The 270,211-nt window shown below is 37.3% G+C and overlaps 9 protein-coding genes and 1 long non-coding RNA gene across 14 annotated transcripts in view; 5 read left to right on the forward strand and 5 right to left on the reverse strand.

Moving 5' to 3' along the window:
- Window positions 1-10,296: 10,296 nt before the first annotated feature.
- rsph3 (radial spoke head 3) lies at window positions 10,297-14,404 on the forward strand. The gene is made up of 9 exons (XM_073855629.1): window positions 10,297-10,532; window positions 11,618-11,705; window positions 12,165-12,306; window positions 12,484-12,629; window positions 12,907-13,110; window positions 13,267-13,429; window positions 13,551-13,637; window positions 13,972-14,048; window positions 14,326-14,404. Exons 1-8 carry the CDS (start codon window positions 10,420-10,422, stop codon window positions 14,025-14,027), a joined length of 999 nt encoding a protein of 332 aa, XP_073711730.1. The 5' UTR covers window positions 10,297-10,419; the 3' UTR covers window positions 14,028-14,048; window positions 14,326-14,404.
- A 5,188-nt stretch (window positions 14,405-19,592) lies between these two features.
- Window positions 19,593-57,048, forward strand: ezrb (ezrin b). Of its 2 annotated transcripts, XM_073855634.1 has the most exons (15): window positions 19,593-19,939; window positions 20,021-20,057; window positions 20,697-20,784; window positions 28,462-28,545; window positions 37,163-37,258; window positions 39,579-39,853; window positions 40,499-40,582; window positions 42,473-42,619; window positions 46,525-46,621; window positions 49,659-49,822; window positions 51,802-51,932; window positions 52,924-53,084; window positions 53,167-53,259; window positions 55,334-55,579; window positions 56,237-57,048. In XM_073855634.1, the coding sequence occupies exons 3-15, from the start codon at window positions 20,773-20,775 to the stop codon at window positions 56,399-56,401; spliced, it is 1,755 nt and encodes a 584-aa protein (XP_073711735.1). In that variant the 5' UTR covers window positions 19,593-19,939; window positions 20,021-20,057; window positions 20,697-20,772; the 3' UTR covers window positions 56,402-57,048. The 2 variants fall into 2 exon arrangements, with proteins under 2 accessions (XP_073711735.1, XP_073711734.1); XM_073855633.1 differs by lacking the exon at window positions 20,021-20,057.
- Window positions 57,049-58,068: 1,020 nt separating this feature from the next.
- On the reverse strand, window positions 58,069-82,743 carry sytl3 (synaptotagmin-like 3). Of its 3 annotated transcripts, none has more exons than XM_073855632.1 (17): window positions 82,709-82,743; window positions 78,164-78,369; window positions 75,260-75,471; window positions 74,951-75,166; window positions 74,653-74,714; window positions 74,305-74,359; window positions 73,937-74,012; window positions 73,771-73,843; window positions 71,829-71,935; window positions 70,563-70,694; window positions 70,145-70,308; window positions 69,965-70,064; window positions 67,945-68,106; window positions 67,025-67,121; window positions 66,247-66,325; window positions 64,043-64,236; window positions 58,069-58,318 (listed from the first exon to the last, which is right to left on the reverse strand). In XM_073855632.1, exons 3-17 carry the CDS (start codon window positions 75,406-75,408, stop codon window positions 58,221-58,223), a joined length of 1,764 nt encoding a protein of 587 aa, XP_073711733.1. In that variant the 5' UTR covers window positions 75,409-75,471; window positions 78,164-78,369; window positions 82,709-82,743; the 3' UTR covers window positions 58,069-58,220. The 3 variants fall into 3 exon arrangements, with proteins under 3 accessions (XP_073711733.1, XP_073711732.1, XP_073711731.1); XM_073855631.1 differs by having other exon boundaries at window positions 58,069-58,315; window positions 67,025-67,124; XM_073855630.1 differs by having other exon boundaries at window positions 67,025-67,124.
- A 736-nt stretch (window positions 82,744-83,479) lies between these two features.
- Window positions 83,480-156,416, reverse strand: enpp1 (ectonucleotide pyrophosphatase/phosphodiesterase 1). Of its 2 annotated transcripts, XM_073855635.1 has the most exons (26): window positions 156,186-156,415; window positions 155,560-155,813; window positions 150,777-150,846; window positions 148,343-148,468; window positions 140,806-140,931; window positions 133,125-133,185; window positions 124,923-125,020; window positions 122,228-122,307; window positions 118,783-118,902; window positions 113,914-114,023; window positions 110,312-110,377; window positions 110,079-110,151; window positions 109,592-109,700; window positions 106,623-106,754; window positions 105,440-105,471; window positions 105,134-105,261; window positions 103,920-103,989; window positions 101,714-101,801; window positions 100,890-101,074; window positions 97,248-97,287; window positions 96,996-97,150; window positions 95,035-95,167; window positions 92,570-92,647; window positions 88,078-88,207; window positions 85,680-85,824; window positions 83,480-84,364 (listed from the first exon to the last, which is right to left on the reverse strand). In XM_073855635.1, exons 2-26 carry the CDS (start codon window positions 155,686-155,688, stop codon window positions 84,212-84,214), a joined length of 2,637 nt encoding a protein of 878 aa, XP_073711736.1. In that variant the 5' UTR covers window positions 155,689-155,813; window positions 156,186-156,415; the 3' UTR covers window positions 83,480-84,211. The 2 variants fall into 2 exon arrangements, with proteins under 2 accessions (XP_073711736.1, XP_073711737.1); XM_073855636.1 differs by having other exon boundaries at window positions 95,035-95,161; window positions 155,560-156,416.
- Window positions 116,237-117,698, reverse strand: LOC141350473 (uncharacterized). Its single transcript, XR_012358547.1, has 2 exons — window positions 117,425-117,698; window positions 116,237-116,961 (listed from the first exon to the last, which is right to left on the reverse strand). It is a non-coding gene; the product is annotated as an uncharacterized lncRNA (long non-coding RNA).
- Window positions 156,417-159,276: 2,860 nt separating the features above from the next.
- kcnk3a (potassium channel, subfamily K, member 3a) lies at window positions 159,277-175,397 on the forward strand. The gene is made up of 2 exons (XM_073855637.1): window positions 159,277-159,733; window positions 171,490-175,397. The coding sequence occupies exons 1-2, from the start codon at window positions 159,451-159,453 to the stop codon at window positions 172,374-172,376; spliced, it is 1,170 nt and encodes a 389-aa protein (XP_073711738.1). The 5' UTR covers window positions 159,277-159,450; the 3' UTR covers window positions 172,377-175,397.
- Window positions 175,398-191,049: 15,652 nt separating this feature from the next.
- ppp2r5a (protein phosphatase 2, regulatory subunit B', alpha isoform) lies at window positions 191,050-229,921 on the reverse strand. The gene is made up of 13 exons (XM_073855640.1): window positions 229,302-229,921; window positions 213,955-214,151; window positions 213,744-213,845; window positions 212,806-212,898; window positions 200,966-201,096; window positions 199,092-199,151; window positions 198,121-198,229; window positions 197,882-197,935; window positions 195,138-195,188; window positions 193,660-193,779; window positions 193,408-193,535; window positions 192,595-192,696; window positions 191,050-192,513 (listed from the first exon to the last, which is right to left on the reverse strand). Exons 1-13 carry the CDS (start codon window positions 229,456-229,458, stop codon window positions 192,318-192,320), a joined length of 1,500 nt encoding a protein of 499 aa, XP_073711741.1. The 5' UTR covers window positions 229,459-229,921; the 3' UTR covers window positions 191,050-192,317.
- On the forward strand, window positions 220,208-222,110 carry LOC141350478 (zona pellucida sperm-binding protein 3-like). The gene is made up of 8 exons (XM_073855641.1): window positions 220,208-220,773; window positions 220,852-220,970; window positions 221,079-221,182; window positions 221,252-221,429; window positions 221,495-221,612; window positions 221,696-221,778; window positions 221,848-221,939; window positions 222,015-222,110. Exons 1-8 carry the CDS (start codon window positions 220,246-220,248, stop codon window positions 222,065-222,067), a joined length of 1,275 nt encoding a protein of 424 aa, XP_073711742.1. The 5' UTR covers window positions 220,208-220,245; the 3' UTR covers window positions 222,068-222,110.
- Window positions 229,922-230,738: 817 nt separating the features above from the next.
- On the reverse strand, window positions 230,739-246,958 carry dtl (denticleless E3 ubiquitin protein ligase homolog (Drosophila)). The gene is made up of 15 exons (XM_073855639.1): window positions 246,799-246,958; window positions 246,508-246,633; window positions 246,326-246,418; window positions 246,157-246,218; window positions 243,524-243,644; window positions 242,650-242,715; window positions 242,467-242,567; window positions 242,285-242,358; window positions 238,876-238,979; window positions 238,675-238,779; window positions 238,402-238,514; window positions 237,588-237,677; window positions 234,565-234,703; window positions 233,845-234,440; window positions 230,739-231,150 (listed from the first exon to the last, which is right to left on the reverse strand). The coding sequence occupies exons 1-15, from the start codon at window positions 246,851-246,853 to the stop codon at window positions 231,034-231,036; spliced, it is 1,962 nt and encodes a 653-aa protein (XP_073711740.1). The 5' UTR covers window positions 246,854-246,958; the 3' UTR covers window positions 230,739-231,033.
- Window positions 246,959-247,863: 905 nt separating this feature from the next.
- Window positions 247,864-270,211, forward strand: part of ints7 (integrator complex subunit 7) — a 23,606-nt gene continuing 1,258 nt past the window's right edge. Inside the window, exons 1-18 of the mRNA XM_073855638.1 lie at window positions 247,864-248,125; window positions 248,328-248,457; window positions 248,690-248,836; window positions 251,233-251,370; window positions 252,179-252,225; window positions 252,306-252,505; window positions 252,735-252,857; window positions 253,075-253,192; window positions 253,280-253,414; window positions 253,529-253,626; window positions 258,360-258,599; window positions 258,685-258,822; window positions 261,456-261,662; window positions 263,871-264,065; window positions 264,180-264,283; window positions 264,836-264,904; window positions 269,971-270,103; window positions 270,190-270,211. The exon at window positions 270,190-270,211 is cut by the window's right edge and continues 77 nt beyond it. Of these exons, the coding sequence (XP_073711739.1) occupies window positions 248,032-248,125; window positions 248,328-248,457; window positions 248,690-248,836; window positions 251,233-251,370; window positions 252,179-252,225; window positions 252,306-252,505; window positions 252,735-252,857; window positions 253,075-253,192; window positions 253,280-253,414; window positions 253,529-253,626; window positions 258,360-258,599; window positions 258,685-258,822; window positions 261,456-261,662; window positions 263,871-264,065; window positions 264,180-264,283; window positions 264,836-264,904; window positions 269,971-270,103; window positions 270,190-270,211 (2,338 nt within the window). The 5' untranslated portion in view covers window positions 247,864-248,031. The remainder of the gene's footprint in view (window positions 248,126-248,327; window positions 248,458-248,689; window positions 248,837-251,232; window positions 251,371-252,178; window positions 252,226-252,305; window positions 252,506-252,734; window positions 252,858-253,074; window positions 253,193-253,279; window positions 253,415-253,528; window positions 253,627-258,359; window positions 258,600-258,684; window positions 258,823-261,455; window positions 261,663-263,870; window positions 264,066-264,179; window positions 264,284-264,835; window positions 264,905-269,970; window positions 270,104-270,189) is intronic.

Raw genomic sequence — 270,211 nt, forward strand, 5'->3', positions numbered from 1 at the left:
CTCTAAATGGTACCATTGAATGAATGGGGCTAAGCTAAATGCTATCGAAGCATCGCAGCGCGCTCCAGCGCTTACGTGCACGCACACAGATGATAGAGGGATGTATCAACAATTCTTAGTTAAGGTAATAACATATTTCAATATTGAAAATAAGTAGACTATTCCTTTAATGCAAAGCTCTGAGCTATACAGGAGAAATTTTATATCGCAAAGAAGAATCGCTGAAGTTTAAAACATGCTTTTATTTCCTTTGGTGAAGTATATATCATCTAGGTCTTGCAAAGTGAGTCAAGGCCACTGGTTTCTTTTAAAAAATACACACCTGTTTAGCTCATGATGTAAAGATCAGTTTTTGTTTTGATTAGATGTAGGGTTTAGATTAGTACTGTTTTTTAACATGTATGTTGGTTCAGAACCAACTAAAGTTGTTTTGTCAGGCAACACATCTTACTTGGAAAAAACACAGGGGCCCTAGGATACCATTTTTGGTACATTTTACTACAAACATAGCATGGCGAGAGTGATTATTATTAGTGCTGGGGTGAAGCAAGGGCAATTGTTACATGACGAAACAACTGAGCCCTAAAAATGTTAAATGCAAAGATAAAAATTCACAGGTTTATAAATACAGTGCTTTACAGTTGCTGAATTATGTAATGAGTTGAACATATGCATAATAAATATTAAGTAGGACAAAACTTGTTATCGAGGGGCGGAGCAGTGTCATTTCCGAAGATGGCTAGTTCACAATACATTATTTTGTAGCTAATTGACGAAGGTATTACAGAATGGGGGCAATAGATTTACTTTATCTCAAACTTGTGCCAACAACATGAATATGTATTCAAAATGTCTTACTTAAATGTGCACATATATTATGCTATTAGAAAGGTTAATGCTTTTGGGAGTCCCCAACAACAAGTTACATTCACCGGCAGATCATTCAACAGTTGTGAAACCGCTCCAGAGAAGGTACGCGATAGTGTTTTTTCCCTTTTTGAGATGGCACCACAAGCCGTCGCTTGGTGACACAGCGCAGGGATCGAGAGGGTACATAAGGCTGTTTAAGCAAGTGAAGGTAAGGGGTTGCTGACTCAGTGGTGGTTTTAAAGGCCAGGAGCAGAGCTTTAAATTTGATGCAAGCTGCTATGGGAAGCCAGTGTAACTTGACAAAGAGAGGAGTGACATGCGCCCTCTTTGGATCATTGAAGGCCACTCTTGACGCTGCATTCTGAATCATCTGTAGGGGTTTGGTTTGGTTGTGCAGGCTGTAGCGCATTGCAGTAGTCCAGCCTGGACAGGACAAGAGCTTGGACTGGGACCTGCATAGCATGCTCATTTAGGAAAGATATTGTAGAGGATTAATCTACAAGAGCTGGCGGTGCTGGCAAACATGCTCTGTGAAGCTAAGCTGATCATCAATGACCACTCCCATGTTTCTGGTTGTCCTGGAAGGCGTGATGGTCGAGGAACCTAGCTGATTGGAAAGGTTGTGATGAATGTTTGGTTCAGATGATATGACAAGCAGTTCTGTCTTCGCAAGGTTAAGCTGGAGATGGTAATCCTTCATCCAAGGTGACATGTCGCTCAGGCATGCTAAGATGCAGGCAGAAACCGTGGGATCATTAGGGTGGAACAACAATTGGAGTTGAGTGTAATCCGCATAGCAGTGGTAGGAAAAGCCATGTTTTTGAATGACAGACCCCAGGGATGTCATGTATATCGAAAAGAGCAGTGGTCCAAGCACAGAGCCTTGAGGCACGCCGGTATCGAGACGTTGGGGTTTGGAGACGTCACCTCTCCAGGATACCCTAAATGACCTACCTGAGAGGTACGACCATAAAAGCGCTGTGTCGGAGACACCCATAGCCATGAGGGTCGACAGGAGGATGTGATGATTGACTGTGTCAAAATAAATCCAGTAAATCAGCACAGAAGATTTGGAGGCTGCCCTTGCCTGCCTTAGGGCTTCAATGACTGAGTGCAGGGCAGTCTCATTGGAGTGATCGCTTTTGAAACCAGACTGATTGCTATCCAGGAGGTTATTTTGTGTGAAGAAAGAGGAGAGCTGGTCAAACACCACACGTTCAAGAGTCTTGGCAATGAAGGGAAGAAGAGAAAGTAGTTCCCTAGCATAGCAGGATTGAGTGTGGGTTTCTTCAGCAGTGGGGTTATCCGGGCCTCTTTAAATGCTGCAGGGAAGGTGCCAGTGGAAAGGGATGAATTGATAATGTGGGTGAGAGCAGGGATAACCGATGGAGAAATGGCCTGAAGGAGATGGGTGGGTATGGGATCTAGCGTGCAGGTAGTCAGATGGTTCGAAGCAAAGACCTTGGAAACATACGCATCAGATAGGAGCAAGAAAGAGGGAAGCGAGCATGCCTTAGAGGTTTGAACATGTGCAAGAAGCAGCGGCTCGGACTGCTGAAAGTTTTCGTTTTCTTCACAAAGAAGGAAGCAAAATTATCAGCCATTAAGTCAGATGAAGGTGGAGGGCAGGCGGACAAAGAAGAGTAGAGAAGGTCTTGAAGAGAGTGCGAGAGTCAGGTGAGCTGTTGATTTTTGAGTGATAGTATTGGGCCTTAGCAGAAGAGACATCCGTGGAGAAGGAGGCAAGAAGAGACTGATAAAGAAAGAGGTCAGCAGGATCTTTCGATCTGTGCCACTTCCTCTCTGCAGCCCAAAGTCTAGAGCGATGCTCACAGAGAACGTCGGATTGCCAAGGGGCTGATGGTGTGGCCCAGGCCGGTCCAGATGTCAGAGGGCATAAACTGTCTAAGCAGGATGTAAGAGTGGAGCATAGAGTGTTGGTGGCGTTATTTAAATCTAACAGAGAGAGTTGGTTGGGAGGGTAGAGCGTGGAAGAAACCACAGAGGATAAGCAGAGGATAAGTGGGAGGGAGAGCACATGCACAGAGTACTGAAAAACCACTGCAGTTAACCAACATAATGCTTCATCTTTCATCATGATTTCAAGTAATAAGAACGCCAGACATCCTATATTAATCAACACATTTTTTGCCAATAGTGGGGAGGTAGCAGATTAGCAGAACTATAAACATGCGTTAGCCACTTAGCTTGAGGCTGAGTTAGGGGATTAGCTTAGGTGCACACAACACAATGTTCAAAACTACATATTTAGCACACTCAACAGAACCTTCAAGCAACAGTTATTAATTATACTTACAAGTTGTGATTAAGAGAAGCAATCTGGTCCAAACAAACCAGGCACTTACCCCTAGACACTAGGAGGTAAAAATTAACTTAGCAGCTTCTCGATTTGATGTTATCCCCTGTGTTTTTGTATTTGCTGTAGAGACTATGTAGAATGCATTGCAAGTCATGACACAGCAACTTTACGGAAAAGTGATTTGAACTCTTTCTTTTGAAAGCCAATAACTTAAATTACGGTTCATTTTCAGCTTTGCAGCTTTTGCAGACTGTTCACAATTACTAATGACCACATGACACACTTTATAAAAGGTAAATCATTTTTGTGATTGCAAAATATGTGCTCTTTAAAAATACTGTGGTAGAGCTGGAACACCAATGCCATGACACCTGCTGAGATGATAAGGTCGAGGTATGCCTTTGTTGACTTTTAGCTCTTCGCACCTAGGATCTGGCAAGCCTGATCTCACATGAATTTGTATGGCTAATTCATATGAAGTAAACAAATATGTACAATTACTTAAAAAGACGAGTTTTTAGAAATAAAGTAATAAAACCCCATCCCTAATCCTTAAATCACTGGGGGGGGGGGGGGATAAAGCAAAAACGTGACAGAAATTAAATATAATTATTTTACTGTAACCATATTATCAGTGGTGTATAAAGACCATAAAAAATTAACTGTTTAATTTGTATTACATTAGAATGAGCCATTTTTATCTACATATACCGTGGATCCCATTACATGGAAGTCACCATTTTGCGCCATCATGTTTCTACAGTAAACAGACAAACTGCTCTATAGATTGCGTTTTGTCACTATGTTGTTTCAGACAATGACATGTTTGTCCTGTGGCAGCTACAGTAGCTTATCTATGCATTTCAAAATGGAGGGGTGAACTGTAGACTGAGTGTTTAGTAGTGTTTCTTGTTTAGAATTTTATTTATATCTAGTTCAGTATGGCAGGGTTCTGACAGTACAATGTATTGTGTGGGAATGCATGGTCTCAGTATTATTTGTATTGGACCACGTGTTTCCCGTGTCTCGTTACTTTTACCCTGTTCTCTTGCTTGTTTTATTATTTTCATCTGTTCCTCTCATTGGTTCTCCTTTTAAAAGTCTTTGTGCCCTTTGTTCTGTCTACTATCGTTTTGCTCCGTTTTGTTCCTGTTTTGTTCTTGTTAAGATCCTGGCTAGATAGTGTTGGGCGATATGCCCCATTTTGAGATCATCCTATCGTCAACCTGTGAGATCACCGATACACGATAGTGGGGGGGTAGTTTATTAATTTATTTATTTGTTCATTTTTTTAGTTCTTTATGACAAGTCACTTGATTGGTGGACAAAAAAGAAGCTAGGGCAACACTGTCATGACTGCAACCTTCTTAAAACTGATGCCATTAATCCATCCAGTCATTCCAGGCGCTTTAAAAAAAAATTGGGTGCCAGGGAGTGGGAACAACAAACCCACTGGTTTTCACCCTCTGCGCACCAAACAACCTCTCTAGTGCAACGAAATGGTGCAAGTCCATGTGCATTACAAGCTCTCTCGTGCATAGTGAAGCCCACAAACCCTCTCATGCGAGGAAAAGCACACAATGCACATGTTAATGTGAAACTATGATCCGCAGTCGACCCAGTCCGCGCAGTCAACCCAGCTGGTCTAGCTGGTGGCGGAAAAGCTAATGAAGCTGGTAGATCAAAGGCTGTTTCTCAATTCCAAGAACGCAAAGAACGGACTTGCGTTCTCGTGGAGATTGGTCTTGCCAGGCGACCTCGGAAGAACGAACTCAGAAGGTCGCGAGAACACAGAACGCACTTGTGAGAATTGAGATGTGTGCGATCTTCCTGTTGGTCACCTGACCTCCACAATTGTTTTGCCGCAATGACTTCTGGGGCGTTACGCGATTTCAGCCCCCCAGTGTGCACTAGATGCATCCTCGATATCAAGAACACATCCGGGTATTTTCATGCGTTCTCTGTACTTGCGTTCTTAAGAATTGGAATTGAATTTCGACATTTAATGATGACGTAGAGCGAGAACACGAGGACGCAAGACCGTTGAAGAACGCATATTGAGAAACAGCAAATGAGTCTTGATAATTAAGATAGTTAACCAATCTTTCTTGTAAGGAAAAGCAGGATACCAGCATCCAATAATGTGAACCAGTAACTGACGCTGGTGATCAATTGTGCTGCTTGGATGTGCTATGTTGTCTCCTCATAATGAAGTATAACAATAAATATTTCACAGGGCCATAAACCTTTGCAGTAATGTTCACTATTCTTAATATTGAGAGCAGTGTTGGGGAAAGTTACGTTTAAAAGTAATACATTACAATATTAAGTTACTCCCAAAAAAGTAACTAATTGCGTTACTTAGTTACTTTTCATGGAAAGTAATGCTTACGTTACTTTTAAGTTACTTTTGTGTAACTTTTTCTTATTGACTGCGGCTTGATCTCTTTCAGGCCTTGCAGGTGGCTTTTATGATTGAGAAGTTCTGCATTCAGTAATTGCATATTTCCTTGCAAAAATGTCAAGCTCTGGCCTGCCATCTTCCTTTCTGACTGATTAGGTTCCCGCTCAGACGCGCACTTTAATGCAGTACATTTTTTTACATCGAATTAATTAAACTGAAAAGTAACTCGCATTACTTTTTTTAAAAAGTTACTCAAATATTAATATGTACATTTATAAAGTAATGCATTCCTTTACTTGTTACATCAGAAAAGTAATATTATTACGTAATGCACATTACTTGTAATGCGTTACCCCAAACATTGATTGAGAGCATGTCCATTTGGTGGTTACTGATGTTATTGTAGCAAAATTGGTTGAACATTGTATTGGAAACACAAAGATCATGGGATTATACAGTTTACCCATGTATTGAATGTACTATAAGTTGCTTTGGGTAAAAGCGTCTGCCAAGTGCATGAATGTTATATGTCAAATTATGATCCTGCTACTCTGGGCATGAGATGGAAAGATATTTTAAACGTTTTAGCAGTCCCTTTAGGGAAGTTACGCCATTAAGTGGGCATGTTTGCAAAGCCTCTGGGGAGTTATTACAGACTCGTGCAAGACTAAAGTCCTATTTACTTGAATGGGGAAAGACTCTCTAAAACCACAATTAAACAACATATTTCTGACCAACAATTAAACATGACATCAACTATAATATAATGTACCAACCATTTACCCAATTTTAAGTTGATTTTATAAGTTATGTCAACTTATTACAAACCAAAACTTAAAATAGTAGGTTAAATTGACTTGCAAAACCAAGTTGTTTTAAGGTCATGCTCCATATTTTTTACAGTGCAGGTTGGCAAGAGCCTTAAAAGTCTCTGTTGAGCCCCTCCCTCAGAGTATCATCATCCTTTATCGATTGATGATTGGTTCTTTTAAGTGGAAGGCGGGACTTCCCTCACAAGAGCAGCCATATTGAGTGTTACATTGTCCACTATAAGGATTGCTCAATCTTATTATATCCAATATCTTTGGTATAATTTGCACTAAGAACAGCAAAGAGTGCTGAGAAGATGTACAACAGTAACATGTTGAGCGTAGTTTTGTTGATAACAGTAGACCAGAGACTTGATCCTGTATGGCAATTTATAGACTCTATAACCTATGCCCTCCTCCTCAGGGTTGCTCCTATATATTGCTTTTTCGTTAGTTTCAACACAGTATTGAATAGAGCTTATCATTTATTTTTCATTTGTTTTGTAAGGTCTGCTGTCTTGTTGATTGTGGTGGTTGCGCATCTACGAGTTAAGTCTTTCGGGTGGTTTCTTAGCTTAGCCAGCAAGAGTTCTTTGGTCAGGCATCTTCACCAGAAAGATCATGCTGATTGACAAGTATTTTATGTTAGCAAACATTATGGCTATACAAGTCCACCATCTTAAACAGAAGGAAATCAGCACTAGTCAGCATAAACCAACCTGGATTGGCATCGAGATTCATCATGCAGGACTATTTGTAGCAGTGCCATTCGACACAAGGTCAACATCTGCACAATATTTCACCCAAATACACTTACGTTATAATCTCTCACCATAAACGTGACATTTTAAGCCAAAGGCTCATTGTTATTTTGGATGGGAACTGAAAATCCATCATTGCCCATTTGGTTCCTCTCTGGCGGAATGAACTGCAGGAATCCACCCAAACTCATGAAGCAAATCGAATCGAAGTCAAATAACCCAGCTAATATTTGTAATAATAGTAATATTTGTGTGATTAACTTTTTTATTTTTGCAAATAGGCCTATATATAAGTAAATATATAGCCCTACATAATGCAATGTGCAATATACAGTAACACAATGTTTTCAATCTCTAATAGTTTTCTTTTAAGCTGCAATATACCTTCACACTTTTGTTGCTTTGTGTTCCTCTGATCTGAAATCTTGCTTATACCTACTGGGGTTTCAGATTTCCGTGTCTTTAAAGACGCTTTGTAATATCCAGTTTAGTTGAAAGTGCTAGAAAAATGAACCTTTATTAAATTAAATGCACTTATGCACACACAGACACCCATAAACAGCACAGTTCCCACCCGCAGCAGCTCATATGTATAAACATCACAGAATGCATTGAATCTTAATTATCAAAAATAAAGTAATGCATATTTTATGTAATAGTTTAATATGTGCACACATCTGTGGTATAAGTGTGGTAAATGCATAATGTTTACCATGCTGAACTACGGCAACAGTGTTGTTTATTATTTATCACTGCATTTGTGGTGAATAAATGATATCTGTGCGCATGAATCTTCTGTCTCTTCAGACTGAGAATCCAAAACCACTTCCTGGTGTCACATGTGTCACAAATGTCAATATTTTATGTCAAAAAACAAGCCTTCAAAGAATAACCTTAGTAGACTGGGCAAATAGCCTATAACAATAACATTAAGTAATGTGTTTATAATAAAAAGTTAATAAAAAGCCTTCAGTATAAAAATACATGCAACACACCACATAGTAAATACTCTAAATGTGTCAGGTTAACCAGGCTACTTTCATAAGTGAAAGTGTCCCAAAAAATCATAGTGAGCTCATATCAAAACATACAGTATGGAGGGGACAAACTATATAGCATTTTATATGGTTGGCCGGGTGGCAGTTTTTCAGGGAGGCCGGGTGGCAGGGGAGGCCGGGTGGCAGGGGAGGCCGGGTGGCAGGGGAGGCCGGGTGGCAGGGAGGCCGGGTGGCAGGGGAGGCCGGGTGGCAGGGGAGGCCGGGTGGCAGGGGAGGCCGGGTGGCAGGGGAGGCCGGGTGGCAGGGAGGCCGGGTGGCAGGGAGGCCGGGTGGCAGGGAGGCCGGGTGGCAGGGAGGCAAGGCACTGTTGCCTCACTGGCACTGTTGCCTCACTAGCACTTCAAGAAGGTCCTGGTTCAAGCCCCAACAACTGCAGGTGAACTTTCTGTGTGGAGTTTGTTTGCATGTTCTTCCTGTTTACTCCAGGGACTCTGGTTTCCTCCTACAGTCTAAAAACATGAAGGTTAGGTGAATTTGAGATGCCACATTCAACTTGTGTATGGATTAACCAGTTCTTGACATGAATAAAGTCATAGATTCTTGAATGGCGTTAATAACTTAGCAAAGACCAGCATAAGCTGGTAGTTGGTTTTAGCTGGTTTAAGGTAGCAGTAGCTGGTCTAAGCTGGTCCTCCCACTAGCCTGGCAAAGCTGGTGAATCAGCTTCCAGCATGACCAGCTAAGTCCAGCTAAACCAGCTTAAAAAGTGACCAAGACACAGCTAGATCAGCTTGCTACACCAGCAATAACAGCTAAAACCAAGCTGGGAGGCCAGCTAAAACCAGCTCACCAGCTTATGCTGGTCTTAGCTGGATTTTTTCAACAAACAAACAAACAAACAATAGTGCTTAATGAATTTATATAAATAGGACTAGGAAATGAAATCTGTTTTAGCTAAGCATGGCAAGCCACCATAGCTGTTTATGCAGATCAATTTTTTGTGTTATATATAAAGTGTATTGTAGATTCTTTCGTATTTTGTAAGAGTATCTGAATATGTCTCCCTCTGGTGGACACTGTGATACTGTGCACTTTATCAGACCCAAGTTTATTACCACACCGACGTTTTTGATTAATCCATTTCCCATACTATGCCTTGGGTAACATGTAAGGTAGACATAATATTTAGGATACTAGTTTTGCGTGTAAAATCATAAAGAAAATGACTCAAGGTGCTATGTTGCAGGAGGATTACAAGAAGTTTAACTGGTTGTGTAAATAAGTGATCCTGCATGTGAAACCAGCTGAAATCATTTATTAGTTATTTAGTATTTACAGACAGGGTCATATGTATTTTTGTAGGCTACATGCAAATATACATTTGAATTAAAAACGCATTGATATTTTGATACATTAAAAATTATACATTTTGTTATGTTTTTTGCACTTGCAATTTTGTAAAATCTAACCAATAAATAATTAAATATGTTTATCAAGTATTATGTCTGCCTTTTTACTCAAATGTTTATTTCAATTTACAAACGGTACAAAAGAAGATTACAAAGTAATTGACCAACAAGAAATCTTTCAATTTAAGTTAAATGTTTTTATAAGCCAAAAGTCTGTGCAGCAACATTACAATGAAAGAAACACAAAATGGGCAGCAGTTGTTATGGACATGGCCATAGATATGTATAAAGGCTAGATGTCTTACGGCATCACCTGGCGGCCATCTTACCTCAGACAGCTCGCTCACTCGTAGCATTGAGTTTAATGGTGCAGGTACTTTTAAATGACCATAACTTGCTTAATTTTCTACCGATTTTCAAACAGTTTGTTTTTTTACAAACGTTATCAACGTGGCTATACTTCTGGATGCTTTAACATGTTTCATGAATTTTTTATTTATTTTTAGTATAAGTATGCAGTGTCATAGGTACATCTTTGACGTTTATAACAAACCAAACCGTTTGAAATTCGGTAAAAAATTAAGCAAGTAATGGTCATTTAAAAGTACCTGAACCATTAAAACTCAATGCTACGAGTGGGCGACCTGCCTGTGGTAAGATGGCCGCCAAAATGCGGACGTTCCACATCTAGCCTTTATACATATCTATGGACATGGCGGCCATCGATCGCCATGGCAACAGTAACTAAAACAACCGCCACTGTAACAACTGCAGACACAAGTAGAGCAGCAGCGTTTAACCGCTTGAGCCTGCAGTCACATTCTTGATATCATCGTTAAAAGGAGAAGATGGCTACAACTTTAAAGGCACAAAACGAGACGCAGAGCGGTGTTTACACGTTCTCCAGCCGACCGCGTGCCGTTCCCAACCGAGCCAAATACAGAAACTCCGTTGCGCTACTGTGAGTCAATTCAATAACATACATTACACACTTCATTGATATCAGCAAGGGACACCTGTTATATAGCATATACGGTTAAAAGAAAAATATCGTTAAGAAATGTATTATTATTATTACATCTTTGATTTGATGTAGCCTTTATAGCTCAGTGGTAGAGCTCCAGAGTAGCCTACATATGTGAAGTTTATCTCAAAATACCATATAACGTTAGATAAGTTATTATAACATGTTAAAATTGCCGTTTTGGGTGTGTCCTTTTAGATGCAAATGAGCTGATCTCTGTACTACATGTCAGTGTCTTGGTTGGATAGTGCAGATTAGAGGGCGGTATTATCCCCTTCTGACATCACAGGGGGAGCAAAATTTCAATGACTTTTTTCACATGCTTAAAGAGAATGGTTTACCAAAACTAAGTTACTGGGTTGTTATTTGTCACAATTTTTAGGTTGATAGAAGCACTTAAACATGGATAAGTTTCATGATATGTCCCATGACATGCACAAAAGTTTTCGGTGGTCCCAGGGAGCAAACATACTGATAAAAAAATGTATGCTTTGTTATGGATAAAAGCATCTGCCAAATGCATAAATGTAAATCTGTTACTGCTTGACCAGATTTTTGTCCAGAAGTTTGGTTGAGTCAGCCAATACACAAAAAATAAATTCTTTGGCCAAAAATATGTTTTAAACATATGCAAAAAAATTTGTAGAAAGTTAAGCTTAATTAAATATATTTTTGATTTTGGAAATATATTTAGTTTTAACTTTCATATATTAACATATATTTCAAAATGTATTTAAGGGGCAAATATGGCAATAAAAATCCTGTATAAAGGATTTTTTGTATAAAACATATACATTTCAAGAATAAATGTATAAGTATGTATAAAATGTTATGTTTTTCAAAATATAATTATAAAATAATTATATATATTTCAGAAATAAAATATATTTCAGAACATATATTTCTTGGCCATTTAAAAAAATGCATTTTAATAAGAAACATATTTTAAAGCATATGTAATATTATGTTTGAAAATATATTTTTTGCTGTATGGGAGATTTAACTGGTCTGGTTAAATGCAGAAATGAAGAAGAGAGCAGTTATGGAAACATCATGTATGACCGGCGTGTTGTCAGAGGAAACACATACGCTCAGCAAATCCTACCTGTTGTGAGTATTCCTAAACTAAGAGTTTAAATCCTTTCTCAAATCAAGTGTTTGTGTGGTCAGAAAGCTTCAAACTATTTTTTTCTTCCTGTACATTGGATTGCTTAAACTGAATATGAGCACTTATTGTTCATGTTGGTGGCACATGTCATTTTGTCTTTCAGAAAAAAGGGTCAAAAATGGTCCAAAGCTGTCATGGGGACAGTACCCTTTAAAAAAGCTCCGAATATGTTCCATTTAGGTACAGATATGCATTTGGTACCAATATGTACCTCTGAGATAATAATATGATCTCTTTAGGTGTACTTTTTGAAAGGTTACCACCCCAGTGACAGCTAAGGACCACTTTTTAACCATTTTCTCTGAGAGTGTAGCTATTTGCTGTGTATATCACAATATAAGTGCCTTGTCTATAGATTATGACTAAAGGACAAATAAACTTCATAAAAATATGTTTAACAGACAACTCAACCTGATCCAATTGAGTTCCTGAGACAACAGGAAGCCAGAAGGAGGGCTGTATCCAGAAAACGATTGAAAGAGCAGTTTGGCCCAAAAACACCAGAACCACTAGAGGGCAGAACCAACATAGATGTGCAGACAGGTAGATAATAACCTCCTCAGTCTTGACTCCTGCTTTATCTGTGTACCAGCCATTATAGGATGCTGGTGATTCTAATCGGCTTTTAAACAGCACTAACCATCATAAACCAGCCTGTATTAGCATGGAAATTCCTGCTGGTGTAAACAAACTCAAGGTTCTTACTGGTTCATATTTTAGAGATGTATCTGGAAGAGCTGAGCGATCAAATAGAGGAAGTGAGCGTGGAATGTCAAACGGACATGTTCCTGGACAAACCGGCAACCCCGCTCTTCATTCCAGCCAAATCTGGACGAGATGCAGCCACACAGATAGAGGAGGGAGAGGTACAGGATGGATTCTCTTCATCTTTAGACTTTGCATGAATCCAATTCGACCACTTAATAACCAATAATGCAAATCATTTATGGAAGATGGATTTTAAAAAATAATAATTTAAAGGTGCCATGTTCCCCACGCAATGCTCTGCATTTTGCCAAATCTGTTCATTTGAGTTGCAGGGCTATTACATTGAGTTAAATGAATAATTGCGGTCATGTAACTTTACGTGTGTGTCTCATTTAAAAGGCCACAAATTGAATGCACTGTTTGTGTTGGTTGCAGTTGTTTGATTTCGATGTAGAGGTGCAGCCCGTGCTTGAGGTGCTGGTGGGTAAGACAATAGAGCAGGCTTTGCTGGAAGTGATGGAGGAGGAGGAACTGGACAACCTCAGAGCCCAATGGCGAGCGTTTACGGAGATCCGCAATGCTGAACTGGCAGAGGTACAGAGGCTGGAGGAGAGAGAACGGCGCCTCCGTGTGGAGAAGGTACAAATCAGCACACACAATGTGGCATAAAGGCATCTGGGTGATGCAGCAGTATAAATAATCACAGATTACTAAATATATAGCCCTGTCCTGCAGTTTTGAACGTACTGTACATTATAATTGGGTGGAAATATGACATATTTGTACTTTTTTTAGGAAAACCGTATAAGGCAGCAAAAGGCAGTGCTGGAAAAGGAGAAGGAGACCGCAGAGAAAATCGCTGCAAGAGCGTTTGCTCAGCAGTATCTCACTGATTTACTGCCCTCAGTCTATTCCAATCTAAAAGAACACGGCTATTTCTATGATCCTGTGAGGAGAGGCAAGTTTCAGCATGTGTACATGAACAATAGACAAACACAATTGAAATTTTATATATGTCAGCATCATGCCAAACAAAAAAATTTAACAGGTTAAATGAATGCTCATTCTGTCTGCTGCAGATATAGAGACTGGATTTCTTCCTTGGCTGATGACAGAAGTCAGCAACACTTTAGAGCAGAGAAATGTGGCCAGTACAGTGCTTGACAGTAAGTGAAAACTCTTACATTTAAATAATAGAAGTAACTTTATCTTTTTTGAAAGTTAACAACCATTGGATTATGTGCAAATGTTAATTCTGCAATTATCTCACTTTAAAAATGCTGGGTTATTTTCAACTCAGCATTGGGTCAAACAGGACAAACCCAGCCCCAGAAGATGGTTATGTTTGACCCAACAATGGGTTCAAACAACCTAGCATAGGTTTAATTGCAACCCAACATCCCTATTTGTTTAAATATAACCCAGCATTTTTTTTTAGTTTTGAGATTTGTTATGGCCTAAGAATCATTCTGTCACCATTTCTCCTTGTTCCTCCCATAGTGCTCATTCAAGACATCACTAACCGAAGATCTGAGGCTTTCCAGCTGCAAAAATAAATTACATTTACCTGGCTAGAGGTAATCAAGATCATGTAATAAAATTACCAAAAAAATCACTTTACAATGTATTGCATTTCCTTAAATTTGCACAATTATCTGCTGTTGCTCATTCATTTCCTTTAAAGTTTAAGTCAAAGTCAAGCCACTTGCTCTATACTTGATATAAGTATCCACTAGAAACAATGCCAAAAGAGATATCAGTTTAATAATTACTCAGACTGTGTCATTTAAACTTGTGTGGCAAAGAAACAGTGAGGTGAGGATTTAACCTTGTTCTCCTTTATTCTTATTTCAGATTATATCAGAAAGCTGCATGCTCAAGGAGGTTGGAAATGCATGTGGAAAAATATTAAAAGCTTCATATAATTCCAAAATACAGTGTTTTAAATTTAAATGCTTTATTAAAGATATTTGTCAATTATTATTATATACCATTAATATAATTACAACTGGTTTTAACCAGTGGTGTAGTGGAGTGCACACTCTAAGAATGGCTGGGTGGGTTGTTTTTGACCCATGATGGGTAGGTGTTGGACAGAACACACCGATTGGTTAAGATTGACCCAACTGCTGGGTTGTTGTTATATATGGTTGCATAACAGCAGCCCAGCATTGAGTCATTTTTGACCCAGCATGGGGTTATTTTTAACGCAACATGTGTTCTGTCCAATGTTTGCCCATTGTGGGTCAAAAATAACCCAGCCATTTTTGGAGTGTATACGCATACACATAGTATACCCACTTCTTTATAACTAATTTCAAAATATTGATCCTTACGCTGAGAAGTCAAGCAAAATAAGTTAAGTGGCAATACTGGCCCATTTTGGAGTAAAGTAAATATTCAAGAATAGTCTTAAATCACTCTAGGTTCTGCTGGGTTGTTTTCTTGACCCATGCTGGGTAAATGTTCACATATACACAACACATGTTCAGTTATAAATAAACCTATATTCTGGGTTGTTGTTAACCCAATTATGAGTTGAAACAACCCAAAATGTTTATTAACCCAACATGTGCCAAATATTTATCCAGCATTGGGTTTAAAATAACCCAGCAGAATTTAGAGTGATGGTGAGCCGCTTTAAAAAATGTGGGCAAAAATTAAGAATATACCCACTTCTCCAGGGACCACTACAGCACTGGTTTTAAAGGGGACATTTCACAAGATTTTTTAAGATGTCAAATAAATGTTTGGTGTCCCCAGAGTTCGTATGTACAGTTCTAGCTTAAAATACCCCATATATAATTTATTATAACATGTTAACATGGACACTCTGTAGGTGTGAGCAAAAATGGGAAGTTTTTGGGTGTGTCCTTTAAAATGCAAATGAGCTGATCTCTGCACTAAATGGCAGTCCCGTGGTTGGATAGTGCACATTAAGGGGTGGTATTATTATAATAAGATCCCCTTCTGACATCACAAGTGTAACCAAATTTCAACATTCTATTTTTTTACATGCTTGCAGAGAATGGTTTACCAAAACTAAGTTACTGGGTTGATCTTTTTCACATTTTCTAGGTTGATAGAAGCACCGGAGACCCAAAAAAGTCGGATTTTCATGATATGTCCCCTTTAACCAACTGGTTTCTTGGTCACTACACTGTACATCACCTGCATTACAAGAACAACACTGCAGGTGGCGCTACAGAGTCTACAAAACGGATCATCGCTTTATTAATAGATTATTAATAGCCTTGCTGTTTCACACTTAGTGTAAGGAAAGTTTGGGATAGTACCTTGTGGTTATTTAACGCAGAGGTTTTCAAAATAGGGGGCCTCCAGGAGGTTCTTTTTTTCCAGAGAAATGTAAAAATGTATCCATTATTTCTATTCTATTTTGCTTTGTATCTTTCTACTGCGTTTTCCTTTTCAGCATATATATACATATATATAATTTTTATTATAGAGGGTCTACAAAAAAAGGTTCTGGGCATCATAAAGTTAAAAAACTGATTTAAGTGTGTAACAACAGCATATATTTGTTTATTTTAATTCAGATTCAATAACTCATTGACTTGATCATGATCATCATGTGTCTGGTATGTACAGTCATAAAGTTACTAAATAATTAAAAGCTATTTATTTTACCCCATACACATTAACTTTATATTCACCGTTGTTTTCTTGTGAAATGACTACAGTATTTTATTCCTCGTGCCTCTCCTCTGACTAAAAGCAATGACATGTCATGGTTCCGCTTCAGCTTTCATTCATGTCGCCTATATACGGCTCTATTTTAATCCTGCTTTATCATTGGTCGGCTCTTACCTCTGACCACGCCCACTAGGTGATTCGCAGTTTCATTTTGGGCGGATGCGGCTAACGCAAATAGAAACAGGGGCGTGTTGATGTAAATATAAGGCAGGGAAAGACCTCTTAGTCATATCACACAGAAGTGACTTAAACAAACCACCAAACGACGTAAGTGTTGGATGACCTAATTTAGTTTTCTTTACAAAAGGCCGGAGGTTTATTCAAAGCCCTCACAAAGGACAACGTTACAAATCAAATATAATTTAGAGAAGTTCACTTTCTCTCTTGTTCTCTCTTTCACTCGCCTGTAGTTGCCTTTAATAATTCAGCAGTTTGCAATAGTAGTCTCGTTGAAAGTGCACAGGGAAAGTCTTGTCAGGTTATGCACACTGTACAGCCCTGGTACAGTATATGATCTGTAATAATGCCTCCTACTTTTTCATATTGACATTTTCCTTTATATGTAAAGGATCACTGATCTGTCTATCATTCCTGAAGTTAAGCCCACGACACACATAACGTTTGCCTAGTCATTTAAATATGGAGATATATTAGGTTTCTTTGATTATATGGGATGCCAATTGTAATGTTTTAAATAGCATGTGTTCCTCATGATCTTGGGAATAAAAAACCTTGTAGTTTAATTAAATCTATAGCACAGTTGTAGTGGTTTGAAGTGGTAAGGAGAATACTGCATATCAGCTTAAATCTGAACCGAGAGGCCTTGAAGAACAGGTTCAAGTCAGCATAATAAAGATTTTTGTTGTGTGTATATGTGACTGTCCTTAAAAGTACATGAAATGAGAGCATGATAGAATCGCCAGTTAGGCAAGCTGGTGGACAGATCTCTCCTCCCCTCATTGCAGGACATCTAAAGTTAAAGGACCTACAAATGGACCGGCAGCATCATCAGTGACCCCACCCAAAATTTCTTCATTCTTATGAAATCTTGCGGTATAGTACTGCGGCCAAAACATCCAAAAGAGCTTTTATTTCCAGGGTCTGATAAATAGCCATCAACCACTACCACTTTCTTCTTTATCATATGGTAGGTTAACTTTTTTATTATTCTACCTGGTGTGATTGTGTATTCTTTATTTAATTGTCATTGTTGTTTCTTCTTTCTACCACATCTTTCTCAAGAGAAATGAACAAAATAAGAATTTTAGTAAAAGACAATGAAGATCTTGAAATCTAAAATGTTCTTCATAAGAGTGCTGTGTTTTTAAACATAACCCCCATAATAAAAATTTCATTTATAAGGTGATGACAGTAGTACTTCTCACCTATAGCTGTTTCACTGCACTAACACATTCACTGTACTGACAGATGTGTAAACACCTGAACACCTGTCTAAGTGTATTAAAGGCAGTTGCGGCCGCTGACTTCTTTTTCGAGGGCGCACAATTCGAAGTTCATCACAACATGTATGTGGTATTTCTGACAAATTGGGTTGCTGCAATTTTGAAAATAAAAATTCCAAATTTGACTAATGTATGGTCAAATTATTAAATCATCAGTCCTTACGTCAGGAGCGATGTTATGAGCTTGGTTGAGACCATAAGATAAGGGATTTTTTTGCCATTTTCTTAACTATGTCAAGTAAATGTGTCTTTACCATCACAACATCGAATATATGTAAAAAATAAAACTTAAATGATAAATCAGTGCTTTTAAAACATTTTGTGGTTTACATGTAATCTAATTTATCTTGAAATCTTGAACTTCATGAGATTTTTACTTGCAAGATGAATTATAGTCATTTACGTATCTAAATTTCTGATTCATCAATCTACTCTGGCTTGGAATCTAAGCTTATTTTAAGTGAATGCCATATATCAAAACTTTAAATACATCATTAGAAATGTATAATTGTAGGATTGATTGTTATTTATACATAATTTATTAGCTAAATTATGTATTGTGCTGGTAATGACTGTTCTGGTAATGACATTTTGTCAAAAAACTAGCCCTATAGCTAAGATAATGACAAAGCAAGTGTAGCTAGCTTTCTACATGTAATGTACACCATTTTAACTATTAAAGTGATAAAAATATTTCAAAAATGTTTAAAAATACAGAAATACAACACATATGGTAATGACGCAATAAGTGTAAAGAATAAAGAGTATTTACTTACTTTTCTGGACATCAAGGCATCAGTCTTGCAGCTTGAAATCCATGTGCTCCACTATGTCATTAGGTTATCATGGCTACCAAAATAAACTTTGATGAAAAAACAGTGAGAAAGTCCCTTTATGCAGAGCGTGTTGGTAATGACAGCTTAACCATGGAACAGATAGAAATTACGCAAAATAAAGTACAAAATGCATATGCTTAATACGTGCATGTAGTTTATAAGTTCAAGTAACATTTAATTCATATGCATAAATTTTTTAATAATTCGTGATAAATAATGTTTGAGATATAGCACGACATGTGAAACTCTGGTGAAGTACAACACCATAACACAGATATTGTACCACAAAACACCAATAAAATGTGATAAAATTATTAGTAAGAGCAGCCATAAAAAAGTCTAGGCTTGTTTTTGTTTATACTAATTAATGGTGCTCAAATTTATTAGATTTGATTAGTTTTTAATAGAATTACAACCTGGGGACATAAATAGGCCTGAATTATGTAGTTCGTCGTGTGTGGCTCGTCATTTCAAAATATGTGTTTGTGTAAACTTATTGCATCATGCGTTTTGTCAAAACAAGTGCTGCTGCGTTTTCCAGATACTCGCTTAATCTCGAGTTTAGTGTTAAGTGAGTGTCTTGCAAGTATTTTGCACGTGAGCGTCTCTTTTATCACAAACGGTTTCGACGCGTGTGCAGCAGGCACTTATTTTGACATGACGCATGATGCAAATAGGTTTACATGACGCAACAAACACATATTTTGACCTTACGAGCAACAAACTATGAACACATATTTTGAATTCGCGCTCCTCAGAAGAGAAGTCACCGGCCGCCACTGAGTGAACCTGTACCCAAATGCATTAAAAGAAATACAAACTTGTGTAAAAATGAGGAATTAGAAGGGTTATAAGGAGAATATAAACAATACAAATAATGATAAATAATACAAATAAATAAAACATTTCAGTTTACAAAAATGATGCCAAACTGAACATCAGGCTGAAAACAAGACTCAAACAAACTTCTTTGACCTTCAACAGCACATACATTTGTTACATTATTTCACTTCACTTTGTCAGGAAAAGCATAATAAAATATTCCAGTGAACACATTGTACCAAATAAAGCCTCAGGTTGAGAGGAAGTCCTCTTAAAGGGGCAGGCACTCGATCACTCGATAGTCTGCATAGCGCAGGGCACCTGTCTCCTTATCTCCCGTAATTATAAGCATTGCAGTCATTTTTCAAGCGACTAGCCTGCTGAGTTTTGGTGCAAGCAGTTTCTCATCATGATGTGACTCGGAGCCACTTGAGGTGCTCGCGTTATTGATCGCATCCGTCGTCGTGGGCGTCGAGACGCACTGTCAAACAGGAACTGTAGCCGCTGGCTTTCATCTGAGCGCACAAAGGTGAGCGCGCTGCGTCAGCCATATTACCGCCGCAGGACTCCGAGCTCGGTTCCGCGGAGGGAGGGGAGATTTTCGGCTGGAGCTTCACTGACTCACCTGCTCTGGTAAGAACTGCTTCTAGCGATTTTTATGGCTCAAATATTGCGATACAGCTACTGAAGTTCGCTGCGTTTGTGTTTGTACAGACGCCGCCCCGGTTCAAAGACAAATCTCTACCAACAGGTGCTGCTTTGATTATTCTAGTGGGATTGTATCTTTCCGTAGGCTACATCATGTGCGATTTGAAAGGAAAATGCGTTTTGGGCTAGTTAGTAACGACCATTAACATATGAGACAATAATCTAAATGGTAACCTAACTCTATCTCCACCGTTCCCTTAATACAAAACTCAAACAGATCAAACTACAGTACCGCAAATAAACTAAGCCAAAATGTTCAGCTCGTCTTACACATTTTATTTCGCTTTCATTTACTTGTAATGACTCTGTTTGTGTCAAATATGTTTTTCTTAATGAACATCAAGCATCCTCTAAACTTAATGAGTTTTTACGCTCCTTTACGGCGGGCGGTAATCGATACCAAATATTTGATTTAATCCGCTATTAAAGTTCGATCTTTGGCAAACCGAGACGCGAGTAAATATTTGTAGAATGGGGTGGGGACTTTAAATTCAAAGGCGGTGTTACCTCTTGTGGCATTTTGGGTGAGGCTCTCATAATCTTGAGTTCCAGTTTTTAATCGTGATTCATATGGCTGTACATTGTGCGTCAGGACTCACCGATGTTTAAATGACAAGTTTGGCTGCGCGTGAGTCAGTATCAGTTGCGCTTCTCAAACGCGCTTTTCCTCTTTCTGCTTCAGAGTCTCCGTGGGAAAGATCCAAGCTGTTCTGACACTGCGATACTTTGAGAAGAGATCTACAATACCAGGATTGAAAATGCCTAAACCTGTAAATGTTCACTGAAGCTTAAACTTGATTTTACAAACATTTTGAGAGAATCAGTCTGAAGTATTCATTAGTTTAAGTATATCTTGACTTTCACTTTATACATAAGGGTTTTGTTCTATTTGCACCTTTATTCGGCTCATTTGTCTTTGTGTACAACAGTAACAATGTGAATATGTGACTAACATTGCGGTTCAAATGGACGGATTTGCATTCTCCGAAACTGGAACGGTTCAGTTTTGAATGTTATCAGTGTCTGCTTACCAACCCTTTGCCAGACAGACGTGCTTGGAACATTCATGCCGTCTGAAGCATGTGTTGTTGGTTTGTTGAGAAGGTTAGACGGTTGTCAGGAACAGGACAGGAAATGACATCATCGTGCTGCTTTCCTCAGAGCTCCTCATTCATGCCTGGCACTCAGCACTGCCTGTTTCAGCACTGAATACAAGGACTTGTTCTCGGTGTCAGCGTGGGTGAAAGTGGAGGATTTGTTCATTATTTGGGTTCAAAAGTGTCCTGTTTCAAGACTTTCAACTATGGGTTATCAGTAAACGCATTAAACAAGATGATCATCTCTAACGTACAAGACAGATTTAGTCACTTTAATTATTAATTCATTAAAGATATTACTTCATCTTTCTTTCTTGACACTCATTATAGTACTGTACAGTTAGTACTGTATAATATTAAGTTTGTGAGCATAGCAATATGATTACTTCTCTTATATCTTAAAAAAAGAGCGGATCAGGAAATAAAAGTTGGATTAAGGTTTTAAATTACTTCTGTGTCTCGATATTTTTAACTCTTGTTTCAAAACGTGTTTTAAGTTTGTTTAATCGGTTTCCTCCCAAAACTTTGTTATCATTTGTTCTTTTGAATAATTGATAACCAAACAATGGCTGTTACGCCCTTTGGTGATGTAGCACAAAAGCTCATTGTGTTGTAATCAATCCTCATGTGCGCTTTGGCTTATGCTCATACCAGCTCAACGAAAGACTAGCTGAGTTTCCATCACCCTGATTTTGTGCACATTTTCAAGTATCACCTAAGAATCGAGTGATGTAAATGGCAAATTTCGATTAAAAATCACTTGATTCGCAAAAGTTGAGGTGGTTTTTGGCTTATGTGAAAAAGAATAAATGCAAATAATGGGAGAATTTGCCGCATTTGCCGAATACATTTTGACGTACTGTAAATTAAACCCACGTGACTGATCATCTAGGTGGGTACTGTATAGTATGAATATTGACAGTATGAATTAATTCGGACGTACTACATCCGTCACATGACACACGTTGTCAAAACAAAGTTAGTCGTTAACTGGAATGACAATAAACAAGCGCAATTTAACCACAAGGCACAGCTGATTAATATATGTATTTGCATTTTATTAGAGCTGCGTTACCGCTTTTGGACATGGCATTTTTTAATAAAACAAGGCCCCTGTTGTCTAACATCATCACCTGGCGGCCATCTTACCACAGGCAGCTCGCTCACTCGTAGCATTGAATTTAATGGTGCAGGAACTTTTAAATGACCATAACTTGCTCAATTTTCTACCGATTTCAAACGGTTTGGTTTCTTACAAACGTTATAAACGTGGCTATTATTCTGGATGCTTTAACATGATTCATGAATATTATTAAGTATGCAGTGTCATAGGTACATCTCTGACGTTTATAACAAACCAAACCGTTTGAAAATTGGTAAAAAATTGAGCAAGTTATGGTCATTTAAAAGTACCTGCTCCATTAAACTCAATGCTACGAGTGAGCGAGCACCCTGTGGTAAGATGGCCGCCAAATGCGAACGTTCCACTCAATTGGCCAGCAGCGCGAGTGAGACATCTAGCCTTTATACAAATCTATGCTTTTCGCTTACTGTTTTTGGAATACTATGAATTTGGCATACTACTTGCCTTGCCTACACACCTACTATATAGTATGAAAGTAGGCAGTTTCGGACGCAGCCTTTGTCTTTGCCACCTATGGGACTTGACTTTGTGCTATCAGTGCCTGCGTGGAAAAAGTCTGGATTTTTTTCTTTTGTGCACAGCATCAAGTTTGGCAATTACAGGCTGCACTGCTAGTAAACTTATAACTTGCCTAATTGTAATTAAATGTTGGTTAATAAAACTGTTGGTTAATAGGTTAGCAATATCACAGTCATTTACTCGAACAACTTGATGGAAACGCATCACATTTGTTTATTTATTTATTTTGCGAATTTTGAAAAGATTCATTTTCCGTTTGGATGGAAACCCAGCTACTAACAGAACTGTCCAGATTAGAAAGACAATTTGAAGGACAGAGTTTGTTGAACTCCGGAGTCTGGACAAATAAATATGATGTTGGAGTGGTTGGATGGTTTCTCTACTGTTGTTTTGGCTTATATACACCTATATACACCCAATATACACCTATAATATATAGGTGGTCAGTTATCAATTTTGGGTTATTGAGGCACCTGTTAAGCCTGGTATACACTGCACGATTCTTGGTTGTTCCAGACGAAAGATTGCCATCGTGAAACAATCGTCGTGATTTCTGTGATCGTGGCTCTTCATCGGTGGTCCTATGTCGTACAGTGAGAGAGGTTCAAAGACAACCGTTTTCCCGGTTTTGCATCCAAAGATAGCCTACGATAGTTTTCTGTCAGTGTCAGAAATTCAACACGATCACCACACAGTGTGTTTGGTGCTACGACCTGCGTACCGGTATTTGTTTACCATGAGCGCATGCTGGTGACGTTGCGCTAACGTGTGACGCCGCCGCCAAAGCTTCCGTCTCATCATCGCCTGTCGTACCCGAGTTTAAACGATCTATGTCGCACAGTGTGATAAGGTAATGATCTTATAGGAGGGCAGAAACCCTCAGTGTATTCTGGGTTTAAGGTTCTATAAGATCTAGGGGCGGTTTCCCAGACAGGGATTAGACTAGTCCTAGACCAAAATAAATGTAAGGGCTGTCCAAACTGAAAACAACTTTCACTGACATATCTTAAAATACATCGGTGCCCTTTGTTTTGCCTCAAAATGCACACAAGTAATGTTTTCATTAAGGCATGTTTGTTTGTTAAAACTAGTTATATTTCATATTGAGTTTTGTTAATATATCGTTAATTCTTCCCATTGGGATGCTGGATGGAATCATACTGTCTATAGAGCCTGATATGACCCTTCTTTGCAACTGAAGCTCTGCCAGGATTGTACACTGAGTTCAGACGTTAGCTTTCCTTGGTGTGGAGCTGTATATTTTTAAACGGGGAGGAAAACCCTGTCTTTGACTTATTTTCATCATATGCTTTTTTTAGTAAAGGTGATTGTGACATCTCACATTGACTTGCATGTAAACGTTAATTGTACATGCATGCATTATTTTGTAAGTGATAGTCCTTATCTTTGCTATCTTCCTATTAATCTGATGGCCTGTCGCCCAGTGACGCTGATCAGAACCTGAGCTCAGAGTATTGCAGCCAAAAATGTTTGTCTGCCTTTTTTTCAAGTCGAGAGCAATGCGGAGAAATGGCGAAACTATTAAAATGCAGACTGATGCAGGAGGTGGATCGCTGGATGGGTGTTTCTGAAAGAGTCCCTTTGTTTGGCTCAGTAAATGGATACCCCTCCATCTCCCCCTCTGTGGCCAGTAGGATGGCAGTCTTTAAACTGAACTTTTACCACCAGATTTCAGGCCCGTGATTGTCTGTAGAGGCTTTATGTCAAGTTTCTTGTTTTAAATATTTGCAACAGTATATTAATTAGTTAACACCAGGTATGAATGTGTAATTTGTGCACGTGAGCATGAATGTGTGAAAGCTGCTGCTGTTTTCATGGTTCAGGATGGGTCCCAGCAGTCCTCACTGAGCTTTGTACAGGACGTTCTTTAATTATTATGATTGCTGTAGTGTCAATTGTTTTATCACACATTCATTTCATTTAATTAAATCATACAGTATCTTTAGAGAAAGTGTGCCGTGCTGGTATGGTTTCATAGAGCAGGGTACATAAAGTGGGGTCTGGGGACCCCTTGTGGTCTGTAATCTATACCCAGTGGTTCTGCTATAGAATAGAGGTATACAGTTGGCTATTTAGACCACGAGACACAATTTACCATTAAACATTTTCCTTCTCTAAAGTTGGAAATGAGCAGCATGCCAACACAACAGGCACTCACATGCTCTGGCATTTATGGTGATGATCTTTTCTTTATATTCTGTAATATTTTTATGTAACGCCAAATGTGCTTCATGAAAAGGGGTTATCTGATGTCATTTCATGTTTTCCTTTGTCTTTGGAGCATTAAAAGCTGTTTGTGCATGTAGAAGATCTGTAAGGTCTCAAACTTAAAGAGATATTCTTTCTAAAATTAAAGGCTTTTGTGTGAAACCGAAAGGTTTTTGGATGTTAAAGGTTCTTTTTAAACCATACAGCCAAATAAGTTGGCATTTTTAAGCACCTACATTTAAAATAGTTCAATAAATTATGGAAGGCATATGCTTAATAACTTTTATAAAGGGGATTTTTTTCCCAGTCCCTAAAAAGTTTGAGAACCCTGCCATAGAGAACCTTTAACATCTGAGGAATCTTTTTTTTCAAAAAAAGTTCTTTGTGGTGAAAATGGTTCTTCAGCTTATTAAAATTTAAGACAGAAGAACCATTTCTATGGCATCGCTGTGAAGAACCTTTCAAGCACCTTTATTTTTCACAGTGTATTAAATGCAACGGCACATTTGTGAGCGTCATGTTAGTTTTATATAACCGTTTTGTAAACAACTTGGTGTAGAGTAAAAATCAATTACCAGTTTGACGAAGTAGTTACAAAAGAAGCCATAACGCAAGCAACACAACTGACTGGGACGGTGGAATTGACCGGAAGCAATTTCACCTCAGCACAAAGTAATCTCTCTGCTCCACGTTTTCCATTTCTTTCTGTCCCCAGCTGTTTTTAAGGTTCAGGGAACGTCTCACACCTGTTCTCACAGGTTCACTTGTCTTACACTGGTGATATACTAAAGTGTGCTTTCTTCATTCTCAGTACGATACAAACTTTAGCTGCGTTTCCATTACAGATTTGCGCAAAACTTATGCAATTATTGTTTTTTTAAATGTCGATAATTTTTTTTTTATTACAGCGTTTCCGCTAACTGATGATGTGCGACCAAAACATAGTTTTCCTGTAATTGCGAATAATCGTTTGCAGAATATAAGTTTTTGTTTACATCATATGTGTGTGCACTTTGTATAATAATTATGTAAATATAAATACTAGGGCTGTGACTATTAATCGTGCAAATGCGCATTTTCTCAATGAATGAATTTGAAAGAATTACGGTGAAATGCCGCCACATCCAAACAGAAACGCCATTTGTGCCACAGAAGTACAAACGCTATTCCATGAAATGTCTACAGGAATATTAATATCGCTGTTCTTCATATTGTTTCAGGTATTTTCACGATAATAAAAATATTTAGAATTATTGTGTTTGAGTGTTGCTTTTTTAAATGCACATTGTAAACGACTCAAACTCAAAGAGATTTTAGATTGATAAGGACTCTTCCTACTGATCACAGAGCCGTAGTACACGCACAAACTGTGCATGAAACACAGAGTCTGAGCCTTGCGATTCAGAATCGATTTCAGACAGGTCTTTTTAATGGGGAACGCAATGTGTCGTCACAGCCCTAATAAATACACATGCATGTATAATTTTAAGATTTATGTATTTATAATCATAAAATATAATAATAATAATAATAACAAAAACTTTTATTCTGCAAACGATAAATTGCGATTAATCGTTTTGCAGCTAGTACGTTATTTTAAATCAAACAGATGTTTGAGTTTTATCCAAACAATATTGGCAAGGAAAGCCTTTTTTACTTGGAAGCAAACAACTATGATGTGATTCTGGGAGGTTTTAGTACAAACTGCCTCATCTTCAAATAATGATTAAGTGATTAAATACATCAGTTGACCTGAAAATGTGAATAATTTGTTTCCATTGCAGTTTTGCGAAATGCATCTTTTCCGAGTTGCCTGAAAAACCTAATGCGAGTGTAAAAAGATTTTTACGATATTATAAAGTTTTTGCGAAATTAACATGTTTCCATTGGTCGCATTTTCAATTTGCAGTGTCAATTTGGGCAAAAGTAATGGAAAGGAATGGAAAGCTACTGAGGAATCCCAGTTCCTTTATGCTAAATAAGTACTCTTTTTTTATCGTCTAAAGGAGCAAAGCTTGTTGTGTGAACTTTCACATAAAAATACATTTTCTGTTTGAACTGCTGGAAAATGTGGGAGTTGTATAATCTGATCTTTGTTATGGTCTGAATTGTTGTGCGAGTTTCTGTTTTGCATGGTTATGGTGAGACATTTGTTTGTTTTAAGGCAGTAACTTCATTATGACTTCTTTTCTTGCCTCCCAGACAACTTAATGCTCACACCCAGTACCGAGCATTTTGTGGATCTCCACCAATTGTCAACAGTTCACTTCTTTTTGTTCTTCCCCCTTTAGTTTTTAACAGAGTCCGTGAAATCCCATGAGTCTGAATCAATGGAAATGTTTTTAGACTTATAATCAACCTTGAAAGATTCATCTAAACAATGTAAATTCTTGTGTGTTGAAGCGTTCTTTTAGTCTGATTCTTTTCTTGTACATGAGAGAATCTTAAAGTACCTCTCATACATGTAAATTGATTCTCACAAACGGTACCTTGTTCTTTGATTTTGTGTCATCCAGTTTTCCAGTTTTATCTTAGGAGATTCCTTAAAAATGAGCCATTGTTTTTCTGTAAAATGCTGCAAATGTAAATATAAAGTGGCCACGGCCTTTTACTTGTTTACTTAATCGCGTCAACCATTAACTCTAGAATAGAGTAGCGTTTTCCCTTTTCAAATAGTGGCCGAGCTGCATTGTTCTGTGCAGCCACTCCTGTGCTTCTCTGTTCAAGTGAAAATTGACTGTAGCACATTGACAACTTAATCATTAATGTCTGTCTCAATGTTGTCAGCACCACAGTCTCACTTTTGCCTGTGCATTTACATGAACGCATTTGCCAGACACTTTTATTCAAAGCAAGGTATTCATCTTTTTATCAGCATGTGTGTTTCCTTGGTTCAACCCAATGGCCTTTTGCGCTGTTAATGCAGTACTCTATCATTGAGCTATTCATTGCATTTGGCAGATGCTTTTTCATAAGCGGCTTGCAGTGCAATACAAGGAATACATTTTCCATGTCTTCCATGTCCAATATGCCGCTATTTGGGTGGGAGCAAAAGCGCTGTTTTCATGTCTGTACCTTTAAATGCAAATTAGCTCCTCTCTCCAGTGAGCGCTTTTGGCTCAAAATAGATCTGATTCCTGTGAATACAGGATAGTCTGAATAGTATATTTAGCCACATACGTGCATGCTAACAAACACATTTAGAGAAGTTTCTTGGTAAAATTAACCAGTCAGTCGTGACCATGGGCGTGGCGTTGTCAATGTGACATCACATTAACAAGAGAATTAAAACCGCATGTCTAATGAGACTGCTTTAGTTTAATAGGGATAAAAAAAGAAGCAGTGGGGGAATCTTGTAAGTGGATTCACTTAATGGATAACTATTTTCTTCAGTTTTAGTGTTTTTGCCAGCATTGGTGTTTTTGGCTAACACACTTTCTTTCCTTTTCTCTCCTCAGGTAAATGTTCGCGTCACTACGATGGACGCTGAGCTGGAGTTTGCCGTCCAGCCCAGCACAACTGGCAAACAGCTCTTTGATCAGGTCTGTACAACTTCACAGCTACACAGGACATTGCTGAACTAACCAATATGGCGAATACTACCTTTCCACTGCACACGACATTTGGACATGACTGTCGGAGATCGCCACCTAGTGGGAGTAGTAATGCACGTCCAATTTGAACGTAAATTATTATTTATCAGTAATATATCTTTTTTTTAAGGATTTAAGTGTTACTGATAAAGTTTAACGAAGTTACGTTTTCACATCGCGCACAGTGTTTTGATGGGAGTATACTGAAATACTTTAATTCTAGTTGGCTGGTCGCATGCAGTCTAGTCACTCAAAATGATTATTTTTATGCATTCAACAGTGTCAAAAATAAAGGTACAAAGTTGTCACTGGGGCAGTACCCATTAAAAAAGGTCCTTATATGTATCATTTACCTTTGAAGTACTAATATGCACTTTTTAAAAGGGTACTGCCCCAGTGACAACTTTTGTACCTTTATTTCTGAGAGTTGAAGCTCATATCGGATCTGAAAATTTAACATCCGCAGATGATCGCAACCCCATGCAGCTTTTGTGCGACTCTCTATGGGAAATAAATGACCTTTTTTTGTGTGCAGTGAAAAGGCGCCATTACAGCTTTGATGTTGAATGATATCCAGTGTGTATGTTTTGACCAAATAATGCTAGAGTAAGATGAATATCACACCAGGAGCAGATGAACACTTTTTAGCCTTTTACCTGTCTGTCAGCTGTCACAGGATTCGCTTAAAAATCATGTTTTCTGCTTATCACGAAATGGCCTGGTGATAAGAAATCAAATGTGAAGATTCATTACGCATATCATAATCCCTGAGAGAGGAAAAATCCTAATGTGAATACAATGCTAAATCATATCAACTATCATTTTAAAAAACACCAACCCAGTTGTCCCAGCTCTTAAAAGTTCAATGTTGATCTGTAATCTGTCAATATAATCCCGCAATGACAGCTGCTCATTCTCTTCCCAAAACCTCTTGATCTTGTGCAAATTCGTGTCTCTTAGCTGATGCAGAAAGAAGAAAGACTCTTCCAAGAATTGTAAACGGTTACTTAGGGAAATGTTATAAGGCAAATCAAGACAAACAAAGGATTTCCATTTGTTTTTGTATGACATGCAAATCGTCATGCAAACAAAAGCAGGGGAAAGTTGATACAATATTTCAGTAAAAATAAAGAGGGATTGGATTGTAAATGCAGAATGATAAAAAAATAGGGCTGCAACAACTAATTGATCAAATCAGTACTAATTGATTTTGAAATTTGTCAATGAATAATTTTATAATGATGATTTTGACATTTCAAAGCTCCACAAACTTTTTCATATTTAAGGCTTAAAATATCAAAACACAAATGTTATACTGTATTAGTAAAACTCTGTAGTAGTGTGTGGCTTTTCCACTTTTAAAAGTACACTTACACGCGAATACCCTAATTTAGTGCCTTATTTAGCTATAATAAGTGAAAAATCTAATTTAATAAATATTTAGACTTTTATCCGATTAGACAATAAATAAAAAAACAAATCGCCCGATTAATCGATTATGAATAAAATCATTAGTTGCAGCCCTAGATCAAATTACATTTTATACAACCAGATCTCACGAAAATTTGTATTTCACGAGGTGGCCAATTGGAAGTTAATTATACAAACATGTATGGGTATTAAAAAAGCATTATATAGCCACATCCCTAACCCCGCCCCTAAACCAACAGCAGATCATACTAAAACCGAGGTGCAATGAAACCAATACGGAAGTCATTTCAACTTCAATTCATCGTGTGGCCGTCGAGTCAATTTCCATAGACCTCCATGTTAAAATGCCCAACTTTACAGCAGAAATAATGTTTACAGCCTGCCTGGTACCAAAAGTGTTTTTGGTTTAAATGGCTAAGTTTATCCTTCATTACAACTGTGAGGGTGGTGAATATTTTGGTAACTTATCTTTGTAAATTATATTAAGCCTTAAACTTCTGCATAATTAAGGGCGTGGCCACTTGAGTGACGGGCGAACAGCCACTGCCGTCAGTAGAATCGAGCTACCCGGGTGTGGTTTTAGCAACCAGCCACCTCAGCTTCACCCATGTCCCGCCTCTTTACCCATTTTCATTTATCTGTGAGTGATTTGCGGTGACGCACGGCCAAGATGGTGACGGCCGGCACCACCTACTATTGTCTTCAAAAAAGCTTTTCACAAACCTGTGGGTGATGTCATGAACACTACGTCCATATTTTTACACTATATGACTAAAACGAATTAATGCCAACGTATGAATTCATACAAATCAGCCATCAAATTAACCATCTGAGATTGTTGTATGTTTAGATGCAAAAGTCGCTAAACGACAACTCTGTCAGAAATTAGATAATGATATTAACCGAATGCTCTCGCCACGTATTGTAAGTTTATGAAATACTTTTGCTTGCACTTAGAGGGTTTTGCATCAATCCTGCATATGGAAGTAAATGTGATTTTTATCATGGACCTTACAAAACAAAACTCCCAGAGTTCATTGGGAAACCGTCTGTCAGTAGCACCAACGCCGATGACCTAATTTAATTAATGGCTTGGTGACATGGGATAATCTCTTGTAAATAGCAACAGACACACAGTAAACCTCTCAGGAAAGGTTTTTCTTGTTTAAAAGCACATCCCTTGACACGTGACTCATCGAGCACATCATTGGATTGGTCATTGACTGCCACGACTGTGGAAACGGTGAATCTGGGCCGTTAAACTCCCATCACACTTTAGTTTTCTCCGTGTGGAACAGAAGCCACGGCCGAGCACTCTTTAGTTTCGAGCGAACTCGTGCTCTTAAAGAGCCAGTCATGAGCTTTGAATAGCAAACAGCACAGATAAGAGGTTTTCACTGAACCCCTCAGGAAATACAGCTGTACGTGCTGGGCGGTCTGAGTTGCATGCAAAACATCTTGTTGAAAGTTGACCTGTATGCATTTGTTTTAAAGCAAAGCTCTTAAAGGAACGGTTCACCCAAAAATAACATTGTCATCATTTATTTAACCCCAGGTTGTTTCAAACACAAAGCAATATTTCTAACCAAACAGTTCTGGAGCACCATCGACTTTCGTAGTATTTCTTTCCTTCAATGGAAGTCAATGGTGGCCCAGATTTGCTCTAAATCTCATTATACATTTGTGTACATCGAATGGCCACAGTGGGTTGTGGTCTACATCACATAGGAACCCAATACAATTGTCACTACTGAGGTCAAACCTTCTGTGATGAATCTTAGGGTTTCTCATTCAGATTCACAAATTTTAGAGCTGTGAATATTGTTAGTAAATGGCAGCATACATTTGTGTTGGTATCTAAACAATAAAAACACAAAGATGTCATGTGCTCACAAGTCATGGGGACTGTTGCTGAGATACTTTTATTTTCTGTTTTGTTTTATTATATGGCGTAAAAGTGTAAATATTCTGCCAAACATCATCTTTTGTGATGTGTGAAAAACAAAGTCATTTTTGAATAACATGAGTGTATTTTCACACAATTTTCATTTTCGGGGGTTAACCAACCTCTTACACATCCTGTTATGTTAAAATTGTATGTAAAATATTGCCTCATTTCCTCATTTGTCCTAAACTGTATGGGTGCTGTGATAACACCGTGTGACCGTTTAACTGGGTGCAAGTCCACATGTTGATCTGATTGTGCTAAAAAAAGGAAATTGGCCTAACTATTTAACGTCGCTGTTTGAAAAAAACCGTAACCATTTGTGAAAGCAGGTCACTTAGTTTTTGCTTTTGAAATGTAGATCTGCTTTGTGGAGTACTGTAGCTTTACCATCCCGTTTTCTAGACGCCGAAAACCTGTTCCACTGGTTTACAACATTTTTGTTCCGCCATTGTAACCAGCTTATAAAAACTTTTTTTTTCAGGGATGTGGTGTGAGTTTAACTGTTGATAGAAGGCGATAGAAAAGTGAAACATAGTTAGTTGATGAGATTGTTATTGTCGAAGTGTTGCCTTTGTTAAAGTCGCCTTTGTTAAAGTCACGTTTGTCATGATTGTTGGAAGAAGTTATTTACTGTTAAGGTTTCAACTATATTATTGCATGTTTATAAGTCTGTCTGTCTGAAGTCTCTCTGTAGATCTGCTGGAACTACTAATGACTTTACTCTTCAGGGTTTTTTTTTTTTTTTGGTTACACTTTACAATAAGGTTCAGTAGTTAACATTAGTGAACTAACATGAAGAAACAATTAACAGCTTTATTTCTATTAACTAACATTTACAAAGATAAATAAATACTGTAACAAATGTATTGCTCATGGTTGGTTCATGTTAATCATACTAATCGACCTTATTGTAAAGTGTTACCTCTTTTTCTTCTTCTTCTTTGATTCATTCAGAATGCATTACCAACATAAAAACTGTGGTTCAAATGCCAGAAACCCCCGTTAAAAGTGTATTTGGACCTGGAAAAGGATTGTGTGAACTTCAAATATAAGGAAATGTATATAGGAAATGTTTAAAAATGTGTCCTATTTTTAGGGCAGTAATCACATGTAAGCAAATTTGTGACATTGACCATTACCATTTGACCATTAATACAAGATAATTTTTATTCATGTTGAGATTACATGGTAAATCATGCTAATGCCATCTTGAATTAATATTTTGTATTTCCAAAAAAAAAAAAATGTTGCATTAAAAATCAGGGTTCCCAGAGGTCCTTGAAATCCTTGAAGGTTTGTGAATCTGGGGGAAAAAATTCAAGGCTCTGGGAAGTTTTTGAAAATATACATACATAGATACAGGTCATTGAAAATGCTTGAATCTTTTTTATGCAAGAAGTTGTCTGAAAAAAAAAATCCATATTATTCCCTGTGTAGTGTATGATAATATCATAAAAATATAGACTTTTTAAGCACACGTGCTAAACTCTTCGCTTTAAAAGATCATATCTTCTGTATGTGAATGTTGATTCATACCAAAATGCTTTTTTGCATAGTTGTGTTTGACACATGAAAACGTCTCGGGTTATGTATGTAACTGTTGTTCCCTGAGAAAGGAACGAGACGCTGCTTCTCCCTTGACATACTCCATGCGTCCCTGTAACGCCGTCTTTGGCAATATTTTAGATAGCGATATACTTCCTGGCTCCCGTGTCACCCTGTCTTTGTCGTTAAGCCTCACCATTGGTTGAATTTGATATACACATTCAGACGCACTTACACTTGGAGGAGTCCCCAAAGTGTCACCGCAGTGACGCAGCGCGAGGGAACTGTAACAATGTATCTTAATAGATAACACAATGTAACCTTGCTCTCACTTGAAATGTGTCCCCACATTTATTCCTTGAATTTGAAGGTATTGGACCTGGAAAGTCCTTGAAAGGTCCTTGAATTTGAAGTTCGCTAAAGTGTGGGAACCCTGAAAAATGTAAAGTGGACTTCTGGAAAAAATAAGATATTTTGATAAATGATAGTAAACACGCCACACAGGTGATTGTGACCATTGACTTCCCATAGTAGGAAAACAAATATTAAGAAAGTATTGTGTTAAATAATGAAGAAGATATTTTGATAAATGATTGTAAGCACACAGTTGATGATACCCATTGAGTTTCATTGTATTTGTTTTTCCTACTATGGAAGTCAACCATCAGCTGTGTGTTTACCATTTATCAAAATATCTTCTTTTGTGTTTATCAGAAAAAAGAAATTCATACAGGTTTATGACAACATGAGGATGACAGAATTTAAATTTTTGGGTGAACAATTCCTCTAAATTAATGTTAACACTTATAGCACTTGATTTTATAAATGTATAAGTAAATGCAAAACCACCTAACATGTCCTTAGATTTAATAAATGCTGTAGAAGTATTGTTATTGATAGTTCATGTTAACCAATGCATTAACTAAATGTTAACAAATAACCTTATTTTAAAGCGTTACCAGTGCTAAAAGAGAAAACTGCTTAATTTGCATCCTCTTCTGATCACTGTGTGACTTTTTTCCTATAGTTAGAAATGCATCATAACCTTTCAGAAAAGTTGACAAATTTGATGAACGTTTTTGATCCACTTAAAATGTTAACTATTGATCCAATTAGGCTTTTAAAGGTCCTTACCATTACACATCAGATGGAAAATGTGATTCTTTAAAGAAGTCACGCCATTTCAGTCATGCAAGACTAAAGTCTTATCTACTTGAATGGGAAAGGACAGATGTCTCTAAAGTCACAATTAAACCATTTTTATGACCAACAATTAAATCTGTCATTAACTCTACCATAACTTTTGTTTCTTGAGCTCAAACTGCACTAAAAAACAACTTTTTTTTTAAGTCACTTCAACCACTGTGCATGCATACAGGTTGGCAAGCAGCTCACACAACTCTGTACAGAGGCCCTTCCCCAAGAATCATCAGTGTTTATCGATTGATGATTGGTTATTTTAACAAAAGGCAGGACTTCCATCGCCAGAACATAGCATTGTGTCTATTGATAGTTATAGCCATAGATATGTATAAAGGCTAGATGTGTTACGGCGGAGTCTCTAACATCATCACCTGGCGGCCATCTTACCACAGGCAGCTCACTCACTCGTATCATTGAGTTTTAATGATGCAGGTTCTTTTAAATGACCATAAAGTGCTTAATTTTCTACCAATTTTCAAACGGTTTGGTTTCTTACAAACGTTATTAACGTGGCTATAATTCTGGATGCTTTAACATGTTTCATGATTTTTTTTTAAGTATGCAGTGTCATGGGTACATCTTCGACGTTTATAACAAACCAAACCTTTGAAAATCGGTAGAAAATTAAGCAAGTTATTGTATCTGCACCATTAAAACTCAATGCTACGAGTGATCGAGCTGCCTGTGGTAAGATGGCCGCCAAATGCGGACGTTCCACTTATTTAACCAGCAGCGCGGGCGAGACATCTAGCCTTTATAAATATCTATGGTAATAGCAGTGCACAGTCGTCTTATATACAATACTGTATCTTTGCTAACGCTTCACACAGTGCAGCTCTTGAGGATCAGAATCAGAGTTTGTAGTGCCTTGGACAGGAAATTGGATTGGGGAATGTCAGGAGTCGGATATGAACTTGCGTCTTCCTCATGAGCACCACAGCTCAACATGTTAGATGTCCATTTCCATTACATTTATTTAGCAGTTACAGGTATGACTGTCCAAACGTGAATATTACAAACAACAAATACTCAGAGAAATGCAGCTTCTCAGGAGAGTAGATTTAACACAACCCAACATTTAACACAATAACAAGCGATATTGTGCAGCACAGAGCCTCGGGGAAACTGTGAACATGCATAATAGATGCTTTGAAACCTAATTTTTTCCCTTCAGGGTCTGTGATGTTCAGCATCACCCCCACCCCAGAAGCTAGTGCGTGCCAAAAATGACCTGTTTTGTAAGAGAGGGAGGTTAAAGTACTTGAACTGCTTGGTCTTCACTAGTTGTTTGTGTTGTTTGGAGGTGGTGCCAGACATCCGGGCTAACTTTTGCCAAGGCCAATTTTGTCCCTGACACTTATAAAATAGCTTGCGGCAGGGGTGTATCAAATACACAGCAAGTGTTTGCAGGTGTCATATAAATTATCTTTCTTTCATCTGTGTGTTATGACTGACATTACAAAAATATAATAACCACAAAAATATCTTTCCTTTCTGTTGCTTGAGTGGTATTCAAGTAAGCACAATGCAAATGTTTCCCACTTAAATGAATTACAAAAAATGCAGAGTGACTAAAGCAATACAGAATAACTTTACTGCATAAGCTATGCTAAATAATTGTGAACAACATTCGGTTGGATAAGAAGCCGAAAACCCTTGTTTAATGTTCTACTAGACCAGTGCTTCTCAAATAGTGGGGCGGGACCCCCAGGGGGGGCTCGAAGCGACACCAGGGGGGGCGCGCGAGACCCCAGGGAAAATACTTTTTCAGGAAGTGATTTTTAAAGACATTACACCCCAATCACGCTGATAAGCCGCTTGTGATTTTTATTATTATTTATTGATTATATTTAATTTAATTTTTCAGTATCAAATGGTCAAAAAATATTATACTTTAAATAAGGATTGATTTTTTTATTTCAGGCAAATTGATGCATTTTAAGTCTTTTCTGTTACAGACTAAAAAGACTAAGACTAATAAAGTTATTCTTTGTTGTAAGTTGATCGATATTTCTTTTTTGTGTTTTCTTTTTGTGTTTTCTCAATGTTAATAAGGATACAATGTTTTGCAGATGTGTAATTTTATAGGAAAATTATACTATTTACAGTCGCGGCGGAGAGTTGGGGGGGGGGGCGCGAAATGTTTACCTCTTCCTAGGGGGGGCGTGACAGAAAATAATTGAGAAGCACTGTACTAGACCAACATGCAATTCATTTTCCATTTCAGGCATTAATCAATTTTGTGACCGCACCCCCCCCCCCCTTTTCCCTCAGGGTCTCCTCTTATAAATGACAAAGTGATGCCCATATAAAACCAGGTCGTGCCGTGATGTTTTTCAAACACCAGACATATAACAGTTGTAAAGCACTCAGCAGCCGTTAAATAATTGATGAATTTGTTTGTTGTTTGCTAAAAGTTGTCATCATTTTTTTTCACAGGTGGTGAAGACTATAGGGTTACGTGAAGTATGGTACTTCGGACTACAGCATATGGACAGCAAAGGCTACTCTACGTGGTTAAAACTGGATAAAAAGGTAGATTACCAATTTTCACTGTTCCCTTAGCAACCCCATAACATGTTGATTTCGCCTAAGGGTGTAAATGTGGTTTAAACATTGGGGGATTGAAGTGTCAACTGTACATACTGTACATCTTCATTATTCATTGTTTAATATTGGGGTGTTGTAATTGCTTGTTTTAAAGGGGGGTAATTATGCCTTGCACTGCCAGGAAAAATTGTCAAAAAATGGTCCCTCACTGTCAATGGGGCACGGTACTCTTTCAAAAAGTACACCTTTGTACCTAAAGAGTTCATTTTAGTACCTCAGAGGTTCACAATCATGGTAGCAAAGACTGCATATTAATATTGCGTACCTAAATGATCCATATAAAGACCTTTTTTAAAGGGTACTGCCCCAGTGACAGCCTTGGGATATTTTTTGACTTGTTTTCTGACTGTGTACCCCTCCACTATATGTCAGAATATATTTTACATTTGACATGTTTTACTTTATTGAAGATTTATACATATTTTCAAACACTTCAGTAACCTTTTGTACCATTACGCAGTCAGTAGGTTAAACGTGCTTGCTTGTTTCTGTCTTCCTCAGGCGCTGATGTAACACATTTGAAATGCACGAGGAATTTATTAGTTCACTTTGTTTTTCTTTACACAAAATGTAATCAGGTTTTTCATTCATAAGGCCTGTTATACAGATACCAGTGCAAACAACTACTTTTAAATTTTCATGCTGATCCGACAGCGTTTCTGTTGTGGAACCAAACTCCAAACTTCCTAAAGCGAGTCGCACACCGGACAAGAAGTGCCCCGTCCGCATCGTGCCGTGTATCTAAAAATCAAACACTTTATTTTTTATGAATGTACAAACACCGGCGGCTGTCTGCTGTGACTTTGGACGCTGCTCAAATCTCTCCCACGCCACTCACGTAGTTTAACGTTAAATAACATCATATTTTTCCCAAATCCCTAACAATTAAAGGCGGAGTCCACGATGTTTGAAAAACGGTTTGGAGAAGGAGACAGGCCGACTACCAAAACACACTTATAGCCAATTAAATCAAATCAAATGCCGGTTTGCGTATGTGTGGGGCGGGTCTATCAACAGAAGGTCCAGATTCTATTGGGGTAGGGGCGTGTTTGTTTAGGTGATTTCAAATATCAACATTGGCTTTCAAACATCATGGACTCCGCCTTTAATATATGCTGCTTACACATATTTTGCGTCTTGAAGTAGACTCTGTCTGACTAAGCTTGTGCTATTTCATGTGCACATTCGTTGAGCAAAACCTGCGAGTTGACGATTTTTATATATACTTCTGCATCGACATCCGCATCGACATGCAATTACACATCCAAACCACAAGTAGGCAGTATCCACGCGTGTATCCCACAGTAGCAGCGCAACAGCCAAATAAGAAGTCATAAATGTCTATGAAGAAATGCGACACAGATTTTTTTTTACTTGACGAAGGGGTTGACCAATCACAGCGCTTGCGGTCCGTGTAAAATGGATGCGTTGTTTAAATTCTGCCGAGGTGCGTGGCAGGCTACCCACGACTATAAATTAGACTTTAGTAATCGAATAGCGCTATTGACACCAGACATTTTATATTGGTGCCTCATCTACTGAATTTACTTAAAGGAACAGTATGTAGGATTATGGCCAAAACTTGGTACTGCAATCACACAACTGATGGCCAATACACAACATGACAACATAAACATCAGTTGAGGGCTGCAACTCTACTTTTTAAATGACATGTCAATGACAACAGTGGTTCGGCCAGGATATTAAGTATTTGTAATGAAAATGATTTCTTAATGTCTAGTGACATATCAGGGCCATTTTATGATTAATTGATATACATTTCTTACATACTGCTCCTTTAAATATAAAATGCTGTCTGTCCGCCTGAAACCCAAGTTGCTAAATTTTCTTGAGAAAACCTGACTGAAAGCCTAGGTTACCTACCAGCAAAAATGTCTCACAAAAGGAATGCACACAAATCCCAGAATATGCCATTTTTCAAACATATACAGGTGATACCTGCGATGTAACCCGTCACGTAAATCAAGAACTGTGAAAGAGATAAAAGGAAATTGTCAGAAGAAGAAACTTGTTTGGCTTCATTCCACTTGTAAACAGCACAGAGCTCAAAATGACGCCTTGAGAAAGCTCTCGTTTAACCCTGACATGCCTGCTTTCAATCAAATGGAAACTGGATACAAAAAATGCACACACATGGATTGTCGCATGACATTGTTTCGCTCTAGTCTAAAAAGTGGAGTAATTTGAATGAATCTCACAATGTTTTTTCTGTATAATTTTACAGGTCTCCTCTCAGGATATAAAGAAAGAGAACCCGCTTCAGTTCAAGTTCCGTGCCAAGTTCTTCCCAGAAGACGTGTCGGATGAATTGATCCAAGATATCACTCAGAAGCTGTTCTTCATGCAGGTGAAAGACGGCATCCTCAGTGACGAGATCTACTGTCCACCAGAGACCGCCGTGCTTCTGGCCTCCTATTCTGTACAGGCCAAATTTGGTGATTTCAGCAAAGAAGTACACCGGCCTGGATACCTGACCTCTGATCGTCTCCTGCCCCAAAGGTGAGAACACTGAGAGAACTTCGACTTGCCTGAGGGTGACGACACCATTGGCTGTGACGTCTTAATGACCTTTAAGGGAAAAGATGCTTTAATGTTGTAACTTGATCGAGCTAAAAGTATAGTTCTGTTTTTACGAATACGTGAGAGTTCGCGTACAGTGTGCGTCATGCTAATTTCATCATCAGAATAGTATGTGCACACTGTACACGCACCGCTAGGTTTTTCTAACGTACATGAGAATGTAGTATGTAGCCCAGGAGATGCATTTTACTTTGTCGCAATGCGCATGCGTCGAACGTGTGTCAAAAAAATGCAGCATGAAGTCAATTCAATGTACTTTTTAAAGTTTTGACCTTTGAATAGTTGACATAACTTATAAAACAAGTTCAAATTGTTTAACTCTATATTTTTATGCTACTTTAACTTAAAATTTATGTTAATTTGACAAAAATGATGAATTTTTTACAGTGTACGAGTCAAATAGACTATGCTTGGGCTGTGAGTTCAAGTCTTCCCAGTACTTTTCGCGATCTGTTTTTCGAATACTACGAATTTGGACATACTACTAGCTTCGCATATTGACTTCCATACTAAAAAGTAGGGTCCTCCTATTGTTGTATTTATACTGTACATGTCGTACTGCAGGGTTCTGGACCAGCACAAGTTGTCACGAGATCAGTGGGAAGAGAGAATCCAGGTTTGGCACGAGGAACACCGTGGAATGCTGAGGTCAGTTGATATCCACTCGATAGATATGAACATGACTTGCGTGTTTGAGGTGTAACACCATCTATTGTGGGATGTTTGAAAAGAACACACAACATTACACGGGGTCCCACACCCGAAGCAATGAATGCTCAAAGTTTACAGTCGACCAAAACAGGCTTGGTTGAATATAATGGGAGCAATTTACGTAGTTTTGATGCATTGTGTGACACTGCTTGTGTCCAGTGTAAACACACTGTAATGTAGTTGTTTGGGGTTGCCTAGAAATCTCATAACACCCTGCATCAATATGCAATTCAATTGACGTGAAGTCGACTATTATACTGACTAACATTCATTATGCAGTAACGTTTTTTTAGTTTCTTAAAGGAATATTCCACTTTCAAGAAAAAAATCCCAATCATTTAATCACCCCTATGTCCTTCAAGATTTTATCTCTTTCATTGTTCAGTCGAGAAGAAATTACAGGATTTTTCTCCATAAAGTGGACTTTAGTGGACTTTAACAGTTCACAGTTTAAATGCAGCCTCAAAGGGCTCTAAACAATCCCAACAGAGACATAAGGGTCCTATGTAGCAAGACCATCTAATTTTTGCCAAAAAAAACATAAAATAAAACATATAACATAATAATAATAATAATAACTTCTCGTCTTGCACTAGCTGTATAACACGCCAGTGTGACCTAAAGTATTAAGTAATCATGTCGAAAGGTCACGCGTTACATATGTAAAATGCACACTTAAACGCTGGAGCGGTAGTTTTGCATACGTCATGCGTGATATTTCAACTTGATTACGTAATACCTAATGCTGTGTTCACAACAGCCACAACAGAGCCGTCAAGCGCGAGTGATTTCAATGTTAAGTCAATGTGAAGACGCGTTGACACGTGTCTGGAGGTCTCACGGCGCGGGGCGGTAGACGCGATTCCACTTCATTCACTCGTCTAGTTTGCGCAAATGGCGTGAATTGAGCATTGCCGCAGGAAACGTGTGAGTTGAAAAATTTGAACTTTGGCAGAAAAACGCGCCACTTTATCCAATCAGGAGCTTGCTCTAGTAGTGACGTGATCACAGGAAGCGAGCGGAGTCACAGAAGCCCCTCCCATGACGCGAATTTTCGCGTGAATGTGTCTGACTAGAATTTCATGCACGCCTTTCACGTGTGAATGAAGCAAGTAAACTCAAAATGTTCAAGCGGCAAACTAGACGCGGTAGACGCGAATTTGTCGCCTCAAATGCGGCTGGTGTAAAACCCACGGTAAGGTTTACGATGACGCATCACATGGCTAGTGCAACATGAGAAGTTATGGTTTAAAATGTACTTTCTTTTTGTTTGCCCAAAAAAAAAAAAACATTTTGCTAGATAAGACCCTTATGCCTTGGTTGGATGACGTTGGGGTGAGTATATTAGCGAGATTTTTTATGCAAAATTGAGTTTTCCTTTAAAAATAATTACATTCACTAAATGTGTGTGTATATATAGATTTATAGATATTTTGTACTTTGATGTACATTTACTGTGATGTACATTTACTGTATGTGTTGGGATTCAAACTCATGGCCCTGACATTACTCCCAGCAAGCAATAGCTGTCATAGTAGTTAGTTTGGCTATGAGTGACCCACTTTTTGCCAAAATAAACTTGAATTTGGTTACATATCATTTTTGCAAAAAATAACTTGATGTATGATATGTAAGCAATGTCAAGAGTGATTACAAGGTGTTTGGTTTCATTCCTTTATTTTTTAATTTATTTCAATGAATAAATTGGAAAATGACACATATCAAAGTAAACCAGACATGCCTTTCCAACTTGCATAGTAAAAAAAGATGATAATGAATAAGGCGAGTGTAATGAAAAACATTTATTGTCTTATTTTGTGTGACCAGAGAGGACGCTATGCTCGAGTATTTGAAAATCGCACAGGATCTGGAAATGTACGGCGTGAACTATTTCGATATCAAGAACAAGAAGGGGACAGACCTTTGGCTGGGTGTGGATGCCTTGGGCCTAAATATCTATGAGAAAGATGACAAGTGAGTTTTTCTCTTTCCCTACAGTCATACTGATGCTTCACATTCACTGCATAGATCTCTTATAAACTTTTACTGTGGTAGTATCGTAGTATGAAATACAGTAATAAAGTGGATAATGTACTGGGGTGCAATAGCATTATCATAATACCACAGTATTGACATGCTACTTAAACAATACTATGATGGTACCAGTTTCTGTTTAAGTAAATCATGGTATTACTATGGTACCACGTCCAAGGAATATTCAACAACTCCTACAATATATGCAATGCAATCCAAGGTAGTGATGTTTATGGGGTTTTTCAATATTTGGTGATGAAGAACGAATTCTGAGAAAGTATTTCCTTTTATATACCATCCATTTTCTCCATTGTTTCCACAAACAGAGAAGTGTGTGTGTATAGTTTAGTGGCAACTAATGGATTTTCCCTACAATGGCCTCCATGTTAACCATAGCAACAGACTGGTTTTTCAAGCCCTGCCGTCCTTATAACATTGGGCAAGAAGTGCGCGTGCGACAACACCGAAAGAAGCCTACACAAGCACACAAACACACGAGAAGATAAGAAACCAGTGTTGATTGACGACTCTCAGAATAGTTGAAATTCATGGGATCTTTTCTCATGTTGTACGTGAAACACGCTGCGTGTTTGCTGAAGTCGAGCACTGTAGATTGTAATGTCCATAATGAACTTATCTTGGGCCTCTTTTCTTGTTGGCATCTGCTGTCCTCAGCTTCTGCTAATCCTCCAGACACACACACATACACACACACATCCAAAAGAAGCTTGCTAATTCCAGCCAACTCAACCTTTAATCTCGCTGAGATGTTAAGTGTGATGCACTTGTGAAGAATAGTCACTACTTGTTTTGTTTACTACTTCACTTAAACTTTTCCTAACACTGGGCTCTATTTGAAAATAAATACAGTACAGAAGCTGTTTTTATTTACTTTCTATCAATATGTCAGGTTTAATGTAAAAATAAGTTTTGTAATGGCTAATTTTATTAATAGGCGGAATTTGGGGGGCCAGGGAGCACTGCCCCCCCAAACCAGAGCCAATTATAATTTTGTCTGGGCTATTAAAGTGGTAGTTTACCCAAAAACGAAAGTTATGTCATAATACACTCTCATACATATACACTCTCGTGTTGTTACAAACCTGTTTAAGTGTATTTGTTCTGATGAACACAAAAAAAGATATTTGGGGAATGTTTGTTCCACATACCAATCAGAAGCCCCATTGATTTTAAAGTCCTTTTTTACTGTAGAAGTCAATGGGGCTTCTGATCAGCCCCCCCCAAACTCCGCCTAATATTAAAGTCAGCCATTACAAACCTTACAAACATTTTCTTTTTGATATCAAGATACTTTGTATTATTTTGAAATGAATAAAGGACAGGAGCTGTTTCTATTTACTTTCTATCAATTTTGCAGGTTAAATGTAAAAATGTAAGGTTTGTAATGGTTGACTTTATTAATAGGTGATCAGAGCCAATTATAATTTTGTCTCTGCTATTAAAGTAATAGTTCATCCAATAACAAAAATTATGTCATTTTAGTTTGAGAGTAAAGAAATGATGATGTCATCATTTATTCACTCTCATGTTGTTATAAACCTGTATAAATGTATTTGTTCTGATGAACACAAAGGAAGATATTTGGGAAATGTTTGTCAATTCTTCAAATTCATCAAACCCCTTTGACTTACATAAAATAATTTTTTCTACTATGGAAATCAATGGTGCTTCTGATCAGCCCCCCCAAACCAGAGCCAATTATAATTTTGTCTAGGTTAAGTGATCGTTCACCCAAAAACAAAAATTATATCAAATGTGTTTGTTCTAATGAACACAAAGAAAGATATTTGGAGAATGTTTGTTTCTCAAACCAATCAGAAGCCCCTTTGACTTCAGTAGAATTCTTTTATCCTACTATGGAAGTCAAAGGGGCTTCTGATCAGCCCCACCCCAAACTTCGCCTATTACACTAAACTTAGCCATTACAAATCTTACAAAACTTTCTTTTTGAGATCCGGTGAAGTATGGGGTGAAATGAGAATTCATATTTTATATGTCTAATATTAATATTTGAATAGGTAGACTGAGTACCTTAAGGCTAAAATTGTTTGAATTAATTTAAACTGTATTAAAAAATAACATGAAGCCAAGCCACACTCTCTCACTAATCTCAAAGTATTGCAGTAACCTTGTTTGCAGGTAGGTGCCCCCCAAGCACAAACGCAAAACTCCACCTATAACTTCAATCCAAACTTTTAAGGACAACAAGCTGTCCATTTGCCACATGATGACACACATAATTCACTCAAAAATGAAAAATAGCTCACTATTTACCTACCCTCTTGTTCTTCTATGCGTTTATGACTTTCTTTCTTTAGCCGAACACAATCTGAGTTATATTAAATAATATCCTTTAATGCAATTAAATAGTGGCAGATTTTCTGAAGCTTGTCTAGCCAAAAAGCGCATCCATCCATCCATCATAAATGTGATCCATACGACTCCTGGGTTTGTAAAATGTCATCTGAGGTGAAATGAAAAGTTTGTGAGAGAAAACTTTGAACGTATTTAGTGTATGTAATGTAAAGTTTGTAAACAAACCATACCAGGCACATAAACAACAGAAAATTGGTTCTTGTGATGGCATGTTGCAGACCAGTCATAAGACACTCAACAACAAATACGATTTTACATTGTTTATGTGCTGCCATATTTGAACGAGTAAATTGTGAGCTAATCAAAATTTTGGCATGAACTCTTAAAGCTGTAGTTGCTGGTGTAGATAAAAAGTGTTTTTTAGACGATGCAACATTTTACATTTTCCATGTTTCCCAGTCTTCAAACTAGAAAATTATTTGAAAGTTTAGAAACTACAATAACTGAACATTACAGTACCAGCAAGGCCAACCTAAATGTTATCAAGGTACATGTCGCACCTCTATTCCATCTAGACTCGGTCACCATGACAACCTCTCACCCATCCTATTCTCTCAAGAGCCAAACAGAGCGAAGCAGAAGACACAACTTCACAGATGTTCATGGCACCAAGTGGACAAACACCAAATACCAAATACTTGAGGATGATGAATATTCTGTATAATAATTTTAATCTGTACATTGGTGTAGTGATAATGCATATGGTTTTGACACACATGGGCTGCTCTAGTGCTACCATTGAATGCGGTTTCCATATTTTTCTCCCCAGACGCTTCATACTTCCATTCTTCAGTTTCTGCATATGACTTAAATAATAAAAAATAGATTATTATGGTATCCTGCATGCATGTTTAGTTCAGATGCTTTCAGAAATGTTGTTGTTTGCATGACATCTTGTACTCCAGTTTCCTCCCATAGGCCAAAAACAAGCAAGTTAGGTGTATTAGAGATGCCAGATATGCTTCGAGTGTGGTTAATGGTGTACATTTTTGTAATGGTGTTTAATAAATGGCAAAAAATACAAAACCTTAAAAACTAAACCGTGTGAAGCCTATCATACTCATTTATTCTCATCATTATTAATGAAGTATTTATGTAATTTCTTATTAGTAAATGTTTGTCATGTGTCATATGAGGCGCCCACAGTAGCTTTACAGTATTTACTCTCATAAGGACAATGTGACGACACTCCCATGAGTCCACAAAGAGAGATCACAGAGTTCTGATGATGTCACAGGCCACGCCCTTTCTTTACATTCAACATTGATTAATCACATGCCTGTGCCACAACATTCTCAATGCTTCATTCGAATTATTCAAACAGAAAACTGCATTTGATTTTGCTTCGAATAGATATTGAATGGGTTTTCCTTATTTATTTATTTTTTGACTGTATGCTTGAAATAAAACAAGTTTTTTTTACACTTTTTTTCTCATTGTGTTTTCAGACTGACTCCGAAAATCGGATTCCCCTGGAGCGAAATAAGAAACATTTCCTTCAACGATAAGAAGTTTGTCATCAAGCCTATTGATAAAAAAGCTCCAGTAAGTGAAACCATTGTTGCAACACAAGCAGCATTCATACCACACAGTCCTACGTAACGCTGAAAAACTGCTTTGACAGGAAAAGAGCTCGTCTTCTGTCCTAACATACAGGGATGATGTGTCTCGCTGCTTGTAGCCAATAAACAGGTTTGCTTTCTGAAACCTGTTCCCACCAAATACTGCACAGTGGCTATGTTTACATGCACAAAATTTTGCCAATCCGACTGAATTTAATCCGATTGCAGGTTACAACAATACAGTTTACATGTAAGGGAACATTTTAATCAGATTGCAATGTTTAAGGTACATGTACATTATATTTAATCAAACGTCTGCAAAAGAACACAGCCAGGGTTTTTTAAAAGTTGCCCAAATCTGAAATCTTGGCCGCACTGCGCACGGCATCTCTCGTCGAGTTCACACTTTGTACATTTATTCAGCGATAAAGTCATAGTTGAGTCATAGAAAATTGTTCTTAAGCCGCTTTCAGATATAGACAATAAAAGCACACTTTTCCAAATGCACAACGGTATTTTATGGCTTTATGTAGTGTTATGAAAGACATGTCAACATGTGACTTCATTACTTAATAACGCGAGAAAATACTACGATTTGCGCATTTACATGCATTCATTTCTTTTGATGATCAGATCACAAATCAGACTACACCACCTCTTTTAAATCGTTCTGAATTTGCTTGCGATCGACCTCATTAATATTAAGGTGTTTACATGGCTCAATCGGATTGAAAAGTCTATCAATACGATTACAAACTGATTATTTGGTTGCATGTAAGAGTAGCTAGTGGGATCCAATAGTCTGAGACCACGTTATGCATCTGGGATGTAAAATATTAAATTAAATGAAAAATAAAGCAGCGTTAAATGCCAAAAGAAATCTCCTTTACTACTGTACTGTATTTCAAAGTCTTTAAACAAATGTAACTAAATTTTTGACATTGTCTGTACCAAACATTGACATGAGATCTGTCCTTCCATTGAAGCACGCAAGATGCTTTGTGAAATTCTTGAATCACTCTGAGATGGATCATAAGATTTGGCCGTGGAGCTCTTTTCGGCTCGGACGCTATAGAAGTAAATGGACATATAGGCCGTTTCTCAATTTAGGTCGCATATGCAGGCTGCATACGTTTTCAAGCCTGGTTTAAGTTAACTGAAGTCTTGGGGATATTACAACTATTTATTTTTCAAAATATTAACAATTAAAAAGTGGACGTACATGGTAAACAACCTAGAAATTCGACATCCGGAGGCTGCAGCCTTCGGAATAAGAAACTGCCATGAAATGCACTTTATTTCCTTTACCCAAATTGCTATTCTGATAATATAATTTGAAATGAAAATGTGTTAATAAATGAACTGAAAAGTTTTTACTAGTGGTCTCAGGAGTTTTGTTCCCACTGTATCGTCTGGATCAGGGGTTCTCAAACTTTTGTGGCCAGGGACCCCTTACAGGGGAGAAACATTTCCAAGGACCCCCTTAAAGTTCCTAAGCATACTCTTACCCTAAAGCATATTTTACATGTTTCATAGTGATAAACACAAATTATCTCCTGAATCATGTTCAACTTGTGTCTTTGTTTTGTTTAGATAACATTTGGACTCAACATTAATACTTTTAAAATGATCTTAAAAGCTTTCATAAAATTGGAAGTAGCAAGATTTACACGGTTCTCAGATGTATATAAATGTCCCCTTTTTAACAATTTATAACAAATTATTTCACGGACCCTCTGGCTAAGCATTGAGGACCACCAGGGTTCCAGGGACCCCACTTTTGGCACCTTTCCATTGCATAGTACCCCACGGGTTGAGTCGGGTCAGCTTACTTTTGGGGCTTTTCCACTTGATACAGTACATAGTAGCCTACCGATACTTTTTTTTAGTACCACCTCATTTGGGGTTCCAAGCAAACTGAGCTGATACTAAAACGTGACGCGAAAACACTGTAGATCTCTGATTGGTCTGAGAGAATCGTCACTCCCAGCATCATTGCTAACGCAAGATTAGCTTTACCTTTATGCTAGCCTCAAGTAAACCTGTTGTCATCTGTGCTTTGCTTTAAGTTCCCAAACTCCCTTTTAGCGATTAAAAACATCCACAGGCTTAGAATTAGGAACACCATAACCATGTTTTCCTTGTAGTTTGTGTTGGCACAAGACGCGCACGTCTGCAAGGCAATTTAGCAACTTAGCAGAACGCGTCGACTGACGCCACGGGTGTTTGCACAGAAACTGTCATGTGATACACAGGTAGTGATAAACGTGATGTGCACACATCTATTTGTAGTGATACATTTTTATTTTGTGGCGGAATGACAAATAAATGAATGTATGGGAAACACTGCATTTCAACGATGCTCGCTCCCACTTTTTGTATGATGTCACAGCAGTAGACAACGCAAATATAACAGCATGCCTATAATCCCTCCCAATCTCTGAAGTGTTACTAAATGCAACAGAAAAAAGATAACCAAGCCAAAGTAAAGTAAGCTGACACAACCTGAGATGTGCGGTACTATGCAATGAAAAAGCGCCATTTGAGGACCCTCCTTCTGGATGACACACCCAAAACATTTGAGGAAATGGCAAGATCGCTCTAGCTCTCTCACCCTCTTTTTTATTCTCTCACACACACAGACACACATACACAATAAATCAGTGTAAAGACTGTAGTTTCACAGTAAACGGTGTGGATTTTATATCCAGGGCTGTTTTAGCTGATAAATGGCATCAGTCTGTTGTCTCTGACAGCCAGACCTTCATATAATGTTATCTGTGAATGGCAGAGACAGTCTGTGTATGAACAGCTGCTTAACGATTGCAAATTTGCAGTCTATTGCGATGCAAATTGTGTGATTATTTTTTTAGATTATTTTTATCCTTGTTATGATGGATGATTAATTCCACCAGATTTTAAAGCATAAATGTCTACTAATTTTTAATCTACAGACCATAATTCTGAAGAATAGTGCAAATAATGAGCCTCCTGCATCTACGCTTGTGTCTCCCCTGCAGGATTTTGTGTTCTACGCACCACGTTTGAGAATAAATAAGCGCATCCTGCAGCTGTGCATGGGGAACCATGAGCTGTACATGCGCCGCAGGAAGCCGGACACCATTGAAGTTCAACAGATGAAAGCTCAGGCACGAGAGGAGAAACAACACAAACAGATGGAGAGGTGAGGCTGAATCGCCATGACGACGTGATGAGTGATGCCGTCTCATCAGCAGATGCTGCAGAAACGGATACAAGCGACCCTTATCTACAGTCTTGTTTTGATTGCGTATATTAAATATAAGATTATAGCTGGATATGAAAAGTTAGTCATAAGGTTACAGTCACAAGGTTTTTTTGGGCCTTATGCTGCATAAACACCAAAAGCAAAGCAATCGCATTCCTCGCTTCAGATTACTTGCGGAATTTAACTTTGTGTCATGCTAAATTTTCCTTTTATGTTGAGTATTTTCAACATTTGAGGCGAATAACGTGTTTTCCGCCCAATCGCGTCACTCCAGGTGTCTATTTGCGTCTTTGCATTGACTTTGTATGTGATCTGCTTGCGCAAATCATTGAATTCGCATTTGGTGTGTACACCCCATAAGAGAGAGGGAGATGGACAGACAGTTGAATTGATAGATAAGTGGTTGCTAAGGCATTTCTGTGGTGTATCTCCAGAGTTTTTATTGGTTTATGGGTAGTTATTAGACATTATTAAATGGGGAGAAGTGGTTACTGGGTCTTTACCAAGGTGTATTGAAAGGTTACTAGGGAGTTAATGTTTTTGGGCACATTTTATGCAATACCTCAAGACTTCTAAATTGTTGCTAGGCAAACAGAAGTATCCAGATAGACGTAAGGTGTGTTCGGCGCCAAAAGAACCAACAAAGTCCCTTTAAGGAAGTCGCGCCACTAGGTGGCCATGTTTGCAACGCCTTCTGGCAGTTATTTTAGTCATACGAAACTAAAGTCCTATCTAATTAAATGAGGAACTTTTGTTTCTTAAGCTTAAATTTGCTCCACAAAAAACATATTTTTCGAGATTACTTCATATACTGCGCATGCGCACATGTTGGCAAGCGCCTCACGTGACTTTGTTCAGAGCCCCTCCCACAAGGAATTACAAATCTTTATCGATTAATGATTGGTTCTTTTATCTGGTAGGTGGGACTTCAGTCACGAGAGTGCCCATATTGAGCATTGCACAGTCCCTTATTTATATTAACAACAGTGCACAGTGCCTCTTGTCATCCACCTGTTGTTTCCAAAGAAATTGGATATAACATCAAGGTACGGCAAAAGGTAATAGAAATCTAACAGCTGTGTATTATTTCTCAAATCCCTTTTACGGTACTTTGATGTCATCCGCCTGCCGTTTTTTGTGGCGCCGCATGAAATTGAACAAATCTGGTGTATCAAGAGGCTGCTAACATGACCTCTAATGGTGCATTCACACCAGCCTCGGTAGAGGCGGCAAAAACGAGCTATTCACGCCTAGTTGGACGCTTGAACATTTGAGTTTACTCAGTTTAATTTGCTTGTGAAAGCCGCGCGTAAAATTCTAGTCATTCGAGACATTCACGCAAAAATTTGCGAGACTCCGCTCGCTTCCTGTAATCACGTCACTACTACAGCAAGGTCCTGATTGGTTAACGCGACACGGAAATCCGTTAAAGTTCAGATTTTTCAACTTGCGGGTTTCCCGTGGCAACGTTAAATTCGTGCAGAACGCGCCATCCGCGCTGCGTCTATCGCGCCGCATGATGCCTAATCGTGTCTTTGCATTGACTTAACATGTAAAAAACTCGCGCTTGCCGCCTCAACCACGTCTGGTGTGAACCCTGCAAAATATCTGCACCCCCATTGGTATGGCAAAGCATTGCATCACTGCCATCATTTCCAAGAGTTTTTTTTGCCACAAATCACTCTGTGTAAATGGCTCTTTAACCATTTTTTTGTCACTGAACCTTTACAACTTTTACAGTATGTGCACAGTAAATGATCTCTGATACTGTTGGTTAACACACTGTTGTTTATCAGGGCTTACGGTATATGACCCGTATAAGAGGTCTTGATAAATGTGATAGACAGATAAAAAAATAAAAGCGCTCTGTCAGTATTGGACTTTAGATCGTCTCTTTGTTTCCGTGTAATGTGCAGAGCTCAGCTAGAGAGCGAGAAGAAGAGACGAGAGGCCATTGAGAGAGAAAAAGAGCAAATGGAGAGAGAGAAACAAGATCTGATGATGAGACTTTACCAGTTTGAGGAGAAGACCAAAAAAGCAGAGAAAGGTAAGATCCACAATGTAGTTTTTGAAATGACTCTAGCTTGAAATGTAAATGTGCAGAATCTTCTTCATGTGTTTAAGTTGCATTTTAAGTCACATAAATGCGTAATTCAAACACTAAGTAATAATTTTGTTTCCTGTATGCTTAAACATGAGAATGAGGCTCTTTTTTATGTTTGGTAATATAAATATATAATGTTATAAATAAAAATACTTCACAGAACCAAACCCTGATAACAAGACATCTTGTGTGATCGGCATTAAGCACATTGACCCTTGGTTGAATTTGGTTTTGATTCTTTTATAAATCAAAGTCTGTGTAAAGTCTGATATTAAAAGTTTTCTGAGTTTGTCACATGATAGAAAAATGTGTCAGCCAAATTTGAGTGTTTAAAAAAAACAAAAAAAATCTAATAAGTTCTTGGAAAAATGGGCAGGATTCTCAGATTCTCAGCTCTTAAACTGGCGGCACTGAAACCACGCCCACTTGCAGCAAAGCTGCCGCGTCTCTTAACTTTTAAATACCACTGCAACCTGAATGCATGCTCGGATTGTGTTAGGGGCGGGGCCATGCACGGTGCCTCCAGTAGGTCATCGAGCCACTGTTTTAGCCCCGCCCAAATAATCCTAAACACAGAAATGTGGAAAACTGTTTAACGGTGTAACTTCACAATTTCGTACTACATAATACACAGTCTTTGTAACTTGTTTCTGCAATATATTTCTAAAATGTATGTGTTTAAAAAACAATTCTCTGAAATGAGTGACACACAAATAAAATGTAAATGTAAAAGTTATTAAGAACATTACTTGTTTAACCAGTGAGACGGCCTGCTACATGAAACCATATAAACACACACCCACAGTGCAGTAGAGCTTAGTCACACTTATCTAACGTGAAACAAGCTAACATCCCACATCTGTAACCATGAGAGCATCCCCCCCGCCCATCAATCTGAGATGTTTGCAAACGTGTGTGTGGTTATTTTTTACAGACCTGCAGGAGCAGATGCAGAGAGCCATACAATTGGAGAATGAGCGGAGACAGGCGGAGGAGGAGGCGATCAGATTGGAGGCGGAGAGGCAGGCCGCCCTGCTCGCCAAAGAACAACTGGCCAGACAAGCCCACGATCAGATGAAGAGTCAGGAACAACTGGTGAGAACCAAACACTGCTCCTCAGAAAAATCACAGTCAATCGACTTTCTCATTGACAGTCAACTTTATTCATGTGTCCCAGGCCGCTGAGCTGGCAGAACACACCGCTCGGATTGCTCTTCTGGAGGAAGCCAAACATCGCAAGGAACAGGAGGCGTTTACATGGCAGCACAGAGTAAGAATATTTATGCCTTTATGATTGTCTAAAGAGATAATGCCATTATAATAGACCAAATTTTACTTAAGCAAAACTGCTTTATATGGTCACAGAAAGAGCACGAATGATGGATCTGCTATTATTGGCTGAGGAAGTGCAGTGGTTACTGGCCAAAAATGCCATTCCATGATGACACATGACTTTTCATTATTAGGAATAGATCCACCTAGATTATTCGTCATTATTCGGTTTGAAGAATATTTTTGAACGATCTAAAGTTTTTTTTAGAGGGATAAGCAGAGTACAAACTTAAAGGTGCAGTGTGTACATTTTAGAATCATCTAGTGTTGAGGTTGCGAATTGCAACAACGGCTTAGTCCACTGCTCACCACTCGCTTTTGAAACACACAGAGAAGCTACAGTAGCCGCCATCGAACAAACATATCGTTGGAGAAAACTTAGTAAAAAAGTTTGTCCATTAAGGGCTTCTGTAGAAACATGACTGCACAAAATGGCGACTTGCATGTAAGGGGACCCTCGGTGTATGTAGATAAAAACGTCTCATTCTAAGGTAATAAAAACATAACGGGTCATTATAAAAGGTCTGTATACACCCCTGATAATATAGTTTTGTATATTATTTTGCATTTCTGTCAAGAGATCCTTCTAAAAATTACACACTGCACCTTTAAGCCAAATATAATTGTAAAATGTTTAGCATAATTAATAATAATGCAATTATTTATTTATTTATTTATTTAGGATGGGACAATATTTGCCGAGATACAACGGTTTGAAAAAATTCTAAATAATTAAGCAAGCGCATGCAAAGATCATAATCCAAATGAAGTCCTCGCAACACATTACAAAGAAAAATCTTTGTTTCAGCTGAAATGACCTTGTGGACTGAATAAGGGAAGTTGTAAGCTTTTACATAAACCAAATGTAAATGGGAAATCCCCAAGGAACGGGTTAGCAAAGCAAAGTTTGTAGGCAAGTTTCCGACCAATTTTGATCGCGATTTTCACATCCACTCACAAAAATAACGTTTGGATATATTTACGGCAGGAAATTTACTAGATATGTTCATGGAACGTGATATATTAATGATTTTTGGCATAAAAGAAAGTTATTTTAACACATGCAATATATTTTTGGCCTTTTCTACAAATATACCCTTGCGACTTATGACTGGTTTTGTGGTTCAGGGTCACATAGTAGTACTCCTACCACAGAAGCTGGCATTGTGTTATGCGCAAACCACATCTCTTGCATAGAAAAAGATGGACGAAGGCCGTTCGCTCTCTTCCATTGGTGAAAAGCGAAGCCTTCAGTGTCCCGATACGGCGCTGACATCTTGGGTCTTGAGTCTGAGCAGTAGCGATTTCGGGACCAGTCCTGCGCAGTAGTGAGCAGGAAATAAAGCCGCGAAAGCAAGGACCCGCCCTCGCTTTCGCAGAATACGATATCACAGCTGTCAATCATGACGTGACACCACTGTTTTTATAGCATTAACTAACTAACTAAAAACAAACTTATTAAAAAAACCCATTTGAATTTACATCAGCGTGATAAAAACTACAGTAAATGACAGAAACCAGCTTCAGAAAAAAGATTTTTGAAGTGTAATTAAATTGTTTAGTTGGTCTCAAGTCCCGTTGAATAACATGGGGAGGCGGGCTTTATGATCTATACTGGGACCAGTCACTGGGAGGCGATTTGGCTTCACTGTTCAGGGTTTGTGTGGCACACTTGGTCCCTTGCATTAAAACCCACCATGTTGATATGACTCGTGTCTCTAGTTTGATTTCATTGGTCAACTCTGTTACATACAGTAGTCACCTGAGAAGTTCAGACATCAAATTTTATCTATATCTATATATAGGATAGAGGATCAGTTGTAACGCAGTACAAAATATCAAACCAAGTGGCCTATATTTTGCTGGGACAATCACACGTGTTACAATTTACTACAAATTGGTTTAAAATGTAGAACATGGTGTCCAGATATAGCGAGTGTGTGTTTATATATATCCAGAGTACTGATCAATGTATGGATTGGTAGACTTAAAGTTGTATTGTGTTTCCTTAGGCGCAGGAGGCCCAGGAGGACCTGATGAAGACCCGTGAGGAGCTCCACATGGTGATGACGGCCCCGCCTCCCCCTCCACCACCACCCGCCTACGATTCGTACGAGAACGAATTAGAAGATGGGGATGGCGAGAGCGCCAGCAGCTACAGCGCAGACTTGCAGACCGGAGGAATCAATGACCACCGCCGCGAGGAAGAGAGGATCACAGAGGCAGAGAAGAACGAACGAGTCCAGAAACAGCTAATGGTGAGCAGGAAAAACCTTGAGGTTCTCTGTAGTAAAACATCACGAAGATAACAACGAAGTGCGTACCATAGATGCAGAGTTATATACAAATGATTTTCCTTAGTGCTGGGTTTTGGCAGAAATGTTCTTACAGGAAAACCAGGGGATGCTAATCCAGGAACACATCCTGTTGGGATAATCGCATAGTCTTACTCATAGGACGATTACCATGATTCTGCCAACAAATCCTTGTTGGTCCTAGGGAAGTTTTCCACCAATCAGGTTTCAGGATTAGGATTTGACTTGAACAACATTCGTATTAACCTACAGTATCATTTCCCATCTGCTTTAAGGGGCAAATAGTGGCTGGGGAACATAGTAAAACAAATGCCTCAAACTAAGATTACTAAATTGGAAGATAACTGATCAAAAAGTTTATTGGTCCAGGAAGCCAAATCACAGTCAGCCTTGTATGATATCTAGATTCTGTTAATCATTAGTCTTAATCTTAACACGTAGCTTTACTGGTAGTGCACTGGGTTAGCAACACGAAAGATCATGCATTTGATTTCAGGAAATGCTCATGCTTATAAAACACGCATGACTTAAATGCACATTTGGATAAAATCGTGTGCCAAATCCATCTAGTATAACATTGCATCTCATTTTCTTTCACAGGCTTTGACTTCAGAGCTGGAGCACGCCCGCGATCACACCAAGAAGACTCAGAACGACCTCCTGCATACGGAGAACATGCGCGCCGGCCGAGACAAATACAAAACTCTCCGGCAGATCCGCCAGGGCAACACCAAACAGAGAATCGACGAATTCGAGGCCTTATAAAAGATCCGGGAATTTTTTTTTCTATCCCCAAGTCTGAGTGGTCAATGCAAAAGGCACAACCTGCGTAAAGCAGAACACACAATGTACTAACGCGACACGACTTTGATTAATTTCAAACGAGAGCCGTCCTTCAACGTGCACTAAAAACTAAATCATGTTAGCACAAGGAATGTTGTTGTTATACACGAAAATAAAAACGGCGTTGACGTACGTCAGACTACATATATTTACAATGAGGTTGTATACGTTAAAATTGCATTAAGTGATCAATTTTTAATTTCTATATTTAGGACCAAGATTAATAAATGCTATGATTCTTTGATAAAAAATTACACTTTGTTACACTTCATACAACCTTATTGTAAACTGTTACAAATCTCACACGGTAAATTGCGCTTGCCGCTATAGTACGAAGCGAAATCTTTTTAAACACACGTGCCAACGACGCATCCCCCTTTTGGTAATAACTTGATTGTTTGTAATCGACTAATCTGACTAGTTTTAACCAGTTAAGGGCTGTAATAAGGGGTTGTAATGAGATGTAGATGTTTTGGTTCATTGATTCACTCAGCGCAGGGCTTGGCAGTATAATCTCCACTCTTTTATTATATGTATTGACTTATATTAAAACTTTCATTCATGTTGAATATGACTTTTGCCAGGCGATTTATTCAAGTGTTTATTTATTCAGTCTTTTGGGATATGTAAGAGGTTTTTTGGGGGCAGATTTATTTTTTTGCTTCTCTACTAATAACAGTACAGCTTTGTTTCTTGGTTCTGTACTGACCCAAATGATGATTAAAAAGTCATATTTCCTGATACTAGATTATATGTTTAAAAAGATTCATAAGTTATAGTTTTTTACTATATTGATGCATGTTAAATCGGTAGAATTGACAAAATTTAGATACAGATTTTTTTATATTTTGATTAATCCTGACTTTGATAATCTTGATAAGGATCCTAATGGCTTTGATTTTGTGCTGGGGTTAAGACAAGCGGCTCTATATATAGTTTTTTATTTAAATTGACACTGTTGATGGTAGCTTGGCTGATTTGTTCAGACATTCAGCAGTTTGACTAACAAAAAAAATCTCATTTTGTGCTCATTTATGTAAGTAATCGTATGCTGCCACTTTGAAAACTACCAAAATGTTGTTTGGCCGTATGATGGGTTTGTCCAGTGGCTGTTTTACATGTTTTCTCTGTATGATGCTAATTATTACAAAAATTTGCCCTTTCAGAAGAATCTATTTTACATTCACATTGCTTGTCCTTTAAATATTTTTATAAGACTTAAAGTACCATGCATCGATAAGCTTTTCACACGACTGTATGTCTAACCCTGGGATAAGCAACATTTCACTCTTGTAGTTTAAAGAGGTGGGTTAGCTTTCATCCAAGCCGAATCATGGTGCCAAAGGTGTAAATTACAGTGTGAGTTACTAACCCAAAGTTTGAACGGTGTAAAACATAGCACATGCTAATCCAGGGTCACTCTTGCTTAACAATTTTCAAGTGTGAAAAGCCCATGAGAATGTATAATAAAAACCTGTAAACATAATAATAATAAACCGTGAAGGTTCACAACTGCTGGATTTATTTATTTTCCCCTAAGAAAAGGTGTTTATAATATTAGAAATAAATAAAGATTTATGATGACCAGATGCTGGGTGAGTTTTATTTAATAACAATATATAAATATGTAATAAATGACATCTTTGTAGACATTAAAAAAAAACATTTCATTAGGTAAAAAGCTCATTTTGGCATTAGCTTGTCATGATATTGTTTTTGCTGAGATCTTTGGGTTCTTCTTTTAGGACCTCGTGTTTGTATTCACATCCGCATGCAATGGAAGAATGATGTCATGCCACACGCCTGGCATCTGCTGGAGCCGTTGCCATGACAAATCTGCTGAAATAAATACACAGTGATGTCATACAAGACCATACAGTAGACACAAAATAATTTTACCATCTGTTTTCTTATAGACTTTCTGCACTCATGTCAGTGATGCTGCATTCAGCACAGTGTTACAGTTTTTTACAGATGCTAGGACACATTTCTCAATACTTAGGTCACTTTTGCAAAACTCTTCATACAGTGAGCACAACAGAAGTCTATGTGGGCTAAACTGAGGATCAATTATCATTGCTTTGGCACAAAATGCATTCAATAAAAACCTCTCAAATATCATGAATTCTTTTCTCACTCAGACACAACAACTTCCAAAACTCTTTATACATGTAGGCCAATATGCACATGCTTACATACTGTTTTCAAAACTGTTAAACTTATGTTCAAAACAACAACATAATACAAAATCTGAATAAGACGGCAATTTGCTACATTTCTACAGTAATATTTTAATGAAATATATTTTAAATCTTAAAAATAAATGCCATAAACACAATTGGACAAGCTGCAGCTGATTAGCATTACTATTGTATCCATCTGTATCAGTGGATGGTGTGTATACAAATTCTTGTATTTTGGGATTACGCAATGCAAAAAAGTAAAAATAAATAAACAACATAAAATATTAAAGAATTCTGCATCATGTCTGATTCATTCCAGTAAAATATATTGCAGTGAATTATAAACAGAGAAAACATTGTATAATGCTACATGTTGTTAGTGTTTTTAGTTCATTGTGTTGTGGGTGACAAAGTGTGTTTTTCGGCCGTCAACGAGACCTGAATAAAGTGTTTTGGTAGTTGTAGTGCATTTTGAATATGAAATGAACTGCTTTGCCAAGCTGAAAGTTGTTTAGGAGAACTGTGTGAAGAGTTTAGTGACCTAAGTATTGAGAAATGTCTCCTAGCATCTGTAAAAAACTGTAACATGTACAGTAACTTGTGCTATATGCTTTATGACAATAAATACAGTTAGTTTGTTGAAAGGTGCATTGTGTAACTTTAAGAAGGATCTCTTGACAGAAATTTAATATAATCTACATAACTATATTATCAGTGGTGTATAAAGACGAGCCATTTTTTAATCTACATACACATAAAGTTAGCTTATACTTCTGCGAAGGACCTACGCCATAGCCTTGAAGCTGTAAAAGCTACGTGTCATACTTCTGCGCCGTTGTTCACATCGACGTGCAGAACGCTAGTAGGCAATGTCCACATGCATACACTCTCAGAAATAAAGGTACAAAAGTTGTCACTGGGACAGTACCCTTTCAAAAAGATACACCTTTGTACCCAAAGAGTGCATATTAGTACTTTGAACTGCCAAAATGTACCTTTAAAGGTACATATTTGTACCTAAATGGTACATATTAGGACCTTTTTTAAAGGGTACTGCCCCAGTGACAGCTTCGTACCTTTATTTTTGACAGTGTATTACAGTATAGAGGCAAAAGCATAAGCAGTGATCGAGGTAAACCAACAACCTAAGTTGTTAAATATAGCTCATCTTGGTACATCATTGATTTTACCGTCGCTGGTAGAAATGTGTGTGAGGAAATGCGACGCAGATCTTTTCGACGAGAGAAGGGATCTTGCAGACCAATCAAGAGTGCTTGCGGTTCGTGTAGCATTGACGCGTCGTTACATTTCAGGAGAGGTGGACGTCAGGCTACGATCAACGCAGAAGTATAAAACCAACTTTACATGGAAGTCGCCATTTTGCACCACCATGTTTCTATGGTAGCCCTAAACAGACAAACTGCTCTATAGAGTGCAATTTGTCACTGTGTTGTCTCAGACGATGACGTGTTTGTCCTGTGGTGGCAATCGTAGCTTCTCTACGCGTTTCGAACAAGCGTGCCGCACAAGCCTTGAAAAGTGAAGCCAAAAAGCTGCTAGCCAACGTGCGATCCCTGGAAAACAAACTGGACGAGCTGAGAGCTAGGATTACATCACAGCGGGAAGTAAGAGAGTGTTGTGCTCAAATTTTTACCGAGACCTGGCTTTCAGATAAAGTCCCGGAATCTTCTCTTCAGCTTCAAACTCACTCCATACACCGAGGAGATCGGACCGCAGCCTCCGGTAAGGCCAAAGGGGGAGGTGTGTGTGTGTTTATTAACAACTCGTGGTGTGAGGACATACAAACTGTTTTTAAGCATTGCTCGCCTGACGTGGAGTTTTTGTTGCTGAAATGCCGTCCCTATTATTTACCGAGGGAATTCACCGCTGTGTTTATAGCCGCTGTTTACATCCCCCCGCGAGCTAACACCACATCAGCACTAGGCAAGCTCCACGATGTACTAAACACGCTAGAGACGTCTCACCCAGATGCCGTCTTTATTGCAGCTGGCGACTTTAATCAGTGCAAACTACGGACTGTTCTTCCCAAATATCATCAGCATGTGGACATTCCCACCCGTGATAAAAACACATTGGACAATGTCTATAGCAACATACGGGGTGCATACAGGGCTGTACCCCGCCCCCACTTTGGTCACTCAGACCACATATCTCTGTTTATGTACCCGGCCTACAGACAAAGACTTAAGCAAACGAACCCTGTTACCAAACAGGTTAAGCTTTGGACCCCACAAACTGAGAGCATCTTACAGGACTGCTTTGCTCTGACAGACTGGGATGTGTTTAAAACTGCAGCCACTTTGGAGGACTCTTCTGTCAGTATACAGGATTATGCTGAATATGTGACCGGGTATATCAGCACATGTGTTGATAACACTGTACCCACCATACAAATCAGGAAGTTCCCCAACGAGAAGCCCTGGATAAACAGTCAGGTACGCCACATGCTGCGTGCTCGATCACTTGCGTTTACATCAGGCAACGAGACCGAGTACAATGCTGCTAAATACGGACTGAGAAAAGCCATTACAGCGGCCAAGAGACAGTACAGAGAGAAGCTGGACAGTTTCTACTCTAATGCTGATGCCGGGCGGATGTGGCAAGGTATGCAACACATCACAGACTACCGAACCACCACGAACACTATCAACTTTTCTGAAAGCCTACCAGATGACCTCAACACCTTCTACGCCCGCTTCGAAACCTCCAACACCGACAGAAAGAGGAGACACATACACCCCATCCACCCCCCCTCTCCACCCCCTACTGTCTCATCAGCAGAGGTACACAAAGCACTGAGGAAGATCAACCCCCGTAAAGCCGCAGGACCAGACAACATCCCTGGGCGGGCCCTCAGAGCCTGTGCTACAGAGCTGACTGAAGTACTCACTTCAATCTTTAACCTGTCCCTTAGTCAGAGAATTGTCCCCACCTGCTTCAAGACCACCTCCATCACCCCCCTGCCCAAGAAGAGCCCACCATCCTGTCTAAACGACTACAGGCCAGTAGCACTCACTCCAATCATCATGAAGTGCTTCGAGAGAGTGATGCTAACCCACATTCAGAGCAGTATGCCGGACACATTGGACCCACTCCAGTATGCGTACCGGACCAACAGGTCCACCTCTGATGCCATTGCTGCTGCCCTTCACATCTCCCTCTCTCACCTGGAGAACAAGGACACCTACATCAGGACCCTTTTTATTGACTACAGCTCCGCCTTTAACACGGTCATCCCACACAGACTCACTCAAAAGCTGCTTTTACTTGGACTACACCCCACACTATGTGACTGGCTTCTGGACTTCCTGACTGGCAGACCACAGTCTGTTAAGATTGGAAATACGACATCAGATACAATCATTACCAATATTGGCACCCCACAAGGTTGCGTTCTCAGTCCTATCCTCTACACTCTGTTCACACATGACTGTGTTGCCACACACAAAAGCAACACCATTCTGAAGTTCGCTGATGACACCGCAGTGATAGGATGCATCACAGGCGACGACGAAGCGGCCTACAGGAAGGAGGTGGCCAGTCTTGTGGCATGGTGTGAGGACAACAATCTCACCCTCAACACAGACAAGACAAAGGAGATGATAGTGGACCTGCGGAAAAAGAAGAGAACTCACCAGCCACTGTTTATCCGACAGCTTGAAGTGGAGAGGGTGAGCAGTTTTAAATACCTGGGAGTCCACATCAGCGAGGACCTCACATGGACAATGAACACTACCCAGCTGGTTAAGAAAGCGCAACAGCGGCTTTACTTCCTGAGGAGGCTAAGGAAATTTGGTATGTCAACCAAGATCCTCCACAACTTCTATAGCTGTGTGGTTGAGAGCGTCTTGACCAGCTGCATCACTGCATGGTATGGCAGCACTACTGCGAACGACCGCAAGCGCCTGCAGAGAGTGGTGAGGACTGCTGAGAAGATCATCAGGACTCCACTGCCCTCTCTGCAGACCATTTACCATGGCAGACTCCAAAGAAGAGCTGCATCCATCATTAAAGACCCTACACACCCCCAACACGGACTGTTCACACTCCTACCCTCAGGACGGAGGTACAGGAGTGTAAACTGTAGGACAACCAGACTGAAGAACTCGTTTTTTCCCATAGCTATCAGACTCTTAAACAGCCACCCACTTCAGCGGACAGTCAGTCCTACTGTCCACATCATTTGAACACTGTAACTATGTTGCTGCTAATACCACCACCATTATATACTGCCAGTGTTACTCATGTAGCCCCCCCATCTAAATTATTGCTCATAAGTTAATATTATTGCTGCATTGTTACAGTTATTTGCACTACCAGTAGTATCATTATATTGCACTCCATGTCAGTCTTTGCACATCTATTAATGTTATTGCTGCTATAAATACCTAGGTTACTGTTGTATTGTTGTCATTGCCATATTATATTTGCACATATTAGATCCTACTCCATACTTATTACTGCACTACTGTTTCTCTTGCACATAAGTTACTACCTCAAACTGTTAAATTATTAATACTGTACATTTGCACATCTTGTATATAGTCCATATTCAAACTCTACATTTCCCATACTTGCATAATAACATAGTTTACGTTTATTTATATATATATATATTTTTTTTTTCCTTTCCTTCTCCTATATGTTCATACATTGTATATGTGTATGTATCCGTGTAAATTTGTGTATGTATGTACAGCCCTGGCATTCTCTGTGGACGGCAAAGTAAGAATTTCATTGCTCAGGGAAACCTGTTTCCTTACTGGGTACATGACAATAAACGCTTTGAATCTTTGAATCTTGAATCTTGAAAACGTCTCGATCACTCCCAAGTGACTGGTCCCAGTATAAACCCCGCCTCCCCATGTTGTTCAATGGGGCTTAAGACCAACTAAACAATTTAATTACACTTCAATTATCTTTTTTCTGAAGCTGGTTTCTGTCATTTACTGTAGTTTTTATCACGCTGATATAAATTCAAATGTTTGTTTTTAAAATAAGTTTGTTTTAAGTTAGTTAGTTAATGCTATAAAAACGGTGGTGTCACGTCATGATTGACAACTGTGATATGCGCATTCTGCGAGAGCGAGGCTTTGCTTTCGCAGCTTTACTTCCTGCTCACAACTGCACAGGACTGGTCCCGAAATCGAAAGGGAGGGGTGAGCTGTGGACTGAGCTGTTGGTTGCCATTCACAATCTCACCACTAGATTCTGCTAAACATCTACACAGTGGACCTTTAAAGGCTGCCGACAAGTTGTCTTGAGCTTTATCCCAACACTTACTGACGTGGGTAAAGCGTTACACAAAAGCACAGGATTATTTTTTCAGAAATGCACTTTTTAAGGTGTAAATGCTTACCTCCACACAGTTGCGCTGATCTCAGTATATGCTCATTGAAGCTGAAGTTGGGTTTGTCCCACAGACTGAACATCATTGTGGCGTGCATGAGCTCCTGTTGTGTGAATCTGCTGAAGTTCATCTGAAGGGTCCCTGTTGTCTTTATTGCTGGAGTTCTCTGTACCAGCTTTCGGTCTCCAGGAAGGCAAAGGATTCTGGGAATACAATAAGCCATTTAATGCAACCAATTTCCATTTATTTGCCATTCTTATTGTTATGAACCATGATGCCATTGCCCCACACATCTTATGTACTGTAGTACTGTATATACTTTTTTATATATAAAGACAGATTCACTTTTGACATGTTACCAATTAATTTCATTAGTAATAATGCAGAATTTAAAATATTTCTGGTAACACTTTACTTGAAGGGGTGTTCATAAGACTGAAATGACACGTGTCATGAACATGAAGGAGATTTTATGAACATCTATGATAACTGTCATTAAGTGTCATTTGTTCAATTATGTCATTTTTAATGCAGAGACAGTGTTTGAAATGTCTTTGTTGTGACAACTTTACATAAACCAATACATCATAACTTCATAACATAAATCTGTCATAAACATGACACGACAGAATATTTATCACATTTAAGAAACTACCTCACTTTATGGGTTAACATTGCATTAAACTGCCATTTAAATGTCATTAAGTGTTAATACTCTGTCAAAATTTTTTATAACAGCATCATGAATATTTTTCTTGACCTCAACTACAATGATACAAATTGAAATTCTCACCAAAATGTCAACAAGTGTTAATACTCCGTCAAATAATTTTAAATACCTTAACAAAATGCAGCGGACACGTCAAAAGATTATACTTAACTACTCTATGTATGTGCGCAATACATAAAACACTGACAACTAACAGAACTTGTTCTTCCTCACACAGAGGGTTCTGACATTTTCTGACAAAACAAACAAAACATTTAATTAATTTAATTTAATGTAAATAACTTTGAAGTGATATGGACCCAACGCTGCATGGCTTAACCCATTATTGTACTGTTTTCATTTCATTTTAGCTGAATCTGTCTCCAAATGCAATAAAACAAAATTTTATCAATTTATTATTATTATTATTGGATGATTGAACACCTGGAGGAAAATTTAAAAAAGCATTATGAAGTGAAGAACATTCATGATGTTGTTATAAAACTATTTTACAGAGTATTAACACTTAATGACATTTTAATGACAAATTCAATTTGTATCACTGGTAAAACGTGGTCAGTTATGTTGTCTTGGTTGTCATGACAAATTATGATGTATTGGTTAATGTCAAGTTATCATAACAAAGACATCATAAACAATGCATTAAAAATGACATAATAGAACAAATGACACATAATGACAATTGTCATACAGTAATGACGTGCATAAAATCTCTATCATTTCATGACACGTGTCATGTCATGATTATGAACACCCCTTCAAGTAAAGTGTTACCATATTTCTTTTTATACATTTTATATAAACATGAACACATAAACATATAAACATGGGCTATTTTCATCCGTGTATTGGGTCAAAAGGGGGACAAACCCAGCCGTTGGGTTAAAAGAACTCAAAAATAGTATATTTTACTCAACAATGGGTTAAAAGAACCCAGCATTTTGGGATGAAACAACCCTAAAGATTAAATTACAACTCAACAGGTTGGGTTTGTCCCTTTTTCGCTCAGTGTTTTTAGAGAACTCCTAAAAAAGAAACATACGGAAATATATTATTTTAAATCCAGGATTTTTCATTTGGTTATTTTGACACCTCTATGCAGTGATTTTATTTTTTTCTAATACAGTGAGTGTGAGGTCACTGCATACAGGACTGTAACTGGGAATGTTTGTATATTTCTCTGGTCTCCATACATTATAGGCTACTACTGTAATATTTGACAGCCCCCGTCCACCCCTAAAATCATACTCGTCGTCTACTCCAGCGACTATGGCACATATATGAATTATGACAATGAATTAAGGTGGTACTTTCTATTTGTTGGGGGCATGTTAGAAATAGTACATAAAAATCTTTTTATTTAATTTGCTGATATAAAAGAAAATGGTAATTTATTTTTTTTTATCATTTTATATTGTTATATAAATATAAACACAAAATAAAACCATACTCATTCACATCCACACAGCTCATGTGTACTCACCCCTCAATGTAAGCTGTTTTTGACATTAAGTGCAGTTTTGAAACATCACATATGAGAACGACGAGCTGCCCATGTGCTCCTGTTGAATGCATAAATTAAAACATTTATTTTATTTTTAAATAATTTATATTCATAATATATCCTATAATTATAAGAAGAGTGTCTGTGTAAATACATTTGAACACAGCACCAGAATATAAACATTTAATTGTTTTAATAAAAGTATTGGATGACAAAGATTGTCATTATGCAGGACTTTTGGATAAATGTAGACAATATTGGTAGGAAACTACTATAAGTAAAATTACAACTTAGCTTACAATAGTACCATGCTGACCATTTTACTTAAATAGTGAAAATAAAGATATTAAAAATAAACAATGTATTTCCGATTCAATGGCAGTAAAGGATAAATAATGGCAAAAATATAAGCCAGAAAACGAACATTATAACTATAAGTTCAGTTTAATACCGACAACTGAATGTTGTATTCAAAATAACTACAGTAGGTGTGCCAATGACATTGTGATTTTTGGGATCTACATGTGTTTGAGGAAGTAAATAAAATGTGTTTGAGGAAGTATTACTATAGTGAAAGATGTTTAACTATTTTAAATAAAAATAATCTTATGTAAAGGATAAGCATTTTTAAATAATAATTTAAATAATTTATTCTTACATTTATTTTTCTCTTATGACATAAACACAGTCATTCATGTCTTTATTTTGGCTTTACTGTAAGTGAGTGAAGGTGGTAAACGCAGTAAGTCTGTCATACCATCAGTATGTGGGTTTGTCTGTGGCAGAAACTTCATCTGAGTTTTAAGCAGCAGGTCAAAAGTGTGCAACTCGACAGCTCCACCCAGTGGACTCTCCTGCTATTACAAAACAAAAGACTCCAATCATATTCAAATCAGCAGACATCATGTTTCCCACACTGTACAGCAGGGCTATTCAAATCTTACCCTGGAGGGCCGTAGCACTGCAGAGTTAAGCTCCCACCCTGATGATGTGTTTGTTGCGTCATGTGAACCATGTGCATCATGCATCTTGTCAAAATCCCTGCCTGCTGAACACGCTTCAAAAAGATTTATGGTAAAAATGATACTCACATTCACAAAATACTCGTAAGACACTACCTTAACACTAAACTCGAGATTAAGCGATTATCTGGCAAACGCGAGCGTCTCTTTTATCATAAATCCCCTTAAAGTGTCCGCAGCAGGCTCGTACTTTGACATCATGCGTGATGCACATAAGTTTACATGATGCACCGAACGCATATTTTGAAATGGCAAGCCACACACAGCGGGCTTAATACAGCTTTGCATCGTGCACCCTAAAAAAAGAAGTCACCAGCCGCCACTGGTAAGCACACAGCTGACGGTACCCGTCGTATTTGTTTATCCTACTATGGAAGTCAATGGTTACAATCAGCTGTGTGCTTACCATCATTTATCAAAATATATTATTTTGTGTTCATCAGAAAAAAGAAATACATACAGGTTTACAATAACATGGAGATGAGAAAATTATTTTCATTTTTGGATGAACTATCCATTTAATTATTTTTCATCAACTTGCGAAGCCCTGGCGGTTTTATATGGAATTGCAGGGGGTTTGTGAAGCCCAGTTTAGAAAACCCTGCTCTATGGATTAAACCTGATGTCAGAGACGGACTTCATGTTAGTTCAGTACCTTAGGAGTGAGTTTGTACCAGACAGTACTCTGAAGATTCAGACTCCAGTCTGCCAGACGGATGAATGTCTCACCCAGAAACACATTTCTCTTGAGTCCTCTGGTGTGCCACACTGAGATCTGAAGTGAGCTAGTAGGTAGCTGCTCACGAATGAGCACACACTGAAACACAACCCAACATTTATCACAATCAGCAAAAAGAAATGCTTCTTTACAGTAATGCCACTAAATTATTGTTGGTTCTACAAAGAACCTTTCAGTTATAGGTTTAAATAGTCTGAGACATTTTGTGCAACAGGGTTCTACACTGTTATGCTGCGTTTACACCAGCCGCAGTAGAGGCAGCAAGCACGGGCGATTTACATGTTAAGTCAATGCAAAGACACGTTTAGGCAAGGTCCTGATTGGTTAACGATTGGAAATCCGGCAAAGTTTAGATTTTTCAACTTGCGCGTTTCCCACGGCAACGCTCAATTCGCGTGGAACGCGCCGCGCCTTCTGCGCCATTCACGCCACGCCTACCGCGCCGCAGGAAACGCGCAAGTTGAAAAATCTAAACTTTAACGGATTTCCACGCTGCGTTAACCAATCAGGACCTTGCTGTAGTAGTGACGTGATTACAAGAAGTGAGCAGAGTCTCAGTAGTTTCGCAGAAGCCCTCTTGGATGACTGGAATTTCACACACGGCTATCACGCGCGAATGAAGCGAGTAAACTCAAATGTTCAAGCGTCCAACTACGCACAAATATCGCTTTTTGTTGCGTCTACCGCAGCTGGTGTAAACACAGTGTCTAGAGGTCTCGGATGAGGCGTTTGGGCGCTGAGCGGTAGACGCAATTCCGCCTCATTCACGTGTCTACTTCGAGCAAATGGCGCGAATTGAGCGTATGGCGCGGTACGCGTGAATGGTGCTTTTTGTGCATTTTGCGTTTGACGCAAATAGAAGTTGAAAAATTTTTACTTTGGCTGATTAACCAATCAGGAGCCTACTTGCTGCTGTGGCAGCAGCCCCGCCCAAAGTCACTCATTCAACCTGAAGGAATGCTTGATATTGTCCGTAAGCAGTCACCCGGAGCTATACGACACAAGTTCTTATTTCTATAGAGACAGAAATAAACAGGACCTCGCTTGGAAGAGTGTCAGTAAGGACTTTGGGCAAACTGGTAAGTTGTAAATACACATTTCACTTTTGAGTCACGTGACGTTTATCGACCCACGCCGTTTATTTTCCCCCTATAGTAAGGTGATCAAATACAAACCGGTAACTCTCGATAAATGCACAATCAACATCAGTCATCTTGCAAACAGACAACCGCATAGCACTTGCCCCTCCCACAAGAAGTGGATTTTGCCTCTGACGCGCGTCAAATGCTTGATTTTTCCACGTGTCTACTTTGCTCTACACGTGCAAATGCATTCAATCTGTTCAAGCGGCAAACTAGGCGCGGTAGACGCGATTTTGACGCCTCAAACGCGGTTGGTGTAAACACATCATTAGAAAAAAATGATCAAAATATGTACCCTGGCTTTCACTGAGGTAGTACCCTTAAAAAAGGTTCTATATGTACTACTAGTATGTATCCTTAAAGGTGCAGTGTGTAAATTTTAGCAACATCTAGTGGTGAGGTTGCGAATTGCAATCAACGGCTCAGTCCACTGCTCACCCCTTGCTTTTGAAACACGTAGGGAAGCTATGGTAGCCGGCACCGGACAAACATGTCATCGTCGGAGACAAATTAGTAAAAAAAATGTGTCCGTTAAGGGCTTCTGTAGAAAAATGGCTGCACAAAATGGCGACTTCCAAGTAAGGGAACCCTCGGTGTATGTAGATAAAAAGGTCTCGTTCTAAAGTAATAAACACATAATGGTTCATTATGAAAGGTCTTTATACACCCCTGATAATATAGTTTTGTATATTATCTTGCATTTCTGTCAAGAGATCCTTCTAAAAATTACACACTGCACCTTTAAGATACAAATATGAACTCTTTAGGTGCAAGTTTTAATTGTAAACGCTCACCTTGAATGTTTCATTGTAAACTGGATCATTTCCTTTCTTGACTGATGTTTTCATTTTATGTTCCTGGTGTTTCTTTGGTAGCAAGCAGACTTTAACATACCTGCATGTAAAAACATTGATTCGAGTCTGTAAAAAGTCTCTTTAGCCTAACGATGACACCAAATCTCAAAAACAACTTACGGATGACATTTCCTCTTCTTCATATCTCCAAACATCAGATTTCTGCAGGCTTTAATAGTTATCTCCAAACAGGACTTCCTGTAACCAATGGCAACCTGTATTTCCCCAGACACACTGATGTTTTCAAAAGTCCCACAATCCATTGCTGTGCTGCCATTGCTGTCCTGCACACAACATATTTTGGGATAAATGCTTATGATGTATTCACATTTACATATAAATGTATTTTATATCATACTGATGCCTAAAGCTGAGGGAAAATGAATGAGACAAACAAACATCATAAGCCTCCATAGGTTTAATAAACCGCAATGTCTTATCAGCTGACTTGCTCACTTTTGCAGAACTTGTTTTTGGTTTCCTGCAAGCTATTAGTTGTCAGATCAAACGCAAAAATAAAGTAAATGAAAATACGTACCCTCCGGCCATCGCTGTATTCAGACGTGTATGAAACATTGTCATCTGTAAGGTAGGCTGTGTTTAGTGATCCTCTGTGATCTTTCCCTCTGGAGCTCTGAGAGATATCGGGCAGACTTGGAACTTTGCACCACTGTGAGAAGATGAAATCAATAAACACATTTCTATGAGAGAAAGCAGCTTTTATACTCTTATTTCTCACATAGATACACCAGGGCTTGGTAAAAATGCAGAGGATGATTCGGGAAATGGCAAAGGCTGTCTTAACACAATAAGTATTTTATCTCCACCATGCAATAAATAGCAGATCATGGCTGACCAGAGTTCTCACAATAAACCCACAAAGTGTGCACAACAGAAGCGTCAAAGTCTATTGCCACAATTATAAAAAACTAACAAACACCACACAACCTGATATTATTTTTCTTATTTACCTTTAAGTTAGCAGTTTGTTTGGTGCAAATTATTGTCCAATGGTGTTTTCTAAAGCATTCTGGGCCAATTTTGTTTTGTTTTATTAAGACAGTCACAGTATTTATTTAATAGAGATGACTAGAAATTACTCATGTCTACAAACAACGATTGAATTCTAGTTAGCACGAGTTCATAAAAAGTACATTGTGTATTTGGGAAAGAAAAACAGCTGTGCTGCAGTGGTGGTCTACATCGCAATGTTTAGGCTAGACCAAATCTTCCATGCAAGTTCTTTAAAACCCCATGGATTTGCTTAAAGGGATAGTTAAGCCATTACGTTGTACTTAATCTGTATGAGTTTCTCTATTATGTTGAACACAAAAGAAGATATTTTGATAAATGATGGTAAGCACACAGTTGACGGTACATATGGACTTCCATACTATTTGTTTTTCCTACTGTGAAAGTCAATGTGAGCTGTGTGCTTACCATCATTTATCAAAATATCTTCTTTTGTGTTCAACATAATAGAGAAACTCATACAGGTTAAGAACAACATGAGGGTTAGTAAATGGGTACATTTTTGGGTGAACTATCCCTTTAATATGTGTATTATGTGTATCAGGACTAGCAGATGATCATAAAGCTAACAGATGTGTCAAACGTAAAGCCAGTAAACTCAAATTAAAACAGATCCTCTAAACATTGTGATTTCATTGGGTCAGAATGGTTGCCATTAATGAAAGTGATTTGGTTCATAAGATGGAGGTTTGAAGCTCATGAGAACTTGTACAGTAATGAAACAATTGATCAACTTTTGGATCGACACAGACAGAAAGCTTTCAGCTCTTACATTGGATGCTCTGTTGATGGCGCTCTCTGATTGGCTCTTTCGGATGGCGTTATCTACAGTCAGGTGATCTGCTGGCACACTCAAATCATTCTGAGATTTAGAGAGATCTAGAATCAAAACATAAAATATCCAGGATCAAATTGATGTAAACATGCACTTTTTAACATACTGTATACACCAACTTTGGCAGGAATCATTGATCTTGTTGTCAAAGATTTTATAGTCAATAAAGCAAGTTTAGTAGGTGCTTAAAGGTGCCAAAGAATGCATTGAAATAATCTGTTAAATTGTTCTCTGATATCTAAATAGAAGGTTTATGTCTTTATTAAATGCAACAATTGTCCAGAGATAGTTTTACATGTCCATTTGATTACAACCCTAGGATTTGCCTTTAGAATGAAATGGTCTATTATTACCTTATTTGAAAGGGTCATGAATAATAATGTTGAGCTCTGCTCTGATTGGCTGTTTCTCAGAGCAGCTCCTTCAGTAGCTCTGTGTGTGTGTAAACAGACCTTATGATTGAGTCTGTATTAGTGGACGTTTCTGAGTGATTAGTTTGTGTTCTTTTCAGTATGGACCTGCAAAACGTAACTGTAACGTCAACTTCAGCCTAAACGCTAGCATATAGCATTAACTAGCATATAACACTAACTCGGCAGTCACAACTTTGTTTTTAGCACTGTAACAACATTGTAATTAATTTAATTGGACCTTAACTCTTTCTCCGCCATTGACAAGTTAACTCAATTAAGAGAAAACGCTTCCCTGCCAATGAGGAGTATTTGCGGCAATCTGTAATACGGCTATTATCCACCAGGTGGTCCGCAAATTATAAAACCCAGAAGTATTGCCCTAGGGCAAACAGCAGCATGTCCATGTATGTTTTGATGATCGCTTTTAATCTAATCTCTTCACAAAAATTCAATTATCTCAGCTTTTTGCTCAAAATGTAGTGTTTTTGTAGCCTGGCTCCGCCCTCCTACGTGCTCCCGCTTAATTTTCATTTCGCTTCAGTACTACGTCTGGGACTGCTGTGTAGAGTTTCGTTTTCCTGCAAAAATCTGCAGGACCAATCAGCGTACAGAGGGGTGTGGCTAAGAACGATGATGTTGAGGTCGTGCGTCAGTTTGAGTTGTAGTTCAGTAATGGCAGCGTGAGAAAATTTATTCGATCCGTTGTTGCAAAACTGCCGAATAAACAGAAGTTAAAGCCGGAGCAAGAACAATGTTTGCTAAGTTTTTTTGGTCTGATCATTCGGACTTATTGTTTCCAGCCGCTTTCCAAACCTACCCATATTTGGTAATAAAAGGAAACAAAGGAAGATAAGATAAAAGTTTTTTTTTGTTTGAAAGCAGAAGGTCTGTTCTTTCATTTCATATATTGTAGGTTTTATATTTTCTGAAAGGCATTAAACTTTTGTGAAAACCATAAAAATGCTGGCGGGGAAAGAGTTAAAAATTGTGACCAGAATAATATATGTACTTTATATGATTTATTTGAGCCGTTTCCTATCTTTGTATCATTTACTAAATAGGTTTTACAAAGTAATTAATATTTTTGAAGAGAGTAATTTGTAAAGTAATTTAACACAATTGAAGATGTAATTAGTAACTAGTAATTAATGACATTTTAGAGTAACTTACCCAACACTGCTCATGATATGTCATTACCATGTACAGAACTTGTATTGTTCATCTATGCCTACATAAATACAGTTTTGCGTTCTACTGCACATTTAATATCTAAAAAAAATCTAAATAAAAATAAAGGTTTCTTTAAAATGCCACTTATTTAGCTATTTTGGTAATATTATTAAATATTATTAATATTATAAGTCATTGTGTACACAAAAATGAACAACAAATCCTACATAATTTGTCTCTCTATCTCTCTTTGGGATATCTGAGTTTTTATATTTTATAGGAGTTTGATCTCTTACTTCGTATGTGAGTGCTGACAGACACCATCAGGTTTTCCATGGATTTATTAAAGGGCTTTGAACTTTTGAGATTCTATAAAAATACACAAAAATGCACAAAACATTAGGTGACAAGGTAAATATAAAACAACCACAAATTTGCAAAGTCTTATTCACTGTCTTATACCTCAAATCTGTTAAATGAGCTTCTCACGGGAACTTCAAAGAATGGAGGAGGGGTTGGAGGCACAACTGTTATGTAACTAAAAAAGAAAAGAAAAACAACTTTAATATGTCTGATGAAAGAGCTTGGCACAAAAATGTTATAAATGGTGAGTCAGTTTGCCACTAATTGTATTGGCATTATATAATACTATTAACATGCCAGACGCAATTTTATTCAAAGTGACTTAAATTTTTACAAAGTAGATTTTTTTTATCATTGTGTTCGCAGAGTTTGAACCCATGACCTTTTGCCCTGCTTAACCACTGAGCTATACAGAAGCACATATAATACATTATAATGTATTATATTATATTGAAGCTATTTAACACCTGAGCTGTTGATAAGACTGTAAAAGTTTCTCTCCGATGGTCTCATGTCTGCTTCCTAAAACAAAACAACAATTGGTTAAATTAATTTCAGCAACATTTCTGCTTACACAAAAATCATAAACAATAAATCCAGCTGGACATATCATTGCATTGCCTGGAGGCGATATGTGCACATCTCTGCTTATTAGAAATTAATATTAATTTTGAATTTGGTATTTGACCACACGACAACATTTATATACATTTAAATTGTATTTTAGCTTTATCATTACTAGTTTCTACTTTATGTATATATGACTGGATTGCTAAATGATATAGTATATGCCATTGTAATAAAAGCAAACATACCTTCAGGAAATTTCTTTGCATGCTGTTCCAGAAACCATTCACCAGATTTGATCTTAAATTCCCTGAAGACAGTAATTTTATTAAATAAAACTAAAAAAAGCTTTTGCATGCATGCAGCACAAAGTATGTGGCATAAATATAAACTATCCATGTTTGCACATTAATAATATATAAATGTATCTTTCTTATTCTTATGTCATCCACCCACAGCTGAATCCCACAGCTTCTATACATTACGAAACTTCTGAGGCATTATGCACTTTCACATTCATACATGCACGAATGGGTTTATCTTCACCTATATGCGTGACACACGGTGCACTTCCAGTCCTGCGCAGACCGGACGACCCGACACCTGTTACAAATGCGGTGACTGCACCCACAGCACACAGATCCACAGTCCCAAAACTTCCCCAAAAGCCTCTGACATCTCGCGCATGACCTCTGTCCATACGGCCGTGTGAAGCTTTTCGCACCTTGTCCACAGATATTCTGCAGTTCTGTCCTTAGCTTCCTAAAGTTTGTATGAAAGGCATTTATTTTCACAGAGCTATCTTTGTCTAACAAAATAAAACACAATTGACTTCATGTTGAAGAAATGTCCTACTTGATTCTCTCTGCTTCGATGGTTCGGAGAGCTTTGTCTCGTCTGAGGACCTCCAGGACGCGCTCTCTCTCCAGAACATGGAACAGCTCCAGATCTGTGCTGTAGAAGTCATCTTCTCTGCTTCCCCAGGTTTGCCGGTCTATTTTCATTTCTTCTTCAGCTTCACTTTACTTCAGAAAATCTCTGATCTGATTTGCTTAATTGACTCCTTGCTGAAATACCATTAAAGGGTCCATATTATGCAAAATCCACTTTTACAAGATGTTTGGACATAAATGTGTGTCGGCATTGTAACAATCCTACAATAAAAAAATCCACCCTCTTCTTCTTTTTTAAACCCAATAAACCAAAGCAGTCTCATTAGACATGATGTCACACAAACAAAGCCCCGCCCACAGCAACTGACTGACTAGTATAATGCATTATTTTCATTAGGATACATATAAGGTCTGTGTGAAAGCTGTGTGGCACACCTGCTGTCTCACATAAATGCCAAAAACGGGTGAAGCAATGTCATAATGCATTTCAATTGACTGTTTTGTAGTCCTCATATTAAGTTGTTTATATTAAGTTAGTTTTGGACTTGTGGCTATTGCGCATTACTGATTATGCGATATTACGCAAGAAACAAGGTTACTAAACGCACCTCTCTCATTGTTGGCAATTAGGATTGATGTTCTTATTAATATCAAACATTTTTTATCATTTATGCAGCTGAAGTGGTTAATTATTTGAATAACATTTTTCTTAAATCATTAAAGCAACACTATGTAGTTTTTTTACCTTTAAATAATGTCTCTAAAATTAATTCAGTGATAGAACAACTTTTAACTGGACAAATTGTACTGTTGCTGCAACCTGAGCAGCCTCCTAGCTGCTACAAGCACACTCTGAAAGTGTCGGTGGAGGGTAGGAAACACAGCCCCGCCCCTCCCCCTGCCTGCAGAAGAGTGTCTGATACCAGGCACTGTTGCGCTTTTCAACCACATGGGGGAGCTGTAAGTCATTTTTACATGGAAACTACATAGTGTTGCTTTAAGGTGACCCAGTTTTAAACCCCTGTCAGGGCTCCAGACTAACTTTTTTCAATAGGAGCACAGTGGCCCCCAACTGAAAATTTTAGGGGTGCAACCAGAAAATTTAGGGGCACACGACGTAAATCAACATGCTTTCCAAATATTCACATTTTTACTAATTACCACTGTACTTTTACTAATAAATACTTTAATGATAGATGCAGAAAGTACAATGTGCTGTTTCAAATTCAGTGTCACATCACATAAAAAAGGTCAATTTAATGGTCTCACATGTGCGACTGACTGTAAAATTCAGTGGCACACTCTCAAATTTTGGTGGCAGTCTGGAGCCCTGCCTGTGTGACAGCTGTCTATCTTAATCAAAAAAACAATCTTGAAGTTGTATTTATTTGTCATATTTACATTTTGTTTCTCTGTTCTCATTATATCACTGACTGTTTACCTAATTATTTAATTTCTTAAGAACTTCTTTATAATTCAATATTAGACGAGCATTGGTATCCTACTTAGAGAGGGAAAAAATGTGCGCTTTTTATCGTAAACTTCTGGAAATCACTGCCACAAAGTCGTTTTGATCGCAAAAACACAAAAATAATTTGCGGAATCCTGGACAATCTTGAAGTTGAATTTCAAGAAGAATTCGCAAATTATTTTTGTGTTTTTGCGATCAAAACGACTTTGCGGCAGTGATTTTCAGAAGTTTACGAAAACTGCAAAAAATTTTTTTACAGAAGTTTAGGGAAAAAAGTGCTAATTTTTCCCTCACTATGTAGGATACCAATGCTCGCCTAATATTAAATTATAAAGAAATCTGTGTGTTTGTTGTAGTCCAAGAAAAGAGATTTACATAGACGATATCACGTCATTGTTTACTTTGGGGTTTGTACCTTTTGCATATCGCTAACATGTACTAATACAAACTTACACACCAAAGCAAATGTAAAATTGTGAATCGGACCATATAGGTGCTCTTTAAGGTTTAATGAAGGTTCTATTGGTTCTCATCTGCCAAATAACATAGCACTTAAAGAGTTTATATTTGTACCTCAAAGGTACATATTGGTACTAAATATATACATATATGTACCTAAATGGTACATATTAGGTCTTTTATTATTATTTTTTTTCTGACAGTGCAGTGTATTTTTGTACAGGTCTGGTGGTAAACACCAGCAGTGTAGATTTAACACTGAAGATTTTGCTGTGTAGATTTTCTTTAAATGTGTCATTGCGCTAAAACTGTATTTAGCGAACAAATACAGCAAAACACACCAGGTTCAAGCATGGAGCAACCAAACTATTCTTTCTGCAGTGATGTTAGTCTGTTGACGTGAAACACTACACATATCAATGGTGGTTAGAACTGAGTCAACAAGCAACAGTTGAATGTAGGACGAGTCTATCAGTTCCCACGTTCTGCATGAGATCATTTACGTGAAGTCAATGCGATGTGCTTATAATGCACCGTCATGAATCTGTTGGGTTATGTGGGAGCCCACAAGCATCTCAATATAGGGGGCTTTCAGCGCAAGACCCACTTCCAGGAAAATCTCACACACCTCTATTAGTAACTGTGAGAAAATTCACAGAGAGAAAATAACATTATATAAATATAAATTCTTTTAACAAAGCTTCAGGCATCCTCTGTTTGTTTTAAAATCTCTTGTACTAAAAAGTTGATACGGCTGAAAATGTTCTAGACATGCTCAAAGATATTAGGTAGGTATTATTTTTCTAAAAACTGCACATTCTGTTGCCCACCTGCTTTGCAAGCCCACGCCCACCCCAGCTAACACTACTAACATATATACTGTAAATATATTACATTTACTGCAGTATAAAAAATATTTCAAGAGAAAACTCTTACCTTTTCATCAAGTGTGATGTGAGAGCTTAGAGATCCAATCGCGACTGTTAAAGAGACAGAGATGCACGTCACTTTTTACTTCCTGCTTCCTTCCTGAGTTGATGATATGACACGAACACGAGCCCTGAGAAACTGAAATGTGCCCGCAGAGAGGTATGCTCTGTCCTGTCTCAGGCCCTGATGTGTCGTAAAGCACCTGTGAGATACTTCACAATAAAAAGTTGCTTTTTGAGTATAGTAAGTACATGGACATCAACTTACACAAACATGTATAATGGTGATATGATAAAATATCTTTTGTTACATGAAAATGCCCCTTTATTTATTTTCTTCAAGTTGAATATAAATGTCTAAAATGATGATGAAGGGAATTTAAAAAAACACTAATTTTTTACTGGGCTACTGACTAAAAATCTAAAGTGAAATCTTTGCGGCAGATGTGTGCTAACATTTGTCATTTTTGTGATATAATTTCCTGGTACTTTCTGTCATCACAACGAAACAATTTCCTGTTGGTGAAACCACACTGACTTTGATTGCCATTGATAGCTATTAATAGGGGAGAACAGGGCACACAAACTAAAGCTTTAAAGCTTTTAAATATTATTCAAAAAATATTTAAGTTAGATATTTTTTACACAATCAACACACACACATCTCTGATACAAATGAACACAAAGTTTATATTAAAAAGTAAATTGTTAGTGTTATGCAAAATTCAATAGTGTGTTTTGTAACCAAACTCTTCATAATTGTTTATATATCTGCCTACAATAGATAGATATCCACACATTCATCCATCCATGATCCTTCATCTAACCAACCTTGTATTATGCATCAATGTATATAAATTGATTTGTCGAAAGGGCAAAAATCATAATTGTGAGTTATTTCCTCTGATATTGTATTAACAGTTATCATTTTGATGAATATTTATATTGTTTTCATTTCGTTATTATTGTATAGGCCTACCCTAGGCTTTATTATTGTGTAAAACAACTAACCCCCCTGCGCTGTGTAAAAAATGTTTTCAATCCCAGCTATCAGACACTATTGCTAGGAGTTGCTGACATGTTTTAAAACAATGTTATGTTTTAGGTAACAAGAAGACAGTGATTAAAATAATATAACTTAAGGTTGGAATTTGGTGACTTATAATAAAACATAAAATGAAGAAATTAAGAGTTTTGTTGCAAAACGAGATAAATCCGTTTTTAACATTTTTTCATAACATGTTTATTATTGTGTTATTGTGTTATTATTTTGTTTCATGGTGCTATTTCGCTATATTTTTTAAGTTATGAAGGTTTAAATCAAAACAAACCAACTGCAGTTGAATTGATATTAATTGGAATGCACAACCAAAAAACGAGATTTCTGAAAAATAAAAAAACGCAGTTATCTCGTTTTGCAACGAAACTCTTCATCATGCCCCTAAAAAACGTTTTGTTTCACATCTTAAACAAAAACATTAAAACTTTTCACAAATTCGAAACAGATCAAGTAAGAGAAAAAGACCAAAAGCACAGATAAATATATGAATATGTAAAGTAGCTGTGTTACATTTTGAGTAGCGCTCACCCCTACACAAAACTGTTTGGTAACACTTTACAATAAGGGTGCACTAACAATCATGAATTCATGCTTAACTAATGCACAGATAATACTGAATTAATGTATTACTAATGATTATCTAAGCTATTCATTAATGATTGCCTCATTACAGTGGCGAAGCCAGAAATGTTCAAGTGGGTGGGCCTTTATAAAACAGGGTGGGCAAAGCATAGAATGTACAAAAACTGGGGGCGTGCACAACAAAGTGTTTAAGCCCGTGGCCGGCGTATGTTTTTTTCCCCAATGGAAGCGCTGTTTTTTTCAAAACAGCCAGCAGCTGTCCGTTTTTCCGAGCTGTGGTCGAAAAATATTCAACTTTGGTTGAAAAGCTCAGCGCGTCAATGTAAGTTCTCACACGGCCGTCCAATCACAGTGGACAAAGGGCGGGACAAATATCACAACAACCAACCGGCTCACAGTTCAAGTATCACAGCAACCAAAGCTTGGCTGAAAAAACAGCTGGCATTCGGTGTCCTCCAGGCGTTTTCAGCTGCGTTAAACAGCTTTGGTGCGCACGTTACCTAAGCCAAGTTACCTTGATGCCATGCAGGCAGCACAATGTTTCAAGCGGAAAATTATAAAACAACGTATAAATAACCAACAGTAGCTTGTCTACAGTATATGGGCAGGTGGGGCTGTGCCTGTTTTATACAGTCTATGGGCAGTGCCCCACCTAATTATTAATCTACTTGAAAACACAGAGCTCAATATAAACTGAATTAGTAACGGGATTAGTTTTTACGTTATTTACGTTGCGTGAACGTAGATCCGAACAATATGTCATTCTTCCTCAGCAAAATGCATGACGTTCAACAAGTAGTGATTTTACTAAAGAACTCGTTTGAGAGATTGTTATTTAATGAGAAAATGGCCATCAAACAACATGGCGCAATACAAAATTGTTGTCATTTAAGTGTAAATATTCCATAATAGTAAATCATACACTGTAAGCCCATACAGGTTGATTGAACCTAAAAAATTTATGGAAACTCGTTGCCCTAAAAAAGTTGATTTTGCCTGGTTGAAATAACAATTAATTTTAAGTTTAATGTACTTAATGTTTTAATTTCTTCCAATGCACTCTTAACCCAGATTAGATGACATTACTAGAAATGTGTGAGGAAACCTGTTGCATATAACTTTAGTTTTTATCACTTTATATTACTTTTGATGTTATAAATGGTATTATACCAAAAATTAATGACTGACTTTAAGTCAATCATTGAATAAACGTGATTCTCCACACAAACACACAAAAAATGTGTTTTGACATACATTGTAAGTACAGTGGAGAGAAATACATTAAAATGTTTTGAACAGGGTTCATGTACGGAAACACTGATCACCTGAATGGTGACTTCACAAAATTATCATTTACAACAAAACAACATCAATAATATAAGAGCTTGAACTTATATGACATTTTATTAACAAATATTTGAATAGAGAAAGTTCTTATCAGTTTTTAATTTGTAAAAAAGCAAAAAATAATCTAAATAGTCAGGCGCAAAGGATTATGGGTATTCCTCACAACATGAACTAATAATTTTAAGTTCATTTTACTTAAATGTTTTAGTTTAATAGATTTTGTAAGGTTAACAGTTAAATCAACGAAACTTTTTAAGCTTTGGCTTCAAAACAGAAAATATTAATGATTTTTCCTTGATTGTTTGAGTAAAGACAATTTCTGGGTTAACAGTGTACAGCCTATGACACGACACAGAGTCTGCCCCCCTAAATAGTTGACTGGAGTAATACTCCTGATTATAAACTGTAAATAATAATGACACCACTATAAACATTAAGAAAATAAAAGCAGAAATACATTTCTCAGACGAGCATATATCATCGATCAGCGTAACGTTTTATGTTTTTATGTATTTTTATGTCTTTCAACACGGCATGAAGTCTTTATCAAAGTAATAAGTGCTCATTTCGTTTTGTTGACGTTTGAAAAGATGTCCTCAGTAATCCAACATTTCCATGAGTGATGTAATAGTCTCTGTCTCCAAAAGTAAACAGACGACAGCAGATGTCATTGTGGAAAGACTGTTAAACTCGATGATTTTTTTTGCGACTCGCTATTTTTAAATCCAGTTCAATCGCGCGTAGGCGGAACTAACAATGATTGACGAATCATATTCAACGTTTCATGTTGACAAGCGTGTGCACCTATAGGGTAAAAGAAAACTGCGAAACTGCCTGAACACGCAAACTTGCACTTATATTTTCTATTTTAATTATACTTATAATTTTATTACATATATGAAATTATAGTGTGATAAGACGTCTATTCGTAGTACTATTATTTATTTTTGTTAAATTATTTACACATTTGTCTGGAAAATGGCCTTCTGATTGGGTGGGCCACAACTCAAAGTGGGCGGGCCCAGGCCCATCCGTAGCTTCGCCACTGCCTCATTAGCAACTAATGAAGAGTCTGTCTGGTTAATATATTAGTTCATATATGAATTATTATTAATTAAATGTAATTGTGGATAAATTCCATCATCACTTATTTTATGAACTAATAGTGTTAATTAATTTGTTAATTACACCCTTATTGTAAAGTGTTACCGACTGTTTCATAACTTTTATGAAATAAGTTAAACACTTTTATAACAACTTGAGCCTTTGGACAGTTACGGTAGATGACATTTTGACCCTGAGCACCACAAATAAATATTTTCACATGTGTACTTACATTATTCTAAATGTTTTCAACAATGTTTGAACCTTGAACTCAGAGAAATTGACGTCTTTTAACAAGTGCCGCTCAGTCCCTGTTTATTAGGTCACTTTTCAATGTTATCCCAAATTTCCGCTCCTGCTGCCAGAGAAACCATCTGTGTAACTGACCTCCCGTTCATGACATCATATTGCGGGAGCGAAGTTAGAAAGCATTCTGTGTGTTACAGTTATAAAACTTACAGCTATAATTCATCCATGATGAACATGTACTGGTAGGCCTACTGTTAATGCTTCCTGGCGACATGAAGTCCCATCCTATTATGCCACGCCCTTTCACAGCGTCATCAAGCTACAGCAGTTATTGGTGTTGTTTAGCGGCCTCTAGCGGTAGCGGTAAAAATTACGTATTGCGGCGAAAATTAAGTGATTTCAGATAATTGTTGCTAATACATTTGAAATGTTAGAAGTGTATTGCTGAAACGTAGCAATGACTGTAAACTGTATAGGCTAATGCTGAATTGTGAAGTAGATCGTTCACATTTCTGTGTTCAGGATTATTTGGGCGGGGATTTTACACAAACTTTTAGCAGATAATTACAGTTATCCTGCTAATCGAGCAGTTAAGTTAACAGTAAAACTTCAATGAAACCAACATCACAAATGTTCATTTACACCTACATAAAAGCTAGTTTTTCCTCAAGTTTTGGAATATAATTTTATCTGTTTTATGTTCACGTCTTTTATTTTGTAATAAGTTAATTACATCATGTCCTGTTTGTAGTCCTCTCTGGGATCCTTGTAGTTCTTTCATGCATTCCCAACCCTATTATGTCCAGGTGTTGTTATTGTATTGTGTATAAATACTCATGTATTTACCTTTGTTCCTTGTTTGAACTTAACCCACTGTACCTGCTGTCTTTTTATTTGTTGTCATTTTTGTTTCTGGATATTTTAAACACTTTTATTACCTGCTTAGATCCTGATAGCCTCTTCTGGAAGTAAACCACAAGATTTTAATTATATTTTTATAAAATTGCCAAATGAGGCAAAACATGTTAATTTCGGCATACATGACAAACTCTAAAACAACAAAGTCACTACATACAAAGTCACGCTTACGTAAAGTACAAATGTAATAAAGAATGTTGTATTTATTATCAAAAGTGACCTGAGAAAGTGAATGCACCAAAACTCTGGAAAACAATCCACATGGTACATATTACGTTGTTTTTGTCTGATATGTTCTGCCATTAAGATGCATTCAGGGCTGTGACGGCTGTCTTCAAAACAGGTCGGACACTTCACCAGAGTATTTGTTAGATTTGTCGTAGGACCAAAACAACAACCAGACCAGCTGAAATGTTATTCCTTTAAAACATGTGGCTTTCTTGTGGTTTTCAGGAAAAACCGGATGCACTTTGTTGTTTTTTTGGCCTGGAGTTTTGCAATCGGCTGAAAGCAAGTACACCCACACTCACAATCACTACCATATGTGTGTTAAAAATAGATAACGGTTTCATTGCATAATTATGCTGCATTTTATAAGACTATAACAACACGTACTTCATCAAAAATAAATAGATTTCGTCAGACAATAAAAATGTATTAGACACTTTTTCCATTTCAAGACATCAAAGAGTCTCTAGGGAAACATTGAAAGTCTTCTTGTGAAGTTTCCTGAAGCGATTCGCTCTGTTGATGGTGAGAACTAGATATTAAAATGAGATCCACATTCTCGTTGTCCTAAAATGTTTTGAGCAAAGTCTTCAGCTGTAATGTTTCAGCAACAGAAATCTGGTCGTGGTAAAAGCTCAAGCCTGTTAAAAGCTCGACGTCTCGGACTCTCGCCACGTGAAGCTGAACCCAGTCCTGGACCCATGAAAAGTCAGTGCCATTCTGGGGAAATAAACCATAAAAGAATATAAGAAATAAGACAATGCATTATGAGATTATGGGCCCTATCTTGCACCCAGCGAAATTGACTTTGTCAGTGACGCATGTATCATTCGTATTTTGCACCGGCGCACAGCGGGTTTTTCCCTCCACAGACGCACGTCGGCAAACGAGGGAATGACCCTGGGCGGTTCAGCGCAAAAAAGGAGGCGTGTTCCGGCGCAAACCATCCCTGATGCTATTTTGCAGTCTCAAAAACAATTGCGGTACTGACCAGAAAAAAATAGTCTAAAGTCAGTGGCGCGTTGTTCATTATGCTATTTTAAGGGCGCATGCTTGACCATAATGTATAACGTGCACAACGCGCATTGCTTATCTAATCTACACAGATGCAACAGTTATTTCTGCAAATCCATAAGTTGTTACAATAAAAAATATTAAGACATGAGATAAGGGAAATCATTGTGGTGAGCATTGTGGTGATAGTTTTTATTCGATTGAAATATTTTCATAAGCTTGTTGTGTGGCTGTATTACGTTTATTTTATGTAAACAATAATTAAAATGTTTTCATAAGAAACCTTAATGTATGTGAAGTTGATTTGTAAGTGTACTTTGGGGTTGGACTGCTTGCGTTTCTTGGCTTTCAGCGGCGAGGGTGGACGCAGCGATGTCCTCTGCTGGCGTCAGGTCGTGTGTAGAGGCAGATCCACCTCCCGTTACACGGTGTGCACGATTTATGCTGGCAAGCTTGGGATTCCCCCGTCTCCTGACATCATTGTAGCGCTTGCGGCGCAACGATGGGGATGCCAGCTGATAAGACAATTGTAGCTATTTCCTCTCACGCCTGTTTAACCGACGCTGATTTGGGCGGGTTTCTCCCATCCCCATACAAAACAACTTCTCTGTCTTTGACTGCTCTTACAAGAACGTCGGTCTCCTCGGCTGTGAACCGCTCCTGGCGTGCGCCTGGTAAATCCGTCATAATAACAGCAACCCGCCATGGAACCCGCACACTTGCGTTTAAAGGTTATGTTGGATGACGTTCTGATTGGTTTATTTGACGTTACGCCCAAACCACACCTATGAAAAATGAACCTTTTTCAGACCAAACCCTTATTGATTTGCGCCTGGCGCAAGACTTATTTCTCCCGCCGGGAAAATAGCAACAGCGCCCAAGATCCGCCCACAAAGTCACTTGCGCTTTGCTCTTCACACTTGCGTTTCAGATCGTTAAAATAGGGCCCTATAAGATACATCTACTAAAATGTCATCATCCAGTATGAATAAACAGAGTTTATGCAAACATCATTACATACATGACATGTTTCTAGGTGATCACTTCGATGTGGTAGAATGAAGGCTAAAGCATCCAGAGGACCGTCACATTTCAGGACAGGAAAGGTGGAGTTTCTACAGCTAGTAAGAATCACAAAGAAATGTGTAGGGGTGGGCGCCTCAGTTCTGAAAAGACAGAAAAGTACATTACACCTGAACAATTAGCAGATGCGTTATTCAAAGCAACAGACTTCAAGCTATAAAGAAGTTTCAGAAAGGCGGGAATAGAGAAACAATAATAATGTACGGCATGTGGAAAATAACCTTCTAACCTTGTTCACTGATTAGCGTGCATGTCCTGCAAATTTTCCACTTGAATTTAACATTTTCAGCTTGCCCAGAAGATGGATTTGAGGTAAATAGTTTGCGTTTGCAGCACACGCAATGCGAAATTCGAGCCATTTGCATTGGCTTGTGCCAGTGCTTCTCAATTATTTTCTGTCACGCCCCCCCCCCCCTAAACGCGCGCCCCCAACTCTCCGCTGCGACTGTAAATAGTATAATTTGCCTATAAAATTACACATCTGCAAAACATTGTATCCTTATTAACATTGAGAAAACACAAAAAACCCCACAAAAAAAGAAATATCGATCAACTTACAACAAAGAATAACTTTATTAACATTGTTTTTAGTCTGTAACAGAAAAGACTTCAAATGCATCAATTTGCCTGAAATAAAAAAATCAATCCTTATTTAAAGTATAATATTTTTGACCATTTGATACTGAAAAATTAAATATAATCAATAAATAACACAAGCGGTTTACAGCGTGATTGGCTTGTAATGTCTTTAAAAATCACTTCCTGAAAAAGTATTTTCCATGGGGTCTCGCCCCCCCCCTGGTGTCGCTTCGAGCCCCCCCTGGGGGTCCCGCCCCACTATTTGAGAAGCACTGGCTTGTGCTAATCAGCATCTATATTTCCCATTGGCAAAAAATAAATTTCTCTGGCCAAAAATATGTTTTAAATATATGCAAAATAAATTTTGTAGAAAGTAAAACTTATTTAAATATATTTTTGAATTAAAAAATTTGTTTAGTTTTAACCTTCATATATTAACATATGAAGAGTTTGGTTCCAAAACTTTTTTTAATTACCGCCAAAATCAGTATTCAGGTCAGTATCAAAAAGTCAATTCTTCATTTTACGCTTAATTATTCTATATCCGCCGTGTTATTCTGTCATCTTTTTTCCCTTTTATACAAAATCCGATAAACGCCGGTCCTCCTTCTCTGCAGAATGCAATAAATCCTCTTAACCAATCACAGCGCACCACAACGCATTGTAAACAATCATGTTGCCGCTTTAAATACACAGAGAGTCCTAGTTTTCCTCATCTACTTTGATCTTCGTGATCAACAAACAAACAAAAACTAAATACTTTTTATGGCATTGATAAACCTGTGTAAATCTAATCACATGAAAGGCACTCGGACGAAGGAAAATGCCGGCTGTTGCTTGTTCTGACACGACAGCATCAAGGTTATTTTCAACCCAGTGTTGAGTTAAAACAACCCAGCAGGCTGGGCTAGTCCCTTTTTGACCCAATACTGGGTTGAAAATAACCCAGCATTTTTTAGAGTGTGTAAATACTGTAAAAGTACGTCACGGCCCACTTAACATATCCTGTGATTTGATCTTTCGCACACTGATATTATCAAACACGATTTTGCTTTCCGGCAGACTCAGAAAGATGCGTGCATCACATCTGCTGCACTCTGCACTGCTGTTGACCAATCTGAGCTTGTGATTTTCACAAATGCATGCTTGCAGGTTTTGTGTGCAACATGCATCAGGCACAGGAACAGTAGGCAGTAGGTGGGCACGTCACTGGTAACTCATGACATGTTTCCTTGTGATCAGTTGATACACATTTCATTTACAAAATTGGCCAAGAAATGATCGCTAGCTGTGACTGGGGCAGTACCGTTTCAAGAAGTCCACCTTTGCACTTAACTCATTCCCCACCAGCCATTTTTTGTAAAGTTGCCCGGCAGCATTTTTTGTGATTTTCACAAAATGCCTTCTAGGAAAATTTTCTTCTTAAAAATTATAAACATACAAATATATCAAATGAAACAAAAGACCCTCTGCTTTTAAATAAACAAACAAACATACAAACAAAACGAGAAAAATTTACCAGGAACACTTTTTTATGCAACTATTTTCTCTTAATTGACGAGACAACTCGTCAATGGCGGAGAAAGAGTTAAATACTTTATATTAGTATCTCAAAGGTACATTTTAGAACCAAATGTATACATTTCTGTACCTAAATGGTACATAGTTGGACTTTTTTAAAGGCTACTGACCCGGTGACAGCTTGGGACCAATTTTTGACAGTGTATCATATCAACAGATAAACATTGAAAACTTACGTTATTTCCGTTTTCAAAAAGTCATAGATCCCATCAGTGTCGGAATCAAATATGGGTCCGCTCATGACATTGATGCCATTCAGCTCTCGTGAATACTTCACCAGCAGAACATTGTGGAAGTGATCCCAAGTATCTGTCACAAAGACAGTAAGCATAAATAACATCTCAGAGATGCGATGAGAAAACAGACACAAACAGTCTAGAATGACAGTAAGGAGGATGAGTATGAAAGAAAACACATGATAAAACTAAATGATATCCAATACAATGATTACCACATACAAGATGTAATAAAGTGTTATCCATAATTCTCTTTGTTTGACAAACTTCTGAGAATGGGTGACTGAAACCAAATAAACTCATTGCATGTGACTAAACCAAAAAGATCTGTATTAAGTTTGCATTCACATGTAATAAATATGCCTGTTATGAAATCGTAAGCATGTAATAAAGCCAGACATTGATAAAAGACAAATGCTGGCGCGCATGAAGAAAAAAACTCCTGATGCTCATTCATTATGAATGCACCAAAAATACATGAATACTAAGAGTTTATGAGATGAATGAACTCTAATGAAACACATCATGGATGGATGTCACGAAAGAGTTAGTTTGGGAATTGTAATAGTTCATCTTTGCTCTGATCTAAACAATTGCACAACACAAAATGAAGAGAGCGTTTACCATACACAGCTTCTGCTATTATCACTGATGAGGGTCTGAGGTTAAAGCAAAACATAAACTCATTTAGCTTACAGAAACAAATATCCTCTGAAAATAATTTAAAAATACTATATAATAATACTGTGTTGCTTATATTCATTATGCTTTATGTACTGTAAAATTACTTGATAAACGTATGTTGATCTGATAACAAAGCTGGCTAAAGTTATCTTGAAAGTATTTCCTGAAGTTTTAATAGCTAACAAATGTGACCCTGTACCACAAAACCAGTCATGAGAGCCTTTGCAATCATAGTGCAGAAACGGCTCTGGTTAGGGTCAGCAATGACTTCAATTTATGATCCTTCTTGATCTCAGTGCCGCTTTTGACACTGTTGATCATTCAGTTTTAATAACTCATCTTGAAATTGTTTTTGGGGTCTGTGATAGTTGGTTCAAGTCCAACCTCAATAATGGAAGCAGTTTATTGCCACGGGTGGATTTAGATCTGAGGTTAATGCTGTGCAGTCTGGCGTCCCCCAAGGATCAATTTTGGGCCCTCTCCTTTTAAATATTTATTTTCCCCTTGGCCAGCTTTTGAGATCACTTGGTCCAAAATTTCATTTTTATTGAGATGATACTCAGATCTATATTCATTTTAGACCAAATGAATGCCTGTTGATTTTCTTTCTGAATGTATTTTTAAGATTAAAAAAGGGTCGGTCACAAGTCTTGATGGTTCAATTGTGGGTTTTCAAACAAAACTTGAGGAAAATAGGGTTAATTTTTATGCCAATCTTAAGCCACATATACTGTTAACATTTCCTTTTTGCATCTTGGAAATATTGCCAGATTTCATCCAATGAAATGAGACTGATAAACACTTTTGTTTTTTTTCGTATTCATTATTTTAATGCCTTGTTGGCTGAAGTGTCAAAAGCTACCTTAACTCTTTCGCCGCCATTGACGAGAAATCTCGTCAATTAAGAAAAAACGCTTCCCCGCCAATGACGAGATTTTCTGTCTTTCCGCAATACCGCTATTATCCACCAGGTGCCGCACTTCCGCAACTTATACAACCCGGAAGTAGCGCCTCACGTGAAAGAACTCCGTGTATGTTTTAAAGATCGCTCTGCATCTGATCAAAAGTCCTTCGCAAAAATGGAATTATCTCAGCTTTTTGCTCAAAATTGGGTGTTTTTGAAGAAACATACACATGTTTGAGAGGTGATTACAAGAGAACTAATGAAGGTAGGATGAAACGTTTTTTTTTTTTTTTTTTGAAAGCAGAGGGTCTGTTTTTTCATCTGATATATTGTTTGTTTATATATTTAAAGAAGAACATTTTCTGGAAGGCATAAAACTTTTGTGAAAATCATGAAAAATGCTGGCGCTGGCTGACAACTTTTTTTAAAAACGCTGGCGGGGAAAGAGTTAAAGGGGTCATATTATGAGATTTTTTAAGATGTAAAATAAGTTGTTGTTGTCCCCAAAATGCATGTGTGAAGTTTTAGCTCAAAATACCTTACAGATAATTTATTATAGCATGTTAAATTTGCCTCTATGTAGGTGCGGTTGCACAAAAATGTGCAGTTTTTTGGGTGTGTCCTTTTAAATGCAAATGAGCTGATGAAATGCAAACACTGATCGCCATGATGGTTGTTTGTTAAAATTGAAACTTAATTGTGCTGTCAATAATTCTCTCTCTCTCTATGCACTATAGACGGTTTCATTAGACGCACGTGCGCTGATGCGAAACACGTCTGGATCCGAACTTTACTTCTGGTTTCATTTTTTTTATGGTCTGACTAGTTGCTAAACTGATCTCTTGAACAAATGCCTCGTCGAAAATAACAAATGTTTTGGCTTCTTAGGTAATCTATGTGTTTTTTACGTTTAAAGAACTTTGTTGTTATTTATTCTTAGCGGAGTTTACCGGAAGTTACGTGCGGACCACGACAGCCGCTTGTTTATGTTGTTACTGCTTAAACCGTCTCGAAGGCAAGCTTAATCTCTTGCCATTTTTAAATCTCATCTTAAAAAAAAAATTTTAGGCTAGCTTTTAAATGAATAATAGTATTTTTATTGTGCTTATTGTAAAGTGTATTTTGTCTTTTAAATCTTTATATTGTGTTGGTATTTTTGCTGTTTTATTTGTTTATGTAAAGCACTTTTAGATGTATATTTAAAGAAGTTATAGAAAATAAAGGTTATTTATACATAATCTGAAAGCTGAATAAATAAGATTAATTATAAGAATATTTGTCCGAGACTGCAATCTGAGGGTGCAAAAATCAAAATATTGAGAAAATCGCCTTTAAAAGTTGTCCAAATGAAGTCCTTGGCAACACATATTACTAAAGATCAATAAATTTTTAATATGTTTACAGTATGAAATGTACAATATCTTCACTTAAAGAAGAATTGATCTTTACTTAAAGCACCACTACACTGTAAAAAATATACAAAACATTTTAGTCAAATCACGCATATTTTTGTGTTACTTTAACTTAAAAAATTAAGTTAAACAATTTCAACTTGAATTTATAAGTTATGTCAACTTTTTTAAGCTAAAACTTAAAACGACTTGCAAAAACAAGTTGTTTTAACTTCGTGCTGCATTTTTAACAGTGTATGTAATACTGGCTCACGGCTCCCTCGTGTGGTTGAAAAGCGCAATTGTTTGTTATCAGTGTTGTAAATACTCTTGTTGTATAGCTTTGCTGTGGGCAGGGCAATACACATTAATTTGTGAATGCAGAAAGTCATTTGGAAACCAACCAAGCAGGTAAGGTAGCCCGTGGGGCTGTAAGTAGCAGGTCTGTGTGCTCCTAGTACCGCATCAGAACAGACAGACTCTTATTTTCCTGTGACTTCAGAGTGATTACGTAAGAAATATTTGACAACAGGCTGTTGAATTATTCGAAAATAATGCACACCAAGGTGGTAATGCGGCAACAATGCCAAGCAAAGTAATGAGGTCAATTAGTATAAAGTTACCAAGTAACATGGTATGTACTGTATGCCTACTGCATGAGCAGACAGGGAAGAATTTATATCCCCGTGCCTGCCAAACATCTGTCATTAAAATAATGAATAGCTTAAAATAGCTCTCTCCAGGTGTTACAGACCTGTAAAAATGCTGGTTAAACACTCAAAAGACATCAACATTAATCAGAAATGATGTCATACATCTAGTTCAAACAGCACTATAAAAACGGGTGGCCATTCTTGCCAGTTCTGCCGGACACGTCCCGAACATGTTTTCGGGTTTGTTCTCCGGAAGTCGCGTTGGCCGACCGCATACGTCATCAAGGTTTAATATTTCGGGTTTAATTTCAGAAAAGCAACCGTTACAATTCAAGATAAGAATGAAACTACAATGATTGTATGTCTTAAAAGAAATAAATCTTAATTTTATAATGTATTTTAACTGAAATGTGAGAACCTCGATGACGTATGCGGTCGAGCAACGCGACTTCCGTAGAACGTACCCGAAAACATGTTAGGGACGTGTCCGGCGGGAATGCCCACCCTACTATAAAAATACAAATAAGATTAATTTTTTCCCAGCACTTCATGCCTAAAACCTACAAATGTTTATGAGTAAATAATGATTAAGTATAAAAGAGACCAAATTCATAAAACTGAGTCAGAAAACCATGAAACTGTACAGGTTTTCTCCAGAAAAAACACTGCATATGAACAGTACAAACATGCAAATTGCAAGTGCATATAAAACATTAATCATAAACTTACTAACAAAAGAACCAGAGCAAAGTTATCAGTCTGTGTAGTGTTGAAATCTAAGCAGTGTGTGAGACATGGCCTATCTTTGAAAGCCAAATACATGGGCACCATATTGCTTGTGATTGAAGAGTCTGACTCAGTTCCTGCAGGGCTGAAATCTGAGACAGGAAAAATATCATCAAGTCAGGCCATTATAAAATCTGTGCACTAAACAGCAGATGTAGAATTAAATACAAAGACCACAGACATAATGCACGAGCAACACACGATTGATTGACATTAAACACTTTGTTGCACATGAAAATCAACTGGTAACTTTGGCATTTACTATTTCAACTTTAGGATTACATGTTAAAGGGCATCTATTATATATTTTACAATATATAATATAAGTCTCAGGTGTGCCTAGAATGTGTCTGTGAAGTTTCAGCCTAAAATATCCTACAGATCATTTATTATAGCATGTCTACAATGATCCTATTTGGGTGCGAGCAAAAAGCGCTGTTTTTATGTCTGTACCTTTAAATGCAAATGAGCAGACAGTGAGTGCTTTTGGTTGAAAATAGATCTGATTCCTGTGAATACTGGGAAAATAGTATATTTAGCTACATTAGCCCTACAATGTGCTAGTAAGCGCATTTAGAAAAGCTTTTGGGCAAAGTTAACCAGTCAGTTAAACTGTAAAAAGTTAAAACAAATTTTTTTAAGTAGCATTTAATTGATTTATTGTCTTTTAATTTTTTATTTTACTGTGTATAATGTCTCTTTAATTTTCATATTTTTTGTATCTTTGTTGTTTTAATTGTTTTTGTACAGTGCTTTGAGATGTACAATTAAAAGGCGCTATAAAAAATAAAGTTTATTATATTATAAAAGTTGGATCAACTAAAAAAAATTACCTCAATTGGTAAAACCAAAATTTCACATTTGAGTGAAAATTTTAGGTTGAATAATGTTACCCACTGAAGTCATTTTTTTAAGTTTAAACCAACTTGCCGCTTTTTACTGTGTAGTGGCCGTGGGCGGGGCTATGTTAGTGTGACATTACAAGTGAATCAAAACAGCATGTCTAATGAGACTGCTTTGGTCTAATGGGGATTAAAAAAGGAGGCGTGGGTGGATTTTTTCATTGTATGGTGGTTGTGTTCACAAACTGCCAACACACATTTATGTCCAAACACCTTGTAAAAGTGGATTTTGCATAATAGGTGCCCTTTAATGTTAACTGGTGATTTGTTTTATTTTGTATAAAATCCTCCTCTCTGCCCTAGTTCTCACATCCTGCTGTGTACATATAAGGCCTGTAAAATGTCATTGAAGTGATACATCACAACTATTTGAGATTTAAGATCTAGCAGAGGGCAAGATTATCCCACACTGTCAGACAAAATGTCCAAAAATTGTCCAAAACTGTCACTGAGGCATTTCCTTTTAATAAGCCCCTATTGTACTGCTTCTTTATTTCTTCTCTACGTCATTCCAGCATCTATGGCTATATTTGTGGCAAGAACCAGTTAATCCATACACAGGTTGGGGGAGGATTTGGTATCTCCAATTGCATGTTTTTGGCCTGTGGGAGGAAACCCACCTGACCTTGCCAGGGCTCCAACCGGAGACCTTTTTGCTGTGAGGCAACAGTGCTACCCACTGAGCAACTGTGCCGCCCCTTCCCTATTGTACTATTTCGGTACAGATGTGTATACATTTGGTGCCAATTAAGGTACTGATAAAAACTCGGTTTACTTTATGAAAAGTTAACACCAGGAAGGACAATTTTTTTAACTATTTTATCTGACAGGGCACACAAAACACATGATGTTGCAGGAATCAAATGTAAAACTTTAAAGGTGCAGTGTGTAATTTTTAGAAGGACCTCTTGACAAAAATGCAATATAATATACAAAACAACATTATCATGGGTGTATAAAGACCTTTTTATAATGAATCGTTATGTTTTTATTATCTTAGAATGAGACGTTTTTATCTACATACACAGAGGGTCCCCTTACATTGAAGTCGCCATTTTGTGCCACCACGTTTCTACAGAAGCCCTTAACGGCCAAATGTTTTTTCAGGTGGCGGCTACTCTAGCTTGTCTATGCATTTCAAAAGCCGGGGGTAAGCAGTCGGCTGAGCCGTTGGTTGCAATTCGCAACTTCACCACTAGATGCCGCTAAAATTTACACACTGCACCTTTAAAGGAAAAGTATATACGTTTTATTTTACATGATAATCTATTTATAAGCACAAAAAATGTGCAATAATACTACATATTATATTGCATTGCAAACATTTTTTACTTAATAATTTTCCAGTTTTTGGTTGTTTCTATTCTTTGTCTTTCATCTAAAGATGCTTTAAAACAATTTAACTTTGCCAAAAAGCTATATGAATAAATTTGACTATTTGACTTTCAAACTTTATGTGCTGCTTTTTAAATTATTGACAGACCCTGATCACTTTTGTACTTTTCTACCTGATCTTAGAAAACAACAACATAAGGTGATAACAGTATTTAAGTATTCTTTGACAGGTCTGGACTCACTAGGCGGATGCAGAAGGCCCATGGTCTTAAGGAGATTGTTTTTATATGATGAGCAGGACTGTCTGGCGCTGGCCTCCACACGCATATCAGCACGAACACACGTGTCTGCAGACGGCTGCACGCTGACCTGTGTCTGACAGAGAACAATGAAAACATTTTAATGGCTTCTTCTTAAGAAACCAACACATTTATACACATTAAGTTTTACACTGTTCCACGGTGTTGCTGAACACTTGATTTTGATTGGTCGACACATTTTGTATTTATTCATTTTGCAAACGCTTTTATCCAAACCAACTTACAAAACGAGGGTGTAAATTTTAGAAGAATTATTTTGTCAGAAATGCAATGTAATATACATAAACTATATTATCAGTGGTGTATAAAGACCTTATATAATGAACGGTATTGTTTTTATTACCTTAAAATTAGCTGTTTTTATCTACATACAATGCAAAGTCCTCTTACACAAGTCCAAATTAATTATGAATAAATTACATATATGAGACAAATAATGAAACCAAATGCATGTTTGTTTTGTATGTACTTTGAACTTGGACACATATTGGCTTGAAGTGAGCTAATAAAATATATTAAAATAAATATTTGGTACATAATTAACTGTGTGGCAAACAGTTGCGTATTAAGTGAGACCCAGCCAATTTGTTATCGCACCTCTGACAGAAGTTATTCTGTGATAACAATTCACTGGCTACACATTAACCCTTTCATAAACCTCAGTACCACCAAAAAAGCAAACCCACCTCAAGTAGGAAAAATGTAGACAACTCTTATGTTGAAAAAAGTATTTTTATATTAAATAATTCATGTAAAATCATGTAAACCTTTTAAAAATTCAACAATCAATCCTCAACTGTAATGTATGTAACACCTAGTGTCATGTCAAGTCAAGCCTGTATTTGTGAAGCCGTTTCATATATAATACAATCATTTGAATGCAAAATCAGGCCTGAACCTGCCTTAAACCTCAACTATGACCAAGTTCATTATGTCACTTCACAATCATAAGCTGTGACTTGCAGTTCATGAGTAAATACGCTTAACTTAACTATATTTAGCAAAGTAGCATAGCAAAATATCTGATAACCCAAACGACTAAAAACACTGCATGTAGGTCAAAGACAGGCAGGCAATGCTCTTTAATTATCATTACACTGAATGACTGCGAACATCAGTCTGTTATTTACTCTGCGGTGGGCCCACATAATGTTGCACTCATGCACTGAGGTCAGAAAAATGATTGACAGCCACCCACAGCATCTCCGCACACAAAACCCTGTTTAGATTTATACCTCCTTATTTGATCAGCTGTCACACATTTAAGATTATATTCTTGCAAGTACGTAAGTTTCAAAGGTGTTTATTCTGTGAATAGGTGGAGCTCAGATCCCACTGGACATCATAGGAAAATACTGAATAAAAACTCCTGCTGGGAAACACAGAGGCCGCCTAGAATGAGCTATTGTGTGATTTTCCTCCCAAACATAACAATAAAGTTTGACTTTAAAGAGAAAGCTCATCTAAAAAGGACCTTTTGAAGCCACAGGAAAGCCTTGTATGAGAAACAGATGTCTTTTGAGAGGAAACCACACAAAAGCGACCGGTTTGTGTGTGCCAGATCTTGTTGATGAACTGGTTGATTCATTTTTAATCAAATCAATGATCTGTTCACTGATCCGACTGATTCAACAAATTCCATTTGGGCAATCTTTCAATTTGGATCTTCTTGACAGCCACAGTTCCAATTTACTTTCACTTTAAACTTTTTTTTTAATCTTCAAAAAAGAACTCTTATTATTCATCTATGCCTCGGTAAATACAGTTTAACATTTTACAGCACCTTTAAATCAACATTGAACACTATTGGCTATTTAGAAAAGGATGAATCTTCTTTTCAACATCAAAAGAAAAAGTGATTTGATGTTTAAGAGACGTCTCACCGTTGCATTCAGTGAATATGAGACCCACAGAGGCATCTTAGTTTTTTTGTTGTACGCGCTGATGTATGCGTTGTGGTAGAGGATACAGTAATCACACTTCTCCTGAAGAACCCGCGGGACTCCGAACGGCAAATGAAGAGCTTTCAGATTTGAGTCTGTAGATGGATTCAAACAGAAAGGAGCATTATACATAATTGTAAGCTTGACTGTAAAATATTTTTAATTAAAAAAATTCTTGGTTGTTAAACTTACTGGAATTTGAATCAATCAGACGCTGGTTGAGACGACTCAACTAAAACAGAAAAAAAGAAGCAACAAGAAGAGGATATTACGGGTTAAAAATCATCACTTATAAAGAGTACTTCCTGCATAACAATATAGTTACATTTATCCATTTTATAAATGTTTTTATCCAAAGCAAAGAAAAACAACAGAGGGATTTGTCAATTACTTTATACTTTATATTATAATTTACAAAATATTGGTACTCACTTATAAAGCCCTAAATGGTTTCGCACCTACGCACCTCTGATACCTTACAACCCATCAAGCTCCTTAATATCACTATGAGTAGTTGGAGGTCGAGTTTTTTCACACTTGGCACCTAAACTGTGGAACAGCCTTCCTGACACAGTTTGGGGCTCAAACACTTTCTCCCAGTACTAAATCTAATCTCCTCAACAAAGAATACACAGAATTTCATCCTGTAATTTTGCATTAAGTTATATAAACCATATCCTACTTACAAAGCTATGAACAGCAGCTACGCTCATTTTCTTTGTTTGCTTTTTTGTTTCTACCTCGGGACGCTCTTTTCAAGTAATCTAGCGATTAGGCCTGCTTCAGTATGGATCCTGCTTCCGTCAGGTGACCCAACCACTGCTCTATATAAATGACTGGATTGCTCATGACGTCACAATTGTGAAGCCACCGCGCCGCCATGTTGGTATACCCAAACATTCTATTAAATCAATGGACGTTATCAGATTTTAATGATAAAACATCACTTTATTAGTCTTCTTTTTTATATCTGACATCTCCCTGTATATTATTACAACACAAACGTCCTAATCATGTACACACTATTTACTGAAAGTTGTACATTTTGCTTTTTAATCAGTTATTATACATTCATCTTCATTACAGTATCAGATCAGCAGACAGACCGCAGCATATTATTAATGACAAACGTGCTCATTCTGAAATCTTTGTACCGTATGTGCATGCAATAATTTGCTGTTTTTTTAATTGTTATCTTTTTAATAAGTTACCTAAACTTATTTAGAGAAATAACGCTGACTGTGTAGCTGAATGTCAAAAAAAACTTTATTTACACCCGTGTCATTAACATAATGCAGCAGACACACTCACCTTAACATTTTTTTTTATAAATCCATTATCCTTCCCGATTAAAACATAAACATTGCAAATAACACCAAAATTAACAATTAATTTACGTACATATATCCTAAAAACCTTGCGTGACTGATACGCTGTAAAGCGGGTGAATTTAAAACATGATTTTGAATGTAAGTCAATGATGCCCTATGCCGGTTGGGTATACCAAGATGGCGGCTCGAACTCTGCGCTGGCTTCACCTCACGCTGTTACGTTTAGCGGTCTATGCGCAATCCAGTCATTTATATAGATCAGGTGACCCAACACATATGGAATGATGACAAGGACTTCAGAAGACATTAGCACTGGACTATAAACTGATCTATAATTTTTTTCTGAATTGTTATTTTTGTTTTGTGCATTTTACATCGTGTCCTTTGTAAAGCTGCTTTGTAGATGTGTCAACTGTGATACCCACCCAAAAAACAGCAAGATATACTAACGCTACCTAAAAATTATTAAATTATTGGCGGAAAAATAGAAAAAAGTCAATACTGCCCTTTAAATAGTCTCAAAAAATTTATTTTTAAAGGATCAAGTTAAGATGTTGATCAGGGCTTGGAGTATCAACTGTACACATGAGGAGCTCAGATGCATAACCTTTTTTTTTTTGGCCCATTTTGCCTTTATTTGTACTAGACAGTAATTACGAGATGACAGGAAAGTACAGGGTGGAGAGAGAGGTATGGGATCAGCAAAGGACCTCGAGCCTGAATTCGAACTCGGGTTGCCAGAAGTGCGTCTGCCCCATATGTTGGAGCACTGTCCACTACATCATTGGCTCCAACAGATGCAAGAACCATTTAAAGAGTAACTAAACCCTAAACCAACTTTTTTAAGTTAATGATCTGTAAGAATGATGCTTTTTTAGTGCTGTTCATTGATTTGAGTAACATTTTTGATATAAAGTGTTTCAATTCTACAATATACAGTATGGTGTAAAAACGTCTGAGTGCTGCCCTCTTCAGGTTGAACGGTGGCTACTGCAGTTGAAGCGGTACGACTCTACGTAAGCAGGTTCAAGCTTACCACACACTTGGTACGAGCTCAGTTCGTCCCCTCTATCTCTATCTGCCCACTTGCATTTTTCAAATATTGCCAGTGGGTGGAGTCAGGCTCTGACCAGGGGTTTAGTTATTCTTTAAGGGGGCGTGCACACCAAAACTTTTAAGCCCGTGGCCGGGGGCATACTTTGGGTAAAAAGCTCCGCTTGTCAATGTCACTTCTCACACGGCCGTCCAATCACAGTGGAGAAAGGGCAGGACATTACCACAGCCACCAACCGGCTCACAGCTGAAATATCAGAGGTACCAAAGCGCTCAGCTAAAAAAAGCTGGCACTCAGCTGAGAAACAGCTGGCATTTCGGTGTTGTCCAGGCGTTTTCAGCAGCATTTAAAAGTTTTGGTGTGCACAACCCCTAAGTGCACCTGACATGATTTCTTGTAAACAAACCTTTTTGTAATCAGACTCTTAATGGATTTTTCCATCAAAATGGTATTTCTGAATAGCCTGAGGCCAGAATAGTTCACCCATAAATGAAAATTCTGTAATCATTTTCTCATCCTCATGTTGTTGTAAATCTGTATGAGTTCCTTTTATTCTGATGAACACAAAAAAAGATATTTTGATAAATGATGGTAAGCACACAGCTGATTGTAACCATTGACTTCTATAGTAGGAAAAACAAAAACGATTGAATTCAATGGCTACCATCAACTGTGTGCTTACTATCATTTATCAAAATATATTCTTCATTGTTTATCACAATACCTCATATAATATTTATTTTCCTACTATGGAGGTCGATGGTTGCAATCGGCTGTGTGCTTACCATCATTTATCAAAATATCTTCTGTTGTGTTCATCAGAAAAAAATTCATACAGGTTTAGAACAACATGAGGATGAGAATTTTCTTTTTTGGGTGAACTATCCCTTTGTGGATTTTAAGGGGTAAGTATAATGTATAATATAAACAAATGTATAATATGTTGTTAATGTCTACATTTGTTTAATCGAGAAAAAATTAAGGATTAAGGACTCATTAAAATATAAAAATGTTACTAGTTATTATTAACAATAATCATTACCTACAGCAGAGTTCATAAAATTTCACTGTTGACTATATTCATGAAATGTCTGAAAATGTAAAGAGAAACGGTAATTTCATCGATTTACCAGCAGGTGTCATTGAAATGAATGGGCTTCAGTGCTGCGTTTGTAACTATGCGTCACTCCATGACACGCTGTTACTTCTGCATTCCATTCTTACAACGGACGTCTATGTGAGTGTCGTAACTCTCTTATTATACGACTCTGGTCATTAGGCTCTTGAACTTATTCACTGTGACTCGACACTTCGTATAAAAAACCCTTTTAAGTCAGAACAACTCTACAACCCATTTTTGGTGTATAATGCACCGTGTTTGAACACTGATAGAGACTAGCAAGAGGATGCTACAGTATGATTCACTGAATGATAAATGATGCTGCCAACCTCTTGCTCAGTGAGGGAGTCACATGTACAACCACGGGGGTCGGGCGCAGTCCCGCTGACAGGGGTACAGGTCGCTGGTGCCGAACGCTCTGCAGGATACACCGGATGGAAGGGGGGGTTCTTCAGCAAATGGTTTAAACTTCCATGCGTCCCATTATTGGGTGAAGGATTGATACCCATTAAATCTAAACAGAAACAATCAGAAAGGTACTTTTACACTGCAGGTTTTTCTTTTCAAGAAACATTTTTACAAAATAGGTGATGGCATGGCCCTAAGCTCTAAACAAACTATTGCAACCATTCATTTATTACAACTTATTTACTTTCCAATGCAAGGTGTCATATAAAAATGATGCTACATTTGAATGGATAGATTAAAGGTTACTTATTATGCTCATTTTTACAAGATGTTAGATAAGTCTCAGGTGTTCCAAGAAAGTTTCTGTGGAGTTTCAGCTCATAATACCCCACAGATCATTTATCGGCGTACAACTTGCTGAGGGCGGAGACTATGGTAATGCCGGACTGCCAGTCAGTGGCTGTGGGCGGGGCTTAATAAGTAGCATTGCTTACTCCCCAAGACTAGAATATATTACCAGAGGAGTAAGATTTCTGAATAAGGGCTACTTTGTTTTTGAAATGGGTCATGAAGTCCTTGGTTTACTGTGAGTTGCATTGTATTCAGGTCAGTAAAAAATGTGAAAGGTCATGTGAAAAATACAGAACTGAAAATGCCAAGGTCTTCCACAAGCATGACAAACAATAGCCTTCACAAACACTAATTTACATCTCACTTAACGTGTATGATACTTAACAGAACTTACCACATAGGAGGTTATAAACTTCAATGTTCTCAAACGGAGCCACGGTTGTCTTATACTTCATTCCTGGTCCATATCCAATAAAAATGGTCTGTAAACAATTAAATAAATCATATGTAAAACAAATATTTTCACTTTTAATAAAGTATTTTACATTAGTGTGTCTCCAAACAATTTAAGAGATATTGAGTCCACAGTTCTTTTGGAGTCATGTCACCCCAGACTGATTTGATGACGGTGTGATCAGATTAATCTGTTGCAGGACTTCTTATTGATATAAAAACAGCTGGTTTAATAGCTTAGCCTACTAAATATTTTACCTTCTGACACACCAAAGCAAAAGCAAACATCTTTAAAAATATCTTATTGAAGATTCTAACACTTTTGCACAGTACTAAACATCAAACACATATATTCATGTCAAAGCACATAGTGGACGCAGGATCAAAAGCCACCCACAGTTTAAGTGGTTAGGCAATATCATCAGGGGGTTTTACAAGTAGGCACCTAAACCCCGAGGACATATCGTAAAGCAGGGTGGTTCTTAAACTATTTAGGGGTCAGCGACCCCTTACATGGGAGAACATTTTTCAGGGACCTCTTATAATTATAAAAGTGATTAAGCAAATGCTTTCCACAATTTAAACTCACATTTTTACAACCTGATTAGACCGGTTTTATGCTGATAAACAAAAACACATTTTAGCTTGAATCATGTTCATTTCACTTATGTTTTTTCATTCAGAGGATTATTTTATTTACATTACATTTTGACTCTATAAAAGATAATAAAAGTCAAAAAAAGACTGGAATGGTTCATAAATGAGCCCTATGAGTAAATATGACCTTTTCAATAATACAGCACAATTGTGTAATTCATAAAAAATTATTTTGTAGACCCCGTGGCTAAGGATTGGGACTACCTGGGGTCCCGAGAGCCCCTGCCATAAAGGATCTTAGCGGGGCTCTCACATCGCCCCTTTGACATTGCCCCTAAACAATACCAATAAAAACTGATCAAATACTGATACGCCTCACCTCCCTAACACAACAAAACGCTATGCAAATTGTGTAGTTATATTTGATAAATAAGTCCTTGACAATGTTCAGAATGGCCCTATAGTAGTTTCTGTTGGGTATATTACTGATCATATACTATATTAATATTATATTAGGCCTAAGGCCTGTTGTTTCTACACTATGCCATAAGAAAAGGTCAACATAACCGATAAACAAGAGAACGTCATTCTAGATTAGTTAACTTTCATTTTCTCAGTTTCCTAATTAAAAGAGACCAGGTGCAATCCTGCGACTATACCCCGATTATTCTCGCCACAATTATTTTGAGAAACAAGGTCGAAATAACCGACAAACAGAGTACGTCATTTTAAGATTTGAGAAGTCCAGCTGTATAGGCTATGTCATTTTAGATATGAAGAAGGATTCAGCTGCACATCAAACAAAATAAATTAATTATGGCAAGCCAAGACCAATTAGAAGAGTATACGTCATCTCAGATAAGAAGTGTTTGATCTTACTGTATAAAAAATGGAGTCAGATGTTGGGAGGCCAGATGATCTTTGAGCGCCTCTATGAGGGGTATTGATTGTCTCACTTTGTTGGCTCGAGCAAATAAAGTAATTTTTGTTCGGCACCTGGAACCTATGTCTCCTGAGTATTTGTTCTTATGAAGATTCAAGACTTTTTGCCACAACAGCCCCAGTTAAAACTTACAGAACTTTGATTTGTAGTCGCACATCCTGCACGCCTTTTTCATTCATATAAATGAATTTTTCTTCGTTTCTGGGGGAAATCCTGGCTGGGCATCACTTAATGGGAATTTTTCCAAAGCCTTTAATATAAGCTTTGTTTAAGCCCCATCTAATTACAAGGTCTCCTAAAACTCATTACGTTCCAAAATACACAGACTTGAGCAGAAAGTAAATGCCTAACTTTGAGTTCTGTGCAGATTAGAAACTTGTATTGGCATTTATGACAGATTCAACAAATATTTAGACTGGATTTAGGGGATAATCCCTAATCAAAGCACCATGAAAACATCATAGAAATAGTTCAAATGACTACTGCAAAGCAAGCCATATGACAGTGATGTGCTTTTAGCCTCACTCACATTCAGAATTTCAAAGAGAAGTGCTGTGTATATTTTAAATAAAATTTTAATCTATGATGCAAGTCATGTGACACCCACCTGCATGTTCTTGAAAACATTATCTGAGCCATGAAAGCCCCCACTGCAGTATTTAATTTCACTGGGCTGCCTGTAAAATAAAAAACATTGTAAAACATCACAGAAAATATTAGTGAAACATAAGAAATAAGTAAAAACTTATTATAGTATTTGTAGTGTTTTGCTTTATTTTGTAAAAATTCATGTGCCCTCATATTCTTTATTTAAAAACTTTAACCTCCTCCCTTCCCCGAGACGTTCTCTCTTTACTTCCTGTCACAAGGAATGACACGAACGGGGTTATTGAAGACTTTTTCTACCCAGGAAAAGATCCCAGCGATTAGCAATTAGCAAAATGGCCCAACTTCCCACTATCCAATCAGTTCTCAATGGACAAAATCAAGTCCCGTGGCTGCCCAACATTTTTCTCATTTCAGAAGCTATTGCAATCGGATATACAGCACGATACAGAAAAAAAATGACAACTGCTACTTCCATTTCATGGTCACTTTAAAGTAAAAAAAATAAAAATAAATAAGCCATTATCAGCCTTATTCCCTTAACACCATGGTCCTGTTAATGTCACGTGACCAAACTGGAAAACTGTTAATCACTTCCGTTTACCAGCATCGTAGCTTGTTATTGTTATTCGTAGTGTTATTATTTGTGTTATGTTCTTTTTATTCTAATATCTGAATGTATGTGAGAAGAAAATCCCTTTGTCAAAAGCTATAAAAAGTTAGTAAATTTTCTTTAGAGATGCACCGATATGACATTTTTTCACTGATACCAATAGCCGATTATTTACATTGATATCTGCCGATACCGATAGTTTGGTGATATATTAAGTTGCATTAACTAAATTCTGAAGATTACATTTTCTGAATGTTATTCATTCTTATAATAACAATTAATGTTGAACATTAGTGATGTTTCTTTACATTTTCTATACACAGAGCACAAATTCATTGCATCTAACACAATTTAATTAAAAACAATAACCAGACATATTTTGTTTATGTACATCATCGTCTACCATGCTTAAACTAAAGAAATATGACGAAGAGAGTGGTCATGAGGACAGCATGTAGGATGTCGGTGCTATGAATATTGTACACCTCAAGGTGCACCTTTGAAAACCAGACCAAAAAAGTTATGTGCATCCCTGATTATTGATTAATTTCACATCACTGATATGACAAGGATTAGACATGAATTGCTAAAAAAAGACTTACAGTGCTGCCTGCCATTGCTGCTGCATGTACAGATGAACTCTCTCTATACGTATGTGCTTGGCAAAATGAAAGCGCTTGGGCAGATGCTCCTTCAGATAGGGTCTCATTGGCTGATTAGATTCCAGACACTTAAACATAGAAATTGAAACAATAAATTGTACATCATTACCATAGATAAAAGTGTTATTAAAAATCTGCATTTCACTTTATCAATGGATCATAATTTAAATGTACAGTAAACAATAAGGTGTGTAAGGTGCTGTGATGTTATTGGGAATTTTTATAAAAAGATGGAGATGTTCATACCGAGAGGTTCCTCACCAGACCATCATAATCGACTGCATGATGAATACAGGAACAGAGAAGAGAAGGTTAATTCGACTTCTTACTAATGTGGGGATATGACATCACATACAGTACCATTTAAAAGTATTGGGACAGTAAAGACAAAATTGCTTTGTTTGCTGTTCTTACATTTTAATGTTTAGAACATTTTATGGGCCAGATTTACTAACAGCTTGTGCTAGTGCAAACCATCATTTTGGGGTTAAATAATGACTGTCAGGATTTACTAAAGACGTGCGGTGGATAATTAGCACTGAAAAGGTGTGTTCCAGTTATTTTTGCGACTGACATTATTACATGCATTTCTGTTTCACTTTCAAACGTTAAATTTATGGGATGAGATTATTTAAATGATTAACGAAACACAATTTACTAATGCTTGCGTGTTTGACATTACTGGTATTTGCGCCATTATGTAACACTGAAAAAAATCATATCTTAAACCATTTTGCGCTTGAAATGATTGCAATTGTTGCTAATAGGATAGGCATTGCAAAGATCAGAGAGTGCATAGTACACGCCAAATAATTTTTTTAACATGTAACAGTTTATTTGAAATGCCAGAGGAACATATTATTCAAAAATATTGTTTGCCAAGCCAAGTTATTCTTTATTTGCTGGAGGAAGTAAAAAAGGAGTCACTAGGAGAAGTCGCACAATACCAGACGTTTCAAAACGTCTTGTAAACCTTGATTTTTTGTCCTCCAGTTCTTTTCGGTTTACTATAGCTTGGTAAGCTGGGATTTCACACCCCGAATGTTCAGCTGTGAGGTCTGTGGTGCTGAACTCAAGCGCATCAGGTGTTAATAGATCACCAGCACCTCATCAGCTCTGCTTATTCACGACCCTGAACTAATTTGCGCTGCTCTTAGTAGATTGCGTTGGTCATTATGAAAATCAGCTGTTGCGCCTGTGTTATTTATTTTGCATCTTTTTAGTAAATAACTAGCAGATAAAACCACTCCCATCTGCGCTTTTTTGGAATTGCACTTATTTATTCAGTTCAGTAAATCTGGCCCCTTGACTCCACAGCAAACCTTTATTGTCCCAGTGCTTATGGAGGGCACTGTAAATATAAAGCCAATGAAATACAAATGTGTGCTGGGCATGATATACAGTAATGAATAATTCAGTAAATGCTTACAGGTAAAAAATTCATCAGGCACATTTTTTGGCCGTACCCGGCCCGCAGGCCCCTGGATGACAGTGATGTCATCTGTGTTTTTCAGATATTTGGAGACAAACGCAGCTTTTTTACATGACGCTTCCTCCATGCCTGTATTTGACAAAGATATAGCAAAACATGATCACATGCAAAATAAATATTCAAAAAAATTAAAGGAAAACACCATACAAGTACCATAAAAGGTGTCCATATGGCTTTTTGTCTTTTCCTTAAAGGATTACCGTAAAACTTCAAATAATAGCCCGGGCTTTTATTTTCCCAAACCTATCATCACACCAGGCGTCTAAAAGAGACAGGCGTCTATAAGAGACAGGCTTTTAATTTAATTGTTCCAGCATGACAGCAGGAGGTTACCACATATTACGTTTTATTTTTAATTTGAATGTGTTTAACAATTTAGTTTGTGTAATAACAACAGTCTTAAATTATTGGCAGTATAAATAAAGCAAACAAGGATATGTTTTTTTATTGGTTGTTACGTGAAATCTTACCCAGATACAACAGTGCTATTTTCTGATTGGCTATTGTGTAGCCTCTTTCTTTTTTTTTGTATTGGCTCGCTCGACTAGAACTCTAGGGAAGACGGGCTTGATAGAGAGAGAGAGCAGTGCGGCCGGCTACATTTTGGGCGCTGCAGCATATTAAATATGATAAATAGTGTTTCCGCGTGAGAAATACAATGTGTGGCGGGAGTGCATGCATGACAAAAGACTGAAAGCCGGCTATTGTCAGCGGCCTCAAAACACTACCGGCCCACGGGGAAAAGTCCCGGCTCTCCCGCTACTCTTATCATCACCTCAATCCTGGCGACGAAGCTTGTTGTGTTGTCATAGTGATGAGGAATGGAACGACTGCGTCTGTCACGTGACATCTACCGGTAAGCAAAACAAACTTTAGCGTGTTCAATCTGCACCATAGAACTGTCTTAAACAGACTATCTGACGGGTTTTAGAAGATTAAATACAACCCGAAACTAAAAAACAGACCAGGCCTTTATTTGAGACAGGCGTTTATTTACCCAAACCTGTCGTCACACCAGGCGTCTAAAAGAGACAGGCGTCTATTTGGGACTCGGCTATTATTTGAAGTTTTACGGTATTCCACCTTCATTAAAAAAAAAACGGAAAATTCTAGGATTTTTCTCCATATAGTGGACTTTAGTGGACCTCAACAGTTTACAGTTTCAATTAGGGATGGGCATTTGATTAAATTTTTTTAGTCGATTGTCGGGAGAATTAACGATCGACTATCGATTAATCATTAATATTTTTATAATAAAAAATAATTATTTAACTTTTATAATTAAAAAATGTTGAATACAAAAATACAGCGTGTTTTCCTCCATGAGACCTTTATTACAAGATCAACTTGTGGCAAACAGTTAAACTACATTTAGTTAGACAAACGGACCATATATGCGCTTGAATATGCGGTGCTCTAAAGCAGTGGAACCTGCAGCTGCGAGCCGCATTCTTAAAATGAGACCTCATTTGTTCCAAAAAATCATGACCTCTTCATGATTCTTTTTTTTAAATCAAAACGGAAGGTCACAGATAACGGAGTATGGTGTCAAATATTGCACCCTGGTGGTAAAATGTTAAATTGCTGCCACACAGTAAAATTCATTGAATTGCTTCAAGACACATGCTACAATAGGCAACGCAACCTGCATTAGATAAAAAAGTATTAGATTAATCAATTACAAATAAACGTAATCGACTAAATTCTTAACGATCAATTATTGATCGTAGATTAATCATGCCCATCCCTAGTTTCAATGCAGCTTCAGAGGACTCTAAACGATCGTATCTAGCAAAACCATTGTCATTTTTAAATATGACAACCAGAATTGTTGTTTTAGAAGTTTTAATGTCCATCCATATTTATTTTTAATCCATTTTATTAAGACACAAACAGAAAACACAGGAAATATGCACAAAAAAATGGTGATCAAGACCCTTAAAACCTTGGTTGGGATCGTTAGAGCCATTTAAAGCAGCATTAAAACTGTAAACTGTTGAGTTCCACTAAAGTCCACTATATGGAGAAAAATCATGGAATGTTTTCCTCAAAAAAATCTTCCCGACTCAACAAAGAAAGACATAAACATCTTGGATGACATGGGGGTGAGTAAATTATCAGACTTTTTTTTAATAAAAGTGGAGTAATGCCTTAAAAACTTTTCCCCTTTTTTAGCCCTTCGTTTTATGTGTCTTTTATGTTGAAATAAAATTAAATAAGATTTGTTCAATGTAATATTTCTCACATCAAAGAATAATAATATGCGCTCAAAGAAAGAAGAAAAGCCAGGACAAAACCGTTATTATCAAAGATGTAACCAAGATTATCCGCACACTAAAAAGATGCAAAGAGACCAAAGAGGTCTATCAAAAATGTTAATTTTATTTTACATCTGCAAGGTTCACCTTAACATTAAAGTAAACTTTTTGCATCTTTTCAGTGTGCGGACAATTTTGGGTACTTCTTTGCAACATTTCTATCCCTGAAATCATGAGAAAGATGATTCCCCCCTCCCTTTCGAAATGCATAGAGAAGCAAAAGTAGCCACCACAGGACAAACACATCATCGTCTGAGACAACGTAGTGCGCTCTATAGGGCAGTTTGTCTGTTTAGGGCTACTGTAGAAACATTAAGGCGCAAAATGGCGACTTCCATGTAAGGGTACACAGGTCACGTGTATGTACAGTAGAATCTGAGGTAATAAAAACAATAAAATACAACACTGATTATATAGTTATGTATATTATATTGCATTTCTGTCAGGAGAGTCCCACATTGCACCTTTAACACTCCTTGTTCTCATTGAAAGCTTCTTGTTTGTAGTTAAATGAATAAAGAAAATGATTTTCCATTCATATTCACGCCCATGTGATGTTTACTGTAAATATGAAGTCTCATGACTCACCATGATCAGACAGAAGAATAAAATTCACACATTTATCCAACTGTCTCGCCTTGAGACCCTCCATCAGCAGGCCAATCATTTTGTCAACTCTCAGTAAAGCTTCAATAACCTGTAACAAAGATGACATTACCATGAATTTCACTGAAATTTCCAAGTTCAAAAGTTTTATTATGGGTCTTCAAGGACATATGGGCATTGACAGGTATGAACGGGGCGGAGCCCTTGCTATGGCTTCTCTGAATTCAAACATCGTTGAAAAAGTTTAAGATAATGGACATGTGAACAAAATACATAACCGTGTGCTAGTGATTTCAGCATATTTTAATTTGAAAAATCATACATATTGTGCCTTTCAGAGCTTTAATAATCATAACATCGTAAGAAACACTAATCTTGTAGTGTTCACTTTACCAGACACATATTCCCAAATGACACAGAAATAGAAAATTGTCATTTAAATTGAATTTGTGCTTTGATTTCAGTTTACCTGGCTGCTCATTGGTCCATAACGATGCCCAGCAGAATCCGGTTCTTCCATGTATAGGGTGTAAAAGTCCGGCCTAAAACAAAACAATTAAAATGATAAAACTGCTTATTTTATGTTGCAAAGACGTTGATAAAACTGCTTATTTTATGTTGCAAAGACGTTGAAAATACAAAACAACCCGAATAAACGGCTTCAAATGTAGTGAAAAATGAGTCACAGTTAAATGGCATTACCTCATTCCTTCAGGCAAACTCAACCATTCAAAAATTTGTGTAACCCTCCTTTCAAATGGGATGTTCCTAAACAAACAAAATCATCATGAGTTTTAGACTATAATAAATGACTGACTAGATCATTGTTCAAACATAAAGTCTTGATCAGTTTTTTAATTACCAGTTGAAAACTTAATTTAACCCCTTCAGAGCCTGCATCCACTGCAATGGACATCACATGTTTTGTGCCGACAAATCATGATTGGGACATTAGGGTACCCAGCAAATTTATCTGTCAGTGAAAGTCTAATAGACGTCTAACCATGGCCCAAGAATAGACGATGCATATTGTAAGGACAATTTCCTGAATAAAGATAGCCCCTCCCCAAAGGACACTGCATGGGGGCAAATTGAGTGCCTCTCTACGATTCACAGTAGACTTCCTACTGAGACCATTTGGTTTTCAAAGATTACACCTTAAGGCATCATATATCTGTACTCTCATTCTTTTAAAGCAAACTGTGCCACATTCTACATGCACAAAGAATCTGAAACTGATCTTATTTGTTTTTCATTGAAATATCTCATTGCAAGTGATTACAATGGTCTCATATAACAACAGAATTCAATGTTAAAGTATAAGTGAAACTTAATTCAATGTTGATAGACACCTCCCATCCTCCCACCTCCCATCTTTGATACAGCATCATGCATTTCATTTTACTTTGAGAAATCTGTAACCAGATATTCATCATTTGCCAGGTATGCAATATTCTCATTTCATTCTATTTGTTTCTTCGTATTTGAATTGGAATGTAAATTGGCTTCTGATTTATGTTTTTCCTACCTGGTTAATAAATTGTTATGTTTGATTTTATTCTGTGTGGCTCGGGTAAATGTTGACACTGCAAGTAATATCGTTGTATCCGTAGTTACCGTAAGGACTGAAATCAGGCTAGGACCGGCCCAATCCCAGTTAGATAGTGAATAATACATCAGCTGAGGTTTTGTGAGATACGAATAGCACTTAAATAGTTAGTTTAAGTGTACTTAAAAGCGTGGAGGCTACAATACGTAATTCCGTTTAGAGTAACATTTCTGATCGCTCTAAATAGGGTCAGCCTCAACCTCTGATTATTTCAATATTATTCTATTCATTACCTCTGGTTAGAAACAATTATTGTAATAATTAAGTGTCACCTCTAAGGGGACTAAATAAAATATGTTTAAAGTCGAGCACACAGAGAGCGGCTGCTTAAAGGTGCTCTAAGCGAATTCACTCGTTTTAGACCATAAAACATTTTTTGTTGCATACAGCAAACATCTCCTCACTATGTGCTTGCTGCCTGTCCGCTGATCAAACTGTAAAAAACGCGATCTCTGTAGACAGCCCAGGCTCTACAAACCGCAATAAAAACACAGTGGCCAAACCTAGCACCACGAAACAAAACAAAGTGTTCCAGACAATAAACGACAAGAAGGATTTGGGGGTGGGGGTTGGGCGCATTCATGAAAGCATGGAGGGGGAGGAGTTAGCTACGTCCGTTTGTTTGAAAACAGTTCAAACATCAACAAAAAGTGACGTCTTGCAGATTCGCTTAGAGCGCCTTTAAGCGTACAGTCCAACCTCTGGCAGCGACCAATACTGATTCGCTTATGACCGTTGACCAGTAAATTAATTATGAGGCCCGTACTAGTATCATGTGCGACTGTGAGAACCGAATAAACGAGTATAATACCAGAGCTTAATCAGAATAAACAAACATCCATCCAATCCAAATTCTGTAAGTGGTAAAAGTAATAATCAATCCGGTTTCTATTACAATATAAACTAAATCTTTATCTTTGGAGTCAGATAAGAGATAAACGAACCTAAATTACGTAACGCCAAAACGTCATTTGCAAGCGCCGGAAAAGACTGAACGCGCTAGAAATATTGCCATGCCATTGGTTACCGCCATTGGGCCAACGGATGGATGGGTGATATATTTTCACCCCTTAAAATATACATTCAGAACAAATAAAAGCAAACACTGTGAACACTAGTTGACTTTGCTTACTTGATAAAATACAGTACTTCTCCAATTTATTTTGGCAAAGACGGCATGTAACCAAACTCAAGGTTATTCAGGGTAGAAGTGCGTTACTCATAGCCAGACTATATTGGGTCAATAGCTGTCTCGGTTTTTGCTTGCTTGGTATAGAAAAAACGAGTCAGAACAGTGCCGCTCTTGTGGTCATAAGGGGCGGTCACACTTCACTTTTCATTCCATTGACTTCCATTCATGCCAATGCATCAGACCGGAAACAAAAGCTCTTGTCAAGATATTTCACTGCGTACCAAAGGTCAAGTCTGATGAACTCCGACCTTTCTCTCTATATTCGCAGTAACGTCTGAAAAAATAAAATTATTTAAAGTGTAACGTGACCTCCCCTATAATCTAGTCACTCTGCGCAGTGCCTCGTAAAGTCAAACTCCACCAAAACACCAAAAGGGAAAAATGATGTGCAAACAATACAAACTCACAACAGTGTTTGACGTTTCAGTGACGATCAAATTTAGAGAGACTAGCTTGTATGTGAATACAGACACATGCATTTATTAATCTTTGTTTATATTAGTTAATATAAGTGTTAGTTGATCATTGTCTGTTCAAGTTAGTTTAAGGATTTTACCTAATGTTTGAAGTTGAAAATGTTTTGGTTAAAGGGACAGTAAGTAGGGTTTTAAGTGTTTTATTAATCAAAATCAATATCTTTATTCATAACTATGTCCTTGTTGGTGTCAAATGACCTCTGCCAGTGATCTGACTTTTCTTTGTAAGCTCAGAATTTCTTTTCTTTATTTACATTGAACGGGTAAGTCCAAGGAGGCTTCCATATCGTTCCACCGTATTGATAAACTATAATAGCAGAGAGAGACAAAAAGCACTAGCCTACCAACACATTTCCACAATGCGTTTTCATTCAGAACAGGTGAACCAGCTGCAACGGACAAGGAGATCAGTGATTACATAGTCTCAGCCTCAGACGTCACGCCCACAAACTGTTGCAGGTCTGGCTACACGAGACTAGTGATTACATAACGGCTACCGTAGTTGCAACACGCATTTAGAAAAGCGAGGCGCTAGAGAGCACTGTTCGTATGAATGCAAAATACAATTTCACCACTAGATGGGGGTAAATCCTACTTATTGCCCCTTTAAGAATAATTACATTGTTAGTGCATAGTGCCTTATTGTATTGTATGTTAATACATAGTACCTTACTGCATAGTGTTACTAAAATATTATTAGTTAGTGCAGATTTAATTTGACCGGTGGCAGTAATGCACCAATAAGTTGGTGGACAACTGCCATTAAAACACCAACGAAGAAGATGAATATTTATGGCTGGTAAATTCTCAAAAAAAAAAAAAAAAAAAAAATGCTCAGGCCCTGCCTGTAATGAACAGCCAGACACTTTGTAATTGTGAAAATCAGGAATTTATAATGTGTGTAAACAGCTCCTCTAGAAACGTATTGAGTGTTTTTATTAAAAATCGAAAATCAATTCTTACAGATTTGTGCTTTAAAAAAGCCGCCCATGTCAATGATGAACGTTGTTTTGGTGTAAATATTCACCTGTCATACATCATCCAGAAATCTGGGTATTTTCCATTGACTTTCACATCAGATCCAGGCCAGAAGAAAGTTGCGGTTTTAAGGTTCTGGTTCATGGCTGTATTCCAAATCTAAAGACAATCAAAGGAAGAACTGCATTGAATATAACTGCATATGAGACAAAAGATGCACTGCATGAAAGATCAATGACTTGTTAAAGAGTGTTAAGGAAGTAACAGGTGTGTTATGAAACCAGCTGCTTTTTAAATTCACACCGTTAAACCACAAGTGGCTTTTACAGGAATCTCAATCTAAGAAGTCACCCCTACCAAATGCGTGCAGTCACAAAAAAAAACTCAAGCACTTATTTCTAATTTGCTGACTTTATATAGCATGTGTACCCTTGTGTAGAGTTTGTGTATTTTTTATCAAATTTTTGAGGTGGCGTGTACTGTACCTAAACTTTCACAAATTGTCAGATACTAAAAATCTAGATGTTTTCTGTATAACCATTTACAGAGGGTGCAATTAATAATTGTGGTTTAACAGAAAACAAATTCTATAAAGAGCCACAAACGTTTGCAAAATTGTATGTGAACTTTGTGAGTGACTAGCACTTCTATTGACAAACACCTCTACAAGAAAAACAGCATCGACGAGTATCACCAAGGTTTGATTCCCAGGGAATGTTAGATACTTTGGAGAAAAATGTCTTCCAACTGCAAAAATGGCATATAAATGTAAAAGGATGACATTTTTGTGACCTGAACATTTTGGCTTTTCATAAAAAAAGTTGATGTTACTGTTAAAAGGAGAAATACTGAACTACCTCTTTCTCTAAACCCAGATGAATCATTTAAGTTTCAGCAACTATGTTGTTGTTCCTTTGCAAGTAAACACTGTTGTCACTATAGGACAGTATAGGGTCAAGAAGCGTGCCAACAGTCCACAAAGGAAGTCGTTTTACGTCAACACCCAATCATCACTAGAACAACTGAACGTTACTGCCTTTCACAATTACAGGGACACTCCACTTTTTTGAAAATAGGTGATGATAACGTAACATGGCTGCAGCAGGGGCAATGATATTACGCAGTGCCTGAAAACAGTCCCCTTGGTTACTTTCAATAGCAGTGCACTATTTTCAGGCAGTGCGTAATATCATTGCGCCTCCTGCAGCCATGTTACGGCAGCAAAGTCCTTGATTATTACACCAGAATGAGAGTATAGTTTCCAGCAATATCTGCCTAGAAAATCACAAATTTTAATTTTCTGTCAGTCTTAGTACACGATGTAACTACAGAAGAGTTTTAAATAGGAAAAATATTAAAACTCTTTGGTTATTATTGAGCACGATGCTAAATGGTCTAATCAGATTCAATGGATTGTGCTAAGCTAGGGTTAGGGTTCAATTTCATCATCATGTTTTTTGAGTTGGGTGTATAAGTCAACAAATCCAACCTTATATTATTTTAATCACTGTCTTGTTACCTATATATAAATATATCAGCATTTTGAAACATGTCAACAACTCCTAGTAACTGATAGCTGGGACTGAAAACATTTTTACACAGTGGGGTTAGTTGTCACACAGTGTTACAATTAATCCTCCTCAGGTATTCACCTTATTCCGCCACGCCCCTTTTTAATTCTTCGCTCTTCCGCATTTTGTCAACCGACTTCCGCTGCTAATATGGCACAGTGTATTCGGTGGTAAGTTTGGTGGTTAGAAGATTGTTTGTAGTTCACTATAACTTTAGCGAAATAACAAATATCGCTACTGCTGTAAATGTTTTAAATTAGGAGCACGGTTAAAACTTCATACGACGCTCGGATAGTCTTATATTGTCCCATCAATCGTCTTGTCGTTAGACGATATGAAGCGGCCGCGGCAAGTAACCTATGGGACATATTACCTCGTCCTGTCATGAGTTGATGGAGCAACATTGAAAATTATTAAAAGTATGTCTACCAATATTTACACAGTGATTTCGTCTTTTTTTATAGCAAATGTGCACCTTAGCCAGTCCAATAACTATTTCGTTTTTATGTGGTACCATGATAGAATTCATTTGCAAACTTGCCAACACGTATTCCTTCAAATCAGGAGACTTAAATCCTTTTAAGTGGAATCTACAAAGCTCACATATAGTTTAGGAAATTCCTTACAGATAATATCTGATCACACTGTAAAGGTTTATATAACTGCATGGCAGGTTACATCTGATCACATAGTAAATGTTTAATATAACTGCATGACATCTGATCACATTGTAAAGGTTTAATATAAATGCACAACATCTGATCACATTGTAAAGGTTTAATATAATTGCACAACATCTGATCACATTGTAAAGGTTTAATATAAATGCACAACATCTGATCACACTGTAAATGTTTAATATCACTGCATGACATCTGATCACATATGAAGGTTTCATGTAACTTTACAACAGGTAAAGCAAGACCACCCTGCAATAAATTAAGACACAGCTTTATCGGAGTCATCAGGAGCTGATCCCAAGTGTTTTTCTGGAAGCTGTTGGTGTATGTACTGGTAAAGTGCTTGGCGACTGTGTAATGGATGCAATATCAACCCTGTGTAAAGCTGAACCAAAGATGGTTGTTTCTCAGTAGAGATTTGTACATTTGTGCCAGCTCAACACATTGAAGCAGTTTCTCAGACAGGGTTTACAGGATTAGGATTTAATTATATTAGGACATTTTAGTTTTTACAAACAAACCCTCTAAAAAAACAAGACTGGTGCGCATCTTGTGACAAAACAATGGCACTCATATATGTTGAGGTATGTCAGTAAAAGGTGTTTTTAAATTATTGTAGCTCAAATATGCATTTTAGCTTGGGACCAGGATAAGCCCTGTCCGGGAAACCGCACCATTGTTTTCCCATATCAGATGTAGGTTGCTTCAGGTTGAGTTGTGATTTTAAAGTGTAGTTGTGGTCAGAGACGGATGGATCCTCCCATTGTGTTTCTGCATCACAGTTTAGGAACATGTTGATTGTATCATCCTCACAGTTGTCCACTGCATCACTACACATCAATGCATCTGTGAAAACAATATAACCATAAACAGTTTTATGTTAGTATTTAAAATAAACTTGCATCATGAGAATTAATATATAAATGACACCCATACTTAAACAGAACAGTGTGTAAGAGAGAGATGCATTAAAAAGAGACAGTAACATTATACACACAACCTTTAACTTCAGTGTTAAATAATACGTTGTTTAATAGGTCATTATCAATATCTGAATGAGAAATGAACTGACATTCTAGCATCTGAAATCTCAGTAACTTGTAGGAATCGCGTGGGCTACTGTAAGAATGCAATGTACTATAATATCTCGTTGTACTATCGTAAATATAAAAATATAGGTGGACAATTAAAACCATTCAAATAGTTGCATTTTATAAACTAACGTTACTGATCTTAAGTGTATTTGTAGAACGGACTTCACAAATCTAACTTTAGGCGAACGAGCACAAAGTTAGCTAAGATAGCTTACCTGAAACTGGCCACCTTTTCAACACCCGGCGTGGTTTAAAGTTACCGGAACATCGTAGTCGAACCATTACTTGGGATAAGGGTGTTCCTCAGTTGGCTTAAAATTGGTAAGAAAGAAACATAAAGGCGCTCGGGTGAGCTTTTTAAGCTTTAACGCGTCGCCTTCAGTCACTGCCTCAGCTGCTCATCGTCTATGCGGCCGGAAGAACGTTGACAAAATGAGCGAAATGGCGCCGCCCTTGTTGTCGTGAAAAATAAGGTGAATATAATGATAATAAAATGAAAACAATGTAAATACTATTCATCAAAATGATAACTGTTAATACAATATCAGAGGAAATAACTCACAATTATCATTGAAAAAAATCTATTTACATGCATTGATGCATAACACGAGGAAGGTTAGAGATACATCCAGTGCTTCATCCCTTTCTAACTCAGACTGTGTTTTTATGAGTTTTGGTAAAAGAAGAATGCATATAGACAGTCATGAAAGAAAACAATCACCACACATTATCAATTTATGAGAACTGTTTTGTTTTGAACCCACTGGGCTGAAAGCACTCATCCTACAGGTGTTACAAACAAAGTCCATTCAGGGAAGTCGCGCCAGATGGCGGTCATGTTTGCAGTGCCTTAGGGCAGTTACTGCAGTCATGCAATACTAAAGTCCTATTCTTGAATAGAGATTGACAGGCTGTTGTTGTTGTCATATTAAAATGGCCAACTTTACAGTAGAAAATAATATGTTTACAGCCTGGTACAAAAATTGTTTTTGGTCTGTAAAGTTTGCTCTTCATGACAACTATGAGGGGGGTGAATTTTTTTGTAACTCATACGTTTAAATTATTTTAAGTTTTAAACTTCTGCATGATTAAGGGCGTGGCTACTTGAGTGACGGTTGAACAGCCACTGCTGTCACTAGAGTCAAGCTAGACGGGCGTGGTTTCAGCAACCAGCCACCTCAGCTTCAACCACATCCCACCTTTTTACCCATTTACGGATATCCGCCCGATGACGCGTGGCCAAGATGACGACGACAGGCACCGCCTATTTTAAACTTCAAAATGGTCTTCAGAAACCTATGGGTGACATCACGGACACTACGTCCATCTTTTTTTACAGTCTATGGTACCACCAGACCTGGTGATACCTATATATATATATATATATATATATATACACATCCACAGTGTACATTTAACACTGCCGATCTTTCTGTGTTTTTTTTCCACAGATTTTTACATATTTTAGATGTGATATTTAGCCATCAGGCCTTATTACTTTTATTGATCTTAAATGCTCTCTTAACTTAAAGTTTGTGCATATTTTGGGATTTATATATAACAGTATACTCACTGGTTCACCCTGGTACCATGAGGGATGAAATTTCTCTTCTGCTCTTAAACTAAAAGAGGCATTGCGAGTGACATCATACATCTTGTTGTCCACAATTCCATGAGATTCTGGATACAGACCCTGAGAAAGAACAACACATTATATTATTTCAGTTTAAGTCAACTCAACATAATATTTTAAGTGTTGGCTTGTGAAAAGTTGACATCATTTATATAATCAAGTCGAAATTGTTTCACTTATTTTTAAAGTAACACAAAAATATATGTTGATTTGACAAAAATGCTGCATATTTTTTACAGTGCATGAATACAACTTAAACATTAAAGCAGCAGAACGGCTCTAGATGTTTCTTTAGCTGAACTTGTTGATCGTGACACAAGCAACTCCTATTCAAATCCACACTAACTAGCAAAACTGTGTGACTTGAAAGTTGGTATGGATGAAAGTGTCTCCACAATGTGTAAATGTACAGTAGCTCAGGGGTCTCCAACCTTTATACACCACGGACCAGTTTCAGCTTTAAAAAAATTGCGGACCGAGGGGGTGAGGTTGGAGGGGGTTCGCAGAGTTGCTGTTTGAACAAAGGAGGAATATCTTCCTTTGCAAAATGTATAATGTTTTAAACTGAAGTAAAGATCAAAATACCATGCATTAGGAAAATTAATAACTGCGTTATTTATAGTCATGTAAAACCAGTTTTTTTTTACTTTCAATTGTTTGACAAGTTTGCCTGGCCATTTAGTCTTAAGGCTTGCTGTTCTCGAAGGTAACTCAAACCTTAGGTCAGGGTCGAGCCCCAAGTTCAAGTAACAAAACAAGTAAAAAAAGGAGCAGTGAAGGAGGAGATGAGAAGGGGGATGAGGGATGGCAGCAGAATTGCGGCTGGGCGCAGTGGCACAGAGATTCCCGTTTACCATGATTTAATGATGATTGACATAAGACTAAATGTTTAGGTTCCTTTCAAACCTACATTAAAAGTGTACCTGTTAAAATATGGTTACTGCATTAAAAGAGTTTATTTTGATTATGGTGCCACGATCGCTGGATAAATCTGAAGCCTGCCATTACTTTTCAGATGTCACAGTGTTAAATGTCTGAAAATATTGACATGATTTTCCAGCTACATTTGCAAATGATTCATGAAGTCATACTTCTGCAACTATTTGATTGATTGTGAAGTACTTTATTTGAAGTCGACTCTTAAAGGACAAAACACCTTATTAAGCTATTATGTAGCTATTATACAGATTTTTTCAGGACGTTCTTATGACCCGGTGGCAACTAGTCCATGACTTGGTAGTGGGTTGCGACCCTGGCTGTTTACACTTGGCATTAACATGTGTTTTCGTCGATCGGATCACAAGTGGACGACATTAATGCCAGGTGTAAACGGTGTTCAAAACGTTTTGAGCTCGTCCACTTTCGACCACTTTCAACCACATCCAGAGGTGGTCGAAACCACTTTCGATCGGATCGCTTTGGAGTTGCGGAACGCACATGTGGTTGAATGCGTTCGAACAGCCACACGCGACCGCCTTCTCTCCGCCCATTTATCTAATCTGAGGTATTAACACAAGTTTTACGTCTTTTTTTTTTACTTCTGGCGTGAACATTCGGTGAACAGTGCTATTTTTAGCCTTTCATTGATAAAACCAAGCGGCTGATCTCCGTAGTTTCGTTTTGAAAGCGTGTGAAAGTTGCGCGATCCTATTTCATCAATTGCGCTGAAAATTCAAAGAAAGCTCTTACATACTCATGTACAAAATACTGTGCAGCATGTTTACTTGCTAAACAAGCAGTGCACTCCGACATATTATTAGTTTGCGTCCATTTAAACTCATAATTACTCCCGCTCGGGTTTGAATGACAGCAGAGAGACTCGCCCACCGTCTCACAGACCACCCCCTCATAGTATTCAGCACAGAAGCGGTCGAAAGTGGACAAAAGAGACGGATTTAAATACCAGGTGTAAACGTAATGTGTCTCTCTCGTCCACTTGTGATCCGATCGATGAAAACACATCTTAAATACCAAGTGTAAACAGCCCCCCTGTGGTTGGTGACCTCTGCTTTAAACTATCATAGTTTTGCAAAAAAATAGAAAAAAGATGTACTTTTAACCACAACTTCTCGTCTTGCACTAATCATGTGACGCGCCAGCTAGACCTTTCCAAGTGATTACGTAATACATAAAGGTCCATCTGGCACGTCACATGACATATGCGAAACTACCGCTCCAACTGTTTACAAGTGTAGAGAAAGAGGACCGCTCAGATGTTGTTGGATGTGGAATGATACTAATGAATGTCTTTGTGTCAGTTTATTGTTTAAAATGGTCCGCAAGTGTGCGTTTCACATATGTAACGCGGGACCTTTCTACATGATTGCATAATACGCTATTTTTTGGCGAAAATGACGAATGTTTTGCTAGACAAGACCCTTATGATTCGGTTGGGATCATTTAGAGCCCTTTGAAGCTGCATTGAAACTATAAACTGTTGAGGTCCACTAAAGTTCACTATAAGGAGAAAAGTCCTGGAATGTCTTTCTCAAAAAAATTAACGAACAAAAAAAGACATAAACAACTTGGATGACATGAGGGTGAGTAAATTATACAGATTTTTTTTTTTTTTTAAAGTGGAGTAGTCCTTAAACTAAATAAATAAGTTATTTAATGAAAAGCATATTTACTATGTGTTTGTTTGTGCTGTTTCAGGAGAAAATGCATTATCCCCACAAATAATCTGCAATTCAACCATTCTGTGTCTTAATGTGCTGAGACAGTGCTGTGTCATCAGTATTTTAATTAAGTCATTGTCACATCACATTTCTGTGCTTATAAGAGATTATCATTTTTTGCTAAATCTACAGTACTTGTGCAATTGACACTGTGTTATTACAGCCCACAGAAAACAATAAAGGACTTTAATAAAAAGAGATGTTTGATTACATTGCTATTGATCACAGCAGCTATTCAATTCCTGGAAATGAGCATTATAGTGTATATCCAAACACACAGCAGCCACTTCCTTTAGTGAATTGGGTGCTTAAACAATGCATACAGCAAATGTAAATAAACGCTGTAAATGTAAGCACAGCATTTAAGCCAACCCTATTTAAGGAGAACTGCTATTCATCTCACAGCAAGTGTGTGGTTTCTAAATGTAAAAAAAAATCAACTAAATAATACAAAATAAACAATAATACATAAATAATCAAGTGTCTCCTTTCCCGATTCAAAACAGTAAGAATATTATAATGATAAAAATAAGTACATAAAGTAATATACAATTTTACGTTATAAATATAGATGGTGATGAAGAGACAACAATTATGGTTTGCAGCTATCAATAAATGCAGGATTATGTATCTTCATGACATGTTGATATGTTTAGGTAGCTTATTGCTGTGTAGCAATAATGGATATATTTCTACCTGTCACTTACTGTCACAATAGTGTAATGGTTTGGAAAGGTCTTGGTAGGATAAGCAGGTCGCATATATGGTGGAGAGGTCCCACATTTCTCTGGAGAAAGAAGATTAGATTATTTCAAGATGACAATATTTTACTGTAAAACAAGTTTTTGAATGATGGTTTCAAATGAGCAGAATAAGGTTATAGGAATAGTTCACACCAAATTCACTTAATTAAGTTCCCATGGAAAGTTACCTCCCCTTTGCAGCCCTACACGCATATGATGACTAGTCACGAAGTTTGCAATGTTTTTGGTTGTAACAAAACTATATACACATAGGATAGCTTCAGGGTGAGTAAAATACAGGTTAATGTTGAAGACAGGTGAATTATTTCTTTAACATTACTGAGTGAGTCTTTGACATTGTGTCCTACAACATACTGTAGCTACTGTTAAGACATTCATATTAGCCTATGTACAGCAAAATTAACGAGAACAAATTAATATACAATAAAATAAGTGTAAACATTACTAGCCCTTCTGCATTTCAACTAAAAGGAAATGTCTGGGAGTCCTAAGCTGGGTTTCCATTAATGATTTGCATAAAACTTTAGTGTTATTTTCTAAATGTCGAAAATAATGTTATGGGTTGATTAATTCCGCGATAATTCATTCCAAAAACCATAGTGATGACTGTGTTCGATTTTATAAGGCTCTGCGCGGATCGACATGCGGATGACATCAAAATACAGCGAGAGCGACTCGAAAGCATACAGAGCAGTCGACTCCCGAGTGCCTCTAGTGGTATTTTGATGTAATTCGCTTGATGTAAGTCGAACACACCTCTTCTGTCCTGTCCTACAACCAAACATACTGTACCATTTTAAAAGAATGATCAAGTGACTTTAATGCACATGTACAATTTTTCATTACAGTTGTGCAATATAATCCTTTTTCGAATTGCTTGAGCGTAAAAACTTTTTTGCAATATAAGGGAGTTTCCATTAGGTCTACTTTAAATTCGCTATTTTAATTTGCGCAATTCCAAGGGTAATGGAAGTGCAGCTATAGATGTGTCTACGTCTAGAATGACACTAGCTGGGGTTCCATCACACTCATTTTAAAGTATCGCAAGAAACGAGTGACGGAAATTCAAATTTCGAAAGAAAATCCCTTATTTCGCGAAAAAATTTACTCCCCCCCTTGAGGGGTATTTTGACTTTTAAAAAGGGACAATAAATGCAAATAATGGGAGATGGGAAGCATTTGCTAAATAAATTCTGACGTAGCGAACACAAAACCCATGTGACTGATGATCGTCTAGCTCAGTGGTCTCAAACTCCCGGCCCGCGAGCCATTTGCAGCCCTCCCTCCCCCTCTAGATTCGTTTGATAATTGATGTAAACGTTTAAAGGCGTGTCTAAAAACGCATGTTAACCGTGAGTCAAGGGGCTTCTTTGTTTTTTCAAAAGCACTTGAGAAGTTGCTACACAACCATGAGCCGCCCTCTCCGTGAATCGGAATGCATGATCGGAATTCTCATCTGCACCTCGCGTCAATCATATCATTGTCACCATGCGGTCAGCTAATTTGGTCTGGATTTTGGGGCTGTAACTCGGGGTTACTCAGTAGTTAGAGCTGCGGTGGGGTTCGTTAGTTCAAGTCACAGCTTCCACTGGCGACACCTCATAAGGAGTGTGAGTGGGAGATATAATGCAACACATATTAAACTACAGATGAGGAAAAAGTCAAAGGAAAGATGAGGATAAATGCGCAAAAGATAAAAGTAGCCTATGTATGCAGATCACTCATCTCAATATGAGTGTATAATGAATTATATCTAATATAGCATTATGTGGTTTGCTATGCAGTTACATAGAGCAGTAATATTAATTTGTACAGAGATGGAAGTCAATACTGTGACTTAAAAAATCCAAAATAAATCAAAACTGTAAAAATGTAGACTATAATAGTTCATAAATGTATTCAGGAATTTAATATGTTCATTTATTAAATGCGAGGTTTTCAAAAAGTTATTTCAGATACGGTTAAGAAAAGATTTACTAACGGTTATAAAAGAATGTATAACAAAGATTGAAAGAACCGTTTATATTTTTTTAAGTATTAATATATTTTAAATAATAGAATTTAAAGGCAGTACATATACACAAATATTGTGGTTTTATGTTAAAATAACTTGCTGTTGGTGCCTGTATTTCAAAAATTCTGCATTCCTTCTTCTGTGCACAGTATTTAGTTTGGCAATTACGAGCTATTTTCTAAGCTCGCCTTGTTTTATTTACTTTATTCACCACCGTTGTTCACTCAAACAACATGATGGAAATGCACCTAATTCACCTAATTGTTTTTATGTTTTACAAATTTTGAAAAGATCCGCTTCATGTTTTGATGGAAACCCAGATTCTTTCTTGTTCTTTAAAAGAGTCATTTGAGAAGCGAAAACCATTACATTACTGACTGCAACCCAATGGAATTTCCTGAAGAAATCTGAGCTGTATGATTTCTAGGACAACGTTACTTTAAGACCAACCAATAACAAGGTCTGTGGTAAACTGTTTCACTCTATTTTTAGTCCTTATTTATTTAAAAACAGGCTAAAACTGACCACAGAACAGGGAGTGTTACAATTTAGTCTGTGTATGAACAGGCAGAATCATTTACTTAGCTGACAGAGTTTAGATGGTTGTGAGTCAATGTGACGTACTGAGTTTGCTGATGACGGGCAGTAAACCGCTGTAAGCGTCCAAGTATCCCGCCCTGAATCCATCCAGAGACACCAGGATCAGAGGTGGTTTGGAAAATCTAGGGAAAAAAGAGCAGTGTTTTTAACTTATAAAAACTTCCCATTTTAGTTACTCATACATGGCTAAAAAAATCAACGAGAGACTTGTGCTCTGTTTTGCCCATACAGTAGCTGTCTGTCATGACGCATGCCAAATCTAACATTTATTTACTTTGGAAATGCTTTACACATTTGAGATAAATAAACAAAAACATAAACCGGGAAGATAAACATTTTTAGGTATCTGCTGTATTTTACAATACTAAAGAAGTATTACACTGAAATACACTATAATTTAATTTACATAAAAATGTTTGTCAAATGCATAAATGAAATGTACCCTGATAAAATCGATCATTTGAGATCTATTTTTTCTTTATGCTTTGATCATAATGTATTTTACTGGTTTCATCGTAATGATTTAACAGATATAGACAATAGAAAATGTTTTACATGGCACACTGTCCCTTTCTTTAATTTGTTTTTGTGTTTAATGTGTTCTTGCTTTGTAATGGCATCGCTATAAAGTAAATTCAGCATTTTCTTTCTCTTTCCACGCTCCTAAGAGACTCATTGAATCAGCCATCTAAAGCATTCACATCAACAGTCTTCACATGAGCTTTTAGAAACACATTTGCTTAATGTATCGTCAGACTATAAAAAAAATCAACCGTAATGAATTCAGTAACAAAAACAACTATAGGCCAAATGTAATGCACGGCCGCTCAGTAATGTGCAATTTTCTTGGACATTATATTCTCATGTTTTAAATTATTTGCAGAATGATGCCCCCCAACCCATAATGTTTGCTTAATTATAATGTTTGTTGCATTGCTATAATAATCATAAATTTAACAAGGGAGCAAAAAGTTTTCAAAGGTCACAGCGTAAGGGCTCACTTGGTTGTCAAGTCATGTTTATGTCACTGAAAAGCAACATACCTGTAACCTATGGCACATTTACATTTAGCTCAGTGGTTCTCACCCTACACCCCCCCCCAAACAATTCATGGCATAAAAGAAATCAAATTTAGAATTTGAATTAAACAAAACATGCAATTATTCAATGTTAGTAGACTTATTTTTCTGAGGTTTAAATGCACAGAATTTATTAAAAAAGTCATAAAACTCGGGCCCCCTGGCACCATCTAACACCCCCAAAGGGAGTTTGAGAACTCCATAAGCTAATGGAAAAGACAACATTGACCACGCAGTCCATTTACTCAGAGTACGGCATAAACACATACTCATGTGTAAAGTTCTTTATTTAAGCATGAAAATAAACGAAGGTCTTAGGCCCTGTGTTCACCAAAGCTTTCAAACGTGACTGAAACTGCAGGCGAATGCCGACGGTGGGAGTTTAGCAGCATTTCTTCAGCTGAGCACTTTAGTTGCTATGATACTCTGTTTTGTTTATCAGTCGTTGTACGATGTGCTGGTTGGTGGGTGTGGTATTTGCCCCGCCCCTCCTCCACTGTGATTGGATAAAAGGGGTGAAGTGACATTGACAACCTCAACGTTTCACAAACAGTTGAACATTTTTTTAACTCTCAGCGCAGTCCTGGCTGTAGAGGGGGCATGGGAAATTTTTAAGGTGGCTTACAGGGTTTCCCACAGAAAATGTGTTAGTTAAGGTGGTAGGGTTGGGCGAGTGGGCGGGGCAGAGGGCGTGCCAATCAAAGGGGCGGGGCGTATGCGTCATGATGAAAATTTAAATATTTTTATTTAAACACTCAAATAAAACTTAATTTTGAAGAAACAATGACAAAAAAAATGAACACATACTAGATTATTAATTAATTAAATGTTTTTACCTCTAACAGGAATAGCTGCGTAATGAAGTGAAACTAAAGGGTTAATAAACACAAACTAAAGAAGATGTTGTAGAACGTCTGGCGAACGATGATAGATGGCGAAAATTTTAAAAACTGATTATTTCTCACTATTAATGACATTATCTTAAAGGAGTGTAACTACTGTAGCATGTAAATAATGCACATAAATAACGTGAGCAAGAGCGCTCAACAATTATATCGAATCAACAGACACGTGAAACCCTAGCAGGTTGCTCAAACAACAAAATCACCAGCTAACTTACTTTCAATTTGCAAGAACTATAGACTAATACAATAACAGGCTTAAAGAACCCCAAAACATAAGTCCACGTACAGTTCTCACGGACATGTGTTTTATCAACTGGCTATCCTCCAGACATGACAGACCACGTCTTTATCTCATTTTGGCCGTGTGGCGAGCGTGCATGCTCTTGATGTGAAGCGCGTCCGCACTATTCTCAGAGATGTTTAATCAACTAGCTAGTTATCCTCCAGACAGTGATGGTCCGGACCACGTCTTTCTAATTTCGGCCGTGTGAGGCGCGTCCCCGCTCACGGTGTGAAGATTCCAGAAACAGGAATCGTAATTGTAACTGATAAAAAAAATCCAGAATCGAACAGCCCTAAATACAATAAAGTTTCAATTAGTTATCTTATTGAAAGTTTAATTAGTTCAATTATTTTTTGTAAAGCCTAGTTTTAAAACCTGGCCATAAATACCAAAAATAAAACTGAGGGCACATCTAAGAAGGCAATTCCCCCTTTTGCCGCCTAATGGTGCAGGGTCTGTCTCTGCACTTGTTGAAAAATCTCTTCGGGGATCATGCCCTTGGACCACCTTAATTTGCATTAGGCCCCCCATGTTTATAAAGTCTGGTTTCGCCCATGGTAAAGTGTGGCGCTTCCAATAGAAACTATTGAAAACATACGCCGACCGGGGTTCACGCAGGGCCTTAGGATTTTGATAGTTCATATTCTGCACTGCTTTATATAATCTTTGCAGAACAAAATCTGATTTCAATTGCCTTCTAACAGTATATCATGCTATATTGTTGTGTTTACCTAACTATGAAATGGCCTATCCGGTTGTTAAATTTGACGTCATGCACCGCTTCCAGGTCCAACCGCTCACAGATGTCACAGAAAAATAACAAATCATGGCTATTATACACTCGTATCATAATGAAAAACTACCAAAAACACCCGATCCTAATATTTATCTTCATAACAAAATCCGAGATGATCAGATATTAGATTTATGGACGTTGATTTTTTATGAATTATTAATATATTGCTGTCTTTGATCCTGGGAGCCTGAGACTGCAGTTTACATGTTTTTATACCACGGGTCTGTTGAATGCTGCATTCTGATTGGCTGAGAAATGTTCTATGGGTGTTGATTATTTTTCTGTAAACCGCACACCTATCTTTTCAAATGTCTTAAAACTAGGCACCAGAGCAATGTTTGTGGTAACCGTGGTATAAGCGGAATAATTGACTCCGGTCCTTTGAATTATTTGAAAATAATGCACACCTGCGGTGTAACGGCACGACGCGATTACCACCTTGGTGTGCATTATTTTCTTATAATTCAATGGCCTGTCGTCAATTATTCCTTACATATACACGAGTTTATAAAATTTTCGCTTAAATGCTTAAGTGCTATGAATAAATAGTGCTCATAAACAGCTGTTTAAATGTGGTGGCTGGAAACGGTATTCCTAACGTCATGACTTAACAAGCGGATGAGGTTTTCCCCAAACTTAAGTCCTAGCCAGTCGAGTGCATGCTGACAAAAGAAACAACTGAAAACATTGAATCATTTAAGCTGTTATGTTGCTAAGACACTGTAACTTGCAAAACAGCATTGTTTTCATAAGTGGTCTCTTGTGGACCCCACCATTTTTTGCACTACATTTCAGATTAACTTCAAATGGAAACAAACATTCTTTTATCCCAAAAGTGCCAGACACGCAATATGTTGCGAAAACCCACAAAAACTCATTAACTGTAGACGGGGTTGCAAATCCCAACTACATTGGGATGGGGTGGATTGTGTGTTTATATAAACAATAACTGGTGCACAAACACTGCTATCATTGGCAGTCATTGTTCTTCAGATCTGGAACGGTTGGCGGTTAAATGGTTAACAGTTAGCGGCCCTTTTATCTGCCTCTGGAGATGTCTATTGTTGTTGTTATTGCTGTGTACATTCCACCAGACGCGAAAGCTAAAGCAGCACTCGGCCACATGTTAACAGCTATAAACAAGCAACAATATACTTATCCAGACGGGGTATTTATTGTGGCTGGTGATTTTAATCATGTAAACTTGAAGACTGTGCTTCCAAAGTTTGAACAACATGTTCCACCAGAGGAAGAATATGTTAGACTGTGTTTATTCTAACATCCCCAAAGCCTTTTGAGCATCCCCCCTTCCAAATTTTGGACAGTCTGATCATACTGCCCCATCATTAAGAATCAGAAAACTGTAATAAAAACTGTAAAAACTTGGTCGGAGGAAGCATCCTTGCAGCTGCAAGAGCACGACTGGAGTCAGTTCTCAACTCAGGACCTAGATGAATACACATCTACTGTGCCTTTTTATATCAGATGCTGTGTGGAAAGTGTAACCATCAACAAACGCATCCGTGTCTACCCAAACAGGAAGCCATGAATGACCAAGCAGGTCCAACTTCTACTGAGAGATCGTTATGCAGCTTTAAATCTAGTAATAAAGAACTGTACAGTGCTTCCAGGCACAACCTCAAGAAAGATAAAATCTGCCAAAGCTGCGTACAAGGAGAAGATTGAGGAGCACTTTACTTCTAGAGATATGACACACATGTGGTAAAGTGGTCCATAAACACTGTTGCTCTGGTCAAAAAAGCCCAACAGAGACTTTACTTCCTCAGAACTCTGAAGAAGGCCCATTTTTCTGCCAGAGTGTTGAAGTCCTTCTACCATTGTGCGGTAGAAAGCATAATAACTTACTGTATTACAGTCTGGTATGGAAATTGTTCAACAGCTGAAAGAGCCGCATTACAGAGGGTCATAAAAACATCACAAAAGATCATTGGACTTTCACTGCCCCCCCTTGAGGAGATCTACAGGCTTCGCTGTTGCAAAAGAGCATCTACTATCATTAAGGACAGCACTCATCCCTCTTGTGATCTGTTTGCATTACTACCGTCTGGAAGACGCTACAGAGCTCTAAAGACTCTTACTTTCAGATTTAGAAATAGTTTTTATCCAACTTTATCCAGCCATTTTTTTACGTAATTCTCTTTCCCGTGTCCCTATCCTCCCACAGCTGCTATAAAAATTCAGAACGAGCATGTATGTAATATGTATTTTTTATGGATGCACCGACTTTTATCACCGAAAAACAGAACAGAAACCGCGATCTGCACGTGCTTGTCTGTAGCAACATGTCTGCGTTGTGGATGTATTTAACCGCAAAAAGGCGCTAAAGTGAGCAGCTTTCTGTACGCACAGAGAAACATGCATTGTGTCGGGTCCAGACGTGATCATCACAGTATTCCCTTCAAAGATCAGGGCTGCGTTCCCCGAAACCTTCTTAGCTCTACGTCGTTCTTAAGTTGTACCTTAAGCTGTACCTTATCGTTAATACGTGTTTCCCGAAACGTTCTTAGTTACGTATCACTTCTGTAAGTCGTTCGTTCGGAAGGTTGGTCTGGAGCACTCTTAGCTATACCTTATCCCACTTGACTCCGCTAGGGGCCATGACTGTGATAAAAGCTTGTGTATATTGCAGTCTATATAACTAAATATCTGTTAAAAAAAAGTTGAAGTACACTCCGTGTTAAATTAGGCATTTTTTATTTAAAGAATAAAACATTCACATAATTAGTCATTATTACACTGATGGTTGTTAGATTTTTAATATTTTTTCCAAAGGAACATCAGCTTCAAACTAGTATTACAGGCTAAAGAAACTATTAAAAAAACATTTTGGGTGAAGGAGTTGGTGAAACTATGGCAGGCAGCTATACAGCGAATCTTACTTAGTGCATTTCAAATCCGTTAAATCTTAAGTTTACCGGCTATTTTAGCCGCAATAAAACAAATCAGGTAAAATCGCATGCCACGGGAGCACATTCATCACAAAATCATAATTGTTGATTTTCCTAAATATTATTATTGATGTTAGGTCGACTTTGCATCGAAGTTTTGCCACATTCTTTATAAACATTCAAAAGAAACTGCTCCACTTGAATATTGCTTGTATAAGGTCAACAAATTTCAACATTAAAACTAATCAAAGCTAAAATCTAAAGCAATCATAATATATATTTATATATCACATATTTTATGTTATAAAGTATTTAAGATAAACAGACAGGCGCGGCTCCAGAAATGCGTCCATTAAGCATTATCCGCATTGTAAACCGCTTGCGCATCCACTGTCCAAGCACATAAACGCGTGAACTAATGAACAACAATTTGTTTTTATATATTTTAGGTGTAATGCCAAGCCAGGTGACTTGCACGACCCACCTTATTCCCCTGTGCAACGCATTTATTGGGAAATTATCCTTTAAAGTGAAGGAATAATGGATGCATTGGAGCAGTTTATGCATTATACTTTTGGAGATGAAGTTGCGAGTTTTGCACGGGTTTGATATAAAATAAAATATACAAGGTTTATATTTAGTTGTTTGCAATTTGAAATATTTCAGATATTCCTAATAAATTTAACTTGAGCTATTTCTGAAATGTTTCTTTAATAAATAACACCGCTCTCTCATAACGCCGCGAAGTACCTATTACATAAAGTGAACAATTGATTGTCGAGCAATCGATATCAACCTATTCAGCACCATCGCCATGGACAGCACCTGGTAACGTCGTACGTAAGAAAGTATACCTTAAGAAACCCGCTAAGGTACAGTTCGGGAAACACGCCTAGAAAAGGTAAACCTGTAGTTAAGGTTTAACTTAAGAGTCTTCGTAGCGCGCTAAGAGAGGACATTGTCGGGAAACGCAGCCCAGAACTCTTGATGTGTAAACTTTAGAGATAGTCGCACTGTGTCTCATACTGTAGTTCATTAACAAACATTTGGCAAATAAAGCAATGAAAAACAACATAACGTTTTTATGTGGAGCGACTGTATATGATGCGCTGTCTGGGATTCGCCCTCCTGTGAGTGGGCGCGTTTAAGTGCCCTCAATAGTGCACACACGAGAGATGCGTTTCAAAAAAACAAGCAAACATAAAATCTTTCTGTTATTGACAGGGCACATATAAACAAAATGATCTCCACAGTATTCTTTTTCTAATAAAAACATTTGTTTATGTCTTAAGTGTATATAGGAGTTATTCGATCTACATCACCAATGTTCGCGGCGGCCATGTTGTTGACATAAAAACCACGACAACTGTCAGTCTGTCACTTGACAAGCGATGCAGTATTATCCATGGTATTATCGATGTAATTTTTTTTAAACAGCGCAATGGTGTGTGGTGTAATACACAGCTGTTCTAACAACAGCAATTAGAACCCCGGAATTAGTTTTTTTGTTGTTTGCAAATAAGCCCTAAAGATTACAGTCAGAAAGCAGTCTGTGCTTATTTGGTCTTAAAGAGACAGTAACCTCAATTAACCTACTTAAGTCTGTGTCATTAATGTTAATCACACAACCTAAGACAAAGAGAAAATCACTTCTGTAGCTCTAAAAAATAATGATATATTTAATTTATACAATAAAGACAGTGTTATGACTCATTTAATTCGATTTCTGTACCTAATGCTAATTTCAGACCTTATATGTACAACTTTGTTATTTTTTATAAATGTTTGCAATTTCTTTATTTGTTATTAGATTTTTCCCACCCCCTTTTTGCTGATCTGAAAAATAATCCGATCAGTGCCTCAAAAACTGTAATGTGATCCGAACCGTGAGTTTTGTGATCCGTCACACCCCTAGTAAAGTTAGTACACAGTGATAGCCATAAATGCAATTGTACTAATAATTGGCATGATAATTTATTTCGGTGTTTCAGTTTCAGTTTTCGGGCTTGTTTTCCTTTTTTTGTCGGTTTTCGGTTTCGGCCAAGAATTTTCATTTTGGTGCATCGCTAGTATTTTTATTGTTTTTTTAAATAATTTCGAATGTAGATAATACGGATGAATACAGTTTGTCTTTTTCTATGAGAGATGTCAAATTTCGTTGTATACAATGCAATGACAATAAAGGTAAAACTAAACAAATTGTTGTGTTACAGAGCTGGCAGAGTTTCATTTATAAACATAAAAGTTCTGTTACCCTGCAGGGCACTGTGGAGTTCGGATGTCCTCACAGTCCTCGACAAGCCACGTTTTTTCACCTGCAAGAACAAAAACAGGAAGAGAAAGACTGTAATATGAAACACTGGCCAGGTGTATTTGTTAATTATTGAATCTTTTGCGAGGTTTGTACCAACTGAATAGTCAGAAAAGAGAAATGAAAGCGTGATGAGGAACAGTCTTAATTTAGAGAGGGAGGAATGAAGAATCACAACATCACAAAAAGCAATCATGAATAAAAACCAGACAACAAGAAAACTACTGGACCTTCAATACACCTATAGACAAATCACAAATAAGATTATATATTTTATATATTTTGTATATTCATAAAGTGTGCTTTTGTTTTATTCAATGCGTTACTATCAGTTGACACTAATAGCAAAGTAAATCAGTGTTAGTATTGTGAAGTATTAACTGTTCGCAAATTGCGCTTTAAAAATAAGTTTTTAAGGCTCTTGTTGGTGAACATTGAATATATTTTTTCCTCTTTATATATTTAAAATCAAATAAGATTTGTCAAAAGTAATCTAAAACGTAGTCAAATTACGTTGCACGTTGCAGCCATTGGAGTGGGCCGCAGCCTATATTATTTAAGCTATGGTAGCCATATTAAATTAAGCTATAAAAGCTTCAACATGTGTCCTGATTTATGAAAGTGCCATTTCTGAGCAAGCCAATGTATTGAACGCCTTTGTGCTGACTTTCTAGTCTTATTATGTAAACATCTGGATCAGAGAACAAAGTCCAGGAAGCACGTTTATCCGGTCAGTGACTTGCTGCACTTACAGACACAATATCCCGATGATCCAGCAGATAAGAAGTGTGGCTTTAAGATATGACATTTAATTCGTCGTCCATTTGTTGGTAAATGTACATGTTTATTAAGTTTCTTCTCGTCACGTTTCTACCCCTAATGCAATATTTGCAGGTTGCTAGGTTGAGGTCACAAAGGGGTTAAAATTTGTATGATGTGTTGATTGTGTGAGTAAAATGTGTTTCCCAAAAGATCTGGTGACCTCATTATATAAGGTATGGGCCACACACATTACGGGAGTTTCCTGGGAGAAATAACAAAACGAGAGGGGACGGGAGTCGGGAGATGAGTGTGAAACACGGAAGACTCCTGGGAAAAACGGGAGTGTTGACATGTATGTTTTTTAGTAAGGGATAATGCACAGTCAGACGGTTGTTACTGCAAGGTGATCAAGTCTTTTATCAACCTGATAGGGGTTGTGTAAACAACAGTATGGATGTACATTATCCCATTTACTACAGTCCTGCTTGCCATATGAGTAACCAATGGACCCTTTTCACACTTCTGCATACTCCAAACAGACATTGTTTTAGTTGGGTAAACCCAATTTTATCCGTTGCTGAGCTGTATGTGTTTTTGCAGTCCCTAAAGATTTGCCAACATTTACATTTGGAGACGTTGGATTGGTCAGTTGTGATACTCTGATGTCTGTTATCCCCTGATAACAACCACTAAAAATGGTAACACCCTGCTCATCTGAGTCATCTTGACCGTTACTGCTTAAATGTTTATTTTTCACTTCACTGTCTCTTTTCTCATGCCAGCAAAAGCAAAATACCAAACTGCTGCCAAGATATTTGAAATCTCATTAAGATGTTAGCAATAGGAAATGAGATAAAGCATATTTGGTGTGCAGTCCGAGGGGAGGGCTCAGAGCTCGAATTTTTCAGAGAGTAAGGTGAATGGGTGAAGGAGGGATTCTGCAAAAGGGAAAAGAGGTGAGGAACGCTATTTATAGACACCTCTTCATGCTGATTGGTTGGATTACATGACCATGCTCCTCCCAAACTTAGTGAAATAAACTTCATTTAATGGACCTTTTTACATTCCTGCATTCACGAAATGGAAGTCGTCATAAGCCATATTTCCATCACCACGATTTTATGTGCATTTTGAAGTATTGCATCGAAAATGCCAAATTTCGAATAAAAATCTTTTAATTCGCTAAAATGCTTTTATGCGCGCTTGAGGTGGTTTTTGACTTATGCGAAAAAGCGATAAAGCAAATAATGGGAGATTATAAATAAAATTCTGACATAGCGAACATTAAACCCACAGTACTGAGTGTCTAGCTGTTTCCGCTAAAGTTATCTTTACCATATATGGGGCTCGACGTCATCTTAGGGGGTCACACACCGGAAGCACAGCTCACCACCGCGCCGTTCTAAAAAAATCGAAAACACATTGTTTTCTATGAGTATATGGACACCGGCGCCCAGCTTTGACTCAGGAAGTTGCTCAAATCCCTTTCGCGCCACTCACATAGTTTAACATTAAATAACATCATATGTGTCCCAAATCATTAACGGTTAATATTGGCTGCTAATGTATATTTTGCATTTTGAAGTAGACGCTATCTGACGAAGCTCGCGCTATTTATTGTGCACTTCCGGTTTACTATACCTCCGAGTTGTCCTAGACGCGACTCGACGCGGAGCTGAGCTGCGCGTCCGGTTTGCAACCCCCTTTAAATGCCCTTGCAGCTAGTGCCTGCATCAAAAATTCTGCATTTCTTCTTCTTTGCACAGCCTTTAGTTTGACAATTAAAAGATGCACTGCTAATAAATTAATAACATGCCATGCACCTAATTCGGATTTGTTTTGTTTTTTTGCGACTTCTGAAAAGATTCCCTTCACATTTGGATGGAAACCCAGCTATAGTTGTGTAAACGCATATGGCCACTGCTAAGAAGATTTACGGACCTTAACGTTTGGAGACATTGATCAGTTGTCCAAATGAATTCATCAATTGGTAAAACAAAACAGGCAATAAGTTATTTTTAGATGGTTATCTGCACAAATATGTAAGATGAGGTAAGATGACAAGCTGTATTGCTGTTGCAATAGCTAGCTGTAAGCTAACTCATTTGGGTTTTTTATGGCATAGGGCCCTATCATACACCCAGTGCAATGAGACACCCAACGTAGTTATAATTTTCACGTCCAGCAATAGCAAATGCAATTGCACCCATCTATTCCCCCATGGGCGTGCCTGTCTGAAAATGTGGTGTGTTCAGGCGCATTGTTGGCGTGTTGCTATTTTGAGGCAACTGAAAACAACTGCGTTACTGGTCTAAAGTCACTGCTGCAGTTTTTATTTATTTTAAAGGCCACGACGTTAATATATGTTCAAATATTACTTTGTGTACATAAAGATAAAAATCCTTACATGTCATGATCTATTTGCAGTAATGAGGATTGAAATTGGTTTCCTCTCTGGAGAAGCATTCAGATTTTCTCATGCAAATTCCACCATATAACTAGCTTTTAAAGAGAATGAGAGATGAGACTTTGATTGGTTTATTGTATGCCCAAAACACAACCAAGATTCATTACGAGAATAGGTACCCATACTCGAAATGTAACTTCTGCATTAACCCATCCCAGTGAGTAATGAACACTCATGAAAACACACACTCGGAGCAGTGGGCAGCTATCCCAGCGCCCGGGGAGCAATTAGGGTAAGGGGCACCACAGTCGCAACTCGCCAGCCGTGAGACTCAAACCGGACAATCTTGGGTTACAAGCCTGACTATCTAGCCACTTGGCTACAACTGCCCTACGTGGTGAATATGACAGTAAAAGCTTGAGCTTGATGAGGAAATGAGGAAAAAGAGGAGACAGAAGTTTATTGGATGTTCACAGTTATCGCTGCTTCTGTGTTGTGGTTTAAAGGTTGCAGGCCCTAAGTATTGAGTATTTAAGAATGAGGGGAATATATGTAGGACCTCCAGATATCTGATCATCAACATTTTGTTTTAACAGTTGATGAATTTATTTGGAGAAGAAGATCAATGCCTCCAAAGGTAAAGGTCGACAATTCTTGGACTGCAAAAACTCATACACCTCAGCAGTGGCCGTAGTTGCATTAACATAACTATGATGACTTCCATTTTGCAAACACAGAAGTGTTGAAAATGGTCCATTAAATACAAAATAGTGAATTTAAATACAGTGGCAAGAAAAAGTATGTGAACCCCTTGGGAAAAAATTATTTTCTTGAATCATTTAATTATTAAAACTCTAAAAATACACCGCTTGTAATATGCTTTGTTGAGCCACGGTACACATGCATGTGTGCATCAAGAGAGCACCACTTCCACTTCATTTTGAGCCAGAAAAAAACCTGGTAATCCCCTGATAACACCCCGCTCATCTTGACCGGTACTGCTTACATTTTTATCTCTTCTCATTCCAGCATAATGCTTTCAAGATACAGTGGCAAGAAAAAGTTTGCGAACCCCTTGGAATAAATGCACAATGTGTTTGTCAATTGTTGTGACCTAAATGAGGATCAGATCACATTTTATGGCAAATCACTGTAAAAAAATGACAATTATTCACTTTTTTATTTTATTTTATTTTAAGGAGGTCACACATCGGGCGAAAAGTGCTACGCTGCGTAATGTATCTAAAACTCTAACACATTATTTTCAGTAGCGGAGTGGCAATCGGGAGAGGTGGGACTTTTCCCGGTGGTCCGGTAGTGTTTTGTGGCCGTGATGACCGGCCTGATAATACACTGTAAAAAAATTCCGTAGAAATTGCAGCTGGGTTGCCGGCAACCCACCGCAGATCCACACCCATGCCACCCACTGGAAAGAGTTTGTTCAAAGTCAAACGAACATTAAACATTCACAAGTCTTTGTCTTTACAGAGTAAAACTAAAAAACAGCATCAAGCAAAACATTCTGGGAAACAAAATCTGAAGCAAAAAACAGAAAAAGGTTGATGATGATTTCTGATTCCCAAAATGCTTTGCATGAGGCTGTTATTGTATAGTTTTATTCTGTAAAGATAAAGACTTGTTAATATTTAAAATTTATTTAACTTTGAACAAACTCTTGCCAGTAAATAACATAAATTTAAATCTACGGTAAATTACCGGCAACCCAGCTGCAATAACATGGAAATTTCTACGGAATTTTTTTACAGTGTAGTTTTACATTGCGAGTTATATTAATTACGCACATCAGGCCACCAGATGGTGTTGCTAATATTAGCAACACCATTTGGTGGCCTGATGTGCAGCCGCTTCCCGCTGGTCAAACTGCACAGCCTCTCTGCTATATAAAAGTGCTAAACCCATTCGGCAGGTCCAACCATGTTTAGGATTTTTAAAAATATAGGGGGATCAGTAAGCGGCTCCTCCCCAAATGGAATAGCCTGTCAGCCTTTGATGTAAAAAGCTGACGAACGCCTGTTTCACACATACTCCGTACGCAGTGGGTTTGCGGTGCATATTTCTGTACGTATGCACCCGTTTGCGGTGCGTATTGCGTTACAAAAGCACCCATTGTGCATTGTGATTTTGCATATAAAATAATTGTGTGATTGACACTTTCTACGAAAAAGCGTATAAAATATAAAACAAAGCATCCTTTTTTCACAAAACAATATATTTAGATATTATTTGATAGACTAGTAAGTAGGGCTGGGTAAAAATATCGATTCATCAATGCATTGCAATTATTTGTTTCTCAATTCAATTCAATATCGATTCATCAAATCCTATGAATCGATTCATCCCCCCCCGGCCAGTGGCGGCGCTGTGGGCAACACTCTAGTGAGAGTGTTCAGCGTTGTACAAGACGCGCTTTATCAAAACAGAAAGATCAAAGATGGCAAACAGCAGCACTTTCAAGCCTGCACCATCAACGTGATCAAACATTACTTAAAAATATTACTTAAAAAGGTACTTAATTGCTTGTGTATTTACTTATTATTGAATCAATATCGAAGCAAGTAAATCAATATTGAACTGTATCAAATCGAATTGAATCGAAGCCTCAAGAATCGAAATCGAATCGAATTGCGAAATTCCTAACAATACCCAGCCCTACTAGTAAGTGTGAATTAAGGATGAATCAGCAGATTTGCAAAGTTTTATTTATCTCCACATATATCATGAATAAAAATTAGCAACATTTTTATTTCCTACTATGTACAGTATATATGCTCAAATCATGGATTTTTTTGCTGCCAATTTTCTTTAGCCGATTTTTGGAGCCGATACTGCTCATTCAGTTTACATCATAAAAATGACACAATGATAAAACCAAATGTTACAACTCTTAATTTAAAAAAGGAACATTTATTGGACTATTTTTAACAAATAGTAAAAACAGGTGACGTAGAACAAGTAAGTAAATTCAGTGCTTCTGAAAATACTAAGCATAAATAAAATAATTACACTATTGCACACAGTAGCAACAACCAAGCAGCATACTTTTTCCTTGAAAGTAACCACCTATTTACAACCTATTTAATGCTTAGGTCTAAGTTTTAGTGCACTTAACTTAATCTCTTGTAGAGCAAATGTCTTTCATAAGAAGACAAGGAAAATGTAAACAGCAATACTGATCAAAAAACAACTTAAAAAGAATTCTGAATAACATGCGCATTGCCTCACTTCTGTACCTCACACACCCTAGTGCCCTATAATAAATGCGAGGGATAGTTAGTTTGCCTCAGCTCGCTTGAAACGCATAAAACTGAACGAATACATGAGGATTTGTGTTCGGACTTTGGTCAGATAGTAGAGAGCGTGCACGTGAGAGAGGTGCAGTGAGAGAGACATGGATGAGAGGGTGCACGTATCTTTCTGCTCCCAGTGAACGGAAATGTTGACAAAACTTACAAAATAACAGTTCTCCGGTCACATAAAAGTCATGTGAGACCTGCTCGGAACTAAGTGCTTAGCGTCAAACTTCTTCCGCGTTAACAACCATGAACGTATGCAACCATGAACTGCGCTCTCCATAATAACGAGAAACTATAAGCAATGGATTTAGATTTTTAGCATTTTACTACTACATATATTTATGGAGATGAGAATTAAAAACCCACCATGTCCAGCTATGATCAGCTGTTCGGCTGATCACATGACCTGCGTTCGCATGCGGCATTATGAGCACGCTTCCAGGTGTTGAGTTAAGTATTAAATGTTGGGCTCTATTAAAGTCCATTAAAATGAGAAAAATCCTGCAATGTTTTCCTCAAAAAACATAATTTCTTCTCGACTGAACAAAGAAAGACATCAACATTTTGGATGACATGGTGGTGAGTAAATTATCTGGATAAGAAAATGGACTAATCCTTTAAATAACATATTTTTTGTCCAAAGTCGTTAATGATTAACATTGGCTGCTAACGCATATTTTGCATCTGTAAGTAGACTTTGTCTGACTAAGCTCGCGCTATTGAATGTGCACGTCCGGTGTGCGATATCTGTGAGTTGTCTTACACTCCCTCTTTGCTCTCGCAGCTGGACAACACTTCCAAATTCACTGTGCAGGAAAATCCCTTATTGGTAACCCTGTCTGTGAAATCCAGGCTCAAATTTCATTAACTAATGTTGAGAATTGGAGCATCAAAGTTTAATTTTAGTCATTCATTTCAATCTTTGACATGGCTTTACTCAGTTAATATTAAAGATATCAAGGTTATATTTCATAGAATGTATAAAATTATATTATTTGTAAAAAATGTATGATTTTATGTAGAAAAACTAAAATGACCAAAAATGACTTAAGCTGGGCTTTCACAGGCAGGGTGACATAAATTATTATAAATAAGTTAAAAATATGTGAGAATATATTCCAGAGCAAACCATGTTGTTCACCTTCACACAAGGTCTTGTAGTTTGAACAGCAGTCACCCACTTTCACACAGTCTGCAGAGCAAGAGCAGAGGCTGCCATCCAGACGCTCCTCACCACAGCGGAATTTAGAACAAGTCCAACGTTGAGCTGAAAAACAATAACTGATGGTGATATAAAGCATGACAGACATGATGTAATGTTAGATCCTAGAGAGGGGTAAAACAGAAGTCAGAAAAAAGGAACAAATCACCCAAAACATTTGTCATGTTATTTATATCTGCTCATATCTACATCTAACGTGTCTCGTCCTCCATCCCAAGGACAATGAGACTAACAGACCCAGTTCTGGCTGCCGTGAAGGTCACCACACCCCTGATCTACTGGCCTTCCTTCAATATATATTATTTTAAGTGTTTTAATTCCCTAGGAGATTTTTTCCTAGGGTTTTTTTCAACTCCCTGGGAGTCAGCTGACATTAGTCCCTTTCACACATACAGTCTTTACTGGTAATTTACTGGTAAATTGCCGTTAACATGTCATGTATGAACAGAACCTTTCCGGTAAATCAGTGCTCCCAATTTACCAGTAAGACAGGTTGTAAGATTACCAGTAATTTACCGGTAAGCGCTGTGTGTGAACGAAAATTATAGGATTACCGGCATTTAGAACGGACGACGTCAGACCGTGCTGACAGCTTTGGGCCAATCATAGCGTTTTAATACAAATGACGCGTTTACCCCCGCACTGTTTATGGACGTTTCCACACACATGCTGCTTGAAAGTTGAGCACACCTGAAGTTTACGTCCACATTTCTTCACCAAAGTTGTTTAAAACAGCTTACCGCCGAATTGCCGACGTCCTTAGCACGCCCTCTGTGAAGCCTAAAGTGCAAACTGTTGTTAAAAACGCATTTTCGGTTTGACGTCGTCTCATTCAATGTTGTTTGGTCATGAGCAACTTCGCGACTGTTTACCACAGACGTGAAAACAACAAAATACGGACCGTGGTTATGAACGACGTGGATTGTTTACAAATACAACACTGAGCTCGCCGCGTGCTACAGGTACTTCCGCTTTCTCAACGAATTTACCGGTATTTTGATACTGATGTGTGAATGATGTCTTACTGGTAAAATAACGGAACGCCACTGCGTGTGTGAACAGCTCATTTTTGTATTTACTGGTAAATTCATTGTAGTAAATTCATGGTAATTTACCAGAATTACTGTGTGAAAGAGGCTAATGGCTTAACTTAGCACCCTCTTTTATACGTTACATTATTACGCTCGCTAGTACGGTTTAATTTTAGCCGCTGTATTCTGCTGCTTATGTTGGCCATCGATTTTTCAGTGTTTTCTCCTGTATCTATTAATGTAAAGCTGCTTTGAAACATTAAACAATTGTGAAAAGAGCTAAAATAAAATTGAATTGAACTGAATATCTTGAAAACATGTCCTATTTGTTATTCCTGAAACATGTAAAGGTTCGCATTAATGGTTTTGTACTTTTACTTTGTAAAATAAATGATTGTTCAATAAACTGTAATCATTTTTGTCATCATTTTTTATCTGATGTTATGTAACTTAATTTATTTGAGTTAAGTCAACTTAAACCATTTAAGGCAATCGTTTTTTCTCAAGCCATTTGAGTAGCTATATAGTTGGGTGAACTAAATAAAATGTATTAAGTGAACCAAATCCATTTGAGTGGTATGAACTTAAACAAACCTTATATATTTGAGTAAAGGTAAATCAAAATTTTTTAGTCATATGCACTTAAAATTTACAGTTTACAGTACTCATATGTATGAGTTTTAAACTTAAATGGTTTAAGGCAATCGGTTTCCTCAAACGGTTTAAGTTGAGTTAACTTATCGGATTTTACAGTTTATAACAAATTATCTATGGGGTATTCTGAACTAGAACTTCACATAGTACTTTGGAGACACCAATGTATCTTAAAAAAAGTTATGTGAAATGTCCCCCTTAACACGCAGATGCAGAACCAGATGGTCTGGTGACCATAGCAACCCATACCAGAGCATCAAGATAATACTGATTTACAACACAAAGCATGCAGAGAGATTCACTTCCTCTTTATCTACTTTCAGACTGACCAAAAAACACTTTACAGTGCTTAACAAATTTATTAGATCACCCTTCTATTTGTCTCAAAGATCATCCAGCATCATGAAGTGTTTTAATATGGACTCTTTCCTTTTCAGGGACTTCTCGACATTACAGGGTTTTGAACAGGAGTGAGGAATGACCAATTGAAATCACATTTTTATATGCAAATTGGAGTCGGCACATTCAACTTTTCTCAGAAGTCAGAAAATAATCAAGCGTAACATTCAACCATTAAAACCTATTTTTATATTAAGGACTACAAGTAAATCTTTATAAAAATGGGCATCTGAATTTAAAAAAATAAAGCGCTTTACTGTTTTTTCTGCATTTCTTATAATACACAAGATTCGAGAATTCATGGATAGCAACAATATCATGATTATATTTACTGTGATTATATTTTAGCATTAGAAACACTACAGCGACTAAATAACTTATTAACCATTACACAAACATAAACAAATGCTTTTAGTAATCATTAATACTTTTAGTTTAAGGCAGCTGTGGCAAACACACCTTACATTTTGTGATGGTCTAATAAATCTATTTAGTATATTCACTTCTTGTTCTTGCATCAGACATTAAATCATGTAAACTCAAAGTGAGGGTTTCATCTGCTGAGAGACTTCACATCTGACACTGATCAACAGACAAACACAGCGCATCTATATGAGTTTCCAAACGAACATTTCTAAAACCCAAACAAAAAAGCACAAGCAGTAAAAGACAGAATATAATGCATGCGTTGTAAAAGGTTTTGCCACAAACTTTATGCTGATATCAAGAGACAGATCTCACCTCAACGAGAAATCTTGTGACATAAATAATCTCACACAAGATCTTTTTACACCTCTTATATCTATGAGTTGCATTTTTTTAATTTCCTGAGTATTAATATGCATTATATTTCAGTAACTCTACTTTATATAAACATTTAGGGGTAGTTTTCTGGACAGGGTTTAGATTAATGCAGGACTAGGCCGTTGGTTATATTAGGATTTTAAGGAATTTTACAAAAATCCCTTAAATAAACAATACTGGTGTGCATCTTAAGACAAAACAGTGACACTGATGTATGTTAAGAGGCAGTGCAAGATGTGTTTAAATGAAGGAAGCTCAAACATGCATTTAACTCTGGCCCTAGGATAAGCCCTGTCCAGGAAACCACCCCTATAAGTTTTAAAAGTTTTTACCATTGCATTCAATTGACTTCCATATGCAAAACACCATGTTTGAAGTCAACTTTTTCTGAAAGTACAACTTATGATTGGTTCACTGGTCTCTTTGGGTTCATGTCTTTTCACTTCTCTGAGGTCCTTTTTGGAGACTTTGCATGATGAGTTATAAGAAGTTTTTATCCAGCCCCTTCAAAAACAAAATATATTCATAATTGATGATAACCACATAGTTGACATTACCCATATTTGTTTTTCCTAATATGGAAGTCGATGGGTACCGTTAACTGTGTGCTTAAGATCACTTATCAAAATATATTTTTGTGTTCACCAGAAAAAACGAAACTCATACAGGTCTAGCACTGAATGAGGGTTAATGAATGACAGGAATCGTAAATCGCACAACTGGGATTTAAGCAATTTAAAGAAATGTTTATAATTGTTAAAAACATGATACACTGTAACATTTTTTGTTTAAACAGCTTGACTTAAACAAGTCATTTCAACTTTTTTGACTAGTGAGGAGTTGGTATAAAAAATAAAATAAATAAGTTGATTGGACTTAAAGGGGACATATCATGAAAATCTGTCTTTTCCATGTTTAAGTGCTATAATTGGGTCCCCAGTGCTTCTATCAACGTAGAAAATCTGAAAAAGATCAACCCAGTAACTTTGTTTTGGTAAACCATTCTCGGCAAACATGTGAACAAATCGATCATTGAAATTTAGCTTCCCTTGTGATGTCAGAAGGGGATAATCACTATCCAATCACGGCACTGCCATTTAGTGCAGAGATTAGCTCATTTTATACCGCATGTGAATGTAAAACATATGGGAGTTTTTGCTAAATTGACATGCGTCCATTGGGCATATTTTCGCAAATTCAATTTCCGCAATTTAGTATCTGAAACGCAACTACTGACTATATGCATGTGAAGTTGGGGTCAGCAGATGTGTTTATCCTGATCCATACAAGTAAATCTTTATTTTAAGACGTAGGCAACACACAACATACCATAAGTAGTAAAGCAACAACAACAAAAAACATTCAGTATATGTAGGCTTGTGGTTTATGCGTATATGATAGGTTCTGTAAACGGCAAGAAAAAAAACAAGACTGTATGGAGACAGGAAAAGAGTCTGTCTCGACGGACAGAAAGCCACTGATCCTTTATGTGCTATTCGCCATATGAAAGCAAACCCACACATTTCATTCCACACATGCAGTGCACACAAACAGGCGCCACAGGAACATTTGGCTACGGTGTCGGAAAGCTGATTCAAAACATACGGCTGGACTTCGAGCCTAAACTTGGAGAAACCCACAGTGACTTTGTAAAGCTCGACTGAGGACATTTTTAACAGGTAGGTGTTGATGGTTAAACAGACATTCTTGTGTCCGCTGTTTGCAATGTCAGGGGTTTCTTGGGTGCTCCTGTTCAGCCCTGGTTAAATTGTCTGTGTCTTTACACTTTTTATTTTTTCACAGACAAACACAAACGGTGTACTGGACTATAGTTAAACCATTACACACCTTTCCAGACTATACACTGAGCTTCAATATGACCTGATTAAGAGCAGCGAGACATCAGGCCCACGTAACCAGACTTTTAACTATCAGCATAAAGTCTCAACCCCATTGACAGAAAGAGACAGACATGCTGTATAAAGTGACCAACCACAGTTTGCATTTTAGGGACAAGTTATAAACAGCTAAAATATAAATAAAACATAGACAAAAGACCAGTAAATATAAATAAATAATTACATTGCTGTCTTCGCAAATGGTTGTACACCAATACTGCCCCTCCAAAAGTACACAACAACATCTTTTAATCTGAAAATTAAGATTTGAAGAAATTTCCTGACAAACATTGACTTTTATAATGCTATCTTGCAAACACTTTTTATACTTCCAAGTGGACTGATATAAGGGTCAATGATAAAACAAGCTCCTGAAAACGGATTTTAAAAAATCTTTTAAAAATTGGTGTATTGCATATTTTTGAGTTAGGAACAATGTATTACTGGACAACATTTCAGTATATTTTAATGATTTTATCCACAATATTTGTGATAGCCCCTTTATAAAAAATTTCAGGTGGTACAACCAAGCATTATCTATTTGCAAGTTTTAATGTGATCTCTGTCTCATGCTGATTGTTGTTTATTTGATAGTGCCATTTAAAATGATAATCCTGAAAATTGTTCAAAAGTGTAAAACTTCACCATAAAACTAACATTTGAGAACTATAAATATAAGAAGAATATAAAAAAAGGTTTAATAACAAATATAGACCTACTTAGCTTGCATTTGTTAAAACTTAAATTATTAGCTACATTTTTAAAATTTTTTAATTATTTAGCCTAATGTTTTTTATTTTTTAGGTGCATTCATAGCACTTGCACCCTTTGACTTTCTGGTTGCACCACCTAACCTCTGAAATTAATTTACATTTAAAGGAATAGTCTACTCATTTTCAGTGTTGAGATATGTTGTTACCTTGACTGGGAAGAGTTGGTGCATCCCTCTATCGTCTGTGTGCGTGCGCGTAGGCGCTGGAGCGCGCTGCGACACTTCGATAGCATTTAGCTTAGCCCCATTCATTCAATGGTACCATTTAGAGATAAAGTTAGAAGTGACCAAACACATCAACGTTTTTCCTATTTAAGACGAGTAGTTATACGAGCAAGTTTGGTGGTAAAAAATAAAACGTAGCGCTTTTCTAAGCGGATTTAAAAGATGAGCTTCATTTTATGGCGTAATAGCACTTATGGGAGTACTTCGACTCGGTGCAGTAACACCCTCCCTCTCCCATTATGAGAGTGAGAAGGGGAGCGGACTTTTCAGGCGAGTCGAAGTACTCCCAAAAGTGCTATTACGCCATAAAATATAGTTCCTCTTTTAAATCCGCTTAGAAAACACTACGTTTTATTTTGTATTACCAAACTTGCTCGTATAACTACTCATCTTAAATAGGAAAAACGTTGATGTGTTTGGTCACTTCTAACTTTATCTCTAAATGGTACCATTCCATTGAATGAATGGGGCTAAGCTAAATGCTATCGAAGTGTCGCAGCGCGCTCCAGCGCTTACGTGCACGCACACAGATGATAGAGGGATGTATCAACAATTCTTAGTTAAGGTAATAACATAGTTTAATATTGAAAATGAGTTGACTATTCCTTTAACATACTTCAACTTGGATGCTGATAGAAGCTTTTGTCTGTGATATCATAAATATACTTTTCAAATACCATAAAATGTGTTTGAAAAAAAACTTTTTTTTTCTAGTTTTACACTGGTTGTAACACCTGACACAGAAAATGAACCAGTATTTAAAGGAGAATTTCACCAGTAGAAATATTAATCTATATTGAAAGTGCGTCATATTTGTAGTCTGGTGCCCATTTGACCGAGAAAAGGGGTGTTTGTTGTCTCACCCCCTCAACAAAGATATTGGACTTCCTGTTTTCAATGATGCAAAATGATGATTTATACATCATTGAAAGAAGGAATAACAACACTGAAATCTGTATTTCGCCTGTCTCAGTGGCAACTGAGGAAATGATGCACGACCATTTAAAAACATGACTGGGGTTCTAACGATACAAAATTAATGCAAATGGGTGAAGTGTCCCTTTAAGAGAAATCTAAAAACCGCCACGCAGTGAGTAACACTGGCCTAGGGGTTCACTGGATGATGTGATTTCATGTTTATATTTTTTTACTTCTTAATAACAGGCCCATGGTTGCAGTTGTAATACCTTCATTTTGAGGACAAATGTTGGACAAATGTTTTTCCATTATCCTACTGATATTCAGGAAATTTGTTTATAGGAATACTTTCGATCATAAAACAATGCCAAAGTATCTTATTTTGAATTTGTAATAATTTAAACACCATTATTAACAGTTGTCAAACAGTTGTTCTGCCTGACATTTTACAAATTTGAGATACCAAATCAAAAATTTGTATTTATTATTAAAAAATACTGAAAATTTATTTAAAGAATAAAGTGACATTTCATACATGCATCAAGTAATTTTTATAGTAAATAATGCCCCGGATACAAAAATATGTATGTCATTGACCCCTCATCCTGTGTGCATATAATAGACTGTGTCAGATGTTAAAATAAAAGGTTGCCAAAACCGAAACAATGTTTTGGACTGTTCATCTGAGGCCAAGACAACTTAAATAGTAGACACAAGAGGAAGAGCAAATGCACCAAAATGACAAAGACACGTACTTGGTTCCACGCACACTTCCTCGTAGTCCAGACAGCAGGTGCCTTCATTGACACAGGCAGCATCACAGCGGCATGCGGAATTAGCATCACGGCTTCCAGACACACAGCGATTTTTACAGCTGTTAACTAAAAAAAAAACATTTAAGAGCATGTTAACAATGACAAAAATATAACCGAAGTATAGTGTATACAGTGGTGTGAAAAAGTGTTGGCCAAACCTCCAGATTTCTTATGATTTTGAATATTTGTCACACTTTAATCTTTCAGATCACCAAAGAAATTATTTTCAATAGTTTAAATATTAATCAAAAATAACAAGTGAACACAACATGCAATTTTTAAATGAAGGTTTTTATTATTAATGGAAAACAAAATCCAAAAATACATGGCCCTGTGTGAAAAAGTGTTTGCCCCTAAATCTATAATAAATGGTTGGGCCACCATTAGCAGCAACAACTGCAATCAAGTATTTGCTATTTCTTGCAATGAATCTGTTACAGCGCTGTGGAGGAATTTTGGCCCACTCATCTTTGCAGAATTGTTGTAATTCAGAGTGTTTTCGAGCATGAGCTGCCTCAATAGGATTGAGGTCAAGACTTTGACTAGACCACTCTAAAGTCTTCATTTTGTTTTTCTTCAGCCATTAAGAGGTGGAGTTGCTGGTGTGTTTTGGATCATTGCCCTGTTGCAGAACCCAAGTTTCGAAGTCCTGAAGCAGCAAAACAGTCCCAGACCATTACACTCCCACCACTATACTTTACTGTTGGTATTAAGTTTTTTTTTCTGAAATGCTGTGTTATTTTACACCAGACTTAAAGGAATAGTCTACTCATTTTCAATATTAAAATATGTTATTACCTTAACTAAGAATTGTTGATACATCCCTCTATCATCTGTGTGCGTGCACGTAAGCGCTGGAGCGTGCTGCGACGCTTCGATAGCATTTAACTTAGCCCCATTCATTCAATGGTACCATTTAGAGATAAAGTTAGAAGTGACCAAACACATCAACGTTTTTCCTATTTAAGACGAGTAGTTATACGAGCAAGTTTGGTGGTACAAAATAAAACGTAGCGCTTTTCTAAGCGGATTTAAAAGAGGAACTATATTTTATGGCGTAATAGCACTTTTGGGAGTACTTCGACTCGCCTGAAAAGTCCGCTCCCCTTCTCACTCTCATAATGGGAAGGGGAGGGTGTTACTGCACCAAGTCGGGGTGCTCCCAGAAGTGCTATTGCGCCGTAGGGTGTAGTTCCTCTTTTGGATCCGCTTAGAAAAGCGCTACGTTTTATCTTGTACCACCAAACTTGCTCGTATAACTACTCATCTTAAATGTGTTTGGTCACTTCTAACTTTATCTCTAAATGGTACCATTGAATGAATGGGGCTAAGCTAAATGCTATCGAAGCGTCGCAGCGCTCTCCAGCGCTTACGTGCACACACACAGATGATAGAGGGATGTATCAACAATTCTTAGTTAAGGTAATAACATATTTTAATATTGAAAATGAGTAGACTATTCCTTTAATGACACAAACATCATCCAAAAAGTTCAACTTTTGTCTCGTCAGTCCACAGAGTATTTTCCCAAAGGTCTTGGGGATCATCAAGGTGTTTTATGGCAAAACGGAGACAAGCCTTTATGCTCTTTTTGCTCAGCAGCGGTTTTCGTCTTGAAACCCTGCCATGCAGGCTATTTTAGCCCGGTCTCTTTCTTATGGTGGAGTCATGAACACTGACCTTTACTGAGGCAAGTGAGGCCTGAGGTTCTTCGGATGTTGTTGTCATGGGGTCTTTTGTGACCTCTTGGATGAGTCGTCGCTGCGCTCTTTGGGTGATTTTGGTTAGACGGTCATTCCTGGGAAGATTCACTACTGTTCCATGTTTTCGCGAGTTGTGAATAATGGCTCTCATTGTGGTTCACTGGAGTCCCAAAGCTTTAATAATGGCTTTATTACCTTTTCCAGACTACTAGTTCTCAATTACTTTCTTTCTCATTTGTTTCTGATTTTCTTTGGCTCTCAACATGATGTGTAGTTTTGAGGATCATTTGGTCTTTTTCCGTAGTCTGATTTCGTGATTGCGAACAGGTGTGGCAGTAATCAGGCCTGGGTGTGGCTAGAGAAACTGAACTCAGTTGAAATAAACAACAGCACTTTTTCACAGAGGGCCATTTAGTTTTGGATTTTGTTTTCCCTTAATATTAAAAACATTTATTTAAAAACTGCATGTTGTGTTCACATGTGTTATCTTGACTGATATTTAATGTTCGATGATCTGAAACAGTAAAGTGTGAATAACATACAATAACATGATAAATCTGGAGAGGGGCCAACACTTTTCACACCACTGTATATGATGTTGAACAGTTCAGTCATCATGTTAATAACTGAGCAATTAACTACGTTTTAAAAGTGTAAATAGTAGACGATACCTTTCTCACAGCGGATTTTCAGTATAAATATGATTGTGAGGATTAAAGCCAGCAGGCAGAGCAGCAGGATCTATACAGAAGAAAAACAAGAGAGCCACTGTGCTAAATATTCACTTACTGTACAAGAATCTGTGAAGAATGAATCTTTGTTTTACTACAATCAATGACTTGGTGGTTAGTAGAAACATCTGATGAGCTTCACAACCAACAGCTGCTGTTGACTGTGATTTTACCACAGTGTGTAGAAATGTGATATAGAAGCAATACCAGCGTAAACAGATAACTTCATGGGTAGAGCATGATATTATTAACACAAAGGTCATGGCCATGGGATCAAATTCAAGGAAACACACAGTCACAAAAATATTTGCCTTGAATGTGCTTACAAGTAATTGTGAAAATAACACTGCAAGGGAGACTTCACCACTTATGTAAATAAATGTAAAGGAAAAGCAATTTTACATCGAATAGTTGACATTTTGTTTAAGACATGATCTTACAATGTTTACTATAAGATCAAATGTCTGTCCATACCACTGTCATTTCCATATGTTGCACAGATGTTTTAGTGCTAACAGTATACATATCTCAGACTGTTTTGACTAACAGTGAACTAAAGGCAGCTTGATTTTATTAAACTTTGCATAACCTCTATGGCTTTAAGTGATGTCACTATTGCCTATAGTAAATAATAGGGTCGGATGAAACAAGAGTAAAAAATAAGATCAAGGAGCTTAAAAACACAAATTAAGACTACAATCAACCAGTTAAGCTTGAAACACAAACTAAACTAAAAGTGTTTTTTTGTTGTTGTTGTTAGCATTTAAAACAGTATTTTACGGTCAATGCACTTTAACACAAAGTTTTATCTACAGCTTTTACACTTCCTAAACTAGGGCTGCCACCACTAATCAATAAAATCCATAATGAAATTCGGGGCATTTTTCAAATAGCATTTATGCACCCTTGAAGGGCGCTGTTTTTTTTCATACAGGATGTGCTGCATGGTCAAAGTCAGGCACTTTTCTTTATACAATGTGAGCTGCACGTTCATCAGGCACTTTTTCTTCACCACACAACCAGCTTGTTTATGTTTAATGCAAGCCAGCGTTGGTCGGTCCGCAGCATTGCCACGTCCTAAGCCTTTTGAATTAAACTACTTTTAAACTGTTTCTGCGGGTTAAAGATGGAAGGATTTGGTTCATTAGTTGTTGGTTCTTGAGCTGTAAATAGTAATTTGGATGCTTTTGAATGGCCATTGGGCTGGTTTTGTAACGCAATCTGGCAACCCTGACAGATGGAAGCAAAAGTGCAAATGAGCGCAGGTTAATAAAGGTTTAATTTCGCCCTTTAATATAAGTGAGTTTGATTTTGTTTAATTGTTGATGTTGGGTTTCATAAAAATAGTTTTGAATCACAAACTAAGCATCTGTTTTAAAGTAAGGGTGAAATCAAGGTTTTTATTACTGTAACAACGCACGCATATCACATTCATATCATAATGGCTTATTTATTATGTTAATAATGAATAATGTTAATACTCATCAAGGTCAAAGTTGAAGATTAAAATGAGTTTATTAATGTGTGTCAAATTTTCCTCACCAGCACATCCCTAAAAACTCAGTTTGTTTTATTTATGATGTTTTACTATTGAAAAGCTGTACAAACTATTTTATTTAAGGCTTAAAATATCAAAATCAAAAAGATTATATTAGTGAAACTCTGTAGTAGTGCGTAGTCAACATGATCTCACAAAGTCCCGTGGGATAGTCACAGAATTTTTTGCTAATTTTTCCGTGGCATTCTCACGGATCTTCGCATTTTTCCTTGGCCCTGCCACAGACTTTCTTTTCCATGGCATTCTCACGGATTGGTTACTCAACTGCTTTTTCCTATTTTCAAACCATTGTTGATTGGTTTAAAACCGAAAACCCTAAACTGTGACAATGGTAAGAAAATAGGACGAAACAGTAACCAATCCGTGAGAATGCCACAGAAAAGAAAGTCCGTGGCAGGGCCATGGAAAATGTGGAGATCCGTGAGAATGCCACAGAAAAATTTGCTAAAAATTTTGTGACGATGCCACGGAAATTTGTGAGATCAGATTGTGCGTTGTAGTACTTTTAAAAGTACACTTATATACGTTAATATCTTAATTAAGTGCCTTATTTAGCTATAATAAGTGAAAAGAGTAAATATTAATTTTTTTATCCGATTAGTCAATTAATCGTAAAAAATTATCGTCTGATTAATCGACTGTAAAAATATACGTTAGTTGCAGCCCTGTTCGAAACTTGAATTAGTTTATTGGTTCCCAAACTGGGGGGGCGGGTGCAGGATGGTACGGGGGTCCGCAGTTTAAGACATTTTTTAAAATACATTCATGTATCATAAATCTGTGCAATCAAACCTCAGTTAAATATAGTTACCAACCAACAGCACTACATTGTGTAATTTAATATGTTTTGTTTAATTCAAATTCTAACTTTGAGATTCATGTCATGCACCCTACAAAAGAAGGCGCGCGCACGCACAAAAAAGTTTGAGAACCACTGAATTAGTCAGAATGGTGTATTCATAATAATACACACATTTTATTTGGCTGTTATGCATTTTAGTCATTTGTGTATTTAGTTATTTGATGTGAGAACAGTTGTATTACTGAAATATTGAAACATCTGTATACATTTATTTGTTTTATTGGTGCCAAAGAATGCATTGAAATAATATGTTAAAGTATTCTCTGATATCTACATAGAGGGTATGTGACTTATAAGTGCAAAAAATGATCCAGAGACGGTTTTACGTGTCCATTTACAACCAAACCAAACTTCAAGATGTGTTAGAGCAATAAATAACCTGTAGATTGATCAGTACTTTAACACATGAAACCAGAAACAAAACGCGTTATAAGAACAAAATGACCGCTTTAGGAATTTACTTATCATGGTTGAAAACACCTTTCTGGATCTACACGAGGAAAACGGTGAGTAAATAACACAATATTTGTCAGCTCTTTCAGGGGTTGTGTAGTAGTTTTGGATGCAAATGTTATCAGGGCTCGGAGAAAATCACTTTGTTACTTTCGTCCCACGTTCCTTTTGCCCCGGTTCTCCCCTACCTTATTTAAAATAAAATAACGTTGAGCTCTGCTCTGATTGGCTGTTTCTCAGAGCAGCTCATTCAGTAGCTCTGTGTGTGTGTAAACAGATCATATGTTTGAGTCTGTATCAGATGAAGATACAGATTTTGAGGAATAATCAATTGTATGGAGATTGTTAATGGAAGTTTCCGAGTAGTACTTTTTTTTCCAGTATGGACCTGCAAAGCGAAACTGTAACGTCAATAGTTAAACTTCAGCATAATGTTAGCATATAGCATTAACTAGCATGTAGCGCTAACTCAGCAGTCACAAATTTGTTTTTAGCATTGTAATAACATTGTACTTAATTTAATGTTGGTGCGTACATCTCAACTGTAAAGTCACAATTGGTGTTATGTTAAGGTGACCAGACGTCCCCGTTTTCCGGGGACAGTCCCGTTTTTTGGTGTTCTGTCCCCGACTGGAGCTGTCCCCGGAAATGTCCCCGTTTTACAGCACTTCCAAATCAACCAGCAAATACACTGAAAAACCCGATCAGCATGTAGCAGACCAGTAACGGAGCAATTATGTAATGATTATTTTCGCCAGCAGAGGGGGCCGCAAGCTACACTGATTTCTTAGTTTCGCGCCACTGATTTAGCGAAGAAGAATTTGCTACGAGACACATGAGAAAGCGCCATCAAGTTAACATTCAATCAAAATTTGAAAACAGTCAAAGTTATCGGGGGTTAAGGTAACTTCTCATGTTAAATTAACGTAATAAACCAATGAAGTGAACTGAACACAGCATGGTACAGAGCATTTGTTTTGTGTAGGCTTTTACATTTTGTGTTATTCCTTCTGTTCTTCATGTTTACAATGCTATGAAATCAGCTGAAGTAGTATTAGTACATTAGAAGTAAGTTTTAATGAGGTATGTCATATTTGTGCATATAAAAAAGGGAAAAAACTGATTTAGTCTATAAAAATTGTTCAAGTAGTTGAATTAGAAACAATAAAAAAATACTTTATTAGTACTTTTTCATGTTTTCAGTACAAATATTAAAAAATTCTTAAATTTGATGAGCAAAATTACCTAAGAAAAAAAGTCTAGTTTTTAGACCAAAAATATCAAATTCGTGCTTTAAACAAGCAAAAAATCTTACCCCATTGGCAGGTTTTTTGCTTGTTTTAAGCACAAATTCACTACAATTTAATATTTTTTGTCTTAAAGCTAGATTTTTTTCTTAGGGGATTTTGCTTATGAAGAAAATGCATCTTGATTTAAGAATTTTTTGATATTTGTCCTGAAAACAAGACAACAATACTAAGTAAGAAAGTAATTTTTGCCGAAAATGATTTGTCCCCCATTTTTTAATTCATAACAAATGAGATTTTGATGATATTTCGACCATTATTAGTTCATGTCCAATAAACACAAACGTTGAACAATTGTATTTGTATTGTTACAGTTAATAAAGCCTAAAAATGCTGTAAAAATAAGTTGCTTATTATTAGTTCTTGTAAGATACTGCAGTAACTAATGTTAATAAAAGTAACTAATATTGCAAAGTCTTGCCTAAATATGAGAAATATGTCAACTTTAAATAAACACAATGACTAACAGGCTAAGAGAGATTAGATAAGTGAGTGTCAGTTACTTCATTGCAAAAGCGAGATAAGATTTATTTTCTCTCTTACCCCAAACAGGACTTTCACGTATCTTGACTTTGTTTTCGATGCTTGATCTGTGCGTGTGTTCTGCTGTCCTGTACCCAGTAGGTTGGCTGCTTGCTCGGTCATGCGTTCATCCCCTTTAACTGGATCCATTGTTGGTCACTGTAGCCTACCTCACTGTGTGCGCCGAGCTCGAGCTGGCAGACTCATTTCAAACTTTGCTCGTGAGTGAGTGACTTACTAAGCCACGCCCAGCTGCTGTAGGTAACATGAGCTCTCTGCGTCCCAGAAACAAAAGGAATTTAGGTTAGGATTTGACTCCTGCACAAATTTTGACTCACCTCATTCCCCAGTAGTATGTCTGGATTTGGGATTATTTTATTAAGGAAGAAGTCTCTCGCGATTGATGTCATCATTACGTTGATGGATTTGCGCAGCGCTGCACATAACAGAACGCACCCATAATCTGGCAGGGAGTCAAAATTCGACACAACAGGTGTATACTGTAGCAGCAACCACAAAAACAAACGGCTTTTGTGGACCATAAACGCAACTTCCAAATAGAAACAATAACAGCAGAGTCCTTTTACAGTTTATTTATAATAACAATTGGAAATTGAAAAAGGAAAGGAAAGGAAAAAGTAAATTACCTTCTTTATCATATCTAGCGCGTATCAACTATTACATTGCACTTTACTGTGTAAAATGCAATGTTAGCTGCCTGGCTGCCAAATCTCTCCACACAGTTGTGATCTGTCTCCCCTCGATCGTCTTTAGCAACATTTTATTTACGACATGGTATTTGTTTAGGAAATCTGTTTAAGGTTAGCCACTAGCCAGAACGATAAATAAACACAGACCAGAAGTTCACTTCGGTTCATGCGCGTAACCGCGACAATGCGCGTGACTTTAAAGAAACCATGAAACGATTCATTTAAAGCACATTAAATTACAAGTGAAACGTGAATTACCAACAAAATGTATCTACATGATCAAACCTAGATTGCCTAATCTGTCAATACGCCGTATATTTCCGTTTAAAAATCTGTTTTGTCAGCATAAACCAGCATGGAAATTATACTGGTCTCTGCTGGTTTAGCTGATGGTCACCAGCATACCAGCACCAAAACACAACATATGCTGGTCTTGCTGGTATGCTGTTTTTTTCAGCAGGGGTAGGCTACGTCTGTAAGGTGTCTGGTAAAATTTGGAGATCTGGAATACATCTGGTGTGTAAAAACAGCTTAAAGGTCTAAGAAAGAGCTGCTTTACATACATTCTAAATCAAAAACGTCTTGCAGACATCTTCAATATGTCTATATGACATATTTTAGGAGACGTCTCACAGACGTATTGCAGATGAGAAAACAATCTAGTAAGACGTCTTGCAGATGTAAACGCAGACATCAAATAGACGTCTCAGAGATGTCCCAGTCAGCAAACAAATTTGGCCCAGACTTGGCATGTGTCTGGCATAGCTGGCATTCATCTGGCACTGGCATACAGCATGTGTGCTAAACATGGCCCGGATTTGGCAGAGATGGCACTGGGTTAAAGACAGCACCCAAGACATGGGCCAGATGTCAAATTAAGTATTTGGATCAGGCTCAGGTGTGGCTGAGTTTGGGGCTTTCTGGATAAAGACTGGCGTTGATGTGGTTTATTTAAGGTTATGTTTTGGTTCCAATGTTACATTTTGATTTAGCGCTGTTATGGTAATTAACTTGGGTGGGACTTGGCCCAGTTATGGCCCTTGTCTGGAATCCACACTAGGACCGTCATTCATTGCAGTATGTGGCCCAAGCAGAAGCTTGTTGTGTGGGCCGGAGGTGGGTCAGAGAAAAATTGCTATATAGGATGTGTGCTATCAGGGGTGTTTGTAGTTGATTTATGAATGTATGTTTGTTGAACGCTGTCTAAATTATATTTACAGAATTGGGGGGTTTTGTATACTGGATTATACACGAGGGGTTAGTAAATATAGAGTGTGAAAATGTTGTAAATGTTTGCATACGGAAGTAAATAATTATGTCAAGGTTATTGGGGGTCCCCCCTGCTGAAAATAAAAAACAATAAAACCATTACAGAAAATTCTAATGGTTTCCATTAAAATACCAATAGGAACCATTAACTTTTACCATTAAAACCAATACACTGTAGTGTGTTTTGGGCCATATTCCATTAGAACCAATAAAATTCCCAATTAGATTGGTTTTATAGCTTTTTTCAGCAGGGCCCTAGCTAAGCTCCCACCCTCCATCATTATAGGGATGCTGTGATTTCACAAAGTAAGATTGAAACTTTCAATTAGTGTGAAATAATAATTAGAGAAGAATTTTTAAAAGCCCCTAACCCGATCCTAAATCTAACGATCAGTTTCTCCAGAAAACAGCACAAGACGCACTTGAGAGTTTAAATGTATTTATTTAAATTGGGCCAAATAATGAACAGCATAGACCATTTTGCAAAACAGGAAGTGTTTCTGGACCAGTGTTATTTACCTCTTGCAAAATGATCTATTGCTTTGTGGTAGCATAGCACAAGAATTTTAAATGCATAGTATTTTAATTTAAATAAAAACCAGGGGACCCCCTAATTTATATTTTTGTGCTTTGTAGGGGGTCCCTCAATGCTTAAAGTAGGTCTGAAACCCCAACCCCCTTAATTTGAACACTGCAGAAACGTCATATACAGTGTTAAATAAAGTACAGATCCTCAGATAAATATTTTTTCTGAATTGTACTATGGAAGTCAATGGTTACAATCAGCTGTTTACCGTCATTTATTAAAATATCTTCTTTTGTGTTCATCAGACAAAAGATATTCATTCAGATTAAGAACAACATGAGGATGAGAAAATGGTGACAGAATATAATTTTTTGGGTGAACTATCCCTTTAAAGTGTTTATTTGGAAGCCAGATTTATTGCACACGAGCGCCCTCTCGTGGACATTCAACGCATGTACAGCCGATGACCGGTGAGTTGATAGTTGATCGCCTGAAATGAAGTGATGGACACGTTCACATGGGTTGCTAATGGCGACATAACCAAATACATTGACCCATTCAGTCAATATGACAAACAATTCACCTTCTGTCCTGAAGATATAATCTCAACTTGTGAAAATAAATTGCACGTCGTCTTTTAATTTTGCGCTGTGGTATCTGCTAAACATTTAGCTGTTTGTGTATTTATATTACATTTTACTGACAATTTAACCACAACGCGATTTACAGTGAATGTTTTTTATATCAAAATGTATTTTCTCAGCTCGAACTGACCAGCGTTGCAAATGCAATGCTTTACCAAACGAGCTGGTTTCCAGTAGGCTATTGTGGCATAAAAGAATATCGCCATGGGATATTTGTAACATCCGTTATCTAAAATCTGGACCGATTATCTGAGCTGACAGATATCAGGTTACCAATTTATTTATTAACTGCATTCTACAGGAAACTGAAGAAATGTCAATAGAATAAACAAAGAGACCTCATTGTGATCTCCATACTTACAATATATAGCTAATAGTACTATAAAATGTATAGGTAATATCATCTAAGTTAATTTTTTATTCATATCACGCGTGTAACAAATGATCATGTGAAATTCAGTGTGTGTCACTTTAACAAACTCAGATACGTCCTTTGCATACGAGATGTTTTCCAGAGGTCCCTTTAAAACATCTTAAACCCAATCTCTTTGATGACACGCGTACCACTGTGGGAGGTTATAGATATGAACCAAGAGTGAAGTGTGCGTCGTTGAGTCAATAGGCAGATGTTCACCCGTGGTGCTGAAGGGATAGCTCATCACCACCAGCATCACTCCTCACAGTCTGGCGCAATGAAACAGTCCGGTGCTCCCTCATCACAATCACTCCTCAAAGTTTGCTGCTCGTTTTATTCGCACCGATCATGAAGAGGCAAAACATCAGGACCCTCGTGTTGATCATATGCACTTTAACCTATCTGCTCGTCGGGGCGGCCGTCTTTGACGCTCTCGAGTCGAAGATGGAGATCGCCCAGAAGAAGACCCTGGACGATCGGAAACAGGAGCTGATGGACAAATATAACTTGAGCAAAGTCAATTTCGAGGAGCTGGAGAGGGTCGTGCTGCAACTGAAGCCGCACAAGGCTGGAGTCCAGTGGAGATTCGCGGGCTCCTTTTATTTCGCCATCACTGTTATAACCACCATAGGTAGGTCAGAAATTCATATATTGACAGCTTAGGGAATGCACACTTTTTTACAGACGTTTATTTCCAGACGTTTATTTTAGAAACTAAATATGCCTTATGGATCTATTCAGATAAACAGGATTTTTGGCGCCCACTGCGTAATGCATCTGCGTAATATACTCTTAAAAATGTAAAATGGTTTTCACAGCAATACAATGGAAGAACCTTAATTTTTTGGTTCTCCAATAAACATTTGAGTCAAAGGTTCATAAAAACTGTTAAGCTTTTTTATGAAAGTTGAACCTACAAATAAGCACTTGCGCAATATTTCACAAGCTTCTGTGGATGTTCAAGGCTTTTCCACCATACAGCCCGACTCCTCTATGAAACTTTGAAGAGTTTGCGATCCATAAATCAGTTTTGCTAGCTTGTTAGCAGTTTTACTATTAATATGTACAAATGGTTTAATGGTCTCCAAAAGTCTGTGAGTTGCCCATCAAATACATCTATTAATAGCCTCAGTTTTAATATTTATTTTTAGGGCTGTCAAAAGATTAATTGCGATTAATCGCATACAAAATTAAACTTTGTTTTTGGATAATATATTATATTTATTTATTTAGCTTTTGATATATTTTATTTTGTATATAAATAAAAAATATACATAAAAAACATGTTTCTTAAATTTTATATATATATTTTTTTTTCCCCAAAAGATTTCAAAAGTCAAAAGATTAATCACATCCAAAATAAAAGTTTGTGTATACATAACATATGTGTGTGTAGTGTGTATAACCATTATTTATATATAAAAACACAAACAGTCATGTATATATTTATGAAAAATGTGTTATATTTATATATAAAATATTTATATTTCTATATAATATAAATTATATAAATGCATATACAGTATATAAATGCAAATATTTCTTAAATATATACATGAATGTGTGTTTATTTATATATACATAATATTTACACACAGTACCCACACAAACTTTTATTTTGGATGCGATTAATTGCGATTAATCTTTTGACAGCCTTAAAAAAAAAAATATATATATATATATATATATATATATATATATATATATATATTATGCAAACACAAACTTTTATTTTGGATGCGATTAATCGTGATTAATCTTTTGACGCCCCTAATTTATTAATTATTTTTTTTATATTAGCTTGCCTTGTTTGTGGATGTTATCATTTTAAACAATGCTTAAACATATGAACAAGTAAAATAAAATAAAATAAAATAAACAAGTAAAACTAAAATGCTTTGAGTAAACTATATCAAAAAAGTAGCCTTCCAAATTGTTTTATCCATTGTGATGGCCCTTGCTCACAAAAAAGGTTGGAGACCCCAATTTCTAATTCTCCTGTTATATTATATTCACAGCATTCATAATTAACAAGCTTGGGACAACTCTTTAAGATCACCTAATAGGCAACATGACATGGTCCATTAATGAATCCAAAGACCATCTCAATCTCTCTCTCTCTCTCGGCCATTGTCAGTGGGTAGTTGACATGACATGTCTGTGACAGCCGTGTCCTTCAGTATGACATCCTATATTCATCTGACACAAATCTAAATATCATTTAATTAAAATTCGTCTATATGTTAATTTAGTTACTTAAAACTTGAAGCATTTGTAAAATGTAAAAAAAATTCCTTTTACATAGATGTGTATCTAATATTTGATTGTCAGCTACACTGTCACATAAAATGATCCCTACCTGCCACTGGGGTGCTACCATTACACTCTAAAAAATACTGGGTTGTTTCAACATGGTTGATTAACAATAACCCAGGTCATTTTAAACCAGCAATGTGTTCTGTCCAATAGTGACCCAGCCCTGGGTTAAAAACAACCCAGTGTACAAAAATACACACCTTCATACCTAGGAGATCATACCTCAGAGGTACTACATATTGGTATCAAATGTATAGATATCTGTACCTGGGGAGTACTGCCCCAGTGACAGCTTGGGACCATTTTCTTCGGACCCAAAGTGCAAATTTGATGTGAACATTTCTCTTTAATTTTTGCTTCAAACAAGGGAACTCACTGGACTCGCTGACCTCTTTGTGTAATTTACTGTAAATTGGTTCACACAGGTGAATTTTTCCATTATGCTGCCGCGTTCCTCTTTGTCAAAGACATCTATGGTACGGTCTGTTTCATGTGCCTGCTATAGATCAGGTTACCGTGTACACTTTGCATGAGTAATCTAATCATCATTAAAGCAACCAGCCTGCCAGCACCTTATTGTCAATGCAGGACACTCTGTAAACAAGGCACTGTTTACTATCTGCGGTCTGTGGTATCAGTTCGGTACACTATAACCTGAGCCTGGTCCATTAGTTTAGTAGAAGTTCATGAAAAGTACGAGACCACTGCGAGGTCTCCAGTATTACCATAGATATGGATTTTTATTATCCGCTCCTTCGCCATTTATAGTATTTGGTACGATTTGGTTACTTCCTTTGCGACTGCATGGTGGCCAGATGGTCAAATCAATTGAATTAAAGTTGGTGATTTAATCAAGTAGCCCTTGGTTATTCTGTGAATTATTTAACATTGATTTAGAAAAGACAATTTCATTCCCCAAAAGATTTTGTTCCTCACTGTCAGAAAAAAATGGTGCCCAAGCTGTCACTGTGACATGAAAAGTCCTACCATTTAGGAATATATACCTTTGGTACCAATATGTACCTCTGAGGTACTAATGTGAACTCTTTACGTGAACGTTTTGAAAGGGTACTGCCCCAGTGACAGCTAGGGACCATTTATGAGCAGTTTTTCGAGTTGTGGGATCAATAGAGATCCAGGGTCCAGCGACAGTACAGCGGGAAGCGAGTGTCTCTCTTGCCCTCCTCTGCAGGGAACGGGTGTTTTGGATGGAAAGAATGTGATCTGGACAAATAAATACCCTCCTGGCCAGCAGAGCAGCAGGTCATATATCAGTCGGAATCTTTGGCTTTTTGCACTTTATACATTTGTGGAAAGTTTGCATCTGTCGTTCAGCTTGACAGCTCTGGGGTCCCAGCTGATGTCTTGATAAGACAACGAAGGGACCACAAAGTCCTTTTATTTACACTAAAGACTGACAGGTTTATTAAAGTTAATCTACTGTGTGGTAACAGGCCATACTTTCTCTGCCAAAACATCCAAGATGATTTTTATATGTCACTTTACTCAAGGCATATTTTTAAAACACCAGCCACCTGCACAGCCCCTTACAGTACACTGAATAAAGTAGAATTTACTTTATTTTTATTTTACACAAATATTTCAAGTAAATTACATACATATAGAAATAAAGTAAATCTACTTACTGTAACTAAGTTATCAAAAATTCAGACTTTTTTCATGTGTAAGTCCCCCGTGCTTCTATCAACCTAGAAAATGTGAAAAAGATCAACCCAGTAACTTAGTTTTGGTAAACCATTCTTTGCGAGCATGTGAAAAAATAGCTCATTGAATTCGGCTCCCTTTGTGATGTCAAAAGGGGATCTTATTATAATAGAGAGAGATAAAATAATTGACAGCACAACTGAGTTTCAATTTCAACAAACCACCATTATGGCGATCAGTGTTTGCATTTCATCAGCTCATTTGCATTTAAAGGGATAGTTCACTTTCAAATGAAAATTCTGTCATCATTTACTCATCCTCATGTTGCTCTAAACCTGTATGAATTTCATTTTTATGATGAACACAAAAGTGAGTGTAAGTGACCATAGACTTCCATAGTAGGAATAAAAATATTTTGGAAGTATTGTGATAAAAGACTAAGAAAATATTTTGATAAATGATAGTAAGCACACAGTTGACGGTACCCATTAAATCCCATCATATTTTTTTATTCCTACTATGGAAGTCTATGGTCACTAACTGCTGTATGTTTACCATCATTTCTCAAAATATCTTTTGTGTTCATCAGAAAAAAAATTCATGCAGATTTATAACAACTTGAGGATGAGTAAATGATGACAGAATTTTCATTTTTAAGTGAACTATCCCTTTAATAGGACACATCCAAAAATGACACATTTTTGTTAACACCTACAAAGTGTCCATTTTACCATGTTATAATAAATTATCTATATGGTATTTTGAGCTAAAACTTTACGCACTCTAGGGACACCAAAGATTTATTTTACATTTTAAAAAATATTGTGAAATGTCCCCTTTAAGTAAAATGACACTCTAAATAAAAATATGTGATATCCAGTGCCGGCTGTTGACTGCTCTTCTGGCGCGAATTCAAAATATGTGTTGGAGTGTCGTGTGTGTTGCTCGTGTTTGCCAAATATTTGTTTTTTGCGTCATGTGAACCGTGTTTTGTCAAAATAAGTGCCTGCTGCACACATTTCGAAATCGTTTGTATTTAAAGAGACGCTCATGTTTACAAAATACACACAAAGCACTCCCTTAACAGTAAACTGTGATTACACATGAGATTATGCAAGTGTCTGGCAAACACAAGTGTCTCTTTTATCATAAACACTTAAGACGCGTCTGCAGCAGGCACTATTTTGACAAGACATGTGATGCACATGGGTTCACTTGATGTGCAGAACACATATTTTGAAATGACGAACCACACACATGACGGGCTACATACATGTTGTGACAAACTTCGCATCGTGCGCCCTCGAAAAAGAAGTCATCGGCCGCCACTGATATCTACTAAAAAAAATTGGTAACAATATCATACATAATATTTTAAGTACTTATAAAGGCTTACGTTTTGATGTAATCTTCCTGATTTAATCATGTAAAATTACCACTTTTCTTTAAACATTTATTATTATATACGTCGTTATGATTGGCAAGTAAGAAGAGACTGGTAAACACACATCATGATTTTCATTGTGTCACCTACAATCCAAACACAAGCACCAGTCTTCTGAACAATAGCAATTACAAAACTCACATTAGAAACAGAACTCTTAAATCTCGAAGATAAATTAACATTAAACACTAAAAAGTCTTTATTTTTAGTAAAAAACACATTTAATCTCACATTTCACTCTCCAAATGCAGTCACATGCAAAGCATGCTGGGAACTACAAGTCAACTGCCTAGTTAGTTATGTCTACCAAAATCATTCATGTAGTTTCAACACAAAAAATATTATTATTATTAAGTTAATGTCCTTCTTGCAAATTTATTAATGATCAAATTAAGTTGAATTTACTTAATAATGTGTTCATTTAGAATTACTCAGATTACACACATCAAATGTTTGTTAAAAACAAACAGGAATTCAATTTTTCTCATATTTTTATCTTTGTTCATAAACAGTGAAGGCAAAAATGTGAATAACATTTCATGCACAACATGTTATAAAAAATATCGTTGCTGTCTGATGAAAACCACATATGTCCATTTTGCCGATTTTTAGATTTTTCGAAGGATTGAATGTCCAGGTTCATTTCCGTATACAGTATGCTTCACATATCTAAATGGCCAATGAAAATTGTGAAATCATGTCATCTGATTTTCACGTATATCCATTTGGTGTCAAAGCTGTCAATCACGCCGCGTATCTCCCACCCTGTGGAAACATCTCGCCGGTCTCGCACTGGATAGGCGAATAAACATAGCCTGGTGACACAATGACTTTCCTTCATCTAGGTAAACGTTTCCCCCCTGACGCCAGACATACGTCTAGGAGTGACAAAATTACGATAGCAAACAAAGTATCTGTTTAGAATTACCAAGTCAGTCATTGTCCCTTCATAGTTTGCAAGAAACATTTAATAAATGTATATTTAATATTCAATAAACTAAGCGTATTTAATAAACTGAGCGTATTCATCTGTCAATATGAAAGGCGACTTGGGCATTCTAATTAATGATTGGAAGAATGCGTATCGACCACCGTTACTGTAAAATATGCACGTATGTCCATTTAAGATCAATTTTGGTCAAATGTGGATTATATCATTACACTGGCAAGAATATGGTTACATGTAAAGATGCCGAACCAAGTATGACAACGCTACATTTAACTGCTTTTGATATAGGGTGTTTTTTCACTTCCTGAAAAGTAACCGTTTGGACATACATGATTTTTATCGGGCAGTGACGATATACTATCTCTAATTCTCAAGATATAATTTTATGCCCAAAGTTGTTTTGTGTCAAAATCAACCTTTTAATAATAATACCGTATCCACAAAGTATATTTCTAGTTAGCGCATTATTACTTCAACATTTTTTTGCCCATAATAAAGTGATTCCCAGACAAGCAGTAATTGGAAAGAGTTGGATTTTCCCAAAGGAAAATTTGATTTCTCTGAGGTTGCGCTTCCAGGGTTTTCTTTCAATGAACTCTTTCGGAGTTCTCGGTTGTGTTTCATTTCAAGTTAGTTTCAGATGTTTCTCATAAAATTCCTTTGGATATAAAAATAGACACAAATTAGTCGGTTGTTGACATACAGTCTGGAGCAAAAAAATAATGTTAAAATATCATACTTTAGATAGTTTGCTCTTAAAAAAACGAGTATCTTGCCAAATCTAAGTGGGTCTTTTGTCAGAAGTAAAATCTCATATGCAGACCTCAACAATTGCTCTTCACGTGGTATTGGTATACTATAAGGGAAACAGCTGAGACATCATGTGTTCACATTTCAAATCGTAAAAGCACAATGTTTCAGAAATCAAATCTGAAAAGAATTAGTTTTGACAGCTAAACATTGATGCTTGCTTTAACCTAATCACCTCATTCATTTGTTCATTCGGTTAAGAGAAGAGAGCAGAATGGGCCAAGCCATCATCTCTAGTACACCTCAAAGACATTTACCGTAATTGTTATTTAAATAACAATCAGATGTCTGGGAAGTGTGCCAAATGTTGTACGGTTCCTGGTATTTGTGGCTAGCCATCTATAATAGATCCAATGTTAAGGCTTTTTCATAGTTTTCTTTAATCAATGCTTGTCTGTAAATCTGTGTAATAGTGGCTGATCTGTAACCTACATTGTGACCCGGTGTAAGTCAGGAGGATATCTTACTGAAGCACTGAACAGGACTTGGCTTTGTGATGGGTATTTTTGGATGGCTTTACTCTCTGGTGCAAATGCTAAGTGATTTGTGGCCAGTGTGGTGGTGACATCATTGATGCATTTGCATAGACATCAACATGTTTGAGAAAGCATCCAGCTCACCTTATTTTACTCATGCAGTATACCCCAAAATCTTTACAATGCTAAAAATATCTCTAAAAATTTGTATGAATAGTACATGTACACGGTATATCCAGTATATTTTTCAATGCAACTGGTTATATTGCTAATGCAATTTGTAATGAATAAATTAGCATTGTATTCACTAATGGTGAAGTACATTGGAGATGCATCGATGGTAATTCACAGAAGGGAGTCAGACATTTATAATCAAGAAAGCAAATGATGCCTTACATAAAAGAGAAAAACAAATAGCATTATATAATCCCATAACTCTGCAGCGCCGCTTTGCCTTTCTCGTTTCAAGAAGATGTGAAAGATTAAAAGTGACAGCAGCGGGACATCTGACCAGATATGTCAGGCCCTCAAACACTGCTACACATACTAAAAATAGCTGCTCCGCACGTGCACACACTCACACACCAGGAAATAAAATACACAATTATATAAACATCATATTAAATACACAAGATTGTTATTCTGAAGATCATATCCTTTAACATCAGTGGATGGTCCTATAAACTTAGCTTTACACGTGCCTGGAGATAATCTGATTATAAATAATTGTATTAATCCTAGATTTAGGGCTGGGAAGCTGACAGTGATGTCATTCTAATAAAAGTGAACATTTTCCAGATCTGTCTTTGATCTGTCTTTAACACACACACACACACTTAACATCATAGATATTACCCGAACCATATTTGTGTTTTTTCTTATCATGGTTTATATTTTGATTTAAACATATTAATCCTTTATTTCACACAATCGCTTTCCAATTCAGGGCACGCATTCATTCACTCACACCTTCTCTAAGTATTTAATCCGCAGCCTCTTTATAATGTGTGTCGAACTACTGAATGGATTTGCTGTGACTGCACTACATTTGACAATAAGTTTGATGAGTTATTTTGGGAGATACAAGCCAAACGGATGTGTGGTGATGTAGTGTGTGCAGATATGATAATTCATAGGTGTAACTGTAAATACACTTTTGGTACAAATGTACAAAACAACTCGTACTACAATTGGTATTGGCTGGAAAGTATGCTTGTATTACACTGTGACTGTACTTTTGGTATTTACTTTTATACAGAAAGACAAACAGCTATGTCTGCTCAGTACATTGTGGTCTACAAACAATCACATGGCCTAAATAATATTTACTGTATTAGTTAAAGGGTTGAGGTTTAGCTCAAGGCTGTATCACATATATTTTGCAATCGCAGAACGTGTTTAATGAAAAAACAGCCAATATGGCAAACAATGCATGCGAGAAATATAAAAAGCTCCGATTCAAACGCCACCTGCACCAAAAATGTGATAATTATATTAACCGAATGCTCTCGACGCATTTTATACTGTATGTTTATCAAATACTTTAGCTTTAAGTCTGCTTAATCCCGGCCTTAGGCCGTTCAAAAACATGCCACTTTGTTGGATAAAAAGGCCATAAACGACCGTTGATCTCACTCAAACTTGGACTTGAATACAACTCGAATGTGGCAGTGACATGGATCACAGCGCCCCCTTATGTGTGGTTCAGTTTTAGATTCTGACTTTCATCCTTTGCAATGTTTCTAGTTGCATTTTTAGTGATCTTGTAACTTTCTATGTCTTGTCCAAAGTGGATTGATTTTTAATAGTGTAGGGTTTTGACATAAAAAGCTTGCACGCACTTAGGGGGTTTTGCAGTGAAAGACAATAAAATGTGTTAAATTACAATGAAATGACAAAAGTGACATTTGTAAAACTAAGAGCTTCATAAACATGCTAATTTACAAGAAAACATGTCAGACGCACTTACAGGGTTTTGCACTCAAATGAACTCAAATGATGATTATAAACTTATGTTTAATGTAGAAATATTGTTATGCTGTATTCAATTTTTTATAAAAATTTACTGCATTGTTCTTATTGGATAACCTAAAAACACAAAAAAATAAGTTATGAATAACTTTAATCATCAGGCTTAAAGCAGTGTGTAATAAACAAAACAATATTATCAGGGATGTATAAAAACATTTAATAATGAACCGTTATGTTTTTATTACGTTAGAATGAGACGTTTTTATCTACATACACAGAGGGTCCCCTTACATGGAAGCCACCATTTTGTGCCGCCATGTTTCTACAGAAGCCCTTAATGGACAAACTTTTTTTACTAAGTTGTCTCCGACGATGACATGTTTGTCCGGTGGGGCTACCGTAGCTTTCCTATGCATTTCAAATGCGAGTGGCAAGCAATTTGTAACCTCACCACTAGATGCTGCTAAAATTTACACACTGCATCTTTAACTGAATTTATGTATATAATGTAAAGATCGATGGAAAAATAAAATGTGATATCTTTAATATTGACTGAGTAAGGTCATGTCAAAGATTGAAATGTAAAAATGAGCTGGTGTTTTATTTCCTACAAAAGTCTTAGATTCTGTTCTTTGGGCATAAGAAAAATTATTGCTTGTGTAAGATTGACATTTAGCAGATGCTTTTATCCAAAGCGCCTTACAAAGATAAGGAAACAATCAAGCATTTGTCATTGGGATGCAACAATACAACCAAGTTACACGTTTTCACAATTCTGAAACTGTTGAGAGAGAAAAAGAGTTTGTTAATATTTTTTTAGGATAGAAGAGTGTGTTTGCAGTCAGCATTTGTCAAGCATTTTTGGAAAATGTGAGTTTTTAGTTGTTTTTTAAATGTAGTTTTTTTTTATTTTGCCTCATTACACTTAAAAGCAACTGAAAACCTTAAATGTGTGAAAGCTTCTTGTTACAGATCTGTGCTTGTAACTGACAGGTTGTAAGGTTTAAATGTCACAAGAGCTAATCCACTCATTTTGAGACGTGTCAACTGGCACAGCAGGCTGGGCAGGTGATCTCAAGCGGGTTTCTTACACGCCAATGAAGGAGTCCTTGGGCAAGACACTTACACTAAAATAAAGGTGCTAAACGATTCCAACCTTTTTTCACAAATGTTTATTTAGACAATAAGAAGGTAAGAAGAATAATGGTCATTTTAAAGGGATAGTTCAACAAAAAATGAAAATTACCCCATTATTTACTTTCCCTCAAGCCATCCGAGATACACATGTCCATCATCTTTTAGACAAACACATTTGAAGTTATTTTAGTAAATGTCCTGGCTCTTCCAAGTTTTATAATGGTAGAAAACAGGGTCCAAGCCCAAAAAGTGCATCTATCCTTCACAGAAGTAATCCACAAGGTAATCGATATGATTTTATAAGCAATGCGAGTTTGAGAGTTTCGGCATAGTGCGCAGCGTAGGATGCGTAGTGATGTAGTGGCGTAGTGACGAACGTGGAGACACAGAGGAGAGAGCAAAACAATGGCAGCAACGCTATGCATAATGCACATTGGCCGCTAATGCAGAGAATTAAATGCATCAAATCTGACACATTAGGCAAACAACCTTAAAAAATAAACACAGGTAATAAAAGCGCATTTCCATTGCATAGTACCCTACGGTTTGGGCTAGTTCAGTTTACCTTTGGGGGCTCTTTCACTGGGTGCAGTACGTAGTACTTGATACTTTTTTTAGTACCACCTGGATTGGGGTTCCAAGCGACCCGAGCTGATACCAAAAGTGATGCAAAAACACTGTAGATCACTGATTGGTCTGAGAGAATCGTAACCACCAGCATCATCGCTATAATGTAAAAGATTAGCTTTACCTTCATGCTAACTTGCCCTGTTTTGAGTAAACCTGTTGTCATCTGTGCTTTGCTGTACGTTCCCAAACTCCCTTTTAGCAAAATAAAAACATCCACAGGTTGAGAACCAGGGACACCATAACAGTTTTTTTCCAGACTTGCAGTTTGTGGCGGCACATTCACGAAGCGCACATCCGCATATATGCTTAAACACATTTGTAATGAGGCTTAGCAGAGCATGTCGACTGACGCCATCGGTGTTTGTACAGAAACTATTATGTGAGACAGAGGTAGTGATAAACACGATGTGCAAACATCTATTTGTGGTGATTAACTTTGATTTTGTGTCGGACTGATAAATAAATGAATTTTTTGGGATGTATAGCATTCCAACAATGCTCGCACTTGTATACAGCAGTGCAAATATGACACGCCTATAATCCCTCCCACTGCGAAGTGTTACTAAACTCAATGGAAAAGTTAACCCAGCCAAAATGAGGTGAGCTGACCCGACCTGGCACAACCTAAACCGTGGGATACTATGCAATGGAAAAGCGGCATAATAAGCTGCTGCCGGCTAGAGGGCGCTTATCCCTAAAACGTGACTGTAGGTCATAATATGCTGTTTACACAAACCTACGGGATTGGTTTTTGAATGATTTTTGGTCTCTCAATCTTTTCGAATCATGCAGGTTTAAAACAGACCACCATGTTTCATTGGCAAAACTAAAAATATTAATAGAAACATTTTCACAGTCTCGTTTAAACCCAGACAAATTTAATCAAACATAAAATCTGAGTCACATTAGAGACAAAAAACATATTTATCATATTTCTTATGCTTAACGTAATTCATCTCTCTGCCTGGTCTGGCCGTTATATTTTGCAGGATATGGCCATGCGGCCCCAAGCACAGATGGAGGGAAGGTCTTCTGCATGTTCTACGCCCTCCTAGGGATCCCTCTCACCCTGGTGATGTTTCAGAGCCTGGGCGAACGCATCAACACCTTCGTGAAGTACCTGCTGCACCGTCTCAAAAAGTTTCTGGGCCTTCGGCACACCGAGGTCTCCATGGCCAACATGGTGTGCATCGGCCTGATCTCCTGCATGAGCACGTTGTGCGTGGGAGCGACGGCTTTCTCACGCTACGAAGACTGGAGCTTTTTTCACGCGTACTATTACTGCTTCATAACGCTCACCACCATAGGTTTCGGGGACTATGTGGCCCTGCAGAAGGACAATGCTCTGCAGACCAATCCCCAGTACGTAGCCTTCAGCTTCATGTACATACTGACCGGCCTCACGGTCATCGGCGCCTTCCTGAACCTCGTGGTGCTCCGTTTCATGACCATGAACGCTGAAGATGAGAGGCGTGACGCAGAGCAGCGCACGCTGCTGTACCGCGGCAATAAGGCTGGCGGCGCAGGAAGCAACCGCTGCATGGCCGACCCACCGTCCTCTTCTGCGGGTCACGGAGGAGGGTCGGGGAAAGGGTTGTGTAACGTCTACGCAGAGGTGCTGCATTTTCAATCCATGTGTTCGTGTCTGTGGTACAAAAGTCAGGAGAAGATGCGCTATTCCATTCCGATGATCATCTCTCACGATCTATCCACGTCGGACACCTACATGGAGCACAGCGAGACCTCGGACGTCCTGCACTCCAACGGCTGCGTTTGCAGTGCCTTGCATGAGCACTCCGCAGCCAGTTCGGTGTACGCAGGCCTGCTCAGCCCGGCGCATTACCAAAGACTCTCCAAACGTCGCAGCTCCATCTAGCGCCTCGGAGGACGTACTGCATGTGAATCTCTTTCGCCTTACGAAACCAACCGCTGTTATATTTGGGGTTGAACTACTGCTGCTTCCGAGGTTTGGATCCTCTTTCGGTCAAATATATCTACTGGGGAGGGCGGTATATAAGCAGGTGCTTCTTGTGGAGGAGAGCTGTAGCAGTGTGCAATAAAACACACACCAAAAACCTGTATTTTTGTGAAGTATGCATTGAGGTTTTCGAGAAAACACAAACTCTCTTTTAAAAGCAAATGGAGATTTAGATATCCAAAGCTTTTCTGGTTTTGATTTGGATAGATAGATTACCCCATCACCCTGTCATGGGTGAGTACTGTATCTATGCTGTGATGTCACAGCTTCAATAGTAAGAATTTGCAGAGAAATTATTTTTAGTTATAAAATATAAATACTTTGTTTAATAATAGTAATAATATAAAATAGTCAGGAATTATACTAACATATTTTGTGTTTATACTTACTCATTTAAGCTCACGTTCACCATGGAAATTTAATCTACTATTCGAATTCAATGTTCCTCTATGGAAGCTCTTTTCCGCCACATGGGAGGGAAAATCATGCTTTGGTAAATCATAATTATGAAATATATCGAAATTATGACTTTTTAAGTCTAGTTTGACTTTTTATCTCATAATTATGATTTACCAGAGCGTGATTTTTTTTCTTATGTGGCGGAAATGGGCTTCCATATTCCTTTCTTTAATCAATTCATTGTTTTTTCTTTGTTGGAATTCAAACTATTGTTGGTGTTGTTTTCAAAATCATTTATTATTGTACCATTTCAGTTTAGGCCTGATATCAGGCACATTTTTAAACAGTAGAGGATACTGTACTTGCACTTTAGATCAAACTGTTAGTTTCAGGGCTGTAACCAGGAGCGCACAGATAATCTCTTCCAGTCAATATGAAATCAAAATAGACTTTAATTTCTAAATACACACTCCTGGTCAAACTGTGCATGATTCATTACGCACGTCATTCCAAGCAAGAATAAACATTTGTAATCTATCATCACAATACAATAGTACAATTACTTGCTTCACCTCTGAAACAACAATTCTTGTGAACTGATGTAACTGAAATCACACAGGCTATTGGTTAATGTTAACCGATAGTCAGACAGCTATTTAAGCATTTTTGTAACCATCCAGTGATGGTTAGAGTTAACATAATAAAGGTCACAGCAATAATATCAAACAACGGCTGGGATGTGGTCAATCTCCATGGCTGCATCTGAAACCTCATACTTTTTTAGTATATAGTAGGCGAGAAACAGAATGTGACAAAAGAAGTATGTCCGAATTCACATAAAAGTACCTGGATGGCCTACGTCTTCCGGCTGGATTCTGAAGTGTGCATTCAATAGACTCTTTACTATCCCATGAGGGCATGGAAGAGGAGTGAATGGAGATGACACGACACAATTAATGCTGGATGCTGGTCACATGACAATGACAACATGGCGAATGTAGTTTGACTGGATTTCATTCATACTACTGTATATAAAACATATTTACTTATTCAAAATAAGTCAAGAGAGTATGTGATTTTGGACACAGTTCATGTGTATCTCTGTTAAAGGGATAGTGCTCCCAATAAATAAAACTATACCTTTTCTGTCGCCGGGGTGGTACCCTCAAAGGTTCATTTTTGTACCTTTATGGATATACAACACATTGAAATGTTACCCAAAAGGTACAACATTGTATTATGTTTAGTATACCTGTAAAGGTACAAAACTGAACCTTGGAGTACCACCCCAGCGACAGAATAGGTACAGTTTGTTTCTTTTTTTTGACAGTTTGTTTATGGGTGCCTTCAGTGCTTCAGTAGAGTAATCTGGCTACATTATGATATGAAAAACTCACTTTTTACCAGCCAGTGAATAGAAGTATAGAAATAATGTTGCAAATATTGACTATACTGTAATTGAAATGCAATCGTGTTCTAGATTTTTTTCTCAAGTACACAAAATTTGTAACCTTGTATAATTATTACAGATTTGAAGATGTTGATATCTAAATTTGAACAAGTTTTATATTTACTAATTTAATGTATCGGGGCCAATTTGTGCTAATCCATCGTCAAAAGATTATTAAAGGAAAACACCACTGTTTGTCAATATTTTACTATGTTCTTGCCTCGGTTTAGACAATTTAATACATGCCTATCTTTTTCAATGCGTGCACTTTTAATCTTTGTACAGTGCGCTGTAAAAGTGTTAGCATTTAGCCTAGCCCCATTCATTCCTATGGCTCCAAACAGAGATGAATTTAGAAGCCACCGAACACTTCCATGTTTTCACTATTTAAAGACTGTTACATGAGTAAGTGTGGTGGCATTCAAGAAGCGTTGTGCAAAGATTAAAAGTGAATGCATTGAAAAAATATAGGTATGTATTGATTCGTATAAGTTGAGGTAAGAACATAGTAAAATATTGAAAAACTGGTGTTTTCCTTTAAGGGCCACTTTAAAAACAAATGTTGCACTTAAATTTCTTAAGTAAAATCAACTTTCACAAGTCATTTCAAAATTTATTTTTTATATTGACTATTTGCTGTCACTTAAAAAATGAATAATTTATTTCAACTTTATTTTATAAGTTACAACAACTCATCACAAAAAATTAAATGACTCGTAAATCCCAGTTGATTATACTTCAAAATTTGAGTGCAATTTTACGATAAACTACATTTCCATAAATGCTAATTCATAAATATCACTGTTTTTAAAAACTGGATAATGTTGTATGCAAGGTAGATTGTGTTGAACTCTGATATTGTTGAATTGTATTACTATTATAACTCTTGATGCACTTGCCATTTTAGACTAACTACAGTAAGTGAAAAGTCACTGCTTACCCTTCAAAGACACTGAACTGTCAAGATATTTCCTAATCTTTAAATTCATGTCCCATCAAGGATATGATCAAGATATCCAAAGTGATATAGGAGACGCAAAGTGAATGAAATAAAATGTGCATATACTGTAGATCACGTGATCCTGTCTTCATTTACTAAAGAAATTTACTAAGAAATGTATTTAGCACATAGGAAATATATTGGTATCCCTGTTAAAAAATATCTACAGTAATTACAGTATAACTGGCGGCTGTTTGCCAGTAACTTATTGTAGATTTAAATTTATGTTATTTACAAGAGTTTGTTCAAAGTTAAATGAACATTAACAAGTCTTTATCTTTACAGAAAAAAACTAAAATAACAGCATCATGCAAAGCATTCTTGCTTTGCATGATGCTGTTATTTTATAGTTTATTCTGTAAAGATAAAGACTTGTTAATGTTTAATGTTCATTTAACTTTGAACAAAATGTTGCCAGTAAATAACATCCATTTAAATCTACAGTAAGTTACTGGCAATCAGCTGCATAACTACAGCAAAAAATTACAGTGATGTCAGAAGTGTTTCAATGTTTATTGTATTAACAAAAATGTGTGAATCTAGTAGTTTGCACACAAGATAGTATAATCTTCTGTTATGACCCTGTTTGCCCTTCTTAAATTAAACATCATCCTCTGGTGTCACGTGATCCTTATATTTCTGTCCTCCAGCCTTTTAACCTCAGAACGTTGAGTCAGTGTGGAGTTTTCTTCATCATCAACCCTATCCCCCTTAAAAGAGAAAAATTGCCCCTTCTCAGCAAAATTGTCAGTTCATATCTTCTTCATTTACAACTCTGTGTCTCCCTCGCAACCATCTTTTTGTATATCTATATTTGGAAACAAGCCAAAAAAATTATCCACCCAAGGGCACAGAAATGATTTGAAAAATGGGTGGAAGGTGCTGGGCAATATTAGGAATGCTATCGAAACGATAACCTTTTAAATTATAGAGCAGGGGTGTCCAAAGTCGGTCCTGAAGGGCCGGTGTCCTGCAGAGTTTCCTAACCACACCTGCCTCAAAGTTTCTAACCAGGGCCGGGTTTCCCGATAACGATTGAACTTAGCACTAAAGAGTGCTTTCTACGAGCTACTTAACGAACATTTGTTGTTCATTTACGTGCGTTTCCCAAAGATGCACGTGAAACGATCGCTCGCAGCTGGGTTTTAAGTGCTACTTACGAGTCGCTATCCATTTGTCAAGTGCTGAAATGTCACCAGTAGAATGACTCGAATTTGTAGCAGAAGCTTGTTTAGGCTAATGATCTTCAGCCGATGTGAACTAATATTTTAATAATATATTTTCATTATTGTTCAATCACTTTTTAAATGTTTTAATAATTTATTAAATATTCTTTTCCGTATTTAGTTAGGACTCGTCCCACTGCGAAATGCCTTCTGCGTTTCTATTATAGTTTAGATTATTATTATTTGTTGTTTATTATCTATGTTTATTAATTATTATGGATTATTGCATTGTACCGTGAATATTTATTTGGTTTCTTTAATTAGATGCCATTTCCCTTCAAAACAATGTTTAGATGAATTATAGCAGCAATCGGTATGAACCATTTATCAATTTGCTATACCAACTTTTACCAAAATACAAAAAACTTTTACCAACTTGTACAAAATACGTTTTCCTTCTTTATTAATTTATGTTTAGTCATTTAAATGTGATTTCTCATTTGAATTTTAAATATATTATATTATATATTTAATATAAAATAAACAAAGAAGAACCCAATAAATAAATAAACATTTAAAACATTACATTATCGTCATTGCAGGAGTGCAATTTGCTGGTTGTCCTGCAGGTGACCTTGTAACTCTGTTGTCTTACGATGCACTTATGAATGAACGATTACTCCAGAGCACTCGTAGATCTACGATGATTTTCAAGTGCCACATAAGTTACGAAGCTTTTGGGAAACGGCCCGTAATTTTAAGATGATTCGTACGATCGTTTTTACGATCTACTTAGCCTTACGATGCTTTTGGGAAACCCGGCCCAGGTGTTTGATTAGGGTTGGAATAAAACTCTGCAGAGACACTGGCCCTCCAGGAGCAATAGTGGACATCCCTGCTGTAGAGTATAGCTTAAAACTAGGGCTGTCAATCGATTCAAAATTAAATCTAATTAATTACATACTCTGTGATTAATTAATATAAATTAATCGCATACATAATTTTTTCTGTTAAAGTATTAAATATTTCAATTTAAATTAATCAATGAATAATCAGCATTAGTGACAAGTTCAAAAACTCTTTTATTATTACAGTATTTTCACTGTTCAAATAATGGCCATAACAATCAACAAAATGACCTACAATAATATGCTAAGGATATAAATTCAAAAGTGCTTTAGGAAGATTATTTACCAAAAGTTTAACAGTGCAATATCAATTGCAGGGCTTTTTTGTGCAATTGAACATAAACCTTTAATAAAAAATCAGCCCCTTTACCTTTGGGACGTGCTAGGTCGTGCCTCCGGATTAACATTAACTCCTGGATCCTTTGCATTGATGTGATACTTTAGAGTGGTTCAAAGGTCAATACGAAATGGATTAATCTGTGTTATTTTTTTTAACGCGTTATTTTGTTATTTTGACAGCCCTACTTAAAACAAATGTAATTTCATAAATAATGATTATAATTTGCAACTATATAAATATTTATCTGGTACTAAACAATGATTATTGCATTATTGGTGAAAGTACTGAGCCCCTAGGGGGACAAGGGAGCAAAAGTTAAATAAAGTTTAGTTTCCCTTGCTCACGCGAAACCATCATGTGAAGAATTTTTTTTAAGTTTCGTTTCACTCACGTGAAACTATCGCGTGCTCACGTGAAACTATCGCGTGCTCACGTGAAACTTTTGCGTACGCACGTGAAACTACCGCATTTGGTTTCGAGTGCTCACGTGAAACTATCGCGTGCGCACGTGAAACTTTCGCTTTCACGTGCATGCCCGATAGTTTCACGTGAGCATGCAATAGTTTCACTTGAAAATGCGACAGTTTCATGTGAGCACGCGATAGTTTCACGTGCGCAATCGAAACTAAACTTTATTTAATTTTTGCTCCATGTCCTCCTAGGTGCTCCGTACTTTCACCAATAATGCAAAGATCATTGTTTAGTACCAGATAAATATTTCACGTGAACACGCAAAACTAAACTTTAAAAAACCCATTCTTCACATGAAAGTTTCGCGTGAGCATATGAAAGTTTCACGTGAGCAGAGCACATGAAACTAAACTTTAGATTTTTTTACTCCAATGTCACCTTAGGGGCTCGATATGAAAGCATTGAACTTACTGTAAAACATTTACATTCAATATATTTATAAAATAATAAACTAAATAAATTAAAAAGACTACTTTTGACTGAGTTACAACGAATGAGAAACTGGTCAAATTTATTTGAAACAAATGAAAACAAACATATTTTAATGAACTTAACTTGATCCATCAACTAACTTGATCCATTTGGTCTGGGACTACATGAATGATTGATGTGGTGTTAAAGTAGCATTGCTGAAACTGGGCAGAGGATTTCCAGTTCCCAGCATGCTTTGCATGGGAAAGAATAATGTAGAGTAAATGTCAAAATAAAGTGCTATGTGTATTTTTATCAAGATGAGAAAAGTTATGCTGACATGCTCTGCCTCATCTTATACTGTAAGTGTCCTCAAGTGTCATCTTATAACAAAATGTGTTGTAAGTAAAGGAAGGACACCCAGAATCTATCCAGAAAATCTGTCAAATATTTGCCATAGGCTGCTAACAGCAGGTTTCAGTGCAGACGATCTGTGAATATTAATGTAAAATATGAATTATTTGTAACCTGTGAAAATATATAGTGCATGAATGCACTCCTCATTATAGAAAATATTTTAGCTTTTAAAAAAGTTGTAATCATTATTTACTACTACTATTTCATATCCTTTAAGTGGGTTTTTGTTAATATAGTTAATATAATAATAAAGTTTTTATTTATTTATTTATTTGATAAACAGAGGGTTGGTTTTACAGAGAAGGCTTAAGTCTAGTCCCAGTTTCAAATGCATGCACTTTCAGAAAAAATTGTAAAATTATGCTGTCACTGCCTTTACCCTTTAAAAAGGTCGTAATATGTAGCATTTAGGCACAAATGTTTGGTACAAATGTGTACCTTTACTAATGAATCGTAATAGTAATACATACGTATCTTTGAAGTACTAATAAGCTCTCTTTGGTACAAGTATGTACCTCTGAGGTACTAATATGTACTTGTAATTCTTGTATACAATTCTACAATGTAATCCTTCTTTGCCAAGCCTGTAATAATTTATTGTGTAAGCATATATACTTATAAACCTTCATCATATCAGTCACAAAGAGATGTAAAAGAGTGGGAAAGCTTTAGGATTGTTATTAAAATATTCCTGTGTGACTTCAGAGTCTCTTTTATAAAGTCTTTAACTTCAGCTTCTATTAACATCAAAATCAGCCGAGTCTGTATTAATACCTTCACGTGTCAGGCCTATAAACTAAAGTAGAGCCTTTTGACATTCAGAAGGAATCATGGTAACACTTTACAATAAGGTTGTATTTATTTACATAATAAAAGCATTAGCCAACATGGACTAACGATGAACAATATAGCTTTTCACCATTTATTTATGTTAGTTAATGTCAATATATTCATGTTAGTTCATTAAAGCAATAAGCCCCGCAAAGCAGTGGGTTACCAGTGCATTTTATAACAGCTAAGGGGCGTTGTTAGGCACGATGCGAATGGGAGTAAAACCCCCTTAGCTGTTATAAAATGTACTGTAACAACACTGCTTTGCGGGGCTTATTGCTTTTATAAAACGGTTACTTCATATACATAGCAGGATTTCATATAATAAAACACAAATAAGTTGTAATTATATTAATACAAATATTACTCTTCCGCCAAACAAAGTAGTTCCTCAGAATCAAGTGAAAGACACAATGAAAATATGATTGAAGACTGTGGTGTTTATTTTCTTAAATCAACATTTATCTAATTCATACATTAATATTTATATTGTGCAACTGTTGAAGTGATGATCAAATATGCTTGGAAACATGCTTAACTTTTTCCCTGTCAGCATTTTTAAAAACAGTTGCCACCCAGTTTTAGTTTAATACCTTCCAGAAAAATGATCTTCTTTAAATAAACGTAAAATATATCAAATAAAAGAACAGACCATCCGCTTTCAAAAAAAAAAAAAAAAAAAGTTTCATCCTACCTTCATTTGTTCTCTTATCGCCTCTCCAATTTTCAGCTAAAGCGGAGATACTGTAATTACATTTTTGTGAAGAACTTTTCTAAGAGATCAGATTCAAAGCCATCAAAACTTACACAGTGTTTTTAGTGTTGTGTGAATGCGTCTGTGTTAAGTTGGGTAATATCGCCATCTAGTGGATAATAGCGGAAATATGGATTTGAGAAGCATTTTCTCTTTATTGACGAGATGACTCAACAATATTTATTGACATGTATCTGGATATCACGATTAATTGTGCAATTATAGAAAAATAAAAAATATGATTAAAGACTGTATTGTTTAGTTTCATAAATCAGTACGCAGCAACAGTGGCGCAGTGATACTTCTGTAATGTGGTCTGAACCGTGGGTTTCAGGCTTGTGCACAATCCAGAATTTCAGAATTGGCCTCCATTCAATTCATGAATTGGAATTTTGAATTGAATTAACTCCGCCCAACAGGAAGTTGAATTTGAATTGGAATGACATGAAGTGGAATGAATTAAATTCATGGCAATTCAAAGAAATTCCACAGTCACACAACAGAAAGAATCTCACATACATTCAGTGTTAGGAAAGTTACTTTGGAAAATTGTTTGGCAACCATTTTAAATACTTGATTAAAGTAAAACATTCTGGGAAATGAAGTCATGTTCCATCGTGTTCCACAGAATTTCAATTAATTATTTGTTATGTGACTAGAGTTTTGAACATTAATTGCTGGGGGAAAACATTTCCTCTTAATGTAATCTGTAAAATTAGTTTAAACCTATATAATTTCTATAGAATATGCAATGCAATCACATCTGACATATACTGAAAGCTTCATTTTTAACACTTCGCTTACTGTATAATATGTATATGAATTTCTTTGAATTTCTATTGAGTTGCAATTCTGCTTCCTTTAATTCAAATTCGAATTGTAATTCTAGATCCTGTTTTTGACATCAATTCAAATTCAATTCAAATTCATGAATTGAATTGGAATTTAGGAGTCATTCTCAATTCAATTCTGAATTGTGCACAAGCCTGGTGGGTTTACCGGGGTATTTTATTACGGCTTAGAACGCGTTTCAACCAAACAGAATGAAGAACCTGAATGGGCCCTTTTATAATGTACATCAACTAATGTAAACAGATACAACTTTTGATTTTATGAATATAAGTAAATGACCTAAAATTAATAAATGCTGTAGACGTATTGTTCATTGTTCGTTCATGTTAACTAATGTAGTAAACAAATACAACATTATTGTAAAGTGTTATCATGTTTTTTGTTTTCTATCCTGACTTTCTGTATTTTAATGTAGATCATTACACTTCTCTTATTTATATATTTTGCTTAATTCTACATTTGTTGGCCGTGCAACATGATTTCTTCAGATGTAGCCTATATGACATCTGAATGCCTCAGGACAGAACAGTACTGGGTTCAGTCTGTTATATAACACTGTCTACTGCACTTACACTAACATCTGAGCACATGTTGGTGGATGATATGCTCCAGGATCACTGTACAATACAACACCTGCATGTGTCTACAGGTCCTATCACAGGCAAAACAAATCAACTACAATAGAAAATGGACTGCAACAAAACTGGATACAACAAAGAATTTATCAAGATTACCTTTTCAAATATTTATACATTAATTTTCAAATAGTTTTCATGGGGTGCCTTTAAATTCACATTATAAAAAATCTTATTTTATATGACCTTTTACGTTTTTTCATTATATTGGTCTGAGCCAGCGCTCTTAAAAGGTTAGCTCACCCAAAATAAAACATTAATTGTTGATGTACTCACTCTCTGGTCATTCGAAATGTAAATGACTTTTTTTCTTCAGTGAAAAAATAAAAAAGACTAGCTGAAAATGTCACTTACATCTCGGGTGACCGGAGGGTTTGTTTAAAAAAAAAAATATGCATGTCAAGTTCGGGTAAAAAGTGATTTGAGTCATTTCACGTCGGTTACATTTCAAGAAGACCTCTTGTTTGTGCACCTCTCACTCTTGGTCAAGGTCACAGCAAGTGCCCTCTTTTTAAAGTTTCTGACTAACACCAAACCAAAGTTTTAAGAGCCCTCACGCTTTGATCCTTGACTGAAAGGACAGATGATTTGGTGGTTATCTAGCAACATTAAAAAAAATACTTATGTCTATCAAATAAAGGCAGATCGCACTGATCGTCTTTTAAATGGTAAAAAACGTGTTCTGTGGGCCTCTGTTTAGCTATTGTCATCATGCAGAATTAGATACACACTCATAAACAATGGCCCAGTGCTCCACATTACTGTCTGTGACCTATTTAAAAGAGGTTTTCAAGCATATTTATTGTGTGCAGATGAGCATAATGCTGTTTCGTAAGGCTTAAAGTGGTTTACACAAAACTAGGACACTTTTTAAACCATCCAATCAACCAATCATTGTCCTCTGATTTTAAAGTTAGCACTGCGATTGGTTCGTGATATCAACAGATGGTCCACTGAAGGTTTGAGGGGAAATTTCTTTATACTGTATAAAACTTTATTCAGTACGTGAAGCCAGAGGCGGCAGTATAGGCAGATTTTTTAAAGTGATGGTCTCTCTCTCTGATTTAAAGGTGCCAAGAATGCATTGAAATAATCTGTTAAGTTGTTCTCTGATAACTACATATAATGTATGTGGCTTTATTAAGTGCAAAAATTATCCAGAGATGGTTTTTCATGTCCATTTACAACACTAGGATTTGCCTTTGGAATGAAATGGCCTGCCATTACCTTATTTGAAGGGCTCATGAATATTAATGTTGAGCTCTGCTCTGATTGGCTGTTTCTCAGAACAGCTCATTTCTGTAGCTCTGTGTGTGTGTAAACAGATCTTATGTTTGAGTCTGTATCAGACGAAGATACAAATTTTGAGGAATAATCAATTGTTTGGAGATTGTTAATGGACGTTTCTGAGTGATAAGTTTGTGTTTTTTTCAGTATGGACCTGCTAAACATAACTGTAATGTCAATAGTAGAACTTCAGCTTAAAGGGGGAATACGTAGAATTTTTACCACTAGATGGCGCCAAAACACAATAACATCAAATGATGTTGTTTAATGACGCTCTGAAGAAGCGTGGAATTATGGGATTTGTAGTCTTTAACTCAACCGCTGATGGCCATCAATCAGACGCGAACGAGAAATCACGTTGACGGATAAGGTAATCAAGTCTTATAAATGTTGCTTTTGATGACATCGTTTATTTCATTATGTAAGATTATATGTGATGTTCAAAATGAAATTGTTAGTCATAGATGTTACAGCATCAGTCCAAATTCGATGGCCAACACAGCACAGAATTAAGTTTTCAACTTACAAGCTACAATGATTTTTCACATAATGTATTGACAGTACAAATCTTATTGTGAAGTGTCTTAAAATGACCATTTATATTGCTGTACAATACCTCTTGATGTGCATATCGTCCGCGGGAAGACGCGCTGATTACAATCTACACCAGGGCCGCTGGAAGTCATTTTGATCAGGGGGTGCTGTGAATTTTTTTTTTTTTACAAAAACCTATGAGCCTATAGGCCCATTTAAAATACATTTTAAAAATAAATACACTGAGTTTCACACTACTTTATTGTCATATACACTTTAGTGCACACAGCAGGGTCTGAAACACACAGACATCAGATTAATATATGCGCTATTAATCAGAAGCAGAAATACTTATAACAATTCCAGGGGAAATTACTTTCGTTACATCTTCAGACATACATTGCATATATATATTTACATACAACATATAATATTATAACAACATATAATATTAAATAAACTTCAAAATTTTCAATGTCCAGACGAACATATTTTACTTTCGTTTTTAAGTTAGGATCACACGTCGATTAACAGTGGTAAAATATTCTCACAATTACATACCTTATTTAGACCTTTTTTTACTAAATAGTACTATCGCTGGCTTTTTTAACTTATAAATAATTCATACATTGAACAAAAATAATAATGGGTTTAGTTCCGATATTGTATACTTTTATAAAGAAATACATGCTGTATAATTACATTTTTAGAATATATTAGGCTTTATATAAGGTTTGTACTCTAAAAATACTTTATTTGTTACAAACAAGAGATAAAGAATTTACAAACGTTCTCATTTCACCATATCCACAGGTAAAGAGTCATTATATACAATAAATTCGTGGGGAAGCATTTAAAAAACATTTAAAAATATATGCATTTCTTTAAAAGCGAAGCATTTATTTACTTAGCTACAGATGAAGCAGCCCTTTGCGCCTTCTAACGTCTCATAATCGGTTATCATTTATGTCCAAGACACTCAATAATAATCTTTTAAATTTTAAACCTTTAAAAAGGCGTGTTTGTGCTGCTTCGCATCCATGATAACAAACCCGCGTTGTCATCCCGTTAATATGCGCATATTATCAACGCGCTCTTTACTCTAGCAAAAGACACTCGCGTCGCGCATTGCGCCGGTCATGAGTCTCTCATGAGGGTACGAATGCCCAGGGAGTTTAGAATTTCTGTGCGGGCATGCATCAGCCAAAGGTGTGTGAGTCTTTTTGGGTCCTGGTGAGTGCGTACCATGTCTTCAAAAGACGCAAGGCGGAGAAGTGCGCTCGGATGAGGCCACGGAGATGGGTAGGCACATGAAATTAAAATCCAAAATACACGTAATAACCTACGTGTGTCAAAAATAATTTCCTAAAATATTCATAAGTAATATATAGACGGGGTTGCCGGTTTACAAACATTACAGGGTGCGCGAGCATCCAGGAGGCAGAAAGCACGATTGGTGAGCTGATCCGCTACTGCAACAATCTTAATTATTGAAGCGTTCTTTATTGTTTGTATATAAATAAAACTTGATTTTAGTTGGAACTGTTTTTCTGTCTTTATTTTTGCAGTGTTACTGTGATACATGTATGAATTATAATGTTGGGCTAACGTAATAGTCGCATTTACTGGTATGTTAACATCAGGCACCCAGCACTGACTCTGTTGGTACTATTATCCGCAACAACTCCTTTGCATTTTGACTTACAGACACAGCTAGCCTACAACACAAGGCACGTCTCTTCTTTCTGCCTCTTGCAACCAGTTAATGACGTCGCCGAACAACCCATCTATAAATTGTGCAAAAATTTTTACTTAAAAAAAAATCTCCCTCTCGCCAACAGGGGGTGCTGCAGCACCCGCAGCACCCCCACTTCCCGCGGCCATGATCTACACAGTAATGTTGTGATCAATATAATAGCATTCGTGTTTTAAACTCACCCATCGCGCAAAACACAAGCAGGACCAGAATCTCGGTCCAGTCAAACGTTGCCGCGAAGCTCTCTTCATCCAGATAATGCAACACCAAATCCTCATTCTCTCGTTTTGTTCCAAACTCTTCTTGGGTCGTTTGGTTGGCCCGTACACTTACATGGGCTTTCTTTGCTGACACACAACCAGCGGCAGACGGTAAAGAGTAACTTAATCCATAAGTCCATAAGCAAGCGCGTAGCCTGACAGGGGCTAACGCATAGTTCCGCATTTGTCCACGACACCGGCTGCGTCCGAAAACTCAAGGCAGTGACTTGTTGCCTCGCTGCCTCATGAGGAAATGACTTCGGAGGCATGAAGGCAGCTCAGAGAAAGGCTTTCGGATGCACTTCAAAGGCAGCGTGTTGGAAATATAAACAGAGAGCGCCTTTGTGATAACTAATCACATATTTGAAAACTACAATACTAATTTCTTGCTAGAAATGAAATTAGAAGTTGTAAAAAGTGAATATATAACTTTATTTGCACTACATTTATGCTCCAGACGCTTCTTGACCGCCATTTCATTTTTTCGAACTCGACCACTGTTGTCATGTGTTTTTTACGTCACTAAAGGCGGTAACATCATTGACTACACTGCCCTGTGTCAATGTTTTGAATGTCAATTTTCTCACGATTTACAAGTAGTTGAAAACATTATAGATATTGATAGTAATCAGTTGGACAAAATATATAACACTGGCCTAGTGATGTTTGGACATTTTACTGCAAATATCTTACAAATTGCACCTTTAAACGCTAGCATATAGCATTAACTAGCATATAGTGCTAACTCAGCAGTCACAACTTTGTTTTTAGCATTGCAATAACATTGTAATTAATTTAATGTTTGGGGTGTACATCTCGACTGTAACGTCACAGTTGGTGTTATGTTGAGATTGGTCTGTTTACCAGCGGTCTTTTCCATGCACAAGGTTTACGTAAGAAGCAGGAAACAATGGTGTTTGAGGCTCACAGTATATCATTACCATATGTGCAGAGCTCGCATTAATCATAAATTCAGTTTTACATTCTACGGCACCTTTAAGGTTTCTCTCTTCAAACATATTTTAATTACAATTAAATAACCAAAACGAGTCAAGCAGAACAGACACATCAATAGGCAGCAAGTGAGAATGAAATAAAGTGACAGGAAAATTAACTCAGTAGGCGAGCACTTAAAGTGACTCCTGATTGCAACCTATTTAGCAAATTAACACATTTAAATTTACACAACATTAAAGCTGTACAGTTTTTCTGATGGAGCATGAAATGTCCTCTCATCTTGTTTGCATCAATGGTTTAGAAGGTTAATTGAAAGCAATGGGGTTCCTGCATGCGTCAATATAGCAACTCTGAGGGGAACATCTGACGTCTACTGACTCATAGGGGTCCTGACCATGCTTCAAGATTTCACATGTGCAGGACAAGAAACACATTTGTGCCATTTATACCATACCATATTAGTATAATATTGCTAATTGAGTATTTATGTTACTCTAATATTTTTTTTATGTTAATAATAATACATTTTATTTATAGCGCAATTTACATCAACTCAATGACCTCAAAGTGCTATGTTAATATTATATTACATTGCATGGGAAATTTGACATAACCTTACTATAGAAAGAGCTTTAATAAGCATAAAGTATAAGTGAAAGCTTTACTTATTTTTGTGTTTATGTATGCAGAGTTTAACTTTTGGAGAAAAAAACGCATAATACTTACAAATGTTACACTCTCAGAAAATAGGTATAAAAATTGTACCTTTTTGTCACTGGGATGGTATGGTACCTTTTAAAAGGTCCTAACATGTACCATTTAGGTATAGATATGTGTACCCTTAAGGTACCAATACATACCTTTTAGGTTCATAAGTGTACTTTTTAAGAAGGTACCACCCCAGGGACAACTTTTGTACCTTCATGTACCTTTTTTCTGAAAGTATATGACATCAGTTGAAAGTCATGCAGCCGACCAAACTCCAACTAAAACTGTTTTGTATAGCATTAAATCTATTGTAATTATTGACCACATGTTTGTCATTATTTTAAGAGCTTCATGTACAACAGCACTTAATATGTATTAATAATATATTAGTTATTAAAAATTCATTACACTGCAGGGACCACTGGGATGTATTATACTTGGACAAAAAAATATAAAAAATATAATTCTTAACTTTTGAAAATTTAAAGGTAAAAATGTGTTGCTGGGTGTTGCCAAATTGTATATTTAAAATAGTGCAGTAAGGAGAATGAAAGTGAAATGCGCATTTGTGTCAGTAGGTGGCGCTATTAACCTTGACTTTGTGGCAGTCTGTCTTAAAATGATTAACTTTAAAACAAACTTCCCAGTTACAGGATGACATTTAGCATGTTATATTTGTAATTAATTAATCTCTCCACTGGTAACTGACCTTTGATTCAAAGCTTCCATCATTAAAGCAGCTCACTGCCCCCATCATTCGTCATTACAATAACACATCAGCTCATTATAAGAGCAGTCAATGAGATCCAGTCACTTTATGATCCAGTCACTATAGATCCAGTCATTTTAAGAGCCAGTCAATTGAGATCCAGTCAATATAAGATCTTGTCAATACAAGTCAGCCATTATAAGATCCAGTCACTTTAAGATCCACTCACGTTAAGATCTAGTCAATATTAGTTGAGCGTATAAAAATTGATAGTTCAATCCCTTAGAATAAATGGCACTTTATTGACATCTTAAGTGGGGAGTAATCACTTCACTGTCATCAGGTGGGCACCCTCCTTCCTTTGTGTTTCATTGATATGCCCACGCCACTCCAAAGGGCTCAACAGCAACACCTGGCGTCCCAGTTTCACTCCAGTTTTAGACACGCACTCGCAAACTTCCCTAAACACTTTCCCCCGAGGGAATCCCTGTCACCATTTTGAAGTGCGTTCCACTTCGTCAAGTGGACGAGGGAAGTTTATATGGACAGACTCTCACTCCCTTGTCTACTTCATATGTACACTTCAGGCAGACCCATATACCACAATGCAAAAAGATTGTGACGTCACTTCAGCAGCTCGCGCTTTGCACAGTTCAAATTATGGACAAATGCACAAGGGCTTAGGGTGATCCATTTGAACCTTCTTCAAGTGTTCCAGCAGTAGTGGGCACTCGTACAACATAAGCAATGACGTACATTCTAGTGAACGAGACTGAGGGAAGTTAGCGAGGGATGCTCATCAAAAACAAATTGGAACGGAGGGTCCGCCATTTTGCTGCCCATTTAGGATCCTTCCTTTTTAGCCACAGCCAGTTTCTACTTCGCTTAGCAGCTTCTGACATCAACCTAATTGCTTGTTGTAAGGCCTGTCCTCTGACTCCAACTACCATTAATAGCCTGGTTGTTGCCACAAAGTGGATTTTGAGAATCCTTTGGAGGAGGGAGGGCATTAGTGGTGGTTCTCCTTCCCTCCAAAACAATCCCAGTTGTCTTAGAACCTGATTGTGCCTCCAGGTGTAACGTCCTTGGGAAAGACTTGTTTTGCAGCCGACAAGGATATGCCTTAGCGACGTTGGGGTTTGGCAGAGAGGACATAATGGATCTTCTTCAATCCACTGGTTTAGATTCTTGGTGGTAGGGAGAACATCATAAGTGGCTTTGATGATAAAGCTCAACCTGCTTCCTTCCATCTCCCAAAGATCGTTTCAGGTGAGCTGACGTTGCTCCAGATTTGGGGAAAAAAGATGATTTAAGTAATTTTAAGTGTGGCATGGTTGTTGGTGCCAGACGGGCCGGCCTGAGTATTTCACAATCTGCTCAGTTACTGGGATTTTCACTCACAACCATTTCTAGGGTTTACAAATAATGGTGTTACAAGGGAAAAACATCCAGTATGTGGCAGTTCTGTGTGCGAAAATGCCTTGTTGATGCTAAAGGTCAGAGGAGAATGAGCCGACTGATTCAAGCTGATAGAAGAGCAACTTTGACTGAAATAACCGAGTTACAACCGAGGTATGCAGCAAAGCATTTGTGAAGCCACAACATGCACAACCTTGAGGTGGATGGGCTACAACAGCAGAAGACCCCACCGGGTACCACTCATCTCCACTACAAATAGGAAAAAGAGGCTACAATTTACACGAGCTTACCAAAATTGGACAGTTAAAGACTGGAAAAATGTTGCCTGGTCTGATGAGTCTCGATTTCTGTTGAGACATTCAGATGGTAGAGTCAGAATTTGGCTTGAACAGAATGAGAACATGGATCCATCATGCCTTGTTATCACTGTGCAGACTGGTGGTGTAATGGTGTGGGGGGATGTTTTCTTAACACACTTTAGGCCCCTTAGTGCCATTTGGGCATCATTTAAATGCCACAGCCTACCTGAGCATTGTTTCTGACCATGTCCATCCCTTTATGACCACCATGTACACATCCTCTGATGTCTACTTCCAGCAGGATAATGCACCATGTCACAAAGCTCGAATCATTTCAAATTGGTTTCTTGAACATGACAATGAGTTCACTGTACTAAAATGGCATCTACAGTCACCAGATCTCAACCCAATAGAGCATCTTTGGGATGTGGTGGAACGGGAGCTTTGTGCCCTGGATGTGCTTCACACAAATCTCCATCAACTGCAAGATGCTATCCTATCAATATGAGCCAACATTTCTAAAGAATGCTTTCAGCATCTTGTTGAATCAATGCCACATAGAATTAAGGTAGTTCTGAAGGTGAAAGGGGGTCAAACACAGTATTAGTATGCTGTTCCTAATAATCCAAAAGTGAGTGTAGAATCTAGTCACTATAAGATCTAGTCAATATAAGATCAAAAATATTCCTTAAAAGCTTTTGAATATAAAAACAAAGCAACAGTTGATATGTATGGTCATGTGTTTGATTGATTTAACACACAATCATTCAGTTAAGTATGTTTTGTAAATTTAACCATGGAGAACCCAAAAACCCTTCTCTTAGCATCAGTCACTGTGAGAACTTGTATAACTTTAAGTTCATATGAAAATTAACCTAGACACCACACTGACACTAGAAATTGTTATTTTTGCAGTAAGGTTAACTAAACATTCATTTATCTTACAAAATTTAAATGTAGTATTTTTCTGTCCAAGCGGCTACACCTTCTACACATAATCATATAATAAAAATAACAACATCAGCTTGGCATTTTATTGCAGGATAGCGCAACACAACAAATTATTTTGCACATTCTTACATTTTCTTTAATAGGAGATCATAAAACATTATACAGTAGGGGACAATTTTGGTTGAAGCAAAACAATCTTTGAATGTTGAATGGAATGTCAATGGCAGTTTAATAATATTATACCATCTATCTAACATAGTAGGAACTCTATATTGGGAATCAAATTTTGGGGGAAAAAACCTCTTTGACATCATTCTTATTGTTGAGCAGTGTTGTGTTTCTTCCTTAGATGAGTTATTTATTCATGTGCTGCAAAATGTACAGTCAGTGGACCAGTCATGATACAAAAAAGCATTTTTTAAAACTTTGCATCATGAAAAGGTTTACCCTTAATGAGACTGTGAGTGACACGAAAAATCTGTTATAAACAGATACACCAGACTAAAGTCCCATTACAGCTGTTGTGCACCATCAAGTGGCTTCGTCTTAGATTGCAATGAAACAAAGCTTTCTAATGTCATCCTATGGCCAGAATCACTACTACAGTTTTATGAGCAATTGAGAATTTCTAAGGCAGAATTAAAAATCTAAACATCCTTTACACACACCTAAAGAAAAACTGTAAAAGATATTCAGACTTCATCATTTCACAGAATGTGCTTTTTTACCCAGTAACAATCTCTTAAGGACCAAACCAAGTCCTAATATCTCACACATCTTTGATTCAACAAGTCAGCTGCCTAAGCTTTGAAGGCAGCCTATGAATTCAGATACTCCTTACTTCATCTATGGAAGTAGGCAGTTGCGGATGCCTGATTTGAGATGAAGAAAAGTAGTGGATTCACCATTGCAAAAAAACAACAGAGCAAAAAGTGAAACTAAAAGAACGCTGTACATTGCCATTGTGTATGTTGTTTGTAGTGGAGTGTGTCCTGTCTCAAAGTTTTGATTGGGCATGCGCTGTTGTGCACATTACTTCATAATTACGTAATATGTACGCTGATAGTCCGAGCAAACCTTGGACATAAGGCAGCTCAAATAAGCATTTTAGTCTTGGACTAAACTTAAGCCCTATCGGGGACACCGCCCCCATGACTTCACATCATCACACGACTTTTTATACATAAAATATATGATCTTTCTCAGGAAGAAAATAGCATTTGATTTAAGTTAGTCTTTAAAAAGCTCCATCACTGCTCTCTATAGCGGCTTACATCTGTACGCCAGTACAATACAAAGTAATGTGAAAACAGCATCGTCTTGTATCACTCAGCGCAGGTGAGTTTCTCTGTGCTGTCTGTGATGGCTCTGGCAGGGCTTTCATCCTTAAGGTTGTTGTTGTTATTATTGTTGTTGTAAGTAAACTGGATGTCATGTCTATTGTTCTGGATCTTCTCCTGCAGTCTTAGTTCATCTAGTTTCCTCCACAGTTCCTCTCTGTCCTGCTCTCTCTTCTTTTCTCTGAAGACACATATAAAAGCCTGTCAGGTGCATGTAAGGTCATTTTAAACACAATCCAGAGAGCAGAGACTGTAAACTTACCGCTGTCTGTCGGATTTGTATGAGGCTGTTAGTTCATCAAACAGTTGGCTGTTCATCTCCATCAGTGTTTTTAATACATTGTACACCAGGGCCACGATTGTCCTGAGTAAAGAAAAAAGTAAATATACAAGTTTATTTTTTAGCCTTTACATATTTACAGTAAAACTTTGAAAATAACTTTAAATGCAGATTTGAAGGTTGAGAATTTGAAGAAAACAACTTGATTCATATTTAAAATGAAAACAAACATTTAATAATACAATACAAAATAAAGATTTATATTAAACTGCGGAAAAATAAATATACTTTCTATAATTCCAGTACTTGATTCTGATTGCTCAATAGCTGTAGTTTAATTATGATAAAACACAGCTATGGATGCTGCAACCAACAATTTTGTGCAAAAATGTATAAAATATATATTTTCCACCACAAAAAGTCAAATACATATGTTTTATGAAATAATCAAATCTGTTGGTGAGGTAAACGCATTGTTGAAGTTTCTAATAAGAAACTTGTGAGAAGTGTGCAATGCACAGACTTTCTTTTTAACAAGTGCCCATTGTTTAAAAGAAACACAGACAGTCAATTTATTCCCATTTGTGACCCTGTCTGTAAAATCCAGGCTAAAGTCTCATAATCTAATGATGAGATTAGGAGCATCAAAGTTTAATTTCAATCTTTGTTTATTTGCACAGAATTTTCTTTACATTCTATAAGATGATTTTATAAAACAGTCAATTATAAATGAATAACTTTAGCTGGGGAGTCGCAGTTATGAAAGTATAAACTTGATTAAAACTCAGTTCATACTGGTTCCAGTGTTCCTTGGAGATCCGATACAAGCTTCCAAACATGATGGGAAGGATTTTGTCATTGTTCTCCTCAATTAGACTCAAAATATATTCATTGTTCCAGAAGTACAGTGCACGTTCCGCTACCTGAAAATAAAGAGCCGCTCTTATACAACAAATCACACTTACAGACCTCATAAAGCAGGAATGCTGCATTAACTAAAGCAAACTTTGTATTTTGTAATCTTCCTTTCCTATTAATTCACTGTACCTGAAAATGAAGACTGGCTACACATTTAGAGATCTGCTTAAATAAAGGCTCCTGTATCTTCTTGAACTGGGTGGGTTCAATGACATCCAAGATCTCCTCAATTTCCCCTAAAAACATGACCTACTCAGAGCAGAGACAGACAAAACAGGAATCAAATTAGACAACCTGCAAGATTTTAAGCAATTCCCATATTCCTATTTAAAACATTGACAATTCCTATATTATTGTTTGAAACACTGGCAATTCCCATATTCCCAATCACTGGTAATTCCCATATTCCCAATCACTGGTAATTCCCATATTCCTAAACAGTGCCAATTCCCATATTCCTAAACAGTGGCAATTCCCATATTCCTAAACACTGACAATTCCCATATTCTCAAACACTGGCAATTCCCATATTTCTAAACACTGACAAATTCTCATATTCCCAAACACTGACAATTCCCATATTCCCAAACACTGACAATTTCCATATTCCTAAACACTGACAATTCCCATATTTCTAATCACTGACAAATCCCATATTCCCAAACACTGGCAATTCCCATATTCCTAAACACTGACAATTCCAATATTCCTAAACACTGGCAATTTCCATATTCCTAAACACGGACAATTCCCATATTCCCAAACACTGGCCATTCCCATATTCCTAAACACTGGCAATTCCCATATTCCCAAACACTGACAAATTCCCATATTCCCAAACACTGGCAATTCCCATATTCCTAAACACTGGCAATTTCCATATTCCTAAACACTGGCAATTCCCATATTCCTAAACACTGACAAATTCCCATATTCCTGAACACTGGCAATTCCCATATTCCTAAACACTGACAATTCCCATATTCCTAAACACTGACAAATTCTCATATTCCCAAACACTGACAATTCCCATATTCCTAAACACTGGCAATTCCTATATTCCTAAACACTGGCAATTTCCATATTCCTGAACACTGACATTTCCCATATTCCTAAACACCGGCAATTCCCATATTTCTAAACACTATCCATTCCCATATTCCTAAACACTGAAAATGTTTATATTCTTAAACACTAACCAATCCCATATTCCTAAACACTAGCAATTCCCATATTCCTAAACACTGGCAGTTTCCATATTCCTAAACACTGACAATTTCCATATTCCTAAACAATGACAATTCTTATATTCCTAAACACTGGCAATTCCTATATTCTTAAACACTGGCAATTCCCATATTCTTATTTGAAACACTGACCATTCCCATATTCCTATTTGAAACACTTACCATTCCCATGTACCTATTTGAAACATTTAACTTCAATTTAAACTAAAATTTGTTTATAAATAACTGTCATGAAAGGGATTATTACTTAAAAAATGTAAGAGTTTCCCTTTTATAGCACTTCAGCTGCATGTATACTCATATTGTAACTTTCTGTAATGACCGAATATGGGGCATAGATCAAGGAACTAATCCTTTTACCTCTTTCTGACAGCACGTCTTTGGCCAAAATTTAAGAAGTCCCCGGATCACCTTAAATGGGACATGGAGATGAATATTCGAGTTAGAAAACAAGTAACATGTACATCATAAAATAAAGTAAAATACATAATGTATAATGTCATATCAATGAATACAAACACAGTCTATTAAAATAAACAAATAAACGTACGTGGGTGGTTAAATGATGAGTGCAAGATATTGCTTTTTGCCTTTATTGCATGATGTTGCCTCAGAGTAACAAACTAATTTATCAGCATGAGATACAAAGATAACAATAAAGAGTTAATAATTAAGGAATGTCATTGTAAAAGATTTAGCCATGCTGCATGTGGTAGACACCTTTTAGCAGAACCCAACTGCACGCTACGGCCTAATATATTTCAAAAGATCATACGAATATTTGATTCCCCAGTTCATGAGCCCTGAAACAACCTGCATTTTCATTTTTACACACATGTAGTACTATGAACATTTCTGTTACAGGTGCTTATTAGACTAAGTTAGTAGTAAATTTACAGCCTGATGTGTAACACTGAACCACAAAACCAGCCATAAGTCACATTGGTAGAATTGTAGCAATAGCCTACAATATACTGTATTGGTCATAATTATACCTTTTTATGCCAAATATCATTAGGATATTAATTAAAGATCATGTTCCATGAAGATATTTTGTAAATTTCCTAACATAAATACATCAAAATGTATTTAATTTATCATTAGTAATATGTGTTGCTTATTTATTTATATGATGCATAAATAAATAAAAAAATCACTCTAATGGCTGGTTTTGGGGTCCACGGTCACATATGGTTCAGCACGCACTTGCATTATAAACCTGTCTAAAGCTCTGCCTTCAGCACCATTGCTCCTAAAATAAGCTGCTCTGTATAAACCCCTAAGCAAGTTTATGCATACAGGCAAACACGATCACATCTACAATAATGGTGGTTGCCGCCATGACCTCACAATATAATCACTGTCCATCAAACACAACAGCGTCCGTATAATTACATCTTCAGAAAAGACATTACTTTGGATTCCAGATGGCCAGTGACGGACCTCCAAACCAATTCAACAGGAGCTCCGTAGCATCTTCACCCTCTATGATGTTTAAGTGACCTGTTTTGACAATGGTGTATCCCAGCTGCTTCATCTCTTCATGCCCTTTAGTTATTTGACCTCAAGTTACTCCAGATTGATTTCACTTTAACAAACATGAAGAATAAACTCCAAACGAGTCTCCAAATTATAAAGTTATAATATTTTGACCAACATATCTCTGAAGCAGACCTACAGTATATGAGGGCTTCTTTTAAACTATATATAAACCAACACGTCAACCATCTATGCAAATACACTAAACAAAATTATAAACGCAACACTTTTTTGCCCCCATTTTTTTCATGAGCTGACCTTAAAGATGTACACAAAAGTCCTATTTCTCTAAAACATTGTTCACAAATCCGTCCAAATCTGCTAGTGAGCACCTCTCATCTGCCGAAACAATCCATCCACCCCACAGACGTGGCGCATCAAGATGCTAACCAGACAGCACGACCACCGCACGGGCGGGCCCCAGGCTGACCACAACAAAAGGCCACACCAAAATGTGCAATTTTACTGTATTGGGGGGTCCGAAAACTAGTCAGTATCTATTGTGACCACCATTTGCCTCATGCAGTTGATTAGGTTGTTGTGCACTGTGGAATGTTGGTCCACTCCTCTTCAATGGCTGTGGGAAGTTGCTGGATATTGGCAGGATCTGGAACACACTGTCGTATAAGATCCAGAGCATCCCAAACATGCTCAATGGGTGACATGTCAATCAATCCACAATGTTGACATCAGCAAACTGCTCATCCACCCGACACCATACACGTTGTCTGCCATCTGCCCAGTACAGTAAAAACCGTAATTCATCCGTGAAGACAACACTTCTTCAAAGTGCCAGATGCCATCGAATGCGAGCATTTGCTCACTCAAGTCAGTTACAATGACGAACTGCAGTCAGGTCGAGACCCCGATGAGGATGACATGCATGCAGATGAGCTTCCCTGAGACAGTTTCTGACAGTTTGTGCAGAAATACTTTGGTTATACAAACTGATTGTTGCAGCTGCTGTCCGGGTGGCTGGTCTCAGATGATCTTGAATGTGAAGATGATGGATGTGGAGGTCCTGGGCGGGTGTGGTTACACATGGTCTGCAGTTGTAAGACCAATAAGATGTACTACCAAATTCTCTGAAACGCCATTGGAGACGGCTTATGGTAGAGAAATGAACATTAAATTCATGGGCAACAGCTCTGATGGACATTCCTGCAGTCAGCATGCCAATAGCATGCTCACTTAAAACTTATTTGACATATGTGACATGTGCTGTGTGATAAAACTGCACATTCTAAAGTGGCCTTTTATTTTGGCCAGCCTAAGGCACACCTGTGCAATAATCATGCAGTCTAACCAGCATCTTGATATGCCACACCTGTGAGGTAGATGGATTATCTCAGGGAAGGAGAAGTGCTCACTAACACAGATTTAGACATATTTGTGAACAATATTTGAGAGAAACAGACCCCCTGTATACATGGAAAAAGTCTCGACTGAATAAATTCTTCCTACAATGAACAGCTATGGCAATGAACCCATGTGGGCTTATTTTGTCATTTAAAATAAATGAATGGACTGGATAGAAAGCTGAGCTCTGGTGTGTTATGTAGTACCGTCTCAGTGAGCGTAGGATCCTTCTCTAAAAACTGCACCACACAGTACGCCAGCTGAAAGACAGCAGGTTCAGATCAGTAAATAAATGGGCTTAAGTCATTAGACCTGAGACACAATTATAAAGTTTTCTTCTAACCAAATATCTGCACATGAATATTACAACACAATATTTAAAGTTTTTAAGAAAATGGCATCCATATAAAACCCATTGAGGGTCACTGTAACGATGATTGAGTACCTGTGCATGGAACAGTGCCAATCCCTTGGCAGTGTGCATGGGAATGAGGATCTTCGTCAGGAACTGCTTGTGTTCAGTTTTCAGTGGAAGAGCAAAACCATTGATGATGCTGCCGTTACAAACACAGAGACACGACTAATGTCAACACAGACGATTTAACCTTAGATAAAAAAAATCTCTTTCCGACTCCCTGCAGCAGGCTTGTGCACAATTCAGAATTTCAGAATTGGCCCCCATTCAATTCATGATTTTGAATTTGAATTGAATTGACTCCGCCCTACAGGAAGTTGAATTTGAATTGGAATTGGAATGACAGGAAGTGGAATTAAATTCATGGCAATTCAAAGAAATTCCAAAAACAAAACAGAAAGAATCTCACATACATTCAGTGTTAGGAAAGTTACTTTGGAAAATTTTTGGAAACCATTTTAAATACTTGGTTAAAGTAAAACATTCTAAGAAATGAAGTCATGTTCCATCGTGTTCCACAAAATTACAATTACAAAAAAATCTAACTTAATTATTTGATATGTGACTAAAGTTTTTAACATTAATTGCTGGGGGAAAACATTTTCTGTTAATGTAATCTGTACAAGTAGTTCAAACTAATATAATTTATAGATGATGTAATGCAATCATATCTGACATATACTGAAAGCTTCATTTTTAACACTTTACTTACTGTATAATATGTATATGAATTTCTTTGTATTTCTATTGAATTGCAATTCTGCTTCCTTTAATTCAAATTCGAATTGTAATTCTAGATCCTGTTTTTGACATCAATTCAAATTCAATTCAAATTCAAGAATTGAATTGGAATTTAGGAGTCATTCTCAATTCAATTCTGAATGGTGCATAAGCCTGCCCTGCAGTACATCCAAATTCAGTCTAACATCATGTCATGCACTGAAAGAACAATGCAGGTTACCCAGCATGGATTAGTGAAACGAAAAATAACTGAACATTACCTGCCCAGAATCTCTAGAAGTTCAGCGACTCCATTAAAGTGCTCGGTTTCGTAGATGAACCTGGGAAATCACATCTGCAATGAGCTTTTTTAACATTCATTACACAAGTAAAAAAATACATTTTGTTACAAGAATAACAGCAATACTAGGTTTAAGAGATTTACAAAAATCTAAACAAATAAGCATCATGCATCGTTTAAAACTAAATTGATAATGAATCACCTATGAAAACTCAAAAGCTGTCTTCACTTAAACAATCAAGTAAATATTTCTTAAAGTTTGTTTTTTGGACAATTAACTTAAAAAATCTTAGTTCATTTAACTTATTAACTTAAAAATATGTGTAATGAACTTAAAATTACTGTGAGGAATAAACATAATCCTTTGTGCCTGAATATTTGTATGATTAATGTTTTGTCAAAGAATAAGAACTGATGGGGCACTTAAATAGTTGTTCATAAGATGTTGTGGAGGTTTTCTTTTGATATTGTTTATGTTTTTTTAAACAAGTAAAATGTACAATAATAATGTAATTGACATGGGCGCATTAGTTTGATGATTATACAGCGTGACAGGGTCAATTCTAGACCAAAATATATTTGAGAAGTATCATTTTATTTTGAAAATAATTTATTAAAAAGAAATTAAATAACAAAGCAGGAAATTTTGATAAAAAATAAGCAGTTTTGAGCCGTTTAACATAAAAGATCATCATATTTTCGCTTAGGTTTTGATTTGCTTTCTAGGTGTAATGAGTGCAGTAATGTCTGCAAAACATAAAAAAACATTGTCACCTTAAATTAGCTAATGTTAGTTACCCCGTTTATAATTCAAGATTGCTTGCTCATGCTTTGAAAACTGAAACAATTGCATTTAAATTAAACATTTTGAAACACAAGGTCTATATTTTTTCGTTTTTTCTAGCTAACATTAATACGGGCTATGAATTATATAAGGGCTAACAAGAATATAATGTTTTCAGCTGTGCCATTGTAAAATTTGGCAGGGTCATTCTTTGTTTCAAAACAAATCACAAAAAAGCAGTTGGACGTGTGACAGACTATTTCTGTGTTGAATGCACTTCAGGGTACAAGTTTCGAAAAGTTTTCGAAGATGGGTAGATGTATGTATCATGTTTCTTTTATGGGCACTCCCTACGGAAAAGCATGGCCACAAGACAATCAGTGCCAGAGCGAGAACCAAGAATGCTAGAACTCGCAGGCAACACTTCATGCGACAGCTTTGTTTTATATCAAGACTCAACAATAGCACGAAAGAAAAAGTGCGTTTTTGGATGTAAGGAGAAGCACTGGGGTTGTGGGGAGAGGAAAAGGACTCCATGCACAGATGCAACATAGTTAGGGTCTTCTCTGTCCCGTTAAAAAAAACACATTCATTTTAAATTACCAAAGGCTGTTAATATTATAACTGACACGCTCGGGTCTGACCTTGGGTGGACCTCAGGGATAGAAACGGCTCCTTACAGACCCTATAGTCGTGTGTATATTAATGCATGTGCAGGCCAGGGGGGTCCTAATGATAGATGACCACCTAACAGCCCTGAATAAAATACTATTTAAATATGCATTAGTTTAACACTAGAGGGTGATAAAGCTATGCAAAATGATGATCTCTAATTATGGTACAAGTCTCTCATGCTTTGCATGAGGCTGTTATTATATGGTTTTGTTCTGTAGACATAAGGACTTGTTAATGTTTAATGTTTATTTAACTTTGAACGGACTCTTGCCAGTAAATAACATCAATTAAAATCTACAGTAAGTTACTGGCAATCAGCTGCATAACTACAGCATGTATAATGTAGGACAATATTTTTTATTTTTACTGTATTTGTACATAAGCGGTTTTCTTACCTTAGAAAAATGTTGTTGATCTGTTTCCGAACAAAGGCACGCAAACCCAGAAACTTCCCATAGATGCGATGCAGAACGGTTTTTAAAAACTCCCTCTCGCGAGGATCTTCACTGTCAAACAGATCCAAGAGCTTCAAGGTCAAAGAAAACAAAGAGTGGGACAAAAACAAAACACAGTTTTAATGTTTCTACAAGTGGTGATCAGTTTTTTACCCTAAAGTGGCACTTTATTTTCAATGCTATATTGATTACTATTTTGATTACAAACATGTAAACCAAAAGTATGTGCAATAAAAGTGGAAAAAACTGAAAGATAGAAATATGTAAACAATATTTCTTATTGATTGGTTGTTAAGGTTCTAACACCCAGATATATACACTACTGGTAAAAAGTTTTATGTTGGTGAAAAGCATCCAAAATAAATCAAAACTTTCTTATCATCTGAAGTGCAGTCACCCTTTGCCTAGAAATTGCAGAACCGTAGGCTACTCGTGTCATTTTAACAAGAAGCGAATTCCTGAAGTTTCACCGTGGGAAGAATATCAAAGGAGTTCACATTTAATCTAATCTTAAAAGCACCTCAAAACATTTCTTTCCACACACTTCTTTGTCCCATAACCCCCCCCCCCCCCACAATTTGTTAGGCGACCTTGGGTACCATGAAAGGCGCTATATAAGTTATTATTATTATTATTATTATTAATCTGGGCTCTAATTGGCTGCTTTTCCTTCAATATTCAGTCTAAGTCATCTATTTAAAAATTAATATTAATAATATTATAAAATAACATTTTTGTTTTCTAAAATAACGGAAATTAATGTGTTTGGCACAGCTATATTTTTGTCTACGAAAGTAATTTCAAACCTTTAACCATACACCTTTAGATTAAATGATTTTTAAGAGTTAACATTTCAGTCAAGTGTTTCAAAACATTTGACCGGTAGTGTGTATATACAGAAAACATGGTAATTACAGTTTTTACCAATTGCTTACACACGTTTTCAAAACTAAGTCTCCTTTTTTCAAAACTCTACACACAATTCTCAAAACTGCACACACAAAATGCAAAATAGCACATTTCTCCTTCAAAATGCAACACTGTATTCAAAATGCCACAAACACATGTCAGAATCAAGCATTTGCATCAAATGGCAAACACTTCTTTCATAATAATACATTTTTGGATATACCATCTTAAAGGATTAGTCCATTTTCTTAAAAGAAAAATCCAGATAATTTACTCACCACCATGTCATCCAAAATGTTGATGTCTTTCTTTGTTCAGTCGAGAAGAAATTATGTTTTCTTAGGAAAACATTGCAGGATTTTTCTAATTTTAATGGACTTTAATAGAACCCAACATTTAATACTTAACTCAACACTTACAGTTTTTTCCAATTGCTAACACACAATTTTGCAAACTAGTCTGGTTTTATCAAAAAACTGAACACAATTTACAAAACCACACACCCAAATAGCAAAATACCACATATATCCTGCAAAATGAAGCACTCCAACCTAAACTACATATAACATTATCAAAATCAAACTTTGACACAAATTGGAACACACTTCATTCATGTTACCAGATTTTTGTCTTACCAACTACACACAGTTGGGCATAATGAAAAGTGCACTTTTCTTTAGTATGCTTTGCCATAATACTAAAATATGTATTAGATTGTTCACATGCACAAAAATATTTGCAGATACACACACATGCTGTTGAATTTTCTTTTATTTTTCACCAAACAAGTCATAACGCCTCGTCCACATCACAGGCAATATATTCCCTTGCCAGACATCGAGGGAAGAAGCACCTTGAGCGCCTTATCCATCCCTAAATTGCACCAACATCAATCTCATCACATGTCTCTTCAATAGCCTGCAAAAGAGGCATGCGCACAAAGGGCTGGTGGTCATATACCTTCCATATAACTCTTCTATGGGGTTCAAAAATGGCGAGTATGGCGGGAGGTATTGCACGATAAACGTTTGGTAGTCAGCAAACCAGTTTTGGACTGGAGCTACACGATGAAAGCTCACGTTGTGCCATACTACAACATACCGGTTTCTTTGGTCTGCATCATTCATACACTCTGATGGTATGAGAATGTTGTGGAGTCTTTCTAGAAATGTGAGAATATGGGCTGTGTTGTATCAAGGTTGGCATGACGGTGGAGGACACCATCCATATTGGAGATGGCAGCACACATTGTGATGTTCCCACAACGTTAGCCAGAAACATCTATAATGGCTCTGTGGCCAATGACGTTCCTGTGATCTTTTCTAGTGCTTACATCCTGATTGAAGTGTTAACAATTAACCATTCAGGTGTTTGAGCAGGTGGCACATATATTGGCCATTTAGCTCGTGTAGTGTCATTTTGAATGGTAGTGTTTTGAAAAGGCAAACATGTGACTTTATGTCCGATTGTTGTGTCTTGTGCAGAGAACCGTGTTCAGTGCATTTAAAAAGTGCCATTGTGAATTGCAAAATGTGTGTAAAGCAGGAAATGTGTTTAGACTTTTGGAGACTTGAGAAGACGTGTTGCTCTCTGTGTGTCAGTTTAAATAGTTGTGCTGTTCATGTCATTTTAGTGTGTTAGCAATTAGAAAAAACTGTAACAGTTTTTTTCAACGGAGTTTCAAAGGACTATAAACAATCCCAAACGAGGCATAAGGGTCTTATCTAGCAAAACGATTGTCATTTTTGACAAGAAAAATAACAAATATACACTTTTAAAGCACAACTTCTCGTCTAGATCTGGTCGTGATGTGCTAGCGTGACCCGACGCAATACGTCATCACGTCAAGAGGTCACAGAAGACGAACGCGAAACTCCGCCCCAGTGTTTACATGTGTTGAGAAAGAGGACCGTTCCGACGTTGCTGTATGTCAACTGATACTAATAAATGTCTTTGTGTCAGTTTATTGTTTACAATGGTCCACAAATGTGCGTTTTATATATGTAACATGTGACCTCCCTACGTCACTACGCATTTACGTTAGGTCGCGCTGGACCGGACCAAGACGAAAAGTTGTGGTTTAAAAGTACATATTTTTTATTTTTCTTGTCAAAAATGACAATCGTTTCGCTAGATAAGACCCTTGTGCATCATTTGGGATTGTTTATAGTCCTTTGAGCTCCGTTGAAAAAAACGGTTAAGTGTTGAGTTAAGTATTAAATGTTGGGTTCTATTAAAGTCCATTAAAATTAGAAAAATTCTGCAATGTTTTCCTCAAAAAACATAATTTCTTCTCGACTGAACAAAGAAAGACATCAACATTTTGGATGACATGGTGGTGAGTAAATTATCTGGATTTTTCTTTTAAGAAAATGGACTAATCCTTTAACACTGCTGTTCTAAATCTTTGGTCTTTCATGGGCTTATATCTACATTTCAATACAATGATCTACAGTGAAAGTAATCTGCTGAGAGGGGTAACAAGTACACCGAAAACGCCAATGCAATGTAGAAACATAAAATATTTATTAGTCCAAACATTACTGTTGTATACATTAGCATACAACAAAACTATAAACATGTAAACCAAAAGTATATTCTTTACAGTAGAATACGGTATATTGTGTGTGATGTCCCGGTCCAGGAATTGGCAGGGGGGGTGGGGTGCAGATTGCCAAAACAGGTAATCTGACCTTTGACCTATTTATAGGCCTATCTATACTACTGTAAAGTAAAGCAGTGATTTTTAAGTGATCAGTAAAGCAATTAGTGTTTGCACATGTGAGGAGTGTGTCTGTGTGACCTGGTGAATAAGTGTAGCATTTTGATTGGTTGTGTTTGGAAAAGGAAAGCAAGTCACTTCCTCATAGATCTTTGTGTTTTAGGTAGACAATTGTGTGTAGTGTTTTGAAAAAAGTGTTTTATGCAATTGAAAACTGAGTCAAAGGCTGAGAAATAGCTTATGCTTTTTGAAGATTTGGCATGTAGTTTTGCACTTTGAGTGAGAGGTTTCAAAAATCGTGTGACATGAAAAGATTTTGTGTGTAAGCAATCGTAAAAAACTGTAATATTGGTTGAATATTGAACAGGATGTGCTACACTAATAAAACTGAATTGATGTGTGTGAAGGTTTTTTTGGATTATTCATAATGTTCAAATAACATATCAAAGCTATATTCATATCACTGAAAAAAAACAAGCATCTCTTTCCATTGGACATAAGTTTCTATTTTCTTAGTCTGTTGTTTTTGTAGTATAATAACTCCTCCTCAAAACGTCACATAAAACAAAGCTAAAATAACAAAAACTACAGTTTATTGCCACATGATAAACAATCTCCCATGCTAACTCGTAATAGATTATTTTATGGGAATGTTTTCATCTGGCAATGTCAACTGTAATGTCACATTAGATGTGTATGTGCACAAGCGCACACATTATGTAATGCATTTTCTCACAGCTTTTGCCTCGGGACAATAACCCTGCTGTGAGTGATGCATCTGATCATGATGCATTGTTTGACATTAATGAGTCTGAAAGCCATTAATAATGTCTTATACTTTAGGAAATCGAAAGCAAATTTCAAACAGGATTACAAACGCTCATCTTTGCACATTGCAGGACAAGTTTATTTTAACAGATCATCATTTGAGCATAGCTTTATCACCCTCTAGTGTTAAACTAATGCACGTTTAAACAGTATTTTACTCAAGGCAGATAGGTGGTCACCTATCATTAGGACCCCACTGCACATGCATTAATAGAGCAGGTCGATTGTTCTTTACTAGTCATGTGTATACTGTATCTATTGGCTTTTCCATTTCATTTCTATTTTTAATCTGCGCTCTTCTACTCAACTAGAAATGGACAGTATATTTAGTTAATACAGATTCCTGGTTTTATTGGACATTATTAATTATTTATCTAAAGTACAGAGCAATTTTAAACAGTAACTCCATTCTTTGGTTCTGAAACAGCTTTCCTTTTCAGATTAAGTCACTATTGGGTGGTTTCCAGGACAGGGTTTAAAACTAGTCCTAGACTAATATAAATGTTAGAACTGTCTAAACTAAACACAACTTGCACGGACATATCTTAAAATACATCAGTACCATTGTATTGCCTCAATATGCAAAAGTAATCTTTTTTTTACAATGCTTCTTTGCTAAATGTCCTAATTTAACTAAGGCCTAGGCTTAATCTAATCCCTGTTTGGGAAACCAACCCTATAGGATTTAAAGGTGCAATTTGTAAGATATTTGCAGTAAAATGTCCAAAAACCACTAGGCCAGTGTTATATATTTTGTCCAGCTGATTACTATCAATATCTGTAATGTTTTCAACTACTTGTAAATCGTGAGAAAATATCCATTCAAAACATTGACACGGGGCAGTGCAGTCTCCTGTCAATGACGTTAATATCCATGTGACCCTTTGTCACCACCTTTACTGACGTAAACCACATGACAACACAGTGGTCGAGCTCGAAAAAATAAAATGGCGGCAAAGGAAGCGGCTGGAGCACAAATTTTGTTTAAATAAACTTATATTTTCACTTTTTACACATTTTAATTGCATTTCTAGCGAGAAATTAGTATTGTAGTTTTCAAATATGTGATTAGTTATCACAAAGGCGCTCTCTGTTTTTATTTCAAACACGCTGCCTTTGAAGTGCGTCGGAAAGCCTTTCTCTGAGCGGCCTTCAGGCCTCCGAGTCCGAAGTCATGTCCTCATGAGGCAGCAAGGCCACAAGTCCTCACAGTCCTCACTGCCTTGAGTTTTTGGACGCAGCCAGTGTTGTGGACAAATGCGGAACTATGCGCTTGCTTATGGACTTATGGATATCTCTGTACCGTCTGCCGCTGGTTGGGTCAGCTCCTGTAAGCGTACGGACCAACCAAACGACCCAAGAAGAGTTTGGAACAAAACGAGGGAGGATCAATTTGTTGTTGCATTATCTGGATGGAGAGAGCTTCACGACAACATTTAACTAGAGTTGTTTTGATTCGTAACCCTTCAAAAAACGTATGCTATTATATTGATCACAACATTAGTATGCGATTTTTAATCAGCGCGTCTTCCCGCGGACGATATGCACATCAAAGGTATTGTACAGCAATATAAATGGTCATTTTAAGACACTTCACAATAAGATTTGTACTCTCAATACATTATGTGAAAAATCATTGTAGATTGTAAGTTGAAAACTTAATTCTGTGCTGTGTTAACCATCGAATTTGGACTAATACTAATATCTATGACTGAAAATTTCGTTTTGAACATCACATATAAACTTACATAATGAAATAAACAATGTCATCAAACGCAACATTTATAAGACTTGATTACCTTATCCATCAACGTGATTTCTCGTCTGATTGATGGCCATCAGCGGTTGAGTTAAAGACTACAAATCCCATAATTCCATGCTGCTTCAGAGCGTCAGTAAACAACATCATTGTTGTTGTTTGATCTGGCGCCATCCAGCGGCGCAAATAATACAAACTGCATCTTTAAAGAGCACCTACTTTTCGATTTACGATTTTACACATTTTAACAATATGCAAAGGTGGAAATCACAAAGTAAACGATGACGCGATTTATCGTCTCCAACTTAAAATCTCTTTTCTTGGACTACAACAAGCACACGGATTGTAGGCAACAGCTTGACCCGTAATAATCAAGGACTTTTTTGCCGTAACATGGCTGCAGGAGGCGCAATGATATTACGCAGTGCATGTTCCTGAATTTCACTTAGAAACATTCTTAAAAGCTTCTTATAATTTTTCTTAAAGGTCACATATTTTGTGGTTAAAAAGCACATTACTTTGTGTATTTGGTGTAATACAATGTGTTTGTGTCGTTAATGGTTAAAAAAATGCATTATTTTCCACATATCGTACATTTTTATAGCACCTATAAGTCCCTCCCTTTGTAACAAGTGAATTTGTACAAAACTCATCGTTCTGAGAAAGTGCGGTTTGAGCTGATTGGCCAGCTATCCAGTGCATTGTGATTGGCAGAATACCTCAATTACGTAAACGGAAATGTGACATTCCTTACCATGTTTGAAAGATGGGACTCCAAAAGCAATAGTGAGAGCCAGGAGACAATATTGTCTTTACTACATTATCAATACAAGCCTGAATCTGACCCTTATATTTTGTCTTAAAAGTGTTTTCGTGATCCAGCCCCAGATTTGGCTTGTATTGATAAGGTAGTAAAGACTTTCAATATTGCATTGGGAGCTAATCTTCCAAATACGGTAAGGAGCGTCACATTTCCGGCTGATGCCAGAGGTATTCAGGCCAATCACAGCGCTTTTCAGAATGATGCCAAAATCAACGTGTTTCAGGGAGGCAGGGCATAAAAAAGCAAAAATAACATACAGTATGTGGAAAATAATGTGTTTTACATATTGTATTACAGCAAGCACACAAAATAAAATTGTTTTTAGCAATGTAATAAATGCTCTTTAAGTCAACACAGCTGGCACACACCAAAAAACATGCAACTAATGCAAGCACAAGTATTATCATTTACTACATTTCTATTATAATTATACAGTTTTCATGACGCGCTCTATCCCAACACGGACAGCAATTCTCCCATTTTCCTTCCTGTGGCATAAACAACAGGGTGCTATTTAAAGCAGCCCAGGAAATGCTCTCATCATGGAAACTCATCCTGACCACCTTCCACGCTGAAACTACATTCCAGAGCATTCCGTGCACTCGGGGGGAATGACCGGGTCCATGTGGACAGCTGATGGCCTGCTGGTTACACTGGGACAGAGGCTGAGTGAGATCCAAGAAATAAACATGGCCAAGACTTTCCCCAAGTGTAGTTTTATATTTCAGTGTTAAGTTTTTCAGCATTTTGAGAGAGAAATGATATTTACCTAAAGAGCAGAATGCTCCAGCTGTCAAGCTAACTTCAATTATAATGGATTCATAAACTCAGGAGTAAGAAAAAAAACAAGGACTTGCACAGCTACACTTCTTACAATAGACAAAAATTCTGGTCCCCCTTGAAAAAGACTTTCTGAAATGATGAATCACTGTTTGTGAAGAGCAAATCTAAAAATCACATTATGAGAATTTACAGTGCAAAATACACTGAAATAAGACCACATGAATAGCTATAAAGATAACACAAGAAATATATGTGTTAAATATATATCGACTTTGTTATAACAATTTCTGTACACACAGAATTGACAGTTTTGCTTGTAAACATCTAGTTTACATATAAGTAACTCAAACATTTTTCGAAGATATGACAAAGATTAAATGGCTGACTTTGCAAACCCAGTGATTCCTCAAATGCATGTTTAGCCAAGTGTCTTTTAAAGGGATAGTTCACCCAAAAAATTTAAATTATGATGATTTACTCACCCTCTAGCCATCCTCGATGTATACGATTATCATTGCTCAGACAAACACAATCTGAGTTATATTAGAAAATTTCCTGGCTGTTCCAAGCTTTATAATGGTAGTAAATGGTGCTTCTGATTTGAAGCCCAAAAAATCCATCCATCCTTTACAAAAGCAATCCACATGGCTCTAGGGTAGAGGTCTACACGGAAGACCCGAGACCCTAAGACCCGGGACCCGAACCGGGACCCATACGGGTTCGGGTCTATATTTTAAATGATCAGCCGGGTCCGGGTCGGGTCTCAATCTATTACTTCGGGTCTCGGGTCTGTTTAACATCGTGGGTAATACCCGAGGTCGATCGGACTCGGAGAACACACACTCAAATTTAAATAAAATATTTCTCCAGCAACAAAAACTTAGATGAACGCTAAAATTGCGTTAAAAAGTTTTTATTTGGTGGCTCCAACCAGGCAGCTAAAGCGCATGCGCTCTTGTAATGTTTCTCTGGCTACCAGTCAGGAGCTTCTGCAGTGAGACGCAATGACTTTACCTTTGACAATTGGCTCTTTTATTTAGAAGGCGGGACATATTCCGCCGTACCGCGCATTTTGCACTGACTTCTCTAATTTTTATAATAATATTATAAATTGACCGTCTTGCTGTTATATCTAAAGTTTTCGCGACTCTGATCAAAGAGCACAGAGATGATAGCAAAGACGTAAAGCTAACGAAAGCAGCTATGACACTGAACGAGCAATCATTATTATAATCCAAATGGGCAAACATTATTAAGCAAATTGACCCGATACACAACAAAGTGGACTTTTAAAGCTGGAATAAGCATTAAACATTTCAATCGTCAAGAGAGGAATAACATGGATGGAACTTTCTTGGAAATAAGGATTGTGCATCACACAGTCAGGTAAAAGGAGGGAGAAGACTAACTTCTAACGTTATGGGTAAGACAAAAAGTTTAATTTTCGCTACTTGTTTATTGACTTATTAATAACATTTAGCTAAAGAATATTTGCCGGTCAGGTCTGTGTCTTCCCGGACGGGATCGGGTCCAGATTTTAAATAATAGACGGGTCCGCGTCGGATCCGGGTCCAGCTTTTAAATAATAGACGGGTCCAGGTCGGTTCCGGGTCCAGCTTTCAAAACAACAGACGGGTCCGGGTCGGTTCAGTGTAGCACATTTACGGGTCTGATCGGGTTCGGGTAGGAATTTTTGGACCCGTGTAGACCTCTACTCTAGGGGCCTTACAAAAGCCTTTAAACTGTTAAGGGTCGCCGTCCCGAATACGGGACATCTAAGTTTGCATTAATATTATTGATGTAAATTTTAATCTATCACTACAAACTATATATCGTTGGAAAGGTCTAAGCCTGCAGAATAGACATTTCAACAGTGTTTTATAAAATAAATTATGTAGGGAGAGTAATTGATTCATTTATGAAGAGAGTGTGCCTCAAAAAAAATTATTTTCTGCTAAATATCACTGTCCCACCAGCAGAACGCCTACATTTACTTCAATGTTTGCATATGAATTCATATCTAATCATTACAAACTGTATATTGTTTGAAAGCTCCAAAAGTGTAGATTTAACTCAATAGGGTGGGGTGACGCGTAAAAGGTTAAAAGGTCAATCAATATTCAACGATTTTGTAAGAAAAATATAAGGAGTTATATGATCCAATTTCATGTTTTCCTTTGTCTTTATAGTGTCAAAAGATGTATGTGCATATAGAAGATCTGTAAATTGCAAATATTAACGTTTTAAACGCAAAGAGATCTTCTTCATAAAAGTGAAGCCTCGTCCACGCCTTCCTAAAACGTTTGGTTCAACCCCGACCCCCGCAGTTGGACGTCATAACACCGCGCTAATGTATACGCAAAGAAGGGGTAACTTTTATTCGTGTTGTAGTATTGACATCAATGGTTAAGTTTGATGTACAACGCTGTTTCAGAACAGTACAGTTCAAATGTTTGATTGTGTGCTGCACATTTTATGAAGGACTGTTTCCTGAACATGGGAGAGTGAGTACAAGGCTGGATATACACAAAGTGGAGCAAATTCAAATTTGCAACTACACTCCGGCTTTGGTATTTGGGCTGTGAATAGTCACTGGGCTGCTAGTTCAAAACTAGTTTTGAATAGATATTGGGCTGTTTTAATACGCAAATCCTGCCTTTCACTATTGCTATCATTGGATAGCTGGCCAATCGGAGCACACTGCACTTTCTCAGAACGATGAGGTTTATAGACGGTTTCATCGGACGCACGTGATACACGTCTGTATCCGAACCTTACTTCTGGTTTCGTTTTTTAATGGTCTGACTAGTTGCTAAACTGATCTCTTGAACAAATGCTTCGTCGAAAATAACAAATGTTTTGGTTTCCTAGGTAATCTATGTGTTGTTTTTTTTTGCTTATTATATAAATAAACTACGTTTAAAGTACTTTGTTGTTATTTATTCTTAGCGGAGTTTACCGGAAGTTACGTGCGGGACGCGACAGCCGCTTGTTTATGTTGTTACTGCTGAAACGGTCTATAGAAATCGGCGTGTTTCAGAAAGGAGGGGCATAGAGAAGCAACAATACTGTATTGTGTGGAAAATACTATGTTTTTTTTTCTTTCCCCCGCGTAAAATCATTGCATTACACCAAATACACCAAATGATGTGCTTTTTAGCAAAGTCTTTTGGGACTTTTAAAGCTTTACAAAGTAAAATAACTAGCTTCTGGTAATGGTCAAGCACATTCACAAGATTGAGTTGTCAGCTTATAATGTAGGACGTAGCATGTGAGACGTAGTGGCGTAGTGACGAATGCGGAAGTGCAGGCAAACAAAAAAGACAATCTGTTTGTCTAATATCGAAATCTTTAAACATTTTCTTTTAAATCCCCATTTTAGATTTCTCTTTCCTGATTGGTGTGTTGTTTTGCTCTCTGCGCTTCCGCGTTCGTCACTACATACTCATACTTTTAGTTTGTAAAGTTTTAAATATTGTTATTTTTCTTACAAAATCACACAGATAAACTTAGTTCAGAAGAACTTACGGTACCCCTGAAGCCGTGTGGATTACTTCTGTGAAGGATGGATGGAGTTTTTTTGGGCTTTTTTTTTTTTACTACCATTATCATTTTTTGGGGACTATCCCTTTAAAAGACACTTGGCTAAACATGTTTATTTACATTTTACAACCATTATAAAGCTTGGAACAGCCAGAATATTTTCTAATATAACTCTAATTGTGTTCGCCTGAAAAAAGCCAATCATATACACCGAGAATGGCTTTTCTTTTTTGTATAAATTATACCTTTAAATATGTTTTTTGATATTAGGTGTGGCTTAGAGGCCAATGTAATGGTAATGTAAATGTTAATAGCCATAGTCATCAAGGTGTCTTCACTTTGATAACTCTTCACATACAACCTTCAAAAAGTGACTTGCACATTTTGCATAAATGTTTGCAAAGCACATATACCTGTAGCACAAACTTCTGGTCAATGTAACGTTTTGCAGTACTTGGTTGGAAGTCTGGATTTTCGAGGAATCGAAGGAAAAACTCATACACCAACTGGAAAATATATAAAAAAACACAAAGCCATACAGATGTAATATTGCTTTAGTGCAACCGGCATGTAGAAATCAAAATCTTAATAATAGATAGCAACAGCAAACAATAAAAGCATAAAACATGCATGCATTATATAAGACGTACAAACATTAAAAATCTATATATGCAAATTTTCACAAGACTTTATTTGTCCACAACGTTTTAACATTAAAGGAATATTCCATTTTCTTAAAAGAAAAATTTTTCTTAAAAGCTGACCCCACGCAATATGTCATGACATCAAGAGGTCACAGAAGACAAACGCGAAACTCCGCCCCAGTGTTTACAAATGTGTTGAAAGAGGACCGTTCCGACGTTGTTGTATGTCAACTGATACTAATTAATGTCTTTGTGGCAGTTTATTGTTTAAATGGTCTGCAAATGTTCGTTTTATATATGTAACACGTGACCTCCCTACGTCACTACGCATTTACGTTAGGTCGAGCTGGATCAGATCTTGACGAGAAGTTGTGGTTTAAAAGTGTATATTTGTTATTTTTTTTGTCAAAAATGACAACCGTTTTGCCAGACAAGACCCTTATGCCTCGTTTGGGATTGTTTATAGTCCTTTGAAACTCCGTTGAAAAAACTGTTAAGTGTTGAGTTAAGTATTAATTGTTGTTGGTGTCTATTAAAGTCCATTAAAATGAGAAAAAACCTGCAATGTTTTCCTCAAAAAACATAATTTCTTCTTGACTGAACAAAGAAAGACATCAACATTTTGGATGACATGGTGGTGAGTAAATTATCTGGATTTTTCTTTTAAGAAAATGGAATATTCCTTTAAAGTTACCCAGAAAACTAACCTGCATGTGGGGCCAGGAGGCCTCTAGCGTGGGTTCATCCTCTTCTGGGTCAAAGTCTGGGATTTCACTCGGTGGAAGGGTCCTAAATAAATTTGTGTTGACCTGTAAAAAATAAACCGCTGTTTTTGCTTTAACTAGATCACAAAAGAAACATTTCAAATGAAATAAATAGTATTAAAGGATGATGGACATGGTTGTGACCAATGCTGACCATGCTGATGATCTCAGGATAGACCGGCTCCACCAGTACGCCTCTGTTGGTAGACACATACTCGACGAGTTCAGTGAGAGTGGCACGCTTGGTCTCTTTGCTCTTGAGGTCTGCAACCGAATCCAAGAAGTCGAACATTATGCAGCACTGCTGTAGTTTCTGCACAAACAACTCCTGCTGCTCTGTGGTAGATGCATCTGAAAAAAATCATTTATTTATCATTATTTACTCAACACCATTTTTAAGATCACACAACATGTAATCTGATGATCACAAAAACGTTCTTTACAAATCAAAACTATGTCATTTCATCATCATTCACTACCCATAAAACCACCTGTCCTCAGATCAGACCTCGATGCTTTATGTAGATTATAACAGACTTTAGTTTAATATGTAATATGTGTGTGCTATGCAAAATGGAGTGTATGTATATTTCAAAAGGAGTGATGTAGCCTACTTCTATTGCGTCATGTTGCTTGTGTCTTCCTTTGCATTACGGATGCACAATATTTAATTTTTGATGAGATAAACCTAATTCTTATTAAATATTTACTTGCCTGACAGCTTGTGTCATCTTTGACATTTTGAAAATAAGTTCATCCAAGCTCAACGTTGGCATGTATAGCTTATGATTTGGGAATACAGACGAAGATGAATCTATGCCGTAGGTGCATCAGGCTCTTATGTCCAAAACTCACTTATCTTTGGTACTTAGTGTAATTACAGTCGAGTGCGTAGATGTGCTGAGCTTACTGAATGCTTGAATGCACAAGAATGTTTTCATCTTACACTTGGGAGTAAGTCTAGTAATCCAGGCAAAACTCCCTAGGAATAAGGGGAAAGGGAAAACCACAGCTGGTGACCTCCTCCACCAACAGATGTTTTCTTACTTACTTTTTATCAATTTGTCAGTTTATTAAGTACAATAAAATATATATATATATATATATATATATATATATATATATATATATATATATATATATATATATATATATATATATATATATATATATATATATATATATATATATATATGAAGAGTTTGGTTCCAAAACGCAATAAACGCCATTTTTGAAAAAAATGAGTTACTGCCAAAATCAGCATTATATCAGGTGAGTAGTTAAAAGTAAATTCTTAATTTTACGCAAAATCCAATATCCGCCGTGTTATTCTGTCATCTTCTCGTCCTTTTTTCCCAAAATGCGACAAACGCCACTACCCCTTTTTTACAGAACGCAATAAATCCATTTCTGATATAACAGCCCACCGTTCACGCAATGTAAACAAACAATGGCGGACGCGCTGAGTACACGGAGTCCTGGTTTTCCTCATCTACTTTGTACTACGTGATCAACAAACAAAACAAAATAATACTTTAATTGCATCGCTAAACATGTGATGGTTTTCTGTGACGGGAAAGAAACATAAGCCATCAGCATCTAACAATTTCCCTGAGAGGCACTCGGGAGACAGGTGCTTGTTCTCCTGACAGCATCAAGCTTCTCATGCTAACACATTGACCCCAGAGGATCTTATGAAAAACTTTACATAATTTTACTCAAAGTCAACGAAAATCGAGCAGGACCAAAAACATTTTACAGCGGATCTCTGTGAAAGACGTTAAGCGAAGACGTAAAGTAACCGCAATGACAGGGTTCTTAATATGACAAAGTAAGTGTTTTGATTAATAACATTAATGTTTATATTTTTAATAGTGTGTACAACTAGTCAACTAAATGAATATAACACGGCAAAGATGAATGCACATTTATATAGGCTATTGATTCAATAGATTTATAGCATTTTGAATAAAAACTTGTCATGGATTTATTGCATTTTGTGGAAAAAATAATCCGTTTTTATAATAAATCTTTGAAAATCAACTTATGGATTTGAATTTTTAATGTTTTTATAACCTAAAGATGCTGTGTGAAAGTTTGTAACAGAAAATAGTTGTTTTCATCTTGTCACTTTCTTGGTATAGAAAACACGTTTTTACCAAAATTTGTCAAAATGGATTTATTGCGTTTTGGAACCAAACTCTTCATATATTTATATATATATATATATAGTGAGGAAAATAAGTATTTGATCACCCTGCTATTTTGCAAGTTCTCCCACTTAGAAATCATGGAGGGGTCTGAAATTGTCATCGTAGGTGCATGTCCACTGTGAGAGACATAATCAAAAAAATTTAAACATCCAGAAATCACAATGTCTGATTCTTCAACCATTTATTTGTATGATACAGCCACAAATAAGTATTCGAACACCTAAGAAAGTCAATTTTAATATTGGGTACAGAAGCCTTTGTTTGCTACTTCAGAGGTGAAACCTTTCCAGCAGTTTTTCACCAGGTTTGCACACACTGCAGGAGGGATTTTGGCCCACTCCTCCACACAGATCTTCTCTAGATCAGTCAGGTTTCTGGCCTGTCACAGAGTTTGAGCTCCCTCCAAAGATTCTCTATTGGGTTTAGGTCTGGAGACTGGCTAGGCCACACCAGAACCTTGATATGCTTCTTACAGAGCCACTGGCTGTGTGCTTCGGGTCATTGTCATGTTGGAAGACCTTGGAAACGGTGGTCCCAGCTCTTTTCAGGTCATTGACCAGCTCCTCCCGTGTAGTTCTGGCCTGATTTCTCACCTTTCTTAGGATCAAAATAAAAATTACACTCCACTAGGGATGCCACAATTCTCAATACATTATTGACCCGTTCGGTTCGACCCCCACGGTCCAATACGCGCAGGTGAATTGCGGTTTTTCGGTTTATCCATCTAAATCTGTCAGATTTACATTCCCTGCTCTTTTGTTAATGTGCGCATGCGCGTGATCTGCACGCTTATAAACGCCACAGCGAGTTGATATCCAGTCACTGTGCGCTAGCTGCGTTAAACTCTGCTTGAACTCTGCTTGCAATGCTGGTGTCAGATTTCATTCGCGTGTGCACACACCCAACAGAAGTACGACAACAAAAAGAAGCAGCACGACTGTCTTTTAAATCTGAGGTGTGGATTAATTATTTGCGGGTGTAGATTACATACAACATCAATGTAAAGATGCAAATTCGTGTGGGGCAATGCGCATGACGCAAATTGGGCTTGTTATTGATGCAAACGCGCGTTATTTGCCTCAAACACGTCTTCTGCGCAAGTTGAAAAAGTTTAACTCAAGAAGAGAATGCGCATGATGCTAAAATAAATCCCACCAGTAATCTTGATTGAGGAACGCATTTTTGGTTTCTACACAGACAGCATGATGTTGGATTTAACAGTATAGTGCAGTAAGGTATAGCCTTCATTTACAATGTAAAGTTTATTTTACTAAGTACAGGTAAATAAAATGGCCAATTTATGTAATGTAATGAATTCACATGTTCCCCAGTTTGAATAGGATATCATTTTTATATGTCTTTATTTAATTATATCTTATATTATTGTATCAATACACTAGAAATATGATGATTTTTGCATTTATATAAAATAAAGAGAACCGCAATTAAACCAGTATTTTTTCTTCTTAACATCTCAATGTTTCTGTTACCTAAGCATAGAATAATTAAAAACACTTTAATAGTCCAAGGCACCAGAACCGAAACCGAACCGTAAACCGTGAACAAGAACCGAAATATGTATTGAACCGTGAACTAAGTGTATTGTTGCATCACTACACTCCACCAATACAGCAGCTTGTTGTCTGCTTGTTTTTAGGCCTAATCTGTACCCATTTCATCATACATACAAGATATGATAACGTCCAACCGAGAAACATCACTGCAGGCTTCCACATTCCACTAAATGTTGAAAACAATGATTTGCATGGCACACAGAGTCCATGAAAGATTTAAAAGAAGTAAGGTTCATCTCAAAATGCTGTGTTATGAGAAAATCCCAGCCAATCAGTGTTCAAGTGTTGAACATTGGATGGATACCTTATCCACCACCATACATACAGTGTTCCCAGCTCAGCTGGTAGAACATTGCGTTAGCAATACAAACATCATGGGTTCAGTATGAGACACAGTAGCGCAACTCTCTCTCAAGTTTATACATCAAGTTTGAGTTCTGTTCTTTGAAGGGCAGAGGGATAATCACATTTAAATGATTTTCATATTTTCATTCATTGCGACCCTGTCGCAGACCCCCCTCACCCCTCATTTTCAAAAACTCATTGGATCTAGACGAATCACAAGAATGACCTATTTTGGATTAAAAACGGCGAATTTCGCCGAAAGGTTTAAAAGCGAAGGGTCTGTTCTTTCACTTGATGTTTTATGTTTATTTAAAGAAGATAATTTTTCTGTAAGGCATTAAACTAAAACTGGGTGGCAACTTAAAAAAAAAACGCTGACGGGGAAAGAGTTAATCATGCTTCCAAGCATATTTGATTATCACTTCAACAGTTGCACAATATAAATGTTAATGTATAAATTAGATGAATGTTGATTTATGAAAACACACACAACAGTCTTAAATCACATTTTTCTTGTGTCTTTGCTGCGTCTGTGTTGGTTGGGAACTGCGCTCTGTTTCAGTCACACTTGATTCAGCCACTACTTTATTTGGCGGAAGAGTAATATTTGTACTAATATAATTACAACTTATTTGTGTTTTATTTTATGAAATCCTGCTATGCATATGAAGTAACTGTTTTAAGCAGTGGTGTTACAGTGAATTTTATAACAGCATTTTATAACAGCTTTTAATGTACTGTTCACCTCACGTTAGAAGTGTTTACTTAATTGTGGGAGTAAGCTTGATGTCTGTGCTGTTAAAAATTGGCAGTTGCTGGATAAGTTTCCTTTGACTCTATGGTGATATTCTCCCAATGTTGCTAGGCGTGTCATCTTTGTGTGAATGTTAAATTATACCACAGATAATGGTCTTTGAGAAATGCCACTGACTCTAGACACAGATGGCCAAATAGCCAACATGCCCATAGTAAATCTGAGGAGAGTCTGACTTCGTGTACAAAAATATCCTCCCTTTTTAAATTTGCATACTATCAGTACTTAGATGTTGAAAGGAGATTTAGTACATCGCATTCCTTTAAATGCACTTAAATGTCTATACTTTCCATTAAACAGTATGCACGCAATTTGGATGCAGGCTAAAATTACAAATTGTGATTTAACCTTCACTGTAAAAATTCCTTGTTGCATTAAATGGTCACATTTAAACAATTTGAATTAAGTCATTTCAACTTTTTTTCACTAAAAGTTGCTATACATTCTAAAATAGTCGTAATTTAAGCCCATTCAATTTTAATTTATACCAACTCCTCTCTAGTCAAGAAAGTGGAAATTACTTATTAATGTTGTTTAAACTTAAAGTGTAACAAGGATGTTTTTACAGTGTAGGAAAAATATGGCAGTTTGCTGTGACTGTCAGTGTTCAGATTCATCTAAAAATTGCTATAGCCTTTTCTAGAATAAGCCTTTGCAGAAACATGATTTGCCTATAAATCATGATTGAGGCATAAACTTTGTAAAACTGTTGCATACATAAACTTAATTTGATTATTTGAGTGGTTATAATTGGGTAAGATTCAAATATGATGTACATTTAAAAGTGAATCAATGTTATATCTTCATACTAAAATTTTTATTGGTGTGCAATTGTACAAATTATATATACTAACTCAGTTCTTGAAAGGATTTTGGTCTGGCCCACATACTTACCCATATTAAAACACCTCTACTCCTGGTTTCACAGACAATGTTTAAGGCTAATCCTAGACTAAAACACATCTGAGCTCTTTCAACTGGAAATTAATTGCAATGACAGATCTTAAAATATGCCAGTGACATTGATTTGTCTCAAGATATACACCAGTAATGTCTTTTCCCAAGGCATGTTTTTAATAGATGCTTAAACATCTTAATTTAATTAAGCTCTAGTCCTGGCTTAAGCTAAGCCTTGTCTTTTTTGGAGCATGACTGCCCCAGTTGGGCTTAATTTCATGTTTAATTGTTTGGAATTTGCATTAAAAAGAAACATACATTTCTATACATATAAAGCTTCTTCTTCTTCTATTGACTTTTTATGGCGGATGGCAAACCAACTTATGGTGCATTTACCGCCACCAACTGGACTGGAGTGTGAAGCACTGACATAAAGCTGGTGAGTGAAGATCTTCAATTTTGGGTAAACTTTTTTAACTCAACAAGCCTGGCGCATCATTAATCTTGTTAAAAGGGGGTGGAGCCAGTTTAATTGTTTGCTCTTGAAAAAGGCACAGCAGTGTTCAAACAAGTGTTCTGAGAGTATCAGAGTCTGTATTGCAATGGGGCTCATGGCTTGGGAAAGTGTTGGATTTATACTGCTCTTAGCAGTTGAGTTGTCTGTGGAACAGTGGCCAGGACTTCAAGGCCAGGATCCATTAAGCTTCCAGAAACGGACACCAGTTTTGGCACCTCAGCAAGCTCTTCAAAACCAGCAAGGATCAGGTTTGTTTCAGCCTCAAAAACCTGCATTTGCCCCTGGTATGCTAGATCCTGCCAGTACTCAGTCCAAGCAGCTAATGCAGGCTCCTGTAGCGCCTTTGACCTGGAAGTTTCCCCACATGCCAGAAGAGCCCCAACAGCCAGCAGTACCTTTTCAGCTACAGCTACCCAGCCCTCCTAATAGTGTAGCAGCACAATGTGCAGAGAACTTTGTGCATGTGGAGGTTAAAAAGGACTTTTATGGAAATGGACACTTGGCAGATCCCTCATCCTTTAGTTTAGGAGGCTGTGCAGCTGTAGGGGAAGATCCTAATTCTCATGTTCTTATCTTTCAATACGAGCTCCACACATGTGGGAGTTCTTTGACGGTGAGTGGATGCTTTTCAGTCTACTGACTGAATGTGGAGTTTGGTATCTGGTAATGGTTTCATGATTGCTGTTTTCAGATGACTGCTGATGAGTTGGTGTACACCTTCACTCTACTCTACACTCCTGGGGCTCTAGTTGGAACTCCCATTGTGAGAGCTGATGTAGCTGCCGTTGCAATTCACTGTCACTATCCAAGGTAAGAATTGATCTTGCAGTCATTAAGGCTTTGTCCATTTAAAAATGGTTTACGATTACTTTCTTAAACCATATGTTTTTAAACATCCAGATTACTTTTGCTCTATAGGTTGCATAATGTAAGCAGTGATGTGTTGATGCCTGCTGCAGTTCCTTTTGCTGCTACCATAGTTTCTGAGGAAGTGCTGGTGTTCTCCCTTAAGCTCATGACTGGTAATGATCTCTCTTTCTATTCTGGCCTGGTTTTTAAAATGGGATTTGCCAATATGCTTTTCTTTGCAGATGATTGGATGTTTGAGAGGCCAGTCAACCAGTATTTTCTTGGCCAGTTCATGAACTTTGAAGCTTCTGTGAAGCAGTACAACCATGTTCCCCTGCGTGTTTTCATTGATGGCTGTGTGGCAACTGCAGTCCCTGATGTGAACTCTGTTCCAAGATATTCCTTTATTGAGAACCATGGGTGAGTTGGGTTTCTTTTCTCAATGTCAAATGCACAAGAGAAGGATGACCGTGTTTCTTCTTTAGGTGCCTGGTTGATGCAAAGCTTACAGGCTCTCCTTCCCATTTCATGCACCGAGTTCAGAACAACAAGCTGCAGTTTCAGTTGGAGGCTTTTAGGTTCCAGCAAGTTGGTAACGGCTCGGTATGTGTTTAAACGAAATTGCAATTTAGTTTTTGTATCCTGAGAGAACATGTTTAGTTTGACACAGGTTGTTTTATTTCTAGGTCTACATTACATGTTCTTTGAAGGCTGTCCTGGCTTCAACTCCTACAAATCCGGAGAGCAAAGCTTGCTCCTTTGCCAATGGGTATGTCCAGACTTGAGTGTCCTCACAATTGCTTGTTTGTAATGAATAATACCTTCACCCTCTTTACAGATGGACTTCTGCAGATGAAAGTGATGACGTGTGCACGTGCTGTGACTCCATATGTGGCTCTTCTAGGAAAGGAAGAGCAGTATCTGAATCTGGTAAGTACACAGTCTTGTAGTCTTCAGGAACCCCATCCAAACGGCAAACTAGAAACTTGCAATTTGTCTTTCCAGGCCTGGTTTCAGAAGGAGAGGCAACCATTGGCCCCATTGTGATCTTTGACTGAAGAAGTGGGTTGTAAGGAATGACCAATAAAACTTTAAAATTGACACTGACTTGTGTTTCTTTTATCGTGACTTGTGCTGGGCATGCACATTCCTTATTTAGCTTGAAAATTAATCATTTAAAATTTTGGCCTCTGGAGCAATAGTAAACTATGGTTGGCAGGGGGAGAAAGTCAATGTGTTATTACAACCAACAGGCTGGGCTTTTTTATTTAATTTTAACCTCCTAAGACCTGAGCTTTTTTCCTCAGATTTCTTCTAGATATTTTGGGGGTAGGAAAAACTTATAACCAAATTTTCTTTGACTGAAGCAGTGTAATTGTCCATGTTTGTGTACAACAGGTTCCAGTTACACAGAATTAAAGCGGAAGTCCACCCTAAAACCACATTATGCTCCAACACTATTTCTTGTAGTTTATTGCGCTGCCATCAAATGTACTAACTCAATATAGAAAATTAAAGCTTTTAACTGCTACAGTAACGGTGATTTTGTTAACAAATCACTGGAAGAAAATGCACGACTACATAATTCTGAACGTTCTAAATGGGGGCGGGTCTTGAGGCGAGATGATTGACAGATGATGTTCTTTGATTGCTGCACAGGATGAGCTAACGTTAGCTTGCTTTGCTTGTGTTCATAATAACATGATAACTTTCTACGTAGTAGGTTTACTGTAGTTCCACAAAACAAGCAACAACTAAGCCAAATTATGTTTTAGATATTTTTACTATTTTACGTTACCCGAGTCCGCAGAAAAACTGGGCTGAAAACAGTACTCGAAATCTTCCTGACAAAAGTGCTGGCTGCATAAAATTTTTGGGTAATCTGTTAGTGGTGTCAGCTGGGGGTTGCGTTGATGTAAACAAACTCCCGGTGGCCTGAATTTGTTGTCCTTGCATCCACGTGCACAGGTTATAGTCATCTTTTATCAAGGGTTTTGGTGGGGGGGTTCCCTTCAGAGACGGTAAAAGTGGAGTTACTTTTACTCTTTGAGTTTGTCTTACCGGTTAACTTTGAGTTGATTTGAATCAACAGCCGGAGACGTCAAAGTACCGTGAGAAATCGCTCTTGGGAAACCTTGAACCATTTGGCTGTCAGTTCTTGCTGCGCTGCAGTTAGTCAAACAAACCTAAAGGCTGTATCTATCAGTGGTTAGTGGGTGGCACTAATGATTCAGTTTCGTGCAGTGCATTCTGGTTAATCGAGTTCATCAAATACTGTTCCAAAAATTCTGCTTCATGCTATCAATCTAATAATCGAAATAGTGCAAATTTTTTTCTCATGTAAAGTGCAAAACGGACATAAGTTACCTGTGATAACAGGCAAAAAAGTCTAGGGTGGACTTCCGCTTAAATGATACATTAACGGTTTTTGGTTTTTTTTAAAACTGTCTGCATTACAAACAGATGCTTTTGAGGGTTCATTTTTGTTGTAATTTACAACTTGGTAATCATCATATCCATGACAAGTGTGTGGATACCAATAATCAATCAACTCCTTCATAAAACCAGCAGAATAACATTTAGTTAGTCTTATCTTTAGATCACAAACAGTATAAATAGGTCAGTCCTGGACACTATTGCATCTCTTATAAAAATCAGGTTCTTAATATTACAAAAAATATTTCCAAAAAATATTCAGACACCTAATACAATTCTCTGTACACAACGCATGAGGTTTAGTACAAAACACTACTTAAAATGTAAATGCATACCATGGTCACTTCTCTAAAGTGTTTGACTTGAGTATGTCAAATTATGTGGAAACCTAATCCAAAGTGGACGACGTTAATGCCAGGTGTAAACTGTGTTCAAAACGTTTTGAGCTCGTCCACTTTCAACCACTTTTAACCACATCCAGAGGTGGTCGAAACCACTTTCGATCGGATCGCTTTGGAGTTGCGGAACGCACATGTGGTTGAATGCGTTCGAAGAGCCACACGCGACCGCCTTCTCTCCGCCCATTTATCTAAACACAAGTTTTATGTCTTTTTTTGACTTCTGGCGTGAACATTCGGTGAACAGCGCTATTTTTAGCCTTTCATGGATAAAACTAAGCGGGTGATCTCCGTAGTTTCGTTTTGAAAGCGTGTGAAAGTTGCGCGATCCTATTTCATCAATTGCGCTGAAGATTCAAAGAAAGCTCTTACATACTCATGTACAAAACACTGTGCAGCATGTTTACTTGCTAAACAAGCAGTGCACTCCGACATAATATTACTTTGCGTCCATACTCATAATTACTCCCGCTCGGGTTTGAATGACAGCAGAGAGACTCGCCCACCATCTCACAGACCACCCCCTCATAGTATTCAGCACAGAAGCGGTTGAAAGTGGACAAAAGAGACGGATTTAAATACCAGGTGTAAACGTAATGTGTCTCTCTCGTCCACTTGTGATCTGATCGATGAAAACACATCTTAATACCAAGTGTAAACAGCCCCAGAGAGAAGAGCATTATAAGCCATTCACACACAGAGCTGTAGGGTTTCTAATACAACCCCATCGCTGCTCTATTAATACACCTTATATAACCAATCTGTCACTGTCCCAGACCACATCTGCTTCGACTCACTGTCTTTACCACAAAACGGAGCCAAGTGCCTATACATACTCAAGCCCCCTTCATGAACATCTTGAACTCAGTGGTTGAATGCTTTACTTGCCCTAATGTGCACTCTGTTTGTTGTGGGTCACCTTTAGTTCTGCAACTTACAAATATTTTCATAAGCGATTATTCGGATAATTCTTTTTCGATTAATCGGATAAAACCAAAACATTTTTAGTTAGTTGGCCAGTTTTCACTTATTATAGCTAAATAAATCCCTTAACTAGAGTATGTAACTTGCGGGCTTAAGAAGAGTATGCTAGTCTAGCGCAAAGACAAGATGTCCGCGGTCTGCGAGTTTTTCATTGTGAAAATAATATGAATATTTATCGGCCTATAGATATCGGTTATCTCCCCCCAAATTAAAAGAGTTATCTGTATCGGCCAAAATTTCCATATCGGTGCATCCCTATTATAAATACGTGATTAATACTGTAAAATACACTCAATATTACGGTCACTGCACTTGCTGTCCAGAATGAAAGAAAACATTTCAACTTGGACCTACTGTGTGAGCTGTCTCTTTAGTACCCTGCCATTTATTTACATATTGCTGCTGATTGGACTGCAGTTCTGACACACCCACCAAACAAGAAAAACGTATCTCAAACCCTGTTGCACATAGGAGCACACCGTTTCCAGGAAACATGTCGTTCAACCCAAAAACCTTAGCAAACGTGCGCACTGGTTTGAACTTGAACGTGCCCCTGATGTGATGCTGAAGTGCAGAATGTCCTAAAAACTGTTAATATTGGCAAAAGTAAAAAACAGTAAGTTTTGTCAATGTTTTGAAGTTGAGGTCGACTGATAGTGGATTTTACTGATACCGATAACTAAGTTGATCCCTACTTGCCGATAAACGATTAATCGACCGATAGTTTTAAAAATGGATACTTAGTTAAAAAAAACATAACACTAAAAGTGAAACAGTGCTAAATTTTATTACAAAAGTTATAAAACAACAGGACTAAACCATGATAATGTGCTAAATGAAATAAATAAAAATATATTAATTATATTAAGGGTGGAGGCCAGTGACTTATTTTTTGAGGGCGTTCGATGTGAAGTTCGTCGAATCATGTATGTAGCCCACCGTGTGTGGTTCCTTTTTTCAAAATATGTGTTCTGCGCATCTAGAGATCCTGTGTGCATCACATATCTTGTCAAATAAGTGCCTGCTGCAGACACGTAAAAAGGGTTTATGAAAAAAGAGGCGCTCGCGTTTGCCAGATACTCGCATATTCTCGTGTGTAATCAGAGTTTACTGTTAAGAAGTGTTTTGCGTGTATTTTGTGAATGTAAGCATCTCTTTTATCATAAACTGTTTTCACGCGTGTGCAACATGCACTTATATTTGACAAAACACGTGATGCACACAGGATCTCTCGACAAGAAAAACACATATTTTGGAAAAAGGAACCTTACACATGACACTCTGAATACTTATTTTGAATTAGCGCCCCTCGGATGAGCAGTCACGAGCTGCCAATCTATATTAATAAGTATTAAAGTAAATATTTCTGTAAAATACTCCCACTGGTAAAATTCAAATTACATAAATGTATATTATACTATTATTTGCTTCTGTTTTAACATTTATGGGTGGTTTCCCGGACAGGGATTAGACTAGTCCTAGACTAAAATAAATATAAGAGCTGTCTAAACTGAAAACAACTTTCACTGACATATCTTAAAATACATCAGTGCCCTTTGTTTTGCCTCAAAATGCACACAAGTAATGTTTTTAGTAAGTCATGCTCGTTTAAACTAGTTATATTTCCTAATTAAACTAAGGCCTAGTCCTGGAGTAAGCTAATTCCTGTCCGGGAAACCACCCCATAATGATTATCTAATCAAAATAACAAAAGTACTGCAGTGATGATAAAAAAGGAACTGAAATTAGATTTTGATTAGTAGGATAATAAAGTAGCCGACAGCTGCATATAGTTCGCTTTCTCTTGTTATTAACTTAAAATATGAATGAATCATGGATAAACGTAACCAGCTGGATATAAACTTATGCAAATCGATAGTAATAATCATGACATTAAACATTTGGGTTAGATTTATCTGCGTGTATTTTTGTGTAGCAGTTTGAGGTACTACTAATATTAGCGTCCTGTCAGCCTTGACGACAAACTTAAGTTACTGTTGTTGTTTCTTTGCTAATGAAGCATAATTAGCAAATGAATTACTTCATAATGATAGCCGATTGTTCCACCAATGAAGAACTATCAGGGTCTACATCCATTCTGAAGCATGCTCGTTTGTAGATATCTTTGAGGTAAATATTCATACTTATATTAGGGATGGGCGATAATTTGCATGTGATTGTAATTGCGCATCTTGTCAGTGAAACCGGTTTCTTGATTAGTAGTAATTCGCCATTAGTTGCTTTCAGATGGAGCGGCATTTACTACACAAAGCCGTAGTTCACTGACAGTTGGGGCAATTTCTCATTAAAGGTCACATTCTTTCTGATCCCATTTTTTTAAACCCTAGTTAGTGTGTAATGTTGCTATAATAGTATATATAATACCTGTAAAATGATAAAGCTCAAAGTTCACTTCCAGGCAATATATTTTCTTTAAAAGAATTCAAAGCCTACAGCGAACAGCTGGTTTGGACTACAGCCCTCTACTTCCTGCTTTAATGATGTCCCTAGAACAGTTTTTTGACTAACCCACCTCCACAGGAATATGTCAGTTGCCAGCTAAGCTAACGGCAAGCTAAGCTGATATCGAATCACAACACACTAAGCTACACAATTAGAACTTGTTACGTATTTCATAGAACAAGGAAGACATCAACCTTTTTTAGGACAGTGAAAACAGCGCTATAATTGTGTGAAAAATACTGTGGTTTTGTTACACGTAAAACATGAACACATGTTATATTGCACCCTGTTAACACAATCAAAGCTTCAAAAACACAGAAAGAACGGGACCTTTAATTATCGCAAACATATCTCCTGCAATATGGCCCACCTTGTCAGTGAACTACAGCTTTGTGTAGTAAATGTCGCTCCATCTGAAAGCAGCTGATGGCGATTTACTTATAATCACGGAACCGGCTTTACTGACGAGATGCGCATGATATCGCATGCAAATTATCGCCCATCCCTAATTGATATCCCAAAAAAATTAAATTTAAGATTTCAAGAGGACTTTAATGCTGCGTTCAGACCAGCCGCGGTAGAGGCGTCAAGCGCGAGTGATTTCAATGTTAAGTCAATGTGAAAACGCGTTGACATGTGAATGAGGCATTTAGCGTGGAGCGGTAGAGGCGATTCCGGCTCAATGGTGCGAATTGAGCTTTGCCAAAGGAAATGTGTGAGCTAAATATTTTGAACTTTGTTGGAAAAACGTGCCGTGTTAACCAATCAGGAGCTTGCTCTAGTGGTGACGTGATTACGAGTCGCAGAAGCCCCTCCCATAACGCGGATTTCCGCGTGAATGTCTCGATGACTAGAATTTCACGTGCGGGTTTCACGCGCAAATGAAGCGAGTTAACTCAAAATTTTCAAGCGGCAAACTAGATGTGGTAGACTCGAATTTGACGCCTGAAACGCAGCTGGTGTAAACCCACAGTTAGAGTAAAAGTTTGTGTTCTTTGCATAAAAGTGCACAAATTTACACTCTAAAAAGTTTCCTAGACCAGGGGTTTTCAAACTGGGGATCTTTCTAGTTCCTTATTACAGTTCCCTTTATCTCACTTACTGGGGTTTGTAATGCAAAATTCTTTGTAAGGCTAAGCTATGACACAAGATTTATTGTCAATTGCTGAAGTACAAATAAATTTGAATATAATTTTTCAGGTGTATACATAAAATATTTAAATGGTTATATTTTAGTTTGTGTGTCCCTACTTTAGACTATAATACATAGTCACAATAAAATTGGCAAGCATGTTGTCAGGCTCTGACCAAAACTGTTGCATTGCCTTCCCCTCTCATAGCCTATAAACTGTATTGACAGACTTACAGAACTTACAACCATGTAACTTACAAAGGCACAAAACGACGACAGGAAATGTGGGAAACCGCAGGTTGGGGTATGACACAAAGATGCTTCCCATGATAAGAGAAGGCACAGACTGAGACCTTATTTTCACACAATCATTGTTTACAGTCTACACCCAAACACATTCACCCTCATTCGGACAGTTACAGGCCTACTGCCAATGCTTCACATGAATCTCTTTAAAGTCCTGCTGGACAGATTACAGAAACCATCACAGAAGTTCTAATGTTTATACTAGGAATTGTATTGGTTTAATTGGAAACTATAATAAGGTCTCTATGGGTCCATTGGTAATGTTTCAGGTTCTCTTGGTGGGATGTTATCTGGTGGGTGGCACACTACTGGATTAAGATCCAAAATACCATGTAAATTCATTTTGTAATGGTTTTCTTGGTAAACAGCTGATTAAAATGGTTCATAATGTAATGAAAACTATTTCTACTGATTAATCGTCAGCAGGGAGCTAACTTAACTCTATATAATAATAACATATCAAAAGTTAAACATTTTACAATGCAAAGTGCATTTATTTTATTTTACTGTATTGGGCATATCAGGGGCGCGCACTAGAGCTTTGAGTCTATTTCCAGCGCTTGATCCTCTTACCTTTGAGCTGCGGGAGCGCGGAGATCTCCGGAAGCGCGGGCCTGCAGCTGTTCGCAGCGAACTGTGACGAGCCCTGACAAATCCTCTGTCTCTGCGCCTTCCTCACCGATTTCCGCGTGAATCCGTCCACTTTCTCACACGCAGATATCGCCGACATTGCCAAAACGGGTCAAACCGATGAATTAAGCGTGCGGGTGTTGAATGTGCATTAAACTTACTGTAACGTTCCCCTGACTGACATCACAGTGTCCCTGAGGAGACCCCATGGGTCAGAGTATACCCAGACCTCAGTTTAAAAACACGCTGCAAGCTCTCCAAACAATATACGTGTATTCTGCGTCAAAAGTTTCTTTGACGTTTGAAAGCGATAAATTAGGTAACGGTAGATGTTATCATGTCCATTAAGTTTCAAGCGCCTCTGCGCGCGAGTCTCATCTCACAAAACGCGCAGTTTAATCCACGCACACCGTTCAAACTCCGTAAATAGCACGATCACCCAAACGCGTGAAATAAACTCCAAGCAAAAGTTTAACGCGAATATACCCTCTCAGGACCACTGAACTTCATTCAGTCGCTGTTGCGCTTCACTGAAGTCTAAAAATAAAACCTGCGTGGCAGATATGAGTGACAACACAGGCATCCAATCCGCGTTTGAGGAAACAGTAAAGCCCGCCCCTTGACCAATAAAATTCATGCTTTAATGGATTTTCTGTAAACAAAACATAACATCTGCAACTGAACAACTTAACGACTATAAAATGTGAACTAATGATATGCTTGAACTGTGATAAATAGTGAGAATTAATGTTATAAACACAGCAGATGTTTAACATATCCATAGGTAGGTTTAAATGGCATTTTGGGTTTGTAAGTCTTTAGCAAAAAAAAAAAAAAAAAAACACGTCATGTACTTGAATACAACTTCAGGCCAAAACAAGGTAGGAACAAACAGGATAAAAATATGAAGGTTGAAGCATCAGGACAGGTCAAATTCCAAACCAAAAGTTATTACATAATAAAATAAGGACAGGTGCCGTTTATGGTACAAAATGAATACAGTCGGCTTAAAGGTCTAAATGTTTAACATCACTGATACAAAGTGTTAAAAATTCAAAACTTTAAACTGGGAACTTCATTATACAGTAGATGTTCAATATATTAAAAGCACTGGGCTAATTGAACATGGATTTATATTATGTAAAGTGCTGCTTTACAATCAATATACACACAACTCTGAAAACCATGTAAGCCATTTTTTGGGACATACGAGTTCAAATAAAGGACATCATAGATTTCTCAAAAAAAAAATGGATATACGAACACTATGCTTATCCAATGCTCAGGAAACTTTCTATTTTTGGTGCAACAACTTTATTATAAAGATGTTAAATTGTTTTATAGGGTCCAAGCTTAAATGACACATGACAGACAGACATATAAAGCTTTTGTAGAGTTTAATTGTGGTGTCAAATGCTTTCATTTAACTCTCAAATGTTTATCAAATTCTCAAACAATTTGACTCTTTCTTCAAAGTAATGAAATTTATACATATGTAAAAACGTACAACTTGATAAAAATAAACAAATAACATACATAAATACAAGCTGTAGCAGCTATTTCTTTAAAGTTTAAAACTTTATGTCTCAGGAAACCTGGACTGGAATTTACACCATTGGGTTTTGTCAAATGTCAAACACTCAAATCTCTGCCGAGATGATCGGATTTAAAATGATCAGTCTTGAGTCCTTTTTATAAAGTAGCTAGAGATTTTTTTCATGGGTCTGGAGGGTGACGCTTTCTGGGCTGGGGAAGTCGAGATGAACTTCATGGGACGTGGTGAAACTGCTGCCTAAAAGAGATGAAACAAAATTAATTAAAACTTCTGTAGATTATGCTTTTTCATGCAAAAGCCAAAAACAGGGCATACTATTGATTTATTTTTAGCAAGTTATGCGATTACTAATGTATTCTGGGTGGCTGCTTGAGTCAGCATAAATTTATGTGATTATTTAATTGTTTTAAAATCCAATTTGGTTTTCGGTGTCTTTCAACAAAAAGGAATAATGTGCAAAGCAGGCTGGACTAACAATTTACGCAAACATTTAGTCCAGCTTGACATTAACCAAACTTACACCCTGCATCCAAAAGTCAACTACTTTCATATATAAAAATCAGTATGCATGATGAGCAGCATGCTTCATTTTTTAATGTCAAGTTTGCATGTTGACATGCCAAAAGACAATTTAAACAAAGACCGTTTAAGGAAGGTTTGTGTCCACCTTTATAAATTTGACAATGCCTTTGACAATGCCATGACAACTTCTGGCTTGTTTTCCCATGAAAATTAATATTATGCATATCATTATTACTATGGCCCCCTGATCATAGTTTCAACTAGGACTAATCTTTTCACACGATTAATCTTTTGACAGCCCCTAGTTTCAACATTACATTTCAACATTCCTGCATAACCTGCACTTGACACACTGCCACGCACTGCATGCTCTTCTTCTGCATGAAAGCTTGTGTAATGCACACGACTCAGACATTTTCTTGTGCAGGAGAGCTTGTGCAAAGGTTGTTCCCATTTCTTTGCAAGCAATTTACAAAACGCACTGGTGTCAATGATGCATTCAGATTGATGACATGGATTTGTAATTGTAACAATAGTTTTTATGGGTTGAAGGATCAGCAGGTAAATTTTAGGAATATCTCTTGACAGAAATGCAATATAATATACATAACTATATTTTTAGTGGTTTACCTTACATAATAAACTGTATTGTTTTTATTACCCTAGAATGAGGAGTTTTTATCTACAAACAATGCAGGTCACCCTACATGGAAGTCGCCATTTCACGCCATCATGTTTCTACAGTAGCCCTAAACAGACAAACTGCTCTACAGAACGCATTTGGTCACATTGCAAAATAATCGCAAAAAATAAAAAATTCTCATAAAAATAAATATGGATCTAATATTCTGTCATGATATGGGGTAGACACTGTGTGAACATCTACTAGCATGCACCCTACTATATAGGCTAGTCACCTTGCACCCCGTGGTTAATCTCATGAACACACAATTCAGAGTCTTGCACGGGACAAGCCCATAATTAACAGAACACCCCGTTATCCAACAGCAGAATTCATTTAATTGTGTTACCTACCCAACCCGATTGACATAAACCCGCAAATCACGCTGTAATTAGAAACCTTTATCAGTTTTCAAACAGACCATGGGCACAAATAAGCACAGGACCGTTTAAAAACATCTGCCGAGTCGAAATGGTCTTTGGTTTTTGACCAATGGTCTTTGGTGCCTATTAATTCCTGACCGCACCACAAATGACACGTTAATATTATTCCACCTGTTAAATCAAACAGGGTACAGGACTCTGGCCTAAATGTTCATCAGAGAAAATAGGTACACAAAGACGGTTATATAATGCACAGTTTAGGGGAAAAAGTCGTTTTTGAAGTGTGGTTATTGGATCCATGCATTACTGTATAGGTTTTGAAAGTGACAGCTGTCAGTGTTCATCAAAAAACAAACAGTACCTGTTTGTATGTATACATAACTTTGTACTTATTTGTCCTGTTTTCATGCGTTTCCCTGTTCTTATCACTGACTGTTTGCCTGATTATTTATTAGAAAACTTCATTTTTGAATACGAAGCATTTATGGTACCCCAGTAAAAAAACGTTTTTTTTTTTGCAATTTTCAAAAAAATTACTGCCCCCCCCCCAAAAGTGTCACGAAATCTTTTTAAGTATCATCAAAATATTTCTCAAAATGAACCCATTTTCTCCAATCCCAGCATATAAACTCCAAGTAAACCTTTTGTATTCTTAATTATGAAAAAAAATGCAATTTGTGCAGCCAGCCCAGTCCTGCAAGGATAGCAATGGCCAAGTTTGGGGCGGGACCATAGATATGTATAAAGGCTAGATGTCTCGCCCACGCTGCTGGCCAATTGACTGGAACATCCGCATTTGGCGGCCATCTTACCACAGGGCGCTCGCTCACTCTTAGCATTGTGTTTAATGGAACATGTACTTTTACATGACCATAACTTGCTCAATTTTCTACCGATTTTCAAACATTCGGTTTTTGTTATAAACGTCAGAGATGTAAATAAGACGCTACATACTTAATGAATAATTTTTATGAATCATGTTAAAGCTTCCAGAAATGTAGCCACATTAATAACGTTTGTAAGAAACCAAACCGTTTGAAAATCGGTAGAAAGCCGAGCAAGTTATGGTCATCCAAAAGTACCTGCAGCATTAAACACAATGTTTAAACAAGTGTTTAACGAGTGAGCGAGCTGTCTGAGGTAAGATGGCCGCCAGGTGATGATGATAATGACTCTGCCGTAACACATCTATGGGCTGGACTACCAGCTTATCCGACCACAAGACCAATTAAGATAACTTAATTTTTTTACTTTTTTTGGTGACACTTCTGGCACACACAGATCAGAACAGTTAAATACAAGCAATTAAATGTCACAAAATGCTATTTGCCTGCATTTACTTACTGTGGAGCCGGGTGTTTTAACATCCTGCCGCTTGTTGCTGGGACTTTTGAGCTGAGCAGATCCTTTCAGTCTTTGGCTGATAACAGAAAGCCAATCAGATTTTCCCGGAGAGCTGTTTTCTTTATCAGCGTTTTCTTTAACGACCGAACTCCCTTCTGTTTCCAACCCAAATAATTTGCACTTCTCCTCAGAAGAACAGCCGTTTGAGCTCATCGAACTCCTGCTCCTCTTGACATCTGGATATAACTCTGATACCCCATCACTCTCCTCTCCGACACCAGATCCAGCGCCATCACCCGTTTCCAGTCGTCGCTTGGCACGTCGTTCAGAGCAGGATCCCTGCAGGACAGGATTAAGCACCTTACGACATGGAGATGCACCGCGTTGAGCTGGGGAGGTCCCGCGGCTGATCCACTGCTGGATAGATGAAGGGACTTTGGGGCTGCTGAGTTTGGCCACAGGTGCAGATGTGTTTGATGGGAGGGGCAGATCAGCACCAGTGGGGGCACAAGCAGCAGGCTGGGGTGAAGCCAGAGTTGCAGATCTCGCAGACATGGGGCTTTTGGCTGGAGTGACAGTAACAGGGCTAAGAGGGTCTGAGAAGACAGTAAGAATAACAGTAACCTTTAAGGGATGCGAATCTAAACATGCTAGAAAAGCACTTAGGATGTATAGCCAATCACACAAATGCCCCTAGATAGATCATCATCATAAACCTACCAGGTGTTCTGGTTGGTGACTGGATTTTACGAAGCGTCCAGCCTACAACGTTGGCATCTCCATTTGATGCGTTTTCTCCATCTGGTTTGCGGTTCAAGCGCCAAATCCTAACAGTGTTGTCATCTGAACAAGAAGCAATCTGCAGGGGAAACAGTACACAGTTTTATAATACAGAACCAAAATACATGTTTAAATATTCATGAGGTAGCCACTTGCACAATCACCTTATTTTTCCTTATTTAAAAAGCAAATATCAGGGTTCCCACACCTTAGGTAACTTCAAATTCAAAGACCTTTTAAGGACAAGGTCCAGTACCCCTCAATTTCAAAAACTAAATGTGGGGACACATTTCAAGTGAGAGCAAGGTTACATTGTGCTACCATTAAAGATACATTGTTACAGTTCCCTTATGAGGGAACTCGCACTGCGTCACTGCGGTGACACTTTGGGGACGCCTCAAGGGGTAAGTGCGTCTGAATGTGTATATCAAATTCATCCAATGGTGAGGCTTAACGACAAAGACAGGGTGACGCGGGAGCCAGAAGTATATGGCTATCTGAAATATTGCCAAAGACGGCGCTACAGGGATGCAGGAAGTATGGCGAGGGAGACGCAGCGTCTCGTTCCCTTCTCAGGGAACAACCTTTACATACGTAACCAGAGACGTTTTAATGCGTCAAACACAACTATGCAAAAAAGCATTTTGGTATGAATCAACATTCACATACAGAAGATATAAGCATTTAAAGCGAACAGTTTAGCACATGTGCTTAAAAGTCTAGAATTATTATGATATTATCCTACACTACACAGGGAATAATATGGATTTTTTTCTAGAAAACTTCTTGCATAAAATAGACTCAAGCACTTTCAATGACCTGTATCTATTAGGGATGGGCATAATTAATCGACGATCGATAATTGATTGTTAAGAATTTCGTTGATTTCGTAATTTGTTATCAATTAATCAAATGCATTTTTTTATTTTACTCCTGTTTCACAAATACTCCGTATGCAGTGCGTTTGCGTATGTGTGCGGCGAATCCGTCAAGCATATGAAACGTTCATGTGATTGACACTTTCTGTGAACACTTTTCCGCATAAACAATAGAACAAAGCATCATTTTTTTTTACAAAACAATGTATTTTAGATATTATTTGACAGACTAGTAAGTGTGGATTAAGGGTGTTAAAAATCTCTAGCCTGGTGGTCAGGATCTGAATGGATCAAATCAGCAGTTTTGCAATGCTTTATTTATCTCCACATATATCATAAATAAAAATAAGCAGAGTAACTTTGCAAGTCTACCCTTCCACATTATATATTTCCTACTATGTATGTATATGATTTCCAAATAATAAACGAGAGTATTCAACGACAAAAAGCGTCTCATATGGAAATAAATCCTCACAATATTATTATTTCTCAAAACTTTGACAAAAATAAGCAACTGTATTCCTACAGTTATTCAAAGATGCACACATTATTCCGCATATAATTTGAATATTATACAAAAGTATTCATATAACGGCACGTTTCATATGGCAAATAAATATCATCACATTAACATAACAGCATAATGAAATGAATAAACAGACAATGAAACAGGATTGAAATATAAATTGTATTATTATTACCGGAAAAAAGCAATATTGCTAAAATAATCTCTGAGGTAAATGCGTCAAAAACGCTGTTACCCGCACAATAAGTCTAAATGAGCAATAAAAGTGAAAAAAAGCATTATTAGGCCATGTCTCAAAACTTTATATGACAAAAATATATTTAAAATTACAGTTATTCAAAGATGCACACATTATTCCATATTACTCCGGTTTATGAGCAAGTTTGTCTCTGGCCTTGCTCTGTTATGTAATAGATTGACAGGTGCGCATCTCCGTCTTTCAAACATATATAATTTTTTAATTATTACCGTAGGAAAAATAGCCATGATTTTATCATTGTGAAAATGTTTTTTTTTTTTTGCAGATTAAAAACTATTTGTATTTCCGCAATTTTACTACAAATACCATGGTTATGGTATATTGCGGAGTTGGAGACCATAGTAAATGTCTACTGTTGTTTTACAACAAATAAAAACTAAAAGGCTATGTTAGTATAATTATACAATGGTAAATGGGGCTCACAAAACGCACGCTGTTTCACACATACTCTGTATGCGGAATAAGTTAGCGTTGAGGTACCTGTGCATCCCGGTCAGTCTCCTCGGAGCGACTGTTTTCGGCGGCGGCTGGACTGACGGTCACCATGGGTTGCGGTCGCGTCTGACCCCAAAACATGCTTTTATTTCTCAAAAAAAAATCAGTAGATTGGTGCAGAAGTTTTATGCGAGTTACTAAAGTTAGTTATTTTTCACGAGGCTTTAAGTAGCCTAATTTGTTATAGCCTAATGTTAGGAAGGCTAATATCTTGCACTTCTTCTGGCTTGAATAATTTTGAGTTACATTTTGACAAAGCCTTTCAGATCTAAGTATTATGTTTTTTGTTTAATTTAATGTTAAACGTGAATCTGTTTTTTTATTTTGGAACTAATAATGAGGTCTCTGTTTAAGAACGCTGGCTCGCAGCTGCAGGTTCCGCTGCTTTAGAGCACCGCACATGCACGCACATATATGTTTGAAACATAGTTTAACTGTCTGCCACAAGCTGATCTTGTAATAAAGGTCTCATCGAGGAAAAACACGCTGTATATTTGTATTCATTGCATTTTTTAAGTATAAAAGTTAAATAACAAATTTTATTATAAAAATATTTATGATTAATCGATAGTCGATCGTTAATTCTCCCGACGATCGACAAAGAAAACTTAATCGAATGCCCATCCCTAGTATCTATGTATGTATATTTTAAAAAAATTCCCAGGGCCTTGAATTATTTCCACCATATTCACAAACTTAAGGATTTCAAGGACCTGTGGGACCCTGAAATATTTATAATGAAACAATGTATAATTTACATTTCAATGAGTTTAATGGCTTGCAATACATCTATTTTTTAACTAACCTTTGTGAAATCAGTGGGACACCATGCAACCGAAGTGACTTCCTGGCTATGACCCTGTAGCATCATGGGACCTTGTTTTGGATCAGAAATCTAAAACGACACAAACAGTCAAATATGTGCAGACCGTGGACATCATTTACAAAACAAGCGTACGACAGAAAACTGTGCGTACGGTTGTTTCCACGTAAGACTTGGCATTGATCAAGATGCCCGTGAGCAGTGGCTCCGATCGAATCTCAGGCCCGGTTTCACCTCGTGTACGCATGTTTTGAGGAAGCGTTAAAGAAATATTTTGCATGACGTATGCGAAACTACCACACCAGTGTTAACAAGTGTGGAGAAAGAGGACCATTCCAACATTGTTGTATGAGGAATGATACCAATTAAATCTTTGTGTCAGTTTATTGTTAAAATGGTCCACAAGTGTGTGTTTTACATATGTAATGCGTGATCTTTTGATGTGATTGCGTAATACATAAGGCAATTTTAAACTGCATTGAAACGGTAAACTGTTGAGGTCCACTAAAGTGAGAAAAATCCTGGAATGTTTTCCTAAAAAAAAAAAAAAAACGTAATTTATTTTCGACTAAACAAAGAAACGTTTCTTTGCATGGGCGGGTTACGTTTCTTCATGTCATGAACTATAGTATAGGGAGAGGCTTCATTTAAATGGGTGTAATATTTAAATCATAATAGTTTACATCCGTAACATTTATCAACACCCGTTCGTTCGCGCAACGGAATTGGCCGGCAAAAATTATATATTGTGCCTTTAAATGAAAGTACATTTAATTTTTGCTGGGTTACTCCTCACCTTCCATATGTAAGCATGATGGTCACTGGATCCACTAGCCAGGAACTGGTCATCTGGACTGATGCTGGACTTCACATAAAATGAGGAGTTGCAGTGGCCCTTAAATACGGCAACTGTGACATAGAAAAGTGTCAACTATATTTGTTTATATCCGTACAAATAATTTAACATCAAAACATTTGTAAAAAATTCAATTTTAAGAAATGCTGTCCTGTATACGACAAAAACTATTTCAAAACCTAACTAATTGTTCTGCTAACTTTTATTATTTACCTGGAGCAGTTTTTAAACCACTTATGTTGAACATGTAGATATTGTCATCTGTGCAGTTGGAGAAGAGCCTGGAGCCGGTGGAGTCCAGCGAAAGACCAGAATACCCTGCAGGGGTAAAAAATAATAATACTAAAAATTAGAATGTTTGTTACTGGCCCTCATTAAAATAGATATAATGGTGGGCGGGTGCGAGCTGTGTACCCAGTTTGCGTGTACAGGAGCCTGGGTAAGGATACGCCTGCAGGGGAAGGGGGTTGTGGTGGTATGCAGTGTAGTTCTTACGCAAATCCCACATTTTAATGGTCCTGTGAAGAGAACAGATTGTTATTGTTATCACACCCTTTAAATTTCGAAAATTGACATTGGCTGTATTTTCAATTCGCAATGTAAACATACATTTCACAAAAACGCAAAAAAAGTTGGTGGTTTATCAGCCTCTGGTGACCAAACCGCACAACTGTGGGATGTCATTACCGGTGATCTGAAAGAAGTATTTCACAAAACTGCAATTTTCGCATTTTCAGGTAACCTGATACATGGAAGTCAAATGAGTTATTTGAAGATGACACGTACCAAAACCTCACAGAAACACCTCAATACGTGTCTGCTCCAAAGTGAAAGAGGCTTTTCTTGGCATTAATGTATGGATAACACTCCTACATGTCTTTTGATTTAAAGTAATGTACTATTTCCTCCAATAAACACTTATATGTTGCCGCTCCTAAGTATAAGGGGCTTTTCTTGGAATTAATGTTTGGTTAAAGGAATAGTCTATTAATTTTCAATATTAAAATATGTTATTACCTTAACTAAGAATTGTTGATACATCCCTCTATCATCTGTGTGCGTGCACGTAAGCGCTGGAGCGCGCTGCGACGCTTCGATAGCATTTAGCTTAGCCCCATTCATTCAATGGTACCATTTAGAGATAAAGTTAGAAGTGACCAAACACATCAACGTTTTTCCTATTTAAGACGAGTAGTTATACGAGCAAGTTTGGTAAACTTCATTTAATTTTTTCTCCATGTCCCCTTAGGGGCTCCGTATGATTTAGTTATTGACGTTAGTAAGAATAAATGGCAACTGTTATATTCTCCACCGTTTCGATAGTATTCCAGATAACTGTAGAAGTTAAACAACTGTTTGACTACCAAGGACTTGCCGGAAGACTGAATTATGTGTAATATCAGATTCTTTTTGAGTTTTGTTTTTGATACTTAATATTATCTTTGTTTTCATTGTTCATTTTCTCTTAAAAATCGGAAGGTGACCCTTAGTTACCATATATACCGTCGCAGTGGGCCCCCAATTTGCAAAATCCTCAACTGTGGATAATATAATTATGCCTCAATAGTTAGTCTGTCTGAAACTAAGCTGATTCAACCACATCACTGTGTGACACTTGCATTACATGTGAACGGCCCCTACGCTAATATGATTTTGTTTTTCTCTCCCTGTCTCGTCCCTGGGTCCCATTGACCCTGAGGACAATGGGACAAACAGACCCAGTTCCGGTGGATGTGGAAGTCGGCACACCTCTGATCTACTGGTCGTCCTTCAATGTGATGCCCAGCTGATGCCTGACCAACGACCACCGGCAGGACCCGCTTAATATCCGCTTAATCTCTGCTTAATCTCCGCTTAAGCTCCTTATCCGTTAACCCTCTAGGCGCCACGGTCGACTTTTGTCGACAAGATGCGTCACTGAATGTAACTGCCGATTTTTACACATAGGGTATCAAATTTCGTTCATCCCCCCCCTCCACTAGATGGCAGACATGTCATACTTTATACCCGACTCAGAAACACATCATGCTTCTATACAAACTATTAGAGCAAGAGCGCATTGAAGTGCGCAACAGCAAAGCTAGTGTGCAAGTGAGTCATTTTATCAGAGCGATAACCTCAGCGAGTTTTTTCAATACATGATCATATAATGGCATCAAAAAAGCTTACCTGCAATGAAGTATTGGGTCTTATATTCGCTGACAATGATTATGAAGGGGAATATCTGCCTTCAGAAGATGCTGGTGATTCATTTAGTGACCACGATTCAGACGCGCCCCTGCTTTGCAATCGTGCGGCTGGACAAAGTGAAAGTGTAGCTAAGTTATACACCAAGCACATGATGAATCCTTTGCCCAATGTCAGTGGTGGGAATGTTACACGGGGTCGGAGAATTCATCGGGTTAGCGGGCGTGTTACAGGTGTGGGGAATGAGGCTGGAGGTAATATGCGCGTCCAGTCTTTTTACCGTGCAAGCAATGTAGAGCGAGCTGCGTCTTCCCGACGGGCCCTGGGAGTCTGTCGGGCGAGCGGACGACTTCCAGTGCTCCGTCCCGTGCACACAATCACGGCGACAGTAAAGGCAATAGTCCAAGCTGTGCAAATTCTCTCCACTCGGGGCGCATGCGAGGAAGATCTGGCCATTAGTGATGGGTCGTTCGCGAACGAGCGGCTCTAAGAGCTGAGTCTTTGTAGCGAACGAGCAGAGCCGAATCTTCAGACGCATGCAGGGGAGCCGGCTCTTCTAAGGGAGCCGAGCCAGAAGAGCCGAATCTATGAAAAGAGCCGGACTGCCATCACTAAAATGTAGAGCCAGTGCTTGAGCCGAAAGAGCCGAATCAAAGAGCCGGAGCAGGAGCAGAGGCGGAGTTACATTACACGGGGCAGAGGAGCCATTATGCATAACGTTAGTCTATCGGCGCGCAGATCAGTTTGTTTACTACCTACTATTTACCTGAGCATTCAGTATTGTGCAATATAGCATACAGAAGGTGAGGGACATTTTGGGGGGAAAGAAGTGCTGCATTTTATCATTCAAACATGTGACTTTTCATGAAAATTCAAGATGGCTGCCACATATGACGTCATAATATGCAAATTTAATGATTACATTTAATTAATTTTTATTTCCCTCCATAAAGTGTTTCATCCTTAATATTTCTCTAATTTACAGAAAGTCTCTATCTCTTATCACGTTTAAGATATAGCCTTTTGAAAGTAACATGTCAAAATTAAATGTTTTAGGAAAAAACCTCTGGCGCCTAAAGGGTTAATATGTGTGTATATACATGTATATCTCCCAAGGGTTTTTCCCTCCTAGGACTTTTATTTTTATTTCCTCGGCTAAACAACCCGGGGTTTTTGTTTTTTTCTCCTAGGGGGTTTTTTACCCCGGGGAGGTAGCCTGCTTGGGCTTAACTTAGCTTCTTCTTCTCGACGTTACATTAGTAATATGCTCGCTCATAATGTCGCGTCATAGCCGCAGCAAATTTGACTGCTTATGCTATTGTGTATTATGTTATGCTATCTGTCGTTTTTCTGTGCTTTTACTGCTTCTATTAATGTAAAGCTGCTTTGAAACAATTGAGTATTGTGAAAAGCGCTATATAAATAAAATTGAAAAAAATTTTTGAATTGAATTGTTCTTGTCAAGCAATTGTAAACAAATGCATAAAAATTTCACATATAGGCATTGCATATGAATGATCTTGCCTAGGGCACCATTTGAATCTGGATGAACAGGAAAGACTGCCTACCCCCATACTCAGGCTTCTTTTAAAAACAGAGGCATTCAGGTCTATACAACACTAAAGTATGCACTTACCCATCTACTGCTCCTGAAGAGATGAGCTTGTTGTCATCGCAGAACAGAACCACTGTCACACCTTGCTGGGAGTCCTAAAAAATAAACATATCATTGTTATCAATGTTTTCACTCAATCAGTTGAAATTGTTATCAGTATCAATGTTGCGTTCAAATATTTCCCATCAGATCATCTGACTCACCACAGGGGGCGCCATTCCACGTCTTTTCTTAGTTTGAGGCGTGTGTCTTTCAGGTTTCATATGGGCACCACTGATCTGTTTTACTTGCCTGTAGTAGCCATCTATGATGGACGCAAAACATTTCATGAACAATGTTCACATTCGTACAATTTAATAAGTGAACGAGTCAGAATACAAAAGCACCTTTCTTACTGCATCGTGTATCCCAAACCATTATGTTCCCATCTCTGCCTCCAGTGCTGAATACAGCTGTTTTGGTTACAAAATACAGGAAAAGAGAGGTAAGTGCAGTGAATTATAATTCCTCAAAAAAAGCTATTTGGAGATATGAAAATGACAATATGTTTGGAGAAGAACACCAGCTGAACTGTATATACATTATGCGTATACAAATCTTTAGAAATAGGTTGTAAAAAAAGTATTATGCATTAAAAAGCAATTTCAAACAATAGCATATCTGCCACATTGTTACATGTCCTTATTATACTGCAGATTTTAGTGGTCTCACATTTCTGCATTAAGCCCGGGATACACTGCACGATTATTGGCTGTCCCAGACGAAAGATAGCCATCGTGAAACAATCGTCGCGATTTCTGTGATCATGGCTCTTCATCTGTGGTCCTATGTCGTACAGTGAGAAAGGTTCAAAGACGGCCATTTCCCCGGTCTTGCGTCCAACGATAGTTTTCTGACAGCGTCAGAAATTCGGCGCGATCACCGCACAGTGTGTTTGCTGCTACGACCTGCGCGTTGGTATTTGTTTACCACTAGCGCATGCTGGTGACGTTTCCCTAACGTATGACGCAGCCGCCGAAACTTCTGTATCATCGTCGTACAGTCTACGTATCAGAGTTTAAACGATCCATGTCACACAGTGTGATAAGGTAATGATCTTATAGGAGTGCAAAAATCCTGCAGTGTATTCCGGGCTTTAAATGGCTTTTAGGTCGTAACTCTAAAACGCTTGTTTAAATCAATCATTTTGCATTGTGAGAGAGTATCAAGAGCACAGCGCTATGCTGCATACTGTGCATTTGCGCTGATGTGTAGATGTACCTCTCTCATGCTTTGAGAAAGCCACTGATTTTAAACTGCACTGGTGGCCTTTAAAAGTTCCCAGCAGATCACCGGTAATGACATCCCACAGACGTGCGGTTTGGTCACCAGAGGCTGTTACCTGTAGATGAATACATTCACAAAATTTCATCTAAAGCTTTGAGCTTAAGCATCAACACAAACCATCTAGCCGCTGTAATCAAAGAAGGATCGCCACAAGTAGGGTGGAAGTACATTTTCAGTTTTTGATTAAAAATTAGAAGGGACTTTTTTATGACCCACATGAATAAATTATTTTTTAATCAGGGTTTCCCGCAGCACTTTTCAGTTTGGCCAGTAAAAATGATACAAATTAGAGATGCTCCGATCAGCATTTTTGGGGCCGATCACCGATTACCGATCACCAAAATCATGATCTGCCGATCGCCGATCAGTGCCGATCACAGAATGGCAGTGGAATGGGAATCTTTTAGCAGAGTTTGCACCATTTGTGGAAATGAAATTAACTATAAATTAGGTGTATTATTGTTTTAATAAGAGAATCAAATAAATAAGCACAACAAATATTTCTTCTTGCAAAGAGAAATGTAATATGCCTTTAAAAAGGTTTATGTCTGTTAAAAGTGATTAAAATAAAACACTTCACAGTCTTTACTGTATGAATTAAATATACACGCATTCGTATGAAGTACAACAGTTTTTCACTGATGAGCACAGAGTAATTTTATTGAGAGATGAATTAGGATACTGTAGCTTTAAGACGTGGGAGAGATCATTCTCTTCACGTGCACTGATGACAGGCTGCTGTGTATGCGTGCGGCGGGTGTCCGCAAACAAGAGCAGCTGTGAGGAAAATGGAAGTTTAAACCTTCAAAACTTTAAAACGAATGCAAGTAATAAACTTTCGGCATGAGGATGCAATTGTCCGCGATAGATATGTGTTGTACACGCTGATGTGAAGACGCATTGCGCTGAGGACCAGAGCGCGTCCTCGTAGTCCGCAAACAAGAGCAGCTGTGAGGAAAATGGATGTTTAAACCTTCAAAACTTTAAAACGAATGCAAGTAATAAACTTTAGGCACGAGGATGCAATTGTCCGCGATAGATATGTGTTGTATACGCTGTTTGATAGGGATGTGAAGACGCATCGCGCGTCCTCATAGAAAATACGCATATCTCTGTTAAAGGCAGAGAGGAAATCCAAATCTGCACGTCACACATGAGCAATAGGTTACAAAATGCTCGCACTGTGTAAAATGGTCTCTTATTGCAGCCGTATCAGGAACGCTATGATGACAAAAGTAAACAGAAAAATCGGCTCATGAGATCGGCAAATTTAGCGAGTGCCGATCGCGTCATTTAATGTCGTTATCGGCCGATTACGATCGGCGGCCGATCGATCGGAGCATCACTAATACAAATGAAAATATTTTTATTAAAAACAATCAAATAAAACGTAATTTTGAAGGAACTGTGACAGAACAAGAACACATACTAGATTATTAATGAATTAAATGTTTTTGTAACCTCTTACAAGAATAGCTGCATAATGAAGAGAAACTAAAGGGTTAATAAACATAAACCGAAGCACTTTCTATATGACGCAATCTACATAATATTAAGCCTTGATACAACAAATGTTCAACGTGCATCTATCTGCATAAAATGCAAGACTTCAACTAAGTTTTGAATCATGCATGGTAATGTTACTCATGTCATACGCCGGTCTGCGTAGCTCGACACGACGTCAAACACGCATCTCCAGACCTAGTCTTTACTACCACATGCGCTTGTAATATTAACCAGACATCCAAATGCCGCCATATCCACAATAAATAAATAAACCCACATGATCATCGTTTTCGTGATCGATCATCGATGCCACGTTCGAGTACTCGAGCAATCGACTACTCGTGCCCATCCCTAGTCCGGAGCGTCACTGTCTTGAGGATGTTATTGTATTAGTCTATAGTTCTTGCAAATTTAAAGTAAGTTAGCTGGTGATTTTGTTGTTTGAGCAACCTGCTAGCTAGGTTTTTGTGTGCCTGTTGATTAGATATAATTGTTATTTATGTGCATTATTTACATGCTACAAGTAGTTACACCCCTTTAAGATAATGTAATTAATAGTGGGAAATAATCTGTTTATACAATTTTTGCACTATCAATCATCATTCGCCAGACGTTCTGCTTTAGTTTGTGTTTATTAACCCTTTAGTTTCACTTCATCACGCAGCTATTTCCGTTAGAGGTAAAAACATTTAATTCATTAATAATCTAGTATGTGTTCATTTTCTGTCATAGTTTCTTTAAAATTAAGTTTTATTTGAGTGTTTTAAATTTGATTGCCATGTCCCCGGCCCAACCCTACCACCTAAACTAACACATTTTCTGCAGGAAACCCTGATAATGAACATTGTAATATTCCATAAAAAATAAGATTTGACGTTTTTGATTTCATGGGGACTTTAAGACCAGATGTATGGCGAGATCCAGATATACCAAAAACTAACCACTGTTTGAACAGATCAGATATGAAAAATGATTCAGCCCTTCATCAAGGTGTGAGAATCTCGATTTAGGTGCAACATTAAAAAAAACTTTAAAACACAAGTACATAATGCAAAACTCACCAAACTGTTTGCACCAGGAACCCAAGCGATATCAAACACTGCATTATCATGTGCCTGCCACTCTGGAAAAAAAGGTTTAAAATACATCAGTTTAACAAATATGAATGACTTTCAAACGTTAAACAGGTACATAAATCTGAATCTTTATTCGTGGTAAATGTAAACCTACCTTTCAGGACGGAGCTTTTCAATTCCCCAGTATTAAAGATGGTCACAAATCCTTCTTCGTTTGCAACTGCAACGTTGTTTTGATGGCCAGGAGCTAAAACATTGTAAAGTAGGCATCACAAAATGTAAATCATTTCACAACATTTTAGTTTATGTGTTGATCTAATCCGATATGGACTTTACCGGACGAAAACGTGCATCCAAACGGCGGTACTGCAGTAGCTGACGCTCCATATGAAATATGTTCATCTTGTCTGATACACTGAAACCCATCCAGTAAAGAAGAGAGAGGAAACTCTCGACGATTTTCTGATTATAACAAAAGGTGACATGTTTGAAATCGAAAGAACAAACCGCGATCACATAAACAGAGAGATCCCTAGACCCTGTGATGATGATCAATGGACAGCTAACATTGAAAACTAACGCGTACATGAACATATTTTTTATCAACAGATCTAAAGTTGCACTCACCATTGCATCTCCTTTTTGAAATCCCTCGATCAACAACATGATGAAAAAGAGTCATTGCTCCTGCTGCACATGAGCGTCAGTCAGAACTGGTCGGTTTTCCCGCGAACAATGAATAGGCGGCGAAAACGAATTCCGCGCGAGATGTACGTCTACCGTTCCGATTGGTCGATATGCCGTAACACCGGAAGTTATGAAGCATAAACTTCGACGCGGGGCGCTCTGTGGCCCAGAAAGTTCAAGGGTCTGATTGGAGTTTTATTAACGTAAATAAATGTTAAGCGACTCTTTTCATTTTTCATTAATTTATACGTATGTATGTTTTTTTTTCAAACAATAAAAGTCTATCACAACATATTTTCTTTCTTTATTTAGACAGATAAACAATAATACTAATGTAACATTAATAAAAATGTGTAAAAAGAAAACCTTTTTTCCAATGTGTTATTATAGATGTATAATTACATGCATTTAAACAACATTGAAATGTATTCATTCTATTTAAATGTATATGAAAAATTGCAAAAAGCCTTTTTTATTTATTGGTTATTTCGTGTGATCATTTTCGTATGTTTTAGCAAAAATAAAATATAAATACAAACATGAACAGGTAAAACATTCACATCTCAAATATGATAGGAATAATTAGTTATTAATATTATTAGTTAATTATTATCGTTGTTATTATTGACGTCACTCGCATGACCATCAGGGCTGAAGGAGAAGCAGCAACAGAAATCACTCAGATCATGTACAGTTTGCACAATTTATAATCTTTTCAATGTTTTTTAATTTGTGATCTCTCTTAATTTGTACAATGTCCCTACCTTCTTTTATAACATTTTATACGTTTTGTCTGTTTTGAAGCATGATAATTTTTTTTTGACCTTTTTCCTTTTCTGCTTATATTATTCCTAATTGTTGTTATGTGTTTATGTTTTGGTTGTAATGTAATGGTACAACTACGTTTAATAACAAAAATAAAATAAAAAGATGCAACAGACCACGCCATCTTCAGTACTCACCTTTCGTAGTTTTCTCTTCCAGCAGTTTATTTCACGTCGACAAGAGATGACGTAATATCCGGTTGGCGCAAGTCGCGTGACCTGTTCTGCAGCCGGGGTCTCTTACTTCAAACTTCGAGCAGTAATTGTATCTAAAACAATAATTAAAACGTTTAATTTAACAGCAGTTAATAGCTTCAGATTATTTAAAGTTTACAGCGTAATAAAAATAATGTCGCTGTCGGCAGCGCGTTCGTTTCTTTCGGAAGCTGCTTATGGCGAACAAGAACTTGACGCCAATTCAGCGCTTATGGAGCTCGATAAAGGTACACGTGTGTTTGTTTACCTGCCTGCTTTATGTTTGTGCGTTAACCAGATCATTTCAAGCAACCCGTATATATTTCCATAATACCATAATGCAGTTAGCAGTTTCATTATAGTCTAAATGAAATGTATTGTCATTGTAGTGGACACTGCCCTTCAGACGTTATCTGTCGCATTCAGTGTTATTCTTTTCACAATTAAAAGGTTTAAGGTCTTGCAAGCTCGGAGAACAATGTGAAGCTGTGGTCCTCTTTCCCAAACTCTTTCAGAAGTACCCCTTTCCCATTCTCATCAACTCTGCCTTCCTAAAATTGGCAGACATTTTTAGACTTGGGTAAGTGTCTACCTGCTGTCTTCACAATCATTTTATTGTAGATATATGAGTGGATCTCTACCAGTGAGCTATACATGAGCACGCATTTAAATGTGGTGTATAATTAAGCTTCTTAGTTTGCATCCAACACATCTCTTATTTTAATTTAGGAATTCATATATTGTGTAATTTAAAACTGTATAAAGTAAAAAATTCTGAATCTAGTAATATTAAATGGTCTCCATCCCACCAGGAACAACTTTTTGAGGCTCTGTGTGCTGAAGGTCACGCAGCTGAGCGAGAAACACTTGGAGAAGATCCTAAACGTGGACGAGTTTGTCAAAAGAGTGTTTTCTGTCATCCATAGCAATGATCCTGTTGCCAGAGCAATAACCCTCAGGTACAAATCCAAATGCACAGTTATAAATGTCTTTGATCTGATAAACACGAAAGAAGATATTTTGAGGAATGTTTGTAACCAAACCGAACATAAGCCCCATTCACTTCTATAGTAGGGAAAAGGAATACTATGGAAGTGAATGGGGCTCATGAACAGTTTGGTTACAAAACGCAATAAATCCATTTTGACAAATTTCGGTAAAAATGTGTTTTCTATACCTAGAAAGTGACAAGATGAAAACCACTATTTTCTATTACAAACTTTCACATAGCATCTTTAGGTTAAAACATAAAAAATTCAAATCCATAACTTGATTTTCAAAGATTAAAGGGATAGTTCGGCCAAAAACAATATTAAACCCATGATTTACTCACCCCCAAGCTGTCCGAGTTGCATATGTCCATCATTTTTCAGACAAACACATTTTTGGATATTTTAGAAAATATTTTAGATCTTTCTGTTGATTAAATGTAATGTTACGGGGTCCAGCCATAGTCCACGACCTTCAAGTCCAAAAAAAGTGCGTCCATCCTTCAAAAATCAAATCCAGACGGCTCCAGGATGATAAACAAAGGTCCTCTGTGGGCAATCCGTGCGGTGTTGTTGTAGAAATATCCATATTTAAAATTGTATTAACGTAATTAACTACCTTCCGGTAGCGCCGCCATCTTAGTCTCATCCGCATTCAGGATGAGCGCTTACGCGGCGTACAGAGGTTTCTCTGCTGCTGCTCTGTCCCCCCGCCCTCCGAATTTGTCATACGTCACTAAGAAAAGTGCGTACACTACGCTAATACTCTTTCCTGAGTCTAAGATGGGTAGTTAATTACGTTAATAAAACTTTAAACATGGACACCTCCACAACAACACCGCACGGATTACCCTCAGAAGACCTTTGTTTATCATCCTGGAGCCGTTTGGATTTAATTTGTGAAGGATGGACGCACTTTTTTTGGACTTGAAGGTCGTGGACTATGGCTGGACCCCCTAACATTACATTTAATCAACAGAAAGATCTAAAATATTTTCTAAAATATCAGAAAATGTGTTTGTCTGAAAAACGATGGACATATGCAACTCGGACAGCTTGGGGGGGAGTAAATCATGGGTTTAATATCGTTTTTGGCCGAACTATCCCTTTAATTATAAAAACAAATAATTTTTTCCACAAAATGCAATAAATTCATGAGTTTTTTTTTTCAAAATGCTAGAAATCTTTTCAATCAAATGTGCATTCATCTTTGCCATGATATATTCATTTAGTTGAAAAGTGGTTAAAAAAATAAACATTAATGGCATTAATAAAAACACTTACTTTGTCATATTAAGAACACTGTCATTGCTGCGGTTGTACTTGACGTTGACGCAGCGATCAGCTGTAAAATGTTTTGGTCCTGTTCGATTTTCGTTGACTTTAAGTAAAATAATGGAAAGTTTTTCATAAGATCCCCTGGGGCCCGTACCATGAAAATGGTTAAACAAACTCAGGGTTACAGGATTAGTTTCAGGTTGACAAACCAAGCCAATGTGCAGGCCTTGTTGGTAAAAGCTATTTTCATGGTACCCAAAACCCAGGATTTGCACAAACTTATCCTAAACAAAGCTGGCTAACCAACTAAACCAGCTTCATGGTATAGGCCCCTGGGGTCAATGTGTTAGCATGATGCTGTTGGGAGATAAGCAACAGTCTCCCAAGTGTCTCTCGCGGAAATTATTAGATGTTGATGGCTTACGTTTCTTTCCCGTCACAGAAAACCATCACAGGTTTATCAATGCAATTAAAGTATTATTTTGTTTTGTTTGTTGATCACGAAGTACAAAGTAGATGAGGAAAACTAGGACTCCGTGTACTCAGCACGCCGCCATTGTTTGTTTACATTGCGTGAATGGTGCGCTGTAATATGTGGAGCAGATTTATTGCGTTCTGTAAAAAAGGAGGAGTGGCGTTTATCGCATTTTGGGAAGAAAGGGAGAAAAGATGACAGAATAACACGGCGGATATTGGATTTTGCATAAAATTAAGAATTTACTTTTAACTACTGACCTGATATAATACTGATTTTGGCAGTAACTCATTTTTTTTTTCAAAAATGGCGTTTATCGCGTTTTGGAAACAAACCCTTCAAACATTCCTCTAAATATATTTCTTTGTGTATTGTGTTAATTAAAACAAAGAAATGTATACAAGTCTGTAACAACATGGGAGCGAGTAAATGATGACAGAAATTTCATTTTTGGGTGAAATATCCCCTTAATCTTAATATGATTTTTAGCATAGAAAAATATCTATTTTTGACCCATACAATGTACTGTTGGCTATTTCTACAAATATACCTGTGCGACTTATGACTTACTTTTGTGGTCCAGGGTCACATATGTGTTTGTTTATTTTGACAGGATACTAGGAAGTCTTGCCTCCATTATCCCAGAGAGAAAAAATGCCCACCACAGCATCCGACAAAGTTTGGACTCTCACGACAATGTGGAAGTAGAGGCGGCGATTTTTGCAGCTGCTAGTTTTTCATCACACTCAAAGTAAGAGTGCAATGTCATGACTGTCATACTAAAATGCTAAATAAGGATGCAATGATGTTAAATTTAAAACCATCAACAACATATCAGCTATAGGAGTGTTTCTCTCTTCCAGTCCTTGTGCCCCCCTCCCAGAAGCGGTTTAATTAGGCAGACATTTACAACATTAGGCATGTTTGATTTCGGTGGCACCATGCAGTCCGATCAGTGTGACATCACAGGACTATGAGAGCGATTTAAAGGTAGAGGACTGTGTATGCTTTCAGATAGCTCTCGTGGTACTATGATTTCACATCCTGATTGGTCTATGCAGCGCAACATGAAGTCGAGTAGGATCAGTTGAATAAGGCTTTTCTCTATATAAGGGGACAAACATTCTGGGAGGGGGGCATGAGGACTGGAATTGAGAAATCACAAGATAAAGTCAAACAAACAAACCCAGCAAAAAAGCACTTTGTGCCTTTAAATGCAAATGAGCTACAGCTTTTCACTCCCTTACCAACAGACAATGAGCGCTTTTGGTTAAAAATAGATATTATTACTGTAAATACAGTCTGAGACAATAATATTTTTTAGCCACATTAGCATTACAATGTGCTAGTAAACACATTCAGAAAAGCTTTTGGGTAAAATTAACCTGTCAGTCACTGGCTGTGGGCGGAGCTTTATCAGTGTGATGTCACATTTCCAATTTTTACAGGATCTGCTTTCGAAACATGTTCAAATTTGGAAAAGAAATCTCATATTTTGAAAGTTTTATGTTACTGTGGTACAGTGGCTATATGGTTTGTGCCTTTCTCCTTCTTTACAGAGACTTTGCAGCAGGAATTTGCAACAAGATAAGCGAGATGATTCAAGGTATGCAACATCATTCTCGCATTATTGATCTGATTTAATCCATGACTCTGTAACACTGTGTGTGCATGTTTTGATTCAAGGACTGGACACTCCTGTGGAGCTGAAGCTCAAGTTGATTCCAATGCTTCAGCACATGCATCATGATGCCGGTCTGGCGTCCTGCAGTCGAGAGTTACTTCACAAGCTGGTGTCTTCCTACCCAAATACAACCATGCTCATCGTCACCCTGCACACCTTCACACAGCTGGCCACCTCCTCTCTCGTCGATATCCCTGAACAGGTCAGACCGCGTCGTTTCTTATGAACACTCAGTTTTATTTGAGCAAAGTTCAGAAATAATACAGAAATTGAACGTTTTTTAATAAATGTATCAAACATAAGTAAGTTATACAGCCCTGTGATTTAAAATGATTTATACTCCGATATAAGGCCACATCCTTTCATATTTATGGGATATTTTGTTGTGATTTTTGTCCGCTGCTCCTTATTCATTTGTTTTTCACTTGTAGATTCATCTGCTTCTGCAGTATTTGAAGGAAGACCCCAGAAGAGCAGTAAAGAGACTTGCCATTCAGGACCTCAAGCTCTTAGCCAGAAAAGCCCCTCACTTGTGGACCAGAAAAAGCATACAGGTTAGAGAGGCACTGACTGTTTTTGGGACAGTTTGTTCCAACTCTTCATATACACTCAAAGACCACTGTATTCCTTATACCTGCTCGTATGGGTTGTACCCCTATTCGGTCGATATATCATATAGATCACAGACTTATGTACCTGATTGCTTAAATATATAACATGCATGTGGAGGTAATTGATGGTTTGGGTTGCTGTGTTGTTGTGTGTTTGCAGGTGCTGTGTGAGTGTGCACTCAGCACACCGTACAACAATCTAAAACTGGGCATGCTGTCTGTTCTCTCCACACTGTCGGGTACCATTGCCATTAAACAGTACTTCAGCCCTAATACAGGTACACTACAAATTCATAAAAAAAGTTACGGCCGTCAGTTGGTCAAAATCTGGCTTTAAAAGTCATTATAACATTTGTTTGACACAGGTGAGTCGTCCCCGACTCCTCGCCACACTGATCTGGTCAAACTCGCGCAGGAGTGCTGTTACCATAGTAACCTAGCGGTGGCGGCACATGGGATCATAGTGTTGACCAACATTGCCGTTTCCTGTCCGGACAAAGGTTGGTGACCTGTAATGAAAATGTCATCTTTATTTCTGTGTGATGACAGAACTCTTGACTTTAGAGAGAATATCTGAATAACAAATAACTTCTGTATGTAATGATATCTATCAGAGGTTATTCAGCTGGAGCAAGACACCGTCATGGGCGTGGAGTCTCTCATTATACTCTGTACTCAAGATGACAGTAAAACTGCACAGGATACATTAAAAGTAAGTTTTAAACAGACGTCTGTGTATAGTGTAATACTGTCCTAAATGATGTGCTTGTGGTTGTCTGAGGTCACACTTTGATAATCTTGTGTATGGCTAAATGACCAGAGATCTGGTGCACATACCAACTTCAGCTGTCCAAGAACAGATAGATGATGAAAGATAATCCCACAAAAATAGGCTAAAATGTATTTGTTTAATGGTGTGGCAACACATCTTCAATAATCTATAGCAGGTTTCCCTAAATTGGTGGCTCATAAGGGAATTGCAAGGGGTTCCTGAGTTGATGAAAAACAATTAAAAGGTGGAATGTGGTACTTTTAAATGAATTTCTTGACAGAAATGCAATATAATATACATAACTATATTATCAGTGGTGTGTAAAGACCTTACATAATGATCTGTATTGTTTTATTGCCGTTTTTATCTCCATACACCACGGGTCCCCTTACATGGAAGTTGCAGCCATGTTTCTACAGTCGCCCTAAGTGGACAAACTGCTCTACAGAGCGCATTTCATCCCTACGTTGTCTTAGACCAGTGCTTCCCAATCCTGGTCCTCGAGGCCCCCCTCCCAGAAAGTTTTAGATGTGTCCTTATTTAAAACACCTGAACCAACTAATCAGCCTCCTTCCAAAATGGTAAACATGGCTGTTTCTCAATTCCAAGAACGCAAAGAACGGACTTGCGTCCTCGTGGAGATCGAACTTGCCAGGCGACCTTGGAAGAACGAACTCAGAAGGTCGCGAGAACACAGAACGCACTTATGAGAATCGAGATGTGTGCGATCTTCCTGTTGGTCACCTGACCTCCGCCATTGTTTTGCCGCAATGACTTCTGGGGCGTAAAGCGATTTCAGCGCGCAAGTTTGGACTCGATGCATCCTCGATATCAAGAACACATCCGGGTATTTTTATGCGTCCTCTGTACTTGCGTTCTTGAGAATTGGAATGAACTTCGACTGTTAATGATGACGTAGAGCGAGAACACGAGAACGCATGATCGCTAAAGAACGCATATTGAGAAACAGCCCATGTATCCCTAACAAGCTGATGAGTTAAACCAGGTGTGTTAAATAAGGAGACATCTAAAACTTTCTGGGAGGGGGGCTTCGAGGACCAGGATTGGGAAGTACTGTTTTAGACGACGACATGTTTGTCCTGTGGCAGCTTCTGTAGATTCACTTTGCGTTTCGAAATTGAAGTTGGTTGCAATTTGCAATATCATTACTAGATGCCTCTAAAAACCCACACTCGATCTTTAATTAATTACAATTAAATTATAAAATGTAAATAAATTATTTTAAAATCTAAATAAAACACTAGATATACTTTAATAAAAAATATATTTTATTTCTCTAACTGAATGTCATGTGACCTTTACATAACACTACAATATGTCAGAAAACTGAGAAATCATCCACTAGACAGATATGTTTATGTACCAATAAAGGAAATTAACCAGATGAAGGTCTAATAACAGGTAACAGGGAACTACACTAACCTTTTCCACTGGTGGCACTTGCGCTACCAACTTTTTCAGTTACTGGCGCAAAATATGATTTGGTCGCACATATTTTTTTCAAGTTATATTAAGGCGCTCTGGATAATAATGAACAATAATGAAACTGTATTGCATACAGATATGCTTTTTATTTTACTTGCCATCTTTTAAACCACATGCCGCCTTGTTTTCTTAAACGTTCCCACAGATCTGAAATTTTCTTGTGGTGGTAGCCGGTCATTACCCACTGACAAATAATGGTCTACTATACATGTGACGTAGAACTAATAATGTGTGACACAACACAATACTTTGATTTATTGAAAATTAATATTAATTTCACATTATATTTCATTAATCTAAACACTCCAAACTTTCTTTGACATTAACAAAGCTGACACTGTTTGTCAAAGCACCACGAAAACACTTACTGTTTTTGCACTGATATATGAAGCAATTAGACCCCTTTTATCAAACTCAATATAATACAATACTATGTAAAGTATATTAATAGACAGTGCAGGTCTATAGATTATAAATGTGACTCATGATAATGGTTATAATTTCTATTAGATAGGCACTTTTACTGATTCTGCTCTATCTTTCTATTTCTTCCTTGCCGACTAAAAAAAGCTTAATCCACTCATTATTTCAGATTTAAAATTCTACTTGCTGTCCCGATGACAGACTTTACATTGCTTTGCGTTTTTTATATCCCGGGTCAGCTTAAGCTTTGCTCGTTCATGGGCTTGACATTAGCACTGCTTTTTTGCTACAATCTCTGTGCAAACTTTATGGTTTTAAAAAAGATATCGTTTATTAATAATAAGATTATTTAAAAAATGTGAGAAAGAAAATGCAGCCTGGGTCGTAACAAGAACCATAGAAACCGGAGCACGCTGAAACTGCACTCTAGTGATGGGCACTTTCCATAGATTCGGCTCTTTCGGCTCAAGCTCCGGCTCTACATTTTAGTGATGGACGTCCAGCTCTTTTCATAGATTCAGCTCTTCTGGCTCGGCTCCCTTAGAAGAGCCGGCTCTTACGGCCCACCCCTGCCTGCGTCTGAAGATTCGGCTCTGCTCGTTCGCTACAAAGAATCAGCTCCTAGAGCCGACTCGTTTGCGAACGACCCATCACTACTGCACTCGAGCTTTAGCACGGTAGCGCTCATGGCCGTTTTCCGATCGACTCTGGTTATACACACAATATTAATCAGACTTGGGACCCAAAGTAATTAAACTAGGACCTAACTGGACCCGACTGACCATTTAAAATATAAACCCGGAACCATACGGGTCCCGCGTCCTCAGTGAAGAAAGACATCTGCTCAAGTTCAGAAACATGGAAGACACTGCGCTTGCTTCGCGTCGCACCAAATTCATTGAGAAACAGAGAGCACGCGAACGCACACTCATAAGGAGAGACACGGAGACATGACGTGCTTTCACGCAAAATGAAGCCAACGTGTTGAAGGCTCAAGAGCACATAATAAAATGCATTCCTAAAATCCACATTTCTGTTTTAATAAATGCTCATAGTAAATCATAGCATATTGTCTAAAACATTAGGTAGCACATTTGCGACCCATTAAAAATTACGGTCGCAACGGCAGTTCAAAAGGTCACATATGCACTTAAATTTTCAAGGGGGACAAAAAGTATGAAAACCCATGATCTACACCGTATAATGACACAACAACATTTTCAGCCGTAAACAGGAAGGTTTTTATGCGGTTTGGCTTTACCCTCATACAACAATGGCTTTTTGGAGTGGATCTGGAAACCGCAAACTTTTAAAGACCGACAACCTCTCGTCTCTGTGTAAATAATGTTACTGTGAATCGTTGATAACGGTGACATCATGTGCATGTGTTAATTTAGTTGATGGGTATGTGCGAGTATACCCAAAACAACAATGGTTGTAGGGCTGTAACAATATATCGCGTGTCCCATTAAAAAGGCCAGTCTAAAATCGAATCTGCATCGCAATTCTGTGTTTCATGTGCAGCTTATGCGTGTACTATGGCGTTTTGGTCAGTAAGAAGTCCGTTATCAATCTAAAATCATAATGAGTCTGAGTCGTTTATAACGTGCATTTAAAAAAGCAACACTTGTTAAACAAATTCGTTCAAAATATTCTTTATTATCATGAAAATACCTGAAACAATTTGAAGAACAGCGATATAAATATTCCTGTAGACATTTCCTGGAATAGGGTTTGTAACGCTACTTCTTCTATGGCACAAATGGCGTTTCTGCACGAGTGCGCCCCCTGGCTTTTGGATGTGGCGGCATTTCGCCGTAATTCATTCAAATTGAGGAAACGCGCATTTGCACGATTAATCACTACAGCCCTAAATGGTGGCCTACAAGAGTGTATTTGTGTTGCGCAACATTTTGGCGCTTTATAGCACAGGTTCACCTGGATTAATAAACCCACCTCATCATCCGTTTAAATAAAACTGCCCAATGGTTTCGCTGTCTTGATTGTTTGTATTTCTCTATCTACGGGGAATACCTATGCGCAGGATGTAGGGTTTCTTTACAAAGTAACATCGCCTTCTACTGACCTGGCACAAATAATACAGCTTTCTTTCATCTTCTCTGATTCGTGTAAATGTTGATCTTTTTGACAGTGCTGTTGTGAATGTGTAATAAAAAAATGCAAAGAAAAATCTTTTTTGTTTTTATTACGTCGATGTTATGGAAAGAAACGTAGACTAAATGACTGTATGGAAAACATTATATAAATAAGTAGCATAGACTTTTCCATTTCAGGGCGTTCCATACAGGGCTCATTTACTGCTTTCTGAGCCCGAGTGCGATGTTCCTGCAGCATATTTTTTTTGTTTTTTGGTATGTTGTGTACAGCAGAGAGAGCGACAGCTGCGCATATGTGTCTTTGTCATGGTAATTGTGCTTTGTGAAAACTAATGATCGACATCATTGGCTTAAACACATTACTTTGCTTCCTGGACGAGTGCGCACCCGGGGTGCTCTTACATTCACACGAACCGTGCCACAATTCCATTGCAACCGAGCTCAGACCACCTCATTCTCGGGTTAGTTACCCTGGTGCGCTCCCGGCTTCACGTGACAGCTTTCATATTACAAGTTTTTTTTATACTACACTCCCAGTGTGAAAACGACCTGAGAGTTGCTATGTAAATCTGTATCAAGTGCACCAATGACCTTAATCTCTTGAAATGTTGACTCTTTATACCTCAGACGTCACTCACCTCTCTGGTGAAGATGTTGAAGAGCTGTCCACATCTGAGTCAGAGCTCCGTTGAGTTGCTGTTGGGTCAGCTGCACTGCGCATGCGACTCTGCGCGGGTGCTCATGTGTCAGGCCCTGGCTGCCATCGCCACACAGCAGCCGGTGCTGGCAGAGGGAATGCTGGGAAATCTGCTGGACCTCTTTAGGGTGGTCAGTCACAGAGCCTCAGAGAAACAGCAGGAGCTTCTGGTGAGCAACTGTTTCAATAATTCGATGGAAATCCAGTATGATGGAAAGTTATTTGTTTGAAATTTGAGCGTTTTTTCTTCTTCAGGTTTCTTTGGCAACAGTTTTATTTGTAGCCAGTCAAGCATCGCTCTCTGAGGAAGTTAAGACCGTGATAAGACAGCAGTTGGAGAATGTGGCCAATGGATGGACCGTGTACCGCATTGCCAGACAGGCGTCCCGCATGGTAAGATTAATATAAGACAGGGGTCTTCAACTACTTTTCTTCGGGGGCCAGATTTTAAAATTGTAAATATGACGCGGGCCAAACTTTTACCCCTATCTTTACTTTTTATATATTTTTTACTTTTACCATATATATGTGTGTGTTGTTGTCTTTTTTGTTACTTTTGTTGTAGTATATTTGAAAAAAAAAACTTATTAAAAACATGCATTTTCAACAAAATTGAAATTTAAAAGCCTTTTAATTACTGAAAACTCATATTTTCTTTATTTATATTTAAAACAATTGCAGTTTAACATGTAAGAGCCAAATGTTAATAGTAAAAGTGTAAAAGATAGGGATGGGCACGGATATTCGAATATTCGATCGGCAATAATAATTCGAATTTAAAAAATCCTATTCGAATGTTTGTTTGTTTTTAATGTGCCACCAAAGGGTACGACTTATTTAATGCTTTTTCACTTCATCTATACTCTTTTACAGACTTAAATGTAAGATATACATGAACATTAATTCGTATATATTTCTGATTGTTTGGCAATGCAGATTGCAGACGAATTTAAGTTTTTCCTTTTATCTCCGGGTTTGTCGGTGGCGCCATATTTGGCAACAGGCTCAGTGAGGGCTCACGTGTTATTAAACGTGCTTCTCCGCCGCACGCATCAACACATCATGAGAGATTTGTAAGCTTTCTGTTATAAAGTCTACTTTATTTTGTTAATAACGAGACAGACACGGAGAACGAAATGAAACGGAGAATATTTATAATATGCGGTGCTCTTTCAAAAATGAACCGGATAACTGCACATGGCTGTTTAAAAGCAAAGCTCCGTCTTTGTGAAATCTTGTTAAATTAAGCTAACGTTAGTAACTTTGCACAGTCAACAATAATCTATCGAGCCAGCTTACGTTATTTGTAAAATAATGTTAAATACAGCTATTCAATCTTGTTCAATCCGTCCGTTGTTTTTATCGGATAACCATCATCATGAGGGAGAGTTTTCTCCGCAGCACGGGCATTATTGTATCTAGTCAGAAGAACGGGCTTTCACCGAAGCAGGTAGGGTAAAGATGGTTTCTTTATTCACAAATACATGTCAACTAAACTGAGAAGATATTTATATGGCGACTGAGCAGTCGGTTATGTAGATGCGTTTTTTCGTTTGATCCGGGCTCTTATTTGGAGTCTGTTTAAGGGTTTAAATGATGATAGCCTACTTTGTCAAGTCCTCAAACTTTAAACTTCGCAAGTCCTCAAACTTCGCTTAGATTTTGGGTTAATGTATAATATTTGGTATAATATAATGTATGTAAGATCTAACAGTAATGAATTAATACTAACGACCGACTTAAAACTAAGGGTATGACTGACTCAGACTTCGCTCCGCATGGGGTTTTAACGCCTTTTTTTTCTGTAGGATATTTTTTACAATGTTTTTAACTTAAAAATACATATACATATACATACAGAATATAAGTTTAGCTTGTTGTGGATGTTTCCTAATTATAAGCCTTCTGTGAAATTATGACAAAATGAAAAATAAAAAAGACGCATGTCTTAATGAACATAATTTAAATAAACGAATATTCGAATATTCGTTCTTTATGAGCTTAAATATTCGAATAGTAAATTACTGGAAAATGCCCATCCCTAGTAAAAGATCAACACTCCTAAACATATTTTGTTTATAACTGTTTAACTTTCATTAATTGTTACATGTCAACTACTCACAACATATAGCCAGTCTTCTCCTAATGACTAAATTTGCACTATATTGTTTTCTTTTTTTATATTTTATAGATATATAGCCTAAACAGCCTTTCCATTGTACATTACATACAGATATAACTGTCGGAAGTTCGCCCCCTAGTGGCAGTCGAAATGAAAATGTAGTTTAATCGTAAATCTGTCATGGGAGAGAACCTTTAATCTACGAATATATGTATAGTTAATAATTTACTTACCAGCAATTAAAGTATTCAAGTGTTACTTATAGTAAAACAAACAAAGTAAAACAAAAAATAATTAATAATTTTAACTTTGCACACAGTTTTGATTGGAACACACTGAAATACATCACTTCCGGTCGCCGCGTCACATGCGGTGTAGTCGCATAAGTTTATTTTCTTTAATGCATCCAAAGCTCGAATTGGATCAGATAATTACGCATCCGCAGATGGTTGGCACTCCACACAGCCCTTTTCTGTGTTGTCTTGTACAGTGGTAAGGTAAAAGTAACCACGCTGAATTTAAATCAGACTATAGTCGTTTCTCAATAAGGCTGCAGCCTCCGGAGGTCGCATTTCCAGGCTGCATACGTCATTTAAGTCTTATTTCAGAATTTTAACAATTATAAAGTTGACTATTATTCTTAGTTAATCATAAATTGTTGTAATATGCTTATGATTTGTGAATGTAATGCTCAGTTAACTTAAACTTGATGACGTATGCAGTTTGCATATGCGACCTCAGGAGGCTGCAGCCTTCCGATTGAGAAACGGCCAAAGGTGACCGGCGGGCCGGATAAAGATGATTGGCGGGCCACACTTGGCCCGCCAGTTGACTAGCCCTGCTATAAGATGTACATTGTGTTGCCATTGCTCAGTAACTCTTGAATTAACTCCTGTGTCTACAGGGCTGCCATGATTTTTCCAGGGAGTTGTACCAGAGCCTTCGTACCCGTGTTGCCTCCGAGCACTTTTACTTCTGGTTGAATAGTCTGATGGAGTTCTCTCAGGCGGAGCAGTGTCTCAGCGGCCTGTCGGATGGAGATTACAGCGCAGCCATGACGGCCATCTCCGAGGCTCTGAAATCCTACCAGAAGGGAATCGCATCTCTCACGGTCAGAATTTGCGTTTTGTTTGTAATTTTAGTGCCATGTTATAGTAATGATGTCCCAAAATCACTGCCCACATGCAGCTCCAGAAACTGCAGAGGGTTTAATCTGCTGAGACTTCACATCTGACACTGATCAACAGACAAACACAACGCGTCTCAGACTTCACACGAGTTCCCAAAGGAACATTATTGAAACCCAGACAAAAAAGCAAACGCAGTAAAAGACAAATATATTGCATGCACTGTAAAAGGTTCAAACAGAAAGCTGCATCCTCCGGAGGTCGCATATGCAGGCTGCATGTCATCAAGGTTTATTTCAGATCATTAACTGAACATTACATTCGCAAGTCATGGGCATATTACAACGATTTGCGATTAACTAAATAATTAGTAAACTTTATAATTGTTAATAGTCTCTAGTAAGTCAGTCTTTATGAAGTAAATGCAGTTTAAAAATGCAACCTCCGAAGGATGCAGTCTTTTATTTGAGAAACGGCCAGCACCTCCACAAGAAATCTCGCGAGACACATTTAATTTCACGAGATCTCGTCGCACAAGATCTCGTCACACCCCGATTATAAATATGAAGAGTTTGGTTCCAAAACGCAATAAATCCATTTTGACAAATTTCGGTAAAAACGTGTTTTCTATACCAAGAAAGTGACAAGATGAAAACCAGTATTTTCTGTTACAAACTTTCACATAGCATCTTTAGGTTATAAAAACATAAAAAATTCAAATCCATAACTTGATTTTCAAAGATTTATTATAAAAACTAATTCTTTTTTCCACAAAATGCAATAAATCCATGACAGTTTTTTATTTCAAAATGCTATAAATCTATTAAATCAATGTATAAATGTGCATTCATCTTTACCATTTTATATTTATTTAGTTGACTAGTGGTATACAATGATTAAAAAATAAACATTAATGGCATTAACCAAAACACTTACTTTGTTATAATAAGAACACAATGTTTTAGCATGAGAAGCTTGATGCTGTCTGGAGAGCAAGCAACCGAGTGCCTCTCGCGGAAATTATTAGCTGTTGATGGCTTACGTTTCTTTCCCATCACAGAAAACCATCACAGGTTTGGCAATGCTATTAAAGTATTATTTTGTTTTGTTTGTTGATCACGAAGTACAAAGTAGATGAGGAAAACTAGGACTCCGTGTACTCAGCGCGCCGCCATGTTTGTTTACATTGCGTGAATGGTCCGCTGTAATATCAGAAATGGATTTATTGCATTCTGTAAAAAAGGAGGAGTGGCGTTTGTCGCATTTTGGGAAAAAAGGGAGAAAAGATGACAGAATATCACGGCGGGTATTGGATTTTGCGTAAAATTAATTATTTACTTTTAACTACTGACCTGATATAATACTGATTTTGGCAGTAACTCATTTTTTTCAAAAATGGCGTTTATTGCGTTTTGGAACCAAACTCTTCATATATTTCATTATATAGTTATAATTATAGTTTTGCGTGTGTGTTTGATGCACTGGATTTCATTGAAAAGTCCCAACCGGGTCACGAGTTGCATGCGGAAATATGTTGTAAATAGGCGCATTCATATTATATAAATGACACGAACATGTATCGAATCATAAGTTAAACAGTGTTGTTTAGTGTTGCATGACTCATACTCGCTCCTCCTGCTGTATTAACTCCTCCTTCTTCATTTTTTCGTACGTTATCAGACAGATTCGGTAAAGCTAATCTTTCTTTTATAAATCTGATTAAACTAAAGACTCTTCAGAGATATAAAGGATGTAATACTACTCTATAGGTACTCCAGATTAACATCAGAATTTTAGAAACGGCATGTGTTACGTGAGCTTTAAAGCTCACTTAACACACGCTGTTTCTGCATTTCTGATGTGCCCATATAAAGAAGTGATGCATATAGAAACCCCTGAAACGTAAGCTGGACCTCTAATCGAAAAAAACTTTCTGAAACTTGTAGGAACCCTGGCGAAGTGCATTCAGCACAGAAATACTCTGTACCAACTGCTTTTTTGACACTTCACCTACGTTTAGCATGAGGAAACAACTCTAGAACTGTGTTAATAAGTAAGAATGCATGAAATAGCATTGAACCCCCCCTTTAAATAAGAGTTGAATTGCAACCATTTGTTTTTTTCAGCAACATTTGATTACATGTGTTTGTCTATTGTGTCAAATAAATGTGATATTCTGTGATTGGCTATAGGCCGCCAGCACTCCTCTCAGTCCTCTGACATTTCAATGTGAGTTTGTGAAGCTGCGCATCGACACACTACAGGCTCTGTCTCAACTCATCTGCACCTGTAACAGTCTGAAGACAAGCCCACCTCCTGCCATCGCAACCACCATCGCCCTGTCATCAGGCAGTGAACTGCAGCGCTGCGGACGCATTTCAACACAGGTGCCCAAACATACACATCTCTGAATCTGCCTCTTTTAACATTTGTTTTAGGTTTTTTAGACGTGCTTACAGGTATAATTTGTTAAGTGTATGGTTTTTTTTTTTTTTGCTCAGATGAAATTCTCCATGGATGAGTTTAGAAGTCTGGCAGCTCGCTATGCTGACCTGTATCAGTCTTCTTTTGATGCAGACTATGCCACCCTGCGTAATGTTGAACTGTATCCTTTTAATCTATGTTCATGTACACAATAGCATAGTGTTGTCTTAAAGGGGGGTTAAAGCTGTTTTATACCACGGGTCTGTTGAATGCTGTATTCTGATTGGCTGAGAAATGTTCCGTGGGTATACATTAATTTCTGATAACCGCACACCTAAATGTCTTAAAAAAAATAGGCACCAGAGCAATGTTTGTGGTAATCATGTTATAAGAGGAATAATTGACTCCGGTCCTTTAAATTATTTGTAAATAATGCACACTCGGCTTGGCGTCCCGCAGCATGACTAGCTTGGGTGTGCATTACTTTCAAATACTACAATGGCCCATCATAAATGATTCCTTCCATACATGCTACTGGGGTACTGGTGTATAAGATAAATCCAGGTGAAGGTCTTTTCCTAAGAATGAATGAAAATGTTACATTGTAAAAAACATAATGAAAATTGTCAGTCTGCACCCGTTGTGTGTAATAATATGTAAGGGATAACATACAGTAGTTTGGTTATTAAATTGATAGTTCAGAAATCTTTACTTTCTTTAAGAAATTTGTCAGACAACAGCAAAGCTGCCTGCTTGTGTCGTATGTCATTGAGGCTTTAATACTTGATCCACACACAGCCAGGTAAGATATGAAAGTTACATCTTTTATTGTAGGGGTCATGAGCTGTTAAAAGAGCAAGGTGAATTTGAATTCTTAGTTACAGGAATAGTTCAAACCAAACATGTTATTATTTACTCACTCTCATGTAGGGTGGCCATTCGTGCCAGTTCCGCCGGACACGTCCCGAACATGTTTTCGGGTGCATTCTCCGGATGTCGCGTTGGCCGACCGCATACGTCATCAAGGTTTAATATTTCGGGTTTAATTTCAGAAAAGCAAATGTACATTTCAAGGAAAGAATAAAACTACAATGACTGTATGTCTTAAAAGAAATAAATCTTAATTTTCTAAATTATTTTAACTGAAATGTGAGAACCTCGATGACGTATGCGGTCGAGCAACCCAACTTCCGGAGAGCGTACCCGAAAAACATGTTCGGGACGTGTCCGGCGGAAAGGTGTCTACTAACCAACATTCTTGCCGGGTTTTGCGTATGTGTGGGGCGGGTCTATCAAAAGAAGGTCCAGATGTTTAGATGATTTCAAATGTCAACATTGGCTTTCAAACATTGTGCACTCTGCCTTTAAGTGTCAATCCGTAACTTTTTCAGTTAAAAATGAACAAAAAACAGTTTTTAAAACTGTATTCTTACCTTGCCCCAATTCACAATGGTAAGCTTATAATAATGATTTATAATTTTAGCTGTCAGGTTGGTCTTCCTGAGAAAAAGTTTTAAAAAGTAATTTTTCTTTGCTTGATGAAGTCATGTTCTTAAATATAGAAGAGGAGCTGGCCGCTTCATTGCATGTGCTCCCGATGGGAGTGTGTAGCGTTTAATCTGTAAAGTTTCTAAAGATGATCGCCTGGGCAACGGCATGTAAATATGTCAGTTTATCACGTTCTTACATTTGTCAAATCATCTGTTAAAAGTGAAAGCTTAAATGATGAGCTCATGCTAAAAGAAGAGTTAATATCAGCCCGGCTTTTCAACATCTGAAGGGATTAAATACTGGAGCAGAGACGTCATAGTGAAGTGTGCATCGTGTTTCCTTTTTAAATTGTGAAGTGAATTTGTCAAAAAAGTTCACAGAAGTGATAGTGAATTTGTAAAAAAAAAAAAACCTGTTAATAAAAAGTTGCAACCAAAAACCCTTTGTATTAAATATTTAGCTGCTTATACTGTATGCCAGAAAATAACAGAAAAAACATAGATCCCTGGGGCCTCATTTATCAAACGTGCGTACGCACAGAAGTGTGCGTAAAGTGTGCGTAGGAACAGTTTTACGCAAAGTGTGGAACTTATCAAATTGCACTTATACGTAGAAATGTGTGTAAATATACACACACCTCTGAGTATGCGTACGCAGAGCATCTAGTGGTAGAATAGCGATACTACACATGACCCTGTTCCAGTGAGTAAAGAAGTGTCTATTTATTATCCACAAGCAGGTGTTAAAAATTATTAATGTCAGTATGGTAACAGCAAATAAGTATAATGATTTATTTGTGATCTGTATCTGTATCTGTGAAAGCTCTACATGTGATTTGTATAAATGAAGTCTCCGACAAATGCTTGACACAGTGCAATGGCTTATCTTGCGTTATTGGAAGACTTGGCAAATAATCCATTCTAGCGCGTTTTCAAAGATCGCGCCAATGATGGTGGTTATATATGCTGCTGTCCAAGGTGGAAAGTTGTCTGTCCTCCTCCAGTTGCACTCGTTTCACGTCGGTGTGCTGTGACGCGTTTTTTTGCTGATAATTTAATGTCAACCCACTTTTTTATTTCTGGAAGTGTTCTCTCCTCATATTCAACGGAATTAAACTCATTGGTAACATTTTCCCATGCAGATTTGTTTTCTTTTGTTAGTTATTCCTCCCGCACTAAGTAAACCAAACAGGATGTGTTATTAGGATTTAACCTAATCCACCAGTAACTCAATTTCTGTGTCTGTAAAATTCCTCTTTTACGCTCTATTTGTCATTATTGCGATGAGGGAAAAGCACAACCACGTGACATATAACGGGAGGTGTTGTCACCATATATGGTTCATTGGAGGCATTTCGGAATGCAAATGAACATGAACGTGCACGAGCATGGTGCTTAAGAACAAGTGGGATTTATCATCAAGGATTACTTACTGATGTGCGTACGAACCACGTGCGCACGTTTGATAAATCCAGATTTTTTTGTACTTACGCACATAATAAATTTCATTCGAAGGTCAAAATATAGAACATTTTCTACGCAATGTTGATAAATGAGGCCCCAGATTATTACAATACTAATGAGTTCGTTTGCTTTTTTCATTTTTATTTTATTTCGACACAATATAACACATTATGGTTTTATTAACAAGTTTTACCTCTTACAAAAACATGAATTAATGTTTATAAGTGGAACTGAAAGATTTGGATTACATGAAACGCACGTGAAGAGTCCAAAGAGTCACAAAGAGTCGTCATCAGAACTCCGTGCAGTCGCTCGGAAGAAGATGCGTCGGCTGAGCCAGTTCTCAAATTGCACTCGCTGTACTTTAAAGGACAAGTTTGGTATTTTACACTTAAAGTCCTGTTTTCAGATTGTTTATGATGAAATAGAACGGTTTTGACTGAAATTTCGACATATGCGGCTGCCCAGAGAATTTTTGGGTGTTTGTGTTTCAGCTCCTACCTTCACAATGGGTTTAATTGTGCACTGGAACAATCCTTCCTAAAATGCATTAAACTTTCGTTTACAAAGACGTGAAACTCACCGAGTGGTCAGGGGTGTTCACTTATATGCGCACACAAAAATCGCTGCAAAATACGCTTTCCAACAGGTTTTATCGTAGTTTTTGCCAACTCCATTGACTTGTATTAGATGTGCTGTGAGGTACGGTATTACTCCGCGCCGGGAACTTTGTTTCTATTCTTGCAATTGGCAATGGCAGATTATCTCCACCACCTGGGCTGGAGTGTCTATTATTCAAGCTCTCAGCGGAAGAATATACGGGTGTGGGGCGTTTGGAAAAATAGGTCCACAAGTTAACAACGAATGCTAAAACAGCTGTTGGAAAGCATCTTCCGCAGCGACCCCCGTGTGAGCACACCAGCGAACACCCCCGACCACTCGCTGAGTTTCACGTCTTTGTAAACGAAAGTTTAATGCATTTTAGAAAGGATTGTTCCAGTGCACCATTAAACGCATTGTAAAGGTAGGAGCTGAAACACAAACACCCAAAAATTCTCGGGGCAGCTGCATATGTCGAAATTTCAGTCAAAACCGTTCTATTTCATCATAAACAATCTGAAAACAGGGCTTTAAGTGTAAAATACCCAACTTGTCCTTTAACTCTTTTCCCGCCATTTCCAACTCGTCAATTAAGAGAAAACTTTTCGCTGCCGATGACGAGTTTTTCTGGAAATCCGTATTTCTGCTATTATCCACCAGTTGGAGCTCTTATCCAACTCACAAAACCCGGAAGTATCCCCTTAGGTCAAACGGTTTAAACTCTGTATGTTTTGATCATTGTTCTGCATCTGCAAACGTCCTTCACAAAAATGCAATAATCTCAGCTTTTTGCTCAAAATTTTATATTTTTTAAGAAACCTACCCATATTTGAGAGGTGTTAAAAAGAACTAATGAAGGTAGGATGAAACTTTTTTGAAAGCAGAGGGTCTGTTCTTAAAGAAGAACATTTTCTGGAAGACATTAAATTTCGTGAATATCATAAAAAATGCTGGCGCTAACTTTAAAAAAAAAAGACGCTGGCGGGGAAAGAGTTGATGTCATACCTCACAGTCACATGTTGTTGGCGCCAGGTGAAGTCGGACCAGCATGCACTGCTTAGAAAAATGCTTAATACCTACTAATTATTAGGGCTGGGTATCGATTCAGATGTTCCAGATCGATACAATTTCGATTCACAAGCTATCGATTCGATTTCGATTCACGGTTCAATTTTCGATTCTGGTTCTCGGGTCGGTTTTTATACTCGATTCTCGATTCAACTCAATGAATATAGATTTAATACAAATACTATATTAATTAAAAATAACAGTGTACATAAGTTTACAAGTGGGTTATTAATAAAAAGAAATTAAAAGCCACAACAATATCATTGTCGTCTTGCTTGCAAAATCTAAAATGCTTCCATACCTCTTTCTTTTTATGTGAAGGTGGCATCAACGCCGATGAAGCACCTAAAACCCCCATTTTAAGCACTGAATGAAAGAATGACAGGCTCCTTGGTAACATCGCGCAAGGCAAAAAAGAGGGTGATATCTAGTGAAGAAGACTAGTAATTTGATTAAAGTTAATCTTAGGTTCAATGTTTGCAGAAAAAAAAACGATTCTGCTCTTTGAGAATCGATTCTGAATCAACCATGTCTTAAAAAACGATTAATCGAAAAATCAATTTTTTATTTTTTTGTCCAGCCCTACTAATTATGAATTTTTTTAGGTAAAAACCTTTCTAACGCTATTAGGCCCTGTCCACACTTACATGGGTATTTTCAAAACTGTACCTTTTCCTATGCATTTGGCCGTTCATCCACATGCAACTCCAGCTGCAGTGTTATCGTGTAGCCGGTGAAACCGCCGTTTTTGGCATGTGACGTGCTGAGGTGAAACTGCAATGGCTTCTGATTGGCCAACATGGCTTTATGATTTGGGATATATTGCCATCTGTTGGTTTGGCATGCTATTGACAGCTCGTCATATCTGGTTTTTGCGTGTTGGTGTGGACGCAGTTTTTTTAACAAAGGAGGGAAAACTCTGTATATAAACATACCTGTGTACATGTGGACCACACAGAATAGTGCATATATATAATATAACATATTAAATAAGCCAGTTTATGACCTCTTTAAAATGAAATGTATGAAATTCTAGTTGTGTTGATGTTTACACTTCTCACATTGTTTAATTCATGCAGAAACATTCGAGCCTCGAATCAAATTTTACCTAAATAATTTAACACTTGTCTTGGGTGTCCTTGGCATGCTAATGCAGATTGTCATTGAACAACTACATAAATTTTAAGTTAAATAAAAAATTTTAATGTAGCAAATGTGTTATTCATAAGTAGAGTATGTGATTCAGCTTCCAGGAGTTTGGCACACATGGCTCTGTTCAAGCCGAGAGCGAGTATGAGCTGAAGATGCTGGCTGTGTTCAATCACGTCCTTGAGGAAGTGGAAAACTTAAGCAGGAAGCATCCTCCCGTCTCTTACCTGGTAATTTTTCAAGCCAAGGCTGACCTTACTTTTTGGCAAACATTGCTGAATTATGTTTTGCATTGACATTTTTTTTTTGTATGAAGCACACTGGGTGCCTCTGCGATG

This window comes from Misgurnus anguillicaudatus, chromosome 18 (assembly GCF_027580225.2).
Source record: "Misgurnus anguillicaudatus chromosome 18, ASM2758022v2, whole genome shotgun sequence".
Taxonomy (NCBI): Eukaryota; Metazoa; Chordata; class Actinopteri; order Cypriniformes; family Cobitidae; genus Misgurnus; species Misgurnus anguillicaudatus.

What these genes read in the sequence shown, in the direction of transcription:
- rsph3 (XM_073855629.1), top strand. Translation starts at nt 10,420, where the DNA reads ATGGCTACAACTTTAAAGGCACAAAACGAGACGCAGAGCGGTGTTTAC. An exon ending in CTCAGCAAATCCTACCTGTT is followed by an intron (nt 11,706 to 12,164) that starts GTGAGTATTCCT and finishes TATGTTTAACAG; the next exon opens with ACAACTCAACCTGATCCAAT. An exon ending in CTATGATCCTGTGAGGAGAG is followed by an intron (nt 13,430 to 13,550) that starts GCAAGTTTCAGC and finishes TGTCTGCTGCAG; the next exon opens with ATATAGAGACTGGATTTCTT.
- ezrb (XM_073855634.1), top strand. An exon ending in CTATTGATAAAAAAGCTCCA is followed by an intron (nt 46,622 to 49,658) that starts GTAAGTGAAACC and finishes TCTCCCCTGCAG; the next exon opens with GATTTTGTGTTCTACGCACC. An exon ending in GAGTCCAGAAACAGCTAATG is followed by an intron (nt 55,580 to 56,236) that starts GTGAGCAGGAAA and finishes TTTCTTTCACAG; the next exon opens with GCTTTGACTTCAGAGCTGGA.
- sytl3 (XM_073855630.1), bottom strand. Translation starts at nt 75,408, where the DNA reads ATGAAAATAGACCGGCAAACCTGGGGAAGCAGAGAAGATGACTTCTAC. An exon ending in AAAACAGCTTACATTGAGGG is followed by an intron (nt 64,237 to 66,246) that starts GTGAGTACACAT and finishes TTGTATTCCCAG; the next exon opens with AATCCTTTGCCTTCCTGGAG. An exon ending in ATCAGCGCAACTGTGTGGAG is followed by an intron (nt 58,319 to 64,042) that starts GTAAGCATTTAC and finishes TATTTATTTCAG; the next exon opens with CAGATTTGTCATGGCAACGG.
- enpp1 (XM_073855635.1), bottom strand. Translation starts at nt 155,688, where the DNA reads ATGGATCCAGTTAAAGGGGATGAACGCATGACCGAGCAAGCAGCCAAC. An exon ending in TTCTGGATGATGTATGACAG is followed by an intron (nt 110,378 to 113,913) that starts GTGAATATTTAC and finishes TTGTTTGTTTAG; the next exon opens with GAACATCCCATTTGAAAGGA. An exon ending in CAGCAATGGCAGGCAGCACT is followed by an intron (nt 103,990 to 105,133) that starts GTAAGTCTTTTT and finishes TTTATTTTACAG; the next exon opens with GCAGCCCAGTGAAATTAAAT.
- kcnk3a (XM_073855637.1), top strand. Translation starts at nt 159,451, where the DNA reads ATGAAGAGGCAAAACATCAGGACCCTCGTGTTGATCATATGCACTTTA. An exon ending in CACTGTTATAACCACCATAG is followed by an intron (nt 159,734 to 171,489) that starts GTAGGTCAGAAA and finishes TATATTTTGCAG; the next exon opens with GATATGGCCATGCGGCCCCA.
- LOC141350478 (XM_073855641.1), top strand. Translation starts at nt 220,246, where the DNA reads ATGGGGCTCATGGCTTGGGAAAGTGTTGGATTTATACTGCTCTTAGCA. An exon ending in AGCAAGTTGGTAACGGCTCG is followed by an intron (nt 221,613 to 221,695) that starts GTATGTGTTTAA and finishes TTTTATTTCTAG; the next exon opens with GTCTACATTACATGTTCTTT. An exon ending in AAGAGCAGTATCTGAATCTG is followed by an intron (nt 221,940 to 222,014) that starts GTAAGTACACAG and finishes TTGTCTTTCCAG; the next exon opens with GCCTGGTTTCAGAAGGAGAG.
- ppp2r5a (XM_073855640.1), bottom strand. Translation starts at nt 229,458, where the DNA reads ATGTCGGCGATATCTGCGTGTGAGAAAGTGGACGGATTCACGCGGAAA. An exon ending in CCTCCTGGCCCCACATGCAG is followed by an intron (nt 212,899 to 213,743) that starts GTTAGTTTTCTG and finishes TATATTTTCCAG; the next exon opens with TTGGTGTATGAGTTTTTCCT. An exon ending in ACCAGAAGTTTGTGCTACAG is followed by an intron (nt 201,097 to 212,805) that starts GTATATGTGCTT and finishes TTGACCTTGAAG; the next exon opens with CTCTTGGATCTGTTTGACAG.
- dtl (XM_073855639.1), bottom strand. Translation starts at nt 246,853, where the DNA reads ATGACTCTTTTTCATCATGTTGTTGATCGAGGGATTTCAAAAAGGAGA. An exon ending in TGGTTTAAAAACTGCTCCAG is followed by an intron (nt 238,515 to 238,674) that starts GTAAATAATAAA and finishes TCTATGTCACAG; the next exon opens with TTGCCGTATTTAAGGGCCAC. An exon ending in ATCATGCTTACATATGGAAG is followed by an intron (nt 237,678 to 238,401) that starts GTGAGGAGTAAC and finishes GTGTCGTTTTAG; the next exon opens with ATTTCTGATCCAAAACAAGG.